General features: G+C 36.5%; 4 protein-coding genes across 5 annotated transcripts; 1 reads left to right on the top strand and 3 right to left on the bottom strand.

Annotated features, from left to right (window-relative positions):
- Positions 1–17,920: 17,920 nt before the first annotated feature.
- LOC114466575 (membrane cofactor protein-like) lies at positions 17,921–24,462 on the bottom strand. Its single transcript, XM_028452114.1, has 8 exons — positions 24,340–24,462; positions 24,069–24,272; positions 22,111–22,210; positions 21,939–22,012; positions 20,587–20,799; positions 19,460–19,651; positions 18,102–18,198; positions 17,921–18,026 (listed from the first exon to the last, which is right to left on the bottom strand). Exons 1-8 carry the CDS (start codon positions 24,386–24,388, stop codon positions 17,921–17,923), a joined length of 1,035 nt encoding a protein of 344 aa, XP_028307915.1. The 5' UTR covers positions 24,389–24,462.
- A 3,784-nt stretch (positions 24,463–28,246) lies between these two features.
- Positions 28,247–47,454, bottom strand: LOC114467134 (6-phosphofructo-2-kinase/fructose-2,6-bisphosphatase 2-like). Its single transcript, XM_028453208.1, has 16 exons — positions 47,331–47,454; positions 44,866–45,033; positions 43,367–43,492; positions 41,812–41,908; positions 40,731–40,797; positions 40,570–40,644; positions 38,850–38,906; positions 38,638–38,762; positions 36,851–37,058; positions 35,970–36,116; positions 35,789–35,893; positions 35,508–35,637; positions 34,305–34,367; positions 34,166–34,230; positions 32,909–33,085; positions 28,247–29,430 (listed from the first exon to the last, which is right to left on the bottom strand). The coding sequence occupies exons 2-16, from the start codon at positions 44,915–44,917 to the stop codon at positions 29,374–29,376; spliced, it is 1,551 nt and encodes a 516-aa protein (XP_028309009.1). The 5' UTR covers positions 44,918–45,033; positions 47,331–47,454; the 3' UTR covers positions 28,247–29,373.
- Positions 47,455–49,770: 2,316 nt separating this feature from the next.
- Positions 49,771–205,846, bottom strand: dlgap4a (discs, large (Drosophila) homolog-associated protein 4a). Its single transcript, XM_028453197.1, has 11 exons — positions 205,408–205,846; positions 86,316–87,556; positions 85,054–85,289; positions 80,814–80,961; positions 77,287–77,506; positions 60,929–61,356; positions 60,518–60,615; positions 58,133–58,563; positions 56,539–56,630; positions 54,412–54,564; positions 49,771–52,238 (listed from the first exon to the last, which is right to left on the bottom strand). Exons 2-11 carry the CDS (start codon positions 87,498–87,500, stop codon positions 52,014–52,016), a joined length of 3,216 nt encoding a protein of 1,071 aa, XP_028308998.1. The 5' UTR covers positions 87,501–87,556; positions 205,408–205,846; the 3' UTR covers positions 49,771–52,013.
- Positions 205,847–216,066: 10,220 nt separating this feature from the next.
- On the top strand, positions 216,067–226,590 carry LOC114466570 (poly(rC)-binding protein 2-like). 2 transcript variants are annotated; one of them, XM_028452109.1, is made up of 13 exons: positions 216,067–216,233; positions 217,774–217,898; positions 219,850–219,873; positions 219,971–220,003; positions 220,114–220,230; positions 220,317–220,448; positions 221,889–222,017; positions 222,135–222,209; positions 222,362–222,403; positions 223,597–223,669; positions 225,083–225,138; positions 225,228–225,397; positions 226,206–226,590. In XM_028452109.1, exons 2-13 carry the CDS (start codon positions 217,830–217,832, stop codon positions 226,240–226,242), a joined length of 957 nt encoding a protein of 318 aa, XP_028307910.1. In that variant the 5' UTR covers positions 216,067–216,233; positions 217,774–217,829; the 3' UTR covers positions 226,243–226,590. The 2 variants fall into 2 exon arrangements, with proteins under 2 accessions (XP_028307910.1, XP_028307909.1); XM_028452108.1 differs by having other exon boundaries at positions 222,362–222,421.
- The last annotated feature ends 3,651 nt before the right edge of the window (positions 226,591–230,241 follow it).

Here is a 230,241-nt window from a genome sequence, read left to right as displayed (position 1 = left end):
AGAAGCATGAGAAGAGACACTTCCAGACAGTATGAAATGGGAGGCTGATATGAGTAACGGCAGGTCTTTACATTGTAGCTTTACATGTATCAAAGTTATTGTTTGTGACATTTATTAGTTATTGTTTGTTAATAAATCTAGTCATCTGTGTGAGGTGATGAGAGAAGGAAACTGACCGATGTCCAGGTCATTGGAAACATCCGCATTAGGAGATCTACGCTGACACATCCTTTGAACAAGCATCAGTGGATCCTGGTTTGAATTTTGCCCTGCATGTATTTAAATTTAAATCTCAATAAATGTCTGTAAAATCCTCATTGACTGTTCAATAAAAGAACTGGTAGGAGGTAAGGCTATAGTATTGCATAAAAACTGGCGAAAAAATGTTAAACGCCTCAAAACAGAAATATGGCTATAGTAAGGCATAAAAATGGGCAAAATGTGACCATTCGCCAAAAATGAAGGAAAGGCTATGATAAGGCATAAAAACGAGCAAAAAAATTTAAACGCCACAAAATTAAAGTAAGGCTATAGTATGGAATAAAAACTAGCGAAAATTTTTCAAATGCCTCAAAATGGAGGGAAGGCTATAAGGCATTAAAAAAATTTGAAAACCTTTCAAAGGCTTCAAAATGGAGGTAAGGCATAAAAACTTTGTGAAAAAAATGTTCATAAGCCTCAAAACATAAGTAAGGCTATTGTAAGGTAAAAAAAATTTGTGAAAAATTTTCAAACGCCTCAAAACGGAGGTAAGGCTATAGTAAGGCATAAAAATGGGTGAAAAAATTTAAAAAAGCTTCAAAACAGAGGTAAGGCTATAGTAAGGCATAAAAACGAGCAAAAAAAAAAAAAAAAAAAATGGAGGTAAGGCATAACATTTTGTGAAAACCTTTCAAACACTTCAAAATAGAGGTAAGGCTATAGTAAGGCATAAAAAGTGGCAAAAAAAAAAATTTCAAACGCCTAAAAACAGAGGTAAGACTATAGAAAGGCATAAAATTTTGTGAAAAAGTTTCAAACGCCTCAAAAAGGAGGTGAGGCTATAGTAAAGCAAAAAAAATGAGCCAAAAAAAATTAAACGTCTCAAAACGGAGGTATGACTATAGTAAGACATGACATTTTGTGAAAACCTTTCAAACACTTCACAATAGAGGTAAGGCTATAGTAAGGCATAACATTTTGTGAAAAATTTTCAAATGCCTCAAAAAGGAGGTGAGGCTATCGTAAAGCAAAAAAAATTAGATAAAAAATAATTAAACGCCTCAAAACGGAGGTATGACTATAGTAAGGCATAAAAATGGGCGAAAAAATTTCAAACGCCTCAAAATAGAGGTAAGGTTATAATAAGGCATAAACTTTTGTAAAAAATTTTTTCAAACACCTAAAAATGGAGGTCAGGCTCTAGTAAGGCATAAAATTTGGTAAAAATTTTCAAACGCCTCAATGCGGAGGTAAGGCAACAGTAAGGCATAAAAATGGGTGAAAATTTTTCAAAAGCTTCAAAACAGAGGTAAGGCTATAGTAAGGCAGAAAATTTTGTGAGAAATTTTCAAACGCCTAAAAAAACAGAGGTAATGCCACAACAAGGTATAAAAACTATAGCTATAGCTATATAGTAAGGCATAAAAACTGACGAAAAATTTTCAAATGCCTCAAACCATAGGTAAGGCTATAGTAAGGCATACAAACTGGCGAAAAATTTCCAAATGCCTCAAAATGAAGGTATGGATATAGTAAGGGATAAAATTTTGTGAAAAATTAACAAATGCTTCAAAACAGAGGTAAGGCTATAGTAAGGCATTAAAATTTTTTGAAAACCTTTCAAAGGCTTCAAAACAGAGGTGAGGCATAAAAACTGGCAAAAAAAAATTTCAGAGACTCAAAACGGAGGTAAGACTATAGTACAGCATAAAAATTTGTGAAAAATTTTCAAACACCTCAAAACAGAGGTAAGGCTATAGTAAGGCATAAAAATGGGTGAAAAAATTTAAAAAAGCTTCAAAACAGAGGTAAGGCTATAGTAAGGCATAAAAACAAGCAAAAAATAAATAAAATGCCAAAAAATGGAGGTAAGGCTCTAGTAAGGCATAAAATTTGGTGAAAACATTTCAAAGGCCTCAAAACAGAGGTAAGGCTCTAGTAAGGCATAAAATGTGGTAAAAATTTTCAAACACCTCAAAACAGAGGTAAGGCTATAGTAAGGCATAAAAACGAGCAAAAAATAAATAAAATGCCAAAAAATGGAGGTAAGACTCTAGTAAGGCATAAAATTTGGTGAAAACATTTCAAAGGCCTCAAAACAGAGGTAAGGCTATAGTAAGGCATACAAACTGGGGAAAAATTTTCATTCGCCTCAAAACTTAAGTAAGGCTATTGTAAGGTAAAAAAAAATGTAAAAAATGTTCAAACGCCTCAAAACGGAGGTAAGGCGATAGTAAGGCATAACATTTTGTGAAAACCTTTCAAACACTTCAAAATAGAGGTAAGGCTATAGTAAGGCATAAAATTTTGTGAAAAATTTTCAAACGCCTCAAAAAGGAGGTGAGGCTATAGTAAAGCAAAAAAAATTAGATAAAAAATAATTAAACGCCTCAAAATAGAGGTTTGACTATAGTAAGGCATAAAACTTTGTGAAAAAATTTTCAAACCCCTCAAAACAGAGGTAAGGCAACAGTAAGGCATAAAAATGGGCGAAAAAATTTCAAACGATTCAAAACAGAGGTAAGGCTATAGTAAGGCATAAAATTTTGTAAAAAATGTTTTCAGACGGCTCAAAATGGAGATAAGGCTATAGGAAGGCATAACATTTTACTATTGTAAAGCATTGTATGTGCATTCTATTTTTAGCAGTTTTTAAGATCGAATGATGGTCCTAACTCAATTTTTTTGTTGGTGAAATTTTTTGACTTTATGCCTTATTATAGCCTTACCTCCGGCGTTGGATGAATTTTTGATTTTTGCCTTTTTTCGTGCCTTACAGCATCCTTTGCCCGTTTTAAGTATGTGCATTCTATTTCTAGTAGTTTTTAGGGTTTTATAATGGTCTTAACTCAATTTTTTTGGTGGTGAAATTTTTTGACTTTATGCCTTATTATAGCCTTATTATAGCCTTACCTCCGATGTTGGGTGAATTTTCGATTTTTGCATTTTTTCGTGCCTTACAGCATCTTTTGCCCGTTTTAAGTATGTGCATTCTAATTCTAGTAGTTTTTAAGATCAAATGATGGTCCTAACTCAATTTTTTTGTTGGTGAAATTTTTTGACTTTATGCCTTACTATAGCCTTACCTCCGACGTTGGGTGAATTGTCAATTTTTGCCTGTTTTCGTGCCTTACAGCATCCTTTGCCCGTTTTAAGTATGTGCATTCTATTTCTAGTAGTTTTTAGGGTCTATTGATGATCTGAACTCCATTTGTTTAGGGTTGGAATTTTTTGACTTTATGCCTTACTATATCCTTACCTCCGACGTTGGGTGAATTTTTGATTTTTGCCTTTTTTCTTGCCTTACAGCATCCTTTGCCCGTTTTAAGTATGTGCATTCTATTTCTAGTAGTTTTTAGGGTTTTATGATGGTCTTAACTCAATTTTTTTGGGGTTGAAATTTTTTGACTTTATGCCTTACTATAGCCTTACCTCCGACGTTGGGTGAATTTTTGATTTTTGCCTTTTTTCTTGCCTTACAGCATCCTTTGCCCGTTTTAAGTATGTGCATTCTATTTCTAGTAGTTTTTAGGGTTTTATGATGGTCTTAACTCAATTTTTTTGGGGTTGAAATTTTTTGACTTTATGCCTTACTATATGGGTGAATTTTTGATTTTTGCCTTTTTTCTTGCCTTACAGCATCCTTTGCCCGTTTTAAGTATGTGCATTCTATTTCTAGTAGTTTTTAAGATCGAATGATGGTCCTAACTCAATTTTTTTGGGGTTGAAATTTTTTGACTTTATGCCTTACTATAGCCTTACCTCCGACTATGGGTGAATTTTCTATTTTTGCCTGTTTTCGTTCCTTACAGCATCCTTTGCCCGTTTTAAGTATGTGCATTCTATTTCTAGTAGTTTTTAGGGTTTTATGATGGTCTTAACTCAATTTTTTTGGGGTTGAAATTTTTTGACTTTATGCCTTACTATAGCCTTACCTCCGACGTTGGGTGAATTTAACATTTTTGCCTTTTTTCGTGCCTTACTGCTCTCTCAGCCCATTTTAAGTATGTGCATTCTATTTCTAGTAGTTTTTAGGGTTTTATGATGGTCTTAACTCAATTTTTTTGGTGGTGAAATTTTTTGACTTTATGCCTTACTATAGCCTTACCTCCGACTATGGGTGAATTTTCTATTTTTGCCTGTTTTCGTGCCTTACAGCATCCTTTGCCCATTTTAAGTATGTGCATTCTATTTCTGGTAGTTTTTAAGATCGAATGATGGTCCTAACTCAATTTTTTTGTTGGTGAAATTTTTTGACTTTATGCCTTATTATAGCCTTACCTCCAACGTTGGGTGAATTTTAGATTTTTTGCCTTTTTTCGTGCCTTACAGCATCCTTTGCCCATTTTAAGTATGTGCATTCTATTTCTAGTAGTTTTTAGGGTTTTATGATGGTCTTAGCTCAATTTTTTTGGTGGTGAAATTTTTTGACTTTATGCCTTTACTATACCCTTCCCTCCGACGTTGGGTGAATTTTTGATTTTTGCCTTTTTTCTTGCCTTACAGCATCCTTTGCCCGTTTTAAGTATGTGCATTCTATTTCTAGTAGTTTTTAAGATCAAATGATGGTCCTAACTCAATTTTTTTGTTGGTGAAATTTTTTGACTTTATGCCTTACTATAGCCTTACCTCCGACGTTGGGTGAATTGTCAATTTTTGCCTGTTTTCTTGCCTTACAGCATCCTTTGCCCGTTTTAAGTATGTGCATTCTATTTCTAGTAGTTTTTAGGGTCTATTGATGATCTGAACTCCATTTTTTTAGGGTTGGAATTTTTTGACTTTATGCCTTACTATAGCCTTACCTCCGACGTTGGGTGAATTGTCAATTTTTGCCTGTTTTCGTGCCTTACAGCATCCTTTGCCCGTTTTAAGTATGTGCATTCTATTTCTAGTAGTTTTTAGGGTCTATTGATGATCTGAACTCCATTTTTTTAGGGTTGGAATTTTTTGACTTTATGCCTTACTATAGCCTTACCTCCGACGTTGGGTGAATTTTTGATTTTTGCCTTTTTTCTTGCCTTACAGCATCCTTTGCCCGTTTTAAGTATGTGCATTCTATTTCTAGTAGTTTTTAGGGTTTTATGATGGTCTTAACTCAATTTTTTTGTTGGTGAAATTTTTTGACTTTATGCCTTACTATAGCCTTACCTCCGACTTTGGGTGAATTTTCTTTTTTTGCCTGTTTTCGTGCCTTACAGCATCCTTTGCCCGTTTTAAGTATGTGCATTCTATTTCTAGTAGTTTTTAGGGTTTTATGATGGTCTTAACTCAATTTTTTTGGGGTTGAAATTTTTTGACTTTATGCCTTACCTCCGACTTTGGGTGAATTTTCTATTTTTGCCTGTTTTCGTGCCTTACAGCATCCTTTGGCCGTTTTAAGTATGTGCATTCTATTTCTAGTAGTTTTTAGGGTTTTATGACGGTCTTAACTCCTTTTTTTTGGAGTTGAAATTTTTTGACTTTATGCCCTCTTATAGCCTTACCTGCGACGTTGGGTGAATTTTTGATTTTCAATTTTTTTGGGGTTGAATTTTTTGACTTTATGCCTTACTATATGGGTGAATTTTTGATTTTTGCCTTTTTTCTTGCCTTACAGCATCCTTTGCCCGTTTTAAGTATGTGCATTCTATTTCTAGTAGTTTTTAGGGTTTTATGATGGTCTTAACTCAATTTTTTTGGGGTTGAAATTTTTTGACTTTATGCCTTTACTATACCCTTACCTCCGACGTTGGGTGAATTTTTGATTTTTGCCTTTTTTCTTGCCTTACAGCATCCTTTGCCCGTTTTAAGTATGTGCATTCTATTTCTAGTAGTTTTTAGGGTTTTATGATGGTCTTAACTCAATTTTTTTGGGGTTGAAATTTTTTGACTTTATGCCTTACCTCCGACTTTGGGTGAATTTTCGATTTTTGCCTGTTTTCGTGCCTTACAGCATCCTTTGGCCGTTTTAAGTATGTGCATTCTATTTCTAGTAGTTTTTAGGATTTTATGACGGTCTTAACTCCTTTTTTTTGTTGGTGAAATTTTTTGACTTTATGCCTTACTATAGCCTTACCTCCGACGTTGGGTGAATTTTCGATTTTTGCCTTTTTTCGTGCCTTACAGCATCCTTTGCCGTTTTAAGTATGTGCATTCTATTTCCAGTAATTTTTAGGGTTTTATGATGGTCTTAACTCAATTTTTTTTGGGGTTGATTTTTTTTGACTTTATGCCTTACTATAGCCTTACCTCCGACGTTGGGTGAATTTTTGATTTTTGCCTTTTTTCTTGCCTTACACTATCCTTTGCCCGTTTTAAGTATGTGCATTCTATTTCTAGTAGTTTTTAATATCGAATGATGGTCCTAACTCAATTTTTTTGATAGTGAAATTTTTTGACTTTATGCCTTACTATAGCCTTACCTCCGACTTTGGGTGAATTTTCTATTTTTGCCTGTTTTCGTGCCTTACAGCATCCTTTGCCCGTTTTAAGTATGTGCATTCTATTTCTAGTAGTTTTTAAGATCAAATGATGGTCCTAACTCAATTTTTTTGTTGGTGAAATTTTTTGACTTTATGCCTTACTATAGCCTTACCTCCGACGTTGGGTGAATTGTCAATTTTTGCCTGTTTTCGTGCCTTACAGCATCCTTTGCCCGTTTTAAGTATGTGCATTCTATTTCTAGTAGTTTTTATGGTTTTATGACGGTCTTAACTCAATTTTTTTGCGGTTGAAATTTTTTGACTTTATGCCTTACTATATAGCCTTACCTCCGACATTGGGTGAATTTTTGATTTTTGCCTTTTTTCTTGCCTTACAGCATCCTTTGCCCATTTTAAGTATGTGCATTCTATTTCTAGTAGTTTTTAAGATCGAATGATGGTCCTAACTCAATTTTTTTGTTGGTGAAATTTTTTGACTTTATGCCTTACTATAGCCTTACCTCCGACGTTGGGTGAATTTTCGATTTTTGCCTTTTTTCGTGCCTTACAGCATCCTTTGCCCGTTTTAAGTATGTGCATTCTATTTCCAGTAATTTTTAGGGTTTTATGATGGTCTTAACTCAATTTTTTTTGGGGTTGAAATTTTTTGACTTTATGCCTTACTATAGCCTTACCTCCGACGTTGGGTGAATTTTTGATTTTTGCCTTTTTTCTTGCCTTACAGCATCCTTTGCCCGTTTTAAGTATGTGCATTCTATTTCTAGTAGTTTTTAGGGTTTTATGATGGTCTTAACTCAATTTTTTTGGGGTTGAAATTTTTTGACTTTATGCCTTACTATAGCCTTACCTCCGACTTTGGGTGAATTTTCTTTTTTTGCCTGTTTTCGTGCCTTACAGCATCCTTTGCCCGTTTTAAGTATGTGCATTATATTTCTAGTAGTTTTTAGGGTTTTATGACGGTCTTAACTCAATTTTTTTGGGGTTGAAATTTTTTGACTTTATGCCTTACTATATGGGTGAATTTTTGATTTTTGCCTTTTTTCTTGCCTTACAGCATCCTTTGCCCGTTTTAAGTATGTGCATTCTATTTCTAGTAGTTTTTAAGATCGAATGATGGTCCTAACTCAATTTTTCTGGGGTTGAAATTTTTTGACTTTATGCCTTACTATATAGCCTTACCTCCGACTATGGGTGAATTTTCTATTTTTGCCTGTTTTCGTGCCTTACAGCATCCTTTGCCCATTTTAAGTATGTGCATTCTATTTCTAGTAGTTTTTAAGATCGAATGATGGTCCTAACTCAATTTTTTTGTTGGTGAAATTTTTTGACTTTATGCCTTACTATACCCTTACCTCCAACGTTGGGTGAATTTTTGATTTTTGCCTTTTTTCTTGCCTTACAGCATCCTTTGCCCGTTTTAAGTATGTGCATTCTATTTCTAGTAGTTTTTAGGGTTTTATGATGGTCTTAACTCAATTTTTTTGTTGGTGAAATTTTTTGACTTTATGCCTTACTATAGCCTTACCTCCGACGTTGGGTGAATTTTCGATTTTTGCCTTTTTTCGTGCCTTACAGCATCCTTTGCCCGTTTTAAGTATGTGCATTCTATTTCCAGTAATTTTTAGGGTTTTATGATGGTCTTAACTCAATTTTTTTTGGGGTTGAATTTTTTTGACTTTATGCCTTACTATAGCCTTACCTCCGACGTTGGGTGAATTTTTGATTTTTGCCTTTTTTCTTGCCTTACAGCATCCTTTGCCCGTTTTAAGTGTGTGCATTCTATTTCTAGTAGTTTTTAAGATCAAATGATGGTCCTAACTCAATTTTTTTTGTTGGTGAAATTTTTTGACTTTATGCCTTACTATAGCCTTACCTCCGACGTTGGGTGAATTGTCAATTTTTGCCTGTTTTCTTGCCTTACAGCATCCTTTGCCCGTTTTAAGTATGTGCATTCTATTTCTAGTAGTTTTTAGGGTCTATTGATGATCTGAACTCCATTTTTTTAGGGTTGGAATTTTTTGACTTTATGCCTTACTATAGCCTTACCTCCGACGTTGGGTGAATTGTCAATTTTTGCCTGTTTTCGTGCCTTACAGCATCCTTTGCCCGTTTTAAGTATGTGCATTCTATTTCTAGTAGTTTTTAGGGTCTATTGATGATCTGAACTCCATTTTTTTAGGGTTGGAATTTTTTGACTTTATGCCTTACTATACCCTTACCTCCGACGTTGGGTGAATTTTTGATTTTTGCCTTTTTTCTTGCCTTACAGCATCCTTTGCCCGTTTTAAGTATGTGCATTCTATTTCTAGTAGTTTTTAGGGTTTTATGATGGTCTTAACTCAATTTTTTTGTTGGTGAAATTTTTTGACTTTATGCCTTACTATAGCCTTACCTCCGACGTTGGGTGAATTTTCGATTTTTGCCTTTTTTCGTGCCTTACAGCATCCTTTGCCCGTTTTAAGTATGTGCATTCTATTTCTAGTAGTTTTTAGGGTCTATTGATGATCTGAACTCCATTTTTTTAGGGTTGGAATTTTTTGACTTTATGCCTTACTATAGCCTTACCTCCGACGTTGGGTGAATTGTCAATTTTTGCCTGTTTTCGTGCCTTACAGCATCCTTTGCCCGTTTTAAGTATGTGCATTCTATTTCTAGTAGTTTTTAAGATCGAATGATGGTCCTAACTCAATTTTTTTGATGGTGAAATTTTTTGACTTTAAGCCTTACTATACCCTTACCTCCGACGTTGGGTGAATTTTTGATTTTTGCCTTTTTTCTTGCCTTACAGCATCCTTTGCCCGTTTTAAGTATGTGCATTCTATTTCTAGTAGTTTTTAGGGTTTTATGATGGTCTTAACTCAATTTTTTTGTTGGTGAAATTTTTTGACTTTATGCCTTACTATAGCCTTACCTCCGACGTTGGGTGAATTTTCGATTTTTGCCTTTTTTCGTGCCTTACAGCATCCTTTGCCCGTTTTAAGTATGTGCATTCTATTTCCAGTAATTTTTAGGGTTTTATGACGGTCTTAACTCAATTTTTTTTGGGGTTGAATTTTTTTGACTTTATGCCTTACTATAGCCTTACCTCCGACGTTGGGTGAATTTTTGATTTTTGCCTTTTTTCTTGCCTTACAGCATCCTTTGCCCGTTTTAAGTATGTGCATTCTATTTCTAGTAGTTTTTAGGGTTTTATGATGGTCTTAACTCAATTTTTTTGGGGTTGAAATTTTTTGACTTTATGCCTTACTATAGCCTTACCTCCGACTTTGGGTGAATTTTCTTTTTTTGCCTGTTTTCGTGCCTTACAGCATCCTTTGCCCGTTTTAAGTATGTGCATTCTATTTCTAGTAGTTTTTAGGGTTTTATGACGGTCTTAACTCAATTTTTTTGGGGTTGAAATTTTTTGACTTTATGCCTTACTATATGGGTGAATTTTTGATTTTTGCCTTTTTTCTTGCCTTACAGCATCCTTTGCCCGTTTTAAGTATGTGCATTCTATTTCTAGTAGTTTTTAGGGTTTTATGATGGTCTTAACTCAATTTTTTTGGGGTTGAAATTTTTTGACTTTATGCCTTTACTATACCCTTACCTCCGACGTTGGGTGAATTTTTGATTTTTGCCTTTTTTCTTGCCTTACAGCATCCTTTGCCCGTTTTAAGTATGTGCATTCTATTTCTAGTAGTTTTTAGGGTTTTATGATGGTCTTAACTCAATTTTTTTGGGGTTGAAATTTTTTGACTTTATGCCTTACTATAGCCTTACCTCCGACTTTGGGTGAATTTTCGATTTTTGCCTGTTTTCGTGCCTTACAGCATCCTTTGGCCGTTTTAAGTATGTGCATTCTATTTCTAGTAGTTTTTAGGATTTTATGACGGTCTTAACTCCTTTTTTTTGTTGGTGAAATTTTTTGACTTTATGCCTTACTATAGCCTTACCTCCGACGTTGGGTGAATTTTCGATTTTTGCCTTTTTTCGTGCCTTACAGCATCCTTTGCCCGTTTTAAGTATGTGCATTCTATTTCCAGTAATTTTTAGGGTTTTATGATGGTCTTAACTCAATTTTTTTTGGGGTTGATTTTTTTTGACTTTATGCCTTACTATAGCCTTACCTCCGACGTTGGGTGAATTTTTGATTTTTGCCTTTTTTCTTGCCTTACACTATCCTTTGCCCGTTTTAAGTATGTGCATTCTATTTCTAGTAGTTTTTAATATCGAATGATGGTCCTAACTCAATTTTTTTGATAGTGAAATTTTTTGACTTTATGCCTTACTATAGCCTTACCTCCGACTTTGGGTGAATTTTCTATTTTTGCCTGTTTTCGTGCCTTACAGCATCCTTTGCCCGTTTTAAGTATGTGCATTCTATTTCTAGTAGTTTTTAAGATCAAATGATGGTCCTAACTCAATTTTTTTGTTGGTGAAATTTTTTGACTTTATGCCTTACTATAGCCTTACCTCCGACGTTGGGTGAATTGTCAATTTTTGCCTGTTTTCGTGCCTTACAGCATCCTTTGCCCGTTTTAAGTATGTGCATTCTATTTCTAGTAGTTTTTATGGTTTTATGACGGTCTTAACTCAATTTTTTTGCGGTTGAAATTTTTTGACTTTATGCCTTACTATATAGCCTTACATCCGACATTGGGTGAATTTTTGATTTTTGCCTTTTTTCTTGCCTTACAGCATCCTTTGCCCATTTTAAGTATGTGCATTCTATTTCTAGTAGTTTTTAAGATCGAATGATGGTCCTAACTCAATTTTTTTGTTGGTGAAATTTTTTGACTTTATGCCTTACTATAGCCTTACCTCCGACGTTGGGTGAATGTTCGATTTTTGCCTTTTTTCGTGCCTTACAGCATCCTTTGCCCGTTTTAAGTATGTGCATTCTATTTCCAGTAATTTTTAGGGTCTAATGATGGTCTTAACTCAATTTTTTTTCGGGTTGAAATTTTTTGACTTTATGCCTTACTATAGCCTTACCTCTGACGTTGGGTGAATTTAACATTTTTGCCTTTTTTTGTGCCTTACTGCTCTCTCAGCCCGTTTTAAGTATGTGCATTCTATTTCTAGTAGTTTTTAGGGTCTAATGATGGTCTTAACTCAATTTTTTTGGGGCTGAAATTTTTTGACTTTATGCCTTACTATAGCCTTACCTCCGACTTTGGGTGAATTTTCTTTTTTTGCCTGTTTTCGTGCCTTACAGCATCCTTTGCCCGTTTTAAGTATGTGCATTCTATTTCTAGTAGTTTTTAGGGTTTTATGACGGTCTTAACTCAATTTTTTTGGGGTTGAAATTTTTTGACTTTATGCCTTACTATATGGGTGAATTTTTGATTTTTGCCTTTTTTCTTGCCTTACAGCATCCTTTGCCCGTTTTAAGTATGTGCATTCTATTTCTAGTAGTTTTTAAGATCGAATGATGGTCCTAACTCAATTTTTCTGGGGTTGAAATTTTTTGACTTTATGCCTTACTATATAGCCTTACCTCCGACTATGGGTGAATTTTCTATTTTTGCCTGTTTTCGTGCCTTACAGCATCCTTTGCCCATTTTAAGTATGTGCATTCTATTTCTAGTAGTTTTTAAGATCGAATGATGGTCCTAACTCAATTTTTTTGTTGGTGAAATTTTTTGACTTTATGCCTTACTATACCCTTACCTCCAACGTTGGGTGAATTTTTGATTTTTGCCTTTTTTCTTGCCTTACAGCATCCTTTGCCCGTTTTAAGTATGTGCATTCTATTTCTAGTAGTTTTTAGGGTTTTATGATGGTCTTAACTCAATTTTTTTGTTGGTGAAATTTTTTGACTTTATGCCTTACTATAGCCTTACCTCCGACGTTGGGTGAATTTTCGATTTTTGCCTTTTTTCGTGCCTTACAGCATCCTTTGCCCGTTTTAAGTATGTGCATTCTATTTCCAGTAATTTTTAGGGTTTTATGATGGTCTTAACTCAATTTTTTTGGGGTTGAATTTTTTTGACTTTATGCCTTACTATAGCCTTACCTCCGACGTTGGGTGAATTTTTGATTTTTGCCTTTTTTCTTGCCTTACAGCATCCTTTGCCCGTTTTAAGTATGTGCATTCTATTTCTAGTAGTTTTTAAGATCAAATGATGGTCCTAACTCAATTTTTTTGTTGGTGAAATTTTTTGACTTTATGCCTTACTATAGCCTTACCTCCGACGTTGGGTGAATTGTCAATTTTTGCCTGTTTTCGTGCCTTACAGCAACCTTTGCCCGTTTTAAGTATGTGCATTCTATTTCTAGTAGTTTTTAGGGTCTATTGATGATCTGAACTCCATTTTTTTAGGGTTGGAATTTTTTGACTTTATGCCTTACTATAGCCTTACCTCCGACGTTGGGTGAATTGTCAATTTTTGCCTGTTTTCGTGCCTTTCAGCATCCTTTGCCCGTTTTAAGTATGTGCATTCTATTTCTAGTAGTTTTTAGGGTCTATTGATGATCTGAACTCCATTTTTTTAGGGTTGGAATTTTTTGACTTTATGCCTTACTATACCCTTACCTCCGACGTTGGGTGAATTTTTGATTTTTGCCTTTTTTCTTGCCTTACAGCATCCTTTGCCCGTTTTAAGTATGTGCATTCTATTTCCAGCAATTTTTTGGGTTTTATGATGGTCTTAACTCAATTTTTTTGTTGGTGAAATTTTTTGACTTTATGCCTTACTATAGCCTTACCTCCGACGTTGGGTGAATTTTCGATTTTTGCCTTTTTTCGTGTCTTACAGCATCCTTTGCCCGTTTTAAGTATGTGCATTCTATTTCCAGTAATTTTTAGGGTTTTATGATGGTCTTAACTCAATTTTTTTTGGGGTTGAATTTTTTTGACTTCATGCCTTACTATAGCCTTACCTCCGACTTTGGGTGAATTTTCTTTTTTTGCCTGTTTTCGTGCCTTACAGCATCCTTTGCCCGTTTTAAGTATGTGCATTCTATTTCTAGTAGTTTTTAGGGTTTTATGACGGTCTTAACTCAATTTTTTTGGGGTTGAAATTTTTTGACTTTATGCCTTACTATATGGGTGAATTTTTGATTTTTGCCTTTTTTCTTGCCTTACAGCATCCTTTGCCCGTTTTAAGTATGTGCATTCTATTTCTAGTAGTTTTTAAGATCGAATGATGGTCCTAACTCAATTTTTTTGGGGTTGAAATTTTTTGACTTTATGCCTTACTATAGCCTTACCTCCGACTATGGGTGAATTTTCTATTTTTGCCTGTTTTCGTGCCTTACAGCATCCTTTGCCCGTTTTAAGTATGTGCATTCTATTTCTAGTAGTTTTTAGGGTTTTATGATGGTCTTAACTCAATTTTTTTGGGGTTGAAATTTTTTGACTTTATGCCTTAGTATAGCCTTACCTCCGACGTTGGGTGAATTGTCAATTTTTGCCTGTTTTCGTGCCTTACAGCATCCTTTGCCCGTTTTAAGTATGTGCATTCTATTTCTAGTAGTTTTTAGGGTCTATTGATGATCTGAACTCCATTTTTTTAGGGTTGGAATTTTTTGACTTTATGCCTTACTATACCCTTACCTCCGACGTTGGGTGAATTTTTGATTTTTGCCTTTTTTCTTGCCTTACAGCATCCATTGCCCGTTTTAAGTATGTGCATTCTATTTCTAGTAGTTTTTAAGATCGAATGATGGTCCTAACTCAATTTTTTTGATGGTGAAATTTTTTGACTTTATGCCTTACTATACCCTTACCTCCGACGTTGGGTGAATTTTTGATTTTTGCCTTTTTTCTTGCCTTACAGCATCCTTTGCCCGTTTTAAGTATGTGCATTCTATTTCTAGTAGTTTTTAGGGTTTTATGATGGTCTTAACTCAATTTTTTTGTTGGTGAAATTTTTTGACTTTATGCCTTACTATAGCCTTACCTCCGACGTTGGGTGAATTTTCGATTTTTGCCTTTTTTCGTGCCTTACAGCATCCTTTGCCCGTTTTAAGTATGTGCATTCTATTTCCAGTAATTTTTAGGGTTTTATGATGGTCTTAACTCAATTTTTTTTGGGGTTGAATTTTTTTGACTTTATGCCTTACTATAGCCTTACCTCCGACGTTGGGTGAATTTTTGATTTTTGCCTTTTTTCTTGCCTTACAGCATCCTTTGCCCGTTTTAAGTATGTGCATTCTATTTCTAGTAGTTTTTAGGGTTTTATGATGGTCTTAACTCAATTTTTTTGGGGTTGAAATTTTTTGACTTTATGCCTTACTATATACCCTTACCTCCGACGTTGGGTGAATTTTTGATTTTTGCCTTTTTTCTTGCCTTACAGCATCCTTTGCCCGTTTTAAGTATGTGCATTCTATTTCTAGTAGTTTTTAGGGTTTTATGATGGTCTTAACTCAATTTTTTTGGGGTTGAAATTTTTTGACTTTATGCCTTACTATAGCCTTACCTCCGACTTTGGGTGAATTTTCTTTTTTTGCCTGTTTTCGTGCCTTACAGCATCCTTTGCCCGTTTTAAGTATGTGCATTCTATTTCTAGTAGTTTTTAGGGTTTTATGACGGTCTTAACTCAATTTTTTTGGGGTTGAAATTTTTTGACTTTATGCCTTACTATATGGGTGAATTTTTGATTTTTGCCTTTTTTCTTGCCTTACAGCATCCTTTGCCCGTTTTAAGTATGTGCATTCTATTTCTAGTAGTTTTTAGGGTCTATTGATGATCTGAACTCCATTTTTTTAGGGTTGGAATTTTTTGACTTTATGCCTTACTATAGCCTTACCTCCGACTTTGGGTGAATTTTTGATTTTGGCCTTTTTTCTTGCCTTACAGCATCCATTGCCCGTTTTAAGTATGTGCATTCTATTTCTAGTAGTTTTTAAGATCGAATGATGGTCCTAACTCAATTTTTTTGATGGTGAAATTTTTTGACTTTATGCCTTACCTCCGACGTTGGGTGAATTTAACATTTTTGCCTTTTTTCTTGCCTTACAGCATCCTTTGCCCGTTTTAAGTATGTGCATTCTATTTCTAGTAGTTTTTAAGATCGAATGATGGTCCTAACTCAATTTTTTTGGGGTTGAAATTTTTTGACGTTATGCCTTACTATAGCCTTACCTCCAACGTTGGGTGAATTTTTGATTTTTGCCTTTTTTCTTGCCTTACAGCATCCTTTGCCCGTTTTAAGTATGTGCATTCTATTTCTAGTAGTTTTTAGGGTTTTATGATGGTCTTAACTCAATTTTTTTGGGGTTGAAATTTTTTGACTTTATGCCCTCTTATAGCCTTACCTGCGACGTTGGGTGAATTTTTGATTTTTGCCTTTTTTCTTGCCTTACAGCATCCTTTGCCCATTTTAAGTATGTGCATTCTATTTCTAGTAGTTTTTAGGGTTTTATGATGGTCTTAACTCAATATTTTTGGGGTTGAAATTTTTTGACTTTATGCCTTACTATAGCCTTACCTCCGACTATGGGTGAATTTTCTATTTTTGCCTGTTTTTGTGCCTTACAGCATCCTTTGCCCGTTTTAAGTATGTGCATTCTATTTCTAGTAGTTTTTAGGGTTTTATGATGGTCTTAACTCAATTTTTTTAGGGTTGAAATTTTTTGACTTTATGCCTTTACTATAGCCTTACCTCCGACTGTGGGTGAATTTTCTATTTTTGCCTGTTTTCCGTGCCGTACAGCATCCTTTGCCCGTTTTTAAGTATGTGCATTCTATTTCTAGTAGTTTTTAGGGTCTAATGATGGTCTTAACTCAATTTTTTTTGGGTTGAAATTTTTTGACTTTATGCCTTACTATAGCCTTACCTCCGACGTTGGTTGAATTTTGATTTTTTGCCTTTTTTTCTTGCCTTACAGCATCCTTTGCCCGTTTTAAGTATGTGCATTCTATTTCTAGTAGTTTTAGGGTTTTATGATGGTCTTTAAACTCAATTTTTTTGGGGTTGAAATTTTTTGACTTTATGCTTTACTATACCTTACCTCTGACGTTGGGTGAATTTTGATTTTTGCCTTTTTTCTTGCCTTACAGCATCCTTTGCCCGTTTTAAGTATGTGCATTCTATTTCTAGTAGTTTTTAGGGTTTTATGATGGTCTTAACTCAATTTTTTTGGGGTTGAAATTTTTTGACTTTATGCCTTACTATAAGCCTTACCTCCGACTTTGGGTGAATTTTCGATTTTTGCCTGTTTTCGTGCCTTACAGCATCCTTTGGCCGTTTTAAGTATGTGCATTCTATTTCTAGTAGTTTTTAGGATTTTATGACGGTCTTAACTCCTTTTTTTTGGAGTTGAAATTTTTTGACTTTATGCCCTCTTATAGCCTTACCTCCGACTTTGGGTGAATTTTCTATTTTTGCCTGTTTTCGTGCCTTACAGCATCCTTTGCCCGTTTTAAGTATGTGCATTCTATTTCTAGTAGTTTTTAGGGTTTTATGATGGTCTTAACTCAATTTTTTTGGGGTTGAAATTTTTTGACTTTATGCCTTTACTATACCCTTACCTCCGACGTTGGGTGAATTTTGATTTTTGCCTTTTTTCATGCCTTAACAGCATCCTTTGCCCGTTTTAAAGTACTGTGCATTCTATTTCTAGTAGTTTTTAGGGTTTTATGATGGTCTTAACTCAATTTTTTTGTTGGTGAAAATTTTTGGACTTGTATGCCTTACTATAGCCTTACCTCCGACGTGGGTGAATTTTCGATTTTTGCCTTTTTTTCGTGCCTTACAGCATCCTTTGCCCGTTTTAAGTATGTGCATTCTATTTCCAGTAATTTTAGGGTTTATGATGGTCTTAACTCAATTTTTTTTGGGTTGATTTTTTTTGACTTTATGCCTTACTATAGCCTTACCTCCGACGTTGGGTGAATTTTTGATTTTTGCCTTTTTTGCCCATTTTAAGTATGTGCATTCTATTTCTAGTAGTTTTAATACGAATGATGGTCCTAACTCAATTTTTTTGATAGTGAATTTTTTGACTTTATGCCTTACTATAACCAAAGCTAGCACCCGGTTCGGTTGGAATATTTTAAAATGCCTGACTTTGCTTTTCCTCACCCCAATTCTAGTAGGTATAATAAAGTGTACTAACGTACTAGTATGCCAAAGTTAAGTACATATACTCTCGAATGCTCCAACAGCTTTCCATAACAGTGTGCATGTGTGCATAAAGCAAGGCAGGCACATTTATTTCTAAAGCACATTCCATACACAAGGCAATTCAATGTGCTTTACATGCAACGGAAAACATTTAACAAGTTCAAAAATCTCATTTAATCAGCAGTAAAAACATTTAAAATCACTAGTAAAAATATTTATTTATTTTAAATCACCCTCTCAGTCATATGCACTTGGATTTGAAACCATACCTTCACATTCTGGGACACGTCCATCCCAGCCTTCACTCCTGCAGCGTCGGGTTGCTTTCCCAACGAGAATGTACCTGGTGAATTAAGACAGGCCCATGGTCAGTGAGTGCAGTGCGGGTGTAGATGATGAAGAGTTGGAACAGTCTCACCCTTCGTCACACACTGCTGTAGCTGTGTCACCAAACTGGACTCCAGAATACATGAACTGTCCGTTTAAGATCTGTCCTGCAGAGCCACAGAGCCTCCCTTTGGACACACATACAGGGAAAGGCTTCATCTCATGGATTTACAAACGCTTCAGTTTCATTGTTTGTTTCAGTCTAACAAGAAAAATATTCAAATATGAATCACAATTTAAAAATATATAACAAGACTGAAACAGGCAGAAGCAAAAAAGAAAAATGCTTACATGCCCAACATAAGGTTACTTTACCTTTCTCAAATAATACACACAAAAGACATGCAAGCATTCAACAAGTTCATTTGAGTTGCCTTTTTCAAATAATATATGTATACAACATTTTTAAAAAGAACACTTTATACTCTTACAAACATTTCTACTGCTTCACATAACTAAATTATATTGTGACATTTTCTTTTTGAAAATAAACTGTCACTTATTTTTATTTCTCAACTTTGTTTTACTTCTAATCTTACTTTTGGTCAAATAAACAGAAATTGATCTTAGACCAGTGTTTTCTCAAATGGCGGTACGTATACCCCTAGGGGTACGCGATGGTACGACAGGGGGTATTTGAGAGATAGTAAGAAATTAACAAATAAAGTGTCTTAGATCCACCCCAGGAGTAAGATGAGCAGAAATGATAAAAAAAAAAAATTATAGAAATAAATCTATTCAGGAGTCACTAAATCATTGTTTTTCAACCTTGGGGTTGGGACCCCCTGTGGGGTCACCTGAAATTTCTCAATTTTTCTTTTTTTTAATGAAAACCACAATCTTAAACAACTGCATTTCTAAACTTTCACTTTCTGAACTGTAAATCTAGTTGAACTAAAATGTAGTTAAAAGAAAAAAATAAATAAATCAAACATTCTAGAAAAAAATAAAATGTCTTTGGGGTCACCAGAAATTCTTGATATCAAAATGGGGTCACGATTCAAAAAAGATTTGGAACCACTGCACTAAATACTGTTTCATTCTACTCATTAATAAAATGAGATTATTTAAAATGTGTGTTATCACTCCATCATTATGCTCTACAGTTGTTTTTACATGGTTTTCTAAGCAAAGTGTTGTAGTCGGACAAAAAGGGGGGACATGGATTCAGAAATAAGAGAAAGTTGTAGAACCACTGGATTAGGCTGTATTTTCTAGTCTGTAGATGGAATTATTTTTTTATTCTTCACATTTACTTTAACTTTGAACACACTCAGTACACCACTAAGGGTTGCTAAAACAGCTCTAAGCTCAGCCTACACGTCATTCGTCTTTGGAGATGTGGTTATTGACCGATTGAGACTAGACCAATACATCAAATGTCCTCACGTTCACACGTCATCTTCAGCGGGCTCCACTCTCCATCCTCACAGCGCCGTGAGATGCTGCCGCCTGCCGGTTTGTATCCAACAGGACAGGTGTAGTAGACTTTGTCGCCGCTGGAGAAAAATGTCTTTGTGATGTACTTCTCATCGAGTTCAGCGTTTCCGTTGTAAAACTTTGACGGCATGCCACAGCTACCTGTGAGTCCAAGGTCAAACACAAGGACTTCAATGGAAGGCTGTTTGATGTCACGGATATCACATTAATGCACAAACATAGTTCACCCGTTAATATCTACCATCCCGTTTCTAAGCGTTTATGCGAGTGTGTGTGCGTTTGTTAGTGTGTGCGTGCGCATTTGTGTGTGACGTTCGTACCAAGACTAATAATAAATAAAGTGATTTATGGCATTTTTATATAAATTTAGTTGACCTTTTTAGCCGTAAAAACTAAAAACTGCACAAAATGTCCCTTTTTCTTTGCTGATTATACTGTATGGTACTGTGCTACTAATGGGAGTAGTATCCAGCTGCAGGCCCAGAGCAGAAGCCCCTGATGGGACACAAGCCCCTGGCTGGACGGACGTGACGTAGAATACCAGTAACCCTATCCACCGTTATGGCAACTTTGCAATACTTACCTTTCTTTTTTACTAAACCTAACCGCTTCCACTTCCTGGCTAAATTCAAGGTTTGTTGCATTGAAAAATAGCTTCCGCTGTCACGTCAGGAGCACTTCCGTCCAGCCAGGGGCACATCCGCCCAGTCAGAGGCTTGTGTCCCATTAGGGGCTTCTGCTCCGGGGCTGCAGCTGGATACTATTGACTGATGGACAGCATTATGCCTGAGTGTGACCTTTCCATAGAGCCCAAGATCATGACTGTATGCCAAACTATTCAAAAGTTATAGCTGCTTTAGTGTCCGTGATGCCAAATGTGCCACTTGGAGACGCCTGGACATTGCCAGTTAAAAAATAGCGTTAGAATCCTCAAAATGATATTTAATGATTTTTTGTGTGTGTGTAGGTAGCACCTTTACTCTGCTCTCATTGGTTTTCAAGCTAATACACATAACGCAATTTGAACTGTTCATGATAAAATAAGCCAGGCGAGGATGTAAACGTAGCATTTTTACCAGGTGGAGCTGTGGTAACATTGGGAGTAAGAAGACATTGAGGAGGCAGAGGCTCCCATTGGCCATCAGCTCCACACGTGATCAGCTGTTCTCCTACTAACTGGAAGCCCTGATCACAGGTGACGGTCAGGTTGTCTCCAGGCTGGTGAACAGAGACCTCTGGCTGCACAGAGTTAGCTACAGTCGGGGTGGAGCAGGTGGTCTCTCCCTCTGCTGGAGATAAAACAGCAACACTTTTTTATTTTAAACTGTAGATTACCATCATTACAGCTGCTTGTCTGTGAGCTACACTTTACAGTAATCCATGATTAGTGGATACAAACTGTCAGCATTTTAAAGATGGTGAAACAAAACAAATATTAAGGCTTTTTTTTTAAACTTTTTGGGGCCCATCTATAAAGTCAGCAAAATGTTGGTCCATTGTATGAATCTGTGATAACCACATTTATTTAACTGAATAATATCCACTGTTATGCAGGAAGTTTATCATAATTTGTGCCATAATATATAAGCATCTTAAAGATGTAAATCCTTCTTTTAATTAGAAATAAAACAGGTTAAAAGTGACCAAAAATGGTGAAACAGGATTTGCCAAAGTGGCCAAAAATGGACAGAAAAAGAAGTAAAAAGGGTTCAAGTGTCAATATTGGCTTAAAAGTGGCAGAAAAAAAGGGGGCGGGCTAAATGTAATTTTAAAAAGTAGGAACAATTAGTTTAAACTGTCAAATAATGGGCATGACAAATCGTGAAAGTGGTTAAATTGTCAAAAATAAGCATGAAATATGGTGAAAAGAGGTTAAAAGCGTCAATATTGGATCAACATGTGTGACATTAAGTGGGAAAAGTGGTGGAAAGGGTTTATACGTGTCTAACATTTATGGAAAGTTGAAAAAATGTGCAGAAAAGTCATTGAAATTAGATAAAGTGGCAGAAATGTAGCAAAAATGCAATATTAAGAGCAAAAATATGGCAAGTTTGGTGTTGTTGCAGAAAAAGGGTAGAAATAAGCCAAAAAAATGGTTCAAATTATTCAAAATATTTTCTTAGTTTCTTGAAGGCGCCTGGCGACCCCCTCCCAGTGTCTCGCGACCCCAAATGGGGTCCTGACTCCAAGGTTGAGAACCCCTGCTTTGCACAGTCATCGTTTACTTGAATATGTTTAATTAACCTACTTTTTTTGGCCTCAAGTTGCACAACTATACATTAGATTTGTCACGTCTCCAGGTTTGAATGAGGGAATTAAAGGAAGCCTGTGACTCACTTTTGTTGCCCACACACACACACACACACACACACCTAAACGTAACATAGTTAAACCCAATCATACCCCTTTAGTCAACTGCAATACTCACCAACACAGGATGGAAATTTACCAGTCCATCCAGACCTCTGACAAATGGTGTAGTTCAAGCCTTTACATTTGTACCTGTGGACCAAGATGACGTCATAATCATATACACTGTTTTAATTTTTTTTTTTTTTTAAGTTTTTAAGTGTGTTGCCGTTTGAATTTCTTCAGCTCACCCTTTGTCGCACACGGCATAAACCTTTGCACCGATAAATGGTTCTCCTTCATATCGAAACTCTCCGTTTGGTAGATCGCTGACCCTGCCACACGACTTTTCTGTGGGAATTAAGACACGGGATAGAAAACAAACAAACAAGCAGAATCAATTATTTTTAACCACATTTTATGGCACAAACAGATGCATTTTCAAAAAAAAAAAAAAAAAAAAAACACAAGTCTGTAAACCATGAATAGCAACAGCAATCTTTGAGTTACATTTTTCATGATTCTTAATGTGTAATTAGATCCATGTTTTAAGTTTAACTGTATACTGGTTTGTATGGTTAACCTCCCCAGTACAAGAAAAGAAAGATCAGAACAAATGCTAATATTTGTATTCATCCAAGTTGTCTAAAAACATTGTTTTTATTCAGTAAAATCTCACTAATAAGTAAAGAACATAAATACAGTACATATGAAAGTAGAAATGCACAGAACAACTTTCTGTAACACGTTTTAATACAAGACACAATAAAAAAAAATAAAATGCAATGGTATAAAAAGGATTATTAAAATATACCAAAGTCGTTATTTTACAATAAATGCGGCTTTTGTTTGAATTTTTAACACATCTTTCTAATAAAAAGAGGAAAAATGTGGATTTGTTTTCAAAATTTCAAGAACTATGAAATCTTTGACAAAGAAAATCATCTTTTCCATTCAGGCGTTTTAAGCAACTATTGAGAACTTGAACTATTGAAAATAATTTTTAGAATATCTTAATCTTATTGGTTTCAAATTATTAATATACTGAGACTTTGTTGTCTCAATGGTATGGGGCATTATATATAAAGTTGTGCATGTTAAAAACAAACATTTGGCAATAAACCAAGCTTAACAAACATGTGATTTTTTTTTTTTTACGTTACTTTTGACCAGATTTACAGCAATATTTGTGACATTTTGTTACATTTCTTTTCTCGTAAAAATATGTCAATGTTAAATGTAAATCTAAATGTCATGGGAGAACTAAATATTTACCCAAAATATATAAGGTCATTCCGGAGAATTTGCATAAATATTTAGTGTCACCCTTAACATTTAGAGTTTACATTTATATTTAGTCAAAATATTTAACATTTGGATTTATATTTAACATTTACATTTAAGGTTTATATGTAAAATTTAGCATTTCGATTTAAAAATAAGATTTACATTTCAATTTAAGATTTACATTATATTTTACAAGAGACAAATCTCACAAGTAATGCTGTAAATCTGGTCAAAAGTAACGAAAAAAATTCACATACATTTTTTAAACGTGGTTTGTTGCTAAATGTAGCAAAAAGTTGCTGTATGTGCAACTATACGGCACCCCATAAAATGGGACCAGTATAAATAAGTTGTAAATGTTAAACATGTTAAATGTTGAATCTAAATGTCAATGGGTGAAACTAAATATTTACTTAATATGCAAATTCACCCAAAATATCATTCAGGTGAATTTGCATAAATATTTAGTGCCACCCTTGACATTTAAATTTAGATTTAACATTTAGATATATATATATATATATATATATTTTTTTTTTTTTTTTTACTTGTCTGCACATTTCAATTTATATTTAACATTCATGTTTAGTTTTATTATTCAACATTTGAATTTATATTTATCATTTAAGATTTATATTTAACTTTTAGATTTAGATTTAACATTTACATTATATTTTTACGAGAGAAAAATCTCACAAAGTATTGCTGTAAATCTGGTCAAAAGAAACACAAACGTTTTTTAAACGTGGTTTGTTGCTAAATGTAGCAAAAGGTTGCTGTTTATTTTAGCACACCATACAATGAGACCAGAATATATAAATGATAAAAACATCAAGGACAAAAAAGAGATGAACTACAACCAAGCGCATTACAATCCTCTAATGAATTAGCGATTGTCTATATATTATCTTCCAACACTTACTGCGACACCTGAGGCTCAGTTTGTTCCACAGTCCATCGGTGCACAGCACATAATGGCTGCCGTCGATCGGGGTGAAATCTTGGGCACAGTCGTAGGAAACCTTGTCCCCGCTGCGGAACCACTGTCTGCCCCTGAACATCTCATCCAGTGTGACGTTCAGGTGCTGGTACTGGGGTGGGGCGGGGCAGGACTGGAGACCCTCACCTGTTTAGTGTCATTTAGTTATTAAATAGAAATATATCATATATGTTTGTCTATAGTTAATGTTTACCAGATCTCAGTGAGACGAAGGTCAACAGGAGAGTCCAGAAGGTCCTCATGATGATGACGATCAGTCAGGAACTCCTCAGTAATGAGAGCAGCAGCTTCAGCTGGAGCTTTATATAAACACACACACACACGCACGCACGCACGCACGCGCGCACACACACACACACACACACACTGGAGCCACTAAATCACTTCTTTTCAACCTTGGGTTCAGGACCCCATGTGTGGTCGCCTGAAATTTCTGGAAAATGTAAATAGATTTTTGAAATTGTTATTTTTATTGTTTTTAATAAAAACAACACAACTGCATTCACTTTGTGAAATATAAATGTAGTTAAACTGAAATGCAATAAAACAACAATAAACTATAAATATGAGCTCAAACATGATAAAAAAAAATAAATAAATGTCTTTAGGGTCACCAGAAATTCCTGATATCAAAATGGGGTCACGATTAAAAAAAGGTTGGGAACCGCTGCACGAAATACTCTTTCTTTACACTTATTTACTAAACAGATTTTTAAAAATCACTCATTCCATCATTATGCTCTATAGTTGGTTTTAAATAGTTTTCTAAGCACAATGTTGTAGTCAGACAAAGGGGGTATTTACCAATGTAATACTTGGATTCAGAAATAAGAAAAAAGTGGTACTTGAGCCATAAAAAGAGAAAAACTGGTGTAAAAAAGTACTGATATATCCTACACAAGTAGAAGTTACTTGATTGAAATTGTACTTAAGTACAAGTAAGTCATACAGACAATCCCAAAATTATTCATACCCCTGGCATATTTTGACTTAGTTACTTTTATTCAACCAGCAAGTTTTTTCTTGATTGAAATTGACACAGGTGTCACCCAAAAGATAATGTACAAGAGACATCATTGTGGAAAAAAAAAATCCTAGCTTTTATTCACATTTAAATAAAAAGTGTCATGTTCAAAATTATTATTATTCATACCCTTCTCAATAATTAATAGAAAAGCCTATTTTGACTATTACAGCAATCACACACTTATAATTGTTGACCAGCTTTGTGCTGGTGTTCACTGTCTGCTAACCATTTCTTCACCACTTTTGGGCCGTTGTCATGCTGACATGTCCACTGGTGCCCAAGGCCAAATTTATTTGCAGACTGCTTGATGTCGTTGTTGAGAATCTTGATGAATTGCTCTTTTTTCATGATGCCGTTTACTGTGATTAGGTTCCCTGGTCCATTGGCTGAAAAACACCCCTAAAGTATTAGGTCTCCACCACCATATTTGACAGTGGGGACAGTGTTCTTAGGGTTGAAGGCTTCTCCTTTTCTACGCCAAATGAAGGACACATCATTGAGGCTAAACAATTCTATTTTTGTTTCATCTGACCATAAAACAGTAGACCAGAAGTCATCTTCTTTGTCCAGATGAGCCTTTACGAAGGCCAAACGGGCTTTTGTGTGCCTTATCTGTCTGCCTTGAGATGTTGCCACAAGCAGAGCTCAGATTCACCAGAATGACCTTGGTGGTGATCCTTGGATTCTTTTTCACCTCTCTCACTATCCTCCTGGCCAGCGCAGGTGTCACTTTTGGCTTCCGACCACATCCGCTGAGATTTTCCACAGTGTGGAACGTCTTGTGTTTTTTAATAATACTTTGCACTGTAGCCACTGGAACTTGAAAACATTTCGATTTGGCCTTATAGCCCTTTCCTGATTTGTGAGCAGCCACAATGCACAGCCGCAGGTCCTCATTGAACTCCTTTGTCTTCTTAGCCATGACTGTCCACAAATCAACCATTTTTCACCTGTTGAGTTGATTAAACAGCTGTTTTCCAATGAATCAGGGTGATTAGGATGCTTTAGAACAGCTTGGAATGGTGTAGAACTTTGGATTTTCCCATACACTGACAAGTTGCAAAGGGTATGAATAATTTTGGACATGCCACTTTTTGTTCAAATGTAAATAAAAGCTAGGAATATTTTTTTTCCACACTGATGTCTCTTTTACATTGTCGTATTATCTTCTGGGAGACACCTGTGTCATTTTTAATGAAGAAAAAACTTGCTGGTTGAATAAAAGTAACTAAGTCAAAATATACCAGGGGTATGAATAATTTGACTGTACATAAAATACACCATCAGTAATATGCCTATAATATGATATGTGTGTAATCAATGCCTCCCATTTACATTTCATTTTTTTTAAATTACTTTTATTTCATATTTTATCATATACTCTTTTTTTCTTTTCTTTACACCTGTACTCTTGCACCACCAGATGTGTCCTTTAATTTCATTGTACATTGTGTATGGCAATAAAAGCCTTCTATTCTATTCTTCTACTACAGCATGTCTATTTTTTCAGGACCCAGAGATTGATAATGAAAAACTTCTTAATATATCATGTAAATATTGTGGAGTTTCTCATGGAATTTGTGAATTTGGAGGGACCGAGATCTTTAAAGTTATTCATGATTTCTCTTTCTCCGGCGCTCCGATTTGGATCCTCCGAAGGGCCTGATTTTTGCCCCTGGACCTTGAGTTTGACACATCTCAGATTTGGACCACTGTGCAAAGTTGATAATGTCAGCAACTTTGCTACTTGCAATGGACCAATTACCAATAAAGTAATGGGAGGGTCAACTTCACAAAACATGCTTGGTTTTCAAAGGCAGGCAAGGGTTTTCCTCAGACAGTCTCATAATAATCCCTTTGCCTTTGTTTACGCGGTTATAGCCAATAGCAGCCTTCCTTTGTTTTTACTGTGTGAGGGCTGAGAAACCACTGTGTCTGTACCACCTTCATGCCAGAGCTCTGGAATAAACTGCATTAAAGATGTTTTGGTCCATTTTTGACTTAATTTCATCAGACATCATGCATGCTCAAAAAATGTCCATAACAGATCTTAATTATTGCCATAAATAAATCCAGTTGATAGATTTTTGTTTTGTTTTCATTTTCTTTATTTTTGCTAGTCTGAGCCAGTATATGTTTGCTTTGGAATTTTTGTTTCTTTCAATAATAATAAATTATACGGACTCAGAAATGTAGTAGTATAGTCACTTTTTTTGCAGCAGCTACATTTAGCAACAATCTTAAGAACTTTATCTTTGCCACTGCTCTACCTTCAGTACTAAATCCACACTAGTGTAAACACGCATTTACATTTATTTCTTTAATCTATTTTAATTTATTGATTCATCATTTATTTCAAGCTGTTATTTTATAAAAAACCTCTACAAATAGCATACACAGACGACAGAAACCATAATAAACAGGTATGACCAAAAGACAGTTACAACAATCAGAATAATAATCTAATAAGAGATTTAAACTCTCCTCTTTTCACTGTATCTTCTGTCCGATTACACTGACCGAACATACTGTATCGAAAAGAAAGGCCATCATGTTGCTGCTGTGAAACCTTTGATTATAATAATCAGTTGCAGTTTTTAATCCAAATTAAAAATGCAAAAGATTATTTGTTTCTAATATAATTTGAAAGTTTGAGAAAAAGCTTTACTGTTTACAGTTAAAATTCTGAGGAATACTTTCTATTGCATTTCAACGTTCTTTGATTTAAATAAATATATATATATACAGTATATTAAGTTGACAGCTCCTCTTTAGAAACAGTGTAATATTTTCCAGATGATTCTAATGTTTTGCCTCAAAAGTAGTCTGTGTGTCATACCTTCTAAAGAAAGACATCACTGGCCCAACTTGTAAAGTACATTTGTAAATGTTTTGAATTACAGCAGGAATATTCCATTCACTCGTTTGCTACAAAGTCGAAAGAAAGATCTGTTGTTGATTTTGGTGGTGGTTTGGTTTTTTTTTTTTAGCTTTGGGGTAAAGCAGACAGGGCGGTAACTGTCAGACTTAAATAAAACTTTAAAAAAAAAAGAGAAAAAACCAAACACGGGAGTTTGAGTTCATATGAAGGCCAAATTGAACTTTATTTAACTTAAGTTGTGCAAAGAAATCAAAGCTTTTAAAAGACATCGGTATCTTTTCTTCTCATTATACACATGTAGTTTTACACATCACAGTAAAATCAATACATTTTTTTTAACTACTGTTACACAGTCCAATACCTTTAAAAGGTACTTTTTAAAAGTCTGATGATATAGTCAACCAGCCACATCAAAGATGGCAACACATGTTTTGTTCATCATCCAGAATTAAAGCTTTCAAACTGGATTAAAAATCCAGTGCACTTAAACCATATTGGTGATATTTTTAAATTGGAACTTTAGAGTCACTTTAACCGTGTGACTCAGGCAGTATATGTTACGCCTCGACAATAAAACAAAAAAAAACACAAATGTGTGTTTTAAAGATAGCTACACAAACTATTTTTCCAGCGCGTGTCAGGACAAAATAAACTGTTATTTAACACCGATAAGCTTTAAAATCATAACCACGTAACTAATGCAAAAATCTGTCAGTTGCTGTTTCGTGCACAACATTCTGTGATGCACGTGTATATCTAAACATTCTCTGAGAAAGAGTAGAAAGTTATAAAGCTTAAATGTTTTCACCTTTTTGAAGAATCAACTTTTAAAACAATAACTTTCCCCACACTGGTCATAACATTATGGCTAATAGGTGCACAGCTAACATACACCGCAGCTGAGAATAATGAAAAATCACCATTAAAGATAATTAAATAAGGCTGACCTTAAGGAGGCACTGACACGTGAGAGTAACAAACACAGGAACGAGCTTCTGACTAATGGATGGATTCACTGGTTGTTGTTACTACAAATCTCTAATTTGTATTTCCAACATAAAAATGGAGGCTGTGCAAGGAAAAACTGAAACACACTGACGACTCTAGTCAAAGAGGGAACAGAAAAAGTCTAGACAGAAAATCAAAGGCTGAAGCCTGCTTGGAATTCACACTTCCATGTGAGGAAGTGGCTCAGTGGAAAAAGCAGAATGAAGTAGTGGAGAAGTTCATTCTGGTGGTGCATTTTGGTCTTTGAAGTGGTAAATAGGAGAATGGATGATGAGAGGATTATACAACTTGTTTTCTCTCCGTTTTCTCCTTCACTGAACTTCCACACAGTCGTCCGAGTCCACAGAACAGAAACTGTTCGTCGAGCCCTGTTGATGGAGCGACGGGAAGAGAGAAAGAGTGATTAAAAAAACCAAACCAAACCATAAACCTAAAGAGAAATTAGGTGTTAGAGCTTGAGCTCATAACTAAATGTGAGATTACAGGTTCAAATGAAAAACTCGTCTCACTCTGATGTCAGGGTTCTCACCAGGAAACTATCACAGCGTAGGGGGATCGCGTGGTGCATGAGCAACGCTGCTGGCACAAATGTTGTAGGGGGATCCGGGGACATCCCCTACTGGAAAATATTTAAATTTACAACTCTCTGAGGTCCAAATTTAGTGAAGTACAGCTGAATTTTTTTTGTTACTACATTACTTTAAAGCCAAAAGTTATTTGTTGAATTGGTAAAAGGTAGGGCTGGGCAAAAAAATCAATTTATCAAATTTGTAGATAGAAACGATTTTTATTTTGCAAATACAAGTTTTTTTTATTTTTTTCCCACCACAGTTTTTTCAGACTTTTTCGCATTCTGTCCTTGTTACCGTAGCGTGATGTGATCCAGCCTCATCTTTGTTTACACATGTTTACCCTTTGAGTAGGCTATGTGTGTGCCACAGGCATGTTTCATTTTTTACTCGCACAATGCTGAGACGCTAAGGGAAGAATTTATCATTTTTTAAATTGTAATGTTATGTTATAGAATATGTAGTTATCTGATTTCTTAATCAGAAAATTGAAGCTACTGGGAAGTAGCTTTTTATTTTGGGATTGTTCTATGCATTTTAAGTCTTGAGGACAATCACAGCAATAAAGTTGCACTTTTGACAATATATCTGATGTCTGCAGTCATTTTTAAGTGGTATATGTCCTCCACTAGCTGTGTTTCCATTACAGATTTTCGCAAAATAAAAGCAATATTTCTAAATGTCGACAAAGTATAATTGCGATTTGAACGCGTTTCTATTGAACGTTGTTTTGGGCAGGATCCTCGTAACTCCCGTGAAATCTCATCCCGCAAGACTTCGCTGCAGAAAGACGGACGCTGCAAACCTAGTAACACTACGCATTTCTTTGTTGTTTCACATCTAATGTGGCAGTAATAATTTTTAAGTCTAATGCTAAGAAATGTATCGATCTCTTCTTCTGTCTACACATACCGCGCCATGTTTTCTTGGAGAGCAGTGGTCATGTGACCAGGTACCTCATGTCATGTGACCATGTACGTCACATTCTGTGACGTGTATTTGCGAAAAAAGCGTTTCCATAGCGCATTTGTGACACATTTCTATATCGAAACGTCTGAAATTCCTCCTCATGCCTGATTGCTCTCAGACGCTATTTTTCCCTTGCTCCTTCATTTCCCTGCTTGCTGCTCTTTTGTCTTGTTTTAATCTAACAGGAGCCTCCATCAGCATCCCAATCCTGAATCTAATCATGGAATTGATTATCTGGTCTTTTTTCGCTATTGGTCAAATCTCTCTACAAAAGGATGGGCAATGGGAGAGTTCACAAGTCCTGAGGACGTGGAAGACGTCCACCACCAGATTGGAATTTATGATATCAGGTCTTGTGCTGATTTATCGCAAAATTGGATTATGTTGGCAGCACTCTTGGAAGCCGCAGTCAATGACGAAAGGAGTGGAATTCTCCGAACTCTCTCAGATGGATTCCACCGTGGAACTTTAAGGTGGATAGTTTGTTTCACAGGAAATGGCCACACTATTAGATTACTTATCAAACTGACCAGGAACAGAACAGTAGGGCTAGCAGCCATGTTATGGCTAGCCCGTCTCAAACACCTTCTCTATTCTCATTCGGCATCCCCCTGAAAGAACAGCGTGTGCTCTGTTTTCTTCCCTCCAAACTCTCCAAGGACGGAATGTTGATACGACGCTCTGACGCTTCCCTCCCTTTTCATGTACACCTGGACCCGGCTCTGCCAAAAAACTCTCGAGGTCAGCAGCAGAGTCTGTGTAAACAGGCTTATCTCAACTAACACTTTCAATCCTCCAACATCACTACATATCCTGTTTTTTTTTCACCGTCTCCTCTGACCTGCAAACTACACATCCTAAAGACCCATCCTGGCATTTACAATGTAAATAAACAAAACTGGGGAACTGTGTTATAGTTCTATGGTTTACACATAAGCTTATGTAGTAAACCATTATCAAAATATGTTTCATATCAAGTTTACCTGTTGGTTCTCTTGAGGATCATTGTACCATTTAAAAAAAAAAGTTGAAATCTAGAGGTGTACAGACAGAAAAAAGGCTGACACCCACTTCAAAAATATTAATACTAATATTTTAATGGATAAAGAAACCTAACAAGGTAACCAAGAGATGAAAAACAAATTAAACGATAGATAATATTTTTTTAGTGTATTTTACAGCTGATTTAAGACATGGGTCAAAACAAACGTTATCATAAGAGGGATTTTTTATTAAAGGATCAATAGTTGTAATTGAAATTGAGTACTTGAGAATGTAATTGTAATTGACTTTAAAAGGGAAAAAAATAATTGTAATTTTAACTGTAACTAGAAAAAAATGCAGGTCATCTTAATTGTTACTGAGTTGTAATTGAACATGAATAATTGAAGACATCATTGTAATTTAAAAATGTAATTGACCCTAACCCTGGTGAGTATGGAGTAGGTACCATAGCAGAGATTGTTCTTTGGAGATCTTATAGTATAGACTGGGCATGTTTTAACTGCTCCAAGAGCCCCACCCATTTTAAAGGTAATCTCTGAATTTTCAGCCTTTGACGCATGTCAGCCAAAACCTTGGGATTTAGTTACTATCTGAATATGCTCCAGTTTCAACAGACCTCTGACAAAAGTCACTAAGTCTTTTTTGGGCGTGGATGAATTAGTCATTGTCAACAGACATTGCGTGTTTACGTCACAGCTCAGGGTCATCAGCACTGACACATTTAATCCAAATCAAAACCAAAGAAAAAATGGCCTTGTGTGAACTTCCATGATCGCCTACACAAGCTCAGGAACCTTTTCCATACTGTGAGAAGTTTTTTATTGACTGAAGAATGACAGTGGAGGAGACACATGACTAATCCTGGCTGCTGCATCAGTAAACGTATCTAATCTAGTGTACAACAAAGGCCTTTTGTGTCTCATTCACATACAATAACATTAAGATTTAAGGCAACATTTTCTAATATAAGGACAATTAGGGGTGTCCTAATACAACTTTTTCACTTTCGATACGATACTGAAATTACTGTCTTGAGAATTGGCCTATGCCAATACTGTCTGAAAAAAATCAGCATGAATAATAGCCTATAGTACATACTTTATTTTGTCGTCTTCAATGTTAGAAAAGGCTTGATCAAATACTTAAATAGAGAATAATAGTCATCATCAGTAGGTATGAGAAAAAACTGACCCATTTATTATCAACCAATGGGATAAATACTGGATGGTGACGCCCTTAGATTAAATCTATTTAACCTTTTTGTTAAATTTGTGGTAAATTCTTGAATGTCAACGTTACTGACCTCACTTCCTGCTAACTTTGCACCCTCAGAGAAGTGCATGCTGGGTAAAGCAGAAGCCTGGGACATGCAGGAATGTGGAGCGCTCTCTCCACTGTGGAGTCGAGGCTTTTTAATCTGGTCTTCGGTGGACAGCGGAGTGAAGCTGTTTCTTCGTATGAAAGGTGATTGGGGTTTGATCTGGAGGGCGAGGAGCAGATGGAGAACCAAACACGTTACCAGGAACTTTACATGATAACCAGTCGACACTAATCGTACACATTGTGCGAACACAGAGCAGATAGAAGACTTGGTGATTAGAAGATGATGTCTGCCATGTTCCCGTTATGTTTTCCTTGATTAAACTGAAGAAAGATTGTAGTGTAACTTCTACATTCAACAAAATAAAGTCTGACAAGATTTGTAGTTCTGGAGATTATCAGTGACCGGAAGTGAGTCATTTTAGTGTTGTTTTGTGTTTTCTTTGTTGTCCTGCTTTTAGATTAAGATTACTTTATTTATCCCAAAGGGCAATTCAGTATTAGCAGTCCATCAGGCCATACATACATTTAAAATAGCAGACAAAGACAATAATAAAAATATCTTGTCTTTTTGGAGTCATTAATGTGTGTTCTTGTCATTTGTTGCATTTCAGTTATCATTTTGTATATTTTACTCTTACTTTGTGTGTTGTGTGGAGTCATTTTGTGTATTCATCTCTCATTTCATATGTTTTTGTTCTAATTTTGGGTGCTTTTGGAGTCACGTTGTATGTTTTTGTAGCTGATTTGTGCTTGTTGTATATTTGTATTCCATTTGTATGGGTATTGGGACTTATTTAATAATTAATCCTAAATCTTATTCTTGTGTTAATATAATTGTTGTCTTGGTCCCTATGTTCACTTCTTACTTTTTATTCATGTAGTCATCTTTGTCGGAGTTTCAATTCACATTGTTGTAATTTCTACTTGAAGCCAATTTAACAAAAGTGACATCTTCTTGGGATCATTAAAGTAATTCTGGTTCTCATTTACTTTGGGGGGGCAAACACAAAATTGGGCAGAGGTTGTGGCTGCATGTGGCCCTGGGCTGCCAGTTGCTCATGTCCGTTAGAGGTTAAATATACTGTATGTATGTAGGATTATATGTTGGGCCGAATTTCAGAATAGGAGTGAAAATTTATGGTCTAATAAATGTGTCAAATCCTCCAGGATCTTGCTATAAATTACGGTAATTATTGGCCCCAAATTTCTTTGATGATATTAAAATTGAAGATTTTACCGAAGGTCTGTCTCTGTGGGTGTTGACTGCCTCCACCTTCAGGTCAAACATGTCAACTTTACAACCTATCAGAGGGAAAAACCAATCACAGAGTTAAAATGACACATAAACAGCGTTTATTGAGATAATATGGACTCACCGTAGGCCACAGGGGTGAGTTTGAACACAGTGTGAAGAGGACACTTCAGGTAGGGCAGCTGATCTGTGCAGACAAACGGCAAAATGAGGAAAGAAAAAATAGAATTAGATACAGTATATAGACCATCTCGAGATTCACGCGAACCACAATGTGTGTAACATATACAATAATGCAAAACTGATTAGTAACATGTGATAATGTTGACTACGCTTTCTGCTTCTTTTTGCTGCAGTACCATACATGACCTGCTGTACGCAGTGTTGCTTCACCATTTACATTGTGAAGAAGAACCAATCTAAAGTCTCAAAAGTTTGGGACCATTTCATTGAAAACTACATTTGTGACATGATACCAACATTAAGTTCTATGGCACTTTGTAGATTATGTACATTACACTAACAATTGTATTTTTTTCAAATTAATTGGGGAAAATTGTAATGAAAACCTTTGATGAACCGTGTATGTGTTTAAGTTATCTTTGTGTTTTATTGACTTCTGTGAGCACTATCAATGACAGACACATTTTGCTATAGACCAGGGGTCACCAACATGGTGCCCGCATAGACCATGTGAGGTGCCCTCAGGCCTGTTCTGGAGCTCTCGTCACCAATGAGCTCCATATAAAACCTTACTTGCCAAGCTTTAAACCCACAAAGATCAATAGAGATGACAGATGCAGTCAGTGCCTTACTAGAGTTACATACAGTACATACATACAGTATATGTACTGCTGCACTTTATAAGTTTTTGTATTAAATTACTCATCTTTAGAAAAAAAAATCACTGAAACATTGTGACATGTCTTAAGTCTCACAGATTGGTATATTGGTTGTGAACTGTTCAAATACGCAAACTGGATCTTCGAAAAAATAATACATAATGGTTAAATTGTACAAACATATTTTACAAGTATTTAAAGTTATTAGTTGCTAGTAAAATAGGAACATGGTGATTTCCTGTGAAATGTAATGAAACAATTGCATAAATAAGGAGAAATAAAGTGTTGCATGTTGAAACAGAGTGAAAACTTTAATTTAATAAGTGCTTTTAAACTGGTAGCCCTTCGGACTATTCACTAGATTTGAAGTAGCTCTTCTTTTTAGAAAGGTTGGTGACCCATGCTATAGACTCAGACTGTGAGTAGTCCCCAGCTTGACAGTGAATAAAAAAAATACTGGTGAAAGGGGTTTTTGTGAATCGAACCTGTGCCCTTATCCAGGAAATAGGCGAGCAAGCAGCGCATGACAGCCTGATGACAGATGACCAGTACGTTGCCTTGCCGCTCCAGCTCCATGATGACTGGTTCCAGACGCTGCACCAGGTCCTGGTAGGACTGAATAGTTTCAATCACAAAGATAAAGACATTTGAAGTGAGTCGCCCAAATATAAGCATTAAGTTCCTGCATTAATAAGTGCACAATTTTAACAGAAAACATAATTTATATACAGATATTTAGGCTCACAGTTAACAATGTAATGTTTACCTCTCCTCCGGGGTAGCGGTAGTGAAACTTGTCCTGGTCCCGCAAGGCAAACTCATCTGGATACTGCTTCTCAATCATCTGATAGGTCATTTCTTCACACACTCCCTAAAACACAAAATAACCCCAGTGAGATTTCTGACTCCCAGCATCAGACCCTGTCGTGATGCAGAAGGAGACGCACTGCATCGATTTCATTCAGGATCTTCCACTGCTCGTAAGGAACCCCCAGCTCCTCTGCTGTCATGATGGTTCTCCTCATCTGACTGGTCCACACCTTCAGGTTTGACAGTTTGTGCTCGTCAACAAAACCTTTCAGTGCTGCTGTGAACTGATGAAGACAACATTTTATTATATTATATTTATCATTATTATTATTATTGTTGCTGGGTACTCAAACACGTTAGGTAGGGCAGGGGTTCTCAACCTTGGTGTTGTGAGACACTAGGAGGGGGGTCGCCAGATGCCTTTAAGAAACTAAAAAGATTTTAACAACTTGAGCTCATTTTTGCTTATTTTTACCTTTTTTCTGCGACTACATCAAACTTGCTGTATTTTCTGCACATGTTTTTTCCACTTTCAAGACATTTTAGGCACTTATAAACCCTTTTCACCACTTTTCCCATCTAATGTCATATGTTGACCCATTATTGTCACTTTTACCTTCTTTTCACCATATATAATGCTTATTTTTACTAATTTAACCACATTTATGATTTGTCATGCTCATTATTTGTCAGTTTAAACTAATCGTTCCTACTTTTAAGCCAATGTTATTATTATATTATTTAACCACTTTTTCTGTCCATTTTGGCCACTCTAATGTGCTACTTTTAACCAAATTCTGTGGTTTTTAAAACCCCATTTCATCACTTTTTCCAACATTTTTGGTCACACTGAACTCATTTTATTTCTCAATAAACATGACTGTTCTTCAATGTTCATGTCTGTGTTCAACCACCTTCAGGTACAGTGGGGGCCCCTGGTCTCTGGCACCTTTATTTTTGGGGGTCACGGAATGAAAAGGTTGAGAACCCCTGAGGTAGAGGACGGAGTGGGGTGCACCTGTTTCCCTCGCTCTGACAGCTCCGAGTCTCCCCCGATGCGCCCCTTCTGGTTGTAGTGGCTCTCTCCGTGGCGACAGATGTAGATGGAGTGGGAATGGACGTGGATGTTCATAAGGTAGTAGACGATCTTACTCTGGATGTAGTCCTGCACTCTGTTGACCAAGAAACGCCTTCCGACGTTGATGACCTGGATGAAGGACAGCTCTCTGTAGGTCACATAAAAACACACGACATCACACAAGGACAATAACATTTGGACAACAAAACATTGCAAAACATTTTACTCGACAATGGAGTCAACTATGTGTATTTCAGTTTGTGGATTGAAAAGATGGAATGATTTAGATAACACATAAATCTCAATAAAAGTACACACAAAAAAATACATTCAATAGGTACGAGGAGAAGATAGGCTGTATTAATAATATATAAACATAAATATTAAAATAATGATTGTTATTACTTATCATATGCAATGTAAATCTTGGAAATATATATATAGCTATAATTAATACCTCCATAACTAACATTTGTTATTAATTAAATAGTAAGTGAAATCAAATATCGTAATGAAGGGGACTATATTATATTGTTATATATAACACTAATTATTGTTTAATACATCCATTGGTTATAATATGTATGTATGGATGTATAATATATATAGGTATAAATACTGAAATTGAATATATTTGTAATGGTATTATACATTTCTATAACAACTATTTATTAGTTATGACAATGTTGTAATATTGGTGCAGTTGATTGATTACATATCGATGCAAATTGTACATTTAATTAATTCATATGTATCGCAGGTAACTAAGAATGCACTGATCGATCGGCCGGCCGAGCTCCAAACAGGTCTGCAGTGGAACCAGTTGGACGTGTTTATTTTAAAGGAACTGTTATAATATTTTTAACACCAATGTTCTAAAGTTTTAATTTATATTAGAGATAATTACCTCATGTGCAGTTAAAACAACACATTCGTATTGTTTTACAGGTATTGTTAAATGTTTTACAATAAAATAAGGAATATTCAAGGTGAATGCTGTCAGTTAATTAAAAATTAAAAAATCGGTGATCGGCCCAAAAATTGCAATCAGTGCACCCCTACAAGTAACACTAATATTGTGATGAATTATCAGGTGATAAGGGGGTGTGAATTCATTCATTATCAAACTCATCTTTGTACATTTTTATTCTTCTTTGTTTTTTATTTTTATTCTTATTACATTTTTGTTCAAAATGAAACATTCTGCGGAATATTTCTTTATGGTGCCAACTTTCTGTATCATTATTTCCATGTTCTTGTCTGGTTTCATAATGTACATTAAAAATGCACATTGTAAATGACATTTCATTCTATTCTAAATAAGTATTCCATATACATGATGTATTTTCAGGTAGGATCTTTGAAATATTTGTATTTGTCTTTACTTTTAATTCTTATTTGTATCGTTCAAAATAAAGTATTTATTCTTTCTTCATCCCAAATCTTTAAAAATTAGTTTTTGTTTCCACCTGCTGGACACTTACTGTAAGTACATGTGCTTAAAAAAAGTGAAGTACACTGATCTTATACTGTATCCATCCTTCTTCTAATCAGGGTTCAAAACTCCAAATTACAAATATTCTCAACTAATCCCTTCAGAAAAACCTGAATTGGTAATTTCTACCTTCAAATAAAAAATATGGGACTTAGATTATTATTCTGAATCAAATATTTAAGGGTTTTGTTACAATTAGAGCCAACAATGTTTCTTAATATTCATTTCATACTTGTCATGTTCATCGGGATCTAAAGGCTGGTACGTGACTTTGTAACATTCAATTCTTTTGAGAAAATCCTCCATCACGCTTTCTCTGTCCCTCTCAGGATAATCTGGACTGGACACCTTGACTTCCTTTGGGACAAAGACGATCACAGAAGTTAGTCCGTCAAGTTGTGAAGAAAAAACTCTCAACAAAATCTGGGAATAAGAGTATTTTACCAGAATGTTTTCAGCAATGACGTCCGGATCGTCACAAAGGGACTCGACAAAAAACACCTGAAAAAGAGAGCAAACATACTGTATGTGGAATCTACAAAAAACTTTTTTGAACAAGTTTTATTCATTACTTTGATACAAAATGTTGAACAGCAGAAACTCCAAACTCTCAGAAACCAAGGTTTCTGTTGTCCAGCAAAGAACAAAACCTGAAAATTTTAAAAAGGCAGAAATTGTGACTATTCTTATTCAAAACTTAAAATGTGCAATCACATATTTTACAATTGCAATAATTCAGTTCTTTGAAGTTTTTTTTTTTATTTTCATGTTCAATGTTCTCGCACGCCCACGTCATGAAGTCACGCCCTTCCCCAACGAGGCACGTCCCTCGTTTAAACAAACCAGAACAGAAAATACCAGAATTCACAGTAAGAATTCAGTAAAACACTTCTAAGGGAACCTTTCTGCCTTCTGCCATCTTTGCATTCTTCTACCAGACTTCAAATCCCACAATGCAAAAATTTTTCTTAAGTTCAAGTCACAAGCGATTGTGTCTGCTGGAGGGTCACCACTCTGGTTCTCATCAGGGTCCCCTCACCACAAACCTCTGTCTCAGACACATTCTCCTCTGTCACTTTTACTGTGAAAGAGCTGTTCCAAAACCTCAGAGACAGTAAACCATTTCCTAGAGGACATTTTCAAGAGAGGGAATACCACGGCCCCCCACAGTGCGGGAAATATCAGTTGTACTTTGGCAGGTGTGAGTGAGAGCACACACACACGCACGCACGTACGCATGCACGCACACAAAAAAACCCAAGTCAACTATTATTTTTCTAATTATAAACATTGAATGGGGTGAAATTGACCCCAATGAAGATAGGAGGGTTAATGAATACAATCTACTAAAGGGCAATGGCAGGCTTTAACAGGATATACAGGCAAAAATTAAATCAACCATTCATGCTCACTGCTTACATTATTGAACATTTATCCAGGACAACCAAGCTATGCTGTTTAGTATAATCATCTTATCTTGAAACAACTAATTATAATTCTGGAGAACTTTACAGCCTCACACAAGCTTTAAAGCTTTTTTCTTATACAAACCCACAACTATATGTCATTAAAATATTCATCCAAATACCTAATGACAATACCTATTACTTCGTCTTTTGGTACACAACACTGGTTATTTTGCCAGCACATTCAAGGTACACCCTGCTCTGTTTAGAAGAGTCCATTAAAAACTAAAATGAGCAAAAAGCCAAATTTCTTTGGGATGCTAGTTGGTAGAGATTACATATTAAATCTACCAGTAATTTGTTTTTCTTTTGTTTAAAGAATAAAAAAAACTTTGTGAAACATTTTTGCTGCCCCACTTATACAAAAGTCACTTTACCATACAGAGAGTATGCAATGATCGTAGCTTCTGTGGCACATGTAGAAAAGGAGTACAAGCTCTGAAAATTGTATACAGAAAGATTGGGACACAAACCCAAACTTAGCTTTGAGTTATTTTTTTTATTATTATTTATGTATTTATTTTTAGCACACATAAAAAGAATGAAATTAGGAGAAAGAATAAATAAGAAAGCTCTTTTAGAGTTTGTAATAAAAAGGGCTTGAACTTTGAACCTGCAATAATGTTGTTGTCTGCTAGACATATAATGACAATAAACCATCTTATCTAAAAGTCAAGTGCACTATAATTACTCCTTACCTTGTAAGCGTTCTCTTTTGCAAAGTTGAGGATGAGTTCTCGCCTCTCTCTGGTAGTGTTAGTGGCATCAAAAACCTGATGGAAAAAACATGAAAGACTGAACGACAAACAACCTCTGGATTTCTGAGTGAAAACAACTGTTCTGTTTCCTCTGTCCTTACAGCGATCTGTCCTCCATCCTGGCTCAGGTAGACTTTAACGTCCTGAAGTGCCATGATGGCACAATGTCTATGGACCAACAAAAAAGAAAGAATCAGTCTCGTTACCTTTAAATAATTATTGTTGTTTTGTTTTTGTTTTTATCAGAAGATAATAATGATTCAATTTATGATATTAAGCAATCAATCGCTACATTATTTATACATTAATAATCTAAGAAATTGTTAAACATTTTGTAAAGAATTACAATTAATCTAATAATAACCAGAAGACAGTCATTAACATCCCCGCCAGATTGGTTGTCATTATAACTCACAACCGTTTCCTAAATGTCTTAAATCTAAGAACTTAGATGTATACATAAGAAAATATTATCACATCAGAATATAAAATTACTAACTATATGGTTTCTAAAAAAACCTGTCCCCTTCGAAGATACCTCGAAAAGAATTTAAAAAACGGAACAAGGGCAAAAACTCCGGTAAAAATAATTGCGCGCTTCTCATTTTCGAACTCCATCAAGGTATTGATACACTGAAGCCACACACCAAATTTGGTTATCCTATCTTAAACAGTTTTTGAAAAAAACTGTCCCCTTTGAAGATACCTCGAACAGAGTAAAAAAAAAAAAAAATGGAACAAGGGCAATAACTCTGGTAAAAATAATTGCACGCTTCTCATTTTCGAACTCCATCAAGGTATTGATAACCTGAAGCCACACACCCAGTTTGGTTATTGTTTCTTAAATGGTGTCCCCTTTAACTCGGACGGACAGAGCTCAAATCTATCACTCTTCACACTTTGTGGCGGGGATAATAATAATAATAAATCAAAATATAAACAAGTTAATGTGATAATGAATGAATATACCATTATATAACTTTATATAGTTTATCAGTTTGTCTCTTAACCAATAACGCAGCATGCTATATATATATGTATATAAAAATTTTTTTTAACAGAATGGAACGCAGTTAAGATATAACAGCATCTCAGGCCTACTTGAAAAGCAGCGCAGTGTGTACACTAAGCTGTGTGGTATTACATTTCTAGGAAGCTTGGTTCCGAGGAACTCTCACTTACTTCCTAATTTGCATCGCTTCTTTATTGTCATGCCTGAAGAAGTCGTAGGATTTGTATGATTTCACTGCTTCTCTTCTGTAAACCCCCAGATTAAACACTGCAGGAGGAACAAAGAGACAGTCAGGAACGACATCAGAGATTCCAAGACTTTGTGACACCTTTGGCAGTTTCATCTGCCAAACCAGTTCCTCCACAGTTAAGAACAAACTATGGCACCATGTGACCAGAAAGGAGACGTCACAATGAGTCTGTCACTTCTGAAGAAAAAGACACATTCCTCAATGCTGTAATGTCTTTAAACATAACTACAGTTTTTTATTATAAAGAATGAATCCTCCCGGTTCCCACCAAACTGATACAAAGTACCAAGGGTGTCCCGATCTGATATTGATATGGGTTATTGTTCAGATATCAGCAAAAGAAAAAAAAGAGTATTAGATTATATGTGCCTGCATCTATAATCTCCCATACATCATTTATTTTTACTTGATTTATTACTTCCGCCAAGGTCATATTTTCACCAGAGTTTATTTGTTTGACTGTTAGCAGAATAAAGTCAAAATTACTTAACGGATTTCAACAAAATTTTAGACAAAGATAGACTTTACGCCATAAAAGATTTTTTCACATTTTGGAGGGGATTCATATTAATATACTGATTCTGGATCATTCTGAGAAATGGAAAAATCACTTTCTCAATATTGGCCAATACGCTGCAATATTGGTATTGTATGGGAAGTAAAAAAGTTATACCAGGACACCCCTATAAAGTAGTACCTACAGAAGCCATTTTAAAGAGAAAAGGCTAATTCCCATTTGATGACCAGTAAAGTTTATCTGTCATTAGGTGTCATGAAGGCTGTCATTAAGTGTCGTTCACTAAATTATGACACCTTTGGAGCTATGTTGACATTTTTTGGGTTAGGTGGAGGGATCTAATGGGGTTAGGTAGGGTTAAGGAACTATTTTTTTTAAAGGCATGGGCAACAACATACCCCTGACCATGCTTTAGGTAGCCTTTGGTCAGTATGGGTATAAATTCTTATTCTTTAGATAGATAAGTCTGTATTGTCATTGCATAATCATACAAAGTACAATATAAAAAAAAATTGGACCACAGTCCCCCTCGATGCAAATCACATTTCCTTCACACACAATATATGAATAAATGAATAGGATAAAAAGTGCAAACAGGCAATTCATCGGTCATTTTTCAGAATAAAAACTGTATGAATAATAAGTAATAAAAACAGTTCAGTATGGGTTTGTCAGGAGTAAGCAGTTTTCATTCAGAAGTGATATTGTACTGTTAAAAAAACGGTCGCCTAGTCTGTTTGTGTGTGATTTTAGTGTCTTGAATCTCCTTAATGTCCGTAATGACAGCCTTCATGTTACCGTATTCATGCTAACGACAGCGTAATGTTAGCCTCATGTATAAAACTTCAAGTTGAGTGTTACCAAGTTTATATCGCATTACTGTACTTTGCCACATGGTGCAGATTCCTTTTGTACCATTTTACTGTATTGTGTGGGTGAAGCTCAAACATCTACGCACCCTTAGTGGGCACTCCGATCCAGTTGAGGTAGCGCGTGAGCTTCTTGGACATGTATGTTTTTCCCCTGGCAGGCAGGCCGATCATCACTATCATAGTAGGAGAGTTGGTCATGTAGGAGGCCCAGGCTGTAGTTTACACACACACGCACACGCACACGAAAAGCAAACATTTTAGTTTATTATAAGTTAGCATGAAAACTTGATAAGAAGCAGACTACAAAGCAAAAAGCTTTGTTTATACTAATAGGTCTTGTGTAATGTTCCAGTCTCATCTTTGTACTGCCTAAAGGCGAGATAATGTTTCTGTTCCCAACGTGCTGCTCTCACCACTCAACTGCTGGCTGATGTTTAACAAAGGTTTGCTGCTTAGCAACGCAGTCAACTACACCCTTATAGCCAGGTACAGAAATGGAAAAATATTCATGTTTTTTTTTTCTTTTTTGCTTTAGTGTCCACAAAAGAATGTCCTCTGCTTAAGGGGAGTTAAAAAAAAAAAGAAAAGCAAGAAAAAACCAAGATCAGGCAAGACCAGACATGGTCTGAGATAGAAAAAATGTCTGCAGCTTTATTAAATGGAACACATTTCACACTGGATGGTTTTAAAGGAATGTAACAACTTCTCCTGATCCAAGACGTTAAATCAGGGGTCACCAACACAATGCCTGCGGGCACCAGGTAGCCCACATGGACCGTGTGAGGGGCCCTCAAGAGTCTAGTCACCAATGAGCTCCATTTAAAATCTGATTTACTTTCCAGGATAACTACATATAACAGATGTAGTTAGTACTTAAATACTGCTGCACCTGATAAAGTTTTAATAATAAATTAACCACCTTTAAATGTTTATTTTTACTGAAACATTCAAATAAATGATTTTAAGTCCCGCAGATTTGGTGTATGGTCACTAGTATATTCTATATAAGACATTTTTAAAACCATAAGGTGGATTTTCGTAAAATATGACATAATTGTAACATTTTACAAAAGTTATACGATTGGTTAAAAGTTGTTTGTTAGTAGCTTGTCAAATAGGAAGATAGTAATTTACAATGAAATGTAATGAAAATGAAACAATTGCATAAATTAGGAGAAATAAAGTGTTGCATGTTGAAACTTAAACATTTCCTACCTTTTATAAAAGCCTTATTATCCTACCTCCTGATTAAAATGAAACCTGAAACATGTATTTAAGAAATGTTTTTCCAACTGGTAGCACTTTGGATTATGCAGTACCTATGAAGTAGCTCACAGTTTCAGAAAGGTTGGTGACCCCTGCTGCGTTAGACTTTGCAGGTAAAATGAAAATACAGATGTTTAACAGAGAATTTAGAATTACTCTCATTGTGCGCGCCAAGTTAAGTAAGTATATGATGTATTGCTTTCTTACATTGTAAAACAAAAAGCTTTTCCTTTACTTTATTCATTTTATTTCACACTTTTTTAATCATTAATAGATCAGGTCACCTTCAGAGCACAAAGGAGAGAAACAACCCACTCACAGCACTTCTTCTCATTGGTCCTCGGCTCGGCTTTTTTAGCTTCCACAGACATTGTTGGTCTGCGGTCGGAAGCCACGTCAACGATGATCAAAATTCTGCTGTCCCGTCACGCTCTTCAATAGAAAGATGGGGTCGCTGCAGATGTCAGTGCAACATAATGAAGGCAGCCTGGTAACAAAGCAGATCAATAATCAATCAGCAAAGGTTCAGATCATCATATTCTGATGAATCTGTAGATGGAAATCTGAGAAGAGACGTGTTGAGATGTAAGGGTGACTAATGATACTTAACCAACATGAGCACTTTAAAATGTACAAACAAAAAAAAAAATAGAATAAAATTATGAAACACAATGAAATCAAAAGGTACAGGAGGTCACTATAAGGCAAGGGTATCAGGGGCCAAATATGGTTTGATCTCAAGTGGGCCACATTATTGTGCCATAATTTGCACTTTAATGTTTTTGTCGTCATTTTGTAATTGTTCTCATCATTTTATATATTTTTCTTATGGGGTTTTTTTAGGTCCCCCTGTGTGTTTTGGGAGTTGGTTTTTTTTTTGAGAATATTTTGTTGTTGTTTTATGTTTTTGTTGTTATTTTGTAACTATTCTTATCATTTTGTATTTTCTTCTCTCATTTTGTAGTTTTTTTTGGTCATGCGTGTTTTTGGTGCCTTTTTTGTGTATATTTTTTGTAGTTTTGCATGTGTTTGTGTGTTTTTATTATGTATACATAAAATACAAAATAATAAAATATGCAAGGAACCACCATATCCAAGCAATACATAACGTGACCGATATCATTCCCAACAGGGTCTTCACTTTGAAATTTCCTAGATTTTGTGACCAACTTCTATTTAATTAAGGAAAATATTATGACATAATTTGAGGAAAATTTAAGGATTTTGTAAGAGTTTTGAAAAGTTTTTTCCCCCCCAACTGTTTTAACACTAAAAATGACTGGAATCATACGATAGGATAGAAGCACTGGGAAAAGTGTAAGCCTCTGTAAATATTGATGAGTTTCATTTACACAATGATTCACGTTTTGTCTGTCATTTTTACTTTCTACTGCGGGGCCGAATTGGATGCTCCAAAAGGCCGGATTTGGCCCCCAGATCTAAGTTTGACATGTGTGCTATAAGGGAAAAAGCCCACCCAAAAATACATTCCATTACCTGCTTGATCAGAATGCATCTGCCACTTTAAGGCATAAAGAAGGTGGAGTTTCAAAAAAAGTCAAATGAATACTTTCCACATATGAAGATCAAAAGGAGTACTAATTATAAAGCAATGACAGTACTATTATTTTTACATCAGTTTTTTTACGTGAACTCTATTACACAATAAATGGGCATGTACACTAGTTTCCTGCAAAAAACTAGATGGATCTACTTTGTTTGGCAGAAGGAAACGACTCGTAGTGCAGTGCTAAATGAATGAATATCGCACCAGTGTCAAACTCAAGGCCCGGGGGCCAAATTCGGCCCTTTGGAGCATCCAATTTGGCCCACAGGAGAAAGTGAAAACGCCAGAAGACATGAATCATTGTGTAAATGAAACTCAACAATATATTTGCAGAGGCTCACAGTTTTCCTGGTGCTTTTATCACACAGTTGCAGTCATTTTTTATGATAAACTGTTGAAAAAAACCTCAAAATTCTTACAAAATCTTTTTTGAATTTTCCTCAAATCATTACATAGAATTTTCCTTAATTAAATAGAAATTGGTCACAAATCTAGGAAATTTAAAGCGAAGACTTTGGACCTTGTGGGAATTATATCTGTCACTTATTGCTTAGATATTGTCAGTTGTCTGTGGCCCACTTGAGATCAAACTGCTCTGTATTTGGTCCCTAAACTAAATTGAGTTGGTAGTGGCTATCCGTACGGTGGCTGTAGACATTCTATCCGTACGCAGCGCCCCTATTTGGCCAGTTTAGGGCACGTGATAGGTCAGTCATTGGCCAGTTTAGGTCGCGTGACTAAGACTAAACGTTACCCTAAACCCAACCTTAACCATAATTCTAAAAAAATCTTCGATGTTGGGTTATAACCTAAACCTAACCCTAAGACGTACTTGTACTTCGGTAACCGTACCAATAGCACCAAGGGTTTTCAGTACGGCAACCGTACAAATAGGCACTAAAATGAGGTTGACACCCCTGGTATATCCGAGAGATGGATGATGAATGGAAGTTTATTCAGTACTGTAATGGCGGCTAAAGTTTCAGACTTCCTCTTTTAAAGGATACATGTGATGTGTTTGATTTCCCGACTGAATATGAATGACAGACACAGAAAAAAACGCGTGTTCATGACAGCAAAGCTTAAAAGTGTTATCTTCCTCAGCTCAAAACAGCCATCGTCGGCCTTAAAACTCCGTCTTTTTCCGCGTCAAATACAGTTAAAACACACCTAGGAGAAGGAAAAAGTAAACATAAACTTGTGTTTTATTGCCTCACCTAAAGCAGGTGTCGAAAATCTCCATGAACCAGCAGATCTTCTTCACCGTCACCTTATGGTCGGATGTTTTAAGCTCCGCCCGCCGGCTCCGTGCCGCCGGAAGACCGGGTGTCTGCGGCAACTACCAGAATAAAAGCATGAACCCAAATATGGTTTCCAAAATAAAATCCTAGCAACTAAGTTCACAAATCAAACAAGAAAATCCGTATGTATGTAATTGTATGTATTGTGCAGAGGTTATACTGAAATACCACAGGGAGGAGAAAACCAACAAAACTCAACATTTCTCCAGACAAATGCATTCATTCATTTCCCTTATATTCTGTGGACAGTTCATGTATTTATCTACTTTTTCAATCATAATAACAATAAATAAATGTATTCAATAACCTTAAAAAAAAAAAAAAAGACTTTAAAATAACTTTCAAGCTGTGAGGCGACAAAGTTAATCAAAGTCCATCGATTTGGCCTCTCAGGCATGAATGAATGAAATTGAGTGACTGTTATATCACAAAAAACACATTCAAAAACAGTGTTGGGAGTAACGCGCTACAAAAGTAACAAGTTAATGTAATGTATTCCATAACTGAATCAAAAATCAGCAAATATTACTAGTTACAATCTCAGTAACGTAAATTACATGGAGACTTTAATGAATACCACTGATATTCCAATGAAAACTAAAAAAAAAAAAAAAAATGTTAACTCTACATTCTGATATTGTATCAATTTGACGATGCCCAGATTCTTAGTTATTCTATTATTTAATCATAAGGTTTTTGTTAAAGTTATGCAAACTTTTTTTTGGTATATATAGCCTTTTTGGCTCCAAGGAATATTTCTTATTATTTATTTCAATGATATTAAAACTGTATTTACAGTTACATTTACATTTACAGTCATTTGTTGTATGATGACTGATTGAATGTTGTATTCCTAGAGTTTTTGTTAGCCTACGTTTAGGCATTGTCTTGTATTTTAAAATGCCTTCACATAATGTAACTTAAAGTAGTGCAACTGTTACATTTTGGAGATGGTAATATTTTAATACAAACATGTAATGTTTTTATGCCTGTAACCAGTAATATATAAAATGTATTACAATTTTAGAGTAACTTGTCCAACACTGTTCATAAAGCATATGATTAAAACAGCAATTCTATGAGGAAAATATGCCACATACTGTAGTTCTTTGCAATCACAAGTTTTTATTCTTGTAAATAAACTTGCCTCACAGTGTCAAACTAACACGTTTTAACACAGCGCAACCTTCGTCTGTAGGATATGTGCTTGATTTGTAAAATAAATGTATCTTTAGTACAAGATCACGAGGATCCTATACATAATTCTAACATATGTAACTGTGAGATTTATGATTATCACTGTTTCCGTGTGTAAAACATGGCTAATGACTAACTCACATTGTCACTGCCTTTTAAAAGAATCTCATCTCAGAGTGTATTGCCTTGTCGTTGCATGCACTAAACACACATCCACACGATTCACTTCCAGAGTTGAATCTTCTTGCCTTAATTCTTTTTATCCATATTGTAGCCCTTTAAAAACTCAGGAAATACAGGTAAACAAACCATCACGTGATCCCTGATCAGCTCTCATTCTCTTTAGGTTTAGCAAATAAAGGGATCTGGCTCAAAATGATATGAAAAGGAAATTACTTTCAATCCTTGGACACATTTAAATCCCTCATAACACCTTTTAACCCATTTTAAGAGCCTTCAGAAATAATACTGATAACTGGCACTATCGTACATATATAGGAAAAGCCATGCTTTTAGAGTACATAACAAATGTAAAATGTCTACTCTGATGATTTTTTTGTGTAATATCAACATAGTTAATATTACCATTCTCATGAATGACTAGAGCTGGGCAATATATCGAGATTCAAGGTATATCAAGTTTTGTATTTTAGCGAAGACAATATTGCCTATATCAAGATATATCTTTCTTTCATTTTTATTAACACAATCACACTACCAAATTTCATACAAGTATTTGGTATTATTGTTAGAGTACAGTTAAACAGTGCCCTTTATTATTTTTCCATATTTCTGAGATATATAATTTCTAGCTTATTTTGTAATAAAATAGCCGTTTTAGGAGTCGCCGCTTTTGTTACTTTGTCAGGACAGCATGAAAATCAGTTAGATGGATTTGTAAATGCGTTCCAACTCAGATCTTCCCCTAAAAAAGCCACACTACAAAACTCACTCACACGTCCTGTCCCATAGAGGAGAGAAAGCCAAAAGTTTGTGCCTGTGTGGCATTTTTCATCAACAAATTTAACCCAGAATTGCCTTTTTGTTAAGACTTTTGAGTTAAAATATTAAGATTATTGTATATCGCAATTTTGAGAAAAAATATTGAGACACCAGTTTCGGTCCATATCGCCCAGCCCTATGAATGACTGTAAGAAAAGACAAAAATGATGACCAGGATATGTAGTAAAGGGATGTTTTAATGACTCGTTTGGACAATGAAATGCACATGTCAACTGTTGATGCGATACAAATAAGAAAAGTGACCAACTCTGGTGTATCTGCATTCCCAGGTCAACTTTATGATGGACGCCAAACAGTCGAAGCATCACAAAGAGTCTCAGGTGTCACATACACAGTGACCACTAGGGGAAGAGCCAGCTCTTACAAAAAAATTATACAAAAAAAATCAATGTTGGGTGTTTAGCCATTTGTGTAAGAGTATCTGCCACACTTTGTTTCAATTGTCTCGCCATTTAAGAAACAGGCCAACGTGGATAAAATTACAGCCTCGAGGACCAACTACCATGAGGCAAAGGCAGACAGTCCAACGGTTTCTAAAAATGGGTGCGTAAAATACGCACACTGCTCAACTCAATTAAAAATACAATTAAATAATCATTTTTCATTAAAAAGCCTCGTTATTGAGACAGAAATGTCGATCACCTCACAGAAACCAATCGCAGCACCATTTATTATTTAATTATGAACTACTAGACATATTGACCTTATTTAAAAAAAAAAAAAAATTAACAACATTAAAATGTGACATTAAAATGTACCACAGTTCTTCATTCTTAAATAGAGAGGGGCAAAAACAAAAAGATAAAAACAAAGGGACAAAGTTTATTCTGCTAATGACGAGGGAGGGGGGAGAGAGAGGCATTCGCTATAGCAGACAAATAGTAATAAAATCCCAGCCATTATCCTTTCTGTATGAACAGAGGAAAATTTGGATTTATTTGGAATATTTGGCAACTGCTCTTTACTATTTGGCCAATTTCTTTGACAACTCTTCAATAGTGGTTTCTAACGGTACAAGCGCTGAACCTGAGTTTTTAGTGGTTTCAAAGTGAATCAGTTTTTCCTTCAACAATCTTCTACTGAATATGTAGATTTACAAAACAAACAAACAAACAAAACAACTTAAGACTTGGTACCTACTGTATTCAATGCTCTAAAATCAACTGTGTAATTATTGCTACACTATTCTATTTTTCTATATAGTTTCCAGTAGCGAGTAAACCCTCCCCGCCATCATCTCACACACAGTCTGGTTGCGTGGGAATGCCAGAGAGAACGGTGAATGTCTTGGTCCCCTTTCACCTCGCTGGGAAAGTCTGAATGTTTCAAGGGGAGGAAAAAAAAATTAAATAAAAAACAAAACAAAAAAAAAGGTGGGGAGACCTGATCTGAGGTGAATGGAAAGTGCAGCGATCAAGTCGACATGGGGCAATAATAAATGCACACATTTCATACATTCCTCTGCCACTCATTCATTACATGATTAAAACAAAGCAAAAAAAGATGTTAAGACCTTAACAACAGCTATTCACAGACACAAAGTGGAGTGTGTTTGTGAATAAGGAGAGAAAGAGCGTGGGGGGTGGGGGAGGAGTCAAGTGAATGATTGCATCAAGTGCTAATATATCATGATGGCAAATGTAGTCGCTCTATAAAAAACTACCTTAAGTACTCAACACTGACCTCTTTCTAACAAATCATCTGGTATACAACATTTACAAAAATCAACATCGCAATAGTGTGATACTTAGAATATATATGCTACTGCCTTCCTCTGGTTCTCCTGCATTTTTAAAACCTCTGAGTACAATGATACGTCATTTAACTAACACACTACACCCCGATGAGTGGCAGCCTAACAAGGAGAGAACAGGAAGACTGGACTCACTGGACAGCGAGTACACCTGCACGTGTCCTGAGTGTGTGTGCGTGTGTGTGTGTGACTGTGTGTGTGTGTGACGGTGTGTGTATGTGGATGGTCGTAATCCAGGCAGCCTCCTAGTTGCCTGCTGACTCAGCGATGAATAAAGATTTAGGAAAGTAAACTTCTGAGATGCCAAAGGTACAGGAAGTCCTTATCCGTGATAGTTGCACAAGTACGACAGTCTTGAAATATTTTAGAAGATAATTATTATCATAATAACAATAATATTTAACATCTGTCCAAGATATTTTTGTCCCACAGCAGCATCGGGTTGATGATGGGCGTTATTGTGAATGATTTGGTGCCCCCCCCTTGTGGTCCTCGTGGGCCTCCCCTCGTCCTCTGTGCTGTGCGGAGGGAATCGGCCTCTGTGCATCCGTTGTACGTTTCAGTTTGTTTGTGTCAATGACTAATCTGCACTGAGCGAGGATTATTTTTCCGGGGCCAGTTTGCTCTCAGAGACGCGTTTGGGCCTCGGGGACGTAGATTTCGATGCTGTCAGCGCTTTCCGTGGCTGAGTTCTGTCGAACCGACGCTGCACGCTTTGCTGCCATCAGCCGTTTTCTGGCTTCTTGTCGCTGTTTGTCGACGGCCGAGTCGACGCTCCGGTCCTTCCCCCCCGACAGACGCGGCTTGGACGGCTTTTTTGGCCCCGATGATGGAAGCTGCTTATTTTCATCCTGGGGGAGAAGACGCATCAAACGGCAGAGAAGTTAGTACAGCCAGGAGCATGAGAGTCAAAAAGACATTATTGCAAGCAGAAATAATGACCCGTCACTCTCTAAACCAGTGTTTCTCAAATGGGGTACATGTACCCCTAGGGGTAGGCGATGACATTACAGGGGGTACTTGAGAGAGAGTGTGGAAAATGAACAAATAAAGTGTCAGTCTTGGTCCCACCCCAGACGCGAGATGACCGGAAACGATAAAAAAAAAAAAAAAAAAAAAAATTGGACAAATCTATTCAGGAGCCACTAAATCAGTGTTTTTCAACCTTGGGGTCAGGACCCCATGTGGGGTCGCCTGAAATTTCTGAAAAATTAAAATAAAAAATAATTATTTTTTTATTATTGTTCTTTTTTTTTTAAAACAATACACAGTCTTAAACAACTATTTCTATACTTTCACTTTGTGAAATATAAATCTAGTTCAACTAAAATGCAGTAAAAATATCTTAGCTCAAACAGAAAAAAAAAAATTGTCTTTGGGGTTGCCAGAAATTCTTGATATCAAAATGGGGTCACGATCCAAAAAGGTTGGGAACCACTGCACTAAATACTGTTTCAATCATTATGCTCTATGGTTGCTTTTAAATAGTTTTCTATGCAAAATGTTGTAGTTGAACAAAGGGGGTGCTTAAGTTTGAGAACCACTTCTCTCAACCATGTTTCAAACTCAAGGCCCGGTGGTCAAATCTGGCCCTTTGGAGCATCCAAATCGGCCCGCAGAAGAAAGTAAAATAACAGAGGAAACAAATCACTGCGTAAAGGAAACCGGTTCTTATATTACATGAGGGCCATCCTTTATAATGTTAAACTGTTGAAAAAAACTCAAAATTCTTAAACATTTTTTAAATTTCACTCAAATTATTACACATCATTTTCCTTATTTAAATAGAAACTGGTCAAAAATCTAGAAAATTTAAAGTGAAAACCCTTTTGGGACTGATATATGTCACGTATTGCTTGGAGATTGTCAGTTTCTTACATATTTTGTATTTTATGTATACGTAAATGTGCAAACTCTGGCACAATAATGTTGAAATTACTCGTTTTCCCGCATAAAATCTGTGGCCCTCTTGAGATCAAACTGGTCCGTATTCGGCCCCCTGAACTCAAATGAGTTTGACACCCCTTCTCTAAACAAGTTCATATTGTTTGCCACATTACCTAAAAAGTACAGATAAAATGTTAGCGTTTGTTGATTTGTCTGGATCCTCCAAAGAGGTGAAACATGAGCAGACAGTGGAAAACTCTTTAAACAAGGACCAAAGGCTGTGCGTGTATTAAAAAGAATACCTTATAATTTATTCTTCAAAGACAGAGTACCCACATGTTCAACATTTACATATAATTTATGTAAGGCCTCTGATTTTTTCCGATCACGGAAAAGGGACAGAATTCATGTTCTGAAATGGAAAACGCAATCCAACTGGTTTTGCTTTTTTTTTTTATTTATAATGGGGCCTTAACATGACAGAAATGCCTCGCGTGCATGTTTTGGGACAACATCACATTTACACACTATTTTTCTTTGGAAAACAGGTGACTAAATGTTTTAAAAGTGTGACAAATGTGTGCAATTTGTCAGGTTCTCACCTTACGTGTAATGGTTCAAGTAGTAATCGTGTCATCCTGTGATTGGTTATGAATGCAGAGCTTCATCTGAAGTGTGTTCTTAATGTGTTGTGATTATTATGATTACATTCAAATCAGAAAAAAGCACTGGCACAAAGACAGGTTTAGCTAATGGTGTATTGGTACAAATGGTGAGGAGTTTACCTGGTGACACGTTTTGAGATCACACATTTCTACGTTACAACAGTGTGGCTAACGTTGCTCTAATCTCACATGATTTTAGCATAACTATCCTATTTTTGTAGATCACCAGAAGCTTATAAAATAAAATTATTAACAGTAGTTGACTATTAACCCTTTTAGCATGTTTAGTAAGATTTCTGGAAGTTGAACAGCTAGTAAAGTCATCAAACTAAGGAAACATGAAGAAATGGAAACAAAACGGAAAAGTTTAAAATGACGTGGAAGACGTAACGTGGAAATGAAACACCTCTGCATGCACTTCCTGACAATTCAGTGATAATAAAGCACATTAATAGCCAGCAATATGAGTCACCTTCTTCTCTGGCTTCTCAGGAAGGTGCCACTTGTTAGCCTTCAGTTGGTAAAGCTCATCAAACTTCATGCTGATATCTTCTATTGAGAGTTGCAGAAGATCCCAGAACCCAGCCAGGTCCTGTGCTGTTGGTCGTGGGTTGGCATTTAGATTCTAGAAAAAAACAAAATAAACAGAAAAATGACTTTAGGACAAAGACATCAAATAGTGAGGATGTAGGAGGCAGACTTTTAAAATATTTTCTTTCCCATTCATTTCTACTGGACATTTCACCTCTTTCAACTTATAAGCTCTTTATCCCCGGCCATTCTTTAACTGATTTGGACCATTTAACCTTTAACATGTTCAGCTATTACATTTCAACTCATTTAAAATCATTTTTATCTTTTTGAACCCATTTAAACTTTTATCAACTCATTTCAGCTTTTTTCAACCTTATTGCTAATGTTAAGCGATTGCTAGGTGATTGCCAATGCTAGGCGAATGGAAATGCTATGTTAATGCTTATGCTAGTCAAATGCTAATGCTATGTTAGTGCTAATGCTAGGTTAATATAAACACTAGGCTAATGATAAAGCTATGATAATGCCTTGTTAATGCTAATGCTAGCTAATGCAGCGCTACGCGGGCCAGCACGCTTTTTTTTGTGTGCATTTTTTCAAAATGGTAAAATGTGGGAAAGCTTGATATGGAACATATTTCAATAATTGTTAACTACAAATGTGTAGAAATGTACATAGAACTGTAACATGGTTCCTTAATTTTGCGTTAAATCATAATTGACAATTTTTTATGGCAATTACAAAGTTACAATTACGATTGTGGCAGCAACAGATTTTTAAAATTACAATTACACCATAATTGTAATTAATTATCAATTACAATAATAATTGACCCCAACCCTGCTTGCTGTATACATTTAAATTACCACATTTGAGTTAGATTGTCCGTTTTATTTTTCATTGAGAAATACAAGCATGCTTGTTTAGGGCCTTCTTTGTCATGAGAATGTAATTGGATGCTTTCCCAGCATGCCTCGAGTCATTGAACATTTGATCTATTCAGTCTCAAACATTGTCGATTAGGCTTCAGAATTTTTTTTAGTTGCAGTCACATCAAAAGTAAACATTGGAGAACCAGTTAAACTGCACATACACAACGCTTCACTGAGAAATGAAAACGCTGTCAAACAACATCAGATTCTTCACATTTTAACACTTTTTCTCCTCCCATGAATCTCTTCTATTCTCCTTCACACACATCTTGCTCTTCATTTGCTGATGAAAAAATGCCACACAGGCCCATTTATTAACAAACAGCTGCTCAATTTGTGCCACTTTGGCTTTTTCTCCTATAAGGGACAGCACGTGTGAGTGAGTTCTGCAGTGTGACTTGTTTAGGTGAAGGTCTGGGTTCTGACGCACTCAGCAATTTATCTAGGGATGTTCCGATACAACTTTTTCACTTCTGAAATGATACCGATATTGCAGCCTTGCGTATCGGCCGATACCGCTATTTATCCCATACGATATCAGCATGAATCATACATACTTTTATTACTTGTTTTGTAGTGTGGAATTTTAGAAAAGGCTTGATCAAGTGATGTTACTCAAACAAAGAACAATAGTCAACAACAGTAGGTTACTTTGTTGTTGTGTGAACCACAGTCACCTATGGATAGAAGTGCTGGAGCGGAAAATTTTATCAGAGCACTCATTTCGGTTATTTTAGATCCGATATTCGTTTTCTGGCTGATATCGGACAGATATCCGATATCAATATCGGATTGGGACACCTCTAGATCCATCTGTTTTTCATGATGTTCTGAGAAGTAACGAAAGCAGCGACTCCTAAAATTAGTATTTTAATGCAAAAAGGGGAAAAAAAAATATGGATACAATTATAAAGAAAAACACTGCTTAACCGTACTCTGTGAATAATGTTAAATACTTGTATGATGGGATTTGTACTGTCTGACTGTATGAATAAATAAGTTAAAATAATATAGATATATCTTGATATAGGCAGTCATTTTCTATATTGCCAAAATAGAAAACTCGATATATCTTGAATCATGATATATTTCCCAGCCCTAACAGGAACACTTAAATCTAATAAAGTACTCACCAGGTTTTCTTTACAAAGTCCTCTGAACTGCTCAAACTTCTGTGTCATGAGGAGCTGAGCGCTGCCTACTGCACTACGGATTGTCCCCAACACTACAAAAAAATAAATAAATACACAAATAAATAAAAGGGAAAGAAACAAATGACCATCAGTGAGAGGTTGCTTTTTGATGTTTAATAATGAAACATCACACTCATGTTTACCCTTAAAAGTGCAGCGACACAAGCAGATTTCTTGCCTCGTGCTTGAGAAGCTTTAGCTTAAGGACAATCCATTCTGTTTGTCTATTTTCTGCTTAATATTAGCATGTAAATGGGTTTTGGTAATTCAGTTCCACATCAGCGGGGATGATGAGCTAAAAAGAGACTATGCAGCTCGTCTGCTTCACACTCATTCATATTTAAGACGCTGCAGAGATTGATCTGCCTAAAAGCCCAAGCGGTATTCTGGGAGATGACGAAGTTAAAAGTCTTTGCAGTGGCTGTACAACTAAAAAAAAAAGAAGCAAACTCTGCATTTATTGAGCTGCTTCACTTTGAGGTTATAGTAAGCGCATCTTGTATCTTCGTCTGTCTTTACCCTGCCCACAGCATGGGAGCGGCTATAACAGGCAAATTAATTTCAATTTGCAGGGCTTTGAATTAATAACTAACAAATATTTACTCTCTAGATCCCGTGTGTCAAACTCAAGGCCCAGGGGCCAAATCCGGCCGTTTAAAGCAGGGGTTCTCAACTGGTCTCCCTGGGAGCCACATTTTGCCACAATCATTAAATCATGACCCACTTTTTTTTAAGAATTCAACCAACCAAATTTTGTTTTTCAAAAAAAGCTGTTGAAAACACACATATATAATCTTTTTGAAAACAAATATTTTATTTTTTTCTGTGCAACATGCATTTCACAGCATGCCTATCAAAAGAAAAGACAAGTCCAACAAGAGAGACATTAAGTAATTTATTTGTTTTTGACCAGCTGTCCACGACCCACCCAGTACAGGTCCACCACCCACTTTTGGGTGCTGACCCACCAGTTGAGAATCGCTGCTTTAGGGCATCAAATTTGACCTGCTCGAGAAAGTAAAAACGACAGAAAAAACATAAAACATTTTGTAAATTACCAATGAATTCAATTGTAGATATCATGTCTCCTTCAAATACAAAAATTCAATTAAAAACCACAATATTTGCAAAGCTCAGTTGAAAGAATTCTAAATTTTTCCAAAATCTGGCAAATTTTCTCTAAATTCTTCCACAAAATCTCCCCAAATAAGGGAAACTGAAGTGAAGATCCAACAGGGACTGATATGATCACATAGTTTATATATTATTTATAAGTGAAAGTCAAAACCAGGGCCCATTCATGCTTCATATTTTTTCACCAAAATAATCTGTGTCCCACTTAAGGTCAAACTGGTCTGTATTTGTCCCCTAAACCCCTGCTCTAGATCGACCTGATTGATCAGGTTTTTTGTAGTATCATTTATATTTGCCTTGATTTTATTAAAACAATGCTCATAAACACAAAATTGCCCAAACCTTCTAAAAAACTTTGACAATAGAGTTGCCACTTGGTGAACATAAGTGACTTTCTTACCCTCTTCTGAAATCTTGTTGTCTTTGGTCTCCTGCTCCATTTGTTGACACCAGCCCTCCATGCGCCCCGTTTCCGCCTGCAGCAGCTTTAGGAACCAGTTACCATCTCTGAGACATGCTGGCGTGTTGGGCTGTACGCCGTCTCCTTGGTTGTTGCAGCTTTCGGACTCGAGGCTGGGATCCGGCGGCGGCAGCGAGGAGGGGTCTAAAGCTGGGTCCAGACTTTGTGGGGGTGAGGTGGCTATCCTAGGTGGGGTCGAGGTGTTTTTCAGCTGCTCCATGGAATTGCTCTGTCCGTTTGATACAGAGATTTTCACTGTCTGACTGTTGGTGCAGTTGGTTGTGTTGTTTAGTGTGGGAGCGGCGTCTTGGAGCTCCTGAGGCTCCGTCTCCGTGTTCTGTCTGGAGGCCATGCTGTTGTCCCGGCTGAGGCTGAAGAACAGAAACTTATTAACATTCGCTTTTAACTGGCAAAGATGGATAAAATACGACTAAAATTTATTGTTTTATTATCATTTTAAAATACTCTAAATTAATGTAGATAATGCCTATTTCTGGCTAGTGCTGTGTGATATGGAGAACATTTTATATCACGATATAGGTAGATTTATACCTTGATAATGATATATATATCGCGATATAGCAGTATTTCTTTCATAGAATTACATTAAATGAATGCAAAATTGCTATTCATAATATATTGTATTATGTATATACTGTTTTGTATGTATTGCACTGTTTTTATAATTCTGTTTGATTGTTAAGTGTCCTTGGGTAGGTGGAAAGGTGCTTTAAAATGAATTATTATCATTACTATTAAGAATCTTCTCCATGAAGGAATATTTGTGACTTTTACAGCTTGTAACATACTGTTGTCACGTGTTGTATCTGTAAATTTGTATGTAGAACTGCCACTAGGGGGCGCAAAAACCAACAATATTTGCCACTGCCATGGTTTTAAACTGTACCTGTAGTGATTTTTAGTCACAAGCTCCATCAAAGACCATATATAGAGCTAAGTAAAAAAAATCAATTTAATCGACCTTGAAACAATTTCATTGAAATTTTCCAAAATTGATTCATAGGTGCTGCAATCAATTTTTTTTCCCTGTAATCTTTCGTTAGGTTATATTCTTTAAAAGTCCTTCAAGAGCAGCTGGAGATCAATTAACATTTGTGAGACACGTTTGCAGCTATTTTGCTTGGAAGAGTCATACTGGCTGTAGTGACAGTTTGTAACCAAACTAATTGATGACTCTCTAACGGTGCTGTAAACTAGTATCTCTGGGTGACGTAAACACGCTACTGCTAAGTAGTAGCGTTGCTGTGAGTAGATTAGCCTGGTTGATGATTTTTAGCAACAGAGTGGGAGCACACACAATAAATATGCAATATAAACGATAGAGGGTTATATTGTATGATAGATGTTTTTATATTGCACTATGACATATCATTATATCGCACAGCATTATTTCTGGATACCATTTGCTATCAGTTACACATAAGAACCTCAAAGTATCAGGAAAGATACTGCAATGAGAAAATGCATGCAAGGAAATTAGCACCAAATCAGGAATTTAAAAAGCAGGTTGTCAAACAAACTCAATAAAGGTTAAATGAAGGTGCTCTGAAAGTCTCATAGTGTTAATCACACTACAATCAAAACACGATTAGGACTAAATATCCATACTAAGTGCTGCTGCCAGACTGAGGGCAAAATGACCTCAAACACTGACTTCTGCAGAAGGAGCTGATACACAGATAAGATAGAGATTCTGAAAGTGTTCAGGTGTGGGAGAATAATCAATAAAGGGGTTTCTACAAGAGATACACCAACAGATAGCTCCTTGTTCACCCCTTGAGGGTGTGTTGTATAACCAGAGCCTGAGCAGCAGTAATAAAGGACAAAGCCTTTTTAGTGGGGCTCATGCTATCCTGTCCTTCTATTCTTGCACACAGTGGAAAATTGATTTGCACACTATTAGAACCACATTTTTGTCCTTTTATAATTGTCTTTATCTAGTCAAGAGTTGAATCCATGTGTAACCACACATTTTAACCAGATATAATCAGGAGCTGCAAAGCAAAGGAGTGAAACTTAAAGGTATGACAGAAGCCGAGGATAAAGATCCAATATTACTTTAGCAATGCATCTTTACATTTTATGTCTTTCCTCCAAACTGCAGCACTTCAATTAGGGCCTGCAGACCTCAAGCTGAGGGCATTTCTCAGATTATTTTTTTTAAATACATTTTTAATCAGATTAAAAAAGAGATTAATTACAGAGCACAATTAATTGCTCAATTTTTCTTTTAACTCTTGACAGCACTACTATTTGTCTTTGCAACAACTTTGTGAAAACACGATGCATTAGGTTGGTACTCACGGCCTTCCGTTCTCGACTTGAACTCCAATGGATTGGAACTTTAGCGGTGCAGTCAGGGGTAACGATTCCTCTTTTAGGACTGGCAAAACACAATCCACCTGAAAATAAAATCCAGATTAAATACAAACTGTAACTGCATAAACATATTATTCATAGTATAATCCCTTGGAGTCAGAATTACCCCTCGGAGTCAGTATAACCCTTCAGAGTTACTATAAACCTTTTGGAGTCAGAATTGCTCCTCAGAGTCAGTATGATGTCACTGTTCCAATAGGTTTGAAAAGGTATTTTTGTAATTTACTTTTGCCAACTAATCAATAACTGTTAAACATACAAAAAACAACACAATTGTCTTAAGTTTTCAAGACAATTCCCAGAAGTTTACAGAAAAATAAATGTTACTGAAGTTACCTGAACTCCTATCGAGGACAGTTTCCTCTTGGGTGCAGTCGGGGGGTGTTCTAGGCTGGTGATGGTGATCACGGGCTCATTTTGAGAATGAGTTGAAGTGGAAGTGGTGGTAGTAGCAACGCTGGTGGTAGGAGGGAGGTCACGAGGGGCGGGAACGGGGGGCAAAAAGCCAGCAGCTGGGACAGGGATAACGACAGGAACAGGTACGAGTGGGGGCCGGTTCCCCTTGGTCAGGCCACCTGTGCGTATGCTACAGAGGCTGTCGGACGAGTTGCTGCACCCAGATTGGCTGTTGGCTTCGCTGCCGCGATCCTGCTGGTCAAGGTAGGTGTCTTGAGCCGACTCGGTGCTGCTCTGCAACGTCACTGAGATGAGGGGCTTGGAAGTGGTGCGTGGTGGGACTGGAGGTGGAGACTTCCTGTTGCCAACTGTTGATAGAGACCCACAGAAAAAAGGAGAATGGAGATCAGAAATTTAGCAGTTTTCTAATTCATCTATTGAATGAGAAACATCAATATCTATGTTGTTACAGGAACAGGAGCAACTGTCAACTGGTGCAAACCCAACCAAGCTGCTGAGAACAATTTGCTGAAACAAAACACCAGTGTGTGTGCAAGCAAACCAAGCCTGTACTTCGCCCTTATTGCCGCCTCTGATAGGCTGATCTCCCTTCCTGTCCTGTGCTGCGTTACAGCTGGTTGATGTGTTCCATTGACGTCAGCGTGTCTCTGCGGAGCACCTTCACTGAGTTTAAAGCTCTGGGGAGTGACAGACAGGCAGCGTAGCTCTGAAACCAGCACTTTTCCCAGGTTCAGGAACTGAGGGGGGTGGGGGGGTTCAACAGAAACTGGAGCTCTGGCTGACAATCTGCCCTACCTGTGGGAGTTCTAGTTATAGTAAATAAAACAAGCTTTCATTGTCTCCTGTACTGTTTGTCACTGAATCCTTCTCTTGTTGGTTTAAATTAGTTAACTTGAATCAGGTTAAAAAAAGAAACAGAGGCTTTCAAAAGTTTAAAGCTGCCACTAATGCCATCATTTTTTTTTTTATTAGATTGAAAAAAAAAAAAAAGTTAGATAAAATCATAGTGAATGGCTGTTGAAGCCATTACACTGATCCGACCATTTTTGCTTTCATCATTTGCCATTTATGCCAATATCTTGTAATGATGCAACTGATGTTACAAACTGAAATACTTTATCATAATTATGATGAAATGATGATGTCGCGGGGATGTCAGGGTTACTACTCTATATATAGACATCACCCGAGCACAGTGTAAAAGATCCAGTGTAAAACCAAAAGAAGTAATCCAACTTTGAAATAAGTTTAATTCATGTTACTGTGGCTGTTATATGGAATAAAAGAGCCCAAGTTGTGACATTAGGAAAGAATGCGCCTTCATTTACTGATCGCTCCTACAATGCCTCACAGATCAATGAATCTGACATCATTAACTCTGAAAACAGGAAAAAGGTTGAAATTGCTGCTTGAAAGTTTGTTTTCATCTTCACTGTAAACCATTGTTTGAAATTTTCACACATTGCGGAATGCATTTGTATAATCAAACATATATACTTTTACAACTTTTCTATGTCATCAAACACAGATTTTTTTCAATACTGTATTCTATTATTTGTTTTAGGTATGTTATAACCCAATGGGATTTATTTTTTACACTGGATTCCATAAAATCACAATTTACCGTATGTTATTTACTTATTGTAGAAATACCAACTCCGCACGCAAGCTTTGTGTTTCTTTAGCAAGAGAACAACCAAAATTATACACAACATTATATTTTGCTATTGATCAACAGTAGGGCTGGGCGATATGGACCAAGACTCATCTTGATTTTTTTTTCTTAAAATGGCAATACAATAAAAATCTTGATAATTTTAATTAAAATTAAGTCTGACCATTAAGACAATACTGTGTTACATTTGCTAATGCAAAATGCCAAACAGGCACATTTATTAACAAACAGCTGCACAATATATATATATATATACTTTTGGCTTATTTTCCTCTAAGGGACAGCATGTGTGAGTGAGTTCTGTAGCGTGTAGGTGACAGTCTGGGTTAAAACACACTCAGAAATCTCTTTAACTGTGCTTTTCATCTTCTGAGAAGTAACGAAAGCACAGAAGCGACTCCTAAAACAAGTATTTTTTTTCCAAGATAAGCTGAAAAATATATGTATATCATTAATTCAATATAGGTGACATTGTAATTTTATATATCTCCAAAATAGAAAACTTGACTCGCCCAGCCCTATTCAATAGTGAGTGATTCTATTACATATATTTAAAATAAAAACATTCTGAACTTCTAATAAACACTTGAATATTTTTCCAAAATGCATATGTTCTTGTGAAAATAAGCGTTGTGATGTTGGCGCTAATCACTAGCTCATCCTTGGGTGTTTTCAATAGAAACTCTAATGAGACCGCGAGCACATGATGAGTGAGCCAAAGCAAACCGAGTCAGGGAGTAGGAATGAGAGAGCAACCTCATTCTCTGCCATCGTCAACATGTCAGCATGGTTGGTGTGGATGTCACAAGGTAATAAACCCCTGAACAGCAGCGGAAAACAGAATAAATCCCACACATTCTACACTGTACACCACTCTGATTACATGTTACTGGTTCACAAGCTATCATAACTTAACACGATAAATGCACCATTAACAGACACAAAATGGATTCAACATTTCTTGGAAATTAGCTGGCTCAGCAATTTAGGACTCAACGCACTGGATAAATAAAATACCAAGAATGTTGAGCTATTTTCAAGCCTACTGTGGGTTTATCTAAATAGCAACCCAACACTCTGTAATTCTGAAAGAGCTGCTCTGCCATCACCAGACAGTGACTCACAGTAAACCAGTAAAGCAGTCATTAAATCCCACCAACCAACATTCACAAACACTGCTGTCCAATTCACTGCATGCGGTTTATGTGCAGCTTCTATATGGGCTCGACACGTGACGACAAACTCTCCTCAGGGAACATGTTTTCCCCCCATAGACAAAGGAGAACACTTACAGCAGAAGAATGCAACACTTCTTATAACGTTTATAGGTCACATGCATTACATTCCTGAACTTATTTCATGTGCCTAATGACGTCCAATGAATTCAAGCCACTGTGGCATCTGTTGTATTTATGAAACTTAAGGCTGGTTTGCCTAAAATATGCCAGATATTTGTACAGGATATATCCTAAACCACTTCACCCATTTGGCACCACCAAAGATAATAATAGATTAGATTTTTATATGCCTCCGATTTAAGGAGCTGTAAAGTATTTTGTAGAATTTGCTTTAAACCCCGCCCTACAAATAGACAACTAGCTAGCAGTGGTGATGAAACTATTTCACTTCTGATACGATACAAACATTGTATTGCTCGGTGTCATACTTATGATGCACCAAAATTCTGACGGCCGATGGCCTAAAAGTGCATTTTTTCTTATTTTTATATTATGCATTTTTAAATTGCTGTTCTCAGATTTTTAATTGATTTATTCTTTGAATCATAAATATTAAGTGATACAATTGCAATGTTTTAATTTTAGTGAGATTACTACACATTCAGAGCCATAAATGCAATGGAACTAATCATTTGCATAATACCAGTAATTTATTTCGGTGTTTCGGCGTTGGTTTCCTCATTTTCGGTTTTTCATTTTGGTGCATCCCAACTATTTTTAGGAATGTCCCGATACAACTTTTTCACATACAATACTGATATTGCAGCCTTGAATTTTGGTCAATATCGATACGATATCATCACAAATCATACATACTTTTCTTACTTATTTTGTAGTATGGAATGTTAGAAAAGGTTTGATCAAGTGGTAATATTCCGAGAATAGTCAGCAACAGTAGGTATGAGAAAAACTGGCCTATTTATTAACCAATGAGTTACATTTTAACCTTCAACATAAAACAATTCTACAATTGAATTAAAAAAAAAATTAGAAGACCCAAAAAAATTACTCCATAGCTCCAAAAAACGACAAAAAAAACTATAGACTATACTAGCATCATGAGCTTTACTATTTCTGACCAATAGGTGGTCCTTAATTTTTACTCTGTTTGTAACCTCCATCGCAGTATTTACTATTTTATGAAAGCAGGACTACTGTAACTTTACTCGACTCTGTTAAAAGGGAGTTTTTCCTTCCCCATGTTGTTTATTCTTGTTCATGTGGATTTGTTGGGTTTATTCCTTTTACCTTTTTATTACAAATTTTATATTTTGATAGCACTTTGAGATGACTTTTGTTGTAAATAGCGCTATATAAATAAAGACGAATTGAAACGATTCTTTTAGGCTCATTGTCCACAGGAATTGCAGCAGAAATCTTGACCTCAATTCCACCCTTAGCACCACATTGTGCAGAATTGTAATATATATGTTCGCAAATTATCTGCGAACTTCCTATTGAGTAACACAAGACACAGAGAGGAGATGAGGTGTCGGGCAAATTGCCAGCTATGCTAACCGAGGAATTCATGTGAGAAGCCCCAGTGCTAATCTGACATGTTCTGTGAACAACAGCTGTCTATAAATCCCTTGTTAATGTGCCTGAAGGCTTCCCCTTACCACGGAACTAATCAGAATCACTAAAAGTGTTGTCATCACCACTATGAACATGTCATGCCTAAACTCTGCGTGCTTCGCAGTCCTTGATCTATAACAAGCTTTGGCATATTAGCGCCTGTCAGCAGGTCTGTGTATTGGCCATCAGATGACCACTAACGTGTGCTCCACACAGGAAAATAAAACTTAACAGTGCATAAGAGGTCTTTTCACTGCACGGTAATTTCCATTATAACCACATTTTGTTTTATTGGGTAAAGTAATCAGAAGTAGCTACGGCCCCATTTCTGGAATATTGTTAGTCTGGTCTTCCAATTTGGGATTTAAGCCTTGATTACAGCGTGGTCTAAAGGGATTCTCACTCACAGCTGATTGGGTTTATTGGGCTGCAGAGCACATGTCAAAGGGAGATGATGCTTTTTACCAATTAGTGCAAACACTGAAGCACCAGGATGAATTTTAACATAAATACCAGCAGAAAGCATACACGCTAAACTGTTCTTGACTAGAATATATGCGAGCCACATATAATGGAAATATTAAGAGTTTTACAGGAAGACAATGCAATGATTAATTTCACATATCCCAATACTAAACAATATGGCATATGTTGCGATATATCGCAATAACCATTACAAATTTCACTTTTCCAAGTACAAAATTGTATGAAATACAATTTATTTCATTTTTTTTTTTTTTTACTTGTGAGGTGAAGTAAATGGTAACCAACTCTAATTCAAATGCATATGTTAGCACAATTCAATGTTTCTTTATGTTAAAAAAACATGATTAAATAAATAAGAGTTGGATAAATATGATCGCGTGGTGAAATATTGCGATATATTGTCAAAACAATTTTTCTTACACCCTTACTAAATGACATACCATTTATTAAGCTGTAACTCATTAAATAAACAGAAATCATTTCAAACAGCTACAGTATATATTATCTTATCTATACTTAACTGTCTAATCATTTAGAAAGAGGATTACAAATGTGTTATCTCATACTTATTCTGTATTACAGACACTCAGATGAAAGATCATTTTCAATTTCATGAAGCAAATGTTATTACTGGTAGTTTTACTTAGTGCTTCCCACCTAGTTTGATTATACCATTGTGTTCTTAAACTAATTAAAGTCATTATGCCAGTTTAAACAGATCAGTCTGGTATTCTATTGCTGGTGCAGACTATTACTGCTCCATTACATCACATTTCTTTCATTTTGTTGGCCATGTTTCAAGAATGATGCATTGATTACAAAGTGCTGAATAAAAGGCACAATATACTTACTTTAAAAATCAACAGCATGTCACTGGAAGTAGAAATTCTCACAGAAACCGGCTCACTGGGACAAAGTGCCACAATTGTAACAAAGTGCTTACACAAAGATAAAAAAAGTTAAAGTTTTGACGGTTAGTCTTGAAGGACGTTGAATTAAATCTCTCCCTTAAGCGTCCAACACAAAAATCTTTGAACAGTCATTTAATCTTTATTAAAGCCCTAAAGAGAGTTCCAACTTTTGCACTGTAGGAAACTTTGTCTTACGCTGTGTTTAATCTTTATTACCTCCTGGAATTGGTTACCGTAGTGTCACCAGAGCATCAGCCTAATCAGCTAATGTAAACATGCGGCAGGAAAGGTCAAAACTATTGGGATAGGAGATTTTTTTTTAAAGATTCAGCAGAACATTAATAAACCTGTTCACATGCATACAAAATAACCAATGATTTTAAGATTGTTGGAGTTATACGGCAATTCCATTTTATCTTACAAATGGCATAATCTAATATCCTCAATGAGATTAACAATGAGAAATCTAATGGACATAAAAAAAACAAGATTTTTTTAAAAAAAAAATACTTTGAACCCTCGTTGGTGGTAAACATGTTGAACAGATATATTTATTACGTTTGTTTAAAATATTTTTTTATTATAATTTGTCTCTAGTAAATAGGCTTCACACCGATCTGGTCGGCCAATAGATTGCATTTTATGTAATTAATGTGATCGGCAGTAATGTCTTAATTTGCGGATCCAATCAATGATGTCATTGTTGTGATGAAACTTTCTGTAGATGCTCCTATTGCATTGCTTTATCGTCTCATTTACATCAAAGAGTTGTTTGCTTTATGTGACACGGCTTTATTTCACTCACATTTGTGCACAAAGGTGAAAACCTATGAGCGAACGGCAAAAATGACGATCAGTTGGAGCGAAGCGGCGAGCACCGGACTTCCTCCCCAGTCTACCGGCTCTGAAAGCAGGATGTGTTTGTTTTTATGTTTATTCAGCCTGAGCATTTTAAAAGAGCAGAGCGATGAGCTCCCATTTACTTTCACAATGGAGACTTCTGTCCGTTACAGGGCGGTGGTGTAGTATGTGTCGTTACTTAAGTATTAACTTTTAACTTTCACTTCACTATTAAATAAATAATATAAGTGGGTAGGACTAGAAAAGTTTTACACTTCTTACCCCTTTTGCATTATCAAATATGCATTTATTTATTATTATCCCCTATATTACATCTATTCTGTGAAAATTGAAGTCAAACACCCTTATTATATGTATTGTTTGTACACACACCGTAGGCTCCGAAAGACTCTCAAACTGTTCAAAACAGTATCATCTTCATAAATAATTGAACTGTTTTTTTCAAGGAATATATGAAAACCAGAGTAAAAATAATTTTTAAATGATAATTTGTAACATCGGTAAAGTCCCTTACCTGCAGCAGCCTTTTCTCATCAGAATTTAAGCTTTTAAAATACACAAATATTGTTTAACTCCTAAATACTCAGATCAGTAAGATAGTTTGTCCAACCCAGTCACTAATAAAATTAAATCAAATCAAATTAACACCAAGAGAAGCTCTACTTAAGTTATTGTTGTGTTTGGTTCTCTTTCCTTTCTTCGTGCAGCAACAGCAGCCGTTCACATGAATTCATATGATCGGATATCGTTTTTTTTTTAGTCAAATAGTAAAACTTATACATGGACCATGCTCGGGCTGGGCATATAATATTAAGATATATCAAGTTTTTCATTTTGGTGAGAGAAAATTTCAATGTCACCTATATAAATATTTATTTATATTTTATAGCTTATTTTGTATTAAAATACTTCTCAGAACAGCATGAAAAACAGTCAGATCAAATTTATTTTGAAGGTTTAAATGTATTTTAGTAAGTAAAAGTGCCCAGATATCGTCCAATAGATTTACAAGATTTTAAATGAAGTAAATTACCCTAAAGAAGCATCAGTACAGAACTCACTCACACATGCTGTCCCTTATAGGAGATAAAAGCCCAAAGTGGCACATATGGTGCAGCTGTTTGTTGATAAATATCCTTAAGTGGCATTTTGAGAAAAAATATTGAGATATGAGTTTTGGTCTATATCGCCCAGCTCTAGAACATGCTTTTAAAAAGAAAGTGCATCTTATATTTCAAGCAGGTAGCCGGATTCAAGCATGTGTCTTGAAAGCTTATATTACAACTTGTTTATCAATTAATAACCAGATTATTTGTGTATGAAATATAACTACAAATTACTACATCATTACCATTGTGCCCCCAAACTTTCAAAAGCAAGTCTTTGTCAACAACAAATCTATCTTGCCTGAATCAAACAAAGCGTTAAGCTTTTTTTTTTTTTTAAATCACTAAAATACGTCCAAATACATCCTATTTGATAATCACAATAACATTATCGGATTAATAATAGAATTATTAAACATTTAATTAATCGGAGACAGAATTATTACCACTCTTCTGTAACATATATTCTTAGTATTTATCATTATTTACAACCGTTCTTCACTAATAAATGACAGAAGTGACCTTCACTATAGTGTCTGATAATGTTAGTCACTGTCCCTACAGTCATTATTGAAAAAGCTGCTGCCAACCTTACAGTGAACCTAAAGCAGCAGCCATTCAGTCAAGAGATGACCTCATCAATGAGTGAGAGGAAGAGTGTGTAACACTAAAAGATGACTCACAGTCTATCCTCGGTAACGCACAGACACCACATCTTGTGTAATTGAGGTTGTGAATACAATACAGTATACAGACACGCCTAGACACTAAGGCTTAAAGCATCTAAGGGTGATCAAATATTAACATCAAACAGAACATTGATACAATACATTGTATGAGATCATAAAGAACACCTTGTGATGACTATAGGTGCATGTAGGATGTGTTGGTGGTAGTGTTTGACGTGAATGTGGTTCTACTTTAGAGTGCAGTGCAAGTCCTTTCTTTGTCAGGTGGTTCTTAGATCAACCTGATGACGAGTCCAGACTAAGCACTACTCCGAGCAGGAAGCTGATAAATTATTGATAGTGTCCCAAAGTCTTAACACGTGGGCAGATAGATAGCTGCTGAGTAAAAAATGCTCCATGAGACTGTGTTCTACAAAACTGCCCAAGACAACATAGTGAAATCATTTTGGATTTCCATATTAATTTAGCAGCATATTCTAAACTTGTGCTGTGACAATACCTGGGGTTTTACTACAGATTTCTGTAAAATAAAAGCGACATTTCTCAATGCCGACAAAGTATAATTGAGCTTTGAACCCGTTTCCGTTGAAGGTTGTTCTGGGCAGGAGCCTCGTAACGCCCGTGAAATCTCATCCCGCGAGACTTAGCTGCCAAAATATGGACGCTCAAAACCTCCTTATAAAACTCTGTACTCCTTTGTTGTTCAATGTATAATGTGGCAGTAATAATTCTAAAGTATAAACCAAAGAAAAGTTTCCATTGCGCTTTTCCGGTAGATTTCAATATCAAAACTATTTTGCCCATTTCGAAAGGTAATGAAATCCGACATAGTAGAAGAGTTTCCATTACAGATTTTCGCAAAATAAATGCGATATTTCTAAAAGTCAACAAAGTATAATTGAGCTTTGAACGTGTTTCCATTGATTGTTGTCTTGGGCAGGAGCCTCGTAACGCCCGTGAAATCTCATACCGCGATACTTCGCTACAGGAAAATGGATGCTCAAAACCTACTTATAAAGCTCTGAATTCCTTTGTTGTTTGCTGTCTAATGTGGCAGTAATAATTCTAAAGTATAATGCTAAGAAATGTCTCAGTCTCCTCGTCTGTCTACACATACCGAGCCATGTTTTCTCTGAGAGAAGTGGTCATGTGACCAGGTATGTCATGTTCAGTGACGTATATTTGCGGAAAAATTGTTTCCATAGCGCTTTTGCGACACTTTTCAATATCAAAACCAAACGTCTGAAATTCCTCCTCATGAAAGCGTGATAGTTTTTTTTGTTTAATTCAGGTGTTTCCATTACACCATTTAGATTTTGTGCATTTCCAAGTCAGTGATGCCTCACTACATCCAGGCCTTATTGACTGACACGAGATTAAGCAGAAAAATCTTTATCAATGGAAAACTTTCAGATTACATTAGTAGGGAGATTTCCATTTCAAATTTTCCCAAAATTCCATTTTATGGAATTTTTTACACTTTTATTTTATCAACTTTCCCTAATTTCATGTAATGTCTGTTGTACTAAACATCCCAAAATCCTGCAAAAAATGATCAATAGGAATAAATTAAATGCAATCTTGTAAATAAGTGTATTATCTTATGCTTCAGAAGTGCAAAAAAAAAAAACATTGTGTTCAAAACTCGTGACATTGATTGTGAGTAACCAAGCAATATTTTGTGTGATATTTGACATGTCCATCCATTTATCTCTTCCAAAAACTTGCTATACATTTGACCATCCATTTATTGGAAAATAATATAGTGAATATGCATAGTTTTCTTGTAAACATATAAGTCAGGGAATAGTCTGTGTCATATAGCATAGTTTGGTTTCAGGTCGTTACCATAATTCTGTGATTACCGTCTGTCTTACTCCACCACAGAAAATGGGAGGCCCTGCATTTGTGATCCAAACTTGACCACTCACAAAATTGAAAACCATTAATTCACAAAGTGACACCAATGCTCAGTGGAGCATTAAATGCTGCCTCAAAACTAGAAAGCACAGGGTTCAGTATGGCGTTATGTGACTTTTCTCTGATCCAGTTTCCCTTTTACAGTCCAAAACAATGCATGTTATTATCTTACAGGTAAATTAAATCTAACAAAATGAAACAGTACAGAGATTTAACAGATGCGTGCCCCACAGGCTGTAAAAAAAAAAAAACTTGGTACAGAGTCATTGGAAAGAATCTGGGGTTTCAATTCAGTCTCTTACCAGTGGCTTACATTTTTAAAACCAAGTGTTTGCTCTTGCCAACTTTTGAACTTGTTTCATACAATGGCACATTGACAAACTCAGCAGGCAACAGCAAAGAAAACATGTCTGAAGAAGTTCTTTGATAAATCTAAAAAAAAGTTACGACTTGCAAAACAGGGAGTTTCCTTTTAAACTTTTTCAGGTCAATCAAGGTGTTTCCTAGGGAGTGTTAGGTTATCATTTATGTTACTTTCTGCACATGAATAGAAATGGACAGTGGTTGGTCTGTGGACCATACTTTTGACACCCCTGGACTACTGCTTCATTAAAAACAAAACCCTCACATATTTAACATAGTGCCTGAGAATAGGACTTCATCTATAAATAGTCCTTATCTATACTGTTTATGAATAATGTTAGAAATGGAGTCATTTACCAATTTAATAGTAGTTTTACTTTAAAAAAACACATTAAAAAATGGCCCCCATAAAATGAGAAGATATGTGAAGAATAAGTGTTACAATACTAAAACAAATGCCTTATCGTAGCTTTATACATTATGGATTTTTATGAGTAAACTTGAAAAAATATATATTAAGCGATTTCAAGTTTGATTTCAAGTGGGCCACAAATTGTAGGTCAGGGGGAAAAAGAGCAATTTTAACATTATTGTGCTCTAGTTTTCTAGATCAGTCCCTGAAGGATCTTCAATTTAAAAATGATTGATTTCATAACTATTTTTTAAGGAATTTTGTGGAACTAAATGTGAGAAATTGCAAGTTTAAAAAAAATTGCTTTCTTTCCAAAAATGACTGCATTCATGTGATATAAGCGGAAAAACTTCAAGACCCTAAAAAGATTCAGGAGTTTTATTGAATTTCTGAAATCTACAACTGAATTATTTGGTAATTTACAAAATTATTCACGTTTTGTCCATCATTTTTACTGTCTTGTGTGGGCTAAATCAGATGCTTTAAAGGGTCAGATTTGGCCCCAGGCCCTTAAGTTTGACACAAGTGTATTAAGCCAACAATTTGGATAAACTGGGCAGTGAAACTTGTCAACTATGATAGAAGAGAGTGTTGGTCAGAAGTTCCGTTTCAAGTTGAGACTATTTTAAATGTTGACCAATTTCCGGCTGCGTCACTGGTTGCTGGTAGTAACGACACATGCGCCATTAAAACATAAAGGCTGTCACGAGTAAAACTGCTTTATTGATAGGTGGGGACCGCTAATCGCTGTTTGGAAACCGGTTCAGAATAGTTTGTAACAATATGGCTTTTTCCTGCTAAGTCCACGTAGCAGTTACTCGTTCAGCCTTTATTAGTATTATTATTATTAATAATAATAAAGCTGAACACATATTTCCAGAAAACGAGTAACAACAGATTCTAGCTATGTCTTCCTGGGTGAATTAATTTACGTTATGGAAGCTTATTTTTAGGGAAGGTGTTTCGGAGCTGTCGTGACACCCAACAATGCTGTTCGGAGGTGGTCAACACCAAACACGGTCACAATTTAAACCGCTACACGGGCAACCAAAAAGCTCATCCCCGGCTTGTACTGTTTGCCACTCGGGCTGTTAGCATCTGCTGCTAGCCCGTCTGCGGTGTGCTGAGGCTCAGGGTATTTAATGCTGAGCAGCGTTAGCCTGGGGCGGTTATGTAGCCGATATGACCGCGGCCACAAAGGGACTGCCTTCTGCCTCATTACCGCCATTCTGACGACAGCCCGCCCCGGCTCAGCCCGCTAGGCTCCCTTCAACCACCTCGCACCACGATTTTCATCTTCTTTATTCATACACGTTAGCTGCTGTGTATCCTACCACACCGTTAGCCCACGTTAGCCGTCTGTCGCTAGCTTACCGACACCATCTGACAGCCCACGCGTTATTGCTTAAACCAGAGATAAAAAGCAACAAAGATCTTACTGAATCTTGGGGTGAGTCGATCATTTCATTTGTGTTTCATTGATGAAATGCAGACAGGATGCTGGCTGGTTACGGAGTCCCGAGACACTGAGCGACGTTGTGAAGAAAAGATTTGTAGACCACGCCTCCGACGACTATGATTGGACAACACGTTTCCCCCCCGTCACTGGTTCCGCCCCGTGATTGGACAGTTCAGCGACGTGAACTCATTAAACGCGAAACGAATTGAATTTCTAGTAAGATTATAATTGTCCTCTTTTTTTGAACAGTATGTTAATGTTTCATTTATTAAGACAACTGAATCCAACTGTTAAGAAAAGTTTCAGGTGGTTATTATTCTGATTTATGTTATATACCCCCCCAAAAAAACAACAACAACAAAGCAATAGAAAATAATAATTATTGATGAATTATGTGTTCAAAATAGATTGATAATGAATTTAAAATATTTTAAAATAAGTTGAATGAAAACATGCCCTCAATTTAGTTCAGGGGCCAATACAAATCAGTTAGATCTCAAGTGGGCCACAGATTTTATGCAGGAAAACGATATTATACACTATTCTAACAATAAGTGATATATATTAGTCCCAACAGGATCTTCACTTTAAATTCACTTTAGATTTTGTGACCAATTTCTATTTAATTAAAGGAACTATCATTATAAAGGATTCTGTAAGAATTATGATTTTTTTTTTCTCTCAACAGTTTAATACTAAAAATGGCTTCTATCATGCAATCTAAGCACCAGAAGTGTTAAGTTTCATTTACACAATGATTCATGTTTTCTCTTTTTACTTCCTCCTGCGGACCGAATCGGATGCTCCAAAGGGCCGGATTTGGCCCGCGGCCCATTAGTTTGACAAATGTGCCCTAACCCATTTATTCATGAAATGATGAGAGATGCATACAACAGATTATTCCGTTTCTGTCAAGTTATTTTGTAAATAAGTAAAGAGGATAAATATAAAGAAAAGTCCTTAGTCAGATGACATTTTGACTGCTTTAAAAACATTCCTCGTTGGGAAATGGGGAACCAACCTGCAGTAGTGAAAGTGTAGTGTACATAAAATGTCAGAATTGGTGTATGTGGTCTTTATTTCATTGTTAAATAAAGACCTGTTTTTTTTTACTATTTATTTTCTATATTAAATCCAGTTAATAAGGTGCTGAAACGCTTACTCAAATGCGTTTAGTCTGGTTGTGTATGATATAGTGCCCTCTGCTGGCTGCTTAGGAAGGTGTTTTAATGTGAGTAAAATGTCCATCAGACCTATTGGCCTCAAGCAAAGCTTTTAATATTTATAAATGATTGGTGGGCTGGACTCTGGAGTCATCATCACTCAATCGGGTGCTTGAATTTATATACACCTATCTAAAAACTTTACACTAGTGCATAGCATGATATTCAGATGGACAAATGATCTGTTTGTAGTTTATAACTCCCTCTTTTGTACACATCACATGTGCTAAAATGTACACACACACTAGTGCACAGTGGAAAATCATGAAACAACACTGTTGTTGTTCCCATTGGATTTTTTCAATAAAAGATGCTCAATGAAATGCAGTAAAAGAAGGAAAGCACAGTATCTGCCTTATTCCTGGAGGCGCTACTGTGTGAGCACCTTCAGCAATCTAGAAAAACATGATTATGGGCTCAACCTCTTGTATAATATATAATAGGAGTGGTTAAGTATTGATAAGGATGGTTTGTTTGACATATAGGTAGTGATAAAGATAATGCATTAATTTCATATTTAGGCTATGTAAAAACTCACATATGTCAAACTCAAGGCCTGAGGGCCAAATCCGGCCCTTCAGAGCATCTGATTTGGCCCACAGGAGAAAGAAAAAATGACAGCAAGAACATGAATCGTTGTGTAAATTAACAAATAATTCAGTTGTAGATTGTTGTTGAAAGAATTCAATTTTTTTCTCCAAATCGTGCTATTTGGGCACATTAATGTTGAAATTGTTTGTTTTCCCACTTGTGACCGAACTGGTCAGTATTTGGTCCTTAAAATAACTTTAAGATGAACAGGAATTTAGTAGTTATCTGAAAACTACAAGTATATATAAGTCAATATCCAGGGCTCTTATTGTGGAAAAAAAGTGAAAGTTGGGCTCTTTCATCATATTTTAATCAAAGAGGAAGTTGCCTCAATAGGAGAGCTGCCCCGGAAATACAGTATTGAAAATAAATGGCTGTTAATCGAATTACTTCATATTAATTTCAAAAAGAAAAATCATTATTCAATAATTTCATTTAAAGTAAGTTTAGGTTTCCTATTAAAAAATAAGTAATGATAATTTGATCTGCTTGTCCATTGTAGAAAAGTTTAATTCCCCCACTGATTATACTTAATATTGTTTAAAAACAAAGAGCTGCTATAGCCCTCACTTTATGCAAATATATAATCCATGTGTCTTCACAGGTCCACATTTACTTCAGTTTCTCGGCTTCAGTAGCTTCTCTTTAAGGCATCAGAAAGGGAAAAAACTAAATAAGGTGTAAATCTATCTATTGTACAACCGTACAGGCTTTGGATTTATGTCATTAAACTGTTATAGGTTCTTTAAGTCAGCAGTTCTCAACCTTGGGGTCGGGACCCCATTTTGGGTCACGAAACACTGAGAGGGGGTCGCCAGGTGCCTTTAAGAATATTTTTTTAAAACAATTTGTGCCTATTTTGGCATATTTTTACCTTTTTTCTGCAATTACGCCAAACTTGCCATATTTTAACCTATTTTCATCACTTTTTCTTGGCATATTTTTGCTCCTTTTAATACATCTTTGCTACATTACTCTCATTTCTGTCACTTCTCCATCAAAGTTCAATGCCTTTTCAGCACATTTTTTTTCACTGTCAAGACATTTTCACCACTTATAAACACTTTTCACCACTTTCCCCCCTAATGTCACATATGTTGACCCATTATTGTCACTTTTAACTTCTTGTCACCATAATTCATACTTATTTTTTGCCAATTTAACCACATTCACGATTTGTCATTCCCCTTATTTGTGAGTTTGAACTAATTGTTCCTACTTTTTAACCCTTCTTCCTCCATTTCTGCTACTTTTAAGCCAATATTGACAATTTTAACCCTTTTTACCACTTTTTCTGTCTGTTTCTTGCCACTCTTATTTGCAACGTTTAACCAATTTCTGTGGTTTTTAAAATCCCATTTTATCACCCTTTCCACAATTTTTGGTCATTAATTTTATTTCTGATTAACACAAGGATTTATATATTTAAGATTACTATATACCATGTCACAAATAATAATAAACTTCCTGTATAACAGTGGATATTATTCAGATAAATAAATACATGTGGTTATCACAGATTCATAGAACAATGGACCATAATTTTTCTGACTTTATGGATGGACCCCAAAAATCTATACCCTTTATTCCCCCTTATAGTTGGCCCTGTCTCCACATGACTGTTCTTCAATGTTCATGACTGTGTTCAACCACCTTCAGGTACATTGGGGGTCCCTGGTCTCTGGAACCTTTGTTTTGGGGGCCGTGGGCTGAAAAGTTTGAGAACCATTGCTTTAAGTGAGACTACCTGCATCTCACTGGTACTCACGGGTACTGGAGCCATAGCCATAGCCTGTAGTGGTTGGTGGGGGAGAGTCTGAGTCCCCAGAAGCTGTGTCGTCATCCTGGGAGCAGCCCGCCTGGATGGCTCGCAGGTAGCTGTGGCTGCGCGATCGGAAGCACATGGGCGTGGGAAGATCCAAAGCCTCCACCGCCTGCGATTCCACCTCACAGTACGACGTAGCATGACTACAGGCCTGGCCGCATACCTAAAAGAATGTGTACGGCAGGGTTGAGTTCAATTATAGCTATTACAATTATGGCACAATTATAATCGTAATTGTAATTTAAAAAAATCTGTTGCCTTTGTAATTGTAATTGAGTTAAGATAATTGACTTGTAATTACCATGGAATGTCAATAAAAACTGTCAACTACAATTTCATGAAACACAAAAAGTCTATGGCTTACACATATGTAGCTAACAAATATTAAAATATGTTTTCACACTCATACAGGTGGTAAGAGTTAGAAGAGTTAGGGGTTAGTGCAGGGGTAGGCAACTTCTATCACAAAGGGGGCCACAATAATGTGTTTGATCGAAGGGCCACATTATCAACAATCATGTCAGCATTTTGAATAACGACCAATCTGAGCGTTAACAAAACGTTTTTATAGTAATGTTGTGTGTTTTTCTGACATTCTGTGTATGTGTGTTGTTGTCTTGCTTGTTACGAGGCATTTTGTGCATTGCTGTTGTCCTTTTGTGCATTTTTCCTCTAAAATGTATGTTTTTTGGAGTCGTATTGTGTATTTTGTTTGTCATCTTGCATTTTTTGGAGTGATTTCTGTGTATTTCTGTTGTTGTTTTGCTTGTTTGTTAGTACTGTGGGTTTGCAGAGTCATTTTTGAGTTTTTCTTGTCTTTCTGTGTAGTTTTGTTGTAATTCTCTGTAATTTTGTATTTTTTTAGTCATTTTGTGTATTTTTGTTGTTGTTTTCTGTCATTCTGAGTCATTTTGTGTATTACTGTTGTCGTTTTGTTCATTGTTGCAGTAGTTTCGTGTGCTTTTGGAGTATCCTGCAATGTTGTAAGTCTTTGTATTTTTTTTTGTGTATTTTTCTGTCATTATGTACGTTTACTTTGTGGGCCACATAAAATTAGACCGGGGGACCCATGTCCGGGTTTGGGTTTCTGGGTTAGAGTTAGAATATAATAGATTCTTTTTTGAATGGGAACTATACAATTTTACAGAAAAACAATATTGTGGATGTAACTGATGTTTTGTACAAAGAGTTTATAACTATTTCTAAATTCCAACTCTTGTCCCCAGTTGGGCTTTTATATAAGATATTATAAGAAATGGTCTAAAATGTAAATGTAAAGATGCTGAAATGGCATTGTACGCATACAAAATCGCATGCAATTGTCACAACGCTATATGTATAAAAGTTATGGAAATTATAATTGAACTTTAGTAATTGAGAACGTAATTGACTTTCACGGGAAAAATTATAATTATAATTTATTTGCAATTGGGGAAAAAAAATGCTGGTTATTGTAATCTAATTTGATTTGTAATTGAACATGGATAATTGAAAACGTAATTGTAATTGAAAAATGTAATTGACCCCAACCCTGGTGTACAGACTGGCTGACCACGATGCATTAAACAGATCTACACTCAGACAGATGGAAGAATACCTGAAATAAATTTCCTATATCACATACAGTTACGATATCTACTTGATGACGAATGTATTTCACATCCTTGTGAATAAAAATGAGCAATCCTCTTAAAATGTGGAGGCGTTAAGTAACACTTTTAGCTCGATACAGTCTTTAAAACATCAGGTAAATGTTGCAGTCTCTTATTACCATTACTAATCACCCAAAATGGGGTTTTCTTTCTGTTATTGACCCAGCAACATATCCATGCAGTACTGTTTGAGCAGCTAAAAATAATCTTTCTTGTCACTACATGAAGAAGATAAACGATGACATCCTGAAATGTTTGATCAAACACGGTGAAAAAGAACCGACACGAGCAGCAGTAGTGGTTATTAATAGCAGTATGAATGACAGCGCTGTGTAAGTACATAACATTCTTTAGTTTGATTACATTTACTAATATAATGAGGGTGGTTTTTTATTTCTAAAGTGTTGCATCTTCATTTTCTCTGACAGGAAATTTCAAATCAACTCTTGTGTTATTTGACATCTCTAGTGCAGTTCTACCGCGCTCGCCTCCCGTGGGTTTACACTGAGGCTCATGAATTTAATTAACATTCAGTAAATGCTCTCAAACAATCTTTTCCATTCCTCCAGCCTATTCTTGGTTGGTTTACTCATCTGCGTTGCTGCAGTCTCAGAGCCACTCAAATATTCTCTTCGTAGCTTTGGATTTGCAGAGTTGCATTGATGTCTTTTTTTTCTCCTTTTCCCTTGACATTGTCTACTCTTATCAGAAAAATGTAATTTTTATAGGTTTCATAAAAGGAAAAAAACGGTACCCGGTGCAAATAGTTCCACTTAGGTCTTGCTACTGTCTAATAAATGTATTTGTTTTGTCTCGGGTCTCTCATCATATTATTTTTTAACCTAATACACAGACATCATACCTCCCTTAACCCTCCTATTATCCTTGGGGTCAATTTGACCCCATTCATGTTTATCATTCTCAAAAAATAATTGTTAACTTCATTGTTTTTAATCTAGTTATCATATTTCATGATGTATCATAATTTGATATTTTTTCAATGTGCTGAACACATATTACCCGCATTGGTGTTTATCTGGGGTCGATTTGACCCCAAACGGTTTTAGCTTTGTAAAACTTCTCTGTCTGTGTGTGACCCATGTGTGACCTTACATAGTTGATACTTTTGAGTTGATGCAGTACATGGCATGGGGGCTGGGGGTGGGGTGGGGCAATATTTTCATGTGAAATGATACCATCTCTTTCCCCAAAATGGAAAGACCAACATCAATCAATTTGGTTAATTCTGTGAAAGTCATGAATGTGCACCTCAAATTAGAAAATATTTGGGTGAACGATTTTCCAAGATACACTCACTAAAACTGGAAGTTGGACCTGATGGTGGCGCTGCAGGAAAGGTTATATCATCACCACAACCAATAGGGTTCATACTCTCGTGGTCATTAATGTTGTCAGTAAATTTGAGAAGATTTGGATTAAATCCATTTAAGATCATTTAATTCTAATTTAAAAGAATGGCCTGTTGGTGGCGCTAGAGAACAGGTCAAAGTTTTATTATCAAGGGGTTATTTATGTATTCAACAAATAAGCAATGTGCCTGACACAAAAACATGGTCAACAATTGTCTGAAAATCATTTTCTGGAGGCAAATATAGCTGGGGTCAGATTGACCCCAAGGGTAAAGTGTGTTAGTAGTAATATTTGAGGATAACAGGAAGGTTAAACCTCATCATGTCTATATCCCTAGTGCTGTTATACATTATTAATTATTTGGTTAATTGGAAAGGCCTGACATAGCACATAGCAGTATGCCAGCAGCAGTCGCTTCCAGCAAATTTGATCAAATCATGGCCGTACCTGAGAGCTCAAGCCTCTGCCCAGAGATGCAGAGTATTGGCTGAAATCACTGTTCCTGTAGCGTGGAGGGGCCTCGAACGGACTCACCAGGCAGTCAAGGTTATCAAGGCTCCGATTAGTCGACAGCTCCTTCAGTGACGGCAGGGAGCTGCGAGAGGAAAACGTGTAAATCGTGCTCTTAGAGATAAGACACAGGAAACGTAAAGTCTTTTTTATCAACAGATCATTCGTTCCACTCTGGGGATTTCTTTTCCGTTAAAATTCATTGAGATTAAGATGTGGATTGGGATATGTGTCGGGGATCAAAATAGCAGCACAGAGGAAACAACAACTCCTGAGCTCTGGTACAGAATTTTTGGTAACACTTTACTTGAAGTTTTATACATAAAGGCTGACATTACGCTGTCACTATTATGACATGACACCTATCATTAGCATGAATAAGGTGTCATTAAAGGTATAGAGGAGGATTTTCCCGAAATATAGAAAAAAAAAACACCCTCTCCACGTTTTAAAAAAAAATGCACACGGGCAACACTCTACCTGCTCCCAAGAGGGAGCGCCTATTAAACGTGTGCGAGACAGCGTGCACGAGCCCGGTGCGTGACTTGTGCCAGGGCTCGCATCGCTAATCATAGCTCGCATTAGAATAAACTTCTCTGCTAATAACTACGAGGTTGATTATTGTCAAATGGGAATCAAAAGCATACCACTACGATCCTCTTCCGAGTCTGTTTCCAGTTAGTGATTCGTCCTCTTTTAAACACTTGAAAATGAGCATGCGTAGCAAGCAAAAACTAGCTAGGGACAAGCAGTACGACGGCCTTACGTCAGAATGATTGACAATTAGGAGGACCAATAGTCTTGATGATCCACCCGTAATTAGAAGCCATAATAACATCCTCCACAATACCTTTAAGGCTGTCATTAAGTGTCATTAGTTACCCTAACTCCTAACCTTCGGGGAACCCTAACATGTAAGTAAAGTAAAAAAGAGAAAATAAGAAAGTTACACAGAAAATATGAATCATTGTGTAAATAAAACTCTACACTCCTGGTGCTTATATCGCATGGTTGCAGCCATTTCTTATGTGAAACTGTTGTAAAAAAGATTTAAAATTCTAAGAAAATATTTAAATTTTCCTCAAATTATGGTATAATACTTCCCTTAAATGGCCACTAAATGTAGGAAATTTAAAGTAAAGATCCTGTTGGGACTAATATAAATCAATTATTGCTTAGATATTGCTGGTTTCTTAAATATTTTGGATTTTATGCATATGTAGAAGTACAAACTAGGGCATAATAATGCCTTAAATACTAATTTTCCTGCATCTGTGGCCCACTTGAGATCAAACTGCTCTGTATTTGGCCCCTGAACTAAAATGAGTTTGCCCCCCCCTCGACCTAACCCTACCTAACCTCACTAGATCCCTCCACCTAACACAAAAAATGCCAACATAGCTCCAAAGGTGTCATAATTTTTGCGGAAGGTGTCATAGATTAGCGAACAGCACTTAATGACACCCTTCATGACACCTTATTCATGCTAATGATAGATAATGACAGCGTAATGTCAGCTTGATGTATAAACCTTCAAATAAAGTGTTACCATTTCTTTTCAAAGAGGTGCTTATAATGATTGATTTGAGAAATGCATCTCCTCTGTCCTGGCTTGTCAGTTTGGCACCTGGTGTTAGTGAAATAGTGAAATGTGTGTTTGCACTGGGCAACAAGGTGTGCTGTGCTGGAATGATTTCCATGAAACATTTGCATGTTATGAAAACAGTGGGACTGACACAGCACTCACGGTGAAAGGGCTGAGACGGACAGGAGAGGAGAGTTACTGGCAGGGTTAGACCAGATTAAAGCTTGGGGTTAGCGCTGGTGGTGGGCAGGGTTGGGGTCAATTACATTTTTCAATTACAATTACGCCTTCAATTATCCATGCTCAATTACAACTCGATTATGATTACAGTGACCAGCATTTTGTCCCCAATTACAACTAAATTAAAATGATTATTTTCCCCCTGAAATTCAATTACAATTATGTTCTCAATTACTTAAGTTCAAATTTAATTAATCACAATTGCTGAGCCTGAAATAAATAATGCCATAAACATATTTTAGGCCTCATGATAGCCTTATCTCAGAAAAAAAAAATTTTTCCCCCCATTTCTATGTCTCATGATAGCCTTAACTAAAAAAAAAAACCGCAAAACATTTCTATTTTTATGCCTTACTATCGCCATATTTCAGATAAAAATGCATTTTTCCATTTTTATACCTTATCTAAAAATAAAAATCCAAAAGGTTTCTATTTTCATGCCTTGGCACTGACATTTTTTTTAATAGAATTTCCATGACAATTACAAATAAAAAGTAAATTATCTGAACTCAATTACAAATTAACTATGAATACAACAGCAACAAATTTATGAGTACATAATAATTAATTAATTATCAATTACATGAAGAAAAACTTCCAAAATGCCGTACTGTAGCCTTATCTAAAAAAAAAAAAAAAAAAAAAAAAAAAAAAAAAAAAAACATTGCAAAATGTTTCCATTTATTCCAAATACAATTTCAATTATAATTCCGTCATAATTGTAGTGAATGATCAATTACGCGAGTACAAGTATAATTGACCCCAACCCTGGTGGTGGGGGACAGTGGGAGGTGTGGGTGAGGAGGGCCACACCACTGACCTCAGATGCTGCATAGAGCATGCACTCTGTAGAGGACACCACAGATAATCCTCCCTCATGAGAGCGTAGCAACGAGGCCTGTTTGTGAGGATGAAGGTATAAAACACATGACACAGTGTTTACCTGCTGCTGCAACCTTTGGGGGATGTTACATCACCCACTTTGTGTATGGCTGCTTCTCTGCCACTGAGTTTCATTTCTGACTGAACTATTTGGGACAGAATGGTGCCACCTGCTGACAACCTTTCCAAAACAATTAGGTCCCAACACAAAACTATCACACGTGCTTGGTTATCCTTTCATGCAGCATTTCCTAACAAAGGAAGAGTCGGGTTGTTTGTAAAATCATAAAATATTCTGATACCATCTCTACCTGAAACTGGTTTGATATTGGTGCTATAAATGAAAAACAATCACTGAATTTTCTTTTAGCACATGAACCTGAAATACTGATTGGCTATGGAAGCTTTTAATATTGTAGCAAATTGAATCTTAAGGGTCCACCACGGGGGCAAGGCCCAGACTTTGGAAATTACTGCTTTAAATTATTTAAAGCTGCTGGAGATGGAAGTATTTTATCAGATAAAGACATAGTGTAGGCCTCAAAGATCAATAAAATGTAGATCATTTGCTTGAAAAAAAGATGTAAAAGGTTGAAATTGCTTTGTGTAGCAAGTATTGCTTTGTGGTGTCACATAAATGGATGCAAAGAGTAATTTTACTTCTTCTAACCGTGATTTCTTGTGTTTATTCTCAAGACAATGAGGACAGTGATTTGCTTGGCACCATTTTCATTCTAGTTTGTTCCGAGTATTCCACATGATATCACCTCACCCTGTGAGACATTCAATTTCACCCAAATTTGAGTAATCTTTCCATGTAAACCCTAAAATAAACATCCGCCATTGTTTTGTCACCACTTACAATCTGTGAAAATACCAAAAATGTGTCGGGGAGTCACTTTGGCAGAGTTTTTAGGCGACAAACCCAATAAAAAACAGGTGAAAATGAAGTAAAAACACTTCTATGCAACCGTCTACAGCAGTGTTTTCCAAACTTTTTTGCCCCATGTACCCGTTAGCCTTTACTTCTTATCGCAAGTACCCCTTAGCTCATGTTATACATTATTTTTTTGTGTCTGTAGGCTCGCCTAAACACTTTCCTGTGTCTAGTCCAACATTAACCTTGAAAATAGGCCTTTTTATTCATTTATTTATGATGTTATGCTCATTTTAGAATTTCAACTTCATCTTTTGGTGTATTTTAAAGAGTTGTGCCACAAATTATTATTGATGGATAAGAAAAAAAAACTGACAAATGTGTACCTCCTGAGAGGTGATTAAGTACCCCTCGGGGTACCACTGTTCTACGGGACATCCCACAATGCAATGCGGGAAAATGTCAACAATCAAAGCTTTTATGGTAGAGATGAAAACAAATAAAATTTCAACCTTTTACATCTTTTTTTTTCAAGCAAATGATCTTTGATTTATTGCTCTATGAGGGTGTGAGTGTTGGAGATTTTCTCTTACTTGCGTGCAGGTGGTGGTTGCTGCTGCTCGCTCAGAGATTGCTGGGTGGCCTTCAGGTAGCTCTGACGACGAGCGGAAGTTTTCGGGGAAGGTTTGGGGCTTCCTTCTGAGTCCTCGCTGTCTTCTGGGTCCCCCATAGCTTTCACATAACTGCCACTTCGCATCCTCCGACAAGGGATCTCCGTTCCTCTGACTTGTCCATGACTCAGTGTGCCTGCCCAGTCACCAAGGGGGACCTGGATCAAAGATACAGTATACCAAAAACAATAACACTGTGATTGCATTGCATACATTTTATTAGAAGATGAATGTTCGAAATTCTGCTACTGAATTTTACAAATGTTCATAATGTAAACCAGGGATGTCAAACTTATTTTAGTTCAGATGCCAATTACAGAGCAGTTTGATCTCAAGTGGGGGCGACAGATTTTATGCGGGAAAACAAGTAATTTCAATGTTATTGTGCCCCAGTTTGGACTTCTACGTATACATAAAATACAAAATATGTAAAAAACCGACCATATCCAAGCAATAAGTGAGAGATATCAGTTCCAACAAGGTCTTCACTTTAAATTTTCTAGGTTTTGTGACCAATTTCTATTTATTTAAGGGAAATATTATGTCATAATTTGAAGAAAATTTAAGGATTTTGTAAGAATTTTAAGTTTTTTCAACTGTCTCTGCAAATATTGTTGAGTTTCATTTACACAATGATTCATGCTTGATGTAAACAGTAGTAGTTGAGCAATGGCTGCTCAGTGGCCTGAACTTGTATATCGGTAGCTCTAAAAATTAAGCTCGATTTAGGGTAATAACTCACCTTATAAAGTTTAAAAAACAAGTGTAGAATAACTTAACATCTCTTGATGAGGCTACATTACCCTACATTAAAAGTAGATAATTTTTTTTAAAAAAACATTTAAAGTATGAGCCCACCCTTAAGTCAAAAAGTAATCTAATAGACAAGAAATAAAATATGTGATATAATGACCTGAAATAATCATAAGAAACGATTAGGTAGGAAAGAAGAACCGTTTTCAGCAGTTGTGGTTTGTCAAACAATATACATTGTTATAAGGCAGACTTGTTGAAAACCAATAAGCTATTTTTTTAATTTTTCAACATTTTTACAATGGTATCCAAAATGAAGTGGAAAATCACAAGAGCGAGTAAAAGCGTTCGATGAGAAATTATAAATGTAGCATTTCATAAATTACAAAAATATAATGAAGATAAATCCCAGTACTCACTGGCCCTCCTACCTGAAGGAACTGCTGTGCCAGATCTTGGTGGCATGACTTTGATTTTAGCAGAGTCCTGTTAACTGTAGCAGAGCCCTTCTGCAGCACCTGCCTAGCCTGGCTGAGGGTGAGAGTGGACCAGGTGCCCCTCTTCACCAGACCATCGTCCTTGCTTCTCCGAGTACTCCCTTCCTCTTCCTTACCACCCACCTGCAATGCCTGGCATGCCAGGAACTTGAGGTCACTGCTGCTTTTTGAGGTCTTGAGAGAATGTGTAGAGATTGTGTTGTAGCCCTGTGGGATATGCCTTGGTGGGGCCTGGCTGTCCGATACCGCACGGCCAAGAGTCATCATGGTCAGGGGGTTGCGATAGCCTACGGCGATAGTGCCAGCTTTGGTGTCATTGTCCAAAGTGTCATCTGAGCCCCATAGGCTGAGAGCACTTGGTCTTGGTCTTTGCTTTTGCCCTTCAGTCTTAGCCCTATCTTTGCTCTTGCTCCTGCGGCTCTGTCTACCACAATCATCCCCACCTCCAGCCGATCCACTCGTTCCTCCAGCAGAGCCTTTGACTGCAGAATTCTCCAAGGATTGGGACTTGGCAAATAGCTTCTGAACAGAATGCATCAGGTGGCGTATTCTGCCTGGACTCTCGCTACGTTGCTTGGACATGCGGCCCCTATGGAACTGCAGTGTACTAAAGCCATCGCGCTGCAGGGGCAAGTGTCTTTCTAGCTGGTCCAAAATGTTGGAGGGTAACCTATTCATCTTGGCTGCTGCCGCAGACGAGATGGTGGCGGAACCGCTGGTGATCATCGGAGCTCCAGTTAGGCCGAGACCCAATCCCATACCCAATGACATGGAAGTAGACAAGCCTGCTCTGCTGCCCTGTCCCATTCCCCCACTTGCCATGCAACCCTGGGAGCATTCCACCTGCTCGGTTTGGGAGGTGAAATGCAGACGAGGAAACGTGCTGCTGTTGGACATTTGGCTAAAAGGCATCAAGCATTCCTGGGTCAAAGTGGTAGGGCTGGTTGGACTGCACTGGTGGAGATGTGGGTCCAGAGTGCCATAGTGGTTCAGGGTAGGAGTCAATAGGAAGGAGCTGTGAGGGTCAGAGGCCAGAGGACAAAGAGCCTTTTGTGGGCGTCCCGTTGACTCACAGGAATCGGACAGGTGACGACTGCGTCCGGCTCCCAACCCTTTCATGATGGCTTTGGTATCGTCCTTAGAACATGTCTCCAATCAGATCAGGTCTGCAGACCCTGTAACGTGATAAGATCATGTTTGGTGATTATGAATATTTAAAAGGTTATAGATAGATAGATAGATAGATAGATAGATAGATAGATAGATAGATAGATAGATAGATAGATAGATAGATAGATAGATAGAGTAAATGATAGATGGATATTTATTTATCTATTTATTTTATTTATTTCTTTATTTAAGTAGGGACAGTACATATTAATGAACATTCAAAAAAAATTAAATATGCCAGATTATAGCCAATAGATAGATAGATAGATACAGTAAATGATAGATACAGTAGATAGATAGACAGATAAATAGGTAGATACAGTAGATAGATAGATAGATAGATACAGTAAATGATAGATACAGTAGATAGATAGACAGATAAATAGGTAGATACAGTAGATAGATAGATAGATAGATAGATAGATAGATAGATAGATAGATAGATAGATAGATAGATAGATAGATAGACAAAAAACTATCACAGATAAATAATAATTTAGTAGAGGTGTAAAAAGTACTGATATATCCTACCCAAGTAGAAGTGCTGTTACTTAATTGAAATAGTACAAGTACAAATACTGTAAGTCATACTGTACATAAAATACTTAATTACAAGTAAAAAGTAGCTCAATTAAAAAATATTCAAGGCTGTTTTGGCGCGGTGCATTACATTTAATCTGATTGGTCGGATATGATGTGATGCATTTTATTATTGTTTGGTTATTTAATTTTTTGTAAAAATGAAATAAAAATAAAAAAATGTACTCAGTAACGGTTGGGTGTAGAAATGTAACAAATTACTTTACTCCTTTTAAAACGTACATCAATTACAAGTACATCATTACAAGTAAATTTACTGATTTAGAAATATACTAAAAAAAGTACAAGTACCCATTATAACAACTCAATTACAGTATCGTGAGTACTTATTACTTTCTTAAAAAATGCAGTTATGCTGCTGTTGGACATCTGGCCTTTGTTAACTCCTTAATTAACTCATTTCTACCCATGTGCATTTTTTATACTAATCCTCGATATTTAATCATGCAAAGGCACAAAGATGTGTCCTTGTACAGGGATTATTGACAACATAGTGTATAGAGTAAAATCCCATATGGGAAATTTAAAAAAAAAATCCCATACATTGCCACAGCAAATGAAGACATTACAGTTAAAGCCTATTTATAAGTACAGTATATGTCCTTGAGTGTGTCAGGACAGTAAATGAGCTAAGGAGACATTACACAGTGGCTGCTGTGTGATGCATTTTAAAAACAGCATGGTCACTCAGCAAGTCACATGCTGGGTTAGTCATATGAATATGACCACCAGGGGGAGCAGCAGAGACAGTACAGTGTGAAGGGGACATGTTCATACTGTAAGCATGTACTCATGTCAATATATGGTGCTGCTCATAATATTTATGTGCACCAGTACTTTGATAGTGTTAATTTTAAAATGTACATTTTCTTTATTAGCACCAGCTTTACTTAAACTGCTTCCTGCTTTGATTTTGGTAAAAGCAGCAACAGAGAAATGCTCTTCTGTATAAAATCCATCATGTTTATCACTGGTTACTGTCCTTACAGACGTCACGGTGATGAACAGCCTAAAGGTGCTGCACTGAGAGTGCATAGAAAAGCTACTTTGTGACTCATGCATGTAAATTAGTTTTATATCTAAGAAGCTCTAGTTGCTCTAAAGCAGGAAATGAGACCTCATTTCCACAAATCACTTTTCTCTACTTTGCCATCCTCTCTAATCTACTTGCTATGTTATGAATTGTGACTCCTCCTTTTTTTTTTCAACTGAGGGAGGACAATTCATCTTTCCTATTGCCTACGAACAGAAGTATTTTGAAGTGAGGGTAATTACATTATAGTTGAAATTTGGCAGCAAGCATCTGTACTTGGTACGAGCAGAAAATAAATAAAGGATTTAAACTGAAATAAAACTTATCGCTAATGTTCTCTTCTACTCCCTGGTTACAGTTGACAGCTTTAATGTATTGCCGACTGTCATTTTTCCCCTCAACTGAATCTAATGTGCACTATACAATATGCTTTACAGTTTTCAACCAAACATTGCTTTTATCACTTGGAGTCTAAGGTTAGTCTTTGTCACACAGGTGCCAACAATCAGCATTCACTGATCAGGTACAGTATATGTTTATGTAACATCAGCTCCATAAGGCATTGAACATTTTAAATTTAAAACAGGTTATTATTATGTAAGAAGCCAATGAGTCTGTTTCACTGAATTCAAATAACATCTCTGTCTCTTCGGTAATAAAGCAGGACGCAGACACTGTCATAGTCCACTTTGCATTATTTCCATACTCGTGCAGGGTATTAATGAAATATGATGAGGATGACTGATGTGTCTTCATTTCTGAATGTAGGAAGTTCCTACTGTAGCTTAATAAAAGAGGCTTTCCACACAAACAAATGTAAATGTGTCAGTAGTATGAGGAAAAAACAAGATTTTAACTGTGAAAAATGTGGCCGATCCGCACACTGTAATAATGTTATCGAATAAAGCTGTTACATTGTTGGGTAACACTTTAGTTGAAGTTTTGTACATAAGGCTGACATTACGCTGTCTTTGACGTGAAACCTGTCATTAGCATGAATAAGGTGTCATGAAGGCTATCATTAAGCGTTGTTCGTTACCCTAACCTCTAACCCAATACGCCTCCACACACTCTTTGATAAATGGTGTACGGTACCTCCTTGTAAATGAGGCACATCCGACCGCCTTCATTCGGCCTTACGTGAGTGTGATCTATATATGCGCCGTTGGTGTTTCAGAAAATACGCATAAGCTAAACAAGTGTAACTGCAGGCGCTTAAAAAAGCGCATAAGCGCAAACGGGAGAATAGGACCCTTACTGATTTAGGTCAAATAAATATGTTCTTTGGTACAGTTTAGAACTGTGGTGTCAAACTCATTTTAGTTTAGGGGCCAAATACAAAGCAGTTTATCTTAAGTGAGCTGCCGATTTTAGGTGAGAAAATTAGTATTTTAATCATTATTGTGCTGTAGTTTGGACTTCCAAGTATAAATAAATTATAAAATATGTAAGGCACTGATAATATCAAAGCAATAAGTGACAGATGTCACTCCCAGCATGAGTGATATCAGTTTATTGTCACGTAATGATTCATGGTTTCTCTGACTTTTTTTGCTTTCTGCTGCTGGCCGAATTGGATGCTTTAAAAGGCCGGATTTGGCCCTCGGGCCGGGAATTTACCACATGGTTTAGAAGCTCAAACAACCTTGAGGCAGAGCGACGAAATAGATTTTTTTTTAAAAAAAAACCAAGTTGTGTTTTTTAGTAATTCATTGCATCTTTCTCAAATATGCTTGTTTCTTACTGTTAGCAGACAGTAAAATCGCATCAAGGTTAAGACACCTCGTAAATCACACAGCATGTTGCCTTACATTCACTTGAGCAGATGCTGTTAGTATCAGAGTAGAATGACTCAGGGATCCGTCAATACTAAAAGCTCTCGCTTCCACAGCAAGCATGAAATCTTGCCTGGGAGCTCAATGTGGGAAATGCAAGCGATTTTACTGCACTGGGTTTCTTTTTCGTCTCCTTACATCTCCCTGACCTCCTGCACACCCTCGACAGCATGAGAGCAGTTACTTATTGGAGTCAGTGTTCCAGCAGCGTGCTGACAACTATACACCACGGTGATACAAAGGTACAGCCTGCTCTAATTCATCCATCCTAGATGACTGGGGACCCCACAGTTTCCGGTCCCGTAGGCGCCACTGGTGACAAACGGACACACACCCCCGCACTGACTCACACGCTTGCACTGACACACGCAAACATGAATGTGCTAGAATGTCCACCCGCCATATCCACCGCGCCATTTATACTCATGTGTTGAACATCACCGAAGTGAGATGGGAAAGATGTAACATTCACGGTTCATGTGATTGTGTCAAAAGTTCACTCTATCTGTCTGCTGGTGTGATAATGGCCAGCAGGCTCCTACGTAATACATACAAAACACTAGGCAAGGCAAATGTATTTGTATAGTGCATTTCATACACAGGGCAACTCAATGTGCTTTACATGATCAAAAAGTGCAACAGAAAACATTTAACAACTTAAAATCTATAAGAACATTAAAATCGGCAGTAAAAAACCTATAAAATCATCAGTAAAAACATTTAAAATAATCAACAAACACATGACATCAACAACATGAACAAAAATCTCTCTCTCAATCATACATAGTAGAGAAAAAAGTGCCTTTAACTTTGATTTAAAAATGTTCACATTGGATGCTGACTTCAGCTCTGGTGGCAGTTTGATCCACTTCTTTGCAGCATAACAACTAAAAGCAGCATCACCATGTTTACTGTGAGCTCTGTGCTCCACTATCTGTCCTGTATCCATAGATCTGAGAGACCTGCTGGGTTCATACCTGACTAACATCTCATTGATGGATTCTGGACCAAACCCATTCACAGATTTATACACCAGCAGCAAAACTTTAAAGTCTATTCTGAGGCTGACTGGGAGCCAGTGTAAAGACTTTAAAACTGGAGTAATGTGTTCTGACCTCTTTGTTCTGGTTAAGACCCGAGCTGCAGCGTTCTGAACCAGCTGTAGTTGTTTGATGAAGACATTACAATAGTCCAGTCTGCTGGAGATAAAAGCATGGACCAGTTTCTCCTGATCTTTCTGAGTCATTAAACCTTTCACTCTGGAGATGTTCTTTAGGTGGTAGAAGGCTGTTTTGTGATAAATTTGATCTGACTGCCGAATGTCATATCTGAGACAATCAGAACACCAAGGTTTTTGACTTGGTCTTTAGCTTTAGAGACTCAAAATACTTGCTGACACCTACATCGTGTCATGATTTAGTTGAAGGAAGTTGTCATGGCAAATTTGCGGTTGACCTCATTTGGAGACATTATTATTGCCCTGGTTGAATGATGGAGTCCAGTCAGATCATGATGATTTTATAAAAAAAGGATTTATTATAAAACTAAATGAAAAGGAGTACAAAAAAAGGAGAGTGTCCCATCTTGTATAAGAAGGGCTAAATGAAAAGGAGTACAGAGTGGTCCAAAAAGGTTCTTCCCTGGCTCCGGATATGCAGGACTCCTAACAGTTTCACAGCTTAAGCTTTATACAGATATGAGAAAAAGTCTCAACCCTGAAGTGAGGAGAAGGAGGGGGTCAGATGCCCAACAGTGGAAACGTTGGAGGATGATGAAGACGTGTATATTATGAGGAAGGCCTGCACCACTGGTATCTGTCCTTGATAGTGTGTATGCGTGTATATCTGCATGTGAGTTTGAGTTTGACCTTCAGACAGAGACTGTGTGTTGCTGGCTGTACTGTTAATCTAACATGACTCAGCTGTTCAAAAGTGCAAAGAGTAATGCAGTCACCGTGTATTAAAATATGGCAAATTGTACACATGAACACACATTTGACGATATGATGATGAATATAATAATTGCCATAACAAAGTTTTCACTCATCCAGCAGTTTACTTATTCTAGGCAGTCACACAACACCTCAATGGGACCATAGTCATCTTGGTTTAGTGATAGATATAGTTGTGTGTCATTTGCATAGCTCTGATAATCAACCATACAGTTCTGTAAAATTTATCCTCAAGGAAGCATATAAAGGCTAAACAGAAGAGGTCCAAGAACAGAGCCCTGAGGAACCCCACAGGACATTGGTAATCTGTCAGATTCAAAGTTTCCAATGCTAACAAAATAATTTCACTCCTCCAAGTAGGACTTAAACCATTGCATTACTTTTCCATTTAGTCCAACCCATGTTTGCAATCTGTGCAACAAAATTGGATGGTCCACAATGTCTGAGATCCACATTGACAGTAATTCAGGGGCAATCTGATCTGGGGAGGTTGTGAGCTTTTCAATTACAGAAAACAATGTGCGAGTTGTTGACATTTTTCACAATAATTTCAGAAAAGTATTGCTGCCTCGCTTTGAACAAGATTTATTTTGTACAGTTCTAGATGAATTTGGAGTTTTGTTGTTCTCCATTTACGCTCAGCTCTTCTACAATCATATTTCAAATTCTGCATTATCTCAGTCCTCCACCTAGGTGTTTTCTGTGTGTTTGGTTTTATCTTAGTTTTGATTGGAGCCACCACATCTATGACATTACAGACTTTTATATTCAACTCATCAAAGAGATTATTATCTGTTGGTGCCATCTCTATGGCTTCCATAAACTGTGCACATGTGTTGTCATTTACTGTATGTACCATTTCTTAAAACACACAGAAGTAGGGGGAACAGATGTTACAGTCCCTAAATAAAAAACCGTGTTAAAGATCAGATAGAGCTAAGTCTCTTACATCAACAGCAGAGACATCAACATTTTTGGAGATAATCAGATACAAAGTGTGACCTTGAGTGTGTGTCGGACCACTCACATGTTGTATAGGACCAAAAGTGTCCGTTAAAGCATATAGTTGTTTGGCAGTATTGTCCATGTTATTGTCTACATGAATATTAAAGTAACCTGTTATTATTAAAAAGTTGTACTCAATGCATATAACAGCAGTTCAGCAAACTCATCCGTGAATTCTCCAGAATATTTTGGGGGTCTGTAAACAACTATTAACAGAACTCTTGAAACACTCTTCAGTAAGAATGACATATATTCAAATGAAATACAATCACCAAATGTTATTTCTTTGCACTGAAATATTGATTTTAAAGATGGCAGCAACTCCACCACCTTTCCTGCAAGTATGATTATTGAAATAAATAAAGTCTTGTGGTGCACTTCCATTGAGAATAGTATTACTGACTAGGAGGCTGTGGGGAATAATCAAAATAGTAGCAGTAGTCTCTTTAAAGAACAGCTCATTCTTTTGTAATATATATACTAAACTGATGTCTTAGGTTGTATACACATCATATAACAGGGAAAACATTCAGAAAGCTAATAGATTTCTGCCCTAAAGAGAGTGAAAAGACCAAATCACTTTTTTGGCATTTTTACTGCATAAATATAGAAGAGGTTTACCACCCCAATATAAAATTCAAGGAAACAATAAAAACCATATGAAGATTAAAAAAAATGAAAGCAATTGTGTCATTTATACCAATCACACATTTTCCCTTCATCGCTTCAGACGGCTTTGTACCTTCTCACGTACAGACTGTATTCACTGAGACTATTAGATGGTATTACTCTGGCTGGGCACGTCAATGCATTAAAACCCAATAACTTATTGTTTCTTTTGTCATAAAATATTGTTTATTGCTCTTTTTCTCACAATTGATGTGGGAAGCATGATTGTCCAAATCTTGTAAGATTCTAGAGATTTTGTTTTTGGCTATCGGCAACTCAAGTTAAAGATGATTGATTTTATGAAGAGGTTTTCATAACCGTAGCTTAATAACAAGGTAAAGTGTCTAAAATTGTATCGGTTAGTACACCTCTTAATGGTTCAGGAATCTCTCCATGTAATTTGGCAAACCTTTGGGGCCCCCACAAAGCTAGAAATAGCTCTGGTCCTATGTGCGACTGTAAGGTTTTCTGAATTATCCTCGTAATCCTTTTTGTACAAGGAGATACCATGGCCAATGTTGGAGACCAACAAAACAACAGAACCACACAAAACAGTAATAGTAGTACACAAAATAACTCCAAAACACACAAGAGTACAACAAAAGAAGAGCACTCACAACACAAACCTCTGCCAAGTGCCAAATCTCATTTTTGCCAGATATTGGCAGTTATCTGGATCAGTGATCCTGATCATGGTACAATGATCATTCACACTTTAAAAGGATTGGAAGAAATGTATATCTCCATTATAAACAGAACAGTAGGTGTATGTGTACTGACACACATTTTTTCAAAAAATCGCGATGACATGTACAATCCGGATCAGATCCGGCTGAAACTGGGTGGGATAATTGAAAAACCAATTAGACATAACTGAGTCAAATTTCATGAAGATTGTTGAATCACTTAACACAGATGATGAGAGATAGGGATTTAAATTTTCTTTAAAAACTGATCCAGAATCAGTACATTGATCCGGATCCCCTCCAAAATTGAATGTAATCTTTCATGTAAGGTCTATCTTGGGTTAAAATGTTGTGAAAATTATTAGGTACTTTGGAAGTAGTTATGTTAACTAAAAACAAAAAAAACAAACGCCAGTGAAAATATTACCTCCTTAGCGGAGTTATTGAGCAAAATGACAACAAAAATGAACCAATGTACAACAAAAACTTACAGTACAACAAAAACATTAGAAAACACGCAAAACAAAAACACACAAAATGACAACAAAAGTACAACAAAAACTCACAAAGCAACAGAAGTACAAAAAAATCATACTAAAAACACACAAAATGAAAACAAAAATGACCAAAAGTACAACAAAAACTTACAAAACAACAAAAATACACTGCACAAATGCCAGAGAAAATATTACTTCCTTATTAAGCAAAAGCACAGCATTAAAAAACACACAAAACCACAAAAGTTCACATAATGACTCCAAAAACACACAAAATGACAACAAACGTACAACAAAAACCACACAAAGCAACATAAATACACAAAACGATACTAAAAACACACAAAACAACAAAAATATATATTTATAACCGTCCGTCAGATGACATTTATCCATAAAACCTTCAAATATCAGATGTCATACACCTAGTCAGTGTTGGCCTTGCAATAAACATAACAAAATTATCAGCTTTATTTACTCAAGCTGATATGACTTACAGCATCTAAGTCAGTGCTCCAATAAGCAATGATGGATGTATAAGTAAGTAAGATTCGACTGATAATTCAACTCTGGCAAAAACCTCTCAACATAAAGAATTTACAGCAAATAGAATTTTAATTAGTCAGAGCCCAGGGATGATTAAAATACCCGTCCTGGGGAAGTAAATCCGTCTTACTATGTGGAGTGTTTTTACTGCACACTGACTGCATGCTTGCTGGTGTGTGATTGTTTGTTTTGGCGACCACGCAACGTTTCTCTCGCATGTCATTGTGTTAGCGAATCAAAGCCAGATGACAACAATAAACAAGCACAAATGTTATCGAGGCTGCAGCTTCACAGACAGGAATTATGCTCATTGTAAGAAGACGTTTGAGACCCTCCTCTTGGTTATGTAAGGCTGCTTAGACGGCTTCCTGTGGAAGAAAACAAATGCCCACAGGGAAATATATTCTATTTATAGCATTCTATAACTGACGTGTCTGATTTTCTGTGGTCAACTTAGAGATGAGAATAGAAATGATGAGATCATTTTTTTTTAGTTTCCCCCTTGGGTGAATTTCGACCTTGATGAAAAATGATCTGAGATCTGAACCCACAAAATTCAATGAAAAGACAAAAGTGGTGAATTTAAGCCATTAAAAGAAAGAAAGAAGCAAAAAAAACAACCTTTGCGATGTAGGAAATTTACTTTGATCTCCTGACATGTTTTGACTGTCAACTGCCAGTCTTCTTCAGAGGCGCCTGCCGATCGCCTTGATGTGTCCTTGACTTCCGCATAACAATTCCAGCATGTTCCTTTTGTCTTCTTTTTTGAATGATATGTTAAGTTTTCCATTATGCAGACACATTTTTCAGGAACTGTACTTTGAGCCCCTGACATGTTTCGGCTGTCAACTGCCAGTCTTCTTCAAAGGTAGTCAAGGACACATTGAGGCTATCGACAGGCCCCTCTGAAGAAGACTGGCAGTTAGGAGCCTTGTAAGATTAGAGTGGTGCCCTTATTGCATCACTTGCATGTTCTCTTTGTAATGGTACTCTATGAAGCACTAGAGTCTTTCAAATAGATGAACAGAAATGTCTTATATTGAATTTCAAATGCAGATATTACTAAATTACGGTCAGACTAATGATGTGATATGAGTTAAATACTTTATTAATTGCAACCTGATTTATTACCTGTCTGACTGTTGGTTCTTTGTAACTTCCTGTTACTGTGATCTGCCACTTCCTGCCTGGACTGAATAAATTCCTGTCGATTCCCAAAATCATGACAAAATGAGCATCAGTCATAGTTATGTTATGTTTAGGTTCCATTTATTTAGACAACTTCTTTTCAGGAAGTTTACTTTGATCTCCTGGCATGTTTTGACTGTCAACTGCCACAACGAGTCGTTGGGGCTTACTAAATATTAGGGATGATTTCCATTATGATACTGACACTGCAACCTTGCGTATCGGCCGATACCGACATTGATCGAATACGACATCAGCACGAATCATACATACTTTTATTGCTTTTTTTTTAACTTTTTTTAAAATGAAAAAATATAATGACTTATTTTGTAGTGTGGAATGTTAGAAAAGGCTTGATCAAGTGATGTTACTCAAACAGAGAACAATAGTCAGCAACAGTAGGGATGAGAAAAACTGAGCCATTTATCAACCAATTGGTTTCATACATTTTAACCTTCAACATAATATCTACAGTATTCTACAACTGAATAAAATAAATAAAAAAATAAAAAATTAATTGCAAAAAATAAAAAGTAAAATAAAAAATAAATAAATCGGAAATTTGAATCTGATATCCGATATTCGTTTTCAGGCTGATATCAGGCCGATATCTGATACCAATATCGGATCGGGACACCCCTACTAAATATAGCTTCATATTTTTTTATGTGGACCATTTAAATGCAAGCTATAGACTTTGCAGTATATGTTTTTGATTACCTAAAGTGTCGCACATATAGTGGATTTTTTTGTCTGGGAAAAACTGTTGGCGGACAGGATCTGTTGGTACTGGAGCAAATCTAGAGCAATCCTGGATCAAAAAAGTTGGATTTTTTACAACATATCCTGGGTGGCTCTGTATGTATACTGTATGTTATAATCTTGCCTGCTTGCAGTGGTTTAGGACTACAAGGGACAGATTCACTCCTATTGGCTTGTTGGCCAATAGGAGCATAAATGCATAAAGTCACATGACTGGTGATCCAGACCACCCCCACAATTTATTCATCCTAAATATCCTAAAAATGTCATCAAAATCCATTCATAACTTTTTGTGCAATATTGCAAACAGACTAATTAAGTAGACAAACACAAAGCAATAACTGGGAGGTATAGTAAGTGTTGAGTAGGTAGTTAGCGTAGCACAGATCAGACATAGGCAATTAGAGGCCCGGGGGCCACATGCGACCCTCTGTCTAATTTTTTTGTGGCCCCCAAAATAAAATTATAATTCGTGAAGTTTGAAGGTATATGAAGCCCAGCATAATACACAAAACGAAAGTAAATACATGAACAATTATTCATCAAATGAACAAAATATCAACAAAAGCACAAAAAGATTATTGAAAAATTTGAAAAATGATTCATTAAACACACAAAATGACAACAAAGATATTCTAAACAGTGATTTAAATGCATAAAATATCTACGAAAACAATAACATATACAAAAGGACTTTAAAGATACACAACAAAATTACATAAAATGACAGAAAAATTGTAATATACAAAATAACAACAATAACAGAAAAAATACAACAAAAAACACATGTAATGACTTAAAAAAAAAAAAAAAACACAGAATGATAACAAAAATTTGCCATATTGACAAGAAAATATTCAAAAAGAATAAAGATCTTTGTTATTTCCTGTATTAATTTTCTGATTGGTCATTCTTCTTCTCGAATTGAATTGAATAAGAATTGACAATGTTTATAATGTGGACCTCTGATTAGACCATCACATTTTTGTCTTCAAACCCACAAATTCCATATCATTTTATTGTTTTAGGAACTCGTAGAAAACTGGTACATGGAAATAAATTAAATCTGTTACCTTTAACACCTGGAGAATTTAGCACTCATAACAAGTACAATTTGTAAATAAAATGCGTCAAGAAAAAAAGCTCAATAAAACCCAGAGCTTTGATTTAACATTTTTAAGAACTTGTAGAAAATGTATACTTGGAAATAAAATAAATCTGTTACCATTTATCAATACATGGAGAATCTATTACTCATTATCGATACATTTTGTAAATGAAATGTTTCAAGCTTCGCCTCCAGCTTCGTGGCTTTTTAAATTGTGATGTCATCTTCAAAGGTCTTAAAAGTAACTAGCTAATTTTTTTTAAATTACAGGAGTAGAAACTACAGATATTTGTTTAAAAAAGCAAGGAGTAAAAGTAAAAAGTCACCAAAAAAAAAAAATACTCAAGTAAAGTACAGATACCAAAAAACCTACTTAAGTACCGTAAGTGACTGCAACTACAGACCTATGTGACCCTGTACAGAAATAAGCTGCTACAAAAAAATGAATGAACTTAAAAAGGCATTTTACTCATATATTTGAGCGTTGGTTGAAGTCAAAAGCAGTTAAACAAACAGGTATTGAGCTTGGAGCATAAATGCATTTTGACAAAGCAATCATCCCCTCTGGGTCAGTGAAAATGCTGCTACTTTGTCAAACCCACAGTATTGGTCCACTGGGAGGTGATGTCTCATCTGCTGACGCTGACATTTAGCCCCTGTTAGATCAGCATCAGACCTGTTAACAGGCAGAACCAGGACTTTCTTTGCTGGTGTGTGTCCCACAGAGCCACTGTTATAAATGTCTCCTGTAGCTGTTCACTTCCCCTGCAGCCTCCGGTGATGAGCGGAGGGAACAGTGAGGCGCTGAAGAAAGAGAGAACTATCGATCTGAGTCTGGCTTCTTGTTCTAAGGGTGGAAATACAGCTGGAGGGTACTGCCTTCTGCAGCCTTCATCAGTGATCACCTTTTTTTGCTACTCACAGCTTCCATAATCAACAACCATACACTCAGTTTGTTGAGACTGTGGTCTGGGTTGCGCTTAGTTATAATTGTAGTCATATAATTGATAATTAATTACAATAATTATATAATTAATTATAATCGGAATTTCAAAAATCTGTCGCCGCTGTAATCGCAAATGAATTGTGATTGAGTTAAAGGCAGGGTAGGTAATTTTCTAAAACTAGCATGATTTTGAATGTAGCATCCTCCGAGGGCTCCCACCCCGATCCCCTTCCCCTTGGTGCCACGTCCCTCACTCACATCTCACATGCACGAGCGCCGGTGCTCCAACATCGGACCTAAGCTCATCGCTTGTATTGTGTAGAAACTTTGTCGTCTCATGTCTCAGTCAGCGCTAAGTAAACAATAAACTTTATCTTCATATATGTTAAAAAACGTGACCAAAAACCCAATTTTAACTCTGTCACCGGTAGGGTTGGGTATTGTTTGGATTTTGACAATTCTGAATTCCGAATTCGTTTCTCATATTCGATTCCTGTTCTAAACGATTCTCGATTCCGATTCTTTGAGTTGTGTAGGTCAACAGGTCACGGATTTCACAGGAGAATTGTTTTCATTTGAAAAAGCCTTTACACAGGCCATTTTTATTAATTCACTTAGTTGATACAGTTTAATTGTAACTAGGATATTCAATTACAAAGGTCCCAAACTGTAACTGTAAAAGTGAAACTTGCTGAAATAAAACTACAAACAAGTTGTCATCAGTCTAAAAAACGAAGAGCTACAGCCCAGGTAGATGTGAAACTAAATCAAACAAACTCAAACCCTGGAGCAGTCATGTGACAAATCAATCAATAGTTCTTGTTGAGAAAGATTATTATTTTTCTGGATACAGTGGAAACAGAAACTATAAAAAATTGTTATTTTTTGAACTTGTTTATATTATAGGGAAGATATTATATACATAATGTAAATGGAGTCTAAAGCCACAAAAATTGCACCACTGAAGCTGCAACGACAAATCCCCCACATGGGGCCCTTTCTGAGTATTCACTGGCTAGTGGCGAGCAGGGGTCCCCGACAGACGGCAGATATCAGCGACAAAACTTGAAACCCCCAGACACATTACAATGACACGTCGGGAACCTCCCTAATGGGGCCCCATTACTACCCTGCATCAACGTGCAGTCCTTGTTGTCAAACACAGATGAAGCAGACATACTGTATCCCTCAGGGCACATGAAAAGAAAAAAAAACAAAACAAGTAGAGGATGAAAACAAAAATGTGACAGTGGTAAGTGAGAATGTGTAAGCTATGTGTGTTACACTATAAAAAAGTTTGTCCCACTTAGTCCCAGACACTTTGTCCCAAACTCCCAGTCATCCACCCAGCACCAGAAAAGTTAACTGAACATTTAAGTCTGTGTAAAAGGAATTCAGCCATTTTCATCAAACACATTGAAAGTGTATATATATATATATATAAATATTAACCATTCAAATTTGACAGTGTGGTTAACAACATGCTTCTGTGGTTTGACAAACTTAGAGCACATATTTATTCTTACTTTACACCAATTTTAACAGCTTTATTTTAAGAAGTAGTCCAGCTTGGCTTACACAGTACATCATAAGTCTTGTTGCCAATGGCTGTGTACATATACTGTACATTCATAGCCACACAATAAGTCCTTTGCTGTCAATGATATTTTCTCCCAGAATAAAATATTTGTTGTCAAATGCTAAAACAGATACCAGCATCAATCCTGCTGTCAGTTTAGTCTCGACTGTGGCTAATTGATTTTTAGAATTGAAAGACATTATAGTAATATATCCATAAATGTTCTGCTATAGCCTAAATGTTACATTAGATAAAATGTTAACATGAAGCATTAAAGTTGTTACTGCAATATAATGTTCATTAATTATGATAGATATAAGACCATGGTGTCAATTCTGACGTTCCACTTCAATACCTTGTTTTTTTGTTGTTGTTGTTTTTTGCTTAATTGAAATTTTAAAATACTTAAAATTTTGCACATTAGAGTTCTGTTTGTTTTTCTGGCATTTATATACTGTGTGTAAAGTTTGCATTCAGTTTAGGGCTGCATAGTCCTTCTTGCCTCGGGCCCCCAGAGGGTCTAGGGTTAGGGTTACTGACTTCAAAAACACACAAAGTGACAGTAAAAACACACAAGACAACAACAGAAAGTGTAAAATGAGAGAAAAATACACAAAAAGGGCACCAAAAATAAATAAAACAATAAATTACACCAAAAACACAAACTAATTGTTCTTCCCTGTATTATCACTAAGAACGGTCAATTTTCTAAATGCTCACGACTGCTGATAATGTGGTCCTCAGCTCAGAAACTTATTATTATTGTGGCCCTGATTGCTCACCTCTACGGTAGAGGAAGGTTAACTTTTATTAGGTTATTTATTTTAGGCTCAGTAATTGCAAATAATTGTAATTGAAGTTTATTAATTGAGAACATAATTATAATCAACTTTCTGGGGATGCAAAATAATGTAATGTAATTTAAATGAAGGGTATTAGCAAGTTAATTTGTGCCCATCTTCTCCCCGAGCTTCCACTAGCACTAACTTCATGTTTACAGTAATAACACTTAAGATGGAGAAACACTATGTGCTGTCCCTAGTTTCTGGTGAGAATCTACTAATAGCTTGTTTGAGTCACAAAGTCATTGGTGCGTCCTGTTTTTCTTCATCGCCTCAGGAAAATGAGAACAAAAAAGCTTTGGATCCAAGGATAGCTGAGCTCCTCAGCAGAAAAATCATTTTTACAAATGTATTCAGTTAAAGGAGAAGATTTATACAAGTCTTTTCACTTTTACATCAAGCATAAGTTATCTTACAGTTATGTCGAAAGAACCATTGTTTTAGGGTCATGACAAGATTGACCTCAATTTGTATCTTACACTAACTGTGCTGTGATGTGTCATGACCTCATGGTTTCCTGTGACTTGTTGTCTGATAGTGAGTGAATTGTCTCTAGGCCTGGGCCGATAATCAATAAATCAATTAACCGGACAATGAATGAAAAAGAAGTTGATAACTTGCCGATCTCGATATACTGCCATATGCATATTTGGCGGCGCTCCTGTCTCGCCTGCAGAGGCTAGTGTTAGCAACAGATATAAAACAGCAATTTTTAATCATTTCTCAGTGAACCTACAGCGTAATTATAGTAGTCCCTCACTATAACGCGGTTCACCTTTCGCGGTGTCAATGTTTTGCGGATTTTTTTTTACAGTGCAATTTTGCATGCATTTTTTTTACAGCGTATGGGCGCGCATTGTATTCTGCATCCTGATTGGCTAATGCTGCGTTCACCCACCAGCGACACATCCAACTCGGTGAGTTTCACTGCCTGCCGAAGCGAGGAGCTGCGCTCCTTTTTCTCCTCTCATAAACATAAACCACCAGTGAAAAAAGCCGGTGTGATTAGCGGCTAATGCTATCTTAGCTCAGTGCTGACTTTCAAAGATGAAAACTACACAGAGAACTTTTACCTGCTACTACCACCTCCTCGCTGATTCTCCTCCACTCCAAATCCTTCCTAGTCCGGTCCCGGTTATAAAGGCTGTGTCATACAGCTCCAGGTGGTCACACACAGCTTCTACTCCATGGTTGAATGAGTGAACAGGCCGGTGTCCACGTTGACGGCCGGATGTCATTGTCAACAAAGACTGAATGCGTTCGGCACCAATGTCTGATCGTGCTGTATGTTTGAAAACAGGTTTATGTTTTAAAATCTACGAAGGTTTGAACTTTGAGAGTGTTTAAACAAGAAAGAAATGTTCATTCCTGTCTGAGAAAAGTGTATAAAGTGTGTGGTGAGGGGTTTTACAGCCTTAAAACATGTATAATTGTATAATATAAAATAAAGCTGACTACTTTGCGGATTTCGCCTACTAAGGGTTATTTTCAGAAAGTAACCCCCGCAATAAACAAGGAACTACTGTACTCTAAAATAGTATACCACCGCCAGGCAATCTTAGATTTAGGTCAATCAAACCGTTATAGTCCGGTAGATGCGGCAACTCTGGACCTACTACGTAGCTTCGGATTGCTATGCCGGCTACACCCAGCGGCCTACGAAGTAGCAAAGCCTCTTACCCGCGGTGTCCACCAGCAGAGGAGACGTAAGCGGTGTGAGCGGAAGCAGAAGCGGGGATGACGAGCGGGGCTAGCAACCAAGCTAAGTCTAAGTATTTTGTTTTCGTTGTCTTTCACCTCCACACAGGCTGGATGACAAGGGGGGTTCACCCTCAGCACCTGAGCATGTTTGTTCCATAGCGGAATGAACGGAGTAAACTCTCATGTCAGTCATCCAATATCTTTGTCTCTGTGGGGGGAGGTGGGGTTGCAAGCAGTTTTGTTTACAAAGGCTTTAACTGGATTGGAAGTGTTACCTGTTAAGGAATGTACAACTGTATACACCTGTGCCTCAATGTTTCATATTTATTGCAAGTGCAATTTTTTTTGTTGAGAGAGACTTGATAAACCGTTTTATTTATTGCTTTGGTTGTGTGTGGTTTTGCAGTTGAGGTGTGTTTTTTTTTAACAGAGACAGGGTCTATTTTATTGTTTTTGTTTGTGATATTTATTAAAGTGCATGTTTTTGCTAACAGAGACTGAGAGTCCATTTTATTTGAATTGGTCGTTTTTATTTGTTTAAGATATTTAAAATGTATTGACATTCCAATTACAATGGTAAAAAATACTAATAAGAAATACAAGTTGATTGCATTTGAAAGGGTGTACTTGCATTATTATGATATGTTATCATTACATTAGTGGTTAATTTAGTCTAAAAAATGTCAACAATAATATCGTTTATCGGCAATAATTTGTGGGACAATTTATTGTGTAGCAAAATCTGTTATCGGCACAGGCCTAATTGTCTGGGTGGAGGTTTTGATCATAGGCGGAGTTTGAGATTCTCGCCACCGTGGGCAAAAGAAAACATATAATTGAATATATAGACTGTCTCGAGATTCGCACCAACTGCAATGTGTGTAACATACACAATAATGCAAAAATGATTTGTAATGCATCGTTTAATGTTGCAAATTCATGACAAAATCAGGCCGGCGGCCGCTCTCTGCTTCACTTTTGCTGCAGTACCATACATGAAGCGTCGCTTCACCATTTACATTGTGAAGGAGAATTGCGCCACAAAATAAGAGCGCCAAAAATAACTTTTATTTTTAAACAAAGAAATGAATTAATATATAATTTGTAAAGTCAAGTTTGCTAATTTAATACTTCTTAAACTAAATTGGAACATTTTAAGTTTATAAAAGTATACTTTAGGTATGCATTATAAGGTCATATTAACTTTAGTATACTCATCTATATACTAATAGTGTACTAAGTATATACTTCTAGTCCACATTTTAGTTTATTAAAGTATACTTAGAGTATACTTTGATGAACTAAGAATAAGTATAAGGTTTAGTAGTAAAGTACAAGTGTAAGTCTAAGTATTAATGTAGACTATTCTTTATACTTTTCAGTATAATCTATGTATACTTCACTATACTTTTCTTAAGTATATAAAATGTAGCATATAAAAAGTACGCTTCATGTACACTGCCTCACTTTTAGTATAAAATAAGTATACTTGTAGTACACTTGAATGAACTACTTTTTGCTAAGGGTAAATAAACTAAGAAAATTGATTTCATTTGTTTTCTTCCAGAATAATGTTGAACTTTATTTTAAATATAATGCCCAGTCAGTTAAAAGGCTGTCAAAACATTGGACCTCTGTAAAATGTATAACCTGTTTGTATGACGTGGATGACCCCTGGTGTTGAGTTGTTACAGTATGTACTGTTCTCTGTTTACTGTTTGTACAATGGTGTTACATTTAAATGATAATAATAATATAAAAAAAGGAATTTTTGGGAAAACTAGTGAAAACTTTTGACCACCACAAAATGTTTAGATTTTTTTTCACGACTCTAACTGAGTTAAATAAAACTACCTGAAATTTGAGAGTTCCAATCCAATCTCCTCTAACAGGTGGGATTTTTTGGTTTATTCCCACAGTTTATTGGCAATATTGGGGTAAATGTGTGGAACACATTCTTGTTGGACAAAATGATTTCTTTGAAGGTTTTTCCACATTTGTTTTCTCTTCTGGTCATCACAGCCTGATCATAAAAGACTTTGATTGTCTTTATGTCATCTGGTTGAGTGTTGGGGTTGCCTGGCAACTGCTCTGAGGCTAGAAACTCGCCACATCCATGTCAAAGCACAGTTATTGTCTTGGTGGGAAGATTTGATTTTAATGTTGAAATGAATGTTCAAATTGTGAGTACTAAACAAAAAAAGACATCTGAGATAACTGACTTTCCTTAGTAGGAGACAGTCCACAATGTGAATAAATCCACATTTTATTTATTTATTTACATTTTCTTAAAGGACCAACTAAAATTATATCAAATATATCTTTATATTTAAGAATATAGGGGGCACTCGCTCACTTTTGAAATGACAAAAATGAACTTAATGTCTCCCAAATGTAGTTAGCATAATATATCAATATTTTCACCTGTGTTTACTTGTTTGTTCACCAAAAGTACTAAACGGATTTTGGGAAAATTCCATTACATTTCGAAGGGGATTTAAAATGATAATCTCGGTTTACAAATCTTTCTGAAACTCAGTTATGTCAGGTTGGCTCAATTCATTCATTCATTCATCTGGATTGGATACGGATTACGCATTTGGACCTCCTGTATCATTACTAATAGTGATAGAAATGTCTTCCAAGCCTTTAAAGTGTGAATAATCATGGTACCATGATTAGGATCACTGATCCAGATAACTGTCAATATCTTGCCAAGAGGATATTTGGTGCTTGGCAGAGGTTTGCGCTCTGTAGGTGCTCTTGCTTTTTCTAATAATTGTAGCTCATTGTTTTAATGTTCAATGTTAATTTGAGTTAAATAAGGAGATAATGCCTGAATATTACTTGTTCAATTTAAGAAGATGAAATAAAATGACTTGCGTTGAATATTCAGTTGTGTTATGATCTATTTTTGGAGAATCATGAACGCGTATGAGTGAAGGGGTACTCATGGTAAGACAAAAAGGCTGAAGGGGTACACAAGACAAGAAAGGTTGGGAACCACTGCACTAGGCAACCACTCCCACCTTTATTGGTTGAAATTTTCTTTATGTTCTGACAGAAATTAAGATCTTATGTGCTCTGAAAAGGGAACGCAGAAAATCCGTCATCTGTAACAGCTGTAAACCTATAAACATTTCGACCAATGAAAAAAGACGGGTGAATTTTTTTTTTTTTTTTTAACCAATCACGTTTCCCTGTCTCCGTGTTCGTTCTCAACCCCTCGCGTGAACGAGCCCGCACTCAAAGCGCGGGTTAGCTTAACGAGCTATCCACTCTAAAAATGAATTCAGAACTGTAAAGTCAATGTAGTTTCACCAAAATGTAAATAACTCAAAAAGTTTAAAAGTTACACATTATAAAAGTACAAGCATAAATCTCAGGAACCATCTGAACATTTTGATATACAGTGTGTGCAAGAAAACTAATGGTTTATTTTACCTGACAGTTTCTGGACTGCCTCACTGTAGCTACAGTAGATGCTATCTGCAGAAGGCCTTATCTCAGGCTGAGACAAGCTTCACAGGAAACTTTGCTGACGGAGTGCGAGCACACGCTCCAACATCTCAAAGCCTCTTCTTGCCACATTGCAGAACACAAGCGACGCCGCTCACACAACATGAAGGCAGCTGAAATATTTAGAGATTGAAGCGCTTACTGTTTGTGGAATTCTCATCAGTGCATTGCCACTAATGCACGGATCCTCAATGCAAAGCTCTACCTTGTTCACTGCTGCACATGCTGAAGTGTAATTAGAGGTTGCACATTTCACCTGGGTCATTTAACCATTCACTGCGTTGCTATTGGTTCCTTGGCACATGGTTTTTACTGGGTAAGATCTCATGCCAGTGCTTCAGCTCTACCTCAGAGACCTACTGTACTTGAGTGTGTATGTAGAAAATGTAACAGTAGCTGTGTTTCCATTACAGATTCACACAAAATAAAAGTGATATTTTTAAATGTTGACAAATTATGGTTGCAATCACAGAAATTCACTTTGACTTTTTTTTTTTTTGTCCTTTTGCATGCCGGAAAGGGCGACGGAAAAAAGCGTTTTGCTTATCCAGATCCGTCCCCTGATTTGAACACAGATAATTTTACATCAAACCTCGTTTCTTCCCTAGTCAAACATTCTTATCTTCTTCATACCATAATTTCATCCTTTCATTAACGTCTCTTTTTTTTTGTCCTTTTTTATGTGATGTGTTCTCGTCTGCAGTCATTGTTCCCGTTGTTACTCCTCCTCACTGTCCTTTTTCTCCGTATCTCCTCGAGCTTTCTTTTCCAGTCGTTGTTTACGTTCCTCCAACTCTCCAAACGAAATGGAAACACTCTGAATGTGTTTCCATGCAAGGTTGTTTTAACTCTTGTTAAATCTCATCCCGCGAGACTTTGGTGCAGGAAGACGGACGCTCCTAACCTCATTGTAACACTGCATATTCCTTTATTCGTTCATGTCTAATGTGGCGGTAATAATTTTAAAATATAATGCTAAAAAATGTCTTGGTCTCCTATTCTGTTTACACATACCGCGTCATGGTCATGTGACCAGGTACGTCATGTGACCAGGTGCCCACGTTCTGTGACCAGGTACTTCACCTTCTGTGATGTGTATTTGTGGAAAAAGTGTTTCCACCCAGTTACTAGCTGTCTTTCCATTTCCCTTGGAAATGCGCAAAATCTAAATAGCGCAATAAAAACTGGTGATGTCGTTCAAAACTTTTTATGCTTTCATGAGGAAGTTTTTCAGGTGTTTTGATATTGAAATGTGTCGCAAATGCGCTATGGAACAGCTACTGCTGACAAGAATCACAAATGAAAGAAGCACAACTGTTTGTCACAATTGTTTCTACATTTCTGATTTAATGCTAATTAAATAGCAATATGCTAAAGTGCAAAATAAAATTTGTGTTTTTAGCAGAAAAGGTGTACAGTGTTGGCTGTGGGGCTGCTTTTCATAGCTGTGAACTTTGCTTCCTGTCAAAATGACTTTGACACTGTGCTGGTCTCAGGCAAAACAAGACATACAGGCCCCTATAAGCTGTACGCATTAACCTCTGCAGTCATATGCTGTTGTGTCATGCATGCTATGCATGCTAAGCATGCACAGCCCAGTGTCTACGTTGTTAACACGCACTACCATAAATTCAAAATAGAGACTTGGGCTCCAGGGAATTTTTGCATGCTATTGGTTAGTAGCTGCCAGTGCTCATTTAAAATGCTGTCAGAGCCTAAATAGTCCCAGGGGTTCTAGCTATATAGGAATAATGCTTCAGTCTATTCGGAAAACCAATAAGCCACAACGGAGTTGTGCTACAGGAAACCGCAATGGCTTGTTTTACATTTGTTTGAGGTTTACACTAATTTCTCTCAGTCTGCTGTGTGGCATCACACTCCATGACTATCATTTCTAACAAGGGCTGGACGACCAAAATTCATATATTGATATTTTTTTCTAAAAATGGCGATATACAATATAAATCTTGATCATTTTAATTCAAATAAAGTCTTTCCAGAAAGACAATTCAGGGTTAAATTTGCTTATGCAAAATGCCATAAAGGCAAAAATAACAGATCAACGTGCTTAAAGATTGGTTAAAAAAAAAAAAAAAAAAAAAACTTGTGCGTGTATCACAAACATGTGTAACTAGCGGCCCCAAAAGTAAATACACAAAATCATAACAAAAACTACACAAAATGACAACAAAAACACAAATTAACAGAGAAATACGCATAAGAACAACACAAATACTTAATAGGAAAATTAATAGGAAAATTAAATACACAAAAGGAGAAAAAATGCACAATGGGACAACAAAAATACATAAAAAACCTCCAAAAACATACAAACAAATGAAGAAATACACAAAATAACAACAGAATTGCTCAAAAGAACAAAAAAAGAGAAAAAAATACACTATGGGACAACAAAAATCCAGGAACATACATACAAAAATACACAAAATGACTCAAAAAGATGTCTAAAATAATTGAAAAATACACACAAAAAAAAAGAAAAAATACATTGGACAACAAAATACACAAAAGGAGGAAAACAAATACACAATGGGACAGGCACTTTTATTAACAAACAGCTGCACAATATGTGCCACTTCAGTATTTTTCTCCTATAAGGGACAGCACGTGTGAGTGAGTTCTGTAGTGTGGCTTGTTTAGGGGAAGGTTCTGGGTTAGGACACACTCAGTAATCATCTAACTGTGCTTTTCATGTTGCTCTGAGAAGTAGTGATAGCAGTGACTCCTAAAACGAGAATAAGCTATGAAATAAAAATATATTGATGTAGACGCTATTGTAATTTTCTGTATTGCCAAAATAGAAAACTCGATATATCTTGAATCTCGACATATTGCCCAGGCCTATTTCTAATCTATATCTTTGTGCTTTATCTATCTGTTAGTGGCTGTTCCATGACAATAATATGGTAAATTTAAAATTAGAAGGTATGGAATGATAAAGTAATGAAATAATATCCTATAACAACCTTGATTTGTGCATTTTTTGTTGCTAAATGAACAACTCAACCTCTATTGTAGCCCAGTCATTGGTGTCACAATAAACAGATTTCTCAGATATATTATCATTCAAATCCTTCCGGAGGAAAAGCTCCAACCAGCTGAACGGCAGCAGCTTCAAATTGGCTCCAGCACTAAGAACAAGATGAAATTAATAGGCTGTTCTGCTCTCTGCAGTGTGGAGAGATTATAGCGTCGTACAATATCAGGATTTAGGACTCAGTGAGTACCGCACATGACCAGAGAAGAGCAGTTCAGCTGCAGCACTCAGGGTCGCATGAGGAAGAGCAGAGGGTGGGAAAGAGGAGCACGTTCAGAACTGCACTTAACAAGGAGCAGAAGCTGTTGTGAGGATTATACCAAGGTCATATTAAACATGCAAACATGTTTTTGTCTTAAACTTATTGCAAATTGGTTAAATTCGAGTTAACATCGAATGCTGTACATAAGTAAGAGAAGCAGAATCAATAAAATAATCAAATTTAACAACTATTACTGCAGAGAATGGAGTAATGGAGTTAGGATTATTTATTTTTTTTAATCAGGAAATGCTGCATTGCTAAGCAACACACAAGAAAAGACAACCACAAACATGCACACGATGGACCTCACTTATCAACCGTTCGTACCTTCAGATCTGAGCGTACGACATGCGTTCGACCAAATTCGCGCAAACTTTGATATTTATCAATTCTGACGTGAGCGTACGCTACGATCAGATCTCGTGTACGCAAATCTCGGTGTGTGGATTTGTGGTGCAGCACAGCCAAATCTGACTGAGACTTAAAATAAAATATTAAACTGACCTCAGCTGTCATTTAAGCATAAGCAGACACGCATTCATTCTATAACAATTGTCAATTTTAATTTAATGCAAAACTGAGGAACCATGTTAAAGTTCTATGTACAGTTCTACACATATGTACAGTAGTTAACAATTGTTAAAATATGTTTCATATCCAGCTCTTCCACATTTAAAAAACAATTGAAAAATTGTTAAATTGACACAAAAAAGGCTCAGATATTAAATATTAAAACCTATATTTTCATTGATTAGGAAGCCTAACAAGGTAATCAATAGATAGGAAAAAAATTAGAAGATAGATATTTGTTTTTAGTGTATTTTACAGCTGATTTAGGACCCGTAATCATAAGAGATGCTAACAGAAAGCTAACACAAGAGGAAGGGTAACTTTTATTTATTTCAGGCTCAGTAATTGTGATTAATTGTAATTGAACTTTAGCAATTGAGAACGTAATGACTTTCTGAGGATAAAAAAATAACTGTAATTGGAAAAAATGCTGGTCATTGTAATCATAATTGAATTGTAACTGAAAAATGTAATTGACCCCAACCATGGTTCGCATGTCTGCCTCACTGCAGGAAGTTCCTGGGTTTGATCCCCCGGGTGAAGCCCGTGCTTGCATCTAATGTATGTTCGCTTGACTGGAGTCTCTAGAAATTGCCCGTGGGAGAGAATGTGATTGTGTGTCTATTTGTGTTTTCCCAGCAATAGACTGGTGCTCTGCCCAGGGTGTATCCCTGCCTCGTGCCCATTGAGAGCTGGAGGTTGGCACCGAGAAATCCAGCTCCAGCAGACACTCTGAACATGAATAAGCGGGTCAGAAGATGAAGGAGACTAACTATTCAGCTTTGTAAAAGTACAGACATGTCACAGATGATGTGCCATGGTTCTCTACTGGGAGATTGCTTTGAGCTCAGTTGGCAAAGCTCATCCGTCTGCCTTCTCCATCTGAACTGTGATCCCTTGAGTCCTAGAAACCAAGAGTAAATGTGGATCAGCAGCAGCTAAATAGGTGACTGATGGGCAGTTTTTAGCTTTCACATGGACAGACCACTTTATTCTTGATGGTGCTGACGTCTTGGAGCAGAGATGAGTGAAGGCAAAGCAAAGCTGTAACATCTGTTCGTGGGTTCAGATGCTACACTTCAATCGTCTACCAGATGGGTGGTGTAAGTTTATAGTACACAGTATTTTCTTTTTTTTATACACTTATTCTATCACCTTTAGATCCCATACATACACAGACACTTTTCCCTGGGAGTGATCACAGCAGAAAACAAGAAGCCATGGTAATGTGTTTTCAACTGTGTCACACATGAGAATGACTCATTTTTGTTCACGGTTACATACATCGAGGCGGCACGTAGCATACTCACACATCTTGTTGTGCTCGAGTACATTTAAATGTTCAACTTCCACAGTGATGAAATAAGAAACAGCCACGGCTGCGTGTAAATGATTGCGCATTGCTTCCCAACGCTTCGTATCTACAAAGGAAGTAAATTCTGTTCTGCAGAGCCTTGGTTCACACTCAGTTCTTCACATGAACAAAGACATTAAACACTGGCTTTAGACAGAACTATCACACTTTTCTGTAAGTTCAGTGGCCACAATAATTCTCTCAGATGGGGAAACAGGCTTAAAACCTGGTGATGTTTATTACAATAAATGGGAGTAATATGTTAGCAGTGTCATTATCAGATATCTGTCTGTATCAAAGCAGAAAGCCTTAGTCATCTGCTTTGATTTGACATTTGTTTCATAGCATTATTGTAGCACCTTTGGAAACACTTTACTTGAGGTTTTATGCACAAGGCCGACATTACGCTGTCATATGCATTAGCATGAATAAGGTGTCATGAAGGCTGTCATTAAGTGTCATTTGCTAAATAATGACATTTTTAGAGCTATGTTGGCATTTTTTGGGTTAGGTGGAGGGATCTAGTCAGGTTAGGTAGGGATAGACATGTTTAAAGACAAGGGTTACAGGAACCTATTCCCCCTCCCTATAACAGTAGATTTAAAATAGTAAAATCAAAATAAAAGAAAAAAAAATAAAAAAGATTAAAAGAACAAAATAACAAAAATAACTTAAATACAACTGGTCCAGGACTCAATAAAAGAGGAAAGGGTCTGCAACTTCCTGTGAGAATAAAAACCAGATTATCACCCCACCCAATATAAAAAAAATAATAAAAATTAAAAATTAGAATATGTATATGAAAAATAAAGTGTTTATACCAGGATGTATAGGAGGGGGTTGGGTAAGAGTAGGGTTCGGGGGTATCTGGGGTTAGGGTTAGGGTTAATGCTAGGGTTAGGGTTACGGTGACAAACATCACTTATTGACAGCCTTCATAACACCTTATTCATGCTAATGACAGCATAATGTCAGCCTTATGTATAAAACTTCAAGGAAAGCGTTACCGCACTTTGAAAAAAAAAAAAAACACACACAAACTAAAAAAGGAAAACTTTTTACAGTAAACAAATAATTTACAGTTGAACACCCTAGTGCTAATGTTTAGTTAGCAATGTAGTCTGTTAGAATGAACAATGTAATTCACTCTCTTTTGCAATCTTGATTCTCCAATGATCCAAACACACATGCTTTTGAATGGTGGGAGGAAATCATATTACCTGAAAAAAACAAAAATTATATTATTATTATTATTATTATTATTATTATAATAATAATAATAATAATAATAATAATAATAATAATAATAATAATAATGCATTGGATTTTATATCATTGACACTCAAAGTGCTTTACATTGACGTGCATTAATCTTTCACTCAACACACAATAGTGGTAAGCTACTATTGTAGCCACAGCTGCCCTGAGGCAGACTGCCATAATGCAACATTGGTCCCTCTGACCACCATCACCAACACTCACCCACACTCTACATTCATACTCGGCAATGTGGGTGAAGTGTGTTGCCTAAGGACACAATGACAGGTAGAACAAGCAACTGCCCCCCAATGTGTCACCTGGAATTCTAAATGGTCTCCCATCCAGCTACTAACCAGGCCCAGACCTGCTTAGCTTCGAAGATCAGGCAATGGGGAGAACATGCATGGGGAGAACATGCACATTTTGCACATATGCTATGATCTGTTAAAGATCAAATCTGACCCAGGCCACTTTCAAATGTGCTCCTAAATCCGATACACATCTGATATTTTGCAGTGTAGCCTATGTTATTGTGCTATAAACATGCACAAATATGTTGAACATGTAAAACATGCCAAATTTGCCCTCGGCTACAACAAAATGAAAGAACTCCTGCGAGAATTTTTATTTTTTTTTGTTCTAAGCAAAAGGGGTTAGTATTATTAGAACCATCAGAACCAAACAGAACAGTGGTCCCCTTAGCTCAGTCTGCATCCAGATATCCAAATGGCCCAACAGAGTAGCATACAGAAGAAAAGCAGAAAAGAAAAGAGTCCCATCCTGGTTGGTTTTTTAAAGCTGTCGGATGGTATGAGATGCATTCTGCACTGTAAAAACCAGCAATTAATCAGAGCAATCAGAGCATCAAGTACCTTACTGCTACCCCTAGACAAGCCATCTGGACCAGGTGAGAGCGAGTTATTTAGGACATTTTATGCTTGTACGGTAAGTTGAACTTCCCATCAGGGCCATCAACATCTTGTTTGTAGTTTTATTTCAGAAAGTTTCACTTTTACAGTTACAGTTGGAAACCTTTGTTAATTGAATAATATGATTAATATGTTATATTACAGTAACCAAATTAAACTATATCAACTAAGTGAATTAATAAAAATGGCCTGTGTAAAGGCTTTTTCAAACTAAAAAAATATCTTGTGAACTCTGTGACCTGTTAAACCTGAACAACTGAAAGAATCAAAATCAAGAATCATTATTTCTTGGCAGAAATGCTTTTAAAAACTTGCTGTACATTCAGCTGACATAAAAATCTTGTTTTCAAATATGTAGAATAATTGTGAATTTATCAGTAGCAGTAGTAGTTTTAATATTTTAGTTAATTTTTTGCAGGCACCTTTTTTGTCCGTCAAATGTATTTAAAATAAACTAAAATTAAAGAGAGAATGTTATTTAACTGTTGAACCTTGCCATAATTGTATTTATTTATATATTTTTTTAAATTGAAAAAAAAATGTTTATGGTCTTGGTCTTGGTCTTGGTCTCGGTTTGTCTCGGTCTTGGTCTTGACTCGGTCTCGGCTCCCGAAAGTCTTGGTCTTGTCTTGGTCTCGGTGCATTCTGGTCTCGGGCAAGTCTTGGTCTCGGATAGTGTGGTCTTGAACACAACACTAGTATTTACACACAGATTAGTTTTGTACTAATGCCCTACATCCCCAGCCATTCTTCAACCAATTTTGACCATTCAACCTTTAACATGTTCAGCTACTACCTTCAATCCATTTCAACCTTTTTCAATCCATTTCAACCTTATTGCTAATATTTAGCTATTGCTAGGTTAAAGCTATTGCTAGATTAGTGCTAATACTAATACTAATGCTAATGCTAGGCTAATGCTATTGTCAGTGCCCAATCCTTTCATGGGTCTGGTTGTTTCAGATACTTCCAACGCATGCGCGAAACACATCTCCAACTGTCCGGCATATTTTACGGCAGTTCGTGTACTATTTAAAAGGCCGAAACCCTGCTATCTAAACAGAAGTAGAAATGTATGTTTTGAGTGAATTATTTTATCTGTTTGGTTTTTGATTGTCAATATTGTGTATTGTGTTTTTATCCGTTTTTGTTGTTTTATTTGACAATTAAAAACACCACAAAACAGTCACATATTTAAATGTGTACTATAAAAATATTTTTTAAAAAAAATTGTATGGTTGGTTTAAATTCAAATATCACGTCCCAGCAGCTTTGTCGTAAGGATTGCAAGTGAAGGAAGTGATGTAGTCTATGTGAATGCATTGAAAGGATCTGAAAGGATCCGGCCCGTGAAAGTATTGGGCACTGACAGCTGTTGCTAGGCCAGTGCTAATGCTATTGATTGGTGAATGTTAATGCTAGGTTAATGCTCTTGCTAGAAAAATGTTAATGCTTTGTTGGTGCTAATGCTAAACTAATGCTAGCTAATGTTAGTTAATGCGAGTTAATGTTAATGCCAATACTAGCTAATGCAACTGCCATTAATGCGCATTAATGCCAATACTAGCATGGTTTGGCCAAAAATAGAGAAAAAGTGCAAAATTTGGCTCGCTAATGCTTGCTAATCTAGTTAAAGGTGGGAGGATTTTCCAAAAGTTTAGAAAAGAAACACCCTCTACACTTTTTGAAAAAATGCACATGGGCACCTACTCCCAAGAGGGAACGCCTATTAAACGCGTGCGAGACAGCGTGCACAAACCCGGTGCATGGCTTGTGCCATCGCTAATCATAGCTTACATTAGGATAAACTTCTCTGTTAATAACTACGAGGTTGGTTATTGTCAAATCGGAATCAAAAGCATACCACTACGATCCTCTTCCGAGTCTGTTTCCAGTTAGTGATTTGTCCTCTTTTAAACACACCAAAAACTAGCTAGGGACGAGCACGTACGACGGCCTTACGTCAGAATGATTGACAATTAAAAGGACCAATAGTCTTGATGATCCACCTGGAATTAGAAGCCAAAAAAACATCTTTCATAATACCTTTAACGCTAGCTAATGCTATTGCTAAGCTAATACAGTATGACGCAGGCCAGCACCTGCATCCTCAGTTGTATTTTCTTCAAGAAATGCAAATATTCTAATTTATATAATGTTTAATACACAAACTGATCAGCAATGTTTTATAAAGTCAATCAATGCTCGACCTTGAGCTCTGTGACTTTGTGTGGCATATTGACAGGGACATGCTTTTTGTCAAAAACTGTCAAACTAGGAGCTCTGCTTTCATAGATACAGAAAATCAACATAGGAGTTTAATAAAGTCAGAATTATCTAGCTTATTCAAAGATTGCTGGTTGTATTTGGCATCTCATATCAAAACAAGAGCGCAGAGAGTGCAAAACTCTGCCAAGCGCCAAATATCCTCTTTGTCAGATATTGGCAGTTATCTGAATCAGTTATCCAGTGACTTTAAGAAATTTGGAAGAAATGTATATCCCCATTAATAACCATACAGTATCTCCAAATGTATGGGCACCCACATTTTTTGGGAAAAATCGCAATATAATGCGCAATCCAGATCCGATCTGGATGAAACTGCGATGAAACAAACCAACCCGCCATAACTAAGTCAACTATGTCTATTATGAACTGAGATATGAATTTTTGAAATTTTGCCAATAGGGATTTTTTTGCTTTTTAAAACTGAGCAAGTCCCTTAACCGCTAACTGCTCCCCACGCGCCCCAATATGGCTGCACACTGCTCCTCAGAGGACAAATTTCATATATGTAATAACATATATGACCAATAAAGGCCAAAGCCCTGACTGAACATTTATTCTTAATCTTTTGAGGTGATTTGTCTAAGAGTGACATTTGTGGCAAAAAAATAAATAAATAAAAAATCACAGATTGCATAATCCAAGTCTTTTTGTTCATCAGGAATCTGTTTTACAGATAACTTTAATCAAAGCTGTATTCTACCTCATCTGAAGAGTACAAAACAATATATGAATATAGATGACAAAAGCAACAAAAAAATTGTCAGCTACAGTCAAGTTAGGTGTCACAATTTGAGCTTGGGAAACACCATCAACATGATTTATTTTTTGAATTACATTTCTAAATATGGAGCTTTACCACAAAGAAAAATGCATTTCTGCAGAAGATTTGTTCTCCAGGAACACTTATAAAATTAGAGGACAATAAGATATAAATCACAATGTTGTCCTCCGTTCCAGTATATTCTCATACAGGCAGTGCTGCACTAAACAGCAGAAACAAAAAAAGAAAAAGAAATTGTCCTTGAAAACAAAAAAAAAAACAAGGAGACGGGAACTGATTTAAAGTGTTGTTGATGTTTGCAGGCGGACTGAGGTCAATCGGCGCTACAATGAATGAACGCCACAATAAACCGGAGTAAATGAACTCAAAGTGTCGATAACATATAGAAGAACCATGAGAGCAGAGGCTGTGCATGGCACGTATACGGCTATGATCAGCAGGGTTAGGGTCAATTATATTTGTAAGCGTGCAATTGATCATTAATTACAATTATGGCAATTGAACTTGTAATTGAAAAAATCCGTTGCTGTTGCAATAATTGGGGTCATTTACATTGTTCAGTTATCCATGTTACTTATTTATTTATTTCAAGCCAAGAAAAAAGAAAATGCGTGAAAACGAAAACAAATATACAAATCATAATACATTTGATTAATTCGACAAGTGATAGAAAGAAGCCATAAGCTTGTCTAGTCCCCATATCCTCATTCTTCACCATTAACATATGCAAAATACAATGAAATAAACTTAATTGACAATACAAATAAATGGTCCAATTGAGCTACTGAGAAAAACAGAGCAAAAAACAAACAAAATGAACATGCGCCATCAACATCTGTGAGATTTACCGATACATTCTCCTTCTTCATTGCTCTACTTTTATATATATATATATATATATATATATTTATATTTATCCTATTTATCCTTTATTCTCTATCTATCCTTTATTTATACCTCATCCTTTATATTTATCATTATTATTATTATTATTGTTGCTTTGTTTTTTTTCTTTATTTTCTTTATTTTTTTTGTTGTTTGTTTTGTGCACCAACTACCAAGACAAATTCCTTGTACTGTCCTTAAAACTGTACATGGCCATTAAAAACATTTCTGATTCTATTTAGTTTAATTGTTTCATCAAGATCATTCCACAAAACCACCTCACAAATGGAAATATACATACTTTTTAGTCCGTGCATACTGTTGTTTCATGTTTAGTTTCCCTCTAAAGGTATAAACCCACATCTGTCTGTCAATAGTTTTTGTATGTTTACTGGTAGTTGTTTATGTTTTGCTTTAAATATTATCTAAGCAGTCTTAAAATGTACCACATCCCCAAACTATAAGATGTGTGATATTAAAAACAATATATTGGTGTGTTCATATCCTACATCGTGTACTATATGAATGGCTCTTTTCTGTAGTTTCCAATTATAATTACTTTCTCAATTATTAAAGTTTAATTAAAATAAAAGTGATATTTCTAAATGTTGACAAAGTATAATTGCACTTTCAGTTTGACTAACATTTATACATATAGCATTGTGATGATTTTATTCGGTTCTGTATGTGTGTACAATGTTGTATAAGAACAGCATTAATTATGAAGTTGTATGTTAAAGCCTTATTAAGGACAAAAGTTAGAATATACAGTAGAAATACTATACTCTATACTCTTTGTACAAAACATCAGTTAGATTCACAGTATTGCTGCACATGACTTTGGGTTTTGATTGAATGAGTTTCAGCTGAGTTATCAGAACATTTCCAGTTTTAAAATTGATTAAACTTTAGCACCCTCTGTAGGCCTGGCAATGTGGTCAAAACTCACAGTTTTTAAGAACAACGGGTATCCAACTTGTCAAGAACATAAATCCTAAATTTCATGTAGAAATTATGATCACTAAGAGGAGTCTGCTTTTAAAGACGGCGTGGTTTTGGCCAAAAATAGAGAAAAAGTGCAAAATTTGGCTCGCTAAATTCAAAATTGCAGACTTTCTGTTGAATTTAGATTATTGGTCCAAATTACATTTTTGCTGGTCACGGTCCACTGTAAATAGCTACTGAATTTGTCCTGAATTTGTATAGAAAAACTACACATTAAATTTTTCACCAAACTCTACTGTCCTGACAAATTTCATGAAATTTTATTTATTTATTCAGTTTATTTCCGACATGGTTACATTCACTTTTTTTTTTTTTTTTTACATTTTTTTGTACATGCCGAAAAAGGAGACGAGAGAAGCAGTTTGCTTATCTGGGTCCCGTCCCCTGTCGGGGACTACCGCGAAGAGCCTAAAAACATCCAAATAAAGTGTCAGTTAAAGAAGAAGAAAGGAGAAAGGAGAAAGGAGAAAGAAGAAAAGAAGAAAGAAGAAAGAAGAAAGAAGAAGAAAGAAGAAAGAAGAAAGAAGAAAGAAGAAAGAAGAAAGAAGAAAGAAGAAGAAAGAAGAAAGAAGAAAGAAGAAAGAAGAAGAAGAAGAAGAAAAATCTGTACAGAAACAATAGTGCCCTTGCACTATTTGGTGCTCGCGCCCCTAATTGTAATTCATTATTATACAATTACAATTATAATTGACCTCAACTCTGGTCAAAACTGACCCGTTATCATACAAGACGTTAAATTTTTTTAGATTATTTACTTCAGCCTCAGTAATTGTGATTAATTGTAATTGGGCTTTAGTAAGTGAGAACGTAATTGTCTTTCTGAGGATAAAGAATAATTGTAATGTAATTGTATTTGGGAAAACGTGCTGGGAACTGCAATCGTAATCGAATTGGAAATTGAACATGGGCAATTGAAAATGTTAATGTTAATGTAATTGAACAATGGAATTGACCCCAACCCTGATGATCAGTAAAGGTGAAGGTGGATGAAGCGTCTCGTACTGTAAGGAAATAAACTCTAATTATCAACGTGACCTGTGGATGGTGTTTGTTCACTTGCAGAGCGTTGGAGTAGTCGAGGAAGAAGAGCACGCTGCATTTCTGCGCTCGTATCCTCTGCTGGAAGGACACTCATTTACCAGATTGATGGGGTGCTTTATTGTCTGCCACCTCTCTTCCTTTAGGCTCTCACCATTCCCTCTTCTCCTCCCTCTGCTCATACCCATTTCTTTTTTATCACCTTCTCATTCTCTCTCTCTTTCTCTTGCTCTCACACACAAATTCTTACAGCAACACTTACTCCATGTTCTCCATATAAACACAGTTCTCAGCGTCTCTTTGTTTGATAGAGGGACATTGGGCGCATTTTGAACCTCTTTAACACCTCATGGGAACATGTTTCGTACACAATCAGCAGCAAAGTGACAAATTCCCTTGTCAAGCACTATTTCTGCAACGTGCTAACTTATATAGAACGGGTTAAAGCATTGACCTTTCAATTGTGAGACAGAGATTTGAGCCCCAGCTTCAACAAAAAAGCCCATAACAATAAAGTGGTAGTTGTTTTTTTATCCCTGCCTTTGCCTGTTAAGCTATCAGTAAATATTTCTGTTTTTAATATAGTCTGCATCAATTTAAAGCGCCAGTATTGTGCTATTTTTCACCCATCTGCATTTGTTCTAAGAACCCCAACAACATAATATTTGAGGTTTTATTTCCCAAACTCCCCTGTTTTCCAGAGTTTTAGCCCTATGAAAAGTCAGTTTTAGAGGGTGTGTGTGCATGTGTGTGTGCGTGTGTGTGTGTGTGTGGCAGCAGCAGCAATTTTTATTTTTATTTTTTTTCTTGTCCTGTCTTGTACTGTCCTGTTAAGTTCAGAGTGTTTAAGAAGTGCAGTTCACATGTTTACATGTTTCATTAAATGTGAAGTCAGTTAAATACAGTATGTTGAGGAGGTAAAGCCACAGATTTGTGCTTTAAAATTTACATTTTATATTTATTTAAAGTTTAAATAAATCTGAAATTGTTTATTATGAAACAAATTGATTTATTGCTTGTGTTCATTAAATCGCAATTGCAATATTGAGGAAAAGAAATCGCAATGAGATTATTTTCCACAATCGTTCATTCCTACTTTACATATATGACAATAAAGTATAATGTATATTCTATATTAAACTGCAGTGTTTGGTTTACCTGTGAGGTCATTTGAGAGGGAGGAGCTCACGTTCTTAAAGGGTAGGAGGAGCCAGGATTTTCAGGAGGAGGAGTTTCCGCAATGTGACGTCACAATGCGAGAAAAATCCAATTCGCTCGTTAGGAGCTGATTTTTTACAAAATGTGGAATAACAAGGGAGGGAGGAAACTTTGACCCTCTGAATGAGGCTAAAGGAATGTATATCACTGTAGCAAAACTATTGTAAAGTGATTTTTTCATAATACAGCCCCTTTAATATTAAAAGCTATTATAAGCAGCATAATTATTACTTTCTTGTTATCCTAAATATAAGGTAGCCTCTTTTTTCTGATAACAGAATGAAATGGGGTTACTGGTAAATTTGTGTTTTGGATATTTTATGTTTTATTACTTGTAACGTAATAACGTTACAAGTAATGGGCGACCAATGAAGGGCTGTGTTTGGTAACAACTTAACACTTAAGCTACAATTCAAGTTTTACATGACTTTTAACTTTAATAAATTACTTCTCTATGCTACATTTCCGTCTTATATCATATACACATTTCCTCGTAATCGAAGAAACTGATTTAAACGGTCTTTTTATGAGTTTTGGTCGATATCGCCCAGCACTACTTCTGAGACCTTCTGTAGAAATGGTATGAAAAGCAGTATAATATGGGACCATTATTTAAGGGGACAGACAAATGTCCCGTGTGAGTGTATATCTGTGTTTTCTCTACAGCCATTTTTGGACAATTAAAAAAAGGAAAAATAAAGGATTTAATCAAAAAAATAAATAAATCTATTATTGTCAAAAGAACAGTTTGTAAAGGAGAAAACTGGGTTTTCACCAAATCACTATTTCAATAACCTCAGTCAGTCACAGCAAGTCAACCAAACGGAGTGCAAGAGAAATAAATGATTCAAAGGCCGAAAGCACACAAAATATAAATGGAAGAGGAATTGCTTTCTGACGGAGGTACAGATGTGCTTCAAGTAATTGTACACATGCAGATGTGATCACTACAAGAGTCCAGAATGACTTTTTGCGGCTGATCTGTGAAGTGGTAAATCAAATCAGTGATCAGCTGGAAAACCGCTGCCTCATGCATAAGTAAAGACCACTGCCGGCTCCCGTGTGCAACACTTGATCTGTTTTGCACGCGTGCAAACACTGACGGCCTTATCTAACCGTCCAGAAGTGCTCTTCACTCACATATGCTAACTTATTCATACGAGCTATATCATGAAGGATGCAGACCATAAATTGCAGGTGACATATGGATTTTTATCCCCTGGAGAGGAGCGACAGGAGGACGAACATGTGGATGGAGCCGTCACTGCCACAGATCTCATTGTTCCTCATTGACCTGGCATCTGGCCAAGGGCACTAAGTGATGAGTGAGTGTGTTTTTGACCCTGAGGAAACCAGCTATGATAAACCATCTTTATGGTATGTAGGCTTAATCTCTTTTTTCGCCTCGTCTCCAACAAAATACAGTCTTTATACTTCATTGCAATAACTGACAAAAAAAATCATTGTAACAAACTTTGAAAGTAGACTGCATTTTTAAATATGTTAAATAAATAAGTCAAGAAACAAAACAAAAAAAGAAGATGAAAAAAAAATGAAAAGCAAAAGAAATACATACAAATGTCACACATGTTGATCCATTATTGCAACTTTTAACTTCTTTTCACCATATTTCATGATTTTATTGATTTATTGGGGTTCATTTTCAGGGTCTTCTTTTATTTTGTATTCATTTTATATTTGTAAGGTTACAATTTCTGTAATCCAATGGTTATTAATAAATGGGTCAGTTTTTCTAATACCTGCTCTTGCTAGGGCTGGGCGATATGGACCAAAATTCATATCTCAATATCTTTTCTCAAAATGGCGATTTACAATATAAATCCTGATATTTTTAACTCAATAAAGTCTTACCAAAAGGCAATTCTGGGTTGAATTTCATGATGCAAAATGACACACTTTTCACATTTAGAAACAAAAAGCTGCACAAAATGTGCCACTTTTGGCTTTTTCTCCTACAAGGGACAGCACGTGTGAGTGAGTTCTGTATTGTGGCTTGATCAGGGGAAGGTCTGGGTTAGGACGCACTCAGCAATCCATCAAACTCTGCTTTTTATGCTATTCTGATAAGTAGCAGAAGCAGTGACTCCTAAAATTAGTATTTTAATTAAAAAAAAGCTATTAAATAAAAATATATCGATATAACCAAAAAATAAATTGAGAAATATCTTGACTCTCGATATGTTGCCTAGGATTAGCTGTTGCTGACTATTGTTCTCTGAAGACAGTGGCTATTCGTACGGTTGACGTATCAATATACCGACATTCTATCAGTATGCAACGCCCCTCATTGACCAGTTTAGGTCACGTGACCAAGACAAAACCTAACTCTAACCCTAACCCTAAAAATTGTTGCAATATTGGGTTATAACCTAACCCTAACCCTAAGACGCTATGTACTGTACGTATACTTCGGTAAACGTACCAATAGCACCGGGGGTTGTCCGTACAGCAACCGTACAAATAAACACTTTCTTCTCTGATTGAGTAATACCACAAGCTTTTTCCAACATTCCATTCTACAAAATAAGCAAAAAAAAGTATGTATAATTTGTGCTGTTGATATCAATATTGGTCAAAACCCAAGGCTGCAATATCGGTATCATTTCAAAAGTGAAAACGTTGCTTAGGAACACGTTAGAAAATGCTGGAATCTTAAACTTAAAACCAAAGACTAACCGGGCATGTTTAATCTACATAAAAGAGGCACAGTACCATCAAAGAGCTTCCTACAAAACCTTTTTTGTGACACAAAGCATTGTTTGTGTATAAACCAAAGGGCAAACCAGGGGAAAGTCTGTGTGGACAATGCTTCATTGACCAGCTGCTCTTCCAAAACAGAACCACTGTGTTTGCACAAAACACAATGGATATGTTGTTTGGATAGCAGACATGAGTGGCTTTGTTCTTTTCAAGGCTTTCCTCAACCCTCAGTGATAAATTGAATCACCTCACACAAAGCTCGTCCTAAATTAGAGACTCTCCTCAGCCAGTGAATCTTGGCCCAATAGTTCCTCCGATGGATGCTGCTCCTGCAGAGGGACCATTAATAGTTGGGGGATCATCATCGATTTCGCCCAGGTAATCATCATTTGTTACATTTCAGACATCCGAGGGTTTCATGCGACATTACAAATGGCTTTCTGATTAATTGGAACAATACGCAGAGGAGGCAGCGGCACAGAGGCCAGCGTCATAAGATCTGCGGCGCCGCTGCTTTTCCGGAACAATCCCTCTTTGTTGCTCACCAGCAAATTCAAACGTACAGCTGGTGTGAAGGAGAAAAATATTGTGGCTCGGATCAGGAAATGTTAATTAAGCTTGGACAGCAGAGCAGTAGAAAATTACATATTTAGGGATAACAAAAAAAAACACACACACACACACACACACACACACACACACACACACACACACACACACACACACACACACACACACACACACACACACACACACACACACACACACACACACACAGAATAGTGTCTAAGGTCGGTTCCAGTTTCCTTGCATCTGCTGCACAAACAAACAAAAACAAAAGTTCTGGAATAAAATTGGATTCTTTGCACAATTAAAGTCATAAAAAAAAATACTGGAGTGCAGAAGCCACGGTGAGTCAGAGAAATGATACGATGGGTAGGGCTGGGTGTTATATCAATATTCGTTTAGGCGATCTACACAATTACAATATCTCCTATATCGATATACATATTTTTATAGCTTATTTTGTATCAAAATAGTTGTTTTCACGGTCGCTGCTTTTGCAACTTCTCAGAACAGCATGAAAAGCACAATTAGATGGATTTCTGAGTGCGTCCTAGGGCTGAGCAATATATTGAGATTCATTTTCTATTTTAGCGATATAGAAAAAGACAATATTGGGACATACCTTTTTTTAAACTTGTTTTTATTTACACAATCACATAGTACAATTAACATCATACAAGTATTTTATATCACTCTTAGAGTACAGTCAAACAGTGCCCACTTTTTCCATGTAAATATATATATATATAAATATATATATATACATGTTTACATATATATATATATATATATATATTATAGCTTATTTTGTATTAAATTGTCGTTTTAGGAGTTGCTGCTTTTTCTACTTCTCAGAACAGCATTAAAAGCATAATTCGATGGATTTCATCCTAACCCAGACCTTCCTTTAAACAAGCCACACTACAGAACTCACTCACACGTGCTGTCCCTTATAGGAGAAAAAGCCAAAAGTGCCACATATTATGCAGCTGTTTGTTAATAAAATAATGTGCCAGTGTGCAAATTTGCATCAGCAAATTTAACCCAGAATTGTCTTTCTGGTCAGACTTAATTTGAATTTAAATTTTTGAGATTTGTATTGTATATCGCTATTTTGAGAAAAAATTTTGAAATATGAGTTTTGGTCCATATCGCCCAGCCCTAACGATGGGATCAATGCGGTAAAATGTATTTTGACCTCAGGAAGATCAGATTCCTCATCAGCTGCAAAAAGTCAGCACCATGGACAGCTCCAACAGCCTCGACCCGCTTTAAACCATCTTGTAATTTGTGATCAGAACCCACACATCTCTATCCTTCAGACAAAAAAAAAAAAAAAAATTCAGCTTGTATTCAACTTCTTCTCGTGGTGTTAAATCTTCTTTATCCACTTTTGGTTAAAGGGTCAGAGGTTAAGATGATGTCAGTTCATCACACTTTAAATGACCCAGAGATGTGGACATAGCTTGCTTTGCTTTAGCCCCCCCTGGATACATTTTATGTAAATGAAGGAACCTGGTCTTTCGTCTTTATCTAGAGATTCAGTTTGAAATGTGCAATTTAAAGAAGCTTTAATCTTAATATCTCATTCTTTATTTAAATCCTTTCCCTCATTAATCATCATGTTCTTTGATTAAACCTTGTTTTCAGGTACAGCTAGGTGTCCACATACTGTAAGTCAGTGGTTCTCAAACTTTTCAGTCTGCAACCCCCAAAATGAAGGTGCCAGAGACCGGGGACCCCCATTGTAACTGAAGGTGGTTGAACACAGACATGAACATTGAAGAACAGTCATGTGGAGACAGGGTCATCTATAAGGGGGAATAAAGGGCAGATATTTTTGGGACCCATCCATAAAGTCAGCATAATGATACTCTATTGTTCTATGAATCTGTGATAACCACATTTATTTATTTATCTGAATAATATTCATTGTTTTCCAGGAAGTTTATTATTATTTTCACCATAGAGGATAGTAATCTTAAAGATGTAAATCCTTGATTTAATTAGAAATAAAAATGGGTTAAATGTGACCAAAAATGGTGAAAAAGGTGGTAAAATGGGATTTTAAGAAGCACATAAATTGGTTAAATGTTGCAAATTAGAATGGCCAAAAATGAACAGAAAAGGCGGTTAAAAAGGGTTCAAAGAGTCAATATCGGCTTAAAAGTAGCAGAAATGGGGGGAGTTGAGGTAATTATTTATTTATTTATTATTTATTCAGTTCATTTCCGACATGGTTGCATTCACATAAATTCATTTGTAATTTAAAAAGTAGGAACAATTAGTTTAAATTGGTAAATAATGCCGACTGTGGCTCAGTGGTAAAGTGGGTCATCCGCTCTAACCAAGGATGGAATAATGGATTTTGTACTCACTATGAGTCTCCTTAAAAAAGCGCTATATAAATCCAAGCCATTATTAGTATTATCATTAATGAGCATGACAAATCGTGAATGTGTTTAAATTGTCAAAAATAAGCGTGAAATATGGTGAAAAGAGGCTAAAAGTGACAATGGGTCAACATACGCAACATTAGGTTGGAAAAGTGGTGGAAAGGGTTTATAATTGCTGAAAATGTCTTTAAAGAGGAAAAAAATGTGTAGAATAGGCATTAAAATGTGATGGCGAAGTGGCAGAAATGGGAGTAATGTAGCATAATTTCATTAAAAGGAGCAAAATTATGACAAGAAAAAGTGATGATAATAGATTTAAATATGAAATAAGTTTAATGTAGTTGCTGAAAAAAGTTAAAAAAAATAAGCAAAAATGGGCTCAAACCTAGTGTCAAACCTAGTGTCTCGTGACCCCAAGGTTGAGAAGTTATAATATGTGGGCTTTATTGCTAGACTGGAATCCATAGGAAGGGACACACTTAACAGACACAGGAATACTCACTTCAGGTATTCACTAACCTTTCCTGTGAGAGACTTTTCACGAAAATCAAAATCAAGGAATTTCAAAGCAGAGAAAGCACAAAAGCGCAAAGTACAAAAGCAGAGAAAAGAAAGACAGGCTGAGAGAACGAAGAGGAGGTTGTGTGAAAAAAACATTCAGCTCCATTTGGGCATTTTCATTCCACACGGCTTTAAATTAATATCAAAGAAGAAGAGGAGCTGAGAGAAACTTAATTAAAAAAAAAAAAAAATGCTTTGAATTCACTAAGCAGAAAACTTGAGAACATTTAAATTTGAGTGGCTCCAGAGACACTTAGGTTATGAAACAAGCTGATGTGTTTACTTAACAGTTGATTCCAGAAGCCATAAATAGACTTTTAACTGTTTGTTTCTGAAACAACTGTGAAGAAAATTACTTCCTGAATAGAAAATTGAATATAACTACAATATATTATAAAGTCCAGAATCAGGAATCTCCACCTCCCAGGATGGGATGAATCATTCTTCTACATCTTCTTTCAGCAATAAACATTGTGCACAGGGGCCTCCGATTTTCTGTGATCAAGGAAAATGGACTACAAAATGGAATTCCAGTTCTTAAAAAAAGAAAGCAATCTGACCTATTTTACTTTTTTTTGGCTTTTTGTTCAAAATCAGGCCACAACATGACGTGGAAATACCTCAAATGCATGAAGTGGGATAATATCACACTTTAAATTTCTGTTATAAATAGTCAATGAATCTTAGTTACAGATCCTACTGTTTTCATAGATTTAAATAAAAAAATCCTAGACTCAGATACTAACTAGAAAAAACCTGCTCACGAGCAGGCTAGTCGTTCAGCATAAGTTTCCATGGAGATTTAGCCCCGTAAAACGTTAGCGAGCTTCAGAGTCCAGCACATACTGATTTAATCCCGGAAGTTAGCGCGATAAGAGGTCATCTAGATTTGTAACATACCCCACAAATGATAAAAAAAAAAAAAAGGAAAATACAAAACGATGACAAAAAAACATGGAAATGACTCAAATGACCACAAAAAGTAAAAACAAATAACTCCCAAAATGCATAAAATGAGAAAAAAATAAACAAAAGGACAAAAAAACTACATAAAGTGACTTCAAAAGCACATATAAAACAACCAAAAACCATACACAATACACAGAACACAAGTGCACAGTTTATGGAAGCCATAGCAATGATACCAACATTGAGTGCTGAGACAGTTGATGATCTTCTGGATGAGTATAATAGAAAAGTCTGTAATGTCACAGATGTGGTGGCTCCAATCAAAACTAAGAGAAAACCAAACACACAGAAAACACCTTGGAAGAGGACTGAGATAATGCAGAATTTGAAATCTGACTGTAGAAGAGCTGAGCGTAAATGGAGATCAACAAAACTCCAAATTCATCTAGAACTGTACAAAATAAGTCTGCGAAAATTCAATGATGGCTTGTTCAAAGCAAGGCAGCAATACTTTTCTGAAATTATTGCCAAAAATGTCAAGAACTCTCGCACGTTGTTTTCTGTAATTGAAAAGCTCACAACACCCCCAGATCAGATAGCCCCTGAATTACTGTCAGCTGGAAAATGCAATGAATTTGCTGTATATTTCAATGAAAAAATACAATCAATAAGGTCAAACATCAGAACAAACCAGCAAAATCACAAAAAGCTTGAACAGCTTCAACCACTGAGGGATGAGTCAACTACAATGTTAGAGTTTATTACAGTGAACCCAAAAATAATAGAGGAAACTGTTCAGCAGCTGAATCCATCAACGTGTTGCCTTGACACAATACCCTCAAACTTCTTTAAAACTGTTGTAAAGTCAATTATCACTGTTTAGTGTCAGATAATTAACTGATCATTCCAATCAGGCAACGTACCAAAATCCCTGAAAGTAGCTGCTGTGAAACCTCTGTTAAAAAAGAGAACACTGGATGCCTCTATACTGGCTAACTATAGACCAATCAGCAACCTTCCATTCATGGCCAAGATCATTGAGAAGGTGGTCTTCAACCAACTGAGTCAATTCTTAACATTCAACAAAATATTTGATAAATTTCAGTCAGGTTTTGGTTCTCATCACAGCACTGAAACTGCTCTTATCAAAGTGATCAATGACATAAGGTTGAACACTGATTTAGGAAAAGTATCTGTTCTCATTCTGTTGGATCTAAGTGCTGCATTTGACACTGTAGATCATACAATTTTGTTGCACAGATTGCAAACATGGGTTGGACTAAATGGAAAAGTAATGCAATGGTTTAAGTCATACTTGGAGGAGCGAAGCTATTTTGTTAGCATTGGAAACTTTGAATCTGACAGATTACCAATGTCCTGTGGGGTTCCTCAGGGATCTGTTCTTGGACCTCTTCTGTTTAGCCTTTATATACTTCCTTTAGGAAAAATTTTACAGAACTGCAAGGTTGATTATCAGAGCTACGCAGATGACACACAACTATATCTATCACTGAACCCAGATGACTATGGTCCCATTGAGGTGTTGTGTGACTGTTTAGAAAAAGTAAACTGCTGGATGAGTGAAAACTTCCTTCAACTAAACCATGACAAGATGGAGGTGATTGTCTTTGGTAACAAGGAAAAGAGGACAGCTATCAGCAATTATCTTGAGTCTCGATCTTTAAAAGCTAAAGACCAAGTCAAAAACCTTGGTGTTCTGATTGACTCAGATCTTACATTCAGCAGTCAGATCAAATCTATCACAAAAACAGCTTCTACCACCTAAAGAACATCTCCAGAGTGAAAGGTTTAATGGCTTAGAAAGATCAGGAGAAACTGGTCCATGCTTTTATATCCAGCAGACTGGACTATTGTAATGGTCTTCTGACAGGAATCCCCCCAAAGAGCATCAAAGAGCTACAGCTGGTTCAGAACGCTGCAGCTTGGGTTTTAACCAGAACAAAGAGGTCAGGACACATTATTCCAGTTTTAAAGTCTTTACACTGGCTCCCAGTCAGCCTCAGAATAGACTTTAAAGTTCTGCTGCTGGTGTATAAATCTGTGAATGGGTTTGGTCCAGAATACATCAGTGAAATGTTAGTCAGGTATGAACCCAGCAGGTCTCTCAGATCTATGGACACAGGTCAGATAGTGGAGCCCAGAGTTCACAGTAAACATGGTGATTCTGCTTTTAGTTGTTATGCTGCAAAGAAGTGGAACAAACTGCCAGCAGAGCTGAAGTCAGCATCCAATGTGAACATTTTTAAATCAAAGTTAAAGGCACTTTTTTCTCTACTGTGTATGATTGAGAGAGAGATTTTTAGTCATGTTGTTGATGTCATGATGATTTTACTGATGATTTTAATTGATTTTACTGATGATTTTAATTGATTTTACCGATGATTTTAAATGTTCTTATTGATTTTAAACAATTGAATGTTTTATCATGTAAAGCACATTGAGTTGCCTTGAGTATGAAATGCGCTATACAAATAAATTTGCCTTGCCTTGCCTTGCCGTACATGCGTCGTACATGGCTTCATTGTTATGTTGAAGGGAAAAGAAGGACTTGAATGTAAGTTATTATAGATGAGCAGCTGATAGATTTCAAATACACTCAGTAAACCGTTCTCTGAAGGAAAAGCAGAAATGCAGAATGCTGAGCTTAGACGTAAGCGAGGTGAGGATAACAGGGAAACACAAAAACGCTGATGCAGTTCAATGAAAGTACAGCCATGCATTATGGGAAAATGGAGGTTAAAGATGTCACTTCACTGTTACCAGTAGCGTAATGCATAGAGCAGAGGTTGGCAACTTCTATCACAGCGGGGGCCACAAAAATGTGTTTGTTTGATCGATGGGCCACATTATCAACATTCATGTCAGCATTTTAGAATAATGACCAATATGAGCATTAATACAGGAAAGAACAACATGTTTTTATAGTAATTTTGTGTGTGTTTTTGTTGCTATCTTGCTTATTATGATTGCATTTTGTGCATTTCTGTTGAATATCTGTGTATTTTTCCTGTAATACGTATGTTTTTTGGAGTCATATTGTATATTTATATTGTCATTTTTTGCGTTTCTTTGAGTAATTTTTGTGTATTTCTGTTGTCGTTTTACTTGTTTGTTAGTACTGTGGGTTTGCAGGGTCATTTTTTGTGTTTTTCTTGTGTTTTTGCATACTTTTGTTGTCAATTTTGTGTATTACTGTAGTCAGTTTTTGGAATATTTTTTGTTTTTCTTGTCTTTTACTGTTTTTTAATGTATTCTTGCTTTTGTTTTGTGTATTTTTCTATCATTTATACAATCTTACTTTGGGGGTTGCATAAAATTAGACCGAGGGCTGCATGTGCCGGGAAACATATTACTAAGATAAGGGACTTTTTAAAAAAAAAGCTTAAACATTGCCCATTTTCTAGCACATTAAGCCATTACCTCAAGCATGAGCATGTACAACGCTACAGGCAGACGACATGCTCATTAGATGCAAATAAATCACCACATGCTCACATTTTGACTTTCATGTAACAAAAACTTTTTTTTTTTTCTTTCTTTACAGCTGTAAAGTCGACTAATTATAACCGGTATTTACTCGAGGTCACAAACCTTCAACGGAGACAAGGATAAACGTCCAATTTACAATTTCAGCACTCTCAGTGGCACAACATCCTCTCACTTCTCCAGTTTCACATGAATTATTCATGGCGGTAGAGATAAGGAATTATGTAAAAGAAGCAGCACCTAAATCTCTGTGGTTAGGAATAGTTAATCAGAGTTTCCAAAGAGGATGGGATAATGCTATGCGCTTTAGAGTTCAGAAGAAGCCTCAATGTTCGTCATTTTTAGCGTGTCATGTCGAGGTGAGGGCAATGCGACTTTAAACTGTGTTTTTTTCCTACATGAGCAGGTTCGTTTTTAAATATATGCGAGTGAAAGCTGATAAGTGAGGAATTAACCAGTCAGTAAACTGGTAGATGAGATTGTTTACTAATTGACGAGGGGAGAAAAAGGAAAACTATTTTTAGAATGTACTTGTTAGATCACGTGTCAAACTCCAGGCTCAGGGGTCAAATCCAGCCCGCAGGAGAAAGTAAAAATGACAAAGAAAACATGAATTATTGTGTAAATTACCAAATAATCCAGTTGTAGATGTCTCACATATCTACTAAATATAATTATATTACCTGAATGCTGTCATTTTTAATTACAAATTGAGGAACTCTCAATTTTTCTACAAATCTTGCAATTTCTCACCAACAATTCCACAATTTTTAAAGTGAATTTAACTGAAAAATATCCTCCTTAGGAAGAGCTGGTGATGGTCACAATTATGCAATAAAATGAATTCATTTATTTAATTGCAATAATAAAACATGCATTGCTGTCTTGAAAAGGTTGCATTACATATATAGTGTTGACCTTTGACAGCATGTGCAGGCAAGGTAAAAATAATTCTTAATAAAAAAAATACTGCTAAAATTACTTTATCGTTCTTCAAGTAGTTTTGGATTACAGTACTTATTATTATTATTATTATTATTATTATTATTATTATTATTATTATTATTATTATTATTATTACCTTTGCCAAGAGTGAGGTGCAGAATGGAAGGTTATGTTTTACCCTCTGTTTATCTGTACATTTTCAGAAAATTGATAAATGGGACAAGGAACGGGTGATTAAATGTTGGTGATGTTCTGGTTACCAAAAGAAAATATATAGATATATATAAATCACATATATTTTCCCATCCACACTGTGGAACTTCTTGTTGATGAAGTCATAGGTTCTCTCAGAGTCAACAGCTCGATGTTTGACAGGTAGTCATAGTAACACAGCTCAATGTTGACAGGTAGTCATGGTAATCCTGAGTTTACTATGTTACCGTGACCAGAGCATGTTAGCTGAGCTTGAGCTGCTTGGCGGAGGTCTGCGCTCTCCGAGTGCTTCTCTAGTTATTATTATTATTATTACATTTTCAAAATATTACTGATTACTACTTAAACTGGTTGTTTTTATGTTATACTTACCATCTTTATTTATCTTTTGCAAATAACAGAACAACTACAAGGCCAAATTTGACATCATGTAGCATCTTTTTATTTAATGGTGCCATTGAGCAGTACTTAATAATGTGTAATTTAATTTATTCTTCAAATGGTCTTTAAAACATCAAACTGTATTCATAGGGATGTCTTTAAGCCCTTTGTATGCACAATATTTACTTCTCACATTACTCATGTTCTCACCTAATATAATAGGAGAGGATTTAACCAAACTCACCAATTTAAAGGTTTACAACCATTTAGTGTCTTGTCACAAAGGATTGGAATATGCGTGACAGCTGTAGGGCTGCAGTTCACACATGAAGACACCAGCAGCACATTAACCTCTATCGTCACATCTGTGCAACATCTTTCTGCAGAAAAGCTGGTGGATTACATTCACCCAGTGTGACACGGGTTACTCTCGTAACGCAGGTGTCAAAATGTGACAAATCAGGCTGAGCCCTTCAGTTCTAGCTCTCCTTTTGTCCTTCCTACCTTCACAATAAAAGAGTGTAGAGGACACGGCTGATTTCACAACAACACTGAGCTTTTCTGTGTCACATAGTGGGGCTATATCGGCCGCATCTGTTCCTTTTCCAATGGAAAAGATCACAAAAAGTCCTGAAAATTATACAGTGTGTATTCGTAGCCAATTTTACAGACAGAGACACAAATAGCCACTCCACTGATCCAACACCTAGTGAAGTGTACGCAGGTGAGCTCACCCAGTCCAGGTTGATAGATGAGATGTGTGTGGACATTAAGTAGTGATGTGTGAATAAAGATCGGCTATGACACCTGTGAGGACATTGTGGGAGCAGAGGTGTAAAGAGTACTGATATATCCAACTCAAATAGAAGTAATGTTACTTCATTGAAATTCTACTCAAGTACAAGTAAGTCATACATAAATGACTCAAGTACAAGTAAAATTAGCTCAATAAATATTATTTAAAGTTAGGGTTTCTAGTTACTTTCACACCCCATTTTTAATTTTTTTATCTGGCATACCAGGCATTGTCCTGGTGGGCCTAGCACTCGATGACAGCTGGAGATAGGCACCAGCAGACCCCCACGACCCTGAAAAGGAACTGAATGGATGGATGGATGATGGAGTCTCTTTGGAGTAAATAGGTGTGATAATATGATTGTCCTGTCTAGTGTGTACAAGTGTTGTACTACTCGAGACCTGTCTTAAGACCACATTTAGTAGCTCTTGGTTTTATCCTGGTCTCAGACTGACCAGGGATTTTCCATCAAGATCAGTTTAGACGCGAACTGATCTGCTATTCTTCAACTTCCAGTAGGGCCAAGAGTGTCCTACATTGTCCCAGAGTGTCCCGCATTGTCCCAGAGTGTCCTATATTGTCCCAGAGTGTCCCGCTTTGTCCCAGAGTCTCCCACATTGCCCCAGAGTCTCCCGGTTTGTCCCAGAGTGTCTTACATTGTCCCAGAGTCTCCCACATTGTCCCAGGGTGTCACACATTATTCAAGAGTGTCCTACATTGTCCCACATTGTCCAAGAGTTGGTTCTCACCGTCTCTCTCAACTTCATTAATGCAATAATAGGGAGAAGCACTTGGAACTGTTACTGATTAATCAATGTTGTAATTGACTTGAAACATTTAGCGTTTGCTCACTGATTTTTCTGCCTCCTTGGAAATCTTTTCGAGATGCTTATGTGTGAGACATCTGCAAAAACTCCAACTTCAGTTAATTTTATTTCTAGTCAAAAATACATCTGAACACATACATCTGACAAATACACATCTTATTTTCACATATTTAAAATATGTCTAGACTTATCAGTATCTTTTAAATACATAAAAGGAATTTTTTTTTTTGCAAGAACTTTGTCGGAAAAACTTGTCAAGATTTAAGTTTTTTACATGTTGTGCTTTAAAAGAGTTGTCTTTTTTCGTCTGTTCAATGTATTTTAAAAGAAAACTAAAACTAAAAAAAGAAAAGTCCTGGCCTTGTGCCTTCTGGTCTTGGGCAACTCTTGCTCTTGGATAGTGTGTTCTTGAGTACAACACTAGCGTACCATACCTTGCACCCATTGTGAGTTAGGACAGACATCATAAACCAAAACCACTGCACTCAACGTCATTGTTCCCTGTCAAACTGGTCTGAGAACAGCTTCTGGATGACAGATGTATTGTGCACTACAGGAAGCAGTTGACTTCCAAGAAGATATCTTTCTCAATGTGACACACAGGAAGCCATCACTGGTGAATATCATTTATTCACAGCTTGGGTTTTTTCCTGATGTTTCCCAAAAAGACTGACAGTTCAAAATATTCCCCATAAAAAACACTAGCTAGAAATTGAGAGTTGGAAACGTCCACAGTAAGAAGTGTATGATGTGCCAACAGTAGCAGCAGACATTCATTAGCTTTCTTTGGCCAGATGAAAATAAGCATTTTCACCTTTTTCCAAGGTATAAATGTACATGGGAGACAACTGGAAACAGTCTAAAGCCTGCGCTGATCCCACTAACCCTTGAACATGTAAACCCCCATGAAAAGTTAGTGGTTTGTTAAGATTTCATGTTTTTCCTCCCCCCTCCCCCCATGTCTGCCTTCAGTCTGTAGGTTGATTCTGATAAACAAAGCCAAGATATCGTTTCTGGATAATTAAAGCTACAAGTGCAGACTGGCATGTCTTATTGTGAAGGGTAAGGGCTCACAATAGCACATGTCCTTTTGTTTCCAGCTTCACCTGCTTTGCTTCACCTCAGAAAGCTTCTCCTAGACTTTGAAAAGGAACTAACCAAAGTATAGCCCATTGTCAAGCAGTTTGTATTGTATATGAAATAAATGAAAACAAAGGCATTACAGACCAAGTTAGGACTTATCATTTATTACCATTTTCAAGCTGCTGGAGATAACAATTTCTTATCAGATAAAGACCAAAGCATATGCCTCATAGATCAATGAATCATTTTTTTAAATCATTTGCTCAAAAAAAGAGGTAAAAGGTTGAAATTGCCACTCAAAAGTTTGTTTTGATCTCCATTCTCTTATTAAGTTTGTGGGTAAAGCTTGTGCATTGCGTTGTGGGATGTGGAGTCCAGCAGATGGGTGCATAGAAGTGTCAAAATCACTGTAATAATGAAGTAAAAACATTTTCATGCATCCATTTAAAGGATTCCATATCCCACAATGCAATGCACAAAATTTTTCCCACAAAGTGAATAAGAGAGTGTTTACGGTTTTGAGCAAATGATTTAAAAAAAAAATTACATATTGATCAATCACTGTCTTTATCTGATTTTTTTTTTATAAAAAAAAGAAGAAAAGATTGTTAGCACAAAATAACTTTAAGTTAAACCTTAATTATTCTAATCTTCGCCCATGAGATCAAAGGCTTTTATCTTTAGTGCACTTTTCACTGAGCTGCTTTGTCCACTTTAAATAGAGTTGGTGCGGAGCAAAGAGGCAAAAACATATTTTTTTTTAATAACCAATTAAGCAGTCCCATGGTACTTTCACCCATTCACACAGGACAGAGCTGACACGCAAAACACTGATCTACCATTGGGACCAACTTAGGGTTCAGTCAGTGCCTTGCCCAAGGACACTGAGACACAGGGACAGGTAAATCCTTAGGATAACACACGGACAGGTAAATCATTAGGATAAAACAAAATCAACTGGGCTGGAGTTAGTTTAGTATCTGTTTGCTACACATAGCGGATATAACTCCTAGTCAGAGCATGTTATGGGGATTACCATTGCACACACGCAGCTGCTGTACATTGTGAGTATAGTCATTGAAATGGCTTTCTGACACTAATCTGGAGTAAATAACACAAAATACACTATGGACAGTTTGTCAGTCACAGATGAATGCACATAAATGTCTTTGGATCAGGGACAGGGCTTCATGTAAAGGATTTTCAATATCGGGAAGTAATTGCCCCAAAGTAGGGGTCCAAAATATAAAATTAAGAAGTCACAAAGAAAAATTGTTTTATATCCCAAGACAGGGTCATCATGGATTTCAAGAGTCACCTAAGAACCAATGCATATATACGACTAATCATTAGTGATTTTTACAGTCTTTGTACATAGTTCAAAGCTGACCAAATTACAGGAAACAGGCATATGCAAAGTTGTTTACTGAAGGCCCAAACATGTTCCAGACCCAAACCCCGACAAACTTTTTCCCAATTTTGAGGGGCTGGCATGTCCACCAGATAGGATGTATAGCAGATATTTTTGTATATTCTGAGAGAGTATGTTTAGCTGTATTGCTTTACCAAATTTCCGTTTCCTATGTGATGTAGTTCCGGAGATACTGGAAGCGAAATTGGCCATATTTAAAAAAAATAATCATCCGATCAAACAAAAAATGTACAGTGTGCTGCTAGTCTACAGAAATTCATAATACAAAAAATAAGGTAAGTTTTTTGGAGAAATACGCAATTGACATTAGACCATAGCTCTTTTTTAACTGTAGGTAACCCTGTAATATTTGGAAATAATATGAATGCTATATCATAAACACCAATATAATGTATGTATGAATGTGTGTAGATTGTGATGATTCAGTGTGATGTCACAATGTACCTAAAGGAGCCAATAAGCTTTCATGCTTCGGTCTGCTCCCTTTGAGCATTCATTTCCATGTAATGATGTATCCTGTGTTATGTAAAAAATATAAATGTAAATTGCTCAAATAAACTAAACTAAATCAAATAAACTAAACTAAAGAGTGTCTCTATTGAATAATCACAGAACAATTGGTACAAATTTCCGAATTTTTTTGAGACCAAAATGCGTAGGCCATTTGTGAAATTCGATGAAATGACCTTTCTATCTTTTATTACAAATGCTTGTTTTTTTTAAAACACTGCTAACAGTCTGTTCCTGTACTGTGCAATAAACACCATCATGGTAATTAGTGATGCTGGAATGTACAGTAGAATGGATTTCCCGTAACCACCTGAACTCGGATGTATCCGACAAAACAGCAGGTATAACTACTATTGTACTTTCGATCGCAGGTTTTTTTCTATTACGGGTCGATTAAAGTGCAATGATGCGGTGCGGCACATGAGCTGAGGGAAAGTTGGCACCCGGGCAGTTTTACACACATTGTTCCTGTCAAGCTCAGTGCCATCGACCTTTGACCGATTCTTTCACATTCGCATCTCACGTGAATGCGTTTGCGCTCACACACACAAGCTTTATCATTAGCGCTGCAGAGGCGGCATTATTGCTTCCCCATGTTCTCCTCCTCTTTCATCTCATTGTCTCTCTGTATCTCCCTCGCTGCCCCTTCACTGTGAGCACAACACAAAATGGAAAAAAGTGCTGACTGAGAGAGGAGTGACGCAGGATTCAGATCTGATCTGAATATCTAAATTAGAAGTGGCCTCGTCTATCATTTGAATTATTCAGAATGATAAAAAACTGGATGCAGCTGTTGCTACTACAGGGCAAGTGAGCATCTCTGAGTCAAGGCAGCAGTGGGATAAATCACTTCATTTCTGCGTGGTAAAGTGCTAAATTACAGCAAATGAACTACAGTCCCGGGAAAGCATTTCAATGCACAGATGAAATTTGTTTAGCAAGTGCCTTAAAGGCAAGAACTGAAGGAGATATTGCAGCCTCAATCTTAACAGAAAGCACAGCTTCAAGCTCCTTTTAACTGAATGACTAAATCAAGGTACAATTCAACCAAAGAACCAACAATAAACACAGCACTGACTGAATTTACTGTATATTAGGTGCATAGACAGCCACTCTGTCATGGTTTCACTTGTATGATAGAATTGTGTCCTTCCAATAGGAAGTGCTGAATGGTGCATCCATCTGGGAAAGGCTCACGTAAGATGATAAGCTGATAAGTTTATTCCTTATTGTCTGATCTTTTTTTGCGAAATTTGACTAAGTGACGTCTTAGCCCGGATTCCCTTTCATTTCTTGAAAAATTTTGAATTACTGTGTTTGAATTCTAGCCATGAATAAAACTAAACTGAAAGTATGGAAGTCGTGGGTCATAGGTTAGAATCTGTATTTCTGTAATCAATTGAAACTTTCCAAACAAATAACAATCCTATGCATTATAATACTTTTTTTTTTTTTTTCAATTTTTGATATGATTCGATACAGATAGTATAAATAGACACCCCCATTATTATATATACATTTCATATTTGTGTATACATGGACATTATATATATATATATTCGCCACAAAATTAACAAATCAGGCCAACTTTTATTGTGATGCCCCACTGAATATATTCCACATAAAACTTCAACCGTGCAAAATAAAAAAAAAAAAACTAAATAAAAAAACTAATTCAACTTCAGTTGTGAAAAAAATAAAGCATACAGTATGTCAATTTTTTTAAAATATCAGGAAAAAACAATTTTCTGTCTCTTAATAAGTATTTTCCCCTGATAAAAATGTTCATACTCTTCCTTAGGGAGGGTAGGTGGTGTTCACAATTATGCAATGCAATACAATCAATGTTTTTATTTATTTATTTATTTTTACAAGAAAAAAATGCTATTTATCAACAACAACAAAATCACTGCACTGCATGTAGTGTCCATTTAAGACAACATACTGTATGTAGAGGTGGGAAAAATAAAACAAAAGCTCACAGAGAGCGCAAACCTCGGTACGGTAAATGAGGAACAAATCCGACATAACTGAGTCACATTTCATAAAGATCTGTCAATTACAAACCAAAATTTCTACATTTTTACGATACCGCCAAAAGGATTTATTTATTTTTTTTTTTTTTTTTCAAACTGATCCAGAATCAGAATATTGATCTGGGCCCCTCCAAAACTCAGTGGAATCTATCTACCAAAGGTCTATCTTTGGTTAAAATGTTGACAAAGTTCATACTTCAAACAGAACTAATCCTTTTAACAGACACACCAACAAACAAATGCCAGTGAAAATATTAGTTCCTTGGTAAAATTAATCAAATAAAAATATATATCAGTGGAAAAAAACATTCCATTGTCAACCAATATTCCATTTTATGGCACATATTGGTTGATAATATCATGGGACGGTAACATCACCCATCTCTAATCCTATTCTAACATGTGCTGATCACAACAAAACCTAATAGATATACTCCACTAAGGACCAGACTGTGGCCTCACAGGAAAACTGCAACATCATGAAGTGTGCTGAGGCATGCACCAGACATACAGTCCACTGGGTTATAGAAACTAAAGCGCTGATGTCATGCTGTAATCTCTTTTTCTACACAACCATGAAGAAGACAATAATTATTCCACAGAGGGAAAAAGAGCTGTGCTTTCTGCTTTGGAGCTGGGACACATTAAAAAAAAGCAAAAATTTTCATGGTGCTTCAGTACACAAAAATCTGTGTACAAGTAGGGTAGCGTGCTAATTTTACCATTTAGCTCATGCCACGTACACTGGAGCCTCACACTGCCCTAAGCATGGCTGCAGACTCCCATTACATAATATGACAGACTACATCTTCCTCCTTTTGTATTAGAACAGCCACTGACATCACAACACACGCACTGAAAATTAAAATCTACATTAAGGATGATTACAAGCTTTGTCCAAAGAAAACAACACAAGGGTACAACACTCTGCTTCGTGTGTTTAGCTGTTCTTATTTCCTCACTCTGCAATTTATTAAATAGTGGAAATGGTAAAGATTTACATTTCATAATTATTATTTTTCTATAATTGCTCAAATATTACTAGTATAGAATAAATACTATGTGTGATTTGCAATTTATGAGTGATGGATGGTTTGTCGATCGATGGTTTCTGACGCGAAAAATGTGTTTTCCTTTTGAATAAAGCAATGTGGAAGCAGGACGTCGACTGCATTTCTGTCCCTTTATTTGTCCTAAAGCAGCCACTGTACCTCTCCCACACTGTTGGAGCGGAGGGCGCAACATAGAGAGCAAAAAGCCTCGTTTAATGTCACATGGAGATAATTCATATTTATCTCTTGCCTATTATTAGCCTAAGTGAGCTATACAGGTGTAGTGATTGTAATAGGCATTTAAAAGACAACGATAACCTTGAACTGAACCTGTTGTAGAGATGCAGGCGGTGATTTCAGCATCTCTTTGAACGTGGACCATTGTTCTATCTTATCACAACCACCAGTCTAAATCTAATCATCTTCAAGCAAATGAAGTCTCCGTCTTAGATAATGAATTATGAATCACAGCCTAGACGATATTCAATATTAAATGAACTAGATTACTTCATTTGCTGACAGGGCCACCTTTGCCATAAGGGAGAATACAAGTATGCGCAGTGCTATACAGCCTTTTACAGAGGAAAAAGCTCAATACCATAAATGTTCATGATGGGGCAATGTGCTATGATAAAAAAAAAACCTTAATATAAGTGTGTAAAGAGTTTGCATTTGGAAGTTGTTCGCTTTGCTCAAAGGCAGGTTCGTTCGTCTGGTTTGCTCTACAAAAAAAAAGGGAGGAGGATTGAAGTGACTGTAGTTACTCCAGAATGCACCCAGCTGTTGTTCCTTCTGCCTGAATACACATGAGTGGCCTGCCCGATCTGTGCCTTGCTCTTTCTGTGCTAAGAAACACTAGGATGCTGAACACAGACATGTACTGTATAGTACATTTAGGAGAACATGGGCTAGTAAACGTTCTAAAGGGTTCAGTGAGGCGTTGTAATATAAAAGAGACAAATAAAGAGAAAGACCACAACACAACAGGAAGTCCTTCATGGATCAGCTCAAAATAATAATAATAATAGTAATTATGCATTGGATTTTATATAGTGCTTTTTCATAGACACTCAAAGCGCTTTACACTGATGTGCATTATTCTTTCACTTCATACACGATGGTGGTAAGCTACTATTGTCGCCACAGCTGCCTACTATGATTTACACTCGTGATGCACCAAAAATTCAGCCACTGGAATTTTTTGGCAAAAAATGGCCCAAAAGGGCATTTCAGTCAGGATCACCTTAGTCAAATTTTTTTTAGCATGCAGATTTGTTGTCGGTAAAGCTCTGTTCTAGGACTTCTCTACCCTTCCACGCAGGGAAGTCAAGGGAGCTCCCCCGTGCTCTTCCATGAGCTACATGGAAAGGCATAAGCAGAGAGAGCGGTCAGGAGGGCCCCCTGGAACAGAAGCACAGACATTAAATGGCAACAAGAGACTGTTCAATTAGACAGAAGAGGGGGAGCTGAGGTGGGGGTGGGTTGCAAGGCGTGCGGAAGTAGGTGTGTTGCAGTGGTTTAAATACAGCACTGTTCATTAATTTCATTTCATTAGCCTTTATTTAGTCAGGAGAACCACATTGATTTTAATAATCTCTTTTACAAGTGTGTCCTGGCAACACATAAAACATGTTTTTGCTGTGACTAACTCTAACCTATGGGAAGCATCGAACATGATCAGCTGGATGATTAACCAAATTAGGGGGATGATGCTGTCAGTTGTTAACAGCTACTGTCAGCTGATGAGGCTGGGCTAGCTTGATTTCCGTGCCTGCTTGAACAAATGCAATGCTCATTTTTTAGTTTTTCGACCAAAACAGAATGTTGTGATGAAGCGAGCAAACACCGCGACCAACGCGCACTTGTCTGGATAGGAGCATCCTCGTGTCCACGGTTTGGACGTATTTCCCGTATATCTAAGCACTATAGCTTCTTCTAAGCAGAGATTGAGACGGAGCACGGTGTTAAAACAATGAAAAGTTCACCCTCGTATACAATATACTGTATATACCTGTATCAAGATCTGAATATGAGTCCATATTCCACAGCCCTAAACTAAATTAAGTACCATAAATTTACCAAAATCACTGGAACAACCCATATAACCCTGAGAACATACTTACAAATACATATAATACTAAAATAAAATAAAAACCACCAACAAAAGAATTCTCAATCTTAGCAGCTATAAAATTCTGTGAGCGTTGCATCCTAATAAAAGTTGTTTCACAATCGGTTTGCATCATTTAAATGGTCACCATTTAGTCAGTCGACACGAGCGCCCAGACTCAATTATTCTATTCACATTAGAATTTGCAGAGTGCTGAACTGCGAGTTAATCAGCTCCTTTGGCAGAGAGCTCTTGGGCGCGCACACACACACACACATACACACACACACACGCACACACAGCTCAGCATGCTTTCACCCGTTCAGCACAGCAATGTCAAACCAGCACCGCATCAACATGCGTCGTATAGAGTTAGATACACAAACATTTATCTGGGAGGCTCCATCAACTGTGTGTGAAGCAAATGCGTGAGAATAAAACCTCCTCTCCACACATTCTCTCTCTGTACAGGCTGAGTGTCTTACAAGGAGGGAAAAATGGGAATATGGGCAACTATTAACACATGCAATGTTACAACCAACTTAAACTCAACAGTTAAACAAAGATTCAACCCTTTTTTTTTAACAATGGAAGGAAATTATTAGGAATATGACACAGGGCTCAAGATAAACACAATATTGTAAAGGAACAAAAGACTAAATCAGTAAAACTTTTATATGACTTTGGCTCTGGACAAACTTACATACTTACTCTGGTAATATGAGCTTTTCAACTCAATAGGAATCAGATATTACGTCGCGCAATTCTCGGATCGATTCAAAATGCATCCATATCGATTTTTTTATATTTCTTTCTTCTTTTTTTTTTTTTACCTTTATTTAACCCGGAAAGTCTTTTCCACTACAGGAGAGATTGTAACTGCATAAAGAAGTGCACTGAAACCTGGGCATGTTGACCAGCTTGTGTTTTTTCAATAAAATCTAAAAAGAAAGTACTAAATTTCTGCATTTATTTGTTGTTCTAGGCAAATATCTCAGTTAAGTTGCACTAAAGTCATGTTGCACTAAAGTCAAAGGTTTAAAAGCCATAGGCAGATATTATGTTATTTTTTCTTATTTTAAGCTGTTGGCACATGGCATGTTAGAGCCAATGTTTTGAGTGTAAAATATGCCAATAAAATGTATTTCAAAATTTAGGTTTAAGTTGAGTTTTCGAAACCCTTAAAGAATCTTAAAACAACACACTGTTAAGATGCACATTGGGAAATGTGCAGAATGATCCACAGTGCTCCGAGCTTGATGTCAGCAGCATCTATTTGGACCACTCAATCACATTCATGAGCGCTCCATTAAATCTTTAAAAACTGTCTCATGTAGTTGGTTTAAAAAAAAAAAAAAAAAAATGAAATTGAGGATATGCATATTATTCTTCTAGATTTGCTTACTGATGAGCTGGTAAAGGCCTCATAAATGGTGAGGATTGAATGTGCCATATGGTGCTCAAGAAAGGACTTGTTCAGTACATCAGTTTCTCAGAGAAACACACACACACACACACACACACACACACACACACACAGCAGAGGAGCTTTGGTGCCATCGGTATCGTTCCTGTGGCTGTCTTTGAATTTCAACAACAGTTCTCTCATCTTAAGACGTAAGGAGGTAAAACATAAAATTAAATGAACATCTGACAACTCTCGGCCTCATTTTCAGTCTGAGGATGATTATCACAGCATACATGAGCAATCTCCCACAACTCTTAAGAGTGTGTCAAACTCGAGGCCCGGGGAAAGAATCCGGCCCTTCAGAATATTCGATTTGCCCCCGCAGGAGAAAGTATAAAATGACTGAGAAAACATGAATCATTGTGTAAATTACCAAATAATTCAGTTGCAGATTGTTGTTGAAAGAACTCTAAATTCTTCCATTCATTATGTTTAATTCATAACTAGAAGTGCAAACTTGGGCACATTAATATTAAAATTGTTTCTTTTCCCATTTAAAACCTGCCGCCCACTGGTGATCGAACCGGTCCGTGATTGACCCTTGAACTTTTTAATTTCTTTTTTTCATTTGAGAAGCTTATCAATAAAACAAAGATTACAGAAGGAAAAGAATACAAAGTTGCCACTCAAAAGGTGGAAGTTCAAAGAACCTACCCCTCTTTCTTCATTTTATAGTGCTGTATTTACACAATTCATATCCAAACAAAAACAAAAATAAAACACCCAAAAAACAAAACAAAAAAAACAAAAACTGAGAAACATAACACATAAATATATTTGGTTTTAAGCATATGCATTAAAAGTTGTATATAACTTAAATCTCAGCGGTAACATAGATGAAGGTAGGGTTGGGCAATATTGATCAAAATTCATATTGCAATGCTGTAAATAGTAAAACTAACTCGACTTGTTGCACTGTGAAAATTATGCATGTTTACATTAAGAATTGAGAGAAAAGACGCATTACTGTAAATGATCATTTTTAGGACTCTATGAATCAATATCAGTCCATTCAATGCAAACCCAGCCTTATGTATAAGCAATATAGTCCTTTTCTATATCGCTAAAATAGAAATGTTGATTTATAATTTTCTATATATCAGCCAGGGCTAGATAAAAGCTATATAGTATATATACGTGTTTTTTTTTTTTTTTTAAACATTCCTTTCACCTATATGACCTCTGTGATGGTCACACACAAATATATACTGTACATGTTATACTGCATTCAGTTTTACTCAAACCCTAAAGCACAGCATGCACATTGTTCTTAGGTGACAAATGTGTCTTTGGAGGCTCATGGCCAATTTTCAGCAATATAATTGTGCAGACCTCCACACTGTAATGCTGCAGCAAAGCTTTTCCCCTCATTATCATGTGTCATGTGACAGCATCGCTGAATCACTTGACCCAGGGAGCCAAAATAAAAGAAGGAAAAACATCCAGAGCTAAAACCAGATGGCTGGGAAAGCAAGCCATGACAATGATGGTGTCACTCCACAGATTACATAAGAAACTCCAATGATTCCAATTATGCATGAATAGGCCAAGATTAGGTTTTCTAAAAATCTTAATAATCACAGCCATTTGCTCAAATTTTGACAGTTTGGAACTTAGAGAATCTGCTGCTAACATCTGCTGACGTCTTACCAAAGCAACCCCTACTCAGAGATGTAGTGAAGTCCAGACCTCCATGCATCAGTGCTGCTTCAGCATCCACACATCAAGCATGTGATCATTAGAGCTGGGTGCACTAAAATTCATATTCCGATATTTTTTTCTCAAAATGGTGATATTCGATATCCAAAATTTTAACTCAACCAAAAAAGACAATTCTCAGTTATGCACAATATGTGCATCTTTTCAGCTTTAAGAGACAGCACGTGTGAGTGTGTTCTGTAGCTTGTTTAGGGGAAAGTCTGGGTTATAACAACTCCTAAAACGAATATTTTATTTTCTTAAAATAAGCTATGAAATGAAAATATATCGATATAGGCGATGTAATTTTTTTAATTGCCAAAACAGAAATCTTGATATATTTTGACTCTCAATATATTGCCCAGGTCAAGTGATCATACAATTAAAGCCCACCGTAGCTGATGTTTGTTCATGTTGGGTTTTTTTATTAGCAATTTTATATTTCATGATGAGCGCTACAAGATAGCTATTGTTGTAATTAGTGCTATAATAAAAAAAAAATGTATTGAATTGACTGTACAGGAAGTTATTTTGGGTGCATTTGGTCAAAAATGAATTACAAGTGTTCTGAGAGGACGCTGGAGCTCTGTGCCTTCTGTTGGCTCTGCATTTAAGCTGGAGTAGATAAGCACCGTGACAGAGTTATTTTCAATCCAGTCTCACAGATTGTACAAACTGCAGCTTTAAGGCTAATTTGTTTATTTAAATATAATGTTTTGTAAATGAAGATGAGTTTGATTTATGGTAACAAAAATATCATATATTAGCAGAAATGGACAAAGAAATACTGTCAATAAAGCTATATTAAGGACGCGACCCTAACCGACATATTTTGGGACAATATCATATAATTCCATAACATTTTGTTCACAGTAAAACCAGTGGCCAATTGTCGAGCAAGTTTAGAAAAATCTCGTATGATTTCAGCGCATACATTCGGCCCACTAGAAATATGACGCAGAAATGGGTATAATCTGAAATGGAATTAGGGAAATTTTAAATTGGAGAAATGGAGGCTTTTGAGTTATTTATAAAGTAATGAAGAGTGAAATCTGCAAATCAAAGACATTACTTTAGATTTGTGATGCAAAGTTTCATGATCCCCCGCCTAGCGCCCAGTGTGAGCCGGAGATAGGCACTGGCAGACCCCCGTGACCCTGAAAAACAGGAACAAGCCGGTCTGAAAATGGATAGATGGAAGTTTCATGAAGGGTTTTCAGGGTTTGAATGAATGAACAAGTTAGTTTTTCTCGTAGATTGGCATTGTCTATCTTGGAGTCATTGGAAAGTCAACCTAGAAGTTGTCAATGTCTGCAGACTCAATTAGGGCAGCATCTGCAGGAGGCTGTGGATGACACGGAACCTCATGACAGCAGAGTGCAGACGGCTCAATGGCATCAAGGCTCTGCACAGACGACATGCTGATAGGTAACATGCTGAACCCAAACGCAGGATGTCGCACTACAAAGCTGCACTGCGGGGGGTCGCAGTGAAGCTACCACGAGCGCCGTGATTCGTCAGAAGAACTTTTAGTGAACATGTTTTAAAGAAATACGAGGAAGTGTGTCTAAAAATGCATTTGTCGTAAAACAGCTTGAGAGATGGATACGCTGCTGAAATGCCTTGGATCTCTGGTGATGCAGAGAGTCTCACACTCACCAACACTGTGTGATGCTGGAGGACGTTTTACGGCTCACAGAACAAGCTCTAATGATTTCCTACGGGCATGCCTCGTGCACTTGGCTTAGAAGAAACCTCTGCAGCCAGCTAAAAACGCCTGATACTGTAGTGCAGGTGCAGCGGTGATTGAACTGGATATGATCCCAACACTTGAAGGAGCTGAGCACAATCGATAGCCTGTAATGTTGTCAGGGAAACCAGCAGCAGTGCTCAGATTGGTTGTCAATGTCTGAGATCGGGTGTGTGTTTGTCATTTTGTTGGTGTGTGGACAACCCAGCAGGTGCCATGTGACGCAAGAAAGGAAAGACCAAGAAAGTTGCGATTTGTGAGAATGAAGAGAAGAACGCCTTTACATGGAGTGCAGTCATGGCCGAGGTGTTTCACACTGGCCCCTGGTACGCTCACAGAAGCCAGCCATGGTCTTCAGATTTCACTAAATAAATACATTTCAGACTTAAAAGTTGGTGAGGGACAAAGAAGTAGTGATTCTTCGTTCTCTAAAAGTGGTGACATCAGTTATCATGACCATCAGCAGGAAGGAGAGACACGTTTTCACAAAGCAAAAGCACACAGTTGTCAGCAGAGTTGGGGCCAATTATTATTGTAATTGCGTAATTGATAATTACAAATATGGCGTGATTGTAATTGTAATTTAAAAAATCTGTTGCTAGAATAATTAATTAAATGAATGAATTTATTGAGTTTAGATAATTGTAGGCCTGGGCAAAAATGTATTTAATCGATTAATCGAATTTGTAGATAATAACAGTTTTTATTTTGCAAATTGGAGTTTAATTTTTATTTTTTTTTCCCCCACCACAGTTTTTTCTGACTTTTTTTGCGTTCCGATGTGAGCCAGCCCCCCCCTTTGTTTACATTTGTTTACCCTTTGAGTAGGTTATATGTGTGCCATAAGCATGTTTATTTTTTTATTCACACTATGCTGAGATGCAGGAAAGTTTTTTTTTAATTGTAATGTTATATGTTATAAACATATATAAATAAATATATAAAAATGAATGACAGAGCCTCATTTACTTTTTATTTTGGCATTGTTCTATGCATTTTAAGTCTTGAGGACAATCACAGCAATAAAGTTGCACTCTTGACAATATATCTGATGTCTGCACTCATTTTTAAGTGCATTAAAAAAAAAAAAAAATCAAAAATCAAACTGAAACTCAAATTCTTCTTTGAAAAATCAGAGATTTTCTTTTTAGGCAAAATCACCCAGCCCTATAGTTAATTGACTTTGTAATTGTAATTGCCATGAAAATTCCATAAAAATTGTCAATTATAATTTAACGCAAGACTGAGGAACCATGTTAAAAAAATATTAAAACCTATATTTTCATTGATTAGGAATTATTATTTTACAGCTGATTTAGGACCCTGATTTAGCAAACACAATTCAATTCAGCTTTATTTATATAGTGCAAATTATAACAATAGTCATCTTCATCTCAAAGAGCATAGAGCAGAAATAGGTAACTATATGTTCAATGATTAGGTAGCCAATTTTCAAATAAGAAATAAATTAGATGACATTTATTTATTTTTAGTGTATTTTACAGCTGATTTAGGACCTGTTATCATAAGTGATGCTAAAAGAAAGCTAACACAAGAGGAATCGTTATTTATTTCAGGCTCAGTATTTGTGATTCATTGTAATTGAACTTTAGTAATTGAGAACATAATTGTAATTGAACTTTAGTAATTGAGAACATAATTGTAATTGACTTTGAGGAATAAAAAAATATTGTAATTTAAATGTAATTGGGAAAAAATGCTGGTAACTGTAATATTAATTGAACTGTAATTGAACATGGGTAATTGGAAACGTAATTGTAACCAAAAAATATAACTCACCCCAACCCTGGTTGTCAGTTTCACATAAAATAATGTGAATGAAGACTTTTTTGAAGTTTTCGGAAAAACAACAAGAATTAGTCACTCAAACTGAATATTTATTCAGTTCGACTGTTCATGTAAATATTTTCTTCCAAAGACAACCACGGTGCTGTCAAAACCCTGAATATTTTCTTGAAAAAGCCACCAAACACAAAGTAGCCCCCAGTGAAAAGTCATTGGTGTACGAGTAATAATAATTACAGCATTTTTCCTTATTTCTTTATTAAAAATGGATGAATTTTGCCATTTCCTGATAAAATATGAAGATGAACCTCACAGAGAGGCACCAAGTCTGACTGGCTCACCGCTCATTTTTATTTGCAAATTATGGAAAGAACTCTACAAATCTTGCAACTTCTCACAAAAAAATCCTTTGAATTACACAAAAATTGGTTACAAAACCAATACTTTTTTAAGTGAATTGAACTGATATTGAAAACTAGGGCACGATAATGTTAAAATTGTTCATTTTTTCCAAAGCTAAAATCTACAGCCCACTTGAGGTTAAACTGGTCCATATTTGAACTAAAATGAGTTTGACACCCCTGCCCTACACAAAGAACAGACATGGCACCAATAGGTCACACTGCTGCCGCTTCTATCTGTTCTTTATCAGTGACGCCTCACCTGCAAACATCTTAACTGGATTTGTTGGGTTTTTTCTTTTTTTTTTTCTACAAATGTTATATTTTGAAAGCGCTTTGAGATGACTTGTGTTGTAATTGGCGCTATATAAATAAAGTTGAATTGAACTGAAATAACTGACCTGAAAACCACACCAGCCCACAGAAAAACATAGAGAGCTTCTTCTCACATGAGGAAAATAGAAAGAGGGGAATTCATCTTTGTAGCACAGCCCTGATCAATTGGTCAATGTTCAACCTCAACATCAATGCAGGGTAAATCGATATCTGTGACAAGATGGCATACTCATGCTTACACCAGTAAAGCCCTGGTAGCGTTGGACATAAATCTCACATACAGTAAGATTTTAAGTGTATTGTACCAACATGTACAACGTGGGGAAAAAAGGGGGTTTACGTACGGCTGTGCAATTAATCAAAATTTGATTACGATTTAGATTATTACGCACAACGATTACTAAAATAACATAATTGAGAAAAAATGATTATTCATTTTATAAAATGTTTCAATTATTTACATGTTTTATTTGCTAAATAAAACAAACTTAGAATAAAGCTTGGCACACACAAGAAAAAACAAATATTAACACGAACTGAGTTTTTTAATTCACTTTAAGTAGGGCTTGGCAAAAAAAATCGATTTGTCGATTTATCAAATTTGGAGATAAAAACGATTTTGTTTTTGCAAATGCGTGGTAAAAAAAACAAAAAAAATTATTTAAATTTTTTTTTAAATGACAACCTCATTTACTTTTTATTTTGGGATTGTTCTATGCATTTTAACTCTTGAGGACAATCACAGTAATGAAGTTCCACTTTTGACAATATATCTGATGTCTGCAGTCATTTTTAAGTGCACTGAAAAAACGCTTGGTAAACAAGCAAAGCAAGTGAAATTCTCTTATATGGGAACACTTTGAGTTTGGTGATGAAGACCTAGAACAACGACACATCTCGTGCAAGAAATGTTTTGTTTTGTGCAAAAGTGAACATACTTGATTTTAGCGTTTGAAGGATTTTATTCATGTTTAAAGAATAGATTTTACATTGTTTTGTTTAAAAAATAATGTCCAAATGACACAAAAAGCAAGTAAAGGTTCACTTCCTAAAGGGATGCAGAAAAATGAGAGAGGAGTCAAATTTAATTACATTTTAAGATACGATAAGCTAGAACGACACTGAAAGGGATGAGTATAACAATAGCAGGGGTTAAATTATGGAACTACTGTATCTACAGGATGAAATTAAACATAGCACCAACATAAACTATTTTAAAAAGTTTTTTAAGAAATATATCATTAGTAAGTACAAGAAAGAAGAGCAACAATTTTACCTAGGACTGCAATAATATATAATATGTATATAATGGTATAAAATATATTAATACTTAATAAACAATAAAAGGAATATATTGTGATAGAGAATATAAATTAAGTAATATATTAACATAATACATTTGGGTCGTGGATATGAAATCGTATAATATTAATATTATGTACATGCCATGTGCATTCATGTGTATGTATATATGTATGTATGTATATGTGTGTACGTATGTATATATGTTTGATGTGCATGTACAGTATAAACTGTATATATAAAACTTGTGCAAAATACATATTAAATGTATATCGTAAAAATATAAGTTACATTTGTGTGTGTGTGTGTGTGTGCGTGTGCGTGTGTGATGTTATATAAAGCAGTTATTGTCAACTGGTGGGTGGGGACCCAAAAGTGGGTCATGGACCTGTACTGGATGGGTCGCGGAGAGCTGGTCAAAAATTCAATAAATATTTAATGTCTCTCATGTTGGACTTGTCTTTTATTTTTCAAGAAAGTTTTGCACAGGAAATTTGTGTTTGCAAAAAAAATATTATGTGTGTTTTCAACATCTATTTAAAAAAAAAAAAAAAACTAAATTTGGTTGATTGAAATCTCAAAAAAAAAAAAAAAGTGGGTCACAATTTAATGATAGTGGCAAAATGTGGGTCCCAGGGTGATTCCAGTTGAGAACCCCTGATATAAAGAACTTTGTTTAGTTTTGTTGTGATGGTGTAGGTAACAGGTGTGTAGAAGATGTGCTTCAACCTTCACCCTTTCGGCTGAAGAGTTGGACAATTGAGTGTTGTTTGATCCGTTTTTGTTTTTCTGAGCACTGCCAAAATAAATTAGAAATTCTAATTCAAATAATCGTGATTTCAATTATGACTAAAAGAATGGTGATTAGTAATTTTTCTAGAATCGAGCAGCCCTAGGTTTATGTTTTAGGTGAGCTGGTCACTGCAGCATCAGCTGCATCAAGAACTTCTCATTATTCTGGTCATCTTACTGTGAGCACTCCATCACAGGCAGCCATCACAGTGCTGCCAGGCCAGCTGCCCCAACACACACGCACGCTCACACGCACGCAAGTGCGACACAGCATATCACTGCTGTCAGGAAGCGTGTCAGCTACTTCAGTGGCGTGTGCGTACGTCACCAGGGAAAAACAAAGATCCTGACCAATTATTGATGCATCTGATCATGCATCGCCAATGCGCCTCCAATTCTTCCCTTCGCTGGTTTGTTGTTGTCTGCTGGGTCATCGCTTCAAGAGGAAACAGTAAACACAGCTCTGACATTGACTGATGGTGCAATCAATACAAATTATCTGGAATTATCTACCCATTACGGCCGTTATTACTGCAAACATTGATGGGAAGTATTCATCCTGAGGATTCAAATCCCTTTATCCATCATCTTCATGCCTATCGTAAACACGGTTTTCAATTCGAGCCAATTTTATTTTACTCATTGTGCAATTCAGGAGGGAACACCAGTGCACAGCAGTAATAATACACATTTACCAGTACTACTGTGGTCAAATTAGACACTCCAGTTTAACCGATAATGCCATTATTTTGCGCAGTGAGAGAATGCTGGAATCAGTCGAGACACCAACCTGATAGACTTCATAAATCTACATTTCTTATATTAGTAGGAAGCCAAACCCTGAATGACCATTATAGGATACCCCTCCACCATGTTAGAACAAAGGCAGTGGCTCTCCGTACGGTTGTCGTATCAATATACCGACATTCTATCCATACGCAGCGCCCCTATTTGGCCAGTTTTGGTCACGTGACTGAGACTAAACCTTATCCTAAACCTAACCCTAACCCTAAAAATTGTTGCTATATTGGCAATTGTTTTCGATAAATGGGATACCCCTACCAATGACAGAACAACACTATAACAACAACTACATTTTTTTTAAAGTATGATATATACAGTAAGTAGTGAAAAAATGATTCTTGTAGTCTACGGAAATGGTGGCAGGGGTGTTTTTTAGCGCATTTTAGTGATGTACCCTAATGACAATTTTCGTGATTTATCAAAAACAAAAACGTAATTATCAAATAAATATATTTCAAAACTTTTTTTCTATATATCATGTTTGATATCAAAATGTTGACAAAAAGTGACAAATTAACAGTCAAAAACATTTTGACTTTGCACAATATTGCCCATCACATCGTCAAAATACATGGCAGAGTATTTTTTAAGGTCTTAAAATCATCCCAATTTCAATTTTGTCGGAAAATTAGGGGGTAATGTCAGTCAGGGGACTATAGTCTATCAATAATTGTTTCTTCTTGCCAAAAGGATTATTTTATGAGCTTTGGGAATTGACTGGGAAGATTTTAAGACCTTAAATAATACTAAAAATACAAATAATTTCCAAAGTTATTATGTTTTTGTCATCTGTGGGCCAAAATAGATTTAGAAGCGACCCAAATTGTTTTTGTTGAAGATGTGGCTCATCATTGTAGACATTTCGGTACCAAATATGACATTAAAAAAAATGATTTGAAATATATTTATTTCATAATTATGTGTTTTCTATAAATCTCAAAAAGCCTCCTCAGGGTACATCACTAAAATGTGCCCAAAAACACCCGTCACCAATTCCCGCAATCACAAGAATGACTATTTTACTTCTTTTTTTTTGCTCCATCATGGGGCGGGGTATCTCATAAGACCCTTTTGAGATGACCATTAACCTAAATCCAGTACAGATTTTGTTTGTGACATTTTCAATCAAAGCCAGCAGCTGTTTGGAGCCACACTTTAACAATTCCTGCCCAGAGGAGCATCTAGCAGCTTCACAAACATACAGCTGAAAGGAAAGAAACACTACATCCACTTTCCCATGGTGACAGAAAGAACAAAACTTATTTAATTTGGAGGCAGTTTTCTATCAGTTTGTAAACTTATTCCACACAAGGAATAACAAAACGTCAAATACCGAACAAAATTCCCCAGTTAGCTCTGCGTTACATTGTGTTAGAATGCAGATATTGGAATGATTACGTGTTAAATAAGAGGACATCCTTTGAGAACATTGAGTGCCGTAACTGACGTGGTTTTCATTCAACCTTGTCCTGCTTTAAGGACTGATGTATGAAGCCTGCTGAGACAGCATTGCACCTGAGGCGAGTGCTTTCCCCTGTGACAGAGGTCGAACCACAACAACACATGCTGTTAACATGAAACACTCCCACATAGTGTACAACAGTAAAAAAACACTTTTACTCACCAGAAATACAAGTCAGAAATCCTTTATTTCTCTTCTAATCAACCCCACACAAGGGATAAACTGTGATAAGGATCTAAAATGTAATGAACCTGACATGCATGTGGTAGTTAAGTGCACTCAGTATTCATTCATTCATTTTATGACCATTTATTTCTGTCCTCGGTCATGAGCAGAGGTGTAAAGAGTACTGATGAATCCTGCTCAATTTCTCACAAACAATTCCACAAAATACCTTTAAATTAAACAAAAAATAGTTACAAAACAAGAATATTTTAAGTGAAGGGACTGTGAAGGGACTAATATTAAAAATTAGTGCATAATGATGTTCAAATTGTTCTTCTTCCCACCTAAAATCTGCAGCCCAATTGAGATTAAATTAGTCCATATTTGCATCCCTGATCTAATCAATTACCATCCAATGTTAAATATCCAGTTTACATGATAGTAGGCAACTTCCTGTTTGCTCCTGAGGAAAACGTTGCATAGAATTTTGGTTTCTGCATGATTTTGGAGGTTTGTAGAATGTATAAGCTGACACATTATGTTGACTTAAACGTTTTTCTGTCATGGTGGCTTTTTTGACAGCAAATTCTAAAAGTAGGCTTAGAAAATATTACATTTTCACCTGAATGTGTATTCAAAGATAAAGTATTTTTTTTTTTTTTACTTAATGAAAACTCCACTGAAGGCTTCAGTGAGAAGTTTCCTCCTTTAATGCCGACAGGACCACAGGTGTCTCGAACAGCTGGGATCATGTTCTGTATGAATGAAAGTGTTTCTGTGTAAAGGGGGAGAAAAAAAATCATGTTCTCTGTTAGCATACCAAACACCAGCCACATTAATAATTAAAAAAAAATACAGTTTCCAGGTAAAAAGATGAATCTCTTGGAAGCAGGGATCAGTCTTTTGGAAGTCAGGGGGCGCTGAACGGGCTCTGATGGTGAAATACAGACTGAATCCTAAACCACATGTTGAGCTTGCCTCGATGTGAATGCTTGATCAGTAAAGGTGGCGTCTGATCAAACCAGGTCGTAAGTAATAATAAATGTTGCTGATATACTTGGACACGAAAGCCGTATTTGTGAATCTGTTGTTGTTGTTTTTGGTATTCATGAAAAAAAAATTTAATTAATTACGGTAAATGGTAAATGGACTTGATTTTATTTAGCGCTTCACCCAATCACTCTCACATTCACACACCAGTGGGACAGGACTGCCATGCAAGGCGCTAGTCGACCATTGGGAGCAACTTAGGGTTCAGTGTCTTGCCCAAGGACACTTCGACACATAGTCAGGTACTGAGATCGAACCCCCAACCTCTCGATCAGAAGACGACCCTCTACCACCTGAGCCACAGTCGCCCTTATAAATATTTAAAAATATCTCCAAACCTTCACCAGAGACAAATTCAGTAAATCATGGAGACATATGTGAGGCTAAGGAAAATAATTTTTTCTACAATATCTGTCTGCTTTAGCACTAAGTATTATTTTAACTGAATGCAAGGCTGCCGAGTATATAATCAGAAATGAAACAACAACAATGTCATGAAGAGCCTATGTTACAAAGCGAGATTACCTCTTATCACGCTAACTTCCAGGATTTAATCAGTGTGTGCTGGACACCATGGTAACTTATGCTGAACGACAAGCCTGGTCTGGAGCAGGTTTTTCTCTGGCTAGCATCTGAGCAAGTGCTAAAGCCCCGCCTGCTGACCAATCAGTTCTCTTAGAAAGCCAGCTGTCCAAAAAAAGGTGATGTGTGAACACGTCACTGTGTGGATCTGATCTGACAGCTGACAGGAGAGAGAGTATTTAGACATCGACGCAATCCTTTCATTTACCGATGACGTCCTTTAGGAAAAAATAGATTTATATCTGACGGACTGATCTATAGTCAGCTGATGAAGCCTGTGTCTTCGTATGTGCAGATGTGTGAAGACATTAATGAATTCATTCATACGCTATAGTGAGGCTGACCACATCAGCAAGAACATATTACAGACTGTGAAACAATGTGCTCTCATCCCAGTGTGTGTGTGTGTGTGTGTGATAAATAGGTCTACTTGAATAGAAAAATGTGTGTGCTGCAATAAAGTGAAGCTGAGCGCTGTCCGTTTATCATCCAATGGATTAATATCATAAATAATCTCACATTTTTACGCATTAACAGTGTCAGCAGCTTCCTGCCTGGGTTCTTTCATTCCTGCCTTTTCTGTAACAACAGTGGTGTTTTTGGTCAGAACTACGGATTTTAATTATTCATCGTTTTAAACTTAAGCAACAGACGCTGCAATCTCCACCCCTTTTATGTGAACGCGCACGTACCAAGGCTGAAAACACTCAAATTAGAGTGTTGTGATCGACCATCGTAAGACAGCTTCTCTCTGACAGAAAATATACCGGTAAGGGAAGTTCAGTTTCGGTTTCGGTTTCAAAACGGAGCGTAAAGAGGATTATACAAACTGCAGCTTTAAGAGTATAAGGCGGCCAGAAAAAGAGTCGTAGGCGATTCCGCCAGCCACCTGCGCTTCTGGACATCCCTGGATATGAGTTTTGGTCCATATCGCCAAGCCCAAGTTTCAACCTATTATATCGTTATTAATAGGGATAGATATTTCTTACAAGCCTTTAACTTGTCTATGAATAATTATAATACCATGATCAGGATCACTGATCCAGATAACTGCCAATATCTGGAAAAGATTATATTTGGTTCTTTCTTTGGACATAATTCCAGGACATAACATTGAAAAAGGCAGCTTAGATAGTATTTAGAGAAGGGGTGCCCAAAGAGAGCCCCCTATCCGGCATATTTTAGATACTCCCCTGGTCCTCCACACCTGATTTTAAGAGTAATTCCTTTTCAGGCTTTCTGTAAAGCTACATGATGACACCAATGTTAAATTCAGGTTTGTTGGAGCAGGGGGACATCTAAAACATGTAGGACAGGGGCTCTCGAGTACTGCACTAAAATAGATGAAAAGACTGAAATAGTAAAATATATATTGTGTGTTATTAATATACCAGCAGATAGTAAGGTAATAAAAAGTGTCAAACAGAAATGTGGAAGAAAGCAAAGACAAAGTGTGTAGGAAGGAAGAATGAGAGAAAATAAACGATGAGGTGAGGCTGCTGCTGCTCCACAGACCTGTCACACATTGATATATGGACCTCTTATCTGGCAGGACTCGATGCATTATCAAAAACACTGAGACAAGGTGTCAATACTCCTTACTGTGAGCGCACAAGGAACAAAAGAGGTAGGTGTCAGAGTCCCCGAGTCATGCCTGTAAAATGTTCACTCCTGCTGTGTGTGTGCTGGAGCAGGTGTAGGAAGAAACCCCGACTAAGAGCTCTTCAAGTTGGATTTTTTTGTGGGTAAATGCAAAGTGCACACAGCTTGGCTCCAACTCTATCACAGCACAATAAAGCAGTAGCCGTTTACGTAATATTACATCAATGAACATGAGAGTACAGCTCTAATAATAGATCCGTGGCCTCTTGTAGCCGTTCAAAGCACGGCAGCAGTTGAATGGACGAAACCGATGCTGAGCGAGAGCTAAAAGGAGAATATTGCATAATCAGGTGACTTTGCAAAAGCAGTGTGGTTTCATCTTATTGTCACACGGATCGAATGGAGACCAGGAAGTGATGACGGAGCAACACTGAACTAATGAGAGGATTTATCCACTGGTCCCAAGGTTGGACAGAAGACATTCACATATCTTTGCTCAGAACGTACATCATCAGCTCTTCAGTTAGAAATAATATTAACTTTACTGACTAGCAGAGGTGAAAGTGACAGATTACAAGTACTCACGTTACTGTAATTTTACTTGTACTTAAGTACTTTTCAAAAGAAGTAATTTTTTACATTTCTACACCCAACCGTTACTGAGTAAATTATTATTTTTTGTTTTAAAATGATCAACAGTTATTGTGACACGACCAGACAACAATCAAATGCATCAAATAATAGCCGACCAACCAGATTAAACGTAATGTACGATGCCAAAAAAGCACTGAATGACGGTTATTTTCTCAGTTTTAAAGTTCATAAATTTAGCTATCATTAGAGTATTTATTTTGAATTGAATTCGTTGGTGTTATTTACTTTATTTTAAAAATAATTTTTTGCAAAATCATTCCATTACACCTAGTACAGTATCACACTTACAGTCTCTTTTTTTTAAGACCAAACATACACTTACATTTCAATTGCTTCTGGTTCAAGAACAATAATAAATATAAAAAAGTAATTCCCAAATAATCAAAAATTAAATGTAAAGATAAACACACACATATCATTGAGGGGGCTAGCAGGAGTAAGCGGCACGCAAGAACCAGGGGGGGCAGGAGGGGGGCCTCCCTCTATGGTGTAAGGTCCTTGGGTGGGAGATGGTCAACATAATAAAGTAGACGTCCAGTGAACGTAATTTGGGAAATTTTGAAAAAGAAAAGGCGTTAAATGTGTAGATAAAAAACCTATTTTAGTAGTAGTTTCTGGTATTGAAATCTAAACCATAGTTAGGACTGGGAGGAGTCTTTAGTGTCATATATTAAAGAACAGCATATTCTGCCAAGCCTGTCCTGCACACTTTTCAAGATCTGCCGTTAATTTGATTAGGATTTTAATTATTACACTCAACAATTACAAAAATAACATAATCGAGAAAAAAACAATTATTCAAAAAAAAAAAATATATTTTTTTATCCAATTATAATAATAATAATAATAATAATAATAATAATAATACATTTTATTTGTAATGCACTTTACGTTTGATGCCAAATTTCAAAATGCTACAGGATTAAAAATAAATAAATAAAACACAACATATATTAAATGACAGGACTAAAAGAGGCATTAACTGTTAAAATAAGCTTCTGTAAAAAGGTGATATTTAAGATATTTAAATAAATATACACATATATTATTTGCTAAATAAAACAAATGTCCACAATTTAAGATATCGACAAAGAATAATGCTTGGCACACACAAGAAAAAACCATTATTAATACTAACTTTGAGTTGTTTTATGCACACGCTTGCTAGCTCCTCTGCCCCGTCCCTCCCTAAGCTAAAGCTAAAGCTAGCTTAGCCTAGCCTGCAGGCTAACAGTAGGAAAGTTGTTGCTAGCGGTCTGAAACATAGAGAAACGCATCAAAAATACTGGTAAATAAACTAAACAAGTCAAATTCTGTGATATGGAACAGTTTGGGTTTGATGATCTAGTGTTCGAAGGATTTCATTTGTTTAAATAATAGATTTTACACTGTTTTGTAGAAAACTTTTTGGCTAACAAATAATGGTTTGAATAATCGTGATTTCAATTATGACTAAAATCATTGTGATTATAGTTTTTTTCAATAATCGAGCGGCCTTATATGCCGTCACTTCAGTGTTGCAGCAAAACAAATAAGATTTTACTTTCTCTTTAACAAATTTAAAATTGTGCCACAGAGACCACTCTATAAAACTGTAATATTTTTCATAAGCAACGAACGAGGCACATTGTCTGAGTCTTATTATATCCTACCTGTGTCAGCTGCATCTCACTTCTCATTAGATGCTCCATGTATGCACTCGTCCTGCTGTTAGTCTGTGACCTTCCAAATCTTTTATATAGTCATATTAATAGTCATAGCCACAACCATTACCGTACTCAATGGTCATAGCCAAAAGCCGGCATGGTCTTCTAATCTCTTCCTCTGTTCAACAAATGCTCCCAACGTGAAGCCAGCTCTGGTTTTTGAATCCTCTCGTCTACGGTTTGACAATTGCTCTGCTAAATAAAATCCTCATCACTGCAAGGTGCAATTGAGACTCTTCTATGTGGTGCTACTTTACTTCAACACATTTCACACAACCCCGGCACTTTAAAAGAGAATTAACAGCAACATAATGGCAGCCAATAGGCCTTAAAAGTCCTTCGTACATCTGCTCGGTGTCAGAAGCTATGGAGGAAAATGAAAGGCCCATAAAGTCATTATGTGATAAGAGAAGTTTGAAGTCTAAAAAAAGGGTTTCAGCTCACCAATTAGGTGACTGAGCTATAGGTAATTCTCATCAGTTTGCCATGCAGTTTATTGTGTTGCTTTTACTTCTGCTGTATATGTATTAGGCCTGGGCGATATGGACCGAAACTCATATCTTGATATTTTTTCTCAACATGGCAATATATGATATGAATCACCATAATTTTAATTCAAATTAAGTTTGGCCAGAAAGAAATATGGGTTATATTTGCTAATGCACAACGCAAAACCAGTCATTTATTAACAAATATGTGCCACTTTTGGCTTTTTCTGCAATAAGGGACAGCACGTGTGGTGTGGCTTGTTCAGGGGAAACAATCCATCTAACAGTGTTTTTCATGCTATTCTGAGAACTCCTAAAACAAGTATTTTGATACAAAATAAGCTATAGAAAATATGTAGGTCTATATACATATATAAGCAAAATTGTAATTTTCTTTATCGCCAAAATAGAAAACTCAATGTATTGATATATATGTATAAATACTTTACTTTATTTTTATTCATTGTTATAGTATTTATTTATACACAAGCATTTGGCACCTTATCATTCATTTGCACCTTGTTATTCAGTTTATTATTATTATTATTATTATTAGTGCTGTTTTCATTTATTATTATTTCTTTACATTTCTTTATATGCCGCTCTTTGCCTTTCTAAATACCCCACAGGAAAATAAAGTTTGTTCTGATTTTGATTCTGAAATCGCCCAGCCCTAGTATCTATCAGAACAATTTGGTAATATGTATTGTATGGGTTAAACAGGTACCACTTACCAACCATATTAAATCAAATTAAATAAGTTTATTTGGGACTTTTCTTCATTTTTCACTTTGAATTGATAGGAAATAGAAAGTGTTTATTACTCCAAGAAAAATCCTAATATTGATTATTGATGTGTATCCTGGAGTAGGGGCTATTTTGTAAGTTTTGTCACAAGATAAGATGTTAAAGTCAGTGCAAGGCAAGGCCAATTTATCTTTATAACACATACAGTATTTCATACCCAAGGCAATTCATATGCTTCACATAATTAAAAGCACATTAAATGACCTTTAGAAAGAGCAGACAGGAGTAGACGCAAACATTAAGTCAATTTAATTGAAAAGAAAAAACAACAAAACCCCAAATTCACAAGTGAGAACGCACAAACTCAAAAAACTAGAACTAAAAGCTAAAACTAAACCGACTGACTGACATACGAGCACAAAGACCGGCCACGTAGAGGAAAACATTTAATGACAATAATCCAGCTGCCACTCTGTTTAATCCAAACATTCCTTTAAATAGTGAGGGAAGGTAATTAGGAGATGAGAAACACCAGAGTGAAAACAAAAGGGAGCTTATGTAGTCTTTCTCAAACACACAAAGACACGGAGTGGCTAAAAACATAGAATACAGTCCAGACCCACGAGATGGAGAAATTAATGATTAAACGGATCAAAAGAAGTGCACATGACAGAAGAAACGTAAAACAACTGAAAGAGAATTCAATCACAAGAACAAGCAGACCATGGTGGGTTTTGTGTCGGCTCCTTCTAATGCTGTGCAATATAACGATATACTGTATATCATAGTGCGATATAAAAATGTCTACAGTACAATATAACCCTCTATCGTTTACATTGCATATTTAACATCTGTGGTCTTGATCGCGCTCTGTTGCTAAAATATCGTTGAGAAAAACGGAACCTCCACTATCATATATAATCTTTAATGGAGCTTGCGAGTAAAATTCACTACAGGTACGGTTTCAAACAATAGCAGTGGCCATCAATGATGGCCCCTGGTGGCATTTCCACATACAAATTTACAAATCAACACCTGACAACAGTATATGTAGCAAAAGTCACAAATATCCCTACATTGAGAAGATTCTTAAAAGAGAAGTAGCATTTATTTTGATTTGTTTTGTTTATTTTTACATATAATAAAATGTGTAATGACAAGCAATTTTTCATTGATATATATCATTATCAGGATATAAATCTACTTCTCCATATTGCACAGCACTAGCTCCATCCGCACTTGCATATTTGTGGCTGTCGTAGTAACGCTGTGTATCCGTAATGTTCTTATCCCACTCTGTGAAGGACGTGAGGATTACTTAAATGGCTGGTTCCTTCTTTACATGTTTGTTTTTCTCTGCTCTTCAGAGGTTTCCTTTTCACACATTTTTCCAATCCGAAGGCTCAGCCTGACTCACAAACATCTGTTTTGTCCAACGCTAAGCAAATGGATGCCTGTGAGTTTCATTCCCTTCTTCAGGTCAGTCATGTCCTTGAACTGTTCTGGAAGTTGGCTGCATCACAACATGTGAAGGCGGGTGAGCGGGAGACAAAACTGTCAAAGATAAACAAGCAAAACCTTCTGAGCTGTCAACAAAACATCCAGAACATCTCTGAAATTATGGTAAAACTATAGCATTATAAGAGAAATGCACACTGTATAGTGAGATGTGTGATTGGACTTGCAAAAAAAGCAGATATATTCTAAGAAATATTCCTAATTATTGACTAAATTTATAATAATTTGATTACTTCTTTACAGTTTTAAATCTAATGAGTATATATGGTATATATGACAACCAAAACAAAGAAAAACATTGCCTGCCTCACTTCTATATAAAGTCATTTCAACGCTGATGATGGAGGTCATATTTCCACCAGTGTTGTTTGTTTGCTTGTTGGCAGAATTATGTCCGAAATACTTCACACATTTTAACCAAAGATAGACCTTATGCAATGGAAGATTCCATTTGATTTTGGAGGGGATCCAGAACAACATACTGATTCTGGATCCCTTTCTTGTTAATTGGAAAATCCCCATCTCTTTGCATTGGCAACATTTCAATAATGCATATCTTGGTTCATATCTGACTGATCATTAAGAAATCTGACTCAGTTATGTAAGGGTGGTTCCATTATTACCCCACCAAGAATCATCCGGATCGGATACAGATGGGGTGCCCATACATCTGGACCTACTGTATGGTTATTAACAGGGGTGGAAATGTCATACAAGCCTTTAAAGTGGGCATGTCAAACTCCTTTTAGCTCAGGGGCCAAACACGCCGCAGTTTGATCTCAAGTGGGCCGCAGATTTTAGGTGGGAGAAAAAGAACAGTTTTAACATTATTGTACCCATGTTTTCAATACCAGTTCAATTCACTTCAACAATTCTTGATTTTGTAACCAATTTTTGTGTAATTTAGAGGAATTCTGCAGAATTGTTTGTGAGAAATGTCATGATTTGTGGAGAAAATGAGAGTTCTTACCACAATTTGAAATTAAACATGACTACATTCATGTGATATAAAGAAATGAAAAATGCAAGCCCCTAAAATATTGTGAAGTTTCATTAAATTGGTGAATTTGAGGTATATACACAATAACTAATGTTTTCTCTGTCATTTCTACTTTATTCTACAGGCTGAATTGGATGCTCTAAGAGCATTGTTTCTCAAATAGGGGTACGTGTACACCTAGGGCTACACGATGGCACTACAGGGGGTACTTGAGGGAGAGAAAGTGGAAAATTAACAAATAAAGAGTCAATATTGGTCCCACCCCAGGTGTAAGATGACCGGAAATGATAAAAACTTTAGAAATAAATCTAACCAGGAGCCACTAAAAACAGGTTTTTCAACCTTGGGGTTGAGACCCCTTGTGGGTTTGCCTGAAATTTCTGAGAAATGAAAATAGATTTTTGAATTTTTTGAATTATTATTCTTTTTTTCAAATTAAAACAACTGTATTTCTATACGTTCACTTTGTGAATATAGTTCAACTAAAATGCAGTAAAAAAAAAAAAAAAACATGATGAAAAAAAATTAGTTTTTGGATCCAAAAAGGTTTGGAAGTTTCCTTGCACTCATTTACAAACATTGACTATTAAAAATGTCTTATCACTGGTTCATTCCATCATTATGCTCTATAGTTGTTTTTGAATAGTTTTCTAAGCAAAATGTTGTAGTCGTACAAAGGGGGTACTTGGATTCAGAAATAAGAGAAAGGGGTACTTGAGCCAAAAAAGTTTGAGAACCACTGCTCTAAAGGGCCGGATTTGGCAACCAGGCCTTGAGTTTGGTACCTGTTGGTACCATGATCAGGATCACTGATCCAGATAACTGATCCAGATAACTGCCAATATCTGAAAAAGAGGATATTTGGCACTTTGACTGAGGTTTGCACTCTCTGAGAGCTCTTGTTTTCTTTGTTTTGTTAAAGTTCTACGTTTGGAGGGTTTTCTGTGTTTTCTGTTGTTAGTGTTCAGTTTTATGCTCGGTCCACTCATTCAAGCGTCTGCATGGATTAATTCATGACATCTGGCTTCTAACGCTCACCTACATTTCAGTCATACTCGGGAAGGAGACGGAGCTGGCGGCCTCGCAGCAGCCATCCAGGGACAATGCGGCAGGCAGGCAGCTCTGCTACAGTAAAGGCTCGGCAGGTTCAGCTGAAGGAGAAGCACTGACACCCATACTAATGAGACTCTATGCAGCGCAGTGGCCAAGCGTATGCAGGAGGATCAGGCAGGAACAATCACACAGCCACCACAGAGCAAATTGCTTCACAGAGATCCCCCTCTCTGCCGTTTAGAGGCAAAAAAAAAAAAAAAAAAAGTGATTTGTTCTCCTGCTTTTTCTATCTTGATCCTACCACCTTGGAAACAATTTCACAAATCTACTACTTCTCAACTGCTTCAACAAAGACCTCACGTCAGTGTTGTTACCGCAGGAACAGCACTTGCTGTCGGTTTTGGTTTAGGAAAATGCTGCAGGCTGCGCACAAGCTGTCACAGAAAAAGATTAACCTTAAACTACACTGATATGCATTTTGACAAGTCAAACGCCGTAAAGAAGAAAAGCCTTGTTTTTCACACGACTCTGCTTTAGAGTTCACATCATAAGGAGTAGCTAACGGAAAAAAGGCCCTTTATGAAGATTAAGTCATGTGGTTTTCTCCATTGTAACTAAAACCTGAGAATATTGTTTTTTTTTTTGTCAGAGTTCTATATTAAAACCTATAGCCGATTGTGGTCTAACAATTAAACAGTTTTCGATTTTAAGAAAAATTAGTCCAACATGGAGTCTTTCAGTATAGTGTCTGTGTCAGTAGCTGGGTTTCCATTACCCCTGGAAATGTGCAAAATCTAAATAGTGCAAAATCGAAATAGCGCAATAAAAACTGGTATAGGAAAAACCTGAATTTTGAAATAACACTCAAATATTGCTAACAACTTTTTACACTTTTATGAGGAGGAATTTCAAACGTTTCAATATTGAAATGTATAGCAAAAGCGCTATGGAAACACGTGTCAGAATGTGATGTGACCACTTCTCTTCGAGAAAACATGGCGCGGTACATGTAGACCGAGACATTTTTAAGCATTATAGTTTAAAAGGATTACTACCACATTAGACGTGAAACAACAAAGGAATACAAAGTGTTATAAGGAGGTTTGGAGCATCCGTCTTCCTGCAGCGAAGTCTTGCGGGATGAGATTTCACAGGAGTTACGAGGCTCTTGTCCAAAACAACTTTCAATGGAAACACATTCAAAGCGCAATTATACTTTGTCGACATTTAGAAATATTGCTTTTATTTTGCAGAAGTCTGTAATGGAAACACAGCAACAGATGTGAAAGGATGTGACCAAGCTCAAAAATCCAAGAAAAAAAACTTGACCAAATACCAAAAATGCAAACCAACCAAAATCTCAGACGTTGACCGATCGAGAAGTAGAAGCGTTCCATGCAACGAAGACAATGGAGCAGCACTCACTCAGGAATCAGACACAGTCGTGTGGAAGGTACTAAATGGCAAATAAATGGTAAAGAACACCTGAATGGAAACTTGAGGTATGAGAGGGACTACTCAGCCTCTCACACAAACATACTGGCAGGATGGGGATGTGGAGAATGAGAAGGAAACCATTATTAACAAAGACAAAACTGAGAAGAACTAAGAGAATGTCAGGTTCTGTTTAGTTTTGGTTTACCTTAGCCATTGTGGTCCTCTTTTTTTCTGTTAGTCTTTGCTAATTCTGTTAAGTTTCCATTTTACTTCTTGTTTCATGTTTTAAAAGAGGCTGCCAGCCTACGAGGAACTAAAGTGAAGCTCAAAGAACGTCACATTGGGAATGGTTGCTTAAACTCACCTTCCACTCAGAAATCAACATTAATCCAAAATAAGAATGATTTTATGAAATGGTTACATTTATGCAAGACAAAGGCCTACATAACGTTCTATGCTAACACATGTACTACCGCACAAAGCATTTATAGATATGTTGAATAAGACATAATGTGGCTAAAAATGTCTCTGATCCTTTTTTCTTGAACGACAGTGTCTTCTGTTTAATGTCAATTAGAATCAGATAATATGACTTGTGTATCACAAGATATGGGCTTTAGATTATTCAAAGTTGTTCAAGGTTGGTAGCTTACATGATGTGCATCCCTTTTCAGTCTCGGATGAGCGGGTCCCTTTAAATGTTGTTGCCGCAAGGAATTGTGGGGTAGCATTATGTGGTCTCCTTTGGTAAAGGATACATCAATGTTTCCTAGGCTGAAGGAGGTTATGAAGGAAGCATTGAGCCTCCTTTCATTAGCTTTTAGAGAATTTAAAGCCTCCTGATCATTGGTGCCACTTAAACACTACCAGGGGTTAAGGAAAAGTGAATAAGAAAGGAGATAGGACGGAGTATTTGGACAAAGCCAGTGTATTTGGGTTGAGTGATTAGCTGCCGCGTGTTTGACAGCCAGGTGTGACTCATTCCTAGTCAAGCCTCCCTCACCATTTAGCTGAGTGTTTGGACACAATTGCTGGTTCATTGTCTACGTTACCTTCTTGGTGTGCTGCCATGTTTTTGTTCCCTGCTTCCAGTTTTCTTTGTGATTCTTTTGGATTTGATTTTTTAGTATTGTAATTTAACATAGACTATGAATGTGACGCCTCCCTGCTACATCCACCTCATTCTGCACTTGGGTCCTCCACCACCACACCCTGCTGGCGTGACACAGAACACATGACCAATCAAAACTAAACAATTACTAAAACAGGACTTGCAGAAATAAAATAACAACAGGAAACCACATACAAGTGACAGAACCGAAACCAACTTAATGAGCAACACAACCTACTATAAAAGTATGAAACATATGAAGATGAAAACTATACACAAAACACAGACCATGACAATCTGCCTAGTGCGCCAATTTGGAGGGTTCCCAGTGTTGTTGAAAAGTTGGCGTAGTCGGCCCTGGAAGATGCTAGAAGTTGCAAGACAATGTTGTGTATCTTAAATAAATGTAATGTATAATTGTTAGCAGCCATATGTACACTTAAACCAGAGACTGTGTTACCTGGTGGTCAACTTCTGACTGCTTATTGTTGGTGTTCAAAGATGTTTCACTCATAATTCTGTTATGGCAGAATAGGGCTGGGCGGTAAACCGATTCATACCGAATACCAGTGTATATTTTTGTTATGATATGGATTTTTAATATACCGCCGTACCGTATATTTCAGACCAGACCCTTTTCAACAGTGCACTTCTAAATAGTAAACAGTAGTGCTCTGGTGTTAGTTACGGTGTAAATGGATAAGAAATACATTGAAAGCTCTGAAGCTGCATGTGTGCATGTGCCTGCGTGCGCATGCCTCTGCTACAGGTTAACAACAGTCACAGAGGCACGGTTAGCTTAGCATGTCGACAGTTCGGCAGTGATACACAAAAAAAAGAGCAAAGGATCGCTATTTGTAATTCCTGTAACGCGGAAATAATAAGTCATGGTGGAGCTGCAAACAAAACTCTACCTGATTCACCATAAGAAACCACCACACCACTGAGTATGCAGCATTTAAAGCTAGAAAACAACCTAATGCTAAAGCTAAGCTAGCGCCAGTGGGCTGCTGTTGCAAACTTGTATTACTACTAATGTAGAATTATTCAACAATATTCACTCATCATGACAGTAAAATAGACCATCCTAAGTCAATCTACAGCAGTAATTCCTCTCTCAGCCAGTAGAAAATGCTGTGAAAACCTGATAATGCATGAAAAAAAAAAATACCGTCATATACAGTGAAACCGATACAATTTTGAAAAATACCATGATATACATTTTTCACGGTATATATATCACGGCTCATCAGCCCTATGGCAGATCAGGATAAGCCCTTACTTTCAACGAAATAAAAATGTAAAATCTTATAGAAATATTTGTTAGTTTTGGGACTTTATCACGTTAACTGCGTTTAGTTACAGAAAAATAACGCAGTACAAAAAAAAAGCACAGTTAATCGCTTTTTTTGTGTGTGCTCAAAACAGTGCAGAACCTTTCTCATTCTTTACTTCTCTGGAATGTACCGCACTATGTGCTGTTTTTTTACATTTTAATATGAATGTAGCTTACTTAAATTTAAGTTTGTGCCCTGTGAACAATGCAATCATACTTTATTCATATAGCACATTATGTTAGAACTCAGTGATGAAAATAATAAACACAATTTGGTTGTTTAGGCTCATTTATTGTGTTTTCATTGATTCAATCATTTACCAAAATCCATTTCAGTTGGAAAAAACATTGCATCTCATGTCAAATAATGAGGTGATTAATTGAGATTAATTCATTACAAAGTCTCTAATTAATTGGATTTTTCTTTTAATCAAGTCTCACAACTAATATTTATATTAATGTTTATTATAGAGTAGCCGCAAGAGGGTAGGTTGTGTTATTATGGAGAGAAAGAAAAACACACTAACTAATTCATTCCCTGAGGATTCAGGCCTTTACAGATCATCCACATCTATTAAAGAACTGACACAAACCTAAAAACGTTTATACCACAATAACAGTGGACCTGGATGAATGGCAGTCCTGCTTCCTCACTGCCTGGAATACAGTTGTAGACAGTTTTCCCCAAAGTGCCTCACGGATGTCTAAAAATGTCAAACTCGCTGCGATCAAGCTTTAGCTTCAGCAAAAAGTTTTGAACTTGACCTTCTACTAACAGTGAGATAAACCTAAATGTTCTTTTCTTAGAGATGATCACAGAAGTCAGTTCCTGGATAGAGATGAAGTTGAACAAATCTGTTCAAACTCTTTTATTAAATATGTCATATTTAAAATATTCTGAATTCAGGTAAAAGCTGTTTCAAAAATGTGTTTTCTGACCTAATATAATTTCAATAACTGAAGTTATCTCAATGGTATGCCGAACTCACAAATGGCCAGATTAAAGCTGCTGGAGATTAAAATCTGATTAAATGAAGACATAGTGTTGGCTTCATAGATCATTTGCTCAAAAAAATGTAAAAGTAGCAGCGTTACATCAGTGTTTTTACTGTGATTTTTTGTGTTTGCTCCCAAAAACTCTGCCAAAGTGACTTTCCAACACATTTCTGAAAGTTGCAACAAAACAATGGTAAATGTTTTTTTTTTGGGGTTTCCAAGGAAAAGATTTATGTCATATATCGTCATTTAGAGAAAAAAAATATTAAGATATGAGTTTTTGTCCATATTACCCAACCCTAAACCCTACCTAACCCCACTAGATTCCGTCACCTAACCCAAAAAATGCCAACATAGCTCCAAAGGTGTCATAATTTAGCGAACAACACTTAACGACAGCCTTCATGACACCTTATTCATGCTAATGACAGATAATGACAGCATAATGTCAACCTTATGTATAAAACTTCAAGTAAAGCGTTACCGAATTGTCTGAATAAAAACAATGGCAATCCGTACACACGCACACACACACACACACGAGATGACAAACAGATGTTCACTGTGCAGGTGGTGAATCCCTGACTAATAAACCCCATCATTAGTCAGCTCCTAATGTTCATCTGATGAGCTGCACGTCAGCACAGATTTCTGGAAGCTTTTATTTGGGATCCACAGTGTAATCGGGCCTTCTGACTGAAGCACTTTGGGGAAAAGCTGGAACTGCAATATGTCTTTGAGTCATCCGGCTTTGGCCCTGAAGCTCCTCCTGTGGGCTTCACATGCATCTTTACTGCAATATTACCTGCCACGCTTTGGGAACAGCTGCTGGCCTCCTGCTGTAAATTATGCAACAGTGATGTTCCCAATGAAAGCACACACAGCCTGTAGCAACGCAAACACAAATTGAGTGAAGATGGAGGCGGGGCCAAAAGTCAAATGTGCTGTTTTAACATTTAGCGTGAGAGGATTTCACAGCAGAATGTGCAGGTCGACAATGCCAATGAGACTGTAGGTCAAGTCATGTTGAAAGGATCCAATTGAGCTGCTCTGGTGACTGGAGATATTTCCATTACAGATTTTCACAAAATAAAAGCTCTTAAATGTCGACAAAGTATAATTGCGCTTTGAACGTGTTTCCATTGAAGGTTGTTTTTGGCAGAAGCCTCATAACTCCAGTGAAATCTCATCCCGCGAGGCTTCGCTAAAGGAAGATGAACGCTCCAAACCTACTTATCACACTCTGTATTCCTTTGTTGTTTGCTGTCTAATGTGGCAGTAATGATTTTAAAGTATAATGTACACGTACAACCCAATCTCAATCCCAACTCGTCACATATCAAAGTTCCGCAATGACCCACGGCGTCACGTAGTTTAACACGTACCGCGCCATGTTTTCTCGGAGAGAAGTGGTCACGTGACCAGGTACGTCACGTCATGCGACCAGCTACGTCACATTCTGTGGCGTGTACTTGCAGAAAAAGTGTTACCACAGCACTTTTGAGATACATTTCAATATCGAAACGTCAAAAATTCCTCCTCATGAAGCGTAAACACTTTTTTGCAATATTTGAGTCTTTTCGCTATTTAGATTTTGCGCATCTCCAAGGATAATGGAAACCCAGCTTGTGACGCTTAAGCATGATTACAGTGGCAAGCATTTTTTCCAATTACACTTCAATTACAATTTCCTTTTTATCCTCATAAGGTCAATTACAATTTTGTTCTCTATTACTAAAGTTCAATTACAATTAATCACAATTACTGAGCCTGAATTTAGGGCTAAAAAATGTTGGAAAATAATCTAATTGCAAATTTTTGGGATGTATTTTTCAACAAACATAATCAATAAATCAATGTAATGTGCTCTAATGTTATCCAAACAATATCAGATGTATTATACATAAATTATTATTACAGGCTAGGCTTGTGTTAAGATAAAGGAAAATGAAGCATGAATTAATATTAAAGACAGTTTATTTACTTCACTTACAATTAAGTAAACTTAAATACTTTGACATGTAAAATTCTGTCAAACAAAGTTAAAAACTAAAGTGCAGGATAATAAGTGTGTCAGTATAGATTAGATTACTAGACTTTATTTTATCCCACAGTGGGGAAATGTACATGTTACAGCAGCCAAAGACACAAAGAGCAAACAAGAAAGCTAACTACAAACACAAAAAGGAAGAATTAAGGGAAAAAAATAAAATAAATTATAAAAAGTAAAATAAATAATACAAAATAAAATAAATAATAGATGTTGTCAAGGGAACAGTACAGAAAAAATATATAAAGATGCCATAAGTGGGGTTTTACAATGAGTACCAAGTAATATTTCACATAGTAAGGCAGTGGAGGAACATTATTATTATTATTATTATTATTATACCCCTCCCTTACATTTTTAAGGGTAAAATGTGGGAACGCTGATATAAAATATATTTTAATAGTCGTCAACTACATATGAACTGTACATAGAACTATAACATGGTTCCTCCGTTTTGCATTAAATTATAATTGACATTTTTATCAAATTTTAATGACAATTACAATTACACAGTCAATGATCTGAACTCAATTACTATTTAATTACGATTACGACAGCAATAATTTTTTTTCTAATTACAAACATAAATATGGCATAATTGTAATGAATTATCAATGACGCGATTACAATTATAATTGACCCCAACCCTGCACTTTAGTACCTTTAGTACACTTAAACACGACAGCAAAGGACATCACCGGGCAGTCGCTGCTGCTCCTCCTGCCGCAGTGTCGGAGCAACTTCAGCTCGTATATTACATCACACCATACTCTGCAACTCCAAAGAAGACAAATCTCACCGGCCATTAGCCCACACTAATGAAGCAGTATGTGATGCATCCTAATTAGGTTTTTCCCTGGCTTGTATCTTTTAAACATTTATTTTGTCATGTACTCATACATCTAACATTCGGAAAGCCATGACATTATGAATGTATGCAGTGCTGCTATACTAATTATTCATGTGACATTGACTGCTACTTAAACAACAACAAGCTACACTTTGTGTAATGAGTCTGAGTGCATATGAATGCATAATGAAAAATATATGACGAACAAACTGAAGAAAGCCATCTCGTGTGTGTGTGTGTGTGTGTGTGTGTGTGTGTGTGTGTGTGTGTGTGTGTGTGTGTGTGTGTGTGTGTGTGTGTGTGTGTGTGTGTGAAAATGCAAATGTATAACGTTTGCAAAGATGAAGCAAAGAGATTTAAATTTTAGATTTGTTTTCAAAGGTGTTAACAGTTAAAGAAATAAAATAGCATCAAATGGTGCAAGAATCCCCAAACACTCAAGACTACAGCCCAACAGAGGTTGTTAGCAAAAGGTCATGGGAAAGTTTGTGAATTTCCAACACGGTTTTATTTTGAAATATGACATTTTGCCCAAGAATCCTTCCTTTTCTTACATAATGATGCATATCCAAAATAGCAGCTGAGCAAAAATAAAAGGGAACAAGAGCACAAACCTTCCGCTAAATGCCAAATATCCTCTTTGCCAGATATTTCATTTTATTTAGATAATTACAAAAAGGCTTAACCGGGATTCTGGTACATCATTATGTTTTGCATATGTTAAAAAGAGCATGACAATTAAAAATGATTGAATCCTTCACACTTTAAAGGCTTGTAAGAAACTTCTATCTGCGTTAATAACAATACATTAGGTCCAAATATACGGGCATCCACATTTTTTTCTAAAAACCATGATGAAATGCGCAATTCATATCCGATTAAGACAAAACTTGGTTGGGTATTTGAGAAACTTAAACAACATGATGAGTCAACGTTGATAAAAAATCGGTCAATTACGAACTGAGATGTGAATTTTTTTAAATTTCGCCAACAAAGCAAGATAGGTATTTTTTATTTTCCAAACAGATCCAGAATCAGTCTATTGATCCGAATCCACTTCAAAATGTAATGGAATCTCCCATAGTGTAAGCCAGGGCTTGGCGATATGGACCAAAATTCATATCTCAATATTTTTCTCAAAATGGAGATAGACGATATAGATCTCAATAATTTTAATGCAAATGAAGTCTGACCAGAAAAACTATTCTGGGTTAAATTTGCTGATGCAAAATGCCACACAGGCACCTTTTTTTATTACCAAATGGCTGTACAATATTTTCCACTTTTGGCTTTTTCTCCTCTAAAGGACAGCACATACCGGCAAGTGAGTTCTGTAGTGTGGTTTTACAATTCACTTTATAATGGTTTTGCTACAGTGATTCATTCATTCATTTGGCCTCATTCAGAGGGCCAAAGTTGAAAAAGTTCTGTTTCCTTTCTCCCTGGTTATTCCACATTTTATAAAAAGTCAACTCCAAACGGGCAAGTTGGATTTTTTCTTGCGTTATGACGTCACATCGTGGAAACTCCTCCTCCTGACAACTCTGGCTCCTCCTACCCTACATAACAATGTGAGATCCTCCCTCTCAAACTACCTCACGTGTAAAACAAACATAGCAACAGCAGGTTGATATTACAGTTAATATCTTTATGTTCAGTATAGATTATCCAGTATATAGATAAACTGAAGAGCGCTCACAATCACTGTTAGTTTGTGTTTGTGACCCAATGCGATGCAGCGGTTAGACAAAACAATGGACTATCATCTTAAATGGACTATTCCTGTGACCAGAAGACGTGCAGATGAAAAAAAGCGGCATAGCAGCTCATGTGAGTGTTTTTAAACAGCTAACTCAGCTGATAGTTGAGAGTTTACTTCCCTGCGGCGCAGAGCGAGAGGTCACAATCAGTTACATTTTTAGTAGCCGTTATATCACCTTGTATCGCTTTTATGGGATGATCTGTCGTATTTATGACCCAATGCGACGCAGTTGTCGTACAAAAAATGGACTGTCGTCTTAAATTGACTATTTCTGTGGTCAGTAGAGGTGAGGAAGAGAAGGAATACTTTTAATGATTTTCTGCTGCTGTTGTGCTACTCATGTATATGCATGAAGGCCCAGAAAACAGCCAGTTTTTAGGAGCGCTCTGAAAGTGACTTTTCCAAGGGCTGAAATGAAAAGTTTGGGAAAATAAACCTCAAATACTATGTTGTTGGGGTTCTTAGAACAAATGGAGATGGGTGAAAAATAGCATAATACTGGACCTTTAAACATGCAATTGCTGGTTTGCAGGTTTCCTCTATGTTCGACTGATATACAGTATACTGTATGTCTTGATTTCAACTTGATTAATAAAAACCTTTTGAATCTGTCTCTCTGTGTCAAACTTGGGATAAAATGGCGAGTCTAGGTTATAGTGTTCACCATCACTGCTTCCAGCTACTGTAAAAGTGTAAGTGTGTTTACGTGTGGGATGAGGCGACTGGAGTGTGTAAAGTCACAAGGTTCAATGTTCTTGACTCACTGCAGGGCTGACAGTAAAGAAGTTGTGTGGGTGCATATACGAGAGTCTCTGCAGATATTTTTGCAGCCGTATCCAAGGCTGGCAAAAACATGCATAAAACTCCACAAAAAGTCACTACATGCCCATTGCAGGTGAATAAACGAACAACATACACCCAGCAACCACTTTATTGGTTACCACCAGTAACACATTACAAAAGTAACGAGTTACTGTAATTCATTCCTTTTTTCAGTAACGCAGTAATAAAACACATTACTGAAACACAAATCAGCAATATATTACTCGTTATAATCTCAGTAATGCAAGGTACATGGAAACTTTAATGAATTCCACTGACAAAAAAAAAAAAGAGTCAAAAAAGTGAATTCTACATCTTTCTGTGGTGTAGAAGAAGAAACTCCGCATTTTAATATTATATTCATTTGGCTTTGCTCAAGTCCTCAGTTATTCTATTATTTAGACATACATTTTTTTGTTTAAGTTATACACACTTTTTATTTAGTATATACTGTATAGCCTTTTTGGCTTCAATGACATTAAAAATGTATTTACAGTGACATTTTACATTTCTAGTCATTTGTTTTATGATGACTGATTGAATGTTGTATTCCTAGAGGATGTTTTGGTTAGCCTATGTCATGGCAGCTGAGCTGAGCAGCAGCAAAAGAGCAGAGCTGAGCACACAGAGGAAATTATTTACTGAACATTAACTTTTTTCTTCTGAGAAAGGACACAATACTTCATTTCACAACAAAATATTATTTACCATTTGATTCTGGCTCTGAGGTAATAATCTACTCCTTTTTTCTTCACTAGCTCAACTGGAAAACTAAGTAGCAAGCTAACTAGCTACAAGTAAAGTAGCAAGCTAACTAGCAGAAGAATAGCTCTTTCCACAAAAGAATACAGCAGCCTTCTCCAAAAGATTACTGAACCGGAGACTACAGTGCGAGCAATACTAGGGCCCTATACAATCCGTTTTATTTTTTTAAAAATCCTGTTTTATTTTTTTCGAAATTCCATTTTTCTACTTAACTTTTAAAAATGTTCTTTGCACCACGGTGACGGCGTTTCATGCTGATTTTGTCCATTTCCACGATTAAACGTTTTTATTGGTCGATTCCGTGATTCCGTCTGCGATTCCGTTAATACACAATACAATACAAGTAAACATAGAGGTTATTGGACACTGTGGATATGGAAATGAAACGAATGTGCCGCTGTTTCAAAACAGTGGAGAGGATAAAGCTATCTTGCCAACAGCCAGTGCAGACAAAACTATCAGAGCTAGGGATGATCCTGTTATCGTTGATAAGCCAATAGGTGGAATACTCTCGCTGCTAAGCCTAAAAAAAAAGTCATATCCACTTCAAAGGCTAACGGGCCGTGCAAAGCACCCTGATATCAGTAATGAGACGAAATGGCCTGCACTCCCTTCCCAGATCGCAGCTTCAACTTCAACTCCCTTGTCTGCCCAGGCACAAAAATGGACATCTGTTGAAGGCAGAAGTATCACCAAATCACAAACCCAGTTTCATGTAGAACTAGACAATTGATTTGTGCCTCTGCTGAATGACCTAGGATCCTGCTCTAATGAGAGCAACACACAACCTTCTAGAACTGTGAGGACTGAAAGTGCTTGAGGAAAACAAAAGCTAGATGGTAGGCCAAAGCGACAACCTCACACACTGATAGTGGGACTTCTGTTAATGATGCTCAGAAGAGTTTCAGCAGCAATGTGAAAGTGATCTGCTTACCTAATGACACAGTATCAGACCTGGCTGACAAAATTTTGCATATTGTGGAGGAGTCTGAGGTTTTAAAGCGGGAGTTTACCCATCTGCTAAAAACTGTGAGCTGTTTGCAGCCTAAAATGTTCATCAGTGGCCCAATACCCCCAGCCTGCAAAGGAGATCTAAAGTTCTCAAGGATTTACTCTGAATACATTTTTGTCTTCGGCTTGTGCTGCCCTTTTACTAAATTTTATAGAAAATTTTCAAATTTTGTTGGGAACGTCCTCATCTTTTTAGAGCAGATGGACTGTGTCTTAACAAGGCTGGAGTGAAACTTTTCACATTCAACTTATTTTACTTCACCAGTCACACTGCTATCAGAGGACAACATGTACCATCAGAGAACAAAACAACAAGGAAAGAACATGGCGTGGATGAGCTTCCATCAACAAATCAAAATCAAAATGGCCAAAATGAAGAGGTCAACACACCCCCCACATCTCAGGACCCACCTGCTTCACCTACTTCCACCTCACCCAGCTTATCTCCTACCCCTGTTTTTTTGGAATAACCTGCCCAGATGAACGAGCTGGTTCTTGCTGGCACAAGACTGACACCCCGCCCTTTACCCCACCATCAGAATCCGAAAAGATTTTATTGGCCAGGTACAGTTTAGAACAGTACAAGGAATTTAACTTGGTAGTTGCAGCGAAAAGAACACATCAACACACCACGGCAGCAGTTTTTGTCGCCATCATGGTCTCATCTTATCTCCACTAAAGAACGACTCTGCACCACCCATCCCTCCTTGACGATACCAGGCCCTGGATCCCTCTCTTCCTCAGGCTGATAAGAGCATGATCCAAACAGCCAGCTGTGTTCAACTTAGAGCGACATCTGCCTGATGTGTGCTGGGTCCCGACTGCAATACCTCTATTTTTAGGAACAACCAGAAAAAGTCAGGGCCTTATGGAGTTAATGCAGCTTCTTTAATTCCTGTGGGGACAGGTAACACAGGTAAAATTGTTACATTAAAGAAAAACAAAAGGCTTAATAGAGATAAAAATTTGACTACTATAACATGTCATCCAAAGAGTTCACCAGTGTCTCCAGTGAAGTCTTTAAAATGAGCTCTTCTTAATGTTAGATCACAAATCACTGTTAATTAATGATATTATTTTGACACATCACTTGGACTTTTTATTTCTTAATGAAACGTGGTTGAATGATGGTATCAGTAATACTATTCTCAATGAAAGTGCACCACAAGACTTTATTTATTTCAATAAGTTTCGTACTTGCAGGAAAGGTGATGGAGTTGCTGCCATCTTTAAATCAATATTTCAGTGCAAAGAAATAACATTTGGTGATTTTATCTCCTTTGAATACATGCACTGAATACAACTTTTTAATAATAACAGGTGACTTTAATATTCATATTGACAATAACATGGACAATACTGCCAAAGAACTGTATGCTTTAATGGACGCTTTTGGACCCTCATGTGACTGGTCCGACACACACTCAAGGTCACACTTTGGATCAGATTACCTCTAAAGGTGTTGATATGTCTGCTGTTAATGTAAGAGACTTAGCTCTATCTGATCATTTATGTGTCTTTTTTATTTAGAGACTAACATATATTCCCTTTACTTTTGTGTTTTAAGAAAAGGAACATAAATGACAACACGTGCACATTTTATGGACACCATAGCAATGACACCAACCTTGAATGCTGAGACAGTTGATAATCTCTTGGATGAGTTTAATACAAAAGTCTGTAATGTCATAAATGTGGTGGCTCCAATCAAAACTAAGAGAAAACCGAACACACAGAAAACTAGATAATGCAGAATTTGAAACCTGATTGTAGAAGAGCTGAGCGTAAATGAAAAAACAAAACTCAAAATTCATTTAGAACTGTACAAAATAAGTCTGCAAATTCAATGATGGCTTGTTCAAAGCGAGGCAGCAATACTTTTCTGAAATTATTGCTAAAAATGTCAAAACTCCCGCACGCTGTTTTCTGTAATTGAAATGTTCACAACCTCTCCAAATAAGATAGTCCTTGAATTACTGTCAACTGGAAAGTGCAATGAATTTGCTGTATATTTCAATGAAAAAATACAATAAATAAAGTCAAACATCAGAACAAACCAGAAAAATAAAAAGCTTGAACAGCTTCAACCACTGAGGGAGGAGTCAACTACAATGTTAGAGTTTATTACAGTGAACCCAAAAACAATAAAGGAGACTGTTCAGCGGCTGAATCCATCAACGTGTTGCCTTAACACAATACCCTCAAACTTGTTTAAAACTGATGTAAAGTCAATTGTCACTCATTTGTGTCAGATATCAACTGCTCATTCCAGTCAGGCACCGTACCAAAATCCCTTAAAGTAGCTGCTGTGAAATCTCAGTTAAAAAATTCATCGCCAAGATCATTGAGAAGGTGGTCTTCAACCAACTGAGTCAATTCTTAACATTCAACAAAGTATTTGATAAATTTCAGTCAGGCTGTCGTTCTCATCACATCACAGAAACTGCTCTCATCAAAGTGATCAATGACATAAGGTTGAACACTGATTCAGGAAAAGTATCTGTTCGCATTCTATTGATTCTCAGACATTGTGGACCATACAATTTTGTTGCACAGATTGCAAACATGGGTTGGACTAAATGTACCCAGATGACTATAGAAAGTATCTCAAGTACCTTGAGTCTCGAGCTTTAAAAGCTAAAGACCAAGTCAAAAACCTTGGTGTTCTGATTGACACAGATCTGACATTCAGCAGTCAGATCAAGTCATTCACAAAAACATATTCTACCACCTAAAGAACATCTCCACAGTGAAAGGTTTAATGACTCAGAAAGATCAGGAGAAACCGGTCCATGCTTTTATCTCCAGCAGACTGGACTATTGTAATGGTCTTCTGACAGGAATGCCCCAAAAGAACATCAAACAGTTACAGCTGGTTCAGAACGCTGCAGCTTGGGTCTTAACCAGAACAAAGAAGTCAGAGCACATTACTCCAATTTTTATGCCTGTAATTAGTAATATATAATGTATTACAATTTTAGAGTATTTTGCCCAACACTGGTTACCACCACAGCAGCATCTTGGCATATTTACTCATGTTGACCTCGTCAAGATGGCCTACTTAAGCTCAGAACGGGGGAAGAAATAAAACTTTTAAATCCTTTTAACATTGCATGATTGTTGTCTGCTCTAGTTTTTATTCATCCAAGCGTACCTAAAGTTTACAGAGAGTAATCTAATTACACAAGATGACAAACCCTTGGGATCGCTTACAGCAGAGACAAACAGCAGGTGGGGCACCTTTCACCTGTGAGCGGGTAATGGAGAGAAAATTTCAAACAGGCTCACATAAATGAGTAAAAAATATAAGGTTAAGATGAGATTCTGGTTCATTGGTCACACAAAGTGTATACACATTTGAATCTCCTCCTGGGTGCAATGTTATCATCACACTTAAGCATGTAAACATGAAAACATTGGTCACCCTTTAATTTGTTTGTCCAAAGCGACGTACAACACAATGACTGTTTGTTTCTGGACCAATTTTAGAAATAATCAGCACTCGCAAATAAATGTCCAGAGTTACTGTAGAGTAGGGGTGTCAAACTCATTTTAGTTCAGGGGCTAAATATGGATCTGTTTGACCTCAAGTGGGCCACAGATTTTGCCCTAGTTTTCAATATCAGTTCAATTCACTTAAAAAAAGTCATGATTTTGTTCCCAATTTTTGTGTATTTTGTGCACATATGTTACCATGCATGCACTCGACTAAACATTACTTGGTTTTATTACTTACTAGTGTAAGTTCAATACTCCTTTTCAAATACTGCGATACTCCAATACAAGTAAAAGTAGCTCAGACAAATTATTACTTAAATTAACTGTCAGATTACCTTTAAAAGCCATCCTTATCTCTCTGCATCTGTGTAGCTTTTCTGCTGATATTGTTGCGCTTCGTTTTATTGTAAAAGCGGAGGCTTGTACGCGCAGTTTTGCTTGACAGGATGTCAGCGAGCAAATCTGATCCCTCTGAAGATTAACACTATGGGATGTCGGCCTTCTGTCTGTTGCCACCAAATTACTTTCAGTCAGACCAGGACCTGACCCCGGGCGTGTGTCAGCGCCCTGAGCACCATATGGACACATCGTCTTATGTTATCATGCTGGTGGCCATCACTGCAGCATCTCATCCAGCCTCAGTAGTGAATTGTTTTCAGCATCTATGTTTATCGTTTCGGTTCATTTGACGTACAAAGTTTGAGTGTCGACAGAGAATATTTGCACGCTTGATCAATCCATCATCAAAGATGCATGACGGGGACTGCAATAGCCCAAACTAATAGATAATAGGGTTGGACGATACGGAGCAAAATCCACATTTTGATATTTTTTCCCAAAATGGCGATACGATGTAAATCTCGCTAATTTTAATTCAAACAAAGTCTTACCAGGAAGACAATTAATGGTTCAATTTGTTGATGCAAAATGCCACACAGGCTAAAATAACATCAAAGTGCTTTAAGTAAACCTTAACGGCTCCAAAAGTAAATGCACAAAATGACAGCAAAAATATGCAAAATTACTATAAAAACATGAATTAACAGATAAATACACAAAAAGAGAAAAAATGCACAACGGGAAAACAGAAAAGCATAAAAAAAACAAAAACAAAAAAACAAAAGGACAACAAAAGACACCAAAGGAGAAAAATACACAATGGGACTATAAAAATCCAAGAACAACATAGATACCAAATAATACAGAAAACGACAGAAAGACTTGCAAAATTTCAAAACAAAATACAAAAAAGAACAACAAAAATACATAGGACAACAAAATACACAATGGGAATGGCACAATTATTAACAAACAGCTGCACAAAATGTGCCACTTTTGGCTTTCTCTACTATAAGGGACAGCATGTGTGAGTAAGTTCTCTAGCGTGGCTTGTTTAGGGGAAGGTCTGGGTTAAAACGCAGTCAGAAGTTCGCTTAACTGTGCTTTACATGCTGTTCTGAGAAGTAGTAAAATACAAAATAAGCTATAAAATAAAAAATATATCAATATAGACTGTGTTGTAATTTTGTATATCGTCAAAATAGAAAACTCAATATAACTTGAATCTCGATTGATTGCCCGGCCCTAATAGTTATTATTTGAATTCATGTTGGGTGTGGGATACATATGTATGTGTATATACGTATATATGCATATGTGTGTATCCATAAAATGAAGAGTCCGTCCTTAAGGCTGCTCTACTGTAAAGTGTCTTGAGATACCATTGGTTATGATTTGGCGCTATACAAATAAAAGATTGATTGATTGATTGATTGATTATTTAATTTAGTGTGTTTTGTTAGAATACATACAGTATCTTTGTCAATCACTTTAGCTAAGTGCAAACATTTCACAGTTAGAATTGGGTTCAAACATTCTAACTTGGACCTTTTTTCCTTTACTCTGAGATAAAAATATGGCTGACAGCTTAACAACCAGGATGGCAATCCGACTCACCTCCTCTTGGTTATTCTGGCAGTTATTCTGTCAAAAAGTCAACATGGGAACAAACTGGCATTGGTTTCTATGAGTCAACTGAAAAATGATTATAGACGTATCCGACTTCTTGCTTTTGACTCTTGTAGTGTGAGCTGTTGGCCCCATAATAGCTGGTGTCAGCCAATGCATTTGGAGCTTTTTAAACTGTTTTTTTAGGCCAAAGATTCCCAACCAAAGAGAAGGAGTAAGTAAAGTACCAACATTAAACTTTGTTGAATGTTAATTTAGTTTATGAATCAAAATTATTCTGGTTTTAGTTCATAGTTATTCCTTAAAATTCTTTGTAGTTTTACTAGTTTAGTAGTTTTTGTGTGAAAGAACAATGTCAGTTCTGTGGATATAATTTAAGGTTAGTTAGGGTAACAATTTGAAGGAGGACTGCAGCTTGTGCAAAATCAATATTATCTAGAGGAACAAAAATGGTTAATTCACTACTCGTATTGATGCTTGATATCGGTGTATACAAAAATCTAAGCATTTGTACTCATTCTGGAATTAGATTTTATTGAACATCTTTAAGTTTTAGCCTAGTTTTGTCAACTTCATTCTTCTTTCGACAATTAAAAACCACTTTTATCCTCCTGCCTCTAGAGGAGATCAACCAACCAACACTTCTTACTTCCTACACCGAGATTAATTCTTGTTGGTTAATCTAAAATCATCTCACTAAACCAGTGATTCCCAACCTTTTTTGGATTGCGACCCCATTTCGATGGAGGTAGCATTTTAAATAAATAAATAAATGGCTGTTTTGTAAAGTTTTCTAAAGGTCTTAACATTCTTAATTTTGTGACAGTAAATGTTAAGCATGTGCATGCATGGTATTCAAAGCATAACATTTGGACTGTAGGAGTTCTTCACACGTTTGTAAGCAGATTTTAATTGTATTGGATAATGATGTGAATCTTTGGGTGTCTCACGATTCCATTCGATTCCGATTCTTAGGGTCACGATTCCATTCAAACTCGTTTCTCGATTCAACCAATTCTCAATTCAAAATTGATACAATGCATAGTGTGTTAAAACAATTTATGGCATCACAACAATACAGTTTGTATCAGATAATTTTAAATAAACTGATTCCAATGATCTAATCACGCACAAAGACAAACTTAAGACAAAAGATAACATTTATTCATGCTAAACAAATAAAAACTTACTTGCTGTACCAGAAATAACTTGCATAAATAAAATTACCATCTCCATTTGTTCTAAGAACCCAAAAAATATATAGTATTTGAGGTTTATTTTCCCAAACTCGCCTGTTTTCCAGAGTTTTAGCCTCTGAAAAGTCACTTTCTGAGCAACTCTACACAGACAGGCTGATTTGCGGCCTACTTATGCATATTCATGAGTGGGCGTGTTTATAGACAAGACACTGACGTCCTCCTCCCCGTACGGTGACGTAGGCCCAGAGGACGGCCCGCCCTCCTCCCACCCACTCTGCAGCCGAGCTCATGCTGCTTTATAAACAGGAGACAGAGTGTGGGGGCGGGGCATTCACCGGTACATACATAGACTTTAGAAAACACATACATAGCACTGCGCGAAGGACGCTGAAATGCTCACCTTCGTGGGCGTTTCTGTTTATATGTCAATCACCGCAGAAAGCTTCCTGGAGGCGGGGCTTCTCCAGCTCAGTGTCATGTCAAATTCGTCATCAAAGTGGGAACGCGTCATCAAATTGGAGCGAGGTGTTTGTGCTCACCCTGCAGTAAGAAAGGAGGAAATCACCCTCTAACTAACGATTGAGGGAATCAATGAAAAAAACACTTTGGGCCTGTGTATGAAGCCCTAATAGCACTTTATGATGTTTAAAGCATAGAAAAGTTGATTGAGCTTAACATGGGCCCTTTAAGGTTTCAGGAAAAAAAAGACAAAAGAAAAGTGTTCTGTTCAGCTACCTAAAAAGAAGGACAAAAGTGAGTGCAAAACACTTCAAAAGCAATAAAACAAATAAAAACCTCATGTTTTACAGACTGGTACAAAGTTTAGAGAAATGAACAGGTCTGGTAAACAAGCTAAAGGGAGTTATTTTTTAATATGTGCACCTGGTTTGTCCAACTAATAACGTATTGAAATAAAAACTATATATTAAAATTATGGCTGGGAGTTTAACCCGTTAATTGCGATTAATTAATTACAGAAAAATAACGCACAAAAAAAATGTCCACCAAGCAGCTCTCGTGAAGCAATACTTGTTTATTTATGTGATAACAATCCCATAATGGTAGTGGCTCACAAATGGTTGGGGACAACTGCTTTAAAGCACCTCATTAATGCCTGACTAATCCAAAATATGATTTCTGGTTTTTTGCAATCTTTCCTTCTACAGTACATACTTCTATGTAGCTCAATAAGCATGGGTATTTAGATAACATGTCTAAAACCAGGAGTTTGTGCTCCTTCACGGCCTCAGTCCTACACACAGATGCTGCTGCCTGCAGCTGGACATCTTATTATAATCAGTGCCTCCAGAATCTTGTGGTTTGTGCGATAACTACAGCCAGAAATTCATAAAATTGCAGCCAATTTCCTCAAATATTAAAAAGCGAGTTTCCAGAGTTTATGGGAAACAAGAAACATATGGAGAGGAATCTCAAAATCTAAAAACAAAACAGGCCCCAAACTCCTTTGATGTTGAAACTATAGGGCACCGATTGTAAAGATGCACATTTTAAAATAAACAGCAACTTTTTGCAACATTTAGCAACAAAGAATTATTGTTTTACTTTTGACCAGATTTGTGAAATTTCTTGGAAAAAATATAATGTTCATTTAAAATCTAAATCTAAATGTTACATCTAATTATAAATGTTAAATCTAAATGTTACATTTAAATATAAATGTTAAATCTAAATCTTTTATTTTGGTGCTTTCTGTGAATTTGCATATTAGTTAAATATTTAGTTTCACCCATGACGTTTCGATTTAACATTTAGATTTAACATTTTATTTACATTTAACATTTAGATTCAACATTTATATATTTAAAAGCAATATTTAGATTTAACATTTAGATTTAGTTTTAGTATTTACATTTGGATTTAACATTGACATAATATTTTTACGAGAAAAAAAAATCTCACAAATATTGCTATAATCTGGTCAAAAGCAAGTTTTTTAAACGTGGTTTGTGGCTAAATGTTGGTTTTTATTTTAGCATGTGCAACTTTACAATCGGCGCCCCATATGAAACACATATATACAGTAACATGAAATCATAATTCTGCCTGTTAGGTATTTAAAAGGAACCCGATTACAGCTATGCACCATATGCTCATTTATCGCTTTTAAAAATGTGCAAAGGACTATCTACTTTAATTAGCATTCCCTCAGAATACAAACACAGAAACCATCTGTTTACTAAAGTCTTTTTTGTTCAAAAAAGTAATTAAATCCAGTGACTGATTCAACAACTACAGTGGGTACTAAAACAAACAAAAAGCCTTTTTTTGTTTCATTTTTTACATACAGCTTAACCACGTGCACTATCAACAAGAAGTGTCCCTTAGGGCTTATGTTTTGAATCCAGATAATTATATCCTGGATTAATCTCCGTTAGCGGGCTTCAACTAACCATACATTGTCCGTTAGAGAGAAGCAACAAGCTGATATTCAGAGTTTCTGAGAAACGTCTCAATGTCCCGCCCTAAACAGCACCACTTTCTCCCACTGTCTCTGCCAATCTACCAGAAGCCACGCCTCTACTTTTCTGCACGCGCATTGCAGAAGATAACAAGGTCGCATCTGGTCACATTGATTTAGTTCCATGGGTCAGATAAGAGCCAAAAATCCTATTTTTACACATGAATTAATGAATTTATCAGTGTGAAAGCGCCCGATGCACGAAGGCTTTATCAGCTGAATTATTTTATTGATCAGATATAAATCTCTATGTTTCCTAAAGGACGTCCTCATCGGTAAATGAAAGTATTACATCAATGATACAAAGGCCTTTCCGTAGCCTTTCTTTTATGCCTCATTGTTTTTGGTTTTAAACTGCTTTACTAGTCATATTTATTGTAGGTCTTACGCTTTCTTTGTAGCACTTTCTAGATTTCTTTTATGTAAAGTGCAATACAAATAAAATCTATTATTATTATTATTATTATTATGAAAAAAATATTCTCTCTCATCAGCTGTCAGATCAGATCCACACAGAGACATATTCACACATCACCTTCTATTGGACAGCATACTTTCTAAGAGATCTGATTGGTCAGGAGGCGGGACTTTAGCACTCGCTCAGATCCTAGCCAGAGCAAAACCTGCTCAGAGCAGGCTAGTCGTTTAGCACAAGTTACCTTGGTGATTTAGCTCCGTAAAATGTTAGCGAGCTTCGTAGTCCAGCACACATTGATTTAATCCCGGAAGTTAGCGCGATAAAAGGTAATCTAAACCCCTTAAAGTCCAGAAAATGTTGAAGGATTTCTCCTTTCAATTACTAAAACCAAACAACTGAGCTTTGATTATCATTCTGCAATGCTCCGCAGCTTCCACTTTACTTGTCTCTGTTATTTCTCCTTTCAGTCACGCTCATGTTTATATCAGGGCTTTTAGTGGTCGGCTGCACGTGGAGAAAACAAAAGAAAAAGAGCAAAGAGTGGAATTTTAATCACCTGAAAATTCAAGCCTAAATTTATCACGTAAAACCCGTGGAAAATGTGTTTATGTTCATTTTCTCAATGCTCTGCTGTGAAAACATTGGGCTTGAATAAACAGCTGCTGCTGAGATCTTCTCTGCTTTGGACACATGAGACATAATGAATCACCAGGGGACACAGACTCATTAATAGCTGTGTGCTGATTAATTATCCCTGGTGCGGAATATTCGGCTTAACATGCAAATTTGTGTCAGAAGAAGCAGTGAGTGGTGCAGCCCAGGCAGGGATTTATTGTAAAGTGACACATAGGACGCTTGTAAGGCCATTTTAAGGTTTAATATAGGAAGAAATGTTTGACAGGAGATGTTATAAACCTGACTTAATGTAGGCAGAAGATGCCATAAGATAATCTTAGTAGCTTTGTGAACTGATTGCTTGCTTTAGTTTTTAATTAAGACATATCCTAAATTGATGTAAATATGAGGTGATTAAAATGATACTGCGTAGTATGTGCAACAATACTCTGCTTAAAGGTGCAGTCTGCAACTCTTATAAAGGTGACTTTTTGTCATATTTGTTAAAGCTGTCACTTTATAAGGACAGCTTTACATGAAACTAGTAGTTTGCATGAAAAAAACAGGCTCATTGAGTCCCCCCTGCTGCTCCTGCATCCTTTGGCAGATTGCCAGTGTATGGTCTGGAGGAGTAGAATATGGAATTAGCGACTTTTCTGCTTCAAAGGTAATTACTGCTGCTTGATTTACAATTTGTTTGATTTGTAATTGTTACACTAGAACTCTGTGGTGCATGTGTTGCTCGTGGGTGCGCAGCAACATCCGTGTGAGCTGCTGTAAGTGACACTGAGTTGTCGCTGCTGCTGCTGAGGTGTGTGCACATTGAGAGAGAGAAGCGCTGCAGTGATATGCTTTTAACAGAGCGTGTTATATTACTGTGATGTTGCTCTCTGACTAACGTGAGCTTGTTAGCTCCTCTGAGGGAGGGACTTTGGAAAGTTTGGAGGCAGGGCAAAAGAGCATCAGGGAGGGAGGGGGAGAAAGGGATCTGAGAGTCGCAGACTGCACCTTTAACCCTCAGGGCACCTTTAAAAAAATTACACTCTTTGAGCGTAAGTACTAAAATGGTACTCTTCATAAAACTGTCATGAAAATGTTGCATATAATTGTTATGCCCTTTCGGTCATAGACACATTTTTTTCAATGAGAAAAACACAAAATATGCATTTAAAAAAATAAATAAAAAAGGTGCAAATAGGAACTTTTGATATTAAGTATTACAGCTTTGAGTAGTTCAATAAATGATAGGAACATTGATTTTGAGGCATTACTTTTAGAGCCATGAGCATTTTTTGAAAGAAACCTACTGCTTAGGCACCAAAACGGTATCCTTCATAAAAGTCATAAATATATTTTTTTCCCACTTTTTTCACATCAGATCTTTTCAACAACTTCAGACCTACCCATAAATATACATTTTTTCATTATATTTTTATACATTTTATATTTGTATGCCCTTTTTGTCATAAAAACACAATAGACGGTGTTGTGACTGTTTTAGTGCCGCTTGTTTTCCACGTCACAGTCTTGGTTGAGCCGCACACTCTGAACCAAGAGCATTGGCGGGAGCAATGGACCAAAAAAAAAGCCCGAACCCATTTCAACCCGTTAGTATTCACGTACGTGCGCAGGCGCATGTAAAATGATCCGAGGCACGCCAGCATCCATTTGTGTGTCTTTCTCACGCTAATCAAAACACATCACCTGATTTACCACGCATCAAAACTAGGGATGTAACGATTAATCGTAAGGCAGTTAAAAATCGATTCATAGGTACCACGGTTCACATCGATGCTCTGAAAATTGAATCGCAGTACTTTTTTTAAACAGCAGAGGGCGCTAGGTATTAATCCTTCCAGAAGCGGACGTGACGGGCGGAATCTGCTACTATTTTCTTTCTGGCCGCCATTTACTGTTAAACATGCTCATAAATGATTCTTTACTCTTTTAGCACCGAAAGAATATCTGTAATATTACGTGAATATCTGTAAAAGTCATGTTTTTCTATTAGCTCTGTCTGCTAGCATAGCTTCTCTTCTTCACTGGTGGAATAACTGCATGCCAACAGACCACTGGGTTACCAGCGCCCTCTGCTAGTCTAAACAAATATCTGACGTAAATACGGTAAAATGACTGTTTTTTTTTTTTTTAAAGTCCAATTGTTAAGGCACAAAATACATTTTCAGTTGCACTTTTAAAAAGAAAAAGAACTCTTAAGCAGTTTTGAATTGTTTACTATAGAACCAGAATTTAAATTAATAGGTTTCTTCTTCATTTGTATTATTCCTTTATGTATTTCATTCAAGATTTATTTTTAGTTAAATTGCATCATTTTGCATAGTTTATCAAGGGATTCTTTTGACAATGAAAAATAAAAGGAAAATAGTATAGTATTTTTCCCAAAAAAATAAAGGAATATTTTTCAGTCATTTGTCAACATTCCATTTTGTAAAATAAATCGTGAGAAAATCGTATCGTGAACCCAGTATCGTGAATCGAATCGTATCGGGAGTTGAGTGAATCGTTACATCCCTAATCAAAACTAAATTAAGCCCGAACCGTCGACACAGAGCGACACAGACACACCTTAAGGAAAATATGTAAATTCCAAGCCAGGATCATAAACAAACTTTCCTGATATTTTAACTTTAGATGTTTTTAAAAATGTATATGATGGTAAACAGGACGCCAAACAGAAATAAATACTTTAGATCATGTAAAGTAGTAACAGAATCAAAATAACTCAAAGAAATAAAAGGGACTGGTAGTATACTGGACCAACCCTATACAGGGCTGCAACACCCAGCGTCCATGCTTTAAACTAAAAAAAGGTACAAAAATGCTAAATCTAGACTAAGTACCACAAATGCGGGACTACCAGTGATCTCCAGCCCAAATTAAAATAACAAACTTACAAAATGTTGAGTGGGGATCACAGTCTGCTGCACTTTGAATGTTGTTGTACCTCCTTTCTTGTGGTGCTCTGAGCTGATTACTGACGTGAATCAGGTGTGTTAGCTGAGAGCGAGGCACCAGCTGGAACTATATTTTTGTTCAACTTTGCATGGTAAAGAAACGATTAGTTAGACCAGTGTTTCTCAATTGGTATAACAGGAGGTACCAGTGAGAAAGTGTGAAATTAACAAATATAGCCTCAGTCTTGGTCCCACATCAAGCATGAGATGACCAGAAAATGATAAAAACCATAGAAATAAATCAATGCAGGAGCCACTAAATGAGTGTTTTTCAACCTTTTTTTCTTTTAATCAACACAACACACAATCTTAAACAACTGCATTTTTATACTTTGACTTTGTCAAATATAAATCTAGTTAAAAAAAAAAAAAAACATATCTGAGCTCAAACGTCATCAAAAATTAATTCTAGAAAAAAAGTCTTTGGGGTCGCCAGAAAGTCTTGATATCAAAATTTCGTCACGATCCAAAAAAAGGTTGCACTAAATACTGTTTCTTTCCATAAAACATTCTTCACAATTTAAATTAAAGAATAAGAATCTGTATTTTGACTAATCTGTTTTTTTTTTTCAAAATATGATCTCTATGTATTAAGATTGAAAGAAGTTTTTTGTTTTTTTAAAAAATTGGGATTTGAATCGAATCGTGGACCCAATATCGGGAATTGAATCGTTTTTCAATGCTATTTTCAATGCTGCTAAAAAGAAACGGAGGAGGAGTAGGGCTTGGCGATAAATCGATATATCGAGATTCACAATATATATCAAGTTTTCTGTTTTGGCGATATAGAAAATTACATTATCGTCTATACTAATATATACATATTTTATATCTTATTTTGTGTTAAAATACTTATTTTAGGAGTCACTACTTTAGTTACTTCTCGTAACAGCATTAAAAGCACAGTTAGATGAATCACTGAGTGTGTCCTAACCCAGACCTACCACTAAACATCCACACCAGAACTAAAGAACTCACTCACACGTGCTGTCTCTTTTAGTAGACTAGTCTGTTAGGGGAAGAATTGTGCAAATTTGTCTCCAAGCAGAAATTTATCATACTAAATCTGGCGGGAGCCGGAGTCAATTCTCAATGGGGTCATCATAATGGATAATTCAAACAGGTTATTCTGTTAGTAGCCAACCTAAAGTCACATCATTAAAATTAAAAACAAAGGTTGTGGACCTAAGGGATTCTAAATATGATGCCTATTTGACAGTAACCTTGACTGGCATCACTAGAGCTGGGTATCATGGCCAATTTCCTAAATCAATTTGATTCCGATTGATGCAATTTTTAATCGATTAATCGATTTCGCTTCAGTATTGATTGACTGATCTTTCAAATTTGATTTGGATATTAATACAATGATTTCAAACTTCTGACTTAAGTTGGGACGTGTTACCCAGCAGAGATTCTTCTGCATTCGCCATGTTTGCACTGAATACACTCTCCCACTGCACAGGCCCAGTAGTTGACGTTGCGGACGCAAGACTATAGCGTTCAACTACTAAAAATGAAAAATAGAAATCGATTTCAACACCTATGAATCGATTTTGGAAAATTTCAAAGAAATCAATTCAAGATCGATTAAATTGAAAATCCAATATGGCCACCTGTGAATATTTAACATTGGACATTTACGAACAACAATGTCTTTATTTTACAACATAGAAGCCTGACATCCCAAATTCATCTATGAAAAAGTAATGAAATAAAACATGTACAGTAGGTGGCGATATGCACCTATTCAAGTTGGGTGCAACATGTCAATAACCAAGAAAGAAGAAGAAGAAGCCTGACATACCATATTATTGTATCCTTAATTGATCAACCAAATCAACTGTTTGTTAATAAATGTCTCTGTATGGCATTTTGCATCAGCAAATTTAACCCAGAATTGTCCTCCTGGTAAGAATTTTTTTAAATTAAAATTATCAAGATTTATATTGTATATCGACATTCCGAACGAAAAAATATTGAGATATGAGGTTTGGTCCTTATTGCCCAGCCCTAAGGAGGAGCAATGAGAAGACGAGGGGAGAAGGAGCCTTTTAAAGCACGATGACCTGATGGTAAGAAAGGTCACTGACTCAGCATCAGTGGAGGCAGACTTTAATCACTTCCTGCTGCTTCATCACCTCGTGCATGAGATGGGGAGAGAGCTGCATTACCAAGGTCATAAAATCTCTCTGAGCCGAGGACGCACAGGACCAGACGAGGCATTTCTCCTCCCAAATGAAATCAAGCCGTTTTTACTCCCACTTTGATTCATTTTCCTTCTCAAATCTAAGAGGACCATGATGAGACAATAGCTGAACAGATGGAGTACTAAGACACTTCACCAATGATAAGGAGGAAGTTTACACATGGCTGACTTCAGAGCAGCGCTCTTCTCCATGAACTGAAGTTACACTGGTGGCTTGTTGCTATGGTAAATACTGAGAAACAACAGCTTCGAATACTGTATGTGAACTATTTTCTCTCAGTCGGATTTAGTCAAACTGGCTCAGAAAACCTCGGGCCTCATGTGAGATGTTGTTCTTATCCATAATATTGTGCTTCAAACTAACAAATTGCCCCAATTAGGCTCAGGGATTACATTAGAACACGTGTGAAATTTAAAGGGGCCAAATCTGGTCCTTTAGAGCAGCATTTCTCAAACTTTTTTGGCTCAAGTACCCTTTTCTCTAACTTTTGAATGCAAGTACCCCCTTTGTTTGACTAACACATTCTGTGAAAAAAACAACTATAGAGCATAATGATGGAATGATAACACACAATTTTTGTTTTTAGTGTCATTTTGTTGTTCTTTGTCTGTTCTTTTTTATTATTATTCAGTTTATTTTTCTCATATTTTGTGTGTTTTTTATGTCTTTTTTGTGTTTTCTTGATATAATTTAAATTATTCCATCTCAGTGTGTGTGTTTTTGGTGTTGTGTGGTTGTTTCTTGTGTTGTTTTGTACGTTTCTCTGTTACGTTTGTGTATTTTGTAGTGACCTGGTATATTTTTCTCTCATTGAGTGTGTCTTTGTTGTTGTTTTGTATGTTGCTGGTAATTTTTAGTATGATTATAATGTTTAACTAAAAATAAACATAAAACCCCATATTTTTAATGCCTTCATTTTCTACACTCTCTTGCTCTCTCTCAAGTACCCCCTGCGGTACCATTTGAAAAACACTGCTTTAGAGCATCAAATTCAGCCCGCTAGAGAAAGTACAAAGTATAGAAAAAATATTTTGTAAATTACCAACTTCTCCAACAAGTTCTGATGAACTACGGCCGCACCGAATAGCACGTACCACGTTCCTGAGAATTCAGCGAAATGACTCGGTTCCACCGAGTAAAACAAATGAAATTGTGCGGCGTAAAATTGTGATCTACACTGAATTGCATTTAAAACACTATATTACACAACTATGTTCCAATAAATTTAGAAATCACCAAAAAAAAGGGGTGGGCCCTTTCACGAAGATCTCCAAGAGGCTCTTGACATCTGCTCATAGAATGTCCATGTCAAATTACAACCAGATTCACCGAACATTAACGGAGGAGTAAAATGGGGCCCCCGGTGGCCCCTTGGTGCCTCCATGGCACATACGGAGTAATGGGCCCCATTCATATATTGGAATGTGTCAATGATTCCGTACCACCAATTGTTTTATTGAGAAAACGACTTTAAAGAAAATGGCCTAAAAAAGGGGGGTGGCGCCCCTCGGGCCTCTAATGAAATTGTGTGAGGCATAATCGTAATCTATGTTGAATTACATTTGAAACGATATATCACACATCTATGTTCCCATAAATTTGGAAATTACCGGAAATGGGTGGTGCGCCCCCTACCCCATTTCAGAAAAAGAGCTCCGAGCACCTCATCACCTTCAGTCATAGAGTGTTCATACCAAACTGCATTCCGAGGAGTATGTCATTTGAATGGGAGTAATGGGCCCCATTTATATATTGGTATGTGCCAATGATTCGGTACCACCAACTGTCGTAATATTTGACTTGCAAAAAAATGAGAAATCAACTTTTGATTTTTGGTTTTTTTTTTTGCCCCTGGGCCCCAAATCCACAGATCCGTAGATTATACCTACCAAATTTCAGCCCAATCCTTTCACGAATAACAGAGGAGTAGCGATTTTAACTAGTGTAGACAACGACAACAAGAAGAACAAAGTGAGTGGCGTTTTGTGTCCGGTAGCCCAGCTTAAAAATTCAATTAAAATCTACAATATTTGCATACCTCAGTTTTCTACTTCTTATATCACATGACGGCAGTCTTTTTTAATCTCAAATTGTTGAATAAACTCTCAATTTTTCCTAAATTCATCCACGAAATACCCAAATTTGCTAAATCAGCTAAATTTAAGTGACGATCCTGCAGGGACCGATACTTTATCATTTACGTATAATTTATACGGAAGTGCAAACCAGGGCACAATGATGTTGAATTTGCTCTTTTTCTCACAAAGAATCTGTGGCCCACTGAAGCTCAAACTGGTTCCGTATTTGGCCCCTGAACTAAAATGAGTTTGACACCCCTGCATTAGAAAGATAGTGGTAGTCATCCTTGAAACCCAAGAAGTGGCATTTATCAGCTAAATGTACTGTCAGTGTCAAGTCAGTGAAAAAGAAAATAATTACAGAATAAGTAAGGTTAGATGGGAGTCAAAGGGTAAAGCTATAATTTATAGATCAGGCAGGAGAAGTTTATTTTTTTACTTAATTTGAAAAATCTGCAGATGTGAAAGAGAATTGGACACGAGAAGATCTTCTGTGTTTTACAGTTTCATCGATAAACAGAATCATGCCCTAAATATGATTATTGGAGATCCGAAGACAACGATAATTATGATGAATGCAATGTAATGAAGTGACATTAAATAACGTATAGGAGCAAAAATGCGTATGAGGATGTTTCAGGAGATTTGCAACACAACACATACTTTGTGTTTTGAGTATATTTGTGTTTCCAACAGTAACCAGTAACAGATTAAAAAAGACTTTCTTATTTTTCATTCCAGCTAAAATCTTAGTGACCACCGCCAGCAACAACAGCCAACTAAGCCGAAATAAAAGGAAGATGAAAATACAATGCATACAAACCAGCTTCTGCTGTTTCTCATCTCGTCTTCTAATACAAATTTAATGTACCGCAAAATTATTCAGTCTCTGCAGGATTTCATGGTCACTTCGTGTGATTGTCGTAGCCTAAAATGCCTGATTTTATGGAAGATTTATTAAAAAAATTGAAACAAATGTTGCCATTTTGTCTTAATACTTTACCAGAACTTCACAATTAACAAAATATGATTGCCTTTTAATTATTTTATTACAATGTAGAAAAGGGCTCTGTTTCACAACCATAATTCAATAACATGTTGATAACTTCAATTAACACATTTTAAAGGTTTTTATGCAGCGAATCTAAAACCAAGATAAATGAGTTGCATTTACTACTTATGTGTAATATATGAAATACATTATGGTAACATTTTAATTAGTTCCAAAAGTGCAAAACCAAAGGTGCAAATGACACATTTGCTGACCTCTTTATGACAAGGCTGCTTTATCATAATTATCTGACTTAGGCTGTGTTCAAAGTCGCATACTAACGTACTACTCAGACTAAGTCTGCCATCAATATGAGTATGTAGTGCATAGGGATGTATCGATCCGAAATTGATACTGGTCCGATATCAGCCAGAAAACAAATATCGGATTTTATCGGACTGCATCTAAAATCTCTGATATATATTTATTCAATTGTAGAATACTGTAGATATTATGTTGAAGGTTAAAATGTATGTAACCAATTGGTTAATAATAAATGGGTCAGTTTTTTTTCTCATTCCTACTGTTGCTGACTATTGTTCTGTGTTTGAGCCTTTTCTTACATTCCACACTACAAAATAAGTAATAAAAGTATGTATGATTTGTGCTGATATTATATCGGATCGATATCGGTATCGACCAATACTCAAGGCTGCAATATTGGTATCGTATTGAATGTGAAAAAGTTGTATCGGGACATCCCTAGTAGTGCATTCATATTAGATAGTATGGAAAGTGTATGTGAGAAATAACCGAATGTACTGTATACTACGGTTATATTGGAACATTTTTGAAGTGTGCATGGTGGCCCAGCTTCAAGCCAAAAGTCAATCATCCCCTTTTCAAAATAAAAGCATCTATTCTAACGAGCATCTATTTTATTGTAATTTTCATTTCAGGTGAACTCTGTGATTTTTGCAGGTTTTCCGTGATCACAGAAAATCAAAGGTGTGGTAAAACATGCTTTTGTCTTCATTGTAGAGTTCTGTAACATGATAATGGCTGTCAATCAAAGGTCCAAGAATAAACATAAAAAGACTAGATGATGCTAGAATAGATAATATCACCCGTCAAATTAACAGGTTAATCAATGATGTGGGTATTCAACATAGTAGTAAACCCTTGGCTTTCCTTTTTTTGTCTAAAAAAAAAAGTTATTCATGATTATGTGATTATGATAATGCCAATAATATCCCGTATGAAATGTTGGCTGCTGGGGGGCTCAGAAAGAAAAGCCTATCACTCATTAGAGCTGAAACCCAATCTCACTCCTGCAGTACCGGAGACAAAGATGAAAGTAGATCTAAAAGTTGAAGCGTAATATGCAAATTTTCACCCACAACCAGAGGTAATGCTTAATGTTTCATCTACAGTAAAAACGTTTGTAACTCTCCTTTCATAATAAAATGAATGCATACTGCAAGCCTAATACAAGTCCACTGCTTTAGCTCCTGTTAATTTAATAAACGGTATCTCTAGTTTCTTTCTAACTAACCTTTATGAGTATCAAAGACTATTTTTGCAAATGTACTCCGTAAAATAACATGCGATGGAGAGTGTGAAAATGTATCTTGCTTGGTCTTCCATCATAAAATGTTATATTCTTCAATAGAAAATCGTTTTGTCTTCCATAAAATGTAAAAAAAAAAAAAAAAGAATGGTGACAGAAACCCTTTGAGGAAATACCTCAAGAAGACTGCACTGTAGTAAACACCGGTGAGTCTCCACTGGGTCCCAGCTGCATCGTTTGCATTCATTGTCCACTGAGTGATGACAGTTTGCATGACAGCTGTCCGAATGCTAACCTAATAGATTCAGTGCGACTGTTTGCACACTTCTGATTCAGATATTGTAAGAATCCACAGGGTCCTGCTGGGAAAATACTCAACGTTCTCTCTTCTGTTGACGTCACACTGATATGTGTGATGCTCGTACTTGATCTGGTCGATTCAGTGGCTAAAAACCTTTACTTGTCTCTCATTAAAACACCCACTATTTTGGATCTGAGCCAGCTAGGTTTCCTTTTAACTACAGTATTATTATGGCTACTGGCCGGGAGGACGTAGCACGTATGACATTGACACCAGTGGTGGAGTGGGACAAAACTTCAGCCTAAGCATTTTCTCTCCAGACCAAACCATTTAATCATTATGATCCCAGAAAACCTTAAAATCCTTTTAACTATTTCCTTTGGCCATTTTGCAACTGTCTTTGTCCCATTTTGCCTCTTTTCGAAAAGTTCTGACACTGTTTTCAGACTTTAGCTACCTTTTGCCAGTAAATATCTCTTTTTTACTATATTTGCAAGTTCTTTGTGAAACTTTTATCCAATTTGTGTTCATTTTTTTGGCCACTTTTCAATCAAATTAGTGAACTTTTGCCCAATAAATATCATCTTGTTTCCCTTTTCCCCTACATTGTGCCTCTTTTTGTTCCACATTTTTGCCCTTTTTCACTTTTTCACTATTGTTTGCCACATTTTGCCTATTTAAACTACCCTTTGCTATTACACGTTATTCTGCACCGAGCATTTTAAAGGACAAGCATCACCCAGCCCATGCTCTGTTCCAGTGGGTGGAGCCAGGTTACAACCTGAGACATGTGAACATCAGCACTCACAGGGCCCGCTTCCACAACAGCTTTTTCACGGCTACTTTCAGGCACGTGGCACAGGACACTAAAGAGGGCAGATACCACAGCACTATTCTATTGAGAAATTAATCCCCCATGCTGGACAATTTTACACTCACGCTCTCCTATGTGTAATGTAAATTACACTTAGGTTATATTTAATTATTTACTTTTTGTTGATTATACTTATGTCCTTCCTTTGTTTTTTGCACCTTACTTATACTGTCTTGGGTGATTTGTTGTTGTTTGTATGTGTTGTTTGTAAAAAAATTTTAAAAATAAATAAATAGTAAATAAATAATAATAAATAAATAAATAAAACGATTTCATCCTGACTCAGGGACATGCACAAGAATTCCATTGTACCTGTTCTTTTTTGGCATGTGCATATGGCATTAAACTTTATTCTATTCTATTCTATTCTATTCAACATATTACATATCACTTGGTTCCTTGTAATTTGCCTATTTTTTGCTCACTCTTGACTGCTGTTGGCCCATTTTAGTAAACTTTTACTCTTTTTTTTTGCCACTTTCGGACCTTTTTTTTTTTTTTTTGGCCACCTGTTACCATGTCTGCATCCACTCGCTTGTCAAAAAGAAAAACGTAGTGGACCGGAAAAGGCCCACTTCGAGTCGACGGCCCACCAGGACGATGCCTGTTATGCCAGATGGCCAGCCCACCCCCGATTGACACCATAGGTACGGGATACAGTTCTCTGCTAGAAGAGCAAAATCTTCAGGCTAACTGCATTACTGTACGACATTAGTTTGACAGATGTTGTTCCATTGACCTGTAAAGGAACCAGGCAGCTCACAGAATTAGCTTAGACTTATCAGACTCTAGTTTGACAATACCTGTAACATTGTCCTCAAACACTAGGAAATAGGGATCTAATGACGTTTTTACTACTAATACGACACCAATATGTTAGCCTTGGCTTGAGTATGATTGAGTAGGATCGACCGACATGGTTTTTTTAGAGCCAATACCAATACTGATAATGAGTAATGAGGAAACCGATATTTAGAACCAATATTCATTTGCTGTAAAAATTTAAATTTTGGTGTCAAAATATAGAATATACACCATTGGATTAGAGTACAGTATACAGTTTGTTTGTTTGTTTGTTTTTTTACAACGACCTAAGATTAAAAAAAAAAAAAAAAAAAAAAAAAGACCATAACCCATTAAAAGGTCAACATCGTCTTGGAAAAGCACATACCCATAACAAATAACATTTTTCAAAGCTTCTACATGACCGACATGGCTATTTTTTAGGACCCTTAGTGGTAACAGATGATGTGACATTTTGGAAATATATGATAATGAGTGACAAGAAATTGTGTTTTAAATACAGAAATCTGTAGTCCACCCAAAAAAAAAACAGAGATTTACAGTACATCAAATATAAAGCCATTTCTCAATAGGGAAGGCTACAAAGGCAGAAATAATTGAACTAATGTATGGACATCAACTGAAGCAAGTTTGGTGATAATAATAATAAACAATTGGCCAAAGATACACATGTTTTTGTAAAAAGAAGTTCAGGCAGAAGCCCAAATTGCCACAATGATGCCACATTTTTCCACAAGTTTGGGAACAAGTGTGTTACTGTAATATGTCAGTCAAATTGATTCCAATCATTTTTTGTCTTATTTCTGTTGTAGAATAAACTCTGGCACAAATATTGGTTTAAAAGGTTTAAGCAATTCACTGTATTACATAAAAACTAAAAGTGTAAAGATCCCTTAAACTGAAGCAAATAAATAAAATGGTTCCCTGAATTACCATCAAATCAAGCTAAAAACTGAACTGTACTATACAGTGGTTAAAATAAGTTAAATTATCTGAGGACAAAATGTGCAGGGATCTTCCAGCAGCATTCGGCAACTCTTGCTGTGTAGCCAATCAGTGGGGACTTATAGGTGGGACATTGTTACACAGCAAAGTGCGGTGAATTCAGGAAATAAACTCAAATACTACATACTTTAATGACTTATTTTGAAGTGTGGAATGTTAGAAAAGTCTTCATCAAAAAAAAAAGAAAAGGCTTCATCATCATCATCATCTTTTTTCCCCTTCCACTGCTTTAGCGGCTTGGCTCCACCAGAGGCAGGAACCTTGACTTGCAGTTGAATAGCAGAAAGGCCCGTAAGTTTTATCATAGTTTTTTCATATGTCACAGGTAGGGGTGTTGAAAAAAAATCAATTTGGCGATATATCGCGATATTACGTCACGCGATTCTCGGATTGACTCAAAATGCATTCATATTACTTTATTTATTTTATTTTCTTACCTTTATTCAACCAGGAAAGTCTTTTCCACTACAGGAGACATTGTAACTGCACAAACAACTGCGCTGAAACCTGGGCATGTTGACCAGCTTGTGTTTTTTCAATAAAATCTAAAAAGAAAGTACTAACTTTCTGCATTTATTTGTTGTTCTAGGCATATACATCAGGTAAGTTACACTAAAGTCACGTTACGCTAAAGCCATGTTACACTTACGTCAAAGTTGATTTAAAAGCCACAGGCAGATTGTATGTTATTTTTTAATTTAAAGTTGTTGGCACATGGCATGTTAAAGCCAATGTTTTGAGTGTAAAATATGCCAATAAAATGTATTTTATACATAATGTTCGTATGAAGGTGTACACATTAGTCATATATTTATATTTTTTTAAAAATTGCAATAATCGCCTTATACTTTAATATTGGGATATATCGTATCTTATCGTAACATTACCTATGTATCGGGATACAAATCATATCGCCAGATGCCAGGCATAACACCCAGAGTCACGGGTAGGGATGTAACGATTCACTCAACTCCCGATACGATTCGATTCACGATGCTGGGTTCACAATACGATTCTCTCACGATTTTTTCATTTACAAAATGGGACTGTAGACAAATTTTTGGGAAAAAATTAGAAAATACTGTATTGTTTTCCTTTTATTTTTCATTGTCAAAATAATTCCTTGATAAACTATTCAAAACAATGCAATTTAACTAAAAATAAATCTTGAATTAAATAAATAAAGGAATAATACAAATGAAAATGAAGCCTATTAATTTAAATTCTGGTTCTATAATAAACAATGCAAAACTGCATAATAGTTTTTCTTTTAAAAGTGCAACTGAAAATGTATTTTGTGCCTTAACAATTGGACTTAAAAAATAAAAAAAAACGTCATTGCACTGATTTACGTCATATTTGTTTGGACCAGCAGAGGGCGCTGGTAACACAGTGGTCGGTTGGCATGCAGATATTCTAGCAGTGAAGAAGAGAAGCTATGCTAGCAGACAGAGCTAATAGAAAAACGTGACTTTTGCAGATATTCAAGTAATATTACAGATATTCTTTCGGTGCTAAAGGGGTAATGAATCATTTATTAACATATTTAAGAGTAGAAGGCAGCCAGAAAGAACGTATTAGCAGACTCCGCCCGCCGCCAACACTTCCGGATACAAAAAAGTTAAAAAAAGTACTGCGGTTCAATTGTCAGAAAATCGATATCAACCGTGATACCTATGAATCGATTTTTAACTGCCTTACGATTAATCGTTACATCCCTAGTCACGGGTATATACGGTTTATTATTAGAGCAGAACAGAGTTTGTTTTTGCAGGGCTGAGTTAGGAAGTCTAGTTATATGAGCAATGTACTTCAGGTGTCGGACAAGACAGAAGTTATGGAACGATGTAGAGTGGGTGAGACAGAGTTTGTTGAGTTTGGTATATTTGAAGCGCCAGTCTACGGTGTCTTCTTCTAATGATGGTGTTTGATCTCTTTGTCTTGGTGGTGCGTTGACACGTTCGAACCCATTTTGGACAAGTTTTCTACGAAAATGAATCCATGTGGAGTCCAATTTTGCCAGCTGTGAGGCGTTAAGATGACAGGCTTGAGTACGCTACGTAAGACGGCTGCGCACACACGCCGTTAGAAACTTTACCCGGGTGGACAGCTTTATCCGACGATCGGTGAGCACGGTTTTTATCTCATTCCACTTCTTATGATCAAGTGATGTTACACAAAGAACAATAGTCAACAATTTAATAATTTAAAAATTGAATATTTCAATAAAAAATAATCTATAAGACGACGAAAAATGACTAAATCCAATAAAAACAAAACAAAAGTGAAATGGGTTTCCAGAGTAGTACTCAAGTTACTGTAATTGAGTTTCTTTTATGGGTACTTTCTATTTCTAAATCAGTAATTTCACTTTTGGTACGTTTTACAAGAAGTAAAGTAATTTGTTACATTTCCACACCCGAACGTTACTGAATAAAATGTTATTTTTTGTTCTAAAATAATCAACTAACATTGTAAAACTACGAAAAAATGAAATGACCAGACAACAGTCAAATGCACGGTGCCAAAACAGCGTTGGATGGAGGTTATTTTCTCAGTTTTAGAGCTCATAAACGTAGCTATACTTATTTTTTTTATTTTGAATGGATTAATTGGTGTTATTTTATTTAAAAAAAGACAAAAGTTTTAGTTTATACAGATAAATAAATTAACTTCCAATTGTGCACGATTTGGTCTCTTCCTTTTTCAGTTTATACATGAGATGTTTACTGTAGGTGAAAGTAACTAGTAACTTTTACTTTGAGTACTAGTTAATTGAGCTATGTTTTACTTTGACTTCAGTATTTTACGTATGACTTACTTGTACTTGTACTTGTACTTGAGTACAATTTCAATCAAGTAACGGTACTTCTACTTGAGCAGCATATATCAGTAGTCTTTACACCTCTGCACACATCATTGACACACATGTAATGGGGTTTCCAGGTGCAGGAATACTTTATCATCCAGGTGTGTTCATACTGTAGTAAACAAACAGACTATTTCAGTAAATGTGACATTTCCAAGTTGCAGATCGACAGGTGAACATATATAGAGCTTTGAGATGAAGAGGAGAATGCAGCAATAATAAAATGCAGCCCGTGTGTGTGCGTGCGTGCGTGTGTGTGTGTGTGTGTGTGTGTAGGCACTAACACACACTAAATGAACATGACAATAAGCCTTACCTTATTCATGTTATTGATCCTCTGTTGGAGGCTTTGGTTCACCCACATATATTAGTTATCCAGCTCTTCACATGCCGTAATGTCACTGTCATCCACCGGCTGGTAAACAACAGCTCCTCTTTACATTGCTGCTGAAATGAGTGTCACTTTGTCTTTTATCCTTCAAAATGTGAAGCAGGTAATCATCATCATCATCATCAGTTCCTCGGTAGGAGATCACCGGTATGTACGGGGATCCATCGCGGGCGGGAAAACGCAGTTTGGAGGCAGACGGTGATGATGCTGCGGCAGCTTCGGTTTATCGAGATGCGGGATGATGGAGGTGGTGTTGGGGGGGGAGTGGTAGGTAGGGTAGGGGGTTCATCCACAGGGCCCAACCAAACACCCAGCCACCGGGAAATGAACTCAGCGGATATCACGGTGGTGGATGAATCACTGTACGGAGAGACTGTACGGAGAGAGAGAGAGAGAGAGAGAGAGAGAGAGACTGGGCGGCGTGCGTGCGTGCGTGCGTTATTTATACTGTCCGTTTTTGATGATCAATGCCTTTGATGATTCAAAGAGAGGTGGGAGGCTTCAAAAGATGCTCCTGGAAGATAAAAAGTAGTGGATTTTTCTTCCCCATAATGATTTTATCTTTGGTTTGCGACTTTACTTTAACTATTTGGTCTTGACATGAAGTTATGGTTGAAGTTTGTGGAGCAAAAAGTATGGTTTTTTTTTTTTTTACTTGAGTTTCATAATAATAATCATCATCATGCATTGGCTTTTATATATATAGCGCTTTATCATAGACACTCAAAGCGCTTTACAGAATTAAGGCATTATTCTTTCACTCCACACTTAGTGGTGGTAAGCTACTAGTGTAGCCACAGCTGCCCTGGGGCAGATTGACGGAAGCGAGACCACAGTGCGCCATCGGCCCCTCCGACTACCACCAACACTCACTCACACACTACAATCATACTAGGCAATGTGGGTGAAGTGTCTTGCCCAAGGACACGATGACAGATACCACTAGAACTTGGTGGTTTCCCATCCAACTACTGCAGGTCCACACCTGTTTCGCTTCCAAGATCTAACAAGATCAGGCAATGACAGGCTGGTGTGGAGTTTGTCGCAAACATTATTTCCGATTCCAACCTTTCCATGGGCCAGGAAGTCTAAACTGCTGACAAAATGCACCTCTTCAAATAACCGAGTTACAATGGAATTGTTCATAATGGCAACCCTAATTAGCATATTATGCATATGTAATAGCCAAATCTGGTTATGGTCTAACCAGAATGAGAAAGCCTTAAAACGTCGGGGTAGACACAAAAATGTCTCTGGTATCTCGCCGAAGTTATCGCCAAAAAACACACTCTCGGTAATGACCGCCTTAATTTACATATTATGCAAAATGCAGAAGGATGCCAAGCCAGCATCATCCAGTGTCACATACTGAGTTTACCTCGGTACTGAGATTATAACCCTAACGCTAACATAATCCAATAAACAAATAAAAAACGTGTCCGTTCACTTTGAAAACAAAAATAAACAAAAATGAACTCTTTTTTTTTCAGCAAAAAATCATTTTTTGATAGTGTGCATGTGCGAAGTGCGCTCATGCGCATATATGCGCATATACAATCTCAGTACATGGCACCAGATTCTGAATCAGTACTCCTCAAAGATATGAAAACCGCGAAAAAACTTGTGGGGACGCGAAAAGCACTTTGAGTGTTATACTGCTGGACTATGCTAGGAATGATTTTGTTATCTTGTGAATTCCTTTAAGTTCCATCTTAAGACACACTTCTACCAGAAAGCATATCCTGATTTTACATAAACCTCATTTTGTCATCTTTTTTGTGTTTTAATTATTGGTTTGTTTTATTCTAATTGCTTTTTCTTGTATTGTTTTATTTTTCATTTTTCATTGTTTTTTCATATTGATTGTGCATTTTATTTTATGTACATTATTTTCGTTTGATAAATGCTTGATAAATAAAGTTTATCATTATTATTCTGAATTTTCTTTCTTTTTGTCACTCTATAAAAAAGGACAACATTAAAAGTTTTCATTAGTTTTCCCAAATTAATATAATCTACATAATATACAAATATTTAAGTGCCATAAAACACTGACTATATAGCTACCTCAAGTGTGTAGTATAAGTTTTCAGTGAAATGGTCCCAAACTTTTGAGCCTTTAGGTTGGTTCCTTTTCTGCAGCGCAATTCTTTACAATGTAAATGGTGAAGCAACACTGCTCCCAGCAGTTCATGTATGGTACTGCAGCAAAAATGAAGCAGAAAGTGGCCGTCGGCCTGATTTTTTCTTGAATATACGACATTAAACGACGCGTCTATGCACATATTTATAGTCAACATGATAATTTATGTTACTAATCATTGATGCATTATTGTATATGCTACACACATTGTGGTTGGTGAAAATCCCAAGACGATCTGTATATTAAATTCCATTTTTGCTTTTTCCCCCACTGGCAAGAATTTCAAACTCCGCCTATGCATAAGAACCCACTAAAACGTCACAAACCACCATTCTCAGCCAAGAGCAAAATTAATAGCCAGGTTTCAGCACATAGTGGGTAGTCACTCATTTTTACAACAAAACACACCAAAATGAAATACTTTTTCCTAAAACGTCAAGAGTTGAACAGGAATGAATCAACAACTCTACGTAATTCCCAAATACATTTGTTTTCAGCAGAAAAAAGTGGTTTTGAGGTTTAGTTACTATTTAAGTGGATCAAGAGTTTTAATGATTGCAAAACAATTGAATAACACAAACATTGCATGCAAAAGGAAGATGTGTGCCATCAGCAATGGCACAAATTGGACTAATCTCTAGTTTGAAATCAATCTGACAATACCAGACAATCTTTGCTCTCCAGAGTAATACCCAGCAGCACAAGCATTAAAGGTGCATGATTGGATAAGGCCATGACTAATAACTTTGCATCGGATCCCAGGGTGGATATCCGCAGGGAGCGTGCAGGCAGCCAATGGTTATGTTGTAAGATAAATAATTGCTTTGATCATCCTGTTGGCTTTGATGGGGCTGACCTTAGTTATCCAGAACTAATCTCTTCACATATTGTCTTGCAACAAGATGGACGATTATCGTAGCTGGGATTGTCAGTTCAGCTGTGGTACAACTGCACAGCGGGATTTTCACAGGGTTCAAGTGTTACTGTAAGACATCTGTTTTCTCCCTGCAAGGATCAACTGGATGCGGATCAGTGGCATATGCTTCAGACCATTTTGAGCTGCTGCCATTCAAATAGCCACTGGGTCAGTTGGCAATGTGTTGCTCTCTGAGTGATGAACGATCCTTTGCCTACAATGGTTGGCAATTTGTTTATGTTGTTTCCTATGTATGGACTGTAACTGACTCATTATTGTGTAGCTGTCTTGTCCTATTAGTTTTAGTCCTAGTCATTTGACTAAAATACTGTACAACTTGGTTTTGGGGATTATTTCAGTGATCGGCTGTGTTCGAAATCGCAAACGAACGTCCTACGCACTACACAGTCAATGAGTATATACTATCTACTATACTATAAGTATGATTACGATAGTGACCGTTCCCACCGAAGTATACTTCCAAGTTTCCCAAGATGCATTTCGAACCTACAACGACAAAAACCTGAAGCACACTGAGGCTAAATATTTCCGTTGATTCTCCACAATTAGCATTTTGTGCGAGAAAGTGACCAAGTAGAATATCAACATGTGGTCATTTGATCCATAAAACTCGCGGAAAAAAATTTCATGCCGACATTTTGGAGATTTTTGGATACCTGACAAAACTTCCGGTTAACTTCAAAACAAAAGCCCTATTTAGAAAAGCATTCAATACTAATGGAAGACAAAAAGAGATGCTTTTGTTTTGAAAAGGGGATGTTTGATTTATAGCTTGAAGCCGGTCCCAGGACGATTTTACTTTTTGCTCGCAATACATCATGGGACGGTTGAGTATGACTAGTGAGTATGACTAGTGTGCATATTTCAGAAATGTCCCAATATAGTTACAGTATACATCCGGGTATTTCGTGCATACTCATTCCTTTCATACTACCTGGAACGCACTACATATTCATTTTGATGTCAGACTTAGTATGAGCAGTACGTTAGTATGACATTTTGATGCCATAGTCTAGGTTTAGTCAACTAAATGACATGAAGACTTCAGTCGACTAAATCTGTTACAGATACAGACGACTAAAATTTAAAGCATAACAGTTAATGCATTTTTAAAGATGGCTTTGTCCACATGTAGCTGGGTATTATTTTTAAACGTATAACCACTCTCCTCCATTTGAAAAAGAAGTTACCTCTACACATCATCGTTTTAAAAACAAATAAATGCTATCCACCAGTGAATGGACATCACTCTCTGTTGTTGGCAGCTTTATGTATTTGCCTAATGTTGGAGACCCGGTCCATGTAGGAGGCCTGTCTGGTGTGAGCCATACAGCGGGACACCGGAGAGGATAGATGGTGCAGATGGAACGCAGCAAGCAGCACAGCCGAGAACCCATCCCGCGGCATCCCTCAACCACACTGGCCCCACGGAGCATGGCGGCATTCCCCCAGGCACCGCAGGGCCCTGAGCAGCCCGCCCCTCCACAACAGGGCGCGACCGCCCAGCAAAGAAAGCCACACCCGCACCAGGACCAGCACAGGCCCACACAGTCCCACAATACAACACCGTCCACAGGGATGTGGACCCGGCCCCACCGACGAGAGAGGAGGCCATCAACCGCCCAAGCAGGGCCACCCATCAGCCACAGACCGACAAGCAGGTGTACCAAAGCACAGTGCCGCGAGCACAGCCCCCGTGACATTTGGAAACTTAAAACTATGCTTATTAGTGTCCACACTCAAACGCATAGCTGCCGTTTTCCTTTGATCTGAGTTTCTTTAAAACTTTGTTTTTCATGAAAAAAACTCTGGTTGCATGTGGATGATGAGGCAAATCGAAGAAAAATATCTCTATTTTGCAAGATACCCTGCTACGTGTGGACAGGGCCTCAATTACCATTTATCAACATGATATGGAATGGTATTAATAATACCACACAGACAGATTTATTGTGATCAATGCATAAGACCACATGATCACATATGTCGTCCCAGTGGATGAAATCATAGTTTCGTTTTTATTAGTCGACCAAAATATCAATATATTTTGATAGGGATTTTCTTAACATGTATTATAAAACTATGACAAAAAATGTTCTGTTGACAAAGAAATCACTGTTGTGTCCTCAGAGTGAACTTAGTCTGGTTAGATAAAGGAAAACGAATCAATGTCTTCTGTGTGATCAGCACTCACAGAAACAAACATTTTGAGCATTAGCTTTTAATCTTTGTATTGTGTTAAAGTGTCAGCATATTTCAGTAACACACAGTGCACACTGAATCAAAGTTGCGCCTCAGCATTGAATTGCTCAATTTAAGTATTCTCTCACAAACCATCCATTTATTGATCTCCCATATACCTGCCTGCACTGATCAGAATCAGAGTGAAGGCTGGGATACACCCTTGACATGTCAGCGGTCCATCTCACATCTGATCAACAGAGACACATAACCACGAATGTAGGATCTAATTAACACGTGTTTGTACTGTAAAAGGAAACTGGAGTATATGTCCCACAAGAGAACATGTCACCTCCATTTTGGAACAGCCCTGTCTAAACAGTATTAAATCCCTGTTTTTCTTCCTGAGTGAAGACATTGATACTGTCCTTATAGACGAGGGGTGTCAAACTCATTTTGGTTCAGGGGCCAAATATAGACCAGTTTAATCTCAAGTGGACCACAGATTACAGGTGGTAAAATGAGCATTTTTATCACTGTTGTGCCCTAGTTTGCACTTGCATGTATAATAGTATTCAAAGTATGTAAGGCATTGACAACATCCAAGCAATAAATGACATATATCAATTATCAGTCCCTGCAGGATCTTCACTTAAATTTCTCAGATTCTTGTAGTGATCTTGTACTGATCTTCGATCGTCAAGATCACGACGTGCGCCCACTACAAGACAAAACATTGTTCGTAATGGTAGCATCAGAACATGTGGATGGCCTAACAACGTTTAATATTATTAATAGCCTAACCACTAGGAACGAGTGTATCATAGTGTATCATGTTTTTCCCACTGTCACTAAATGTTTGCTCATGTGGATCTTGTTGGGTTCTTTCTTTATTTCTTTCTTTCCTTCTTTCTATACTACGGATTTCATATTTTGTTAAACGCTCTGAGATGACTTTGTAGTAATTTGCGCTATATAAATAAAGTTGAGTTGAGTTGATTTTGTGACCAATTTTTACTTAATTTGGGGACATTTTGGAGAAATATTATGTGATATAGGCATAGAAAAACTGAGTCCTTTAAAAAGGAATTGTACAATTTAATTGAATTTGTGTTGGTACCGAGATATCTACAATTAAATCAGTTGGTGGTTTACACAATAAGTCATGTTTTCACTGTCATTTTTACTTTCTCCTGCGGGCCAAATTGGGAGCTTTAAAGGGCTGGATTCGGCCCCCGGACCTTAAGTTTGGCACATGTGTTATAGCTGCTTGAGTTACATTTACTTCTACATTATTCTACTACTTTTACTCCAATGCAGTGTTCATTTTGTTGACTAAAAAATATTTTTGTCAGCTAATAAAAATGAAACCATAATTTTGTCACTTGCTACAAAATCCAATCAGAGCTCGTGTGATCACATGGTCTTACGCATTGATTGCATCAAATCTCTGTGTATTTAAAACGAGACTATAACTGAAATAGTCCTAAATGTTGACTAAAACTAAGTTGCATTTTAGTGTAAAACCTGTGACTAAAACTAAATGAAGAGATTTTGTTCCAATAACCATGATGTGATGTCCTTATGTAGCTAAGTGCCATGTCTAACTGGCTCTGTTTTGGCTCACTAACTACTGCAAAATGGTGACACATGGATGACACAGCAAAGGTAGTGATACTGGACGAGTATTCAAGGCACCGAAGAGTGGATGATGCATAATGAGGAGGAGGAAGAGGAGGAGGAGGAGGAGGAAAGCTGTTCAACCATCAACTGCCAAACTCTGATGCTGCCTTGATCAGATCACTCCTCTCTGTCATGGACATCTGTTTCATGTAACAAAATCTAGATTGTTCCAGCTAAGCAGGTTTTAGATTTTCTCAGATTTGTAAAAGAGTTTATGTGAACCACGTATATAATCTGCCCTGAGTGCAATCTGTGGATTTAGTCATTACACACACAAATTACAACACAAGTCTTATAATTAGAGTGCTGTTTGAATGGCTTATTATATTACTGTCATCTAAACCATAAAGATACACCAGATAATATTGCTAATCTTTGACAATTCGGACAGTGTCATTTATGAGTAGGTTACAGGTTGGAATTATTTAGACTTTTGAATATGAGAATCCACTTGTTCAACAAAACTGTCAGTCCAATTATTCTAATTGTACTTTCTGACCATTATCTACCATTATCAGTGTCTGACCATAAGGTGGATGTGCAGCATTATTCTTGATGTGCTGCTTCAGCTTGACTTGCAGATCCTCTGTGACATCTAGTGGTGTTAACCTGACAGTGCAGTGTTACTTTAAAAAAAAAAAAAAATCAGGGGCCTTTTACAACCAAGATTTTTCTAAAGTGGGTCAAATCAGAAAATAACAGATTTATTTTTTAAAGTAAAAAAGTGCAATTAGATAAACAATGTTTGTAGTTCACTCATAACTTTCTAAGTCATAAAGCAATGACATTCATGTCTCGTATTTAACTTTAGAAATGGTTGATTTTGCATCATTTTTCTAAAAATTTTTTTAATTTGTAGGATTTTCTGTGTTCTCTGATTCTGAACACAAAATGACTAAATGTAGAAGTTGGGACAATATTGCCCAGGGTATCGCTAGAAAAAAAATCCACACAATCTACTACAGTTTGTTTTTATTACTTCTGCCAAGGAGGATTATTTTTTATTATTTTGTTTGTCTTTAAGCAGGATTATGACAAAAGTCCTGGGATCAAACCCCCAACCTCTCCATCAGAAGATGACCCCTCTACCACCTGAGCCAGGGGTGTCAAACTTATTTGTTCAGGGGCCAAATATGGACCAGTTCAAGTGAGCCGCAGGTTTTAGGCAAGAAAATGAACAATTTCAACATTAATGTGGCCAAGTTTGCACTTCCAGTTATAAATTAGACATAAAGTATCTAAGTAATAAATGACAGGTACTTAAATGTCCTTTTTTATGACCAATTTTTATTCAATTTGGGGTGATTTTGTGCAATAATTTGAGAAAATTTGTAGGATTTTTGTAAACATCTAGACTTTTTTCATAGTTTTTTTCTGTCATTTTCACTTTCTCCAGTGGGCTGAATCGACTGCTCTGAAGGGCCAGATTTGGCTATTACTCATATCTGTGTTATAGCCATTGTTGTTTTAAATGTACTTCCTGTGATGAGTTGCAAATTCATTTTGCTTGGGAGTTGAATGGAACACAAACAAATTGTAGCCATAGTGGCCAGTATAGAGCTATTCTTTATTTGGAGGAACATTGGCTAAATAAAACATGGCACCATCAAGGTGTCATTTCCAGAGCTCGTTTTATTGCTAGATTGATGTTGGAGAGGAGCAATTGAATGAAATAAAAATGGGAATTGGTAAGACAAACTGCCTTCAGAATATCTCAGCTCCTCTCTGTCTTGTCTGAAGGCAATCTCACCAAAGGCAGAGTGGTGTTGAATCCATGAAACTGAGCCAGACATGATTTATGAGTCATGCATGAAAACAGCCGAGCATAAAAACCACCCTGTGGAGGACATCGGTTCAGGTGGAGAATAGGATTTAGAGAAGATTAACGATTGATGGAGAGAGAAGATTGGTTACGGACAAAAGCAGCATATCCTGGCCATTGACCAGGTGTATTGGGTGCTCTGGTGTATGAATGCATGTGCTGAGTGAGTTGTGCCAGAATAGTTTGTCAGTCAGAGCACTGATACACAGTAAAAGGCTATCCACTTATTATGGTGCTCCACTCTTCATTAAAACCATCTCAACCTTGGGGATGTCAGTGAAGGGCTTTGATTGTCCCAAGTCTGATTAAAAAAACAACAGCATACTAGTAGACAATTAAAATCTTCATTTGAGTCATTGAATCAGTGACGCAAACAACACAACTGTCTTGGAAACAAAGCATCCATTGTGTAGCGAAGCATTATCAGTTATAGCATATAAAGTATTAATATAAATCAGATTTATTGTTGTCATGCCAAAGGATCATGATGTAAAGTCATTTATCTGCCCCTTTATTCTGATATGTAAACAATTATTCAGATGAATCAAATATTAGCTGCTTTTTTCTACACCAGCTCTTTGGCATTTGCATAAAATAGCTTCTGCAATGAAAATAATGGAGTATTTCACTAGTAATGAAGGAATACATAGGCTAGTGGCATTATAATTTACTCATTTAATGTAATGACTTGAGCTGAGGTTTTGGCGTCCCCTGATGGAGTGGTGCAGAACTAACGTCAAGTGTATTGGAGGGTGAGATTATTATATTTAATTTCATATTATTATTATACGTAGTATATATTATATGCCATTAAATTACCTCATATTATATAAACTTATATTAGATTGTATTACAGATACCATTACATCACGATATATTATAATATTATATTGTATTTATATACCATTACATTGATTTTTTATTATTATTATTATTATTATTATTATTATTATTATTATTATTATTATTGTTATTATTATTATTATTATTATTATTATTATTATTATTACATTAGATAAAATTACATTTTATTATATTGTGTTTTATTTTACAATTTGATATGGACATTATAATTAGTTATATATCAAATTGTTGGATGGTAGTTTGATGATTGTAATATAGATTTGCAAGTAAAAACCTGTTATACCTCTAATAATTTAAAGATTTGGATATTTTTAAAAACGTAAACATCTTATATTGGTAATATTTGCAGGATATATCTGTCAGAAAGCACGAATACCTCCTTCAGAATGAACACTTTGGGAACTCATTAAATCGGTATGTCTTTTATTTAATATCAGAATCAGAAATATTTTATTTATCCCAAAGAATAAACACTAAACAAGGAAAGAAAGAAAGAAAAAAGAAGAAGAAAACGTACATAAGTAAAACACTGTTAATTAAATAAGGATGAAATACATGTGCACACATTACATTGGAAAAAATAAAATAAGATCTAAAAAAGTAATTATAATAGAAATATTTACAAATATTATATAGATATATACCAAAATCAAAATATTATTGACATCTTGCTATTTCAGAAAAAAGAGAGCAATAGTATAATTAGCATTAATTTATTTTGTGTACCAAATGTGCAATACCTTCACAAATAGTTACTGTACTGTCGGTCATAAACAGGTACATTTTACCGAACGAAAGTCTGACTTCACTTGTTTCTTTTGCGCAACCAAAACTCCAGAAATTTGAATCAAATTGAAATTATTTTTTATTTTTATTGGTTATCCGTGGGCGTGGCTTTAATTAAGTGGGCGTCCAATCTCCAGAGGGGGCGTGACCGTGCGGCTCAGAGTAAAGTGCGTTTGTTCTATTGTGCGGAGCAGCAGTAGAGAGTGGAGTGCGATCGAACAGCGGCGTCTCTTCCCTCTTCCCCGGATCCTCTCAAAACTCCCTCCCGAACCTCTCCCCTTCCACCCTTGCTACCCTACCCAGACCCCCTAACCGAACCCAACGGCACGGTTCAGGTAAGACGCCCGTAAATCTACTTCAGCCTCCCTTGCCTGTGTAGAGTCAAGGACAGCGATAACTCTGTGCGCTTCCGTAGGCCGCGGGATCAGGCTACATCTTGGATAAGCTAGTGCTAGCAAACCATAGCGGAAAATTACTGAAGTGTGGTCAACTTCATATCACGGTGGGAGCTTTGTGGAACGACAAGAAATAGTGCACAAGCTAAGTGCCCACGGGCTGTCTTAAAGCGTCTCTTTCCATTCATTTAAGCTGAATATTGGGGCTGAAGTTGCCATTAGCCTATAGTTCATGGTTGCGTGTCAATCTGTCACGATGTTTACTAGTCAGCTTTTGTCACGTCACGTGGATTTAGTCATCACAATTTCTACATAGTCAGATATAGGTTACCCTAACAGTGAAACATCATGAAATGCATAGTTGAAAGTAGCATCAGGAATATTAAAACATATATACATTTCGTCGCGTCAACAGCAGCAGCAGCTCGGTGTCAGAAAGTAGACGCAGCCGCACGGAGACAGAGGGTCATTGTGCTGATGTGAGTAAGTGGACCAGAGCCAGGCTGATATGAGTTACTGAGCTGAAACGTTTCATTCTTTCTAAGTGGCTGAATAACGATGTTAATGTCCACAGTGAGTCTGAGATGTTGGGTCATTGATATTCAGCCTACCCTCTTTGCTGTCCTTGCTGTCCACCAAAGGGGTAAATAGTACAGATACTGTATCCTAGTTAGTAGAATTACTGTTCCTTGATTTAAAATTGTACCCAAGTACATGTAAGTCATGCTCAAGTATAAGTAAAAAGTTGCTCAATTAAATGGTAATCAAAGTAAAAGTTACTAGTTACTTTCACCCTCCCACCCTGTACAGTAAACATAATATACTGGTGTTTACTATATTTATTTCTGTTGTATTGTTTGTATTGCACTGATCCGTAAATGACGTTTTTATGGAAACATATAAATGGCAGTAAAACACCTTGAAAAGAAAGAGACAAAATCGTGCACAATTGGAACTTACCATGATTTATGTTCCACAAAAGCATCTGTACAAAATAAAAGCTTTGTCAAAAATTCCAGTTCTTCAATAAAATAAAATAAATCAGGCTCTAATTATAGCTACATATGTTAAATAAAATAAATTAGGCTCTAATTATAGCTACATATGTTAAGTCCAAAACAGTGCCATGTGGGTAATATATTATAACACGATAATAGGTAGAAACCCTGACTAAGAACATGTGCATTGTGTTCAATGTGCCTCATAAACTAGTTTATGAAGAAGCCATGAAACGGAAATAAAAAAAAAAATATTTACAAAAAAAATGATTCAGTAACGGTTGAGTGTAGAAATGTAACAAATTACTAAACTACTTTTACATACTTAAGCACAAGTAAAATCACTGATTTAGAATTATACTCAAAGAATTACAAGTACCCATAAAACTAACTCAATTACAGTGAGTGAGTACTTAATCTATTACTTTCACCTCTGCTGTCCACAGCTAAGTTTGACCGTCTTGTCCTCTCTGTTTGCACAGCATCCAGACACCAAAGACTCTGTTGGCCAGTGTTTTAAACTCCAGTCACAGCAACAATGGACTCCAGTCTGGTCGAAGGAGGACTTAACGTCACTTTAACCATCAGGTTACTCATGCATGGGAAGGTGAGTTCTGTGAATGGTTCAAAGACATACAAATTGGTTCTCCTATTTTACTAATGCATTTACAAGGTAAAGCAGCACAGTGGTGTAGTGGGGAGCATGTCAGCATCATAGCAAGAAGCATCAGGATACTGGGTCGGATTCCAGGGTGGGGCACGTGGGATTTTGCATGTTCTTTTTCTGCCTGAGTGGGATTTTTTGCTTGGAGCGCATGTGTCAAACTCATGGTCCAGGGGCCAAATCCAGCCCATTAAAGCATCCAATTCGGCCTGCAGGAGAAAATAGAAATGAAAGAGAACAAGAATCATTGTATAAATGAAACTCAACAATATTTGCACAGGCTCACAGTTTTCCCGGAAATTATATTACATTATTGTCGTCATTTTTATTGTAAAACAGTTGAAAAAAACTAAAAATTGTAATAAAATCCTTCAATTTTCCACAAATTATCAAATAATATGGTATTTCCTGTAATTAAATAGAAATTGGTCACAAAATCTAGCAAATTTAAAGTAAAGATTTTGTCGGGACTGTTATCTGTCACTTATTGTTTGGATATTGTCGGTTTCTTACGAGGTTTGATCGGCTATATCAGATCGGCCGATATTTAATGTGATCGGCTCTAGTGTCTTCATTTGCCGTTCCGATTAATGACGTCTGCATTGCATTGTTTTATCGTCTCATTTACACCGAAGAGTTGTTTGCTTTACATGACATGGCTTTATTTTACTTGTATTTGTGCACTTCTTCCCCGGTGTACTGGCTCTGAACGAGGGGACAGCGTCTGCTGTTTGTGTGTGTGTTTTTTGTTTATTCACCCCGAGCATGTTAAAAGCAGAGTGATGCCCCCCGTTTACTTTCGTTTTCATACCAAAGACTTCTGTTTCAGGGCGGTGGTGGACACAGAAGCGCGTGTACGTGTGTGTCCTACCTACGTAAAGCCTATTTCTTACATATTTTGTATTTTTTTATATATATATGTAAGTGTGAACCAGGGCACAATAATGTTGAAATTACTTGTTTTCTTACGTAAAATCAGTGGCCCACTGGAGATCAAACTGCTCCGTATTTGGCCCCTGAACTAAAATGAGTTTGACACTCTGCACTTCATAACAACTATAAGTCCATGTTATAAAGATCATCACTTTGATGGGATTAAACTAGCGCGCACAATAAACGATGCACACCACAATCATAGCACGCAGTGTGTGTGCGTGTCTCCAAGAACATGCTTAGATAATAAAGCATAGAAGCTGCTCTTCATCAAGAACTTCAATGCACTTTGTGTTTTTATGAGAGAACATATTTCATTTGACTCTCTTAGGCCTGTACAATATTAAACATTTCATTTGCAACGGGACTAATAATTTGCTTTGGTTTTCAGCCAAAAAATGTTCATTTTGGTGGATCCTTAGTTTACCCAACCTCCACTAGTTTTCTCACATGGCCCTGTTGCTTTAGGGAGGCTATTATTTATTTCTGTATTTTATTTATTTGGTTGTTTTTATCATATTTAACTTGTAAAATATATAAATACATGCTTTCTTGTAAACCTTCACTAGTCGATGTCTCTTAAATGTATTCATGTAACGTTTTGTCAGTTTGAGCTTATTGTTTACTTTACAAACCAGTTAGTGCTTAACAATTATACAAGCTAATACTGTCAGGTATGCATTGAGTGGCACCATTACGCAAACATTCAGTAAAATGTAGGTCAGCAGGTTGAATTTCCCTCAAGGCCTTTATGCTTTTAGGAAAATATGTGTTTCAAGGTTTTGGTGAGAGATCAATGAAATTGATCAGCAGGCCTGTATTTTACAGCTTGATTCTGCTTGTTGTTTGTTAAAAAGAAGTTAAAACTTGTTGATGCATTAAACACATCTACCACCACAAACCAAAACAATCAGATTTATAAAGCGAATTATTTTTAACTAAGACGTGTTCTCTTCCACAGGAGGTGGGAAGCATCATTGGCAAGGTGAGTTGATGTTATTACTTGTTTGCATCTTTGTGTTGGGAATCATTGCAAAAAAAAAAAAAACTGACGATTGTGTGTGTCTGTGTGTGTTCTGCAGAAAGGCGAGTCGGTTAAGAAGATGAGAGAGGAGGTAAGAGAAACAAACATGTGCTTTCCCCCCTCCCTAATGCCAGCTCCTTTAAACTTGTGCATCACATGATGTGCTCATGATTTAATGTTTCCTGCTGTGTTTGTCTGCAGAGCGGAGCACGCATCAACATCTCAGAGGGAAACTGTCCGGAAAGGATTATCACCCTAGCAGGACCCACCACCTCCATCTTTAAAGCCTTCTCTATGATCATCCAGAAGCTGGAGGAGGTTAGAGATGCACTGAGTGTCTTTGGCTTCACCAGAGAGAACGAGAACTGCTCCAACCTTTTCTGTTTGTGTCCGTCCCCCTGCAGGACATCAGCACCTCAATGACAAACAGCACGGCCACCAGCAAACCACCAGTCACCATGCGTCTCGTTGTGCCTGCGAGCCAGTGCGGCTCACTCATTGGCAAAGGTGGCTGTAAGATCAAAGAAATCCGAGAGGTTTGTCACACGTTTTAATAACAGTCTTTAAACCAACGTTGACATTGTATACTTCACTGTTTGTAAGGGTGTAACGATTCATTCATTAGATCAGGTGTCAAACTCATTGTTGTTCAGGGGCCAAATATGGACTAGTTTGAGCTTAAGTGGGCCCCACAGATTTTAGATTGGAAAAGAGCATATTCAACATCTGCCTTAGTTTGCACTTTCACGTATAAATGATAAAGTCAGTATATCAGTCCCTGCAGGATCGTCACTTAAATTCCTCTGGAATAATTTCAGGAAAACTTGCTAGATTTTTGAAAAATGTTAAATTCTTTTAACAATTAGAGATCAAATGTAACTTTCGTCATGTGATATAAGAACTGGAAAAACTGAGCTCTGCAAATATATTGTGGATTTTAATATTTTTTTTTTTGTATTTGGAGGGGCTGAGAGATCTACAACTGAATTAGTTGGTAATTTACAAAATGTTTGATGCTTTTTCTATCATTTTTACATTCTCAAAAGGGCCAAATTTAATGCTCTAAAGGGCTGGATTTGGCCCCCGGGCCTTGAGTTTGACACGTGCAATAGATCAATGAATTGATTTATATTCCTACGATCCAACTACATCTATCTGTGTTCAGCACGTTGGCCTTCCGAATGACATTTATCGATCTAAAGTAATTGTATAAGGTAATTAATCAATTGTATCGATACAAGGAAATAACATATTGGATTTAAGCATGGCAGACTTTTTATGGATGCCTTTTACAAGTGCTTTTAATCTTATAGATGTTACAGCCGATTTTGTCGGCTGTCTGTGACGTAATGTGGCACGCCAACAGACAACAAGCAAAACAAACAATCCAGCGAATGAGAAACCACCAGGCCTTTCTGGCAGCTTTCACTGCAGAAGCGTTGGTAGCGTTAGCTTCATTTTTTATATTAATATTTTATAATTTTTATTGAAACGTATTGAAAATGAGAGCCGAAAAGGTTAACGTCCTCTTAATTTAAACTGAAATGTTGGTTGGACTTTGAAAAAAAATGTGAATACATGTTTGTCCATGATAAATATATAGACGATTCCCTTATAAGAAACATCAGGAATCTATGAAACCTCACTTGTACTGTATGGTATCCAGGCATTTATTTTACTCACACTGGTTGAATAATTTTTTTGGGTAAAAAGTTACTGAATCAATTTAAAGAAACTAAATCGTTTCGGATTGAATCGTTCTAAATTAAATAAAGTTAATCTTGAATCGAATCGGAAACAACGAATCGTTACACCCCTAATTGATTGAATTAAAATGGTGTCTGCCATATATCAGATTCAGAAACCACATGTTCACGACCACTTTTTTCTTGGTGTTCTATCAGTTTGTAAATGTTACAAGTTGTTAGTCTGTGTTCTGCTCTCAGTATTTCCAAATGTTTTTTTTGTGTGTTCAGTCAGCAGGAGCTCAGGTACAAGTAGCAGGGGACATGTTACCCAACTCCACAGAGCGTGCCATCACAGTTGCCGGGACTCCACAGTCTATCATAGAGTGCGTCAAGCAGATCTGCGTTGTTATGTTGGAGGTACAGAAATATTTGGCAATTTAGATGTATTGTGTGGTTTATAAAAGTTGGAAAATGATGTAGTTTACACTAATTAAGATTGTGGTTAATGGCTGTATCTTGTTGTTTTTTCCTTAGTCTCCACCCAAAGGTGTGACCATCCCCTACAGACCCAAACCATCAGGCTCTCCTGTCATCTTTGCAGGTGGTCAGGTAAACAAGCAACTTCTCATTCGGACCTCATACCACAGTGTGCTTCACTCACGCTTAGTTTTTGTGGCACACCAAGGACAGATGACTGATGGATAATAGAGTAGAGTGTGTCACACTGCCACGCCCTCCTGACTGCTGTTCTCTTTTTGCAGGCTTACGCTGTCCAAGGGCAGCACACCATTCCACAGCCTGATGTAAGTGAAGGGCCCTCTGTAAGTGATCCAATAAATTTTAAACTTCGCTCCTGGGCAGCCATGTCACCTTCCTCTTCTCCTGCCATCCCCCTGATTTCAAGCCACCGCTGCTGTACACATGCATCCATTTAGATAAAAATTAGAGGTTAGAATACAAATTTAAAAATTACTAAGTAATTCAAAACCTGATTCTAATTATTAGCGATTAATCACATCATTTGATTTTGTAAATAACTCACCAAATCATGAAGTTACTGCACAGAATTAGTTTTTTCTGAAATAGTAAATTTGTTTAGGTTAAAATTCACAACTAAAAAATGTAGTGTGACCCATGTCGACTTCCAAGGTTTGAGCTTTAAGTCCAGTTTGAAAATACAACTGAGACAGTCCGTTAAAATAAAGTGTATAAAGAATCCAACTTGAGAAAATTCCAATGATAATATGAGAGAAATGCAGAATAAATTTGAACCTTGAAAATTCAATGCTATTCAGAAACAAACTATTGCACTTTTACATTCAGCTGCTGAGGCATTGCAGTATGTCCTCATTAGAAAAAGAGAGCTGCTATTTACTTCAGTAAACTACTATTATTAAAATTGTTCATAATAATTACAATATTATGACAATATTCCTTTTCTATTTCAGCCTGGAGATGTTGCACACAGGCTCGTGCATAGTCAGTCTCTGTAGGTTCACTCACAGTTAAAGCAAAGGGAAGCTGCCCAGTCACAGTTCCCCCTCTGCATTAATAGGGCGATGGTTTTTAGCTCCCATTATTATTGTTATTTACGATTAACATTGACCCACCACATTTTTACATTTTAGTGCTTCGTGGAAATACAAATTGTTACTAGTATGCTAAAGTTCCCCTGTCTTTTATTGTAGATTGTTCGATAAAGTATTAATAAAAAAAACAACAAAAAATGGTTGATACATTTTTCTAATGAATTAAAACTGAAAATGTAATGCGAGAAGTTGACGCAATAATATTCACAAGCCAAATAAATTTGTTCAATTTGTAAATTAGTCTTCAACTCAAAGATCTGTCATTGGCCACATGTTTCATTTCATGATTTTCTCTCATTGTCACTAAACCCACATCAAAGAGGGAAATGGCACAAAATTCATCCTGAAAATCCGTTTTGCGTTTTACCGACTCGATGTGTTCCGTTTGTCTCTTTTTTTCCTGTTAGCTCACCAAACTACACCAGCTTGCCATGCAGCAGAGCCCCTTCTCAGTCGCACACGGCAACGAGGCTTTCCAGGGTAGGTGGGCATGTTGGAAGCACCACTGTCTTATATTACCACCCAGAGGAAGAGGAAATATTTCATCCCCATAGCTGAAAGATGAAATACATGCACTGAGGAATCAGTCATTTTATTTGCTGTGTGTTAAGAGTTAATGCAGTCTGTGCCTCAGCCATCCAGATTTAGAGAATTTACACAAATCTTAGTTTTAATTTGATCCATTAAATAATGTCAAACAAAAGTGCCAGTTAACTGTCATCAAGGAGGAACTTTTGCTGCTTTAATTCTGATAAAATAAAAAGGTAAATATGTCGACATACTACTTCAGTGCTATGGGCCTCCTATTTTCTGTTCCAAAACTTCTCAAATTCTGTTTCATTGTTTAACTCTGTATCACGTCCATGTCATTTAACTTATTTCCATTTCCTTTTCATTGCCTTTCCCTGTTTGGATGACTTCACTGTCTATTAAACCTCTCAAAGGAGGTTCCATTAGAACTTGGAACAAAATAAATAAATAAAAGTTTTAAATGTATTAAATAATCAATAGATAACAAACAAAAACTAAATAAATACCACCATAAATTACTAACAAACACTAATTGGTGATTTAACATGTAAACAGGAGAACAATTATTGCATATGCAGGAAAACTTATTACTCCAGGTTATGGTGGAAAAATGTTAGCACATTAACATTGTCAGTGGTTACGGTTCAAATTATGTAAATAATGCATCAGGTTTATATTACATCAGCCAGAGTGTGCTTTGTTTACCCAGCACGTGGCGCTGTCTCTTTACTTTCACTTTGGCTTCACCTCATGGCTTACAACAGCCTTGTAAATTCTAGAAACTTTAATCAGTGGAGTGGATTTATAGTTTTTGTATCTTTACGTGGACAAACTGGGAGGGATGTTGTATTATATTGGACGTGTTGGTGCAATTATTCTCCCACATGTTTTGCATATTAGATACCCGTCGGCTCTTGCTGCGCCCTGGTCTTCTTTAGGATATCTAAAATAGTTCCACACTGTCGACTGATTTTGTTTCCTGGGTGGATGCAACTCCGGGAGTGCTGCTCCTTGTTCTGCCATCAGTCAGAGGTGAGTGGATGCACTCTCTCCGCTGACACACACCTCTGACCATGGACTGGAGAGTGCTCCGCCTCCCAAGACCCACAACACCAGACAAATCTGCGGTATACCGTGGAATCTAAAACCCCCGCAGTTAACCCACCGCGGCTGAAAATATTCGTGGTTATTGAAAAAACGGTTAATTTTTACATCCCTAGTTGGGGTCTGATTTTCGATAAAGAGGGAGGAGAAAAAAAAATAGTCATTAGTTTTTCTGTAATTAGGACCTTATTGTTTTCTCCTGATTGAGTGTGTGATGATCCACCTTGTTAATCCTCTGATGTCTCTGTGTTACTCCAGCTGGGATGGATGCCTGTGCACAAACTGGCTCTCATGAGCTGACCATTCCAAATGATGTGAGTCACCTCTTTCTTTTTGTTATCGTTCTTGTACATGACTATATGAATGTCAGTGGTCATGGTTTGCTTCTTTTCTTCTTCTCCAGCTGATCGGCTGCATCATTGGTCGTCAGGGGGCAAAGATCAATGAGATCCGTCAGATGTCAGGCGCTCAGATCAAAATCGCTAACCCTGTAGAGGGTTCCACTGACAGACAGGTCACCATCACCGGTTCCCATGCCAGCATCGGTCTGGCCCAATACCTGATCAGTGCTCGGTAAGTAGACGCATCTGTGTTTTCTCTATTTCATATTAATCAGCCTTTTAACTACATGACTTGAAAAATCCCAAATCAGCTGAACAAATATGACCAATAACAACCTCTAAATTAATTTATTTTAAGCTATTGTGTCCCCCTTTTTTATTATTAGATAGACATAGTTTAGGCCTCAAAGATCTTTAATTTGAAGATTGTTTACTGTAAAAACAAGTTACAAGGTTGAAATTTCCGCTTAAATTTTGTTTTGACCTCCAATAAACAAGTCTGAAGAGTTTCTTGCATTGCATTGTGGGATGTGGAGTCTCATAGACGGATGCCTAGGAGTGTTTTTCTTTCATTCTTGCATGATTTCTAGGTTTTGCCTCAAAAACCCTGACAGTGACTTTGTGGTATCTTTTTTTTTTTTAAGGACTAAAGGTTCAGCAGAACAATGGCGGATGTTTATTTTGGGGTTTGCACAGAAAGATCTAAATCCCTCTCGCGGAGTGAAGTGATATTACAGGGAATATTGTTTACAGCAGGGTTGTCGAACTCATTTTAGTTCAGGGGGCAGGAGGAAAATTTAAGGATTTATATTTGTAGTTTGACTAACTTTTAAACTCACAGATGGTTCAAAGCTTTCACTTTGGAAAAGATGCATTTCCATGAGCTTTTTATATTTATTTGCTTAATGTTGACAGATTTCTGATGCTGTCACTGAACCGTTGCTAGCCCTAATTGCATTGATTATTTTCACTCTTCTGCTACATATGTCTGCTGCTCTTTTTTTTTTTTTTAATGATGTTTTTCTATCTTTTCATTAAAGGCTTTCTTCTGAAACAACTGGACTTGCTGCCAACTGATGTGGATGATCTTTATGAGCACCTGACGTTTCCCCTCTCCTAACTTTTTACAAAGAAGCCCTTCATTGAACCTAATGCAAAAACCAAGTACGCTTATCTCACTTGGATTAGTCACCTGCTCAGTTGTAATTACACCATCATCCCAATGTTGTTTTATTTATTATATTTTTAAAAAAATCCCTTTGCATTCAGTCTTTTAAGACTTCCTCTGTTGTTGTTTTTTTCTTTCTACGTTGCTGTACATCTGTATGATCTTCTTGATAAATGGTAGGTAAAATCATCTTTTGGAAAAATCTGAAAAGGCAAAAATAATTGTTTTTCTTATGTCAGATTTTTCTTAGAAAATGTTAAAAAAAAATGAAGAAAAAAATAATGACGGACTGTTCTTTCTCTTCCTTCTTAAATATCTATTTATTTTTTATTTAAGACACGGCTCCTTGTAAAGAGTAGAAATCCTGGAATGTTTGCCATGTATTTCCTGAGTGAGGCATTGAGTTTAAACGGGTTTTGGTGGGTGTAAATGAACCCCGGCAGAGGAATGCACACAGGTCACCGTTATTACACCCTCGTGTGGCGAGGTTTCAGGGTTATGGAAAAGTTCTGACTCGCAGCTGAATTGATTTTTTTTTTTTTTTTTTGCTTTGTCATTCCCGTTTCCATCCACGTAATCATTTAATTTCCCATCAGTAGCTGGGTTTTACCCGGCCACCAGATGTGGGCCAGAAAGGGTGGAACTTTTTTTTGGACTTACCAAGAACTTGACGATAATTACAATGAATTGTTTGTTTTAAATAGAGAAAATATTTTTTTTAACTGCTGGGATGGGGGAATGCTGCAAGGGGCAAACACTAAAGGACCCCCTGGTCTTTATAAGTATATAATGCTGAGGTATTAAATTATGATTAACTAGAAGGAAAATTGTAGAGTTAACACTACTTTTCTGCTGTCCTTCTTTGCCTGGGTCAGATTTTTATTTTTTATTATTCTTTGCAGGATAAAGAAACTCACGTTTTGGTGCACGTTTTCAAAAATATTGTAGATCTGGGTGCAATTAAATTGTGGAATAAATAAATATGTGAAATGCTACAACTATATTTGATTGTGTGTCTGTTTACTGTTCGCAGAGTGCCTTTTCTCTTTTATCCGGTATTAAAGTCCAATCCAACATACAATTATAGATTATTACGTACTTCACAGCACACAAGGCGCCATTGTTCCACAAATGGTAGAAAATCTGTCAGACTGGAAAAATTATTTAAATCCTGATTACACAATTCTTTTTTACAAATTGTCAATCCAAGTGTTGGTGCACAAAAAAACCTGTAAATGGTTTGTTAGATCAGCAGAGTCTAGTTTCACTAGTTGCATATTTATTATGAGTTGTGTGATATATGTCTGATGCCACCTGTTCCCAGGACAAAAACGAGTACTCAGTTTTATCTACTGTATTTACTAATGCAGAGCACCTACAGTATTATTGCAATTAGCCATAATGTGATTACTAAAATTAAACAACTTTGCTGTAATTCACTTTCATTGTCATTTTCAATAACCCGTAAGTACTTCCACACAGCTGATGTCGTTATTCAACCGAACTGCCTCATTAGTTTAGGCTAAAACTGTCGGTATCAAAGTATGGTTTATGAGTACGAGTGCACACCATGGTATTATGTCCAATACCTGTATCTGTACATCTCTAATAATATTTAACATTTAGTAATGATAATATAGTTAATATATATATAAGGATGTTCCATAATGGTTTCACATAATGTCTCCTTGGAAATTATCCACTTTTAATATGACGTCCCACTGGCTGTATCCCATAAACATCAATGCAAAACAAGTTCTGATGAACTACGGCCGGGCCCGTGGAACGTCTCCGCGCTGAATAGCCCGTAAATGGTAAATGGGCGTTATTTATATAGCGCTTCATAACCACACTGAAGCAGTCCCAAAGCGCTTTACATATCAGCTCATTCACCCAATCACTCTCACATTCACACACCAGTGGGACAGGACTGCCATGCAAGGCGCTAGTCAACCACTGGGAGCAACTTAGGGTTCAGTGTCTTGCCCAAGGACACTTCGACACATAGTCAGGTACTGGGATCGAACCCCCAACCTCTCGATCAGAAGACGACCCTCTACCACCTGAACCACGGTCGCCCAACGTACCACGTTCCTGAGAACTCAGTCAAATGACTCGGTTATACTGAGTTAAAAAAAAAACAAAGGTCTCCGAGAGGCTTTTGACATCCGCTCATAGAATATTACAGTCTGATTTAACGAGCATTAACAGAGGAGTAGTCAATTGAAAAATGGTGCCCCCTGGCACATACGGAGTAATGGGCCCCATTCATATATTGGTATGTCAATGATTCCGTACCACCAACTGTCACAGTATTTCACTCACAAATAAATAAGAAAACAACTTTAATGGAAATTGCTGAAAAAAGGGGAGTGGGCCCCTAATGGAATTGTGCAAGGTATAATTGTAATCTATGTTGTATTACCTTTGAAACGATATATCACACGACTATGTTCCCATGAATTTGGAAATTACTGGAAATGGGGGGTGGTAGACAACAACAAGAACAAAGTGAGTGGCGTTTTGAGTCCGTTAGCCCGGCCTAATAAAAACCAATACCAATATCAACTGATATTAAGTTTTACGGCAAATATCGGTTGATAACCTCGGTGGGCCGATAATATCGCTCATTTCTGTATAACTAAAGGTAAGACGAGATATGGCGATATTAAAACATCACAAGATGTATTCTCGAGGGTGTGGTATCGGAGGGGGATTTTCGCATAAATATACTCCTTACGATCTACTACGCACCGGATTGTTATGGCTTGTTTATATATTTCATATCAATTTTCAATTGTCAAATACAATTACTTCTATTAGTAGCATTTGGGCGACATCCAGTAGGTGAGTACAAGCAAAAATTGACATCAGTACATGAAGGTTTTTAAATCAATAAATCATTTATTGTTGCTCATTATTTAGCTTTTTGATATAATTCCTATGTTACAGGTACAATGTGCAATGCTGTATAAAACAACATGTCTATTAAAACCCAAAGGATACTTATATGGTTCTACTGTCGTCACCACCACAGAGAAGTGCTCTATAGTCCTTATCAGTTCTACTTCTGCAGGAATCTTAAAGGGTTGGAGGAACATGTGAGGTTTATATAAAGCCCGTCAGTGACATGATGGACAGGAGATCATCTGCTCGAACTCATTATTCAATTATAGATTCTGTTTTCATGATCAAAAATGATCAAATAAAGGTAAGAACCATACATTTTATCTTCTAAAAATGCAACTTCATCAAATCATTTTACATTTAGCAGCAATTTGTTCCTCTTTTATGGAATCTAACGATGAAAGTCAAATAATCATTATTTGTACTTTGGTTTTTCTTTGTTTCTGCGTCCATTTTACAAAGCCAATTATGAGAATATGAACCTCGTCATCTACAATTCATATATCAAAGTGCTCGTGTCATTGTGTCTCAATAAAGAGAAGAAGAAAAGCCTCTTTTAATGATTAATTGTTCATATCAACTACACCAGGAGTGTCAAACTCATTTTAGTTCAAGGGCCAAATATAAAGTAGTTTATTCTTAAGTGGGCCGCAGATGTTAGACAATAATTTCCACTTAGACGTATAACTGATAAACTATCTATAAGACACCCACAATATCTAAACAATAAGTGACAGATATCCGTTCCTGCAGGATTTTCTCTTTTAAATTTCATCGATTTTTATTTAATTTGGGGGAAATTATGAGAAATAATTTCAGAAAAAATTTAGTCTTTCGAACAATTTGTTTTTTTTAGTCCCTGCAGGATCTTAATTTTAATTTTGTGGCAAACTTTTATGTAATTTGAGAAAATTTTGTGAACAATTTAAAGATAATTGCAGGACTGCAGTCGTGATCCTCCAAATATTGTGGAGTTTCATTAAATTCTACACCTGAATGAT

The sequence above is a fragment of the Gouania willdenowi genome, chromosome 7 (genome assembly GCF_900634775.1).
Source record: "Gouania willdenowi chromosome 7, fGouWil2.1, whole genome shotgun sequence".
Lineage (NCBI taxonomy): Eukaryota > Metazoa > Chordata > Actinopteri > Blenniiformes > Gobiesocidae > Gouania > Gouania willdenowi.
Note: the sequence above shows the minus strand (reverse complement) of the source record. Positions and strands in the feature narration are given on the sequence as shown.

What these genes read in the sequence shown, in the direction of transcription:
- LOC114466575 (XM_028452114.1), bottom strand. Translation starts at nt 24,388, where the DNA reads ATGAGGACCTTCTGGACTCTCCTGTTGACCTTCGTCTCACTGAGATCT. An exon ending in ACTGAGCCTCAGGTGTCGCA is followed by an intron (nt 22,211 to 24,068) that starts GTAAGTGTTGGA and finishes TAATTCCCACAG; the next exon opens with AAAAGTCGTGTGGCAGGGTC. An exon ending in TGTTACCACAGCTCCACCTG is followed by an intron (nt 19,652 to 20,586) that starts GTAAAAATGCTA and finishes TTGGACTCACAG; the next exon opens with GTAGCTGTGGCATGCCGTCA.
- LOC114467134 (XM_028453208.1), bottom strand. Translation starts at nt 44,917, where the DNA reads ATGTCTGTGGAAGCTAAAAAAGCCGAGCCGAGGACCAATGAGAAGAAG. An exon ending in GATCCCGATGAACATGACAA is followed by an intron (nt 37,059 to 38,637) that starts GTATGAAATGAA and finishes TGTGACCTACAG; the next exon opens with AGAGCTGTCCTTCATCCAGG. An exon ending in CAAAGTTAGCAGGAAGTGAG is followed by an intron (nt 29,431 to 32,908) that starts GTCAGTAACGTT and finishes CTCCATCAACAG; the next exon opens with GGCTCGACGAACAGTTTCTG.
- dlgap4a (XM_028453197.1), bottom strand. Translation starts at nt 87,500, where the DNA reads ATGAAAGGGTTGGGAGCCGGACGCAGTCGTCACCTGTCCGATTCCTGT. An exon ending in TGGCACAGCAGTTCCTTCAG is followed by an intron (nt 85,290 to 86,315) that starts GTAGGAGGGCCA and finishes TCTTTGATCCAG; the next exon opens with GTCCCCCTTGGTGACTGGGC. An exon ending in CTGAGAAGCCAGAGAAGAAG is followed by an intron (nt 52,239 to 54,411) that starts GTGACTCATATT and finishes CTTCTCCCCCAG; the next exon opens with GATGAAAATAAGCAGCTTCC.
- LOC114466570 (XM_028452108.1), top strand. Translation starts at nt 217,830, where the DNA reads ATGGACTCCAGTCTGGTCGAAGGAGGACTTAACGTCACTTTAACCATC. An exon ending in TCATCTTTGCAGGTGGTCAG is followed by an intron (nt 222,210 to 222,361) that starts GTAAACAAGCAA and finishes CTCTTTTTGCAG; the next exon opens with GCTTACGCTGTCCAAGGGCA. An exon ending in CGGCAACGAGGCTTTCCAGG is followed by an intron (nt 223,670 to 225,082) that starts GTAGGTGGGCAT and finishes GTGTTACTCCAG; the next exon opens with CTGGGATGGATGCCTGTGCA.